This window comes from Ciconia boyciana, chromosome 1 (assembly GCF_034638445.1).
Source record: "Ciconia boyciana chromosome 1, ASM3463844v1, whole genome shotgun sequence".
Classification (NCBI taxonomy): domain Eukaryota; kingdom Metazoa; phylum Chordata; class Aves; order Ciconiiformes; family Ciconiidae; genus Ciconia; species Ciconia boyciana.
Window position 1 is genome coordinate 47,363,611 of NC_132934.1, and position 288,358 is coordinate 47,651,968.

The 288,358-nt window shown below is 36.4% G+C and overlaps 3 protein-coding genes across 3 annotated transcripts; 2 read left to right on the top strand and 1 right to left on the bottom strand.

Annotated features, from left to right (window-relative positions):
- Positions 1–26,000: 26,000 nt before the first annotated feature.
- Positions 26,001–39,412, bottom strand: TSPAN19 (tetraspanin 19). Its single transcript, XM_072865366.1, is given in 9 exon segments — positions 26,001–26,124; positions 27,404–27,471; positions 27,473–27,499; positions 28,896–29,039; positions 31,503–31,680; positions 33,938–34,097; positions 38,071–38,143; positions 38,239–38,331; positions 39,389–39,412. Coding segments are annotated over 9 exon segments (891 nt in total).
- A 2,675-nt stretch (positions 39,413–42,087) lies between these two features.
- Positions 42,088–155,510, top strand: LRRIQ1 (leucine rich repeats and IQ motif containing 1). Its single transcript, XM_072881578.1, has 28 exons — positions 42,088–42,263; positions 42,830–42,992; positions 44,208–44,319; positions 45,339–45,433; positions 46,406–46,511; positions 46,542–46,544; positions 47,219–47,448; positions 49,370–49,444; positions 49,620–50,828; positions 51,778–51,930; positions 54,155–54,305; positions 59,638–59,831; positions 60,631–60,758; positions 66,938–67,011; positions 67,310–67,403; positions 71,489–71,665; positions 79,573–80,049; positions 82,161–82,299; positions 84,697–84,816; positions 100,728–100,817; positions 101,540–101,664; positions 102,279–102,374; positions 102,730–102,815; positions 110,925–111,026; positions 133,299–133,431; positions 134,992–135,052; positions 139,979–140,099; positions 155,371–155,510. Exons 2-28 carry the CDS (start codon positions 42,864–42,866, stop codon positions 155,508–155,510), a joined length of 4,620 nt encoding a protein of 1,539 aa, XP_072737679.1. The 5' UTR covers positions 42,088–42,263; positions 42,830–42,863.
- Positions 155,511–169,300: 13,790 nt separating this feature from the next.
- Positions 169,301–188,398, top strand: ALX1 (ALX homeobox 1). The gene is made up of 4 exons (XM_072881715.1): positions 169,301–169,543; positions 171,844–172,148; positions 175,820–175,948; positions 188,078–188,398. The coding sequence occupies exons 1-4, from the start codon at positions 169,312–169,314 to the stop codon at positions 188,396–188,398; spliced, it is 987 nt and encodes a 328-aa protein (XP_072737816.1). The 5' UTR covers positions 169,301–169,311.
- Positions 188,399–288,358: the final 99,960 nt, after the last annotated feature.

Below are 288,358 nucleotides of genomic sequence, written 5' to 3' on the forward strand. Positions count from 1 at the left end.
TCAGTTCTTTCAGGTCAGTGCCTATTTGGCGCTTAACTGTCAGAGGTTAATTCAATATGGAAGAAATACGTGTTTTTCACAGTACTTGGGTTTTCCATAAGTCACAATATCGCTCTACATCAATAAGAAGTTCAGAGGTTAATTTTATTCAGACCTTATTTTAGAAGATAGAAATAGCTAAAAATAATTTTTCAGAGATAAAGTAGCTCCATGTTGTCCCATGCAGTCTTGGAGAACTTGGTACTGGGAGATTTACAGTATACATACATAGCTGTCAGGAGGACCAAGGATCCTTTTTTTTTCCCAGAAAGTCACCCAAGGAGAGCAGGAATGGGGGACTCACTGTAGGTATGAATTCCCTCACCAAGGTGATGTCTCCACAAGAGGCAAAGCTGGCTACTGACATCCTCCATTTGGTCTCCAGGGCACAGGGGAAATGTAGACATAAAATGTTGTAAGAATGAAATGCACAAGTGCTGGACTCTGCTGGTCAACTGGCCTTCCCAGCTGTCTTACCCTGGGATTGTATCACTAGCATGGCTGGGGCTGGGCAGGGAATCCCAACACTGGTATTTTGTAGATGACTGGCAAGCTGAGTTCCTGAAGAATAGTTATTTAATGATAAATGGACTGTTTATTGGATTACTGGTTGCATCTTGCACAATTTTTTCTCCTTCTAAGTCTACATACTGTGAAATATTACACTATAAATGTGCTTCTTTTGATACAGTGGTGAGCAGAAAAGACTGAAAGAAGAATTTCTCTGACCATTTGTGCAAGGAATAGAATCATAAGTCTCCAAAAGGGGTCGTTTTGTTTTTCTTTATGAAAAAGACCTCATTTGAAATGTCAACCTTTATTTAGGCAGTTAAAAATATACAGAGAGTTCTCAGAATAAATGGCTGGGTTATTATTAGGTGTTTCTTCTGGTGGTGGAGGTTGGGAATTCATCCATTCTGTTTCCATCCACATGGGTATTTGGATTTAACATACAAGTTGATTCTTAGGAATCGTTTTCAATAAGCTTCAAATAAAATATGTATGTTTGAAAAGGTCAAACATATTAGAAAATTCCCTGATCACTCTTTTAATTTAGAGAAATAAATTGACTTTTTATTTATATTTTCAAGTTTATTCTGCATATGAAACACCTTTCATTGCATTAATGATTTCCATGAAAGAAAAGCATTATTAAGATGTAAGATATATAATTAGCATTTTCCCATGTAAAACTCTGAAGACCTCAGATTTCCTGAAAAATTGCACTTACAAGAAATGTCTGGTTGGTTGTTTGCTTGGTCATACAGATTTAAGCACTCAATTAAACGGATCTTTAAAAATATGTCATAGCTGTTATGTCCTTTAAAAACATTGGAAATTGTTTGAGACATCTCTGCACAGTAATGATGCTTATCCTTTCTCAAACTGCTTCATAGATGTCATAGAGTCAAAGGACAGCTTTGTCTGGAAGGGACCACAGGAGATTCACAGCACCTCCCAAAGCAAGGCTAACATCAGTGTTAGTGTGGGTTGTTCAGAATCTAGTCCAGCTGAGTTCTGAAAATCTCCAAGGCTGGAGATCTCACAATTTCTTGGACAGCATGTTCCAATGTTTGACCAAAGTGGCTTTGTTTCACCATAGATGACTTTGATTTTCTAACCTGTTTTAGTAAATCAGTTTAAGTACCTCTGGTCAGTAAACATAATTAAAATGCCAATTCAACCTAGTTCTGCAGTGTTTAATTTTAAAGACATAAGTAGTTGTTCTGAATTGTCAGACTTCAAAGACAAAAGTAATTCCATTGGCATTTCAGGTCCTAAATCCTATTTTAGTTGGTTTAATTGAAAAATCCTAGCTCTGTGCATGGTGAAAAGAAAAAAAACCACATAGGAAAGTATGTCTCTTCATACAACACCTGGCATCTCTTAGTTGAGTTGTCTTTTCAGGAATACTTTTTTATTTTTAGGCAAAAAAGAAGCAGTTCAGAAAAGAAAAAAACAAGGAAAAAAAAAGATTTATTGGTCCATTATACTTACCTGTTTAATTTTTTCCAGTACAGTGAGAGCCTAGTGGTCTTTTTGGTTATTTAAAGCACGTTGGCATAAGACCAACAGCCAGGAATAAATTTTGGATGTAGATTAGACAGAAGTTTCTGTACCAATTTTCCAAATACAGCAGTAGAAGCAAAGAATGTATCAAGTTTTAATATGGACGAAGAGAAGATCTATGGCTTCCTTCAATAGCAGTAAATATGCTGACCCAGAACATGTCTTATTAATGCTCTTAGAAACATGCTATAGCTGATTCATGAGTGACAGAATAGACATGACATGGCTAGCCCAGGAAATAAAAGCTGTTTATGTGTATAAATATGTGTATATATACATGTGTGTGTGTATTTGTTGTCTTAAAGACGTATAGGTCAAGATCCTATAGAAAAGGTATCCAAACACTTTTAACCCTCTTATTTGACCAGGAAAAAATTTCTGCGATGTAACATGCTGTAAAAATCCTTATACCATTTTAAAAAAAGACCTCCTAAAAATATTTTACAACCTTTTAAAATTCTTTTTAAAAATTCTTTAAAAATCTTCTTCTGTTTTCTGTTACCAATGAACAGAAGAGGTATTGAAATTTGTCCTCATTTAAAATATTTTAAATCGGTAAACTTCCAGTAAACCTAAATATTGGAGAAAGACTATTGTGCCAATACAACGAATGACAACATGAAACCAAAAAGTGCAGTTGGGGTAACTGACTAGTGCCTAAACACTTAGTGTTTCTTTTAGTACAGTAATGACTAGAGATACTCAACATCCTTAAGAATCCAGTTCATAAAACATATTGTATTCTTGTAATCCACAAACCCCCACACTTACACCATGCTTGAATGTTTATATTAGTGATGACACAACTAACTACTCAAGCCCCTTCATCCTACTCAGTAATTGGTACAAAGCAGATCTGACAATGTTGATGAACCCAGACATTTTCAAGGGTCATAGTAGTTAAAAATTCAGATAATGTGTTGTAAATTATAATCCTATTAGAGGAATAAGAACGGCTCTTGGGAAAAAAAAATAAAACAGAGGACTGGCAAAGAGACTGCTTTGCAGAAAGTGACTATTACATTTCATGCAAGTTTAAGACTTGAGAAGTCTTAATTGGTTCATAATCTGAGCTATAGTGGCTCACAACATAAATGCAAACTATGTAAAATTTTAAATGACCTTCTCAGTGAAAGTATTAAGGGCTGAAGTACTCACACAATGCCCAGGATTAAGAAAAATATAATTCTCTACTGAGGGTCAATAGCTAAAATTGACTGAAATTCCATGAATCACACTGAAAATTAAATACTTCTGTAGAAAAGCCACCACAGATACACAGAACACGATGAGATCACAAACTGACACAAACATGGGGACACCCTGCTCAGTCCATTTAGTGATTTGTGTATTTGATGAAGACAACCGGTGAGTAATATCTGAGAAATTACTGTTATATTTTCTTTCCCTGCTCCACTCCATTACTCTAGTTCTCCAGAGGCACTTTTTGTTTTAGCAATATTGAGCTAAGAGATTTCAATGGAAGAGCATATCATGGGACAGAAGATGATGGCTCATGAAGTGCTCTAAAGAAAACACATGAAGAGAGAAGCTGATGATCTATGCTGGGAATATGCTTGGGACAGTAGGAGAAAAATTCGGGCTTGAGGAGGTTTGCATCCACAACATTAGCACAAATTAGTAGTGGCTGGGAAGGGCTTAAAATGACAAAAACTCTTTGGAGCTGTGGGAAGGATGAACCAGTCTGGGAAAATGTGAAGGCACTCACCCAGTCCAAAGCAATACCTAACTCATCTGCCTGCATTACAGATACAACAAAAAAGGTCATGGCTCCACCACCACTTAATTATTAGGAAGCTTATGGTTGCTGAATCTTTAAGAAGCTATAGGTTTAAGATTTTATTCATTCTTCCTCAGTGAGATAGTGTGTTTTTGTAACACAATTCTTTTGTGATCCATGTTATTATGACAAAAAATGGAGAAGATATCTATTAAGTCTGATCTCTCTTCTTTTAATTTTAAGCTTCTCTGTAAGACAATAGACTCTATTTTTCCAGTCATTATTACAGCCATTATTACGTGAAATTAAGAAGATAATTGTAATATATGTGTAATATTATTTTAGAACAGTCAATTGGGCTTGAGTGTTTTTAGCTTGGAGTGTTTTTAGAACCATGGTTTTAGATTCATACACAAATTGATTCATTAGATTGGATTCATACACAAATTCAACACAAATTTGATCAATCTCTAATTCAGATGCAAACTGAAAGTCTAAACCCCTCCTAAGCTAGAATTTATTTCAAGTTAAGGATTACTTTGAGATAATCTTCAGTTTGAGATAGATATTTCCTATTTTCTTTTTATAGAAGGGTTTCAGAAATGCCTGAGGCAAAGCCACTTATAAGATATTAGTGGCTTACTGCAGAAACCTAGTATGAACCTTTTCTGAGAACAGTACTTCTAGCTTTGAATATTGCTGCTTTTCCACAATTCTTTTTATTTCTCATATATGCTGCACTTTCCATCTTTGTATTCTTCATTTGCAAATGCATAGGACATAGTCTTCGAATAGAATTTTTGGGTTATTTATGTCATCCCCTGGGTATAACTACCTTTTTTTTTTTTCATGGAATGAAATCCCTAATTTTATTTTTCAGCCCTAATAGGTCCTTCCCCTGTTATGACCACATGAAAATTACCCACCATCTCACACAAAGACATCAACTTCCATTTGCAGGTAAAGGCAGGATGTAAGAGAAATATGATTCTTCTCTGATCTAATGCACCAGCCACTACAGCTCAGTCAAGAACTAAAAGGGCAGCACCAGACATATATACTTGTGCAATATACTTCCTCTTGAAGGAAAGAGAGACAAGAATATGAATTACAATTTAATCCAAACATTAATATTTCAGACCCAATAATTATATGTTCTCTCTCATTAAGGGCTGGAGCTAAATATTCAACCTACCATCACATTATGTGTCCTTTGGACTAAGGACCATGTCTTCCTGTGTTTTTGTAACACAAACTCACAGCACAGTCAGATCCAGGATTCTGCTAGGGATGGCAAGGCATTTGATAATATATGTTGTTGGATATACTTCCAGTCCTTGCAGGAGAATATCTGCATTTACATAAGATTTTTCTGCTTTTGAGTATGCAAAGAAGTTGTTTTGTAAACATGAATTTTATTTTATTTTGAACACACTCAAAGAAATCTTTGTGTCATTCAGTAAAAGTTTTTATGAGAGAAATGAAGATATAATCGGTTAATTTAAAATAAACCCCTAGCCATTTTGATAGTGCTGGTTTAAGAAAGCTTTTATGAGGAAAAGGAAATTTTGCCACTACATTTTTTTTCATAATTGATCAATTAAAGAAGAGTTTTCAAATTAGGATAATGAATAATGTTTTCTCATGTATTTTTCCAGTTAATATAGGGAAGAAAACATCACAAAAAGAACATGCAAATTCTACCCCAAATTGAATTCACTGATTTAAAATGTAATCTGTTCAGTTGTGCTGCTGAAAGTAATTACTCCAATAACTAGGGTAGCAGAGAATAAGGCATACATCTTCATCTTCTCTACTGTCTTAAAGGTGCAGATGTGATTCTCTGCTCGCTGCTCCAGCTGAAGCAGATGGGACAGCCTCTGAAGGGGAGCAGGAAGTGTGCTGGTCCCAGACGCCACATCCCGTTCTCTGCTGTGTCTGCTATGAGGACAGGCCGGTGCAGCAGACCATGGGACAGCTGCCTACGCTTCAGTAACTCCAGCATGGAGGTGATCATGTCTGACCTGTTTTCTGCTGCTGCAGCCACGGGGGAAAGAGTTCATGGCAGAGGACAGGGGTGAGCATCTGGGAGCTAGCTTGTAAGAGCAAACTTCTGAAGGCAGAGATTTTTCTTCTGATCTTGCAGAATTTCCTCTGAGAGTGACAAGCATAGCTTTTCACTTTCCCCTTTTTCTGAGAGACAGTAATGTACTGTAGTGGTGACAAATTGTCCCCTTTTCTTGACAATTTAGCTTGGCTAGCAGCCTGTTGCTCCCTCCTCTCCATGTTGTTAGTTCCCATTGCCTTATTGCAAACTTCATGATATTTACTACTTTTTAAGTTCTTGTTCCAAAATTATAGGATTAGGTGAGAATTTAAGCTTTGCTTTCTAACAGTATACTGCTCTAATCCTACCATACGTGGAAAAAAGCTTGAACACGTAACCTGCATGTAGTCTGGAGACTCAGAAATCATAAATCAAAAAGAAATTAAAACTGTTTCTTTCTTTTTCCTTTTTTTTTTTTTAATCCTGTGAGCGTCAAGTCAGACAAATGGTATTTTCAGGCCTTTCTCATGATTCTCACATGCTTGGAGACAGTAAAATTAACCTCCCTTGCCACCCACCTACTTCCTGACCAGCTGCATCAGCAGAACAAGGGAGAAGCAGGTATACTGTTACCATTACCTCCAGGACCCAGCATTATACATGTTGCGTTGCAGGGCCAACATGAGGTTGAAGTTCTTTTCCTGATCCCAAGTGGGTACAGATTTCCTAAAATGGAAACTACTTTTAAAAACTGAGCACAGACAGGGAAAACAGTTTAGTAGGAGATTCTGCTTCAAACTATTGAACATTACTGCCTTCTTATCTTTACAGGAACAGCTCCTGCCTCAGAAATGATACAAGTCTACACTGTACTTTCTTAGTGAATAATAGCTCTTCCTCAGACATATTCTACAGATGAAAATCTGGGACAAAGCTAAAATTTATTCCTGTAACTCAGAAGTGATACATGAGGCTGAAATACAGAAATCTAATCAATGTCAGGAGGGATTGAATGGTTAAATCATTGCATTTATTTCTGAAAAACAGAGCGAGCCCCTTGAAAAGCATTTCATGAAGAGATCTGAATAGCTCTGGCTTAGTGTTATTTGTCAAAAAAATAAAATGCATGCATACATATGATAGCTGACCAATAAGGACTACACGGGTGTTGTTTTATTGCTTTCTCCATTGTCAGGCTCTGCAGCCCAGGACAAATAACTTCCTCACTAATTCTGCTGTGAGGTTTTCCTTGGGAGTGGAAGTCATTATAAGCTTTAGATCACCCTCATGGGAAATTTATATCATGGCAACAGCATCACTTCTGTAAAGAGAAGCATTGTCTTGTGAACATTCACTGGCTGGAGAGAAAAGAAATGCAAGAGATTACCCTTAATGGAATGATTTAATGAGACACATTTGTGAATACAGAAAAAATGAAAAACTTCTAATGCTAACTCGTTTTTGACCTGAATAACTTTGTACATTTTAAATCTTTTACATATCTTTAAAAAGAATTATAAACCAAGTTCTCGGGCATAAATACATGCTTCATTCTCACACATGCAGAGAGGGATGATGTGATTAAGGCAAAGTATTGGGCATTAAAAGATGTGTGGTGAAAGCTGAAGTATGCTGAAGTCAAAGAAAGCTTTACTATTGGTTTCTAGGGCTCAAGTTTTGACTCCAGAATGTAGGTGTTCTGCCAGAACCTCCTGTTATCATCATGGGCAAACTGCATATTTTCTTACTCAGAAAACATTTACCTATTTGCTTAACTTTAAATGTATGAGAACTCTGCTTGGGCTTTCTGAATTTTTCCTTATCTCTGTGATAAGTGTGAAAAAGATTTTGTTGTCAAGCACATGAAGATGACTTGAAGCAAAATTAAAACTGTAGTCCACATGTGAAAAGCAGTCTGAAGCATTAATTATCATTGCAGTGTCTGTAAGGAATCTATTTTGGTGTCTTACAATACTGGTCCTTCCATGGTAGAGACGCTGTGTCTGAGGCAAGGACTGTCGTGGTTTAACCCCAGTTGGCAACTAAGCCCCACACAGCCACTCGCTCACCCTCCCCCCTGGTGGGATGAGGAAGAGAATGGGGAAAAAAAAGTAAAACCTGTGGGTTGAGATAAAGACAGTTTAATAGGACAGCAGAGGAAGAGAAAATAATAGTAATCATAATAGTGATAAAAGAATGTACAAAACAAGTGATGCACAATGCACTTGCTCACCACCCACTGACTGATGCCCAGCCGGTCCCTGAGCAGCGATCGCTGCCCCCCGGCCAACTCCCCCCAGTTTATATACTGAGCATGGCATCATATGGTATGGAACAGCCCTTTGGCCACTTTGGCTGTGCCCCCTCCCAGCTTCTTGTGCACCTGGCAGAGCATGGGAAGCTGAAAAGTCCTTGACTAGTGTAAGCATTACTCAGCAACAACTAAACCATCAGTGTGATATCCACATTATTCTCATACTAAATCCAAAACACAGCACTATACCAACTACTAGGAAGAAAATTAACTCTATGCCAGCCGAAACCAGGACAGGCTAGTTTTTATAATGTGTGTTATTATCAAGCTTGTCTGACATGAGTGAAGAATGAGTCAGCCCAGATCCAGACACGGGTGCAGGTTTTTGGCCCAGTGCCGGGATACATTTCAGAGCCCCTCACAGTTAAGTCTTGAAAACACCATGCAGGAAAGTTAAGTGGCCAAAGTCAGGAGGCTGAGTGGCTACATTTTCACCTTATTTAACACTACCTGAATGCGCTTTCTTCCTCTTGGGAGACAGAGCTCCTGAATACTTTCCTAAAGGTAGTTACCTATGTCCTTCTTTCAAAGATGGAGCAGAGATTGTTCCTTCCTCCTAAAACCCAGCTGTAGATGGTGATAATTCAGTGGTTAGAGCACTTACACTCACTTGCCTGAGGGCTGTCTTATAACATACCAATCCTCCAGCTGCATCTGGGACCCTGCCCACCACTCATTAAGTTTTCCAAGAGAGTGTGCAAGAGGGCGAACTTCACTTCTGCGTTTGGAATAGCAATGCTCTGAAATAAAATAACACCAGATTCATTGGAGCACAAACAGGTGACAAGTGAAAGCTTGACTCTCTCATCCAGTGATGGGGACACTCTCCCAGGAGTGAGCTAGTTCTTCAATAGGCTGTTAAACCTACTTATTCTGCTCTTCTCCTCCTCAATCTCATAGTAAGGAAATACAAAAATAGCCATTGAAGGTATTCAAACTTCTTCAGCCGAAAGTGAGATTGATTATCCTTTTTATCCTTCCCTTCTCCTATTTGAACTGTTGCTCTTAGCCTGCATGTCCCTACCTCTGAGTTCAGTGTGGGATTATTCCTTCCCTTCCCTTTTCGGATGCCACTCTGTCACGGTAAGAGCAGAGGCAAAGTGGAGAAAGGAGAAAGTTGCTTATTTGGCAAAAAACAAACCCATGATCCCACTACTTTTCTCTCTCCCATTCTGCAGAGCTCCACTCCCTGGTCCTGTCTCCACAGTATCCAGTTTGCAAGCACCCATGAGTCCTCCATGTTCTGGGTGAGTGTGCAGTTGGACCCACAAATTTGCTTGGCTGGGGCCCCACATAGTCAGTGAGCTCTGAGGACACTGGCTGGGTTGAGCCCCTCAGTGGACAAGACCTAGCTGGTGGATTCTGATCAAGCTTAGAGACAAGCAACCATCTGAGCTTTGGTAATGGAGATGGATGCACCTCACAAGACTAAGTTAAACAAAAGAAAGCAAGAAAAATCTAATGATTTTTCAGACCCATGGCTTTGGTTTTCTAAAGTGTCTATGCTTGTTTCTTTTTTCTGATACTAACTTCAGTTAAATGTAGATTCTTTTATTTGTTTAAAGTTTGGATTATCATGTTATTTGTTAACCTGAGGGCACTCAGCTGATCCTGTAAGCCTGGTTATTGCTTGATCTGTTCAAAAAACAAGACTTTTCCTGTACTTACAAGTGTTATCATTGTCAAATATTAAATTATATGCTGAACTATTGTGAAACTGTGTCTCATGACACATCTGTCAGTGAGCATATTATACTAAATGTTTTTAACTGGTTTGGGCTTTGTATTTTTTACAAATAAATTGCATTTCCTAGTCCTAGTTCTTTCTAACTGAAACTATTTGAATGATAATTAAGCCTCATCCAGCTACTACATGTATAGATATGAAGAGGCTCGCACAACACCATTTATAAAAGGATAGAAAATGCACTAAGAATTCAAGATGTATGCTGGCATTTGTTCTTTGAAGAACATGAACAAAATGAGATCCTAAAGCTATGAGCTCACTTTTTGACATTCAGAAATCAATCTGATTTTGTTTTGAACTCCTAAGTCAATTAGAAATAAATTTGTGGAGGAATTTAGAAACCTGGTTTAGGGAGGACAAGTTGATGGTAGATGTTTTCATGATTTTGCTTTTAGTTTTACTTCTCAGGATTTTTCTCCATGAGACAGCATAATTTCTGGATTTTGACTTGTTTCAACTCCATTTAAAATATGTAGCTTTACTGAAACCAAAAGCAGAACTATCCCCCAACTAAATAAGGGCTGTGATTTCCCCCTCAGCTATTTATGGCCTTACCTTTTATGTTTTTAGGTAAGCATAATTTTTCAGCTTTAACTCCTAAAAGATGAGGAAATTCGTTGTTGACCCCTGATGCTAAACAGAGTCCAGGACTGTGGCAGAAGGATCAAGAGTAATGTCCATGCATACCTGATTTCAGATGTGTTTTACAAACACCTGGGGGCTTATTAGAACTTCTTGGACTCACTGGGAGAAATGCAGCTTATTATTCCATATTTCAGGGATCTTAAGGATTTGACAATTTTCAGTAGATATCCAGAGGTAACTGAAACTTGCTAGTTTAATGGCTAAGCAGTTTCTGGGAGAAAAATCTTGTTTACTGTCAACAGATCTTTCCATCAATCATTAAAAAATGTCCGGATCCAAGGCCCTCACTGCACCACAGGAGGGGTAAGTCATATACTAAGGTTCAACAAAATGTAGCAGAGACCAAATCTTGTTTTAATGCACAGGACAAGCATAGTGCAAATTCATTTCAAAGTAATTTCTAGCAAACCTTAAACTTATTAATGGTGACTTTAATGGCAAAGAATCCAACAGCACTGTGGTAAGTCTGCCATGTGAATAAAAATCATGCAGGAATTCTATACCTCTACATTACTGAGAGTGGAAGAAAGACTGTTTCCTGTTTAGGAAAATGACTTCAAGCTAGAAAGGAAACATATAGATGTTTCTTTGTTAAGCATGAAGCCTGGGCTGAATGTGGCCTCATCTATTTCAGTAGACTTGACCTTCTCATCCTAGGGTTTGAATTTGTTTCCATAGCTGCTGATGCAAGAAAATCGTTGGGAGCTGCTGTTAGTCAGCTGCCCTGAAGGCTAGTTTATAATTATTGAAGACAATTACAAGATACGTTAAATTATTGTGTGATGTTATTTGAACAGGCTAAAACTCATTAGAAACCACATAAAAACTTTTTTCATTAATGCCATGAAACAGTCCAGTACCTCATTTTTGTGTCATAGGCAAATTTCTCTGATGTTACAAACACACCCTCTCATGTACTGTACTGGCCTACAATCATGGCCAAGTGGATTAAGTATAAATTCAAAATCATTAGATTAAGGTTATAATTCCTTTCACTGCCATTAAGGTGTAGGTTAGGGAACAATCTCTTGGTAGCAATGGGCTGAATCTCTTTTGCTTCTTCACTCCCTGTTCAAACCTGCTTGTTCTTGCTGCCATGTTGCTTGCTGTGCTCTGCCAGCTGCAGAGACTCTTGCATAATGTGTACCCATGGCCTGAGTCTCTGCATGTGATCTTACAGAAATAATTTACATTCCTGAACAACTGTTCATAGTCATCAAGGAAACTTTTGTTATTATGTGTATTTACAATTTGTCTGCAAGGTTGGTCTTCGTAGATGACTATTGAGTGCTTAGCTGGGCTGACATTCCACCACAGCTCAATAAACTATCCTGTTGAGTTAGTTGCTGACTGATGACTTTTCTCACATTTAGAAGCTCTGTTTCATACAGATTTTACAGATGTTTTCTTCCATTTTGCATGAAGTAAAAGTTTGGGGATTAAATACATTTATTTATTCTATGAAACAGCATGCTTAAGTGCATTTAAATGTCAAAAGACAGAAATAAAGTTTTTATGTGTAAAAATTAAAAATCGATGTCTCCATTTCTTAAGTACTGAATTAAAAAAAGTAAAAAAAACAGTCATGGCATGAATTACAGTGAAGAACTTGAAACTACAGATCTAGGAAATAGAATACTAACATATCTTTGATTTGGGAAATATTTGTCCTGACATGCCACCTGGTACACTCAAGTAAGGGAGGCAAAAAGTATGTAAGTTTATAGGACTCCATTAGCTATACAAGTCTTAGACCTGAGATTATAGCAATAAGCAGGTTCTAACAGTAAAATTTCAATAGGATTACAGTTCCTATATCTCTTTAGTTACATCTTGAGTGCTTGCTTTACCTTCACCTTGTATCAGATAACTAGGAAGCAAAAAAGAAGTGTTGGTGAATTCTGTCTCTAAACTGGCAGAGCTGAGCTGCAGGTTTCCATTTCCTTCATGAAACAGGAGAAGAACAGGAAGAAAACTGAAAAGTAACTGTTGGTGTGAGGGTCTTTCTGAGATCATGTATTTCTCTGGCTGTGGAGAAAAAAATCTGTTTAAGCAAAAAAGTCCAGCAAACTTGAAAGATGGGCTCAGAGCTTTTCTGATTTGAATCAAATCTGGCCACTATTAATGAAATCATCCTAATACAGTTAGCTGATATATAAAAGAAAGTATTTCCCAGTTTGTCAGTGTTCACACTTCCAGAGGAGTTCTCATGACTCAGGAGTTGTCTAGAAAAATTCTGTAAACCTAATTAGTTATTATGACCTTAAAACTTTGTATTTTGGACAGCTTAGCTGACCCAGTTCTCCAGCCTCTGAGGTGAATTTGTCAAGAATATTCATAATTTCTATGAAACATAAGGTCAGAGGTCTGACTTAAACTATGAAAAGGCAAAAATTCAGATTTAACCTTGAAACTCCCTCTCCCTTGGCCTTACTGGATGTCAGAATCCATAACAAGACTGCGTGATTATGTATCATTTGGTATCTTGTAGAGTAACTCTTTTTGAATCATGGACTGTAAAAATGTGTCTTGTTGAGTTGGCCTTGTTTTAGGGCTAAATTCAATAGGAAACCAATCTGGGTTTTACCCACCATGAGTAAGTTAGTTGAATACTCAAATGACCTCGTCCACCAGAATCCTCTGTCAGCATGGGGATATTGCAATCAATAATCTCTTTATTGTGAAAGTTATTTAAAGGTACTTTTGCATCACAAAGCAAAAGGAAACAGTTAAAAATACTAGATATTCCAACCAGGAAACATAAATTAAACTCAAAATTTACTCCACTGTACTGTCACTGACAGTACATACTTTAGAAGAATTTTATTTTCTCTGCTTTCATAAACTACTTGCTTTTCTCTGCCAGATACTAATGAAAATGTCTACAGACATTTTCCCTAACAATACAGTACTAAAATGCATTTGGTAAAAATACCTTGGTAATATAAACAGAATTGCTATCCAAACTTGTGTCTTTTTAGACTGGATTTACTATTGATGGTATAAATTAGGTATAAATGGTATAAATATAAATTTGTGCAAATCTGTGGATGAAGCTCTCTGGCCCTTGTCTGTATTTAACCGGCTTCAACAAAAGAGCTGAACACCTTTCTCACTGATAGACAGCAGACACATTGATTGTTGCTAATAGGAGCAGACATAGCCTGCTGATGACTGGATTTTAAGCAGCTTCACTTGAATTTTATAAATGAGTTTATTGTGATCCTAGCATGTGAATTTTGACTTTTACCATTGGAGAACCTGACTCAAGTAACCTTACTAGTAACAGTGGAACTATTATTTATTACAGTAGTGCCTAGTGACTCCCAACAAAGACCACTAAACAAATATACAGAGATAAAAAGCAGGCCCTATATCCAAAAGGCATAAAATTTAAAACAAATAAGTCAGGCAAATGAAGACAAAAAGGAAGTGTTCTTATTCCATTTTACAGAGGGGGATTTGGAACAATAAGAGCTGAAAAGATTTGCCTACAACAACCCAATATGTCAATGGCAGAGAAGAAAAATGAATGAAGAATTTCTGAGTCTCTGTCTATTGTCCTAAGTACAGCACTCCAAAGCTGAGTTCAACACTTTATTTCTAAATCAAGATCCAGCTAAGGGTGGTCTCAAATAACTTTTTTAGCTTAAACCTCTCCTTTCTATTTACATTTCTAATAATCCTCACAATAGTTTATCCTATCTATACATAAACAAATCAGGATATTACATTATATATTTTATAGAAAATACAGTCTAAAGGGGCTCACATCCCAATTTGACACATGAACAAATATTCATCTATTGTTATGAAGACAGCAAAGGGAATACATACCTTCAGTTCTTTAGACATTCCTCTCTTCTCCAAAAAAGCTGGAGAAAGCGTTGTGATTCAGGCTCTGTTCTTTCTTGCACTGTTATTCATCTTGACGAACACCACTAAACGTGGTGGAGTTAGTCCCATGTGAACTGGTGTGAGGTAAAGAAGAACCTGGCCTTTCTCTTCCTGAAGAATTCCTCTTTGGCTTTTACAGCTATACAGGACACAATGAAATGTGTGCAGTGCAAAGAAGCCAGTTACAGCATTATTTGAAAGATATATATATATATTCATAATGCACTTAAAATAAATATGTCTTTGAGGGGGAGGAAATTCAAATGGCTATAAATAAATATGGAGAAATATTCCAGTGGCCTTTTTTCCTTTCGTGCTTGCAGAGCCATGCCAACGTTCTAAATGTGTTTGCTCTTAGATTTTTCGTTTGTATTTATTATTTCTGCAAAACATAGTAAGTCAGTGTAGGAAAAAAAAAAATCACTGCCTGGAGGTTTTGAGCTAGTGCATAAAAGTAAGAATCACTAAAAAATCTATGATCTTTAGCAGGGACATGACACAGCACTTTGGAAAGAGCATACCAGTGACTCTGCTATTTGCTTTTAAAATATTGGACTACCTTTGTTACTTTTAGTTTAGTTTCTCTAAAACATAACTACTTTCTCACATATGGATCAGACCCTTAGCTAGTGTGAATTACCACAGATGATTGCACTTACCAGGGTTATGCTGAGGGTTTGAAAATTATTAGTGAACACAGCTATCTGTCAGATGTAATGAGAAAGAATACTTTCCTTTCTAGTAAAATAAAATATTACTAGTATTTCAAGCTATTTACATACAGTCATACCCCAGTGTAATGAGTGTGGAGATCACGTCATGCAGAGCTATTGGGCACCAGATTTAGGAAGTGTGCTAACAGTCTAACTCTTCAGCTGCACTTCTTAGGAAAATGGACCTGATTGCATAGCCATGCTGTAATGGTATGCCTGTGTGAGTGCACATGGGTACAAGTGTGCATGCAGAGATATGCAGACACATCTTTGCCTGACTGTCTATCTGTCATTCCTTCCCCATACCTTTTGCATCTGTTGCCACTCTCAACCAGATTTGCAAGAGGAAGGTTTGAAAGGTTTGAAAATCTTCAGGTTCCTATTATAGTAATGAAAACAGATGACTGAGGATAGGAGAAAGCCTCTTAGAGGAAGGGATGCTATATAAACATACCCTTGATTAGTAACGTAAGACATTATACAGCAAAGAAATGGTCAGAATACCTAAGCACAAGAAAAGGTTCAACTAGGGCTTGCTTAGGGTAGCAAAATGCATTTGAGATTGAGGCTAGGGACATTTAAATTGTACTTCCTGTTGTCTTTACGTTTTGTGGTGAATGTAGGGACGTTACCAAGTTTTTACTCCATTCCTTTGAGCTGCTCAATGTATATGTATCTGTGTCTGAATTAGCGAAGGAAGCAAGGTGGTTTCATGGAAACATTAAAAGTATATCTAATCCACCTAAGCACATGAAACATTATTTAAAATAAGACAGAAAACCTAAGATCTCCATCACTCTGATAATGATTGATGAATGGAGCTACTTCTAAATAAGAGCATGATGGATGTGATATGGGAACAGGTACCAGCCCAGGAATACTGGAGGTGAAGGTCATGAAGGTTGTTACAGCCACGTTCAAATAATTCAGCACTGAATCCTGGTTCAGACTCAAGAGCATTGGGAAATGTTTCATTTACATGCTGCAACAATATTTCATTTCTGTAAACTATAGCTATTAAGTGAAACAGTGCTTTGCCAAGCTGCACTGCAAACTTTCAAGAACCACAATCAGTTTCAATGTAGCCATTCAACAATATGGATGTTACCATCCACAGTCAAACTAGAATGATGTTGTTCAAGACCATACTCTTATTGTCAATTCATGGTGTTTACAAATAATATAGTATCTAAGGATCATGTGCTCTACTAGACTTCAATACTTTAGGTTGATATCTGCAATCTATATCAAAACAGGACAGAGAGCCAGATAGTAAACCCGTGGCTTCCCCAGCACTGGGAAAGTGTGGAACTACAGGCTGAGATCTAGGTAGGACTATGTCTCAAGAAACAGTAAACCATCTGCATTTATTTTATACAGTGGAAAGGATAGAGGTTGCACCACCCAGACATTTGGGTCATCATTATATTCTTTATTCTACATTCAACAAAAAGGGGAGAGGTGGGAATTGTCTCATGTTTCCTGCACTTCCCATGGGCATCATAAATGTTTAATATTAGCAGTCTGTTCCTCCAAAGCTGTCATGCCCTTTGCCTGCCCTGCAAGGCCCTTTAAGTCCCCCCTGCACTTCATGATCTCTGGGCACATTGGAATAGAATTGAGTTTGGGTAGAACTATACATTCTGTATGATAATCCCAATATAGTGTTTACAGACAAAGGGGCATGCATTACCATTGATCACTCTCGCAGCTTTCATTTTCATTCACTGGATTTGAACTTAGAGTTCATAGACAATAGATGCCCTGTTGGGTGTTGCAATAATGAGTTGGGTGGTGCCTGCAAAACATTCAGATGCAGTTGGAACCCAAACAGTAATATGAATTTAAAACTGCTGCAGCTAGACCAAAACCCCAAGAGATGCAGTATTGACAATTCCAGGCAAGCCAAGTGCCCACAAAATACGAGATTTGATCAATTTTTACAAGTTTTTTTTAAAAAATCAGTCTGTGACTCCCCTCCCCACAGCCATTTTTTAAGGCTGTATGTTTTATTGTAAGCTTTTCTTTTCAGCTGAGAGGACTACAAATGAACTTTTAATGAAAGCCACTGTTCTCACATGAGAATCTAGAACTTTAAGAAATAAATCAAGTATTATCTCACATTTCAAGTGAGATACAGTATTATTTCACATCTCATAACAAACCCTAAGAATTAGCACACTCAAACTATTAAAAGCCTTAATTAAAATAAAGCAAAGTTAAAATGTGTTTACATAAAAGATAACACTTACTGTAAGCTAATTGTATAGTTACTTTCCAGTAGTTCAAGATTTTGAAACTGCCAATGCATGTGAAAACTAATTTTTATTTACAGAAAGAAGTATTTTAAAAGATCATTTAATGAGTCCCAAATTCCAGTAATTTACAGGGAAAAATATTTTCTGTGTCTTTTAAAGGTATTGAAATGCTTTATCCAGTTGATTTGGAATAAAACGTTGATCCTTTGTCTTTGGAAACTCTTTACTTAAGTCAATATTAAATAAATATGATTTACTTAAAAATAGTTCAGACTGGGGAAACCTGAAATATAAACACATATTATTTCCAAGGGAAAATACATGATGGGAATCTAGCTGGGAAGCTTTGTTTTACAAAATATGAAATATACAGATCGTTCTAATCACCTTATTGTCATAAGGGATAAATTCCATAAGTTCTGTGATCAAAGCATTGTGCAGGACTGTCTGCATGTGTATTTAGCATAATTGAGGCTTAAGAATGTTCTTTAAAGAAAGAAAGGTCACCTTTCATTTTGAAATATCATTAGATCACTGGGATCATATGTTAATGTCACTACATCTGTTAAAGGAAAAAGAATATTATTTACTGTACTCTTTTTAGAATTCTAAATATTTTTATTAGAATGGAGAACAGGAGCTTGGCTAGTGATTATTCAGAGAGCTAGAAACTCTGACTCATTTCAAAAAAAAGGCTGTTCACACCTTACTTTTTTCATTTATGTTTTCATGCTAGGTGTTTCTTTTTTTGTTTGTTGATGGATGATAGTGTCCTAACTGCTAGTATTCTTCTATTAAAAAGTGGTTTCCATTTTTCATTACAAAAAGCTTTTCATCCTAGACAAATTATCTCTTTGATCTGTCCTGTTCTTTTGAGCTTGGATCCTCAAATTCTTGGAGGTCATACTGAAATTATGCCATCTGTTCTAGCCAAAACTAATATTTAAAATACCTGGACCTGTTCCCCCTGACTTTTGTACTGCAGCAGCTTTATCTATAGAGTTACAGTAGCTTCCTATTCAGAACATACACATGACATTCACAGAAGAACTGACATTGATTAAATTAGCTTTGGATAAGTACCAAACACAAATTACAAATGTCCTGTGGGAACTGCAGATTCTGTTCCCTCAGGAGATGAGCAGTATGGTGATATAAGTGCAAACCAAATAACTATAATTTTTATTTCTTTCAGAATATGAAAACAAAATAGCCAGGTGGCATTCACATAATTGTTCTTCTAGGACTTCCTAGCTACGTAGGCAGGCATATAGTTAATTTGTGCCTCCCTACCTTGTCCAAAAATTTTCTGGGAGCTTCAGTCACTAAGCAATTTCAAGGTGCCTGCTTCACTGGTACCTGGCATCTAGCTTGTATCTGTAGCTCTATAAAAAATCAAGTTTAAACTGAGCAGTGTAGGATTTATTCAGAGCCACCTTAAGACCCTGGAGAATTCCCCAAACATTAGTCACAGTGAATAGCATGACTATTTGTTTGATGTAATACTGACAATGATTCCATCCCCTTATCTTATCTAGTGTTATAATAATTGGAGCACCCATTACAGAGGTAGGAAACATGAGTTTTCAGTCTCATTCTCCTCAAAGGGTTGAACCCACCTTGAAATTTCAAGACAGCATTCCTAGTCCTCAAGTCATGAGACACTGTGAGTGACAGCACTCAGTGTCCTTTTACTGAAGCTTAACTGTTGTGCATGCAGGCACATAAAATGGTAGGGCAGATACTAAGAATGCAAGAGGGAGCCTTATTTTAGCATAGGGGTTAGGACACTCTATGTACAAAGGGGCAGAATTAAAATTCCAACCCCTGAAATGTATGTATATTTTACACTGGACTAGTATTGGCCAAAAAAACCCAACAAACAAAAGAACACCAAAACAAACAAACAAACCAACCAAGCAAACCAAACCAACCAACCAACCAAAGAAACAAACAAAAAAACCCCTAAACATATCTTTTTTTTTTTTGGTAGGATTATTTTTTAGACCAGGGGTTTGGACCAGTTCCCCACAAAGCTGCATGGGTACCAGTGCAGGTGCCCAGCCAGGGATGGGAGCAAGGCTAAGAACATGAAGGCAGTGGAACCATCTCTTTAGCAGTAGAGTGCTTTTAGGCCACATGAAAGCAACTATGTAACCACACTCCTTGTTTCCTCTCTTCACTGATTTGTATAGGGAATTTATGCACTTATGATTTCCCCCTGCACTCTCACACCAATAATCCCTTTCAGGACATCTCCTAATTTTGGTGATACAACTTCTAAATAAGCTGAACTGGATTCATTCATTACCTTCTGAGCTTTAACACAGCTGCCATGAGTTGTTTCCCATGGCAGTCCTATGAAGCAAACTGTCTCTGAACAGCATTTTCTCTGACAGTGCAGTGCCACATGGCTATCACCTTCAGACTTATTCAATATGTTTTAAAGTGTGGACTATGTATAAAGTGTGTACATTATGTCATTCTGTAAATCTTGTGTTTATTTTTCTATCTCCTGTGTAATTCTTAAGCTCCCTGTGTCCTCTAGTGTCTACCTATCAGCACTGCACAAATTGACAAATACTTGTTTCCATTTTCTTATCTCAAAACATTAAAAAAAAAGATGTAACTTTCCTCCTATAAATTTTCTCCTCTATTCTTTCTTATTCCTTTTTTACTAACTACTATATTACTAATGATATTTTTATAATTATTCTTGTTAAGCACCAGCAGCATGTGTGGCAGTATTGCCGATTTTATATATAATCTTCTTGCACAGACACATATGTCTATTATCTAATTATCTGTGTGCTTGCTGGAGATTTTAGCAGCCAGTATGTACATTTTATGGTGAATGTTGACGACAGGTCTTGGTAGTTATCGTGCAGTATTTTCTTACATACTGAAGCACATTCTCCTCTCACTTGGGCATGCCAAACTGGCACTAAGGACAATAGGAGCTGCTTCTATTAATCCTAAAATAATATTTGGGTGCAGACCACATTTTTACAGAATCTGGATTTTAGCCTACTGTGGAAAACCAGTATGTAAGCACATAATTGACAAACATTTTATAATACAGATACATTAGGAACAAATGCAGATTCCACATGTGACTTTATCTGGGGCCTTCTGAATTCTTGACTACATAATATTAAAGTGGGATGCGATTAATCTAGTGTTAACCATTTTAAGTTGTAAAAACTATAAGCTAGTGCAACTAGTCTCCCATTCAAACTAGAGGATGTCATTCTATAATACCTACCTAGGAAAAGTAGGATGAATTACTCTACAGGAGTACCTTACTCTCTACATGCGCTAGAATACTTGTCCAGCTTGTACATGGCTGCATTTACTCAGATAATCCCATCCTTAATATCCATTTAAAACAGGGGGAGTGCATAAGTAATTATTTTAAGTGTAACAAACCAGTGAAACGTGAATAGGTGTTTATTAGATTTGGATGCAATTTACTGCACTAGACTACTGAAGAAGCATCCCACGTGGACTGAATAGAAGTATTTGTATATCTGCAGAAGCTACTTCACACTGACTGAAGTATTCTGTATTTCTGAAAATGTAGCTCTTGGAGGGAAGGAGGCACTCCCCTGCCAACTTGACTTGATATCTCAGGAAGAATGCACAGAGCTTTGCCTTTGAAGGGCTGATGAGCCAGTTGAGAGTTTATGGGCAAGGATCAGAGAACAAACCAATGCAGGTGATGTCATAGTAGGTATCTACCAGAGACTGCTTGATCAAGAAGGTAAAGTCCACAAAGTCTTCTTTAGGCAACCGGAGGAGGAAGCCTCATGATTGCTGGCCCCTGCACTCAAGGGAACCACCTGACATCTGCTAGAAGGGCTTGGCACAAACAACCCAGGAGATTTCTGTTGTGTGTTGACGATACTGGGTTGATGCAAGTGATCAACAATCCAGCTAGAGAAGACGATATACTGGTTCTGTTACTCAAAAACAAGGAGGAACTGGTTGGAAATGCAAAGATCAAGGGTCTCATCTGCAATGACCATTAGACTGTGGACTTTAAAATGCTAAAATAAGTGAGCAAGTGGTTGCTCAGGTATCTGCTTGGCAGGATCATATGTGAGACTACCATGAAGAGCAAAGGGGTCCCAAAGAGCTGGCAGATTTGCTAGGATGACCTCCTCAGAGTGCAAGAACTACCCATGCTGATGTGCAGGACGTTGAGCAAGTGTGGCAGAAGGGTAGTATGGATAACAGCCAACTGGTCTCAAACACAAAACTGGGATAACTGGGTACTGGTCTCAAACACAAAAAGGAAGTATACCTTCCTGGACTACCCAAGAGGAAAAGAGACACTGCCCAAGCATACAGGGGTGGATGTAGAAAAGGCAGTGCTCAGCTGGAGTTGAAACTATTGAGGGATGTGAACGGTGACAAGAAAGGCTTCTGTAAGTAGACGGGCAGCAAAAGTAAGTCTAAGAAAAATGTGGACCCGTTGCTCAATGGGGTAGGGGATCTAGTGATAACAGACATGGAAAGGCTAAGGAACTCTGTATTTACAGGCAATGTTTGTCCTCAGGAATCTCAGGTCCTTGAGCCTAGTAGGAGGGTCTTGACGGAGCAAAGAATAACCGATGGTACAGGAAGCTAGAATGCTTCAACAAGTGGGACATTCACAAGTCCATGGATCTATATGGACTGGGCTGATATCACTGAGCAGCCATCTTCTATCACCTTCAAAAGGTTATGGTGTCTGAGGGAGATTCCTGATAGCTGCAGAAAAACAAACGTCACACCCACCTTCAAAAAGGACAAGAAGGAGGGTATGGGGAACTACAGGGTGGTCAGCCTCACCTTACACTATTGAAATATTATGGGACAAATCCTCCTGGAAACTCTTCCCAAGCACATGAAGAACTTCAGTTATTTGGAACAGCCAGCTTGGCTTTGCCAAGGGCAAATCATGTCTGACCATGCTTGATTACCTTCTATGATGAGATGATTGGCTTAGTAGGGGTTGAAAGAGTAATGACCACTAAGTACCTTAACAAGGCCTTTGGCATGGTCTCCCATATCTTTATTGCCAAAGTGGTGACACATGGACAGGATAAGAGGACTATTGGGAGGAAAATTGTGATCAGCAGTATAAAGCTGAGGTGGTGGCTGGTTAATTACATTACCCCTCAAGGATCAAGACTTGGGGCAATTCTGTTAATGACCTGAATGATGGGATGAACTGCACCTTCAGGAGCTCTGCAAATGATAGCAAGTTGTAAGAAGAACAGACAATACTCTGGAGGGCAGAGCTGCTACTCAGAGGGACCTCAACAAGCTGGAGAAATGGGCTGACAGGGAACTCATGACATCCAGTAAAGACATCTGGGATGAAATAACCCTGTGCAGCAGTATGGGTTGCATGGGGGCCAAATGGGAAGAAAGTACATTTGCAGAAAGTACCTGGGGCTCCTGCTAGAAAACAAATTGAACATGAATCAGCAGTGTGCCCTCACAGCAGAGAAGGCCAACTGCATCCTGGGCTGTATTAGCAGGTGTGCAGTCAGCAGGCTGAGGGAAATGATTGTTCGTCTCTTGTGAGACCGTATCTCAAGCACTGCATCCAGTCCTGTGCTCCCCAGTACTAGAAAGACATTGGCATACTGCAGCAGTTCCAGCAGAGGAACCCCAAAATAGTGGTCCAGAGCACATGACACAGGAGGAGAGGCTGAGAGGACTGGGTTTGCTCTGCTTGGAAGAGAGAAGCCTAAGGGGAGATCTTAATGCTAGCTTCAACTACATAGTGAGAAGGAGTGGAAAAGATGGAGCCAACTCTTCTCAGAGGTGCACAGTGGTAGTTCAAGAGGCAAAGGGCACAAGCTGTGACATGGGAAGCTCCAGTCAGATGTAAGGAAAAAGATTCTCACTGTGAGGGTTGTGAAGCACTGGAACAGGTTGCCCAGAGATACTGTGGAATCTCCATCACTGGAGATATGCCACACTCACCTGGACACTGCCTTGAACAACCTGATCTAAGTGGACCTGCTTTGAGCAGGGGACTGAACTATGTAGTCCCCAGATGTCCATTTGAACCTGTATTACTGTATGGTTCTACAATTCTGTATTTAGTTTCCATATTGAATATTAGATGCATGGCAAAAAGCAAGTGAAAAATAGTTGTTATAACCTGCTCTGTATCACAGACCTATTCAGTGAAATGGATCTACTTTCTAATGAAAAAATAGCTTCTGTTATTTCACCAGATTGTTGGGATTTTTAAACATAATGTTTGTTGCAGTTAAGTTAGGTTATCTTTATACTTTAGAATTATATTTATGAACTAAAATTCAGAATCTTGATCTTAATTTTCTGAAGTACTCTGTAAATTGCAAAATTAAGATTACTGAAAAAACCTATTGTTTATTTATTTATTATTATTTAATATCCTCCTCAGATTTTCTCAGACTGAATTACATCAATAACAAGATTAAAACCTCTTAAACCATCACTGACATCAAGGTAACAGGTATCTGACATTTTAATGGCAGATAAACCTTTCAGTGGGATGAGAGACTTCACCACTGTGTTCCTTAGATTTTTGCTGATGGCAGAACAAAACATACAAGTTTGGAATTCAGATTCTGTTCCAAGCATGCTGTTCACCTCTGAATTGACACATTTCTTTTATTTGAAGTTCTCTAAATATGAAATTCAACCTGTGGCAAGCACTTGAAATTGAAATTTTTTAGACTAAATAAAAATAAGTTACCAAATTTATAAGCATCAGAAAATGGATTACTAAAATGGGAAGTTTTAGACAAAAAATAATGAACAATGCTACCACCTACATTTGTAATACCACGCCTTCCTCTGTTTTCCTCAAGATATTGCAGGTCACCTCACTGCTTAGATGATAAAGAATGTTTTAGGGTTTCAAGCTTACTCCACGTAAACCACTGAAGCCATTTGATTAAATGAATGGTAAGAAGCATTCAGCAAGAATGAAAGATGTCTACTACAACACTTTTTGCAAAAGAGCTGATGAGAGTCCAATATTTTTAAGACTCAGTGAAATTTTTGGAGATTAAATTGCACAACAGACAAGGATAAAACAGAGGAGGGGAGGAGTTTATTGCAATGTTAAACCCTATAACCTGGCCCAAAGGGACTAGGGATGGAGGTTGTAATGGAAATACCTTTAAATTGTAGGAATTACTATAGCAGGAACCACCTGAACCAGTGGAGGAGAAGCCTTACAAGAAGCAGTGCAAGTGCAGCAGTGACCCAAGCTGGGCTGGCTTTGGTGCTAAATAACTCCACGCAACACACCACCTCTCCTGTCCTGAGTGACCACCATAACAGATGGAGACCAAAGTCATGGACTAAGTTAACTCAACGGACATTTTGTGGACATTTATGGACATTTTACAAACATCTCACAGGGGTGGTCCATAGACTAAGGGAATGATATCTGTGTATTATATCAAAGGATGGTAAGGGGGTTGGTGGTTAATGAGGTTGTATTGGATAATGTGAGACCTGAGCATGACATAAATGGTATGGAATAAGGGGTGGAGAATGTGCTAGTTTTGGCTGGGATAGAATTAATTTTCTTCATAGTATGGGGCTATGTTTTGGACTTGTGCTGAAAACAGTGTTGATAACACAGGATGTTTTAGTTACTGCTGAGCAGTGCTTACACAGAGTCAAGGCCTTTTTTGCTTCTCACCCCACCCCACCAGCAAGGAGGCTGGGGGTGTACAAGAAGTTGGGAGGGGACACAGCTGGGACAGCTGACCCCAACTGACCAAAGAGATATCCCACACCATATGGCGTCATGCTCAGCATATAAAGCTGGGGGAAGAAGAAGGAAGGGGGGGACGTTTGGCATGATAGCGTTTTGTCTTCCCAAGTAACCGTTATGCCTGATGGTTTCCTGGAGATGGCTGAACACCTGCCTGCTGGTGAGAAGTAGTGAATGAATTCCTTGTTTTGCTTTGCTTGCATGCGTGGCTTTTGCTTTACCTATTAAACTGTCTTCATCTCAACCCATGAGTTTTCTCCCTTTTACTCTTCTGATTCTCTCCCCCATCCCACCAGGGGGGAGTGAGGGAGCAGCTGTGTGGTGCTTAGTTGCCGGCTGGGGTTAAACCACGACAGACTGGAAAGGTAAAGGTCTAAAGAAGGTAAAGGTCTAAAGGTAAAGGTCTAAAGAACTATCAGCAAGGTTTAGTAAATGTGTTTCTTGACTGAACCTGATAAAGGGTTTATTCTGTTTCAAAGTGTGGTATACTATACAGTACTATTTACAACACTCTGAACAAGTTGTTCTGGAGACTCAGGAAACTAATAGTCAGCTTATCAGGAAGTTTTATTAACCACCTAGTAAATGGCATAGTACTTCAGACTTTAAGACACATAATTTTGTAGCATACTGCCATATCCATAGCCATGAACAATAAACAAAGATATTAAAGCCCAAATGTTAATATACTAGTGATTACAATATGTAGAGCCCAATCCAAATTTTAGTGGAAGTAATTTTGTTGACTGTCACAGGCACGGATCAGATAATTCTTGCACTCCAGCAATGCTCAGAAGAGTACATGATTCATTTGGCCAAATATTATTCTTTCTGATGTTTCTAAATAGCTGACCAGTTAGTGTGATCAAAAATTTCACAGTCACAGAATCACAGAATCGTATAGGTTGGAAAAGACCTTTAAGATCATCGAGTCCAACCGTAAACCTAACACTACCAAGACCACCACTACACCATGTCCCTAAGCACCTCATCCAAACGTCTTTTAAATACCTCCAGGGATAGTGACTCAACCATTTCCCTGGGCAGCCTGTTCCAAGAGAAAGGAAAAAAGGTGAGTTAAAAACAACAAAGAAAGTGTTGATACTCACTCATGACAGAGTCAATTTGACTGTTAACCTGGCTCCTGTGAATGAAAACACAGAAGGGTATAAAGGAGAATGATCACATGTGCCTGAAGACACAAGCTGAATTCTCTGCTCTGCCACAGGCTTGCTGCGTGACCTCCAGCAAGTCACTTGGGCCCATATCCACAGAAGTATCTTGAAATTCATTTCAAGTGGCACATAATTCAGTTAAGTGTTAAGTGTTTCAGTGTCCGATGAATCTTGGTCTTAACCTCTTGAATGGGAATAACAGCATTTTCCCACCTGACAAGACAATGATAGTACATTGAAGATCATGAGACACTCATGTACAGTGCTAGCGAGGATTAGGTGAGTATGAATAAGAAACATTTTCATTACTGAACTGGCCCACTCCATAGCCAGAATGTTTTTACTACATACCTCCTATGGGAAGGTACTACATATGGAAGAGGTAAAATAGGTCATACTTCTATGAGTAAAAATGAACTAATCTCATTTTCAACCTCATGATTTTAGATATTATCAAAAATCCTTCTGCCTGCTTGATTGTACTCAACCTTCAGGGAGTCTGTGGAGTGAACGATCAATTCTTGTTGCCATTATTCATATGATTTTGTTTTGATATTGAAAGCTTTATTCCTATTTACCCAATAAAATTTTCTCATAGGTATGTGGGAGGAGCGGTTTCATGATTTTGTATTGTTTTATTTATCACATTAATGGTTCTGTACAAATAGAGGACAAAAGAGGTCTTTTGCTCCACAGATTTTTACATTCTCTTTAACTGCTTCCTGTCCTTGCAATGCTGTTTCTTTCACAGGTTAGGTCAAACATTTCATTCAACAAACTTTCAACACCAACATCTGTGATGGTGCTTGAATATATGGGAGTTTGTTGGTAAACATTGCTTGATCTTACTTCTAATCAAAATTGATGGAAAGCTTTACAACATTTTGGAGAGTGTGCCAAAGTCAAATGGCACTGAATTGATTTTTACACCCAGCAGAATATCAATATTTTGTGATTTTTTGCTTAAAAGTACTCTTACCTGTGTAATTAGCAGGCTGATAGTAATTGCAGTTAACATCAAAACATTGTTTTCAAACCATGTTTCAAACCATATTTAAATATTCTTCACATCCCTAAGCAAGTACAGATGAACAGATTTCAAGAAAAATAATTTCAACTTTTGAATTCATATTGCATCTTTATAAGAACATACTTCTAAAATATAGAGAATAGGACTTTCACTTCTAAAATATAGAGAATAGGACTTTCACTTCTAAAATATAGAGAATAGGACTTTCTGCATGTTATGATGGGTTTTGATATTTACTTGCCAGAAACCAAATACATCAGTAATATGTACTGCGGAGAGTTAGCTATAACATTTTAAAAATTATCTGAACTAAACAGATTGTTCTTAAGTAAATCTGATATTTTTGTATGGAAATGTTCCAGAGCTTGTGACTTAATCAAAAGGGAATTTGCTTTTGTGTGAGTATAACTAAGAGACTACCTTGCAAGTAAATGCTTGAAGAAATATTTTCAAGTTTTCACTGATTCTCATACATTATGCATCCTGAAATGGATGCGCATATTTTCCAGATTACAGCCTATTCTTATTATGTTGCTTTTAAAAAGAGATTATAAATTATTACATAGCTTAAAATAGCTATAAAGATAATAAAACATAGAAATAAATGCTTTCTATATTTTGATGTTAGCTTTTAATAATGACAAGGGTTTGTAGAAACAGGGAACAATTCCAAACCAATGAGTGAAGGAAGACAATACCAGATGCTATTTGACAACATCCTTTCTATTATTTACTGTCCTGCATTGTCAAGAAACAACCTTTGCCCACTGAATATTTGTTCTCATTGGATGGTCCTATTAACACTGCAGGGTTTATAGAAGAGCATAATACGTATCACTTGGCTCCAGTTTTCTATTATCAGGTGATGATATCTGATGGTCCTATGCAAACTGGTCCCTTGATATTAAGACATGTAAATGCTAACATGAACTGGTCTCAGGAAACACATCTCATATATCAACGCCTTGCTCATTCCTCTTATCCTGTAAAGTATTGAAGATGCTATAGAAACAGATAATATAATCAGGTGGAGACGTTGGTGACCTTCTGTAAGTAATGAATAGTAATTACTAGTGGAAAATGTACTGTACACTTTTTATATACTGTCACTCTCCATTGTCATCATTGATTTGCACAGCATGGATTTTTGAATGCCAAGATGCTTACTACTTCTTAAACCACTACTAAATGTCTGTGATATTGATCTGTGATATTCACCACTCCTGTTTTCTTGAAATATCCTTAATTTAGAACTGCCTACATGACTGACACCTAAGGAGTAAAAGGTCACTTCAGAGTGACCAAAGACAAAACAATGATTATTAATACTTTGGCATTTGTAAGCCAAGTCTTGGTGGCAAACACATTTTGTATATTTTTTCCAAAGACCGTTTAGTAGCAAAAGTCACATTCTTCAAGACATGTTTTTTATTTCTTACCACACTGTATGTTGAATCCCTTGGGACATCACAAAAACATTTCTTCAGACTAGATTTTATGCGTGAACATGGGATCTGACTACTATTTTACTTGTTTTCATTAGTTTCCCACTGTGTGACATTGTATCTTCCACAGCATTCCATCTAGAATAGAAATCCTGTAACTTGTAACTCCAACACCTATAAAGACTGTCACACGGAGGAATTTCCACCCCAACCAGTGCTAGCTATTGGATTTAGTTGATTAAATTACCTAGATAGTTTCCCTCTGTATTCAGTAGAGAAAGGTTTCTGCAGGGGATGTTTCACCCTTGTGTATGTATAATTTCCCATGATATGCACCAGATAGTACAAGTTTAAGAAGGATATGATAATAAAATATACTTTTGATAGGAACTTTCTTTTAGACTCTAAATTATTCTAGAACACATGTAAATAGAAAAAAAAATTACAAACCCAAATTAAAGCAAAACATTCTGACTATGCCCCTTAACCTTCCAAAGTAAATTCAGCATAGAAAGTGTGTGTAAGCAGTAAGCTATATTAAGGACGTGCTCACTGTGAAGCACAAGAAAAAGAAGAAAGAAAACTATATGTTGTTGGAAACAACATAATGAATGTTGTTTCATAATGAATGCAGTAAATGGGGACAGATTTTATAAAACATATTTTAATAAATAAAATTAAAAACACAGACAATGTTTTAGTCTGATCTAGGAACTTAAATAAGGACCGGATTTTGAAAAATTTTTTAGTTATTCCTTTCTCACTTCTAATGTTGTATTTCCAAAAATTCTCCACTCTTAGCAAGAGGAGATCTTTAGAAACTCTCCCTATTCCAACTTGTCTTTTAGCAGCAATTGACCTCTTGTGAACACATAGCTCAAACTCAAAGCACAAAGCAAGTACTGTGCCCTGTTCAAATAGATTGTCAGCTAGCTCTTCCCAATAATCTACTTCAATACCAGTAACACGAAACCAAACCAAGCCATCAAACAGCTTGGAGAACAGAATTCTTGTCATGTAGGAATTCAAGCAGTTTTTCATTCTGAATCAGGATGAAACTTCGGAAATGATTGGTTTTGTTGTGGGGGTTTTTTGTGGGGTGAAAAGTCTGCCATATTCTGGCTATGAATGCTAAACAAAAGCATCTTGTTTTGGTGTTTTGAAGAGTCTATCCGAAATATATAGCTTCTAAATTTTGAAAAATTAGGTAATTTAGCCAAAACTGTCCTTTCTCTGTAAAAACATTAAATTTCAACAACCCTATAAGTTCAGTTAAAAAAATCACCCGCTTTAAGCAGTACATTAAATTTTGCCATGAATATATAAAAATCTGTTCTTCTCTAATACTGTTCATGATCTTAGGCTTTTTGTCTTTCTCATGGCAGATGCCAATGATATTGTAAAGAGCTGGAAGCATACAACACAAGTCTTGGGGATGGCAGTTTTCATTCAAAAGTGTGATTACAGCTCACCTTGGCAGATTTAATATCATTTTATCTGGCTTAGGTACCAACAGCAAAATATCCACAGGACTTTGAGATATGCCACAATTTAAACATGCCCACCAGAGTAGGTCATGGGTAGGTAGCTTTGCTGAAACCTGTGCTCCCACAACAGTTCAATGAAACTGAGCTCAAGTATACCAGCACATAAGTCTAACCACACCATTGACATAATGAGGTCACCATTAATCACTAGAGAAATCATGAATGCAATGAGAGAAGACTGGATTTTCAAAGAACAGATTTTAAATATACATTACAAATGCATTTGTAATCTTGAGTCTAGACATACATGTTTTGTGAGTTATCTGGAATCATAAATTATCTTCAATGTTTGTCAAGAACTATAGAACTCACCTCTACAAAAAGTCATACTAAGGGACTCACAGCCGGTCTACACAAGCATATTAAACTATATTAAACTGTTAAGCTGTAGTGTTTCTAATTAAAAGCTCATGATGCAGAATTAATTTGAAGGGCCACTGGTCAAAAACATTGCTAACAACTTCCAAAATAATTGATCCTAAACAAATGCTTTAAAGGACTTTTCTGAAAAAGGAAACAAATTACATGCTGTCAGGCCACAAAAATTATTATGATTAATAATTAACTATGTGTGCTGAAAGTATTGATTTGCAAGCTCATTTGAGGCTTTAAGCATTATTTCTGAGAGAGTCTCAGTGCAATACCTATTCAAATGTTCTCACAGCAGGACCTCTGCTTTGACCTCATAGCACTTCTCCTTGTCCATGGTTCAGGTCAATCTTGAGACCTAGGCAGACCAAATGTTTTATGGTATCTAGCACTGTTGAAGACATTAGGAAACCCATCAGTTTGTTTTAGCTGCAGCAAACTTCAGTGACCAGAACTGTCTGCTCCTACATACATTGACAAGTCCTTTACAAGCCTAATCTCATCCATAATAATCCATATAACAGCAAGGAATCTGCCCACCCACATCAGATATTAGCAGCGGATCTTGAAAAATTAATCCTTTACTAAAGGAGTTGTTTTTTTAAACTAAGTTCTGATTGGTATAAACATTTTTTGGTTGATGCACTATTTTTGGTGGTGATATTTTGTGGAGGTTTTTTCTTACATTGTGCTGCACAGCATTCAGAATGTTCCACACGGGCTCCTGCTCAGCCAGGCTCTCATTCCTGTATTCAGAAATAACTTCATCAATTCTGTTGTTCCATTGATTGTGGACCTGTTCATAAATATTTATAGCATTTGGTATACGCATATTGATAAGAGTGTGGATGGATAGTATAATCCTTGATCTTTTATTGATATTCAGGTTTCTTCAAGGGTTACTTGCAAGGAGCAGCATTCTAATCAATTTGCCAAATATGATCTAAGACATGTCATAGTCATTGCACTAATGGGAAAGTTGAAAGCAAAAGCAAAAGTTGAAAGAAAGTTGAAAGCATAAGTGAAGTGACCCAAATCACACACATAGCACAGGCACACACCAGGTGATTAATCCAAATGGAAACAGAAGTGCCAGGAAACATAGCTTAGATGCACCTCATCTGTCATGAAATACTAAATCCTACCTCTCATACTATTTTTAATAAGCACAGCACCATATAATAATAAACACAAACCCAAAATTCATTCTACACCTAATGTGATACAAACTTCTGTGAGCACCATACAATGTGGCCAGGACATGTGTTGCTTTGGGCTAGGGAAGTTAGCAGCTCATGTTGGCCCATGTGTCACAGGGAATACATGCAGAGGAGAACTCCTAGGCCACTGAAAGGTTTCATTACAAAACAAGAAAAAAATGAGACTTCTCCAACTCATTCCCCTTGCTACAGCCATCCTAAAAACAAAATTCAAAAGCTTGCACAGTGAATGATGATGTTACCATCATTTATTATACTTCAGCAACACTTAATTAAGGTTCGAATCAAGTGCAATTACAGTTCATATAAAATAGATTTAACTGCAATCTTTCAACCAATTTTCCTAGCACAAATAGCTGAATCCAGAATGCATCATTCCTGACAGTTCAAATCTTTCAATATGTAAAACCATCATATAAAACAGGGAGGACTCCATCATTATAGATTAACATTTAATGAAGAAATCTTGATGATACAGATTCACTTTGATGGAGTAAAACTAATTTATTTGTGGGGTACCCTGCCTGAATAGCAGCAGGATTTGGAGAACTGTATGAACCTTATGAGACCAGTGTTATGGGAGGTTTTCTCAAACCATAGATTTTGGAATTATGGAATAGGGAGGCAGCCAGACCAGTATGGATTCATTACAGATTACCTTCCATATAATACTGTGAGGAGTGCTCAAGCTATTGGAGTTGCTATATGTAGAAAAATAAATGACTGAATAAAGTTTCAAAGCAGTACAGTTACTAGCGACAACAGCTATGTTGGAATTTATTGTTGCCTCCTGTTATTAAAAGCAAAGATACATATTCTTTATATTAGAGCTCTACTCGGATCTAAAATACAGGCTCAAACAATAAAATTAGTATTCATTAGCATACTTTGCATGCTATGATACCAACAACTCCTATTATCAATTGATAACAGACTACTGTTATCACCTGCTAGCAGAAAAGTTAGCATCTAATGCTTTCTCCTACCTCTGCTGATGCCCAGGAAAGAGGGACTTTCTGGGTCATCCCTCGAAAAGGAATAAAGCTGTCCCTTACACTGTTGATTCCACATTCCTGAACAGGAAGAGTATGTTTTGTTGCAGAGGAGAAACTGGAAATACATTTCCATGCACTCTCCTTTACAACTATTGAACCATGCTGAATTCCTCAAATCCCTCAGAAAGTGACATCACAGTCTAAGAGGCAGGCTTCAGGCAAAGCACAACTCACTGCTGTGCCAGTTGATATTTGTAGTGCTTAACGAATCGGTAGAACAGTTCTCTGCTTCAGCCTTCACATAGTCTAAAACAGATTGCTCAAAAAGGGTGACAATAAATAAAAGACAAAGGAAAAAATGTAATCAAAGTGATCATAAGAATGTATTGTTACAGTGTAACTTTTCAGAAATCAAAGTGTTCTTTCCTTAAAAAGCAGGAACAGTATATAAATATGGAGTATCCAGGTAGGTCTACATAGGTAACAGCTTTTTACTCATACTCTCTGTTTTGATAATGTAGCCGTACTGTAGCTACTTTGTGCCTTCAATCTGCAATATTTTGTGGCAAGCTTGTCTTTATTTCTTCAGCACATACTAAGCATGTGAGCACATACTGAGAAATAGTTACTCTGCATAATTTCAATATAAAATTAATTTTAAAACCTCTAAGTTAATAAATACAGTGGTTAAAATCTTTGCTGCATCAAACTGCAAGTGTTTTGTCATTGAAAACATTCATGCAGTGATATGGAAGGATCTTCAGTTTTGTTCAGATTTCATTTGAGCCAGGACTTTATCTAAAAATATCTTTCTATCAGCAGATTTGTTAATCACTGTATGTGGAAATCACAACACCAAGACAGGATCACAGTTTTCATGCACACAAAACTCCTTTTCATTTTACGAGAAAGTTGTAATCTGATTTACACTTACTGTAACTAGTAGACATTTGCTTTCCTTAACACTTCCAAGGAATCCCACAGATGATGTAAAAGTAATAACAGAGCCAATTCCAAGTAACATACAAGAAATATATGCCACGAGCTGGTTCTCACCTGAAGAAACTGTAACACAGTACATTCATAGCGTCACTTCTCTTTTTTTGAGACTTCCACTTACAAAACTTATTCCAGAAAAACAATTAAACCTTTGAAATGCCATAACTGAAAGGATGGAAATAGTGGAATGATAAAAGGGTATTATTATTACTTACGTTATCTACAGTCACAGACAGAAAAAGATATGTTTGCATAAATTCAAAGGATGGTAACAACATACGAGATATAAACAGAACATACTCAACTGAACAATGTGAGCCACTCACAATAAAATCAGAGAACAATTACAAGTTTACAGAATTTTTCTTTGCCAAAAATTAGTATTATAGAATCATAGAATCATAGAATCATTAAGGTTGGAAAAGATCTCTAAGATCATCTAGTCCAACCGTCAACCCAACACCACCATGCCTACTAAACCATGTCCCCAAGTGCCACGTCTACACGTTTCTTGAACTCCTCCAGGGATGGTGACTCCACCACCTCTCTGGGCAGCCTGTTCCAATGCTTGACCACCCTTTCAGTAAAGAAATTTTTCTTAATATCCAATCTAAACCTCTCCTGATGCAACTTGAGGCCATTTCCTCTCGTCCTATCACTTGTTACTTGGGAGAAGAGACTGACACCCACCTCACTACAGCCTCCTTTCAGGGTAGTTGTAGAGAGCAATATGGTCTCCCCTCAGCCTCTGCTTCTCCCGACTAAACAATCCCAGTTCCCTCAGCCACTCCTCATAAGACTTCTGCTCCAGACCCTTCACCAGCTTTGTTGCCCTTCTCTGGACATGCTCCAGCACCTCAATGTCCTTCTTGTAGTGAGGGGCCCAAAACTGAACACAGTATTCAAGGTGCGGCCTCACCAGTGCCGAGTACAGGGGCACGATCACTTCCCTAGTCCTGCTGGCCACACTATTCCTGATACAAACCAGGATGCTATTGGTTTTCTTGGCCACCTGGGCACACTGCTGGCTCATATTCAGCCGGCTGTTGACCAACAATCTGAGGTCCTTTTCCGCCGGGCAGCTTTCCAGCCACTCTTCCCCAAGCCTGTAGCGTTGCATGGGGTTGTTGTGACCCAAGTGCAGGACCCGGCACTCAGCCTTGTTGAATCTCATACAATGGGCCCCAGCCCATTGATCCAGCCTGTCCAGGTCCCTCTGCAGAGCCTTCCTACCCTCAAGCAGATCAACACTCCCACCCAATTTGGTGTCATCTGCAAACTTACTGAGGGCGCACTCAATCCCCTCATCCAGATCATTGATAAAGATATTAAACAAGACTGGCCCCAAAACTGAGCCCTGGGGAACACCACTTGTGACCAGCTGCCAACTGGATTTAATTCAGTTCACCACAACTCTCTGGGCTCGGCCATCCAGCCAGTTTTTTACCCAGTGAAGAGTACACCCGCCTAAGCCATAAGCTGCCAGCTTCTCTAGGAGAATGCTGTGGGAGATAGTGTCAAAGGCTTTACTAAAGTCCAGGTAGACAACATCTACAGCCTTTCCCTCATTCACTAGGTGGGTCACCTCGTCATAGAAGATCAGGTTGGTCAAACAGGACCTGCCTTTCATGAACCCATGCTGGCTAGGCCTGATCCCCTGGTTGGCCTGCACATGCCTGTTGAGCTCACTCAAGATGAACCGCTCCATAATTTGCCCTGGTACCGAGGTCAGGCTGACAGGCCTGTAGTTCCCTGCATCCTCCTTCCAGCCCTTCCTGTAGGTGGGCATCACATTGGCAAGCCTCCAGTCATCTGGGACCTCCCATGTTAACCAGGACTGCTGATAAATGATGGAGAGTGGCTTGGCAAGCTCCTCTGCCAGCTCCCTCAGTACTCTCGGGTGAATCCCATCTGGCCCCATAGAATTGTGAGTGTCCAGGTGGCGTAGCAGGTCATTAACTGCTTCCTCCTGGATCATGGGGGGTTTATTCTGCTCTCCGTCCCTGTCTTCCTGCTCAGGGGGCTGAATACCCTGGGGATAACTGGTTTGACTATTAAAGACTGAGGCAAAGAAGGCATTAAGTACCTCAGCCTTTTCCTCATCCTTGGTGGCAATGTTCCCCCCTGCATCCAATAAAGGAGGGAGATTCTCCTTGCCTCTTTTTTTGTTGTTAATGTATTTGTAAAAACATTTTTTATCATCTCTTACAACAGTGGCCAGATTGAGTTCTAGCTGGGCTTTTGCCTTTCTAATTTTCTCTCTGCATGACTTGACGAGATCCCTGTACTCTTCTTGAGTTGCCTGCCCCTTCTTCTAAAAGTGGTAAACTTTCCTTTTTTTCCTGAGTCCCAGCAAAAGTTCCCTGTTCATCCAGGCTGGTCGTCTTCCCCGCCGGTTCATCTTATGGCACATGGGGACAGCCTGCTCCTGCGCCTTTAAGACTTCCTTCTTGAAGAATGCCCAGCCTGGACCCCTTTGCCCTTCAGGACTGGCTCCCAAGGGACTCTCTCAACCAATGTCCTGAACAGGCCAAAGTCTGCCCTCCGGAAGTCCATGGTAGTGGTTTTGCTCATCCCCCTCTTTACTTCACCACGAATCAAGGACTCTATCATATCATGGTCGCTAAGCCCAAGACGGCCTCCAACCACCACATCTCCCACCAGTCCTTCTCTGTTTGTAAACAGCCGGTCAAGAGAGGCACCTCCCCTGGTAGGCTCACTTACCAGCTGTGTCAGGAAGTTATCTTCCACACATTCCAGGAACCTCCTAGACTGTTTCCTCTCTGCTGTGTTGTATTTTCAGCAGATGTCTGGTAAGTCGAAGTCCCCCACGAGAACAAGGGCTAGTGATTGTGAGACTTCTGCCAGCTGCTTATAGAATGCTTCATCTGCTCTTCATCCTGGTTGGGTGGTCTATAACAGACACCCAGCAGGATATCTGCCTTGTTGGCCTTCCCCCTCATCCTTACCCATAAGCACTCGACCTTATCATCATAATCGCTGAGTTCTACACAATCAAAACACTCCCTAACACACAGAGCCACCCCACCGCCTCTGCTTCCTTGCCTATCCCTTCTGAAGAGTTTATAGCCATCCATTGCAGGACTCCAGTCATGAGAGTCATCCCACCACTTTTCTGTGATGGTGACTAAGTTATAGCTATCCTGCTGCACAATGGCTTCCAGCTCCTCTCGTTTGTTGCCCACGCTGCGTGCATTGGTGTAGATGCACTTCAGCTGGGCTATCGATTTCACTCCCAGCATTGGCATGCCACCCTTAGGCTCCTCTCTAGTAGCACATGTACAAATCCTGTGTGGACATAGATATAGTTCTCATTAAATCCAGACTCAAATTCAACGCTATCCTCCCTCTTTGTGACTGGCCACTTTCCCCTTTCCACTTTAACCATTTTTGCATAGATATAGAAAGTAGCAGGGTTTTTCATTACTTCCATTTCAAGTGTTTCATCCCAGAATTACTGTAATGGATGATTCCCATCCCACCAGTTGGGAACTGATGCTCCTTGGTGCAGCCAAGCCAGACAACTCTTTAAGAGCACAGATGTTGTTATGTGACCCCAAACTTACTTCTCTGTGAAACAATTTGATAGACACCCTGGGAAAAAGGAATATCTATATGGTAGGCCCAAGCTCCAACTTGTGTTCATTCCACCCAAATATCCACCTAAAGGATCTATAATCTTGTCAAATGCAGGCTAAATGCAGTCTGGTAAATTATATAAAGAAAAGATCAACAGAGCTGTTTTATATTTCAGTGATTCAACTATAAGCTGTACACCAAGAGAAATAAATAAATTATATAAATGATAATAGTATATAAATTGTAGATATACTGATATATATTTTCCCCTATTTTGATAATCATACTGTCTAATGATGAAAAATGTACACAACAGAAAAAAATAACCTATGCATTTCAATCCAATACTGCCACCTTGTGAAAAAAAAATTCTATAGCTGCTTCTGTTGATTTATCTTGCGATCATTTGAAACAAAAGAAAAATTAAATTTATACTCACATAACACACTGAATAAATTGTTTCTGTCAAATAAAAGCCACAGGCCAAATGTCAAAAGCATAAGACCCAGAGCCTGGAAAAAAAAGGAGGATTATTGTTTTAATTCAAAACATTTTAAAGAAATTAATTTGAAGCTGCTAAATAAGAAAAAGAAAACAGAATTTTTACCAAGAAAATTCCATTGAAGACATTTAAGTAGTACTTCTGTATTAGTATTTTATCTCTTATTTTCATTCTTCGGTTTCCAGTTTTGAATCACAGCTGAAAACATAATCATATATTCAGTTCCATATGAAACAGATAAAACTAAGCTTATCAATTACAATGGGATTTATTTTCTTCAGATAATGTTTTATAAATTTAAACAGTCACCTGATACATTGAACAAAAAATAGTGGCAACAGCAGAAGCATCAAGATGGTGTCTGGTCTTAATTGCCTCTAACGTTATATTGTACACATGTATTTCTTTTTTTAGCTTTTTTTTCTTAACTGCTAAAGACATTTGGAGGCAGCATGTATGTAGGAAGATTTATATTGCAGAGACAGCAAGAGTTACATAGCCTGGCATACACTTGTCCTTATATTCTTTAATACACTTAGTTTACTAATTATTAAGGATACCAGCTGAAATTAAGAGGGAGAACCACAGTAAGGGTATAAGCCCTCCTTTGTCTACACAACCTGATTCAATTTTTGTTGAAAATAGCAGATACAGCCTAATGATTTCAGTGGGATCCAGTACACAGTTCTAGCAAAGCCATGAAAGCTGTCAAATGGTGCTACCAGCTGTCTTGTACTAAACTCTGGAGTACACTTTACACTTTTGAAGTGAATCTCCCACTCAGCCCCACTTACTTTTTTCCTCCATTTTGTCTTGTGGCATGTAATAAGATGTGAAAAGTTGTAGTCCTTTCAAATGAAACTAAATTAAGAGATGCACTTCATTGTTCACCAATAGCAAGTGGGCACTCAGTCAATGGAAGGGCAAGCAGAGACCCTGCCCATAGCGACTGCCCTTGAAATACACACAAAGTGTGCGTTAGAACCTGAGTACCAACTGTATCGCCCTTGCAAATGCTTGCAAACCTCAACAGAACTGCAGTGAAGTCACGTGGGCATTCACATCTTGAGTGCAGTTTAACATATTTCAGCAGGAAAGACCCCTAGCACTGTAAACTCTCTGATGAAAGACTTATTTTTTATATATTATTATTATTATTACTATCATTATTGGATACGACATCTTATGGGCCTATCAAGATTTTTGCACAGAGTGAAACTCATACATTTGTCCCCCACCTCATGTTCCCCTTCACCTGTTTTGCCTCTTCTGTAAACATACTCTAGCTTTGGTCTGCCTGGCTTTGTGGTACAAGCTGAAAGGAGCCCAAGAGCAGTGTCAGAAGACGGTTTCTGCAATGGCAGCTGACTGCAGTTGTCCTACACTTCTCACGTGCAAAGCAGACAGGCACACAAACATACACAGACGCGTGAACATAACCAGCACAGCCATACTCTTCAGAAAGTATTTTCTAATGCAAAGGGACTTGTTTGAAAGGAATTGTTCTTGTCTTCTGTCAGAATTACTACAGATTGATTACAATAAGAAGTTATGTCTTCTGTTATTTGTAAAACAGAAAAAAAATTACAAAGATGAAGCTTCTGCGGTCAAAAAATATCTTGTGTGAACAACTTATTTTATATACAAAACATATGTTACATATGTATCAAATTTGTTGATTAGAAGAAAAGATTCAGCAAACACAAGCTTTGCCTGCCCTGTCAAGATCCTCATTGCCTGGATTATAAAATTTCTGTTGCTGAATCGCAGAATGAAGAAAGCTGTAAGCTTCTCAAACTAGCTCCGCAGTGGATTTGGGTCAGTAATGCACCATGTAAACTTACGGACTGTATTAGATAACTGGTTTTGCACTTTCCATGAAGAAGATCCACTACTTTTAAGAGTAAGTAAACTTCATCAGAATTTTCAAAACCAGAATGTATTAAAACATTGGTGGGATTCATTGTTCTAGTAAAAATCCCTGAATGGTTACATATTTCACTTGAAAACTGGCACCTGCAATAGTTCTGTTGTAATAAGTACGCAGTTGCAATGCGCTTTTTTGAGCCATAATAATAATAATAATAATAATAATAATTTCAGTTTATCTTAATTTATCTTAAAAATAGAAATATTATCTTTGTAAAATTATGTACATTTGTTCAACTGTACAACTGTACAATGATGTACAGTTACTTCACAAGAAAATCCTTACCAGCTCTGAATACGTCCATCCTACCTTAAAGAGCACAGTCTCATAATGATATGTTTCTTCCTGAAGTGCAACTTAACCACATCCTTACAACAGAGACAGTTTTCTTCTGTTTATCAGCCCTGACTTCCTGGTTTCAGGCAACAGGCCTACAGAAACGTCTTTTTTATTGGCAAAGTTGTTTGCTAAATGCATGACACGGTGCCCGTGGTCTTCAGTCACCATGATCGCAGTGTAACTCGCATCACAAGACAAGTATCAAGTGCACGTTCAACTCAGTGCTTGAAGACTTCACCACATTGAAAAGTTCACTGGTTACATGATTCTGTAAAGTACGAGACACCGCAGGGTGGATTTCAAATGCATGAGTTTCCATTGTTTTAAGATTTAAATGTCTTATCCGTAACACCGGTGACAAAATGGTAAATGGTTGCCCTTGAATACAGAGTTTTGTGGCTAACATCCATAAGTCTTTCAGAAAGGTTCTCAGTATATTTTAAAGATGATAAGAGATGGGAAAAAACCCTACTATCCTTGGTAGATCCTTCCCATTGCTCACAAAAGTGCTCGTTTTCTATGTAAAACCTGTCTTTACCTTTCAGTTCTTATTTTTCTATTACACCCGTCTTTGCACCTTGGAATTCCTAATCAGACTTTAGGGACAGATGCATTCCCTATAAATACTGTCGCACACTAAAATTATATTGTCTGCACCATCCCTGCCCTGTATCACTTTTGCTAGACTGAACTGTGTGGAGTCTTTAATTCTCTGACTGGACGTTTTCTCCAGCTCTCAAATCATTCGTATGGGCCTTTCTCCGATCTTTTTTTTTGAACTAGTGTTTTTTGTTCCCCGCCGGCAGCGCAGGCAGCAGGGCCTGCTGCCCTGCCGGTCCCCCTGCACGCCTCCGGCCCGGCCAGGCCAACCAGCCCGGGGCCCAGCCTCCCCGCGGCCCGCCGCAGGCCGCCGCCACCGCCCCCGGACGCCAGCGGACCGCCGGCCTTTCCGAGCCACGACGGGGCCCCAACGTGTGAAGGCAGGAGGGCTGTCTGGCGGGTTTTCATCTGTCGTGCCTCTGGGGTTCTCTTGGCAGACAGGAAGCAACACCACGGCATTTTAGTCCGCCTTTACAATACTTTCTCGTTAGTCTGCTTTTAATTTTTTTATTCGAATAACGGCTGAACCAAATTTATTCTGAAAACTAAATTTCAGTCAGTACTTTAAAAAACAAAACAAAACAAAACAAAAAAAACAAAAAACCCCCCCCCCCGAAAAAAACACGAAGAAAAGGGCTGCGAGGTGTTTCGTCCCACGCTGACGATCGCAGCGCAGCGGCCTCCCGAGGGGCGCCGCCACCGGGCGCGAAACGCCAACTCCTCGCGAAGTTTGGATCCTCCCGCTTGCCTTCCGAGCCGCTGCTTCCCGTTGCCATGGTGACGCTCCCGGCTTAACAGCGCGGTGGCGGGGCTCTTGCCGTCCCTGCGGAGGGCCTGACCGGGGGCGGTTGGGGGCTGCGGAATTTCAGGGTGAAGAGGCGGCCGGTCTCCGGAGGTGGCCAGGAAGGCGCGGGCTCCGGTAGGAGCTCGTCTGAACGAGAAGTGAGTAGCTACACGGAGTAGATCGCGAAGACCGGAGGGCTGTGGGTGCCCTGTGGGAAGGACTACAGCTTCCAGCATGCAAATGGGCGGCCCGGCGGTCCTTCCGGGAAACGTCAGTGGGCGGGCAGCCTCCCCGCCGCGATGCCTTCTGGGAGCTGTAGTTTCTTTTGGCGAGGAACCGCTTCGCGCCTTCTCGGCAGAGATGCGCTCAGCGTGTTGCTTCCCCTGCTCCAGGAGCCGGCGAGGGACGAGGAACTGCTCGCTGCCTCTGACGGAGCGGGTCTGGGCTGCCTTCTGTGTCCCCTAATTGGGGCTAGGGGTGAGGAGAGGGGTGCGGGTTGTGGAGCGAGGGGGGGACGGCAAGGGACCCCTTCCCCTCCTGCCTGGATCCATCTACAAGTCTTGTTATTTCCGCGGGTTAGGCCATTTCTCACTGCTTTCTCTGTATCATTACAACTTCATCGAGTGCCTTCTGGATCCTTACTTTTATTTTGTAATTTTTATTATGTAGTTATTGTTTAAAACTTTTTTTTCTTTTCTCTGCAGCTATTAGGGCTAGGAAAAAACCACGTGAAGCTTATGTTGGAGCACTGATACTGTCCACAAGGAGTAGAGAGCAGGCAGAGGTTTTTAATATTAAAGTTTGGTAACACTTGCAAAATTTAGAGGGGTAGACTGTGCTGCATGGATTCTCATCACAAACTAACGTTTTTCTTAGGTTTTGCTTGTTGGTATGGGGTGAGGTGTTCAGATCAAACTTCTGCTGTTCCTTTTTATGTATTAAGCCAACTGTTCAATAAATATATCTGAATAAAGTTGTGTTAAATGAGCACCCTCTTTATTTTGGTTCATTCAGTGCTGAAAGTTAATATTTTCTTTCTGTAGCTTTGAAAGCAGATAAGACACTGTGGAAGGTAGAATGTCAGAAGATATTGAAAGAATTGAAAAGGAAATAGAAATTGAATTAAGCAGAATCAGTGTTTCTTCCTTTGAAGCAGATGATCCTGACACAGAGGTCTCAGACGAAGCTTTGAGTGACAGTGAGACAGTAAGTATTCAATGAGCTAAAACTGCTTCTGTTTCTGCTTGAAAGTGGTACGGGCAGTGGAAAGCCTATCTGATGAATGAACTTTTTCCTGACATACCTAACCTGAGGATTTCTTCTGAAAAATTGTCTCCATAGTATTGCTTCATGAAAAATGTAACCTCCAATGGTGACAAGACAATAAAAGAGATGAATACCAGCATGCTGCTTAAATGAGAAAATCAGACTCATAGATAATGATTTGTTTTAGAATCCTCTGAAGCTAGAAGATTTTATTTAATGAGGTAGATTAAATCTGGATAAATAGACCAATGATTTTTCATTTAAATCTGTATTTAAATCTTACAAGAGACTGTCTTATGTTTGAAGACTTCCTGATGTTAATTTCCAATACATTGGTGCTTCAAGTCCTCTTTTTTGGATGGCTTCTTGTTTTGGGGAAAGATTTTCCTCTGAAATCCAATCGGTTATTTGGGTCCTTTTCAGTTATTTTAATCTTTCAGACTCATAGCAAAAGGATTGGTTTGTAGGATATTAAGGTAGATGATATTGGTCATATGTGACCATAAATCATGTTTGAGATTACATAAAGACAGGCGAAGGCATCAGTGATAATTATTTATGCACTCACATGCTGACTGCCAGCAATGTTTACCACAATTTACACATCTGAGAGAAGGCACTGCATTTTCCCAAATGCTTGCAGTCAAAGACAGTCTTTTGAATAGAAAGTATACATGTAGTAAAGAAAGTTGAAGCATCTAATTTACATGCATACTTTAAACTTCAGTGAATTTAAAATTTATTTTTTAAGGAGTCTGAACATTTTTAAGGAAAAGATCCAGTGCATCATAGGTATTCGTTAATTTTTGTCTTAACCTTTTTCTTAATTTCTCGGTCCAACACAATTATAAAGATAATGTTAATTGAAACATGTTTCTGAAGATAGTGGAAGATAAGTTACTAAAAGGTGTTCCAATCACAATTTAATTAGAATGTAATTAAAAATGAGAATTATTAATTGTTCAGTGGGTGATAAGACAATTGGAAGAGTGTTGGAATTGGGAACAATCTTGGTAGAAATTGCTACTAAATCTCCATCAGTGCTTTATAGGTGAAGCCAAAATGAGTCTTTATTCTTGCATGTCAAGTATTTACCTCTGGTCGTGGCTGTGAGATGAAAATGTAGAATTTATGTCAAACGTCATGTTTTTCTAGATTTCGGATGACTTGCCAGAATCAGTTCTCTCCTATTTAAACTTTATAAAGAGCAGAAATCAAGATGCTGAAAAGCTTATACTGCAAGACTTAGAAGATGAAGAAACTACAAGTAAGCAGGGATCACAGTTAAAATTTTTATCCACCTTGTATTGCCAGTGGAAGTTAGACTAACAATCATCAGTAAAACAATGCAAACTTTTAAGTAGAGCAAGCAGTGAAACCTGTTGCATCAGCTTCTGATTGCATGCTGAAAATTTCTAGGAATAAAACCATGCAATGCTGTCTTCTGTAATTAACATCTGAGGATGAACTGAATTTTTCTAAAAATTCATCTGATGCTAAACCATAGATCAAGGCAAGTTGCAGGATCATTCTCTGAAACAGGACCTGGGCCAGACTTGTCATGAGAATCTAAAATGAAGTCACTAGGAGCTGAAGTTAAGAGTTCAGATACAATTGAACCCCATAGGATATGTTTAAAGTCTGTCTTTAGAGGTATCCAAGCTAGCATTAAATGAAATGACCTTGTAATTGGGAACAATATTGCTGTGTCAGCTGTGTGACTGAAGCCAAAGCTCATAGTTTATATGGCAGAGAGCTGGCATTGCCTGTTTCATTCCAGTTTTTCACATCATCTTGGGTTTCACACTCAATTAGTGTAACAGTCTTTGTGAACAAAAGTTCAATATTGTCTATACATTTTGATATTTGAGGAAGGTTTCTTTTTATCCCTTTTTTGTAATGGACATATTATTTTTCATTATTTTTGTAGTTCTTTGTCAGTTTTTGACCTATCTGATACAAGTTCTACAGTATTTTTCTACACAGAAAATATTCTGCTGTTTTCTATGCTGTGGAATTCTCTTTCATATTTGCTATCACTGGACTCTTACACAATATCATTGTGTGTGTTCCAGTTATACATATTTGCTGCTTTTAATATAGATAAATGACTCCCATATATATATTTGAGTAAAACTGGGGGGAGGTGGGGGGGCTAGGACTTTTAAAATAAAAAAATGCTTTATTACAGTTTAAAGAAATGTCACAGCTAAGCAGTTTAGAACAGAACTGAGTACTGGGGATTTTCTCTCTGTGTACTAAATTACATACTTATTTATTCTTTAGGTAACATTTATGGAGTAGTTTCTTGCCATGCTTCAGATTACTTGGCAGAATTGGCTTCTGAATATAATGAAGATCCAGAACAATTTAAAAAAAGGGTATTCTCTATTTAAACAATATTTATAGTGAATGGAATTCTATTAAGTAATGTAGATAATTTACACTTGCTTTGTTGGCCTCCTAAGGAGACCTATAGATGTGTTCAGTTTTGTTTCTGTCAGACTATCCATAAGGTATTAAGTTGAGTTTGTGTATGCCGTTCTTTTGAACTGGAACATCAGCTGTAATACACCCTGTCTATAAGTTTTAAAATTTGGAATAAATTCTGTGTATCAATAGTTGAGATGCTGAGCACAAAATCAACAAAATTAAACAAAACTGAATAATTGTTTATTGTTAATTATTTGCAGAATATTATCTCAGTAGTATGATAACATTTTTAAACTTCTCTAATCTTATTCTTTTTATGGCGATCAGGAGGATGTGCTACTATTAATCTTGCTCCTAATATATTCCATTATTTTATAGAAAACGTAAACCTAATAATGTCTGTAACTTTCAAAGACAAATCAAGAGTTATGAACCTGGGTTCTTTTATATTTTCATAGGATTTGACCGAATAAGTTGCTGAAGTTCTTAGAAAAACAGAAACCTGTATTTAATTTAATAACTTTTAATTTGTTCCCTGGCTTTTATTAGTGAGCACTTTTGCAAACGTGATTTTTTGTTCTCAGAAGACCATTGTTTAGAACAGCACAATTACTTTGTGACTTACTTTGTGAGCTGCTTACAAATATTAATATATGCCCCAAGCATGTGATGAACAGTTGATAAATGAGCAGGAAGAGATTACTTCTTGCCAGTAAAGAACAATGAAAGAAATATAGCAATCTTCATGCCCATAGCATTATTTTCAAATAATGTAGCATTATTTTCAAAGTCAGTAGTAAGTTTTGTATTATTGCACTTGTCATATGATGAAAAGCTTATCCTTGTTCTGGAAGATTTTTATAATGTTCTGCTTTTAATTTTGTTTCTTTTTTCTTAATGACAATATTATACTATATTAGGTACTATCTGAAATTGAAAATGAAGACTTGCAGATTGCTACAACACCTAGTTATAATAGTCAGTCCACCAGTGATGCAGTAGTCACCGATGACCATTTTTTTACAGGTAAGCAAATGCATTAGTTGTTTGGTTGAGTTGGTCTTTAGCGTCATATCACTATTTCCTGCTTTTCTGTTTTCACGAGTATCATAACGTTCTTTGTAAAGAATTACATGTTACGGTATGCAATAGATTTTGATACTTCATGAATTGGACATGAGCAAATGCCTTTGCTTTTATCTCGTTTCAGGATCACAAAATTATCCTAGTCTTTAATGTCTTGATAGAAATTTGTTTCAAAAAATACTACCCAAAAATGATTTAAATAATTATTAATACAAATGAAAGCCAGATTGGAGGCACTAAGCAGGTTGTGCTTTGGCCACAACTTCTTTTATTTTTTTATAGTCACATTGGCTAGGAATGTTTCCCTTCAGCGTGGCCTTTGCATGTTTTGAGGTGGAGTGCATCAGTTATAAAACCCCTGCTGGTAGCCACAGAAGACATTCATCCTGAAGCTAAAGTGTAATCCTGAAATATACATTGGTAGAATAAGCATGACTGTAGCAGAGTCAGTAAGTGTGCATCATGGTAATAAGACATCTCTGATAGAAAAGGCTCGCGTTGTAGTTCTGATTTGCCTGGGCTTATATATTGCTGGCTGTATCAGCACAGAATTCTTTTCTTGTCAATACTTTAAGACTGTTTAATGTCCCGCAATGCTTATTACAAAATTAAATAAAAGGTTTACTTGGTTGATTACAAATTCATAGCTGATGTTGAAATGAGCATAAGCCTTACTCATCATGAAGTAGAGGAAAAGTGTAGACAAGAATTTGAGCAGTGGGAGAAAAGACAAAAGGAGCTTGAAGATGAGAAGAGGAAAAAGTGGAAAGCTGAGATGGAAGCACAGGAAAAACAGAATGAAGAGGAACATGCAAGAAGGGTGCAGCATCTGGAGGAATTTGAGGCTGAAAGAATAAAGTTAGAGCTTCTTCATAAGGTAATTAATGATATTGAAGCCAACCTGTTGCCATCTAGACTATCTGGATTCAAGATCTAATGTGAAAAAGAGAGTGCTATCCCAAACTGTATGACTGTCCTAAACTCTGTCTACTTGTGATACCGAAGTAAGACATATTTAAGTACGATCCATTGGGTTTTATGTGTTTACTGCTTTTATCAACAGTGAATGAATTTGCTATGCTAAATGTTAAATCACTCTTTAGGCTTTGCCCTTACTAAGTTTTTGTATTATGACACCAGCCAAAGTACCAGAAATAAGAGTTGTGCTAAACTACTCACAAATGAAAAACTGTCATTGTACCTTAATAGACTTTAGATCTCCCACCCCAATTTTACAGTTAGATGAAAAATTACAGGTGAAGTAACCTGAACCAAAATCATTCCATTCAGAAATACTGGTGCTGTGCTTCATCTGGGTAAAAGTTACAATACTCCTTTTTCTTGTCTGTATCTGGGAGACTGTCAGGCTTAATCTACTGAGTTCTGCCACAGCAGAACATGACTCCTTATGTTGACTGGTTGCATTCTCAGAGTGTCTAGTGGTGTTTTGCTATAGTGCATAGTGCATACTGAAGGATAAAATTTGATAACTCTCCTCAAAGGAGCATAAGAACTTGAAAAAATGTAACCCTCTTACATTATATTTGTGGGGCCACAATATTTTATTATTTAGCCTAAATATTTCTGTTTTGGGAGGCGCATTAACACTACATATTCAGTTAACTAATTTGTAACTTTCTGAAGAGGTGAGCATCTTGGTCCCAGCAAGGTAATTCAAGTCACCAAAATTAAGGAAGGGCATAGTAAGTGAAAAGACCTTTGATCTCTGAAGGCCAGTTCAGTGTCTGAGGTAGCTCCCTTTTCAACAGGCCACAAAATTGATTAGGCTTCCTCTGCTCTTTGATGTCATAAATCATTTTTGGATGTAGAATGGCTTTCTTTCTCTAGAAAAGGTGGGGCATGTTCCCATTTGGACACTTTGGTAGTGCTGTCGCTAGCACAGTCTTTGTGGAGGTGAGAGATGGAAACTATTTTCCCCCATTACAGAAGGATCTAGACTTCTAGTCTCTATTGTCTGAACAGCATGCTTCTGAGCATGCATGAAAAGCAGTGCTTAGGCACCTGGGAGACTTTGTCCAGGTTGGAAGTGCTAGTTTGTTTATACTGGTTCCTTCATATACTGCTGTGTATTTAATTTGCTGATACTGATTTATCTTGGTTCCACCAGAAGTTAGGTGGTTCTGGATCAGCCTCTGGTTTTTAGGTACTTGCTGTCTGCTAATTTTCAGTTGGATATAATTCCAGATCATTTGGATTTTTTTTCTGATTGAGAATATGTTGGGGGAGGGGAGTAATGCTATTTATTTGCAAGTAGTGAGAAAATAGACTTGAACTTTCATTTTCTGCTGAGAAACAATTTCAGTGAAAAAAAATTCTTTAACTTTATTGAACAAAATTCCTGTTTGAAAGATTATATGATTATCAGTAACATACCGGTGCAATTAAAGGGGGACTGTTCATGCTGCTTTCAGAGCTTTTGTTTCTGTTATGTTGCTATTATCTACCTGTAGTTTGAATGTTGGTTTCATAAGTGTAGTTTTCATCTTCATTGGTAGTACAGAATTTGGAGAGGAAGGTGGCAGTTGTTTGGGTCAGTACAGAGATGTTGACTCTCTGAAGGTATGCATCTGTCAGTACATGACCTGAGTGTTTGCATTACTGATCTGAGTGTCCAGTTGTTTATTTTGATCCTCACACAGCTGAGGTTCTCATTTTAATTCAGGCATTCGCAAAAGTGGATTGTTGGAAAGTCAAGAAGATGGGGGAGATTGGAGAGAGGGTGTTTTGTGATGTTCCATGTTTTGTACAATATTCATCTCAGTTAATTTGTTGTGCAGAAACAACAAACTGTGATGGAAGATGAGTTAGAAAAAGAAGATAAACCTTGGAGAGACAAAATGATGCAACGTAAGGTAAGGTTGTACAATGAGCTTTTGTCAAATGACTGTGAGGTTACTATCATATATGACAATAAATGTTATTCTGGAACAGTTAATACACCAGATTCTGTTTATTAATGATAAATATGTGCCAACACCTGTCCTATTTTAAAAGTAGCTTAAGTCTATCCTACTTATTTTGGCATAGGAATTGATCATGAAGCTACAGTTGCAAATGGAAGAGGAAAAAAAGGCGTTGGAAGAGCAGAAAGCAAAAGAAAGACAACACCTGGCAGAACAACGGAATACAGCAGCTGTGAAAATCCAAGCTAGATTTAGATCATTTTTAGTCCGTAAAAAATATGCTCTCATCTTAAAAGAATGGAAAGATGAAATAAAAAAGAAGCAGAAAATACTAGAAGAAATAGAGAGACAAATGAAAGAAAAAGAGGAAAAAATGAAGAGGCGAATGGAAGAAAAGAGGCAAAAGAAAGAGGAGGGAAAAAAGAGGCAAGAAGAACTTGAGAGACAGGAATATTTGGAACAGGTGAGGAGGCATGAGGAATATGAGAAAAAGAAAGAAAGCCTGAGACTTGAAAGAGAAAAACATCTGCAAATAAGAAGAGAACAGAGAAAACTAGGAGAAAAAAGAGCAAAAGCTGTGATGAGTGGAAGTGGAGAAAACAACAAAGAAAACAAAAAGGATAAGCAGACAGAAAATACAAAAGTAATAAGAGAACAGAAGAGGGAACCAAATAAGCAAATAGAGGAACAAAAAGAAAAACAGACTGAAATGACGGACGGAACAAATAATTGGATTATTCCAGCAGAAACAAATTTGACACCAACACCAAATATGCTAGGCTCTGAGAAGAAGCAACACTCTTCTCAAGTAAATAATGAGAACATATACATTAATTCAGTAGCACATGTAGAAGAAAATTACTCACAAACTAGAGATCTTAATAAAGCTCCGAATAGTCATACTTCAAAGGATGAATCTGTTAATTTGGGAGCTAATGACATGGTAGAAAATAAGGCAAACAAAATATGCAGCAGTTCACCAAATGTCCAGCCAAATGCTAGTCATAGAGAAATCAAAGATCAATTTTCTCACTCTGAAAGAATGGAGAAAACTCTGTTTCTAATGGAAGATGCTAATGAGGAAGTCAGAGAGACCTGGGACAGAATTCAAGATGTAGCTGGGTGTTCCAGTAGACTAGTTCTTCCTGATGATTTTGAAAAGAAGAGGATAAACTGGATGAACACATGTAAATCTTGGTCTAAAATATATCAAGAAAACCAAAGAAAGCAAGCAACTATAAAAAAACGACCAAGGAAAAGTTCAGTTAGCAAGATGCCTCCACTAAGTACACAAAAGATAATTCATAGTGGCCCTTGGAGTACTCTGCAGCAGGTACTATACAGAAGATTTAGAATGAAATGGGAAGCCATACCGTCACTTTTTTTTTTTTTTTAAATTCGGTATGTCAGTGGAATGCTGTTTTGGAGGAGGAGGAGATTATTGTTGAGCAGGATATACATCTCAGTGAGAGTTCCTCTACACAAATGCAGAATAAGGGCAATGAGAATGACTTTTGAATTCCTGTGAGCATTGTGGAGCAGACTGGTGTGGTATTAGTCTTCAAATGATTGATAGTATCTTAAGTCTGTAAAAGGCAGGAGTTCCTAGCTCCTATTTTCTGCTAAATTAACATGGTTTTGCCTTTGCACGAGGGTCCACATTTCAGCTCCTGCTCATCTAGCCCCTTCAGAGTTTTGAGAAGACTAGTGTCTTCCAGAAGCAAGACATTGCTGATCAGCTTATAGATGATGTTTTGCCATAAACATTTCTTAGTTCCCAGCATGTGCTTAACTTACCACTTACTAACATCACTGTATGCTTGCTCTGTGCTCTCATCTTGGTATCCACTCTGAGATGACATACTAGACTACATACACTTTAGGCTGAAATATTTTTGTCTGTTCTTGCACACTCACTCACTCGTTATTTATGATAGTGTGATGGGAAACAATTCACACTATTAATTGCTTTGCTTAGTGTTAATCTTCCATCCATTCAAATTCAATGTCATTAGCAAAGCATCAGTTTTATTTATTTTAAGGTGGATGTTAAAATAAAACAGATTGTTTTCATAATAACTTCTCCTGTTTAACAGATAAACCCATCATTGCCATCCTTTTCTATATGAGAGGATTAACACATTAGTTGCTTGCATTTTCTAGTGTTAGTAGAATGTAGTTTCGGTCTTTTTCTTTTTAAATAAAATAACCATAATGTGATATTGTACAATGAATGTTCAATATACAAACGAATAATTTTATTTATCAATAAATGCATGTAGGTCACAACACTTACACTTGAAGATTTGCCAGCTTGTAGCCTCTCAACATTATCCGAGTGTTCAAATCTTCAAGTTTTGACTCTGAGGCGCTGTGGACTAGTTGCGCTGGAAGGACTAAGTAGCTGCAAAGATCTAAAGTATATCAATGTGGAGGTACCACGCTTATTTGTTTCTTTATTACAAACCAGGGAGAACTGCCAGTTTTGATGCTTAGGTGGTTATGCAGTTGCATCCAACTGAGTATATAACTTTTATTGCTTTAAGAGCATAAGAGCATAAGATGCTTTAAGAGCATATCAACAAAATACTCCCAAATGTGAACAAAGTTATACCACCAGATTTGCATTGTATATAACAATTTGCATTGTACTAAAGCAACAGCCTGCAAATGAATTAAGCTATACTAAGAGAAGTGCATGATAGTATCAGTCTAGGATTAGCATTAGTATGGCACAGTGATAGATCTTCATTACCTCAGTCTGTCTGATTCATGAGTGGGCAGATGCTGTTCACCACAGCAGGTGCTCAGCTTAAGCAGGAGTAGGTAGAAGCAAGAGTCCGTTGCAATACACACTTTGAATATTAGTTAAAATTACTCACATATATCCTCAAGGAACAGTATAATGAGTTACACTAGAGGCATAATGTCTAGGTACTTGCTACTGCACAGTGTCCTACATAGCCTTGTAAATTTAATGACTAAATAAAATGTTTTGCTCTGTGATACATCTTAGTTGCAGAACTTGACAATTTACATGAAACAACTTGGTTCAAATAAAAAAACCACATTTTTTATTTAATGTGTTTTAACAACACCATTTCACAAGAAAATTAACGTGCCCCTATTATTTGTAGAAATCTTGAATGTTTCTGCTTGCCCAGTAACTGGTGTTCTTTCCAAAGTATGGAGCTTCTGTTGGTTTTGGGTTTTGTCATAAAATTTGGAGAAGACAGCTGATAATAATTATAGTTAAAGGAGTGTTGTCTGTCCAGTAATTAGAGCTTTGCAATAGGGCAGGTTGAAATACTTGTGTCCTCCTTTTCTCAGTTTTCTTATGTATTCAGAAAGTAATTTCTGGGGTTTGATAATTTTGGGTACCTCAAAATACAAGAGCAAAGTGTTAGTATAAGGGCATAATATATATCTAAGATGCCAGTCTTACTAAGATTGGTATCTATATGTGAATTTTTTTAGATCAAATATTCTCTTACAAAACAGTTTTGGTTTTGTGATTTGGCTTTTTTTTAATTTTAAAATATGCTTTAAATGATATACAGGATTGCTTCACTGGGATATGTCAGGATAATTTAGTTAAGGAGAAAACTCTTAGATATACTTTAAAGTATCTTTATTAATAAATTAATAATTATATATATTGTTAATAATAATACTTTATACTTTCACTGTGCCAGCTAATGTGGCAGTTGTCTTCCATGCAACTGTAATGAAGAAACAGCCTCTTTTGTGACAGTTGAAACAGTCTAAGATTGTTTAATGGGTATTTCTCACATAGCTAAAGCAGCTGCCTCTGTTTCCCTTGGACATTCATTCCTACTTGATATTGCCCCTCATTTCTGTTGATACAAAAGCTAATATTTAAGCCATTATCAGTTCTCTGCTTTAACTTACTGGTGCAACTGAAGGGGCTGTCCAAGGGCAGGAGTCAGTGTTACGGCTTCCAAAGGAAGCTAATTCTGGAATAGGAATTAGACTATTTGGCTTAATTGGTTTGTTACAAAGGCAGGGAATTTAAGTTTTGTTTGAGCATCTGCAGGTGGAAAAAAAAAACCAGAAGAAAACAGCAAGGGCAGCAAATAGTGAAATAAAAATCCAAAGAAGCATTATTAAAACGGCCTGGGGAGGGGTATGTTAAAAGAGCAAGATCTCTTGGGGGAAGAACATTAACACTGTTCTCAGCTAATATTTGTGACCAAAATACCTCTAAATTAAGATTTTCACTATTAGTAAATAGGATTCCAGCAAAATGATAGCTGTCTTCATTAGTGTCTAGTAAATCTGATGGTTTCTATGCAGTTTTTAGTTTAGTCTCCCAGGATTTGGGAAGCTAGGAAAGCATTTATGGAAAAGATCACTCTGTCCTTAACTTCTCCTTACACTTTTTGTTTCAACTTCTGGGCATTTTCAGAGCCAGAATGAAGTTTGAAATATATTTTTGTTCTATCCCAGCAGGAAACAAAAGGCAGTGTCTATGACTCATCAATTTATTTTCCTAATGGGAAAAATAGAGATGCCCTTACTCCTAGCTAGAAGTTTAGGATAAAAATAAGCAATGATGACAATATACCATATTTTTACACTTAATTCTGCTATTTAACTTTGGATGCTATTTAATATTCTTATTTACCTTTGTTGCAGGAAAACAACATTCAGATAATTGACTGTGAAAATCTAGAAAATCTCTGTATTCTGATTCTGAATAAGAACCATCTTTCATCAGTTTGTGGCTTAGATGGCTGCATAAATCTCCAAAATCTGGAACTTTCCTACAACAGAATAACTCGAATTGGTAAGCAAATTAATGAAAAATTATTACAATTGGTATAACAATATTTGTGCTGTTCATATTCAGAATTATACTTCCTTTGGGTTCAGGGCCAGCCAGCTGCTAAGCCCAAAGAGAATGAAGAAACAGACTTAGAACAGACCTGCATTTTAAAGCATACTCAACTTCACATTTATTTGTAGTATGGCTTAGCTACTGCCATGTATTCCATCTACCAGATCATATAACTATTGTCAGCCAAAGAGAACTAAAAATCTTTCTAGAAGGGCCCTTAGTATTACCTGCACTAACTTAATTGGAATATGTGAGTAGCCTGAGTTCAGTTTATCTATAGAAGCAATTAATATAAAGCCTAGCCTTGCAACTGCATAGAGTTCCAGTGTGTTCCTGACTGACACAGTAAGTAGTTATATAGAAATCGTATTATCTGTCTGAGTCTGTGAACCATGCTAACACTGGACCACAGCCTCTCTTTCTACTAAAATGCTTCCCATTCTGTCTCCAAACTATTGTTCTATACTTCCCTCCCACTCTGGCTCTTCATTGCTGCCCCAAAGCTGGAAAAAAGAATGAGTCTAAGGTAAAATTGTGCAAATCATTTAGGCACAGCAGGTATGCCAACCCCTATTATATTTACAAAGGCAGTTTGTTATATTTGTTAGGTCCAACAGTTGGCAGGCAACAGGTGTACCTTTAGCATGTGGTCAACCAGTTAGAATGTACACATGCCCAGACCACTTAACAGATGCATCAATACATGAAATCTTTGTGCCAGGAGATAGATGTTTGCTGTTGGCCAGACAGGAATTTTTCATGTAGTGAACAAGTGTTTGCCTCTCTGCCTGTACTGCCTCTCTGCTTGTACTACTACTCAGACTGTAAAGTGCCTAAGGGGTAGATATTGTGTCTCAGCTTCTGGTAATCAAAAATATTGCATTGTGAGACTTGTGTTATGTAGATTTTGTATAGATGTAATCAGGATCCAGAGCCTTTTCTAGTGACAAAAGGTCAGGAAAGTGTAATGCAGTGAAAATAACTAAGAGCTTTGCTGTATGTAGGTAGAGAAGCCAGTTTTTTGTTTTTAGAATCATGTACAGAGGGAAGACCATTAGTGGTCCCTCAAAAGCAACATTAACAGTTGAGAAAAGGTAGTAGTAAATTGCCAGATCATTACTTGAAAGGGAGCTCTCGGGGCTTGAAAGTAGCAAATTTCCTTCAAGAAGGCAGCACAGCAGACAGAACAGAACTAGATTTAACAGCCACCCTCTACTCTAGGGACTTGGGTTTTGGTGCATGACATACTATGCAGTTTGTAAAGGCCACCAAAATACGGGTGACTGTAACTTCAGTATTATAATCTTAACAGCATGAATCTTCAGAGATTTGTCCATTGAAATAAAATCTTATCATCAAGAAAAAAATTTGCATGTGATGAAGTAATTAATTTTGTATAAATTGAAACATGAAACCTGAAAAGGTGACTTTCTAGTTGTATTCTTAGTCTGCTAAATCTAAAGATGTTACTTGGAAAGACTGCAGAGCTGGGAATGGAAAGCAGATAAGGAGATTTTGATTTTGTTTGTCTTGATTTAGACCTTTAATTTTCTTTAAAGTATATGGACGTACTTCATTTTCCCGCTGGACAGCAGGAAAATAATGTAAAACAATTATTAAGCTGATGGATGAAACACGTTCACGTAAGACATTTATATAAAGAAATGGTTTCCACTGTTTAAAAAAAAAAAAAAAAGTCTGAAATAGTATGAACATGGATAATGGAATTCTGTGATAAATAACAAAGGCATAGCAAACAGGAAATGGGAAAGCTTAAAAAAATCTGTAGATTTAGGGGGTTTAATGTTGATATTTTAAATATTTTCTAGTATTTTTAATATGTGCACATTTGGAATGTTAGTATTTGTGAACAGAGTTTATAATACCTGAGAATAAAGGTGCTGGAATATCAATGTTTACTGTAAAAGCATATCAATACCCTAATGAGAAACAATAAAATAAACTGGTTAAAGAAGCTTCATCTATATCCTTGTGGCCAATAATGCTGGATAAGATTCTTATTGAGATTTATCTCATTTGATAAAAATGTCTGCAAGATTACTGTAAGAATGACATAGTATTAGTGGATGACACTTAGGAATGTGGCATCTGTGTGGAACGTAGTATCTTTGTACAGGCCAAGTGGAGTAAAATCTTCTTGGACTGTCTCTTTTGTGCAGTGTGGTGCTATGTTTACTGAGCCTTTAATGAATTTGAGTGGGTAAATAAATGTTCACAAAAATCAGGTTGGAATCTGTCTTTCTCCTCTCCAGAACTGCTTTGAGGATGTCTTGTTAAAACAGATGCATAATACAGGATTTATTTCATACAATAACATATTGGTTGTAGGTAGCTGCATAGAATACACAAAAATGGATTTATGGGTTTTAAGAAGTTATTGTATCCCTCCCATCTGTAAATCTTGCAGGATGTCCCTTAGCAATTTTGGAAGCTGCAGGACTCTTCAGTGTTCTCTGTTCATTCAGCTTTAACAAAGGCTGTGGGCTTTTTCCTAAGAAGTAAGGCTTATTTACGTTTGTAATACTTCTGTTTTAATAACTCATTGTAGGAAACTTCAAGCATACTATGATTTCTTTTTTCTTTTTTTCTCCTCTCATTGAAATATAGCATCAGTAGGGGAAAAATTAGAGTTGCCAGAAAACCCTTAAAAATAACAGTAAAAGTACGAGAAGTATGTCTCAATTATGCTTTTCCACTTAAGAATGCATGATCATAAATTAAGGAATTGTGTCAGTAATACACTGAAGTTCAGTGCATATGTTTGTATTTGGAAGATGGATTAAAAATTTTCTTACACAAAAAGTAGCAGTTTGACTTGAGTCATAGAATGTACTTTTGTAGGGTGTCTATATTGCTACAGTAAGTTGGCTAAAATCCTGGCAGTGCTAAGAATAGCAGTGCATAACCGTGGATAGCCATAAATGCTTCTTTGGACCTACTCTTTTTAGGAAAGCACATAGAGGGGTTTTTTTATCAGACACCTTTCAGTTTTGGGGGGGTTTTTTGTATGTGTTTTTTCATGTTCACTGTCAGCTTTCACTCCTTTTTTATCATTCATCTTTGTCACACATCATTCATCTTTGTCACACATAGAAGTTACTTCAGAACTGCATTGATAACTAACATAGAGTCCCTAGCTAACAGAGTCCAGCTGTACTTTGCAAATTGCTAAGAGCTACTTCTATAAAGGTTCTCCACAAATCCTGCTGAAACCACATGTTTTTCAACAGAATGCATTTTCCCATATACTGCTATAGCTGTTGTTGGTTCCATCAGATGTAAAACAGACAATATCTTCTGGAAATTTGCAGAAGACTTTCATGTTTATTTTTAATTTTGCATGTGTACAGAAGAAACATTACAATACCATCTGTTTATATTACATTATTCTCTCTTGTGTATGTTTCTGTTGGACTGCATTTGATAGTTTCAGAATAGATTGTGATCCCATTGTATGTAGCCTTGGCATGTCTGTTCCAAAAGACATTCAGTCTAATTAAACGAGACAGATGAGGAGAAGGAGATGTAAGAAAGGTGCTTTGTGCAGCATGCAGAATAGGAAGTTTTCAGATCCTGTATTAAGTCCTTGCCTTTTCTTACTGTGTGTGCAGTCTCTCGTCTCTGTCCCACTCCAGACTAATTCAGTGCTTTTAAAGTTTCCAGTACTGCTATGCTGATAAATTAAAAGTGGAGATTTAAGAACTGCTCTTGTGAGGAAATCTTGGAAGCTGTTAATTTTAACACTGTCTGGAATTAAATTGTTTTGAGACCACTAGATGGTGCTGGTTCCTTTTTTATTTATATCCAAGCATAAAAGAAAATACAGACCAGGATCTTGCAGTCAGGGTAGTATGTCATAGGCATGTTTGAAATTCTTTCAGAATAATTAAAGATTTGTATATTTATTTCCTAACACACAGTTTTGGTTACAGTATGGGACATTTGTTTTAGATTTAGGATGAGAACTCTTTAATATCAGCCGATTGTGTTATTTCTACTAGGTGCTTTCCATTTATAAATTACTATGATTCAAAGGCCTATATTTGATTGGGTATTTTTAAATGTACTGCCAGTTTTGGCAGTATTTTAATTTTTTACTTCTGTTTTCTATTTATCATTCATTTTATTTTTTTCTTCTGTATTCTCAGTGATCTATGGTGCAAACTGGTCTCTGGTCTCATAATCTAGTTTATTCTCAGAGTACAATCACAAAGGCATTCACCTCTGTAAAGCTTGCCCAACTTCCTTTTGGGGACTTGGGAAGTTTTGGGTGAGATAAAGATGAGACAAAGTGTTAGCTCAAATAATCCTGTGAAGAATACATGAAAAGTAAATTCAGAAGTTCCTGATTTTAGATATGTTTTGTAAAGGGTGCCCCTTCAAAGGAACTTTACTACACATGTACAGAAAAACTGCTTGGACCTGTAGCAAGTCAGACACATCAGTGCTCCAGAAAGGAAGCCATTGCAGAACATCTGGCATGTGTAAGACCGTGGAAAGAGTGTGATTTTTGCCATTGTAAGAGGACAATTTGGGAAAAATTCTGTGAAAGAAACAGATGCTGACAGGAACCTTTTCCTTTGCATCCTTTTGGGGTAGAGATCACACACATTCTTGCTCTTTACACTAACTTGCAGGAGTAAGTTTGTTGAGAGTGTAATGGCTTTAGAAGTATAGCTTTATACTTAAAGGCACCACATTTTCTTTACAAATTTCTTCATTAAAAATATTTTATAATTTCTTAAAAAAGACGCGCATAAATAATAGAGGTGGTGCTAGCCTAAGTTTTAACGGAATTTGTTCTCACCTTGCTCATAACCTAAAAAAAAGCTTTTAAAAATGAAATAATGAAAATTAACTTTTTAACATAAATACTGTTTCCATTCTGAAGGGTGATTTTTAAGAGGGCTTTTAGTATTTCACAGAGCCCATAGGTTCTGAGTAGCAGTTATAAAGTGCTTAAAGCATAGTAAGTATAGTTTATCACTGAAAGAATGTTCTGTTCCAACAGAAGTGCTAAAGGGGTTATGAACTGTTATTATTGCTTGGTTAACAGGATCAGAAATTTGTGAACTGTACACATTGTATATTTGATAAAGTCAAAATACAGTAATTATTTTTAAACCTTATACAGGACTAATATTAATTGTTACTACAGATAATATAAATATATTGAAAGTTCGGTGTTTTCTTAGTACTTGAAAACCAATAGGTTTTTATTTCATTATGGCTTAATTCAGCTAAAATCTTTAATTTTCAGGTGGTCTGGAGTCATTGAAAAATCTTCAGCAATTAATTGTGGACCATAATCAGTTAATCAGCACAAAAGGTCTTTGTGAGGCACCTACTCTCATTCACCTAGACTGCTCTTTTAATCATCTCACACAAGTTGAAGGCATTCAGAATTGTGGACTACTTCAAATTCTGAAGTTGCAAGGCAATAACCTCCAGGAGGTAAAAGCTTTGAATTCAGTGGCTGATGTGCATACGTCTTTGTTAACAGTCATATTTTTCAGAATGCTGATCATGTGCTCTTTGTTTGCTGTGGGATGTTTCATGCTCTTAGGTATGCTTTTTCTTCCCCTATTAGAGGGATATTTTTCAAAGATACAAATGGCTAGCAGTTAAGTATTTTCTTGCTCCTAAGGCCTTGAAAAATTGGCCCCTCAGTAATTATATTTCCCTCCTTTATTTATAGCATCTAGTCTTCAGTTTATATTATATGATGCTGATTCTTTGTTTAAAATGTAACAAAATATTATTATCATTACGTATAAGTAATAGTTCGGGCTGATTTGGTGTATGTTGATCCTCCAAAAGTTCAAGTTTGTGCTGCGGCATTTAAAATAGGAAAGAAATAGGAAAGTAGTTTGCTAACTGTACACTTAGTCATATTTACTGACAATGGTTCTCCTATGAGAGAGGAAAACCATTGTCAATAAGCAGCAAATAACTGCATAAGTAAAATAGTAAGACTGTGGCTCTTGGTCTCTTGACTCTTTCTTTTTTTTTTTTTTTTAAATGTATATTGACTATTGACTTGCTAGGTGAAGACATTAAAAAATACTTACCACCTGATACGTAGAAATTATATGTGACAATTGGTACATACATGATAAGGAAATGATGCATATATCCAAAATGTGTTTTTTGCATGTATTTAGTAATGATTTATGAAAAGCATCTGGTAAGCATTCCATTGTTGTTTCTCTAATTTACATTAATTTTAAATAACCATCTCTTTTCTATTTAGCTTCCAAGACTGGAAAATCATGTTCTCCTAAGAGAACTATATTTGGATGACAATAGCATTTCTGCTGTGAGAATGCTTTCTTTGTATTGGTTGCCTCTATTGCAGATTTTTTTGCTGTCTCAAAATAGGTGAGCAAGAAACATTCTTCCATTTACAAAACTGATACAGAGGAATTTACTAACATAACACTTATCTGAAAAGTATAATTCTCAGTATGGTTAAGATATCACTATCTTTTCCAGATATTCTTTGAAAATATGTTTTTGACAAATAATAGCATTGGCTACCTTTAGCTAGGAAAATTTGAAACAGCATTAACTACGAAAAGTAATTTTTTCTAGAATATGTTATATGAAAATAATTTTTGAGCATTGTGGCATTATTAAAACCATGGTGTTTCTTTTTTTTCCTTTCTTTAGCAATTGTTTCTAGAGTATGTCTGTCAAACTTCATATTTCACAGCTAGCTTATTCAAAACAGACTTTGAAGGCTATGCTAAGTGCAACTACTAGAGTTAGTTAAAAAAGGCAAATGAGGATGTTGGTTTTTATTTTGCATACCTATGTTAATGCCCTCCAAAACAAGCATATTTGCTTTAATTTTTCACTCTTATGGTTCAGTTTGAAAGGTATAAAATAAAAAAGAAGGATCAAGACCAGCACCGTAAAACTAGATCATGCACTCAAGTACTCTGTAATTAGCTTTCTGTTCATTTTCTAAGCTTATCTGTTCATCTGTAGAGTTAGAATGACTAGATATTCAGGAGTCAAAATTTTTATTTCCCCACCCCCTTTTTCTCAATTTAAATTCTGCAAAAAAAATAAGGAACAATTATAATTTACAATGTGTTAGTAGTAAAATGAATTTTAAATTAGTATAAATTAATTATTTTTCTATACTGTGGCCATTTCACTCTGAATAAGATTGATCTCAGCTAAACGAATAGAATATACTCTGTTACATACAATATACAGAATACACGTCGAACTAATCACTTAACTCTCCTGTTAGTGAAGAGGAGATGCTTTTAGAGTGTGATTCCTCTGCCATTTTTAGCCATTTGCTTTGAGATTAATCATACCCTACAAGTGCCTGTTCATCTTCCCTGACTATTAACAGAGTCAGAATTACCAGCTCACATGTAGATGTCTACATTTGAACAGATGAATCCCATCCTATGTGACATTTAGTTCAGCAGAGCCAACTGTAACTGGGAGCCTGTGGGAGAAAGGATCTGTAAGACAGTCCTGTTATTATAAGGAATGTCCTTCATAGAAAATTAATGTTATTTGAGTATCTACAACCTATATTTCATATAACTTTTCAGATTGTTTTCATATCATCTCTAATGAAGTAGTATGCACATAAACTCTTGGATGTAAATGTAACACCTAGTTATATTTACAGAAGCTAATCGTCAAGTTGCTGGGCTTTTAGGTTTCTTTTTTTTCTTTTAATTCTGCTGCAGTTTGGAGAAAGTGCTTCCTGCCTGTGACTAGCAAGAACATTATTTGTTAAGTGTTAGATTCTGAATCATGCGTATTGATTTAATTCATGTTCTTTGCTTTTTATTTTCCTTGTCCTGCTCCACTTTTTGTGGAACATGCAGTAATGTGGCTCTATCTTCTTGTAGTTTCCTCCTCTTCCTCTGGTTTGTTTTTTGTTAACATTAAGGTATAGCTATGCTGTGTGTAATAAAAAGTTTGCAAAACTGCTTGAAGACCTCATGTGCCTGCTAGGGAGAGAACAAGCTTAGGAGCACAGTCTCAGGCATAGCTTGAATGCAGCTTCTGGATCTAGGTTGTGCTGGACTGGCCGTGTAGGTGTACCTTATGTCACTCGCCTATCCCATGATCTTGCAGTTTTTAATGTCCATTGTAGTGCTTATTCTGTTTTTCCAGCGGCCAAGCTGAGATGCACTGTTTGGTCCACTGAGTTTCTTCTCCTAGACTGGGAGAAAGCACATATTTTTGCATCACCAAACTGGATGTGCTGAAAATAAACACACACCTCCTCCCCAAACAATTCCCTTTCTTTCCTTGATGTATCTCCAGCTTATCGCAAATCTTTGTGACAAACAGGACAAGATAGCCTTAAATGCATATTAAAAACCTCAAAATTCCTGGCATTTCAGTAGCCTGCTCTGTTACGCTCACTTTATGTACACTTATAAGCAGCTCCATATGTGTGTGCTATAGCATAAGTAACTTGATGTTCTATAGAAACAGTGAATGTAATGGAGTAAGCTGTTGAAAGAAAAGCTGTTTCTTTACTTTTATCCTACACCTAGTGCAGTTTTGTGATTTTTTTTCAAGTGTGCATGGAGTGCCATTTCCTTTTTACTGATTGCAGGAAGCCCGTATAATGGTAATGCTGTGAATCTGTATACGTTCTAAAAGTGAAGTACTGTGAAAATAAAATTATTACACTAATTTACAGGATTTTTTTATTCCTGAGATGCTTTGTCTGTATCATAAACCAGAAACTGCCGAAGATAAATCTCCAAAACCTAATTGTTTAAAACCTACAATCTAGCAACAAGGAATTATAACAGGTAGTGATTAACTCCTTCAGATATAAAAATGGCAGCTATTTCACCACTATTGCTTTTATTAAGTGTTTTGTTGTGGCTTTCACATCCAAAGAATATACTTGGTCAACGTGCAATTGACCAAAGCCAATGATGAATATCCTCTTGACTTGGTTACTGCAGAGTTGGGACTATGAAGATCTGTGCTCTATTTTATAGCAGCCGGAGAACACAACTGTTACGTTAGTTTAAAAAAGGCACACTTTCTTTTTTCTTCTGTTGTGGATAAAGATTTAGGTGTAGGAGAGAAAAACCTTGCCCCGGGACTAAAATTAACACATATTTAATATGTGTTAAGAATTCATGTGGAATTTATATTTACATGTAATCCCACTTAATTATCTAGCTTACTTGTTAATGTCTTTTTTATTTAAAAGCTTTACAGTGAGACACTAAATCAATCTGCTGTTCAGGTAGCCATTGCTTCCCCCCCCACTTCAAAATAGAGAAATCTATCCCTCTTAAAATTTCTGTTTTAATATGGCAAAGTTCTTTTTTTGCTCTCTCTTGTTTTTCATTAAGATAACCTAAGTGTGATAGATAAAAATTTAATATTTAAAAAATGCAGTAATCTTCAAAAACTCCTTCTTTTTGGGAAACTGTTTTGGCTAGAATCAAATTCTTTGTGAACATGTTGCTCCCATGTTTTTGCAACTAGATGCATACTATTCCTAAAAGGTTTATAACAGAAATGCTAAAAAGTCAGCTCAATTCTTTCTTAGTACATATTGTTCTCCCTACTTAAATACATATGGTATCTATGTTTTTAACCTAATTTCTCAGATGTAAGAGTTGAACTTACTGTCATTGCAAGCCATCATGTTTTGAGAATTTGACCACTTTTCCAGAGTCGTCATAATAAATCTAAATGTCACTGGATGTCGAAATAAGTCAGTCATGAGAAAGCAATGCTTATGTATAGTGGCTTTCCCCATCCCATCCTTACCAGTCTAGATTTTTTTTTTATCACTTTCAGTAATTCTTTGCTGGTCATAAGTTTATCTCTAAGTATGTGGCACCATGGGCAATACAGTTGAAATACTGCCTGCTAGAGTATTCAAGAAAGAAGTGTCTGACATTTCCTACATTATATTTGATTACTACTTATAAATCTGGTGCATATTGCAAACTAAAGTTTTTTATTTTTAAAGAATGAAAAAGAAATAATGGGCTTTAAGTAAAGATCGAGAGTAATATAAATTTATTTTTAATTATTCTGCTCTCCTTCCTGCTAACCTCTCGTTAACATAAATGATAATTTTTCTGGGGAATAGCAGATGCACAGCAGGATTTGGACCATCCTGAGCAGTAACTGCTGTTTGTGTTCAGAAAAGCAATGCTTATTTTCTCTGATGCATACTTGCAACTATTCTAGTCTCTTAAATCTTGTTTTCTGACATAGAGTTTCTGTGGCTATCTGTGTCCTGTCCTGCTACAGCCTTAAATGGGAGCAGAAAGAGGAAGCTATAGCTTGCTTTTTTGTGAATATCTTACTTTTGTGTCTTCTTTGTAATTTATATCTCTCTTATGCCCAGGGCTAATGTGACAAGGTCAAGTAGTATTAAGTTTTCAGTAATGTCCTTTGTCTTTCTGGTTTGAATTTTCTTAGGAAAAAAATTAACAAAGAATGTCGGTAAAGGGAAAGCTATAGAATGACAGGGAAACATTTTAACTCTCATAATGCCAATGGCAGGCAAGGATAGTCCAGTAGACAATTTCTAATTCACCACAGCGTATACTGATAAAGATCCAGAGAACTCACTCACTATAAATAAAAAAATACTGCATTATCTTTCATCCCTTGTACAAAGTACAATGTTTATTTTCCTGGATATTTCTGAATATGTGAATCTATAATCTGAATCATGGATTTTCAGTCTTTGCAGCCATACTGTTAGCCACTAATATCGATGATGATATTTGTTACAAATATTAAATATATTTATGTGCTATTGACTGGTCATAAGAACCTAAAATTCTGATATTTGTAGTACTATGTACAGATCTACATATAAGGCTTAATGCTTTTTTAGAGTTAGTACTTCTTTGTATTTATTTGATTCCATGGAAAACTGGCAGGGACGTAATAGAACTAAATAGGACTAGAACCAGGGTAACTTTACAATATGGTTTGAGAAAGGAATGGAAGTGTAGTGACATATACTCAATTGGCTTTATATGTGTTTCTCTGAATTTACTGTTAAAATGTTATGTTGTCGTATAGAAATACTTGTCAACTGAACGTGGAAATTATTTTTTTTTTTTTCTGTTTTGCATATGGTCAAATTGTCAATAAGATTAAAGAATCTACAACCAACATTTGGTCCAGAATTTGTGTACCAGAGTTAAATCCAGCTCTGTCTTTCAGTTGTAATGCCTGTGCTGGAAATGCAACAGTCCCACATTTCAGCAACAAATAAGCATTTTTGGCTCTGACCAGTTGTAAGTTTGCAGAGTGAGTGGGTTTTGGTTTTTGCATGATCATGTTTCTGACCATAAGAATTCTGATTTATAGCTTTCAAAAGCACTATAACACTCAGAAAATACTCCTTTCCTTGAAAATTAGCAGTCACAAAGTGACCACACACATTGCCATTGGTGTTACTATTCTCTCATTATGCTTAGGCCTTGTCCTTACAGGGATGAGACAAGTTACCAAAATGTGTATTTTTTTTAAAAAAAAAAGATATAGTTGATTTAGTATGTGCTTATACATAAACATTCTAATTTTAGTTGAAGACTGGGAATTTTTGCATCTTGATTTTAGTTTTTCCTCCCTCTTTCATATTTAACATAAAATAAACTTTTTAATCTGAAAGGTAATATTTGGAAATAGCCTGGCAGCTGACCGAACCATTCAACATTCATTCTTAGTTGCACCAATGCAAGTTTGTAAGTAAAGAAACTTGAATTACACTGGATGCTAATGTTTTAATAGTAGTGACAATACCCATCTTACAGTCCAAAATCATTTGTACAGATGAATGTCAGCTCAGTTTCCTTACATTTACTCTTCAATACTACAAATAAGAATTTTGTCATTACTACTGCTTTGCTGCTTTATTGCACAAGAAAAGCTCTGATATGCAAGAAGAGCAATTCCATAACTGTCTGTTTAATAGGCACCTATTTGACACTGCCTTACAGAAGTAGTAAGACAGAGGAAGCACTAAAAATATATTACAGGACAGTGCAGCCTTGACCTGTTAAGAAATACAACTGTGACAACAATTATGTTAGTTTGAGGATCTAGGAAGTAATGTCCTGAATGGAGAAGAGAAACAAACTGACAAGAAGTTTGAGCAATGAGAAACAAAGGAAGAGGAAAGAGGAAAAGCAGATTTTATTTCTTCTCCAGGATCAGGGCCTTCTGTTAGTTTCATTCTAGTTATGGTGCCTAAAGAAAAGCCAATTGAGTTCTGTAAATTTTACAAGAATTCAAATCCTCAGCACTAAATGCAAGAAACAGAATGAAATATTTACCAGATAAAACAAAACATTAATGAGTAAATATTAAAAACTGAGCTACTGAGAAGACTAAGAAATGCTGTCAAGTTAAAATTTCAATAATTAGTTCTAGCACCTTGGATAGCTAAATGAGTATTTTCTTACATAAATAAGTAAATTGTCCTAATTGTAAAAGATTCTGGTGCCTTTCTGTTTATGAACTGCTGTTTTATTTAATTGAAAAAAAAACTTATTCTGTTTTGTTCTTAGATTAACTGAGCTTGTGCCTTTAAATTCATTTGTATCTTTGGAAAAGCTGGATATCAAAAATAACTGCTTGTCAGGTGAGTTGTATAAAAAACGTAAAACCCCATCCAAAAAAGAACTTCTGAATTAAATGATAAACTTATTTGAATCTGATTGTTCCTATTTATTTATAAAAGACATTCATACAGAAAACATATAAGTATTTTCCAAACATGGATGTTATAGATATTAATTATAACTAGACTGTATAGGTAGCAGAATTGCTTGTAGTACTTAATGATTTTGGTACATTTTACTTCCATGTAAGATTTTATGAGAAATAATATGGTTCTGCATTCAAATTTATATTTAATTTTCTTTCCTACTACAATACAGACCTTAAAGGTGTCATTACATGGTTAAGTGGCTGTCATAAACTAAGGGAGTTGTCACTCAGTGGAAATCCTCTTCTCCAAGAAAGGAATTGGAGGTAAGAAAATAAATTAATTTGCTAAATCAAAAAGTCAAATTTAGTCAAAAACTAGGTGTATATGCATCTTGCTCATCAGTCAAAATCAGCCAAAAACTTGGTGTACATATGTTAGTTAAATAGTAGAAATGAGGTAGGTATGAAGACTACCACAAATTGGAACAGAATTATATGAAAATGACAAATAAAATTCAATTCTGTGATCTTTATTTTCTAAGAATTCCAGTTTGTAGTTTTGTTTAAACAAAAATCTTGGTGTTTGACCTAGCACTTGGAACCTTGATAGCAGTTTGTGCTAAAACTCGACATTAGTCTCTCTATGCTGTTTAACTGTTATCCTGAATTAGTATTTTTCATTGTGACAATTTCTTTAGGCAAATGTGGAAATTATAAAGGTAATACAGGCCTTCTTTGTGCTGTTTATTTGTAAATGTTTCTTTGTCCATTGATCACAATATCTTCTTTTTCAGCATGAATTCTCATTGTTCCTCTTTACTGACAAGTTTACCACCTTTGGTAACATTAACTTTCTGACTGAGGTTTTGTCTGACCTTTATTACCCTATTTTACATTTCATTAAAACTTTACACAAAGACATGACCATCCACTCAACCTTTTTCTCCTTCTCTTTCATCTGCACTGTTTAAAACCTTTATTTTTTCTCTGATTATTAAGTTCTTACACTGCTTACTTGCCGTTCTCGGAACCATCAGTTTCTGACTGTCTATCACATATCTTCTTAGAGTGTTTCTCTTTCTGCCTTGCTGTCTTTTTTTTAAAATTATTTTATTTATTTACTCCCTTCCATCACTTCATCCATTCACTGCTTAACAGCCTTAACAGTCACTGCTGTGGTAGGTTCACACTCCACATAGCTAGAGAAAGGGTGGTGTCTATAATAAATGTATCAAGGAATCCTTGGCTTAGCATCTTTTAAGGAAAAAAAATTAGAGGAAGAAAAAGTCAGAATGAATAGTTGATTTTTCCTTAGTAGTTGAAGCTTAGACTCTTTTCTTGTTCTGAGAATTCCTTATCTTTACACCAAAAAATCAATAGCTCTTATGATTATGAAAGAGGCACAGATGTAAAAATAATGCTGTTCTTTGCCCTCCAGTGATGTATAGTACTGAAATAATGATCCAAAAAAAAATTTGAGCTGGTCATAGAGACTATTTTATGTGTATATATAAAAACTGGATAGGGCAGAAAGGAAACTTGACAAATGAAATTAGATGCAGTCACCAGAATCCCTGAAATGAGTAGTTGTGATAGGATTGTATTTGTAAGCCATATGAATAAAATAGTACATGGACAGGTTTTTTGTACTTTTTTTTTTAATTTTAGTAGAAGTCTCCTGGTTTCTTGAGAATTCTGTGGTCTGAAACCCCATACATGGGCCAATGCCATCAAGACTTAAAGCTGTCTGAGAGAATTGCTCAACAAAAGTCAGTAGTGCTGTTAATTTAATGTGAAGTGTTCTTTCATCTTCCTTAGAATTAATACTTTCTAGTCTACAGACCTTCAAGAGCAGTATGACAAGTTGGAATGCAATTTTAGATTTTTAGGTGATGTTCCAGAATACAAGTGTTGAAATGGTAGAGTGTCTTTTAGTGAACTCTTATTCTAATTCCATTAAATGTACAAAGAAGCATTTAATCAGTAAGAATTTAAATCATTACCAGTTCTTTCAACTAAGGAAACCAAGTATTTACCTAGGAAAGTGTTGACATAATAAAATGTCTGAGGAAATGAAATGAGACACAACAGTTGCACTTTCATTTTGGATGTAATTAAAACAGGTGACTGAGATTTTTTTTATTAGAAAAATATTTTTTTTTAAGCTTTGCAATTTTGAAGAATGACCAAAATTGTTCCTTGTATAACTTCAAGTCAGTTCAAGGTGAGGCTTTACACTGCCATGTTACACAAGAATGCGTTTAGATAAATTATGTTCACATTTGCTATATTAGATTACCTAGTATAATGACAGCAAAGTTTGGGGTATGTGTGTTATGGAGTATGTGTTGTATTAAGAGAAAAACCAAAACCACCCTTACATGTATATCTTCTGTTAGAAGATATTTTTTTACAAATTTCTGATTAGTATTCCAGTGGAAAAAAACCTGTTTGAAACTTCTAGTTGGAAATGTTTGAGTAGTTTAAAAGATAGCTGTACAAATACATTCTTGGTTGTTTTGTTTATTTTTTAATGAACAGACTTATTTGCATTCCCATGGTTCCTGCAGGTAATTTTGTGAATAAAATTCAGTGACTGTGACAATATTTTAAATTTCCATTTGCATTGTTTTAATTCACACTATTTTACAGAACTAACTGTTATTTCACTGTAACCTGGAGGGGAAAAGCTTTCTGAATTCCGATTTAACTGTAAGAACTGACACTTCAGATTGCTTGACCCAATAGAGCTTTTATGATTAGACAAGAGATTCATTTGTCTAAAGGATTTAAAGTATGGGATACTATAAAATATGGATTTGCTGAATACAGCATTGACCATAACTTCAGGCAATATGTTCCAGTGAACTTTACATAACCCCTTGATACCAACAAAGGAATTAGTTGTAAAATTTCCCAATCGGTTTTGTACTTTCATGTCCAGCCAGCGATAACACCAACAAAAGTGAAGCAGTAAGAAATTGTTTTTTAAAAATTAAACCCTGGGATCAGTCTGAGCACTCCTAGGGGAATGTGTTTCAATGCTGTAATGATTAATAGAGCCTCTTAAGTGACAGAATATTCACCAGGAAGTTTTCACTAAATGAAATATTGACTCAGTCCTTCACCAGGAGAAACCCAGCTGGAAAAACTAGTGTTGAGATCCCATAGCTCTAAGACACAATACTTCCAGCATCAATCAACTTTGATATGGCACTTTTTTGATATATCACTATTCAACATCAGCTTTGGTAATTTCTCTCTATGTGTTCAGAGACTATCTAAACCCATCATTTTATTCCAAATGTATTTCAGACAGTGTTATTCTTACATTAATGGGCAGTAGAGAAGGAAAGTTTTATATTTGCAAAAAACTAATATTATATTCTATTGAACTACATTTTGGAATATTCTAATTCAGTCATAGAAACTTTCTCTGATTTTAAACTTAGTATATATTGTCTGAGCTGTGTAATAGTCCTTCACCTTCACAGTGAATAGTCAGAAAGTTCTAAAATTTTGAAAACGGTATTATCTTTTTTAATAGTAAGGGGACTTACAACCTACAGTAAGTATTTTTTCAAGAGTTCTTAAGTGTTAATTAAAACTAACTTAATGAAAATATTGAGTGTTGATGTGTTGATTTAAATAATTTTGCAGTCTTGAAACTTTCAACAAATTTGGTCTCATATAAGAAATATATGAAACAAGGTTGCAGTACTTTATATTCCACAATAACCTAAAAGAGAGAGCATTGATGATACTAGTCTTTTAAATTGGTAGATAAGTTTGTCATACATATTTTTTCTTATATCAGTGGCCCCAACTGTCCTTTTCATAGCAAGGAAATATCATCCCTTTCACTGACGCAAATGCAATATTTCAAAAGTGGATTTTTTTTCCTGTCATTGCTTTGTGTGGTATATGCAAATGCCAAAGGGAGTAAGACTGACAATGTTTAGTATTCTGTGCAGTTTTTAAATCTAAACCTTTCAGTGTGTCAACAAAATCAGTGCTGTATCTTAATCCTATGACTTAGTTTGCTGTGTTGCCTACTAATCAAATGCATTACAGGTGCCTATGCACAAATGTGTCAAATTCTCCTGTTATTGTTTAAGTAGGTAAAATGCTAGTTCTAGTGAATTGAGAATGTTGCCATTGACCTCCCTGGGGTCAGTATTGCAGCAGTGGTCTTTATACCAACAAAGTATTAAGAAATCTTGCTAAGTTCTGTGGTTTATTAAATTTGAGTTAATATATTAACATATGAAGTAAGGACAGATATATACAAATACTTAGAGACCTATCATCATGTTCTGTTTTGTTATATGATTGTCTCAATAAAAGGGGAGTTTTAGCATCAGGATTTTTTTGTAAGACTAATTATGACTTTTTTTTTTTTTCCTAAGGCCTTCCTTGTGTAAGGTCCTTCCTAGTTTACAGTTTCTTGATGGTGAAAACTTAAACTATCATACTTTACCCACAACTGAAAGAATCAAAGGATTAGAAATAAGAACTTTTCTGGAACTTTGCCAAGTTCAAATTGAAGAAAATGTTCTACTGAAAAAAAAGGCTGCTGAACTGAGGTATGTATTTATGTGAATATAAATTGCATTTGGAAATATGTTTTCATGTATTGTTAGTGTAGTTATTGGTGTCTTATGAATTTTACTTAGCTTTTTGCTTGGAAATGTATTATCTTACAAAGAGATTAGAATCATTGACTTCAATCCAAAGAGTATTTCACAGATATTAAAATATGTGGGCCTTGTCTTTTGTTTGTTTAAGTTTGAGAAAGCAGGTGGTTTAAAACCTTCAGTTAGTAGTAGCTGAATGAATTCATACAAACAACATAGTACAGTGGATGCAGGGATAGTAGCTTAAATCCTGAAAGTGGTATAATCATATTAACATGATTTCTAGCTTTAGCTTAATCAAACCTAGTTTGGCGATTGGTGCAATATGCTCTATTTTTTTCCTGCATTTGTTTTCCATGTCTGTATTATTCATGTTCTAAATGATTGTAAAAGATTTGACCTCTTTTCTCTTGAAGTAGTGGATCAGATGGCTCTGTTTACAGGTCTTTGATTTTGTCACACTTACTGCCTTTATCATTATTACCAAGGTTAGTTGTCCAGTGACTTCAGCTTAGACATTGGAAGTGGTAATTTATCATTTATACCTGCAATCTTTTCATCACTTTGCAATATCTAAATAGCTCAAACTTGTCATGTTTCACAGCTGGTAGTATTGCATGTTTTCTTCTTTCTTAGTTCCTTTTCATTTCCTAGCAGATTCACAATATCCTTGTAGTACTTTTAATATCCAGCTTGTCTTCTGATGTTTGGAAAGATAGTTTCCTTGATCCTTCCACGTACTGAACATTATCGCAGAACAGGTGAAGCATGTGATGTTTGACAATGCTTTAGTCTGAACTTCTCCTTGTGTACTTTGTTGGTTCAGGAAAAGTACACACATTTTTTTCAGAATCTAGCTGTTTTGCATTTACATGTAAGCCTGTATATCCATAGTCTCTTGCTACTACCTAACAGGTTATTACATTGATGTATTATTGGCTGTTACTAAGCTGCAATAAAATCTTCATAGCTCACGAAACAGATTTATTTGAAAAGAGTTTCATATTAAGAACTTCTTTGAAGTAGTTGAAAGTAGTTTGGGAGAAATTATATAGTGCAGTTTTCTATGACAGATGTAATGTCTAAGTGGCTCCTAGAACTCATATGTTTCTCCATTAAACCCTCAAGATATGTCTTCTCCACTTCTGTGATTTTTGGCTTCTGGTTTGCAGGTGGGAAGCTGATGCTTCCTAATCTATTTACCATTTTGAAATAGTGTTCTTTCCTTTCTTTTTCTTAAAAGGAAAAAAGGAGAGGCAAAAAAAAGTACTCCTCTTCCTTTATGGTAGAGCATATTTTCTTATGCCTGAGATTTAGGACCTGTTTCATCAGTATCCTTTGCAGAAAAATATGCTAATCTGTAATTAGAATATGACTTGTGAGAGAGCTGTAGTAGAATCTAAGGACCTAACTTTCACATACATTTCTGCAAGATGGTAAAAAAATAGGAGGGAAAGATGATATTCACAAAATTTAATGGTTTATTTAACCATGTTCTACATGAATGGACAGCTAGACAGGTCAGAAATTTGTTGGGTAGTCAGGCTCAGACCATCCATTAACTATTAACAGTTAATGGCTCATGCTATTTTCTGGAGGCTGACTTGTCCTTCCAACATCTTTATCAAAGACCTGGAGCAGGAGGTGGAGTGCACACTTACCATGCTTGCAGATGGTAAGTGTGCACTTACCAACAATTTGGAGGAAACTGTTTACATGCCTGAAGGCAGGCCTGTCATTCAGAAGGACCTAGGCAAGCTGGGGAGACAGGCCAACAGGAGCCTTGTGAATTCAACAAGGACAAATGCAAAGTTCTTTACCTTGGAAGGAGTGACCCCTTGCAACAATACAGGCTGGGACTGGCTGGCTGAGAAATGTCTCTGCCGAAAAGGACCTTTGGATTTGGGTAGGTAAGAAACTGAATGTGAGCCAGCAGTGTGCCCTGCTACTAAAGAAAGTTAAGGACGTCCTGGGCTGTATCTACAGGAACATAGCCGGTAGGCTGCGAGAAGTTATGTCCCTCTCTTCAGCCCTTATTAGCTCGTATCTAGAATACTGTGGCCCATATTTTGGGTTACCAATACATAAAATACATTGATAAACTGGAACAAGTTTGACACATAGCCCCTAAAATGGTTGGGTGTTCAAGCACATGCTCAAGAAGACAGAGCCAGGCTGTTTGCAGTAGTGCATGACAGGAGGATGAGCAACAAGGACCTAAGCTGAAACAGGAGAGATTCAGACTGGTGTGGTGGGTTGATTCCAGACAGTAACTAAGGACCCACCAGCTGCTTGCTCACTACTGCCCCCACCAGCAGGATGGGAGGGAGAATCAGAAGACCAGAAGCAAGAAAAAACCCATGGATCAAGATAAAGACAGTTTAATAAGTGAAGGAAGGCGGGGGGGTGGGGGGGGAAGAAAGCAACCAGTGATGCAAAGCAATCGCTCACTACCTCCCACCAGCAGACTGATGCCCAACCAATGGCTACCTTGGAAAGACTGCCCCCAAGTTTTATTGCTGAGCATGATGTTATATGGCGTGGAATATAGTTTTGGTCAATTCAGGTCAACTGTCTTGGATGTGTCCCTTCCCAGCCTCCTGCCTACTCCCAGCCTACTTGCTGAGTGGGACAGAGAAGGCCTTGACTCTGTCCAAGCACTGTTCAGTGAAACATTAGTGTTTTATCAATACAGTTTCAGTCACAAATCTAAAACACAGCACCATACGGGCAGTATAATGAGAATTAACTCCATCCCAGCCAGACCCAATACAACTGGACATAAGGAGAAACCTTTTCACTGTTAGGACAGTGATGTATTGCAACAGGTTGCCCAGAGAGGTTGTGCAGTCTCCATTCTTGGAGGTTTTCAACACCTGACTGGATAAAGCTCTGAGCAACCTGGTCTGATCTCAGAGCTAACCCAGCTTTGAAGTAGGAGCTTGGACTAGAGACCTTCTGAGGTTCCTTCAACTGAGAATTTTTCTATGATTCTGTGTAATTTTTGTTTGAAAGAGCTTGCAGATGTTTGAGAAGAACAGTGGGAAGAAGAAATTACGTAAACGTCTCTTCTTTCCTGAATGTATGGTTTGGATGGGGGTGGGGGGAAGGGGCAGGGAGAGGGAGGGTTGTGGGTTTTTTAAGGTTTTGAGAATTAATTCACAATCTTTTAAATTGGTAACTTTCACATGGTTGAAATATCTTGTATCAAATTTAGTCTTAAAATGAATTTCTTGTGTGTTAAAGCCCTCTGTGTTTTATTTTGACTAAAAGTACAATTTATGAATGATTTGAAAACCGTTGAAAACTGCAGTTTATAAAAGGAACTCTAAACAACTTGTTTGTATGTAAGCCTTAACAGCATAGCTGTTTGTTATATGTACATACTGTAATACTTTGAATTAATGTGACGTTGCTAAAGAACAGGCCAACAATAGAGCAAACTTCTGTCTGTTTCACATCTTGCTAAGTTATGAGCCCCTGTAGGTGCAACCTCAAGTATGTAAGCTGCCAAAAGTAATCACTGCTTGCTCTGCTAATCCATGTTTCATACACCACTGCCGCCCAATTAAATTGTTGGTGCTCTTTCTGCCTGAAACGTCACTGTTCTTGCCATGTTTAAGAGTGAAACATATTTTAAAATTAAATTTCTCTATTCTAATAAACGCTTTCTGTCACATAATCTTTAGATGTGTTGTAGTGAGTAATCATATAAAAAATAATACGACACCTTGGCTGCAGTAATTTGCTTTCAGTCATCGGATATGCAGATATCTGGCTAGTGAACTTTATAAACACTGTATGCATAATACAGTGAAAATGACAGGAATTTCATAAATGGTATTGCAGGACTGACCTGTGACCTAAACAGTGACCTCTTTCATGTGTTTGTAAGGGACTTTTGTAACCTGCAGTTGAACATTGGTAATGATGCTTATATAAGTTCCCGAAGACAAATTAGATTTTACCACACTGTTACAAACAAAAGCTCAGTTAGAATTGGAGTGTACTATTTGAATATTCCATATATCAGAATTATGAAAATCACAGCAGAGCCACAAAGGGAAAAGCATGACATTACGCAAAATTTTAACTAGCACACAAACTAGCACACAAAGGGGTAGAGTATTATTTATGATTTAGCTGCAAAGGCCAGAAGAAAACTGCCATTGCTGATTAGAACTGGCTTGTTTGTCCACTGTCCCTTTTGCCTTTGAGAGGTTTGTTCTGCTGACTTTTTCATATAATTTTTACTGTCTCATTCTGGCAAAATGATGCTCTTTGAATAACCTGGCCGTCATTGCAGATGCAATTGCAGTAGGAAATTCTATACAAACTGTGTCAGCCCCATAAGCAGGCTTCTACTGCCACCTTAAACTTTCTATGTGGCAACATTTTGGCTGATTTAAACCCCACTGAAAGGCTGTTAAGGATTAATAACTTGTCCTTTTCCATATCTGTTAAGTCAGCCTGTGCATGGATCCTTCCGCTTCCTAGGTGGTGTCAGTGGGGGTTTGCTCCTCTCCACCTCTACTCTTCCCTCCCCAAACACTGCATATGAAACTGAGCAGGGTTTGGTCTAAATTTACCAAGAAGACAGTGATGGATACTCTCAGTGGATTGATGTTAGGACTGAAGTTGTAGCAGTCATTAATAAATGCCTGACTTGAATTTCCAAATACATTAAAATCTGATTCTAATGCTTTTGTCTTTCCTCAAAGTCCCTGGAAAATTCTAGCACAAGTTGAGAGGTATCTTTTTGGTAAGAAAGCTACAGGCAGCTTTCTGCTCTTAGCATTTGTTTGTGAAAGTAACATCTTGGTCTTCAGGTACTATCAGGGCCACTATTCTAGCACATTGGTACATTGCTATGAAAGACCCATCCTTTCCTCTTCTGGCTTATTGTCCCTTTCTCCCACTGCAAAAGCATAGCATTCTTTGTGGCTATGCTAAAATTTACATACGGCATAAATTACTTTCACTTGTTAAGATCAAAACAAAGCTGTGGGAAGCCATTGAACATGAGGGAATGTGCTGGTCAAAGCTGGAAGCCATAAAAATTTTGCTGTAGCAAGACTGCCGTATTCATCTACATTTCATTACATACTAAGCAGCCAGGCAGTATGGATACTGGTGCTTCCGTCAGGATAATCCCATTTCTTGTTTTGTCTAGATGCTAATTTATGCTTAAAACTTTGGTTGTGTCTTAACCAAGAAGGAATTCCAAAAGAGTTAGCGTGACCAGACCCCTTGACCTATAAAGCCAAAAAAGGTCTGAAAGGCAAACAACCAATTTACATTAACTGAAAAAGAAATATTGTGGTATCAAAAGTCTTAATACTGTCATATTTCTTCCTGTGTCTTCTCTCTTTCCTTGTACATGTTTTTTTTATTAAAGAAGTAAATCAGTCCTGCATATTTTCCATTATAGCAGCTTCCTTTCTGTGGTTTGAATAAGCGGTCTTCAGGAGCATGTCTCTGGTATCAAGAATGCAGTCCTTTTGAGACACTGAGAAAGCTGCAGTGCATTGATAGGATAGCTCTACCCCAAGCCTATTGAATAGTTCTTTTTTTTTTCAGAGCTGCCTGAAATTCCTGTTCACCTAAGCGAACCACCAAGCTGACTGCCACCTAGCACTCAGGCCCCATCTTAATATTTGTTTTCTGTGCTTTGGAGCTTCACCTTTGCAGGAGAACCCCAAATACAGTTACCAAGCCAATTCATTGCTCATAATTCTCTGAGATGTCACTACAGCTTCCTTTGTAGTTTCTTGAAACTTAGACTGATCTGACTGCCTAAAAGGAAAGGCACTGATACACAGATGGCAACCTAAAAATCCTACAAAATCAGAGTATAGTTGTGGATTGCCAGGGAATGTGTCAGCTGGGAGATAGGGTGCATGCCCACAGTGACAAGACTGTATTTTGCAACTACTGCTTGGAAAAGCTGCCCAAAAGCAGCTTCTGTGGAAAAAGTAACACATGATCCCTGGTGACCACACAGTTACTCCTTGCCTGAATTTTCAGTTGCTTTCAACCTCCTTTCCCATTTCTGCTTGCCACATTCATAGCTAGTGGAAGGGTGAAACAGCTGCTCGAGATGCCCCTGCACCTGTCAAGGATGCACAAGTATCAGTATCCTACTCTGTTCACCATTACAGTGTTTTGTTTTTCTTTGTTTCTGTTTTTTGAGAATGAACAAGTATACTCAGGATATACTTTTCATACAGAAGTTTATTTTGCCCAATATCTAAAACATTCTGGGTTTTTCTGCAATATTTTGTTCCTCAAATAAACAAACAAACAAAACTAAAACAAACCAAAGGAAAAAAAAAAGGTGGGAAAAAAGGGTTGTTTTCTTTCTTTTTTTTTTTTTTTTTAATTTATTCTCACCGTAGTATGTTTTGTAGAACTTTGGTAATGATCTTGTACCAAGTTTATCTTCTTAAATACTTTAATTATTTTAAGTATTTAACTAATGCTTTAAGTATTTCATGTTGAAGAAATTACTAGTCTTACTGTGTAGTCAGAGACAGCTAGAGTTTGTTAGAACCTTAAGCAAATATATGCATTGGTTTAAATATTTTTAGGAATTTGTTGAATTAACAGGAGTAGGAGTAATGTTGTGTAATGGGCAATCAAATGTACAGCTAATGCACAGTGAGTTGTGTATTTAGGCCGTGTGGATTTGGCTTCCAATTTATCCATTCATATTTTGTCCAATAGCACTGAAGTTGCACAAGCAGAGGAAGAGTTGGAATCTTTTTACTCTTGTAAGATTTGATTCTGTATGTTCTCAAAAATCTAGAAAGTTCTTAGTTGAACTTCACTAGAGGAAATAGTTATATAGGTAAAGAGTCTCTTCACAATAAAACCTTATAAAAGCTGCACCTTTCAAGAATGATGAACAGGAAGGAAAATTCTGTTATTCAAACTATAATCTTAGGACCTGATTTTTCCAGGCTCCCAAGAGAATTGATCTTATTTCTCCTTTTTCTCTTGGATTGCTGACCTAGAATTGACATCGTGCTCCTCTAAAAATAGTGCCAGATTACAGATCTCTGCATCTATCTATGCTATCAAAGGAAAACGTTTTTGGGATTCCAAAAGTACCTGCTACCTAATATAATGAACAAATACTGTCCAAATACAGACAGCCTTCTGAATCTGTAACAATTAGTTCATATTTGCTCTTACTTATCCTCATCGTTTAGATGGTGTAACACAAAAAGCTAATGAGAGCCAGACTTCATAGATTAATGTTGCTTCAGTCTAGCACCTTCCGTTATATTGATAAAAGTATCTATACTTAAAAGTTTCTGTTTTCCTAAATTCTCTCTAGGCACTGTGGTTTGTTGGTTTGAATCTAAGTTTGGGTTTTGTTGCTGTAGTTCTAATCTAAATTTTAAAATTACTGTTATTTTTATATTAGCTTTCATAGTTTCCCGATAAAATTGGATTATTAAGGCTATTACAGGATTTATAACAAAATTGCCTCAAATCCTCTAAAATTTTAGGCTTCATATGCCTCCAACCACATGGAAAATTAATAGTGAAATGCATGACCTAGTGCCTATTTCAAACAGACTGAAACCTTTTAAAAAAATCAGAATAAAATAAGCAATCTAATATATTTGAGTATATTTTAAATACTGCCAAAAAAAGAAAAATGCCATTAAGATTTATAAATGCTGAAACTGGTTTTCAGAGTAATTACTATTCACTGTAAGAATATGGAAACATGTAAGGATACTTGAAACTACAAGGTAGTTCAGAAAATAATAGAGGGAATATATATTTTTAAAACCATTCTTACAGTCTGAAACACATGTAAAAACATTTTTGTCTTTTTTCAGAATTGCCTCTTCTATTGATCCTGCACAGGGACAATGCTGGTATTTTAATCAGTTGATGAAACTTAGTATTAAACATCGATATGCACATGAGTACGGTGAATTAAACATTACTGACAGAGATGGACCAGAAGCACTGCAAAATCATTTAAAGCAAACATCCACTGGCTGCCTACAGGAAAATAACCTCTTTATCATGGGTGCCACAGAAAATAAACAGGTCTTGTTGGATCCTTCCGAAAGATGGATTACTACTGGCCATATTCAGGCCACATTCGTTAACTCCTCCATACCTGTGCACCAAAAGGAAAATAAAGAAGATCAGAGAGTGAAGCAGAAGAGCACTGAATCTTGTATTAATTACAGTGGGAAGAGCAAAGGCAACAATAACATGTCAGCCCAACTCACATTGCAACAGTCAGTGATAGTAGCAAGTCATATGGGAAGAGATCTTCAGCATTTTGAGAATGATACAGAAAGGTAAGAAAGACAGATGTCAGATTGCTTTCAAATAGATTATGCAGATAGGCAATAGGAGGAGGATTTCTTGTTTAAAACAGAGGCACAGAACTTGTAGTAAGAAAATGGTATTTTTAGGCTTATTAGACAATAAAGAGTTATTTTAAGGTGATGCACGCTAGACTTCCAGATTAACAACAATTCTTAGTAGTATTCTGTCCATTGGTATATTAGAATATAGATAAGTATGTACTTAAAATTATTTAAAAATACTGTATAGTAAGAGAATTTGAAAACTTTCTCTTGGTCTCGTACCTTTTCCTTCTTTTGTTTGCAATAAACTTACAAAACCAATTCAATGTCACATACAATGTTAGGGATGAAAATGCTGGATGGTTTGCAGGAATTTGGGGGCAGTTTAAACTACAAACTAGTGTAAGGCTTTTTTGCTATACTATTCAAGATTCATCTGTGTAGAGTTTACAGTCAGTATCGTTTAGAAGGCAAGAGGGAAAAGTTGCTTAAATCTACCATCCTACTTCCTTGACCTTAGGCCAGTCTCCTGCTGTTGTGATGACTGAAGAGCTAACAGCCTGCCCTGCCCTTGGTACTCCTCCAACATGCCTCAACCTGCTTCTTAGAAGCAGGGGTGAGGGGCCAGTTCAACTTGTTCTGTGCCACCAAGTATTATCCCGCATGAAACAGACTGGTTTATTACCTCTTTGGAATGCATTTGCTGCTGGTTTGTACGGTTCTGGATGTATGGTCAGGGAAAACAGAAGCTGAAATTTTTGCCCTATATATACAAAAATTCAGTTAAGATTTCATAAGAATTCAGTTTCAAAAATACGTGTCTTGAGAACACTATGAAGAACAAGCATGGAAGGTGTGCTTCTTCATGCTGTTTAGACTTAGGGTAAATGGGCAGTAGTGCTTCGTAGGTATTTAACACACTAATAATTTGTCATAAAATTTATTATTCAGGAAGATCATAGAATTCATCATTGCCTCTCGGGAAGCTGAAAGTAAGAATACAGTAGTCTATTATGGAAGAGGAATGCTTCAGAGAAATCTTTTTGAAATAGTTCATTTAGAGTTTTTAGTTAATGTTTTAAATGCGTTCTGTAAGTCTTTTTTTGGACAGTTTTCTCCAATGCAGAGTACAAACCATTAGAGGGGGGTTTTTTGTTTTTTAACTCAGCTACTGCTTTTTATAGATGCAAAGCTTATAAATAAACCATGTTCTGGGGTTGGTAAGCTTAATAAACACATTTTAGGAAAAAAAATTCTGGCTTAATCTCTGAAGTGTGCTTTTTTGCTGAAAAGTATTCCTCTATTAAGTAGATGCACTGCACAAGGAAAGAAAATATGTAAAGATTGGGGAATTTAGATGCCTTTTCTTAAACTCACTGTCCAATTGAAATGAGAATTTTGTGGAGAAAAGGATTCCAAGATATTAAAGTCATAATGCAGAGCTGCCATTAAACTTTTTTATTAAACTGCCATTAAACTGCCATCAGTATAAATAATTGAACATATATTTAGAAAGCTCAATCACTGAACAAATTAAATAGTCTGTAATCAGTGCTTGTTAAATGATGAGCAGATTAGAAGATGTACACATATAACCAGTGGTCAGTAGTGTTAAACTGAAGGGTAAAAGTAGGCAAAAGATGACATTGCACTTTCTCAGTTTTTCCTGTCTGCTCTATTGGAGATATATGTCTCATGTAGTTTTCAGCATTTAGCTCTCTAGTGTTTTGGGTTTTTTTTATATGGACAGTGGAGATAAGTGGACCCCTCCAATAGTTTATTCAGTCATTGTTAAACCTCTTCTGCTCCTAATCCTTAGAGGAGACTCTTCCTCTCCAGTGAATATACAGGGAACAGAGCCCAGCAGAGATTAGTCCTCTTATATAATTGGATTTCCAAAGTTATGTGATGTGGATATCCTCCAGTGTTTCTGAATATATGTCACATCTGGATTGTAATTTCTTTACAGTTTAATGGCAGAGCCTTCCATTTGTCTCAATGCATAGTGCTATGTTTTATGGTTATAGTTTGGCAGCTATGATAATCCAGTTGTACTGGTGAGGCTATGTCATTCATAAATGTATTTATTTCTCTACGAGGCTACATATGGCAGCATCAGTGATCCAGTCCCTTTGGCGGCAGTACCATGCCAGGAGGAAAACTGACTGCACCAAAACAGAGAATCAACAGTTTATAGAAGCTTTGAGACAGAAGCATGAAGCTGCCACAGTGATCCAGGTTGGTCTATGGTATTCTCTTTACTTATTTTGCAAGTTTAATTAAAAAAAAAAATCTTACTAGTTTTGTGTACTTGTAATCTTCTCTCTATTTTGGTTTATGATTTTATTAATAGTTTCATAATTAAACATTTTTTGTTGTATTTAATCAGCATAACCTTGATGTCTCTAAAAGAGAGCCTTCTTTACAAAAAGTTTTATAGAAGCATAAAAATATTTTCCCTTTTTTCACCAAGTATTTCCCTGAATTAGTTTTGCTTGATTTAATTCTAATATTATGTTTAAGACATATTGTGCCCATGTTCTTGCTGGGGTATGTCTATGCTATTAAACTAATAGACGCTGCGTAATTGGTACATCATGTCTGATATCTGTACAACTAACTACTCTTCCCATCTCTTCTACCCTACCTATCCATCTCTTTCCTCTCTCCCCATCTCCCAAAAACAAGATTGCCTCATCCATACTGCCATTGGGAACAGACCATGGCCTAGGCTGTCCTATGGTAGATACTGAGCTAACAGTTAAACAGAATGGATTACTATGTGCAACAATTGAAGTCCATGCCTTGGCTTTGTTTAGTTTGCTAACCAGATATAGTATTTACCTGCCAAGTTGCCAGGGTTCATGAGTTTTTCTACGTTTTTAAGCAAATGGACCCTCTATTGATTTCAGATTTCAAGTTAACTTAAAAACATTCAATATTGTAAGTGTTCTATAAAAATGTCAGCAGCGCCAAAGTGATTTAGGAGCCTAAGTTCCATTTTCAGACTGAAAATCCAAGTAATTCATTAGTATCTATTCAACAAATGGGCAGTAGTAAATTGTTTAGTAAATGTGCATACTAAGAAACAGGACAAGTGCAGAATCAAATTACCACAGCAGTCAGTTTTCTGGGAAGATGAGCTAAAATTTTTTTCTGGAGCATAGTGTGTAGCTGGTATATTAACAGTTGATCTCCATAAACTTATTTAATCCATTTTTGAACTTACTTATATATTTGGCCTCTACTCTATATTAAAGTCATGAGTTTAACAAATGTATATAGTGATTAAAATGTGCTTATTTTCGTTTGTTTCAGACCTGATAATTTTCAAAGTTAGTATGAAAATAAAGTCTTTCACTATTTATCTTCTGTGCATTTTATGGATTTTTAGATCTCTCTTATATCCATCCTTACATTCACTCTTTTGTAAATAAAAGTTTAGTCCATTTAGTATCTTTTCATGTTACTCTGTACTTCTTTTTATCTTTTTGTCCCTCTCTGAACCTTTACCTCATTCTATTATAACCTTTTTTAAAGAAGTGACTAGAACTGAATTCCATAGGCACATATATCATGAATTTGTACAGTAAGACAGTTTTCATCTTGTTTCTTAAAAACTACTAACATATAATTTTTCTTTTTGATCATGACTGAGCACTGACCTGGTGCTTTCATAGATCTGTGTTAACAGCTGCCTTACAGTTTATCCTTCTGCATATACCATTAGGATTGCTTTTCTCCTTTGCATTTCTAAAAACTAATTGTATTTGTTGAATGAAATTTCCTAAAAATTAATAAGCTAAACGTTAAGCCAGAATATTAGATTTACCCTTCTTATTTTAGTGCCTTCATTGCAAAGCCATTAAATGTGGACAACACTACATCTTTCAGGACAGTGGAAATTTTTTGCATGGTGTTTTAAATGCTTAGGGCATCTTGAACTCTAGATGTCAAACACTGATTTGGGGGAAAAATTGCTGTCCTTAATTTAGTTTTCTCAATTCCATCTATGTAATTTTGATCTCTGAAGTGTTTTCCTGGATCTGATTCTATGGCTTGGCATGTGTTCCTAACACCCTTCTTCTTTTTCTAGCACTTAATTCCTGATGTGCTCCTTTTTCTTAGATATGATTATGCCTACTGGTAATATTTTTTTAAATAAAGATCCTAGACAGTTAAGAAAGAGTAACTGACCTAGGTCAATTGCATGAGATGTCTCCAAGAATTGCTACTTGTAAACTAGAAGACATTTAGTACAAGTGTATTTTTATTCTCAGTAATTTGAAAGTTGACACTCAGCTTTTTCTTATGTAGCCTTTCCTTTCAGTTTATAATAGTCCCTGAAGGAATTGTCAAATAATTAATTAGTTGACCCAGGTTTGTAGTTGAGGGAGTTTCAGGATTCCTTTCTGCTTACTTGTGGAGAGCCTCTTGAGTACTCTAAGCTTTAGACATATGCTGGCATTTAATTTGTCTTGTAGTTTTAAATGTCACATAAAGTTCAAAAAACAGATCATTGAGCTATTAAACCAAGGCCCAAGATGTTTTATCTTCCTAATGGGATAACATAGAGAATCTGGATTTGGGTTTGATCTATGGCTTTGTATAACATGCTTTAAATTTTTTGTTTAGGCATTTTGGAAGGGTTTTCTTTTGCGAAAGAAACTGGCCAGTGCTCTTGCAGCTGTTAAAAGTGATGAAGTGGAGAATGACTATGAAGAAATAAATGTGGATGATTTCACATTTTCTGAAGTAAGCACAGTCATTAGCATAAAAACTTCATGTAAAAAATAAATATTATTCTTCTTAATCAATTGTGTAGGTGGTGGAAATAAAAGAAATTGAAAGGACTACCAGGGCTAGAATTAACATGTTGGATGTCCAGAAATAAAGAAGCATTTGGTGTATATGTAGCTCATTTAAATGTATTTGTCATGGATTAATTGCTTCCTGTTCTTTGAGATACTCTGGTAGTTACTGTGCTATTAATGTCACACCCACCATAGAACCCCATATATTTCTACAGTTAAAGAACAATCAAATGAGAATAAGGAAATAGCTACTTTTGTTCTAAAATGTTTAGCTTTTTAGTATTTTAGTAAGAGATTATAATGTCAACAATATTTGAGTATTTTGTTCATTCTCATGATAGAATAAGAACAATAATATAGCTAAAAATATAGAAAATATAGCTGAGATTCATTGTTGCAGTGTTCCAGTAAAAAGAACACACCCCCAAAACCAGAGGCGAAGCAGGCTTATTAGGTCTTCTTTTGTCTTATAGGTAAAGTGCTAAAAAGATCACAAGTCTGAATACAGTAGTAAATTATGAACAGAAGTATAGTTAAATCAGAAAAAAACACACTTAGGAGGTCTGTGATACACAAAATCCAGAAATTATTACTAGGAGTTTTTACAAGTTATATAGAGTTAATAATGTCCTTTCCATTTCAAAGGATTGAAATTGTCTCAGAGGTTTCCATTCTAAGAAATAAAAGCAGTCTCCAAAGGAGTTTGAGGAATAATATCACATTCAAAACTGAATTTAGCGATAATTAAGTAAAAAATAAAAATGTCTACGGGATCAATATTGTCATTCAGTAAGCAAGGAAGACAATCCTTAAAGTAATTTTATCTTTTATAGCCTCAAAGGACACAGTCTACATGGAAAGTTCTCGACTCAGTATGTGTAGTAAGGCAGCTGTTGATGACTTACCTATATATTTGACTGGAGCACTGCTTTCTCTAATTGTTCACATTCGTTGGCTTCTTTTTTTTTTTTTTTTTTTTTAATGGTTTCAGGTAAAGCAAAGAAAACTGACAGCAATGTGGCCGTTTGAGACCTAAGAGGATATAACTGAGGGTTTTTTTCATGAACCCTTGTCCCTGAATGTGCTTATTCAGCTGCTGCATCTTTGCAAGAGCCATTAGTCAATATTCCACTGTAATTTTGCAAAGGAGATTGATGCGATAGCCCTGCTACTGGCAGGATTAGATCCTATTTATGATCACATGTTTGTATGGCTCATAGAGAGTTATGAAACCAAATATGTTGTTAGTTGGAGCAGTGCAGTTTACAGTTGATCAGTCTTCAGTCATGCAAGTATCAGCCTTCTTTTGCCACCCCGCTCCCCTTAGAAAATAGTTAGGCTTTGTATGAAACTATTACCAATGACTTGGAGTAATTCTATTTTTTTCTTCTCCCTTTCAGCAGCTATTTTAAGATACATTTTAAGAATTACTGTCTTATTGTAAGAGCATGCAAAATGTTTGAGGCAGGAGTCCCAGGAATCATTTGGTAGACAGGAAATATGTGTGTGTAAACACAGAGATCTGGCTTAAATTTTAGGATTTTTTTTTTCATTTTAATTTGAAATATATACAAAAAAGAACAGTCTCATTAGTTGATGTTCTCTGATCCCTGGCTTCTTTCTAAAATAATAAAAAGCAGAAAGTTGAAGGATTTATTTCTTCACACAGGAAGGAAGTATCTGTTCATATATTAAAAAAGGAAAATATCCTGTTTTGAATTATTGAGCCAGTAGGCCAGAGTCTTATATACTCTAATTCAATTGAGCCGTTCTTGTTACACTCTGTTTGGCCCAAATAATCCTGTGATTTTTTTTTTTTTAAATTGCTAAACTGAAAACTACATGGGCAGTTTTGTTCCATCTGTCTGTCAGCAAGGCAATCGCATTTGGACAGGTGCTCCTGAGGCCAGGGAGAAAAGGAAGGAGTGGGGAAGGCAGGAAAAAAAGGCCAGCTCATTTCAGAGAGGCTTGCACGGTATCACTCTCTGGTGTTGCCACACATTTCTTGGGTTTTTTTCAAACTGTTATTGAGTTTATTAGGAAAAAGGTAAAACATGGTTTTAGGGAGCAATTCTCAGAGAAAGTGTTTAGGTTCAGATCATGACAGGAGAACCATGGGCTGACATTTTAATTGGCACAGCAGGCTCAAAGGCTGAACTGGGGACTGAGAAGTTACTCAAGCCCTTACCTTCTTGTGATTAAAAATATAAGAACATCTCTTTTCTACAGAGCAATGTATGTGATAAATTTACCATGTATATGCCCATGAAGGATATACTTTGTTCAGTGACTGAGCATTTCAGTGTTCAAGATTGATGGCTGTAACTGGAATTATACCCTGCAATATTTGTCTTTTTCTTTTTTTTTTTTTTTTCCAAGCACATATCCTGTCTGTGCTGAAGAGTTTGATTGTGAGAAATGTGTGGCTTAACTATAATGGGGCTACTGGAACTGGAGTGTGAAATAGTGATATATGATACTGCTATATCATGTTATTAACTGTATGCAATACCAGGGAATAATTACTGCAAACTTTTATTAGTATTCTTCTAAAATTTCCATGATTCTTGCCTTACACTTTGTTCTGCCTAGCCCAGACTAGCCATCCTCAGTACGAGGTTGCCTGGTTCCAAGTGTCTTTAGCTGTTCGTTCTCTGCAGTTGAGCAATGCCAAATCGCGAGCACTTTCTACTTCTGCAGCGGCAAGCAGCAGAAGCTTGGAATAGTCTATACTTCCTATTCCCTCCTTTCTGGCCTCAGTGTTTTATAGCAAAGTGCTGAAGCAGAGCCAAATAATGACACATGATATCAGTGGCTATCTGTTGGGCCTCAAACAAGTGTGTAGGGAGGAGTACATATTGCTGGGCTAAGAGATCCCATATGCTAGGGTGTGAAGGAAGAGAAAAATATCTGGACACCATTTTGTACTGCAGATTTCACTGTTGGATACGGTGAGTGAAATGAGAAAGAAGGACAGAAAAATCTTTCCTTATTGCAAACCAATACAAATGTACTAAATTGTGTCCAAAAGTTTTTGGAGTGGTCCACTGTTTTGTGGTGTAGTCATTGTTTGGGTTTTTTTTATACCAGTTTTACGTAGATTTCAGTCATAATGATTTTATTCAGTATTATCTAGCATTCTACAAAATCACAAGTGTGCAAGCACCTATTTAAACCATTTGCAAATATCACAATGTCATTAGGCACCAGTCTTCATTAAATTACTGTTTAATATCTTCATTATAAACTCAAGGTACACAGTGATCTGTGGAAGGTGAGGCTGTAAAACAGCATGGGAAAAACTCTAGTCTTTGCCAAAGATCTTCTGTTTACTTCATTTATGCACATTGAGCAGTGGTATATTTCTAGTACAAGTTTGGCACCATATCACATGAAAAATGGATTGCATGTGATTGAGCTGGAGGAAGGGCCTTTGCCTTGCTTACAATAGCATGAATAGTAATCATGTCACCTGAACAATTACTGGTCTCTTCTTGTATTCATATCAGCTCCTGTATGCTGCCAAAGACATTCAGAGGCAATTGATGGCAGTAGTGTTTTGTGTCTGTTGTATTGTACTATGTCAAACAGGCTATCCCAGATGAGATGAAAGATCTGGCCAACAGATGTCTCAGAAAGTATGAGCCTGGTATTTAGTGATATTTTCATGTCTTTCATGTGGACTTTGGAGAATTCCAGCCTATATGCTCCAGAAGGCTGATCTTAAGGCAACCTTTCATCAGCAGTCCATCCATGTAGCAAATGATCTACAAGGCAGAGCTCACTTTGCCTCTGGTGGACAAAATCTGACAACACATTTGCTTGACACAGCTCTTACTTTCTGTACCATGTAACCATCAACATTGCTGTTTTCTTGATGAGAATATGATGTGAGCCAAATGCAAAATGGCTGAACTTGCCAGAAAGCTGAGACAGTTGAATATGATCAGTTTTAAGACAATTCTTTACTCAGAACAGTCGCCATTGAATAAATTATTGGTTTCCTACACTGAGTCAGCATATGGACATATGTCTTATTCTCATCCAGATAAGTATCCATATTGATGGTTACATGACACAGAAAGGAAGTACTGTATGTTTTTAAACTTCATTTTTTGAATTTAGTTTAAATCAGGGCTATCTAGTAATACTTTTTCAAAAAGAAAATAACTTTGTAAGTTACTTTGTAACAACCAAGCTAAAAAGAAATCCATCACTGCTTCCTCCATCAAAGGGAATAAATCTGTTGCCCTGAGACAAAGTGTTGTTCTGCTTCTGAGCTTGATTATGTAGAATTTTAAAATCCCAGTCTTTTTGACAGCTTTTGAAATTATCGACCAGGAGTTTCCTTCACAGTTTTTTACATATCTGCACTCAGACACGTAGCCATTCCTATTTTTTTGCTTGCTTTCCGTGGCAGCTAGGTAGCAGTTTTCTGCTTTTTTTTCTTTTTTTGGGGGGGGCGGCGGGGGAGAAGAATAAAATCTATCTCATATGTGCTAACTCTTGAAAAGTAAACAGCAATTAGAACAACAATTTCTTTACATCTCCCATCTTTAATATTCTTATCACATGTCCAAACTAGACACATACAATGTTTTGTTTTCTTTTCAGATAATTCTTCATGATGTGGTTTGTCTCAGGCTGTGACCTTGTGATTGTGGGCTTGTGACAGTGATTGTTGTTTTCTGCCTAGTGCCAGGAAATAAGTGTAGCCTATGGATTAGAAGGTCCCCGTAACATTTCTTGTATCTTGACACTCTTACGCATGTCTAGCTCTTGTAATTGCATATAAATGCCAGATCAGGATCTAGCCTTTCTGTAGTGTATACTGCAAAGAATATGATCCTTTTTTCATCAAATTTCTTATAAAGTTACAGTGTTGTAGAAAAGCAAAAAAGTGTATGATGAAAGCTTCATTAGATCCATCCTCTTCTTTTAAAAAGGAGGGGAAAAACTCTCTCCTAAGTAACATATTGGAAGATCAATCTTTTCAGTGAGTGTGTATCAACAATCTCTTGATATGATCCTGCTTCTTCAGCTGCGATGTTAATGAATCACATTCCATTCTCAGTCTGTGGCATCATCAGATACATAAAGCCTCTTTTCTACCTCTTTCAGCAACGACGCTTATCTCAAAGACTGAAATCTTGGTTTCTAGTTATCTGATAGGTATCCCAGCCTTCGAAGTAGGTTGTTTCAGTCAGTATCTGATAAAATAAACACAAACACAGCTATTAGGAGTTGTGGCTGTTGCTAACACCCCAGCTTCACAGCTTATGCAGAATGTGCTCTGATTGCTTTCTGGCCTTCCACCATGAGATCTCAGTTCTTAATGCCACCTGAAATGCTTTTAATTTTTAAACAGAAACTATCTTCATGGCTTGTCTCGGTCTAATTCTTGGTTAAATAGCCATATTCAAACAAATGCTTTCCAAAGGAAAGCCCACTAATGATGCATGACACTAAAGATATCATTTGGAACCTGTATTTAGCTAAATGGTATAGTATTTTTCTAAATTATATTTAGCTTGTAAGACATATCAAAGTATAATGATGTCATTAATTATACTTCCTAGTCTTATTTGTCTAAAGACAAGCATCAGAATTGAATAAACAGGCCAAGCAATGGAAAAATGTATAAAAGTAAAAAAGTCTTAGTTCTGCACAGTTTTAGACTCGTTACTGTAGCCTCAAAGGAAAATCGTTCTAAGCCAAATACATCATTGTAAATGGAAGTAATAATAGAGCCATCAGTTCTTCTCAGTGAGTACATTTGCATCTGGAGTCTCTTGCAAACTAAGCTAAGGATCCCAAATCATTGAATACAACTTCCCTAAGTTCTTTAATTTTTGTGTAATGTTAAAACTGACATTTTAGTGTAGGTATAGATTGTGTTTAAAGGATCTAGTTAAATGTCTGATATTTAGCATGTCCACATACATTGATTTCCATTGAAAAAGATTTTTTAGTAATGCCTATTTACAAATTTCAGGTGCTCTCCTAACTGACCTGTCTGTGCTCTGTGAGAATAGGCCATTGATGCAGCCAATATTGTAATTGAGTTAAACAGCAGTACTTTTGGAGGAACCAAAGAGGAAAGTGAGATTTCAGCTTCCTTTCTCCTCCACACTTAAATCCATACATGTCTCATTGCCTGGAGCTTGAAGTCCTTTTAGTTTAGAACATAGCAGATGTTAATCCAACCACAGCACAGCTTAACTCACCCAAACATATACAAGTCCCAGGGAACAGATGGATGCATCTAAGGAGGTTGAACAAGCTTCCTGATGTCATTTTGAGGTCACTGTCATCTTTGAAAGGTCATGACAACTGAGGGAGGTTACTGGTGACTGGAAAAGGGCAGACATCACACCCATCTTTAAGCAAGGCAAGAAGAAAGATCCAGGGAACTAGAGCCCAATCAACCTTATCTCAGTTCCTGGGGAGGTTGTGGAGCAAATCCTCTCAGAAGCCATTTCTAAACCCATGAAAGATGATTGGGAGCAGCCAGCATGGGTTTACCAAGGGCTGATCAACTTCATTGCTTTCTATCACAAGGTGACTGGCACAATTAGTAAGGGGAGGGCAGTGCATATTGTATGCCTTTATTTTAGCAAGACTGTTGACAGTCTCCCACAGTCTTATTCTCAAAATTTGTTGAGGTATGGGCTGGACAAGTAGACCATAAGGTGAGTGGCAAATTGACTGGACTGCCAGCCTCAAGTAATTGTGTTCTGTGGTGCAAAATCCAACTTGTGGACAGTAATGAATGGAGCCCATCATGGATGGTAGGGGGACCAAAATAGTTAACATTTTAATTGACAACCTGTATGATGGAACAGAGTGCAGTCTCACCAAGTGTGCAGATGATACCAAATTGGAGGCAGCAGTCGGTATGCTGGAGAACCAGGGTGTTCTTTAGAGCCGCCTGCACAGGCTAGATAAACAGGCTGACCAGAGCCTCATCATGTTCGACAAAAGCAAGTGCAAAGTCCAATATATGGGCTAGAGTCACCCCATGAAACGCTGTTGGCCAGGGACTGACTGTCTAGAAAGCAGCAACACAGAAAAGGATCTAGGGTCCTAATGGACTTTCTTCGCCATGCAATTCTTGAGTTTCTAATAGTGGAAACAGAGAAGGGGGAAAAAAAACCCCCATACCCTATAACACAATCTTAATTTAGCTAAAAACTATTTAACTTTATGTCTAGTTTGTCCTTGGAGTGGGCTAAGGAATCCTAAATGCTAAATACTGTTAAAACCATCTCCCGGTTCTCAGTCTAGTAATTTTGTTTGTATGGAAAATACTGTAAAATTTATTTTTATATGGAAATAGCAGTAGCTATTGATCATTTCACAAATCTGAGTTTACAATAGGAAAACATCCCAAAGAATCAGCTCCTGAAACTCTTGAATTTCCTGGAGTGTAGCAGTGCAGGTCCCAAAAGATTTTAAGGTGTTGAGACTACAGTTATGAATCAACAAATTTCAACTTGCAGATTCATTTGTGCATAATTTATTTCAAATAGAAGAGTTAGTGCTAGGAACATCTAAGGAGGACATTATAAGTGAAGCTGAGAGATTATTAAGACATATCTTTAGAAGCAAGCATTTTTAGTGTAATTAGAGATTTGTTATCAGTTTCAAAAAATATGTGCTTACAACTTAGTCCTTCTTTGCTCTTTATCTTCAAATACTATTTTGTTCTTATTTTTGAAATAGGGTCCTTTAAACAAAAAGGAAAAGTTGTCCTGAAATTGCATCAAATTCCCCATGTGACATGAACTTTGAAACACATTAAAGGTTAGATGACTATAAACTTGTGAGTAGTCTATTTTTTATTACCCTGTGCTTCTGCATAACTTCCCTTCCTTTGACAAAACTGCAAGCTGAAGTACAGCTTTCTTTTCTATTGGGTTTTTAGTATTCATTCCCCAAATTTGATAGAATATTTTGGGTTATCTTTGTTTGAAATTGTGTGTTCTCTGAATGTACAATATTTAAGGGGTGGGGATGAGGGGTCCCTTGCCTGTTTTGCTTGTTGGGTTTTTTAATTCATTACCCCTTGAAAGTTTTGTTTGTTTGTTTTCACAGAGGTAGAAGGACTTGGAAAAAGGCTTATAGGGACATACCAGCTAAAGTTTGTGTAGTATGGCAGAGTCAGAGAGGGGAAGACCTGAAGATTCTTGTCATTTTAATGGGGAAAGACTGCATCTGGGGTCTTAGAGCCATTTGAGGGGTGGTCTGAAGGTGCCAGGAGCCTGATGTTTATTGAGGTGGGTGGGTATATAGATCTCAAAAGATTTTTGAAGCATACATTTCTGATGCTTACTTGAACCATGTCTAACCTCTGAAGCTGAGGTTACCATTTACCATCTGTATTTTTTATTCCTGTATTCAAAAAAAGATGTAGGACCCAGAGTTTCCTTTGAACACTGTCAGGCTTAAGATAAAAATGCATTTCTAGAAAAGTTTGGGTCGTGTAGGTCATGAATGACTGACATGAACTACAATAAGATTCAGACTTTTGGGGAGTTAATTATGTATGTATATGTTCAACCTTTTTTGTGAATGAAAACTTTTAGGGTCTCTGAAATTTTCATTATTCATTTACTTTTGTGTATTCTGAAATAAATAATTTCCATAGTTTTAGTCATATGTATTTAGAGAAATCACATAGGTACTTATATTAAATATAAATACATATATATATATATGTATTAGAATTTGAGAGAACAGTTAATTTTCTGAGGTTATTAAACAGATGGAAAAATGACATTTGGAGAAGACATTCCCCAATAAAATTTTATTGAATGTTTTTCTTAACAGATTTGTGATTTTTCCAGTAATTGTCAATATTTCCTTCTTATAAATGGACAACTACACAACTATGCTTGTCCTCTAATTTTCCTACACGAATGTGCTCTAATAATTAACCAGCTTTTGTAAGTCTTTAAAATCTCTTGGGGTCAATTAATCGTTGTGATGTTTCTCTGGAATCCATATGATACTTGCTACTTTTTTTGGCTTGAAACATTGTTTGGTTTTAGCAATCGTAAGAATGCAGCCATGCCCAGCTTTCCTTCCTAATTCTCTTGTTTTATATAAAGACAGGGTTGAAAAAGAAGCATTGCCAAAGGTTAAAATAACCTTTATTAGGGTGCTAACCTATTTATCTTCACCACATAAAATACGTGAAAAAGCATGAAAGAGAAATCCAGAGAAAAAGGCTATTTTTCCTGCTGCTTGCAGTTCAAGGATCCGTTTTCTATAAAACTTATATCCACTAAACTAATTTAAAAGAAGTCTGTATACAGTTTTTTATAAAATTGGTCAAATCAACACATTTACATATAGTTTTAAAATGGCAGAGCTTAGACTGAATTTTTGTGGTATTGGAAATGGAATAATAATGCAACTAATAGATGAATCAGTTAAGGATGTTCATATTTGATACTGTCTTAGCTTTGGAATTTTTTTAGAAAGTCTGACTCTGAATTGACTTTCAACTTCCTACATTGAACTAAGCCTTATGCATGAACTTGAGTTTCTCCGGAAAGCTAGCCCATAGAGTAATCTGATTCCTAAAAAGGCTGGATGAAAGAAAAGGCTAAATACACAAAAATATTCAGATCTTTAATTTCAAAATAAGTTTTCAATCACAGTCTATCAAAAATATATAAATGAGCATAGAAAAGTGATGTAGTCCTTCTGTATCAGCTATAAGAGCTAAAAATTTGTGACTTCTTAAGAAGTTTGTCAAAACTTACGTATGCTTTTAGAGAAGAAACTTCCAGCAAAGAATAGTTAGGCCTTGGCAGAAATGAAGTTTAGTTTAAAAACAAATGAAAGATGTTGTCCTGGAGTAGCATGATATTTGAATGAAGTACACCATAGAGTGAAATATGTTTGGCAGGAATCAAGAGAGAAAGTTACAGCTTTCTGCCAGATGAAAGACAGTACAGTGTGGCTGGCTGTGGTATGCCCTTTTCTATTGTGAGTATCCACAGGGTTAACCTTCAGCATATGATCCTTCTCCCTGACCACTCTCCCTCCCAGTCTCTGAGCAATTATTTAACCTACAGGATGTTTAACACTAGGAAAAGTAGTTCTTCATGTGGCATGTACTGCCCAAAAAGAAATTTTGTCAGCTTATTTGAAATAGTCATAGAATGCTGTTGAACGTTCTGCCTTGGATTAAAGTACTGTCTTTCACTTGTCTTTTTGTTTTAACTTTTTGTTTTATTTTCTTGGAGTGAACTAGGCTTTAACTGCACTATTCAAATATACTCACTAAAAACTAGGAAAGTAGAAATCAAGGACTATCACCACCCTGAAGAACTTTATTTAAACTAGTATTCTATAGAGGAAAACTAGTGGAAAGATTCTTTCCAATTTGTTTATTTATTTACTCCTATTACATATTATTCTTATTAAAAATGTATTTGAATAGAGAGAGGGCAGATGATACTTTGTAAAATCTGGTTGAAAAAGGGCCATTCTGACTGAGAATGTCAAATAATGGCCTGCCTCACTGAGGGGAGCAGAAGTCCAGAAAAACAGGTTAAACAAAACCAGGCAGGTGAACTGGAGGGTGAATCTTTTTTTAAAAGCAAGGAATTCCACACACTATTTCTGTGAAATGGTAATGTGGAAATTTTTAATAAAAGATGCTTGGTTTTTTTTCCCCTCCCATTCCTCCTGTTGTAATGCTCAGGGACCAGTCATGACTCTGAGTTCAGAGTGAGTTTTGGATATTAATTTTCTTCTGCTTGTTTATATTCTGTTGGGTAATTTTCCCATTTTTATCTTAAGATACCATATAAATAAAAGCACTACATAAATACCAATAAAACAATTTGTCTGGCCAAACCATTGCTGTCCTGCAGTGAGTGAGTCAATGAGGAAATGAAGAAAGGAAAGAGGTATAAAGAGTTAGTTCTCCCTAATTTTCCCAAATCATTTCACAGTTTTGTCAGGTGATGGTTAATCTTGTGATTCTGAGGTCCACCATGTTTAGAAACATGGGGCAGCTTCAGCTCCCATGGCAGCCGAGATGTTGGCCTTTCAGAGTTAAACTACACCACTTCAGCAGTTACATGCTCTGAGCTGTGTAAATGATTTGCATTCTTTCTGGATCAACATAGAGATGACCTTGCAAACACACTGACTAGATGGTTGTATTTGACATAAGAAGTTGGATTACTGTTTTAAGTTGAGGAATCTTTTCCTAGATGTTAGCAGAAAGTCCTTAAACCACCAGTTTCCAGGGTCTGAAAGAATATACCAAGGGAAGGATTGTCCTTGACATGTTCAGCTTCTTTCTTTCTTTCTTTCCATAAGCATCTTCTACTGAACTCTTCTAGAAGTAGAGTACTGATGTAGATAGATATTTGGTCTGACCCAGAACAGAGTTGTTATATATCAAATGCTGGCCTTTCTTTTCAGCCTGTATTGTTAATGCCTTCTTGCATCCTTTGCTTCTAACCATAATACAGTTTTGGGGATTGGTTTGGTTTTTGTTATACTCTTGTGATCCTCCTTGATCTAAGAGAGATGAAGGGCAATATGTGATAGCATTATTCACAGTTTGGACAGTTGCTTGTAGAAGTGCTTTAAAGCTGAGTTTGACACTGTGTCCTGTGACGTATTTTTTGTTCCTGGTTTAAATAAGACTCAGAACAGCCCAAATTACATGTATAGTCGTTATAAAAGTTTATGTGGCTCCAGAATGTAATCCAGATAAAAAATGTATAAAAAATGACTAGAATTGAATTGTATAAATAACGTTTGCACTAAAACTCTGCTTTTCAGTATCTTTTTCATTCCCCATTAAAGTTAGTAGAACCATTCTCACTGACTTTGGTGGTTGTAGGATTGGATTCTGTTTCCAAGACCACAGAAGTTTAATGTTTGTTGGTAAATAGTCATTACATTTTGCAAAGGAAGGGATAGAGTAAATATTTGAAAAATGAAGGAATAACAAAATGAAAAAGGTTATATATAATATGCCACGAAATCCTCCAGAGTTCATTGTTGAACTACAAAATCAAAGGGAAGAAAAAACCTCGTAGGATTAGACTCTCAAAGGGTTAAAAAATACATTGTGAATCAGGATAAAAAGTTCTTGATCCTAATGGATAAATGGAAATAGCTAATACTATGGAAGTTTTATTATTAAAATTGAGGGGGGGAAAAAAAACCAAACCAAATTATTCACACCTTCTTCTTGTTGAAGCATGATATCAGGCATAATTGTATTGTGTTTAATAGCAAATTTGGTGGTCTGTATTCTTTCTAGTTTTGGAAGTATCTTGTTTGTGTCCTGAGCAGGAGCTAAATGAAGTCTAATAAAAAAAAAAAGAACATAAAGTCTAGCAAAAAAAAAAGAAAGAAAGAAACCCTTGAAAAATTTGCCAAGTATTAAAAATGTGTTTCAAATACTAAGTTAAAGTGAATTTATTTCTGTGAAGTTTTAGCAAAAAATTAGAAAGGTATGTTTTGTGTGCTTGTGAAAATTGAAACTTTTTAAAAGCAGTCAATACAGTCTTTGATTTGAAACAAACACTGGAAATAAAGTATGGAGGATACAGAAGCGTAAAAGATATCTTCAGACGAACTAATGTGTGTTAAATCAACTGTATGTGATTTATACATGTGTAAAGCTATGTTATATACCTCAGTATTTGTGAAATCAATTCCTTAATTTGGGTTTAGAAATAAACATAAATATAGTATACCTATAACTGTTTTTGTAGACCATAAAATCAAACATTATAATTTTATTTGTTTTGTACTTCATCTCAGATTGCTTTTTTTTTTCTCTTAGTGGACAATGTCAGTAGAAATTGATCTATTTTTTAGCCTTAGGTATTGGTAAATCTGTCATAAACTTTGCATTAGTTATAACCTAGGACTGTGTTTATGGGAAAGATATGGACAGAAGTTTCTTGAACTTACTGCTGTCAAAATCTCTAGGAATAAACATAGTGGAAGAGCATATATTTGAAAAATCAATTATGTGTTTATTTTTTTTGGCCAAAGCAGATGACAGTGTGGTATATTTTTATAATATGCTACACATTCATAGGAGTGCCAAATGTGCTTAATGATAAATCAGTTATCTTTTTTTTTTGTCTTGCATATTTATACCTTTCAATCATGCTTTTATATTTTCATTGGTATTTCTTTTCAACATTTAGAACACTGAAAGACATTTTATAGGCTATGAAAGAAATAAAAACACTGTGGAGAATATTAAATTAATAAATGGCAAACACTGGGCTAAGAAAATATTTGTGAGAAAAGCTTCAACCTAAATATTAAAAGCAAAGAACTTTAATTGGGTTACGGTACAACTACAAAGCAAAAAAATTCAATCAGTGTACTGCTTAAGTGATTCTTGTTCCAAAAAATTGATGACAGCCTTGGAGTGTTAGTTTTCATGTTTCATGATTGTATTGATTTCTGTTGCAAACAATTTCATCAGAGAGGTAAAAATTCAAATAGCTTGCCCTGAAATCTGACAGTTGACCTTGGATAATATTCACTGTTAATGTAAGATATCTAAATACCCAGGTAATTAATGGACACATCATTGTATACACCAATTAAGTTGATTGACATTTAAATTGTACAAGAAGTGGAAATCTACCTCTCTCCCAGCTGTATTGATTCTTTTGCAAATAGAGGAGGAAAAAAATACTTCAGAAATTTGCCATTTTCATATACCTTTATATACCAGCAAAGCTGGACACAGCTTTTGCAGACACTGAGTTTACCTGTGACAGGATTGCATGCCCACACTCAGAAAATAAGTGAAAAACTCTCATCTGAAAAGCTAGAAATAGGATTTGCATAGTGCAATTGAAGAGTAAATTCAAGGAGGACAAGGAGGAATAATATCTAATTTCACTGACAGTTTTTGGTCAGATTTTCTCCCTTTTTTGTAGTTATTCATTTTGACTGTTCTGCCCATAGATCCCAGGCAATTGCCAAACGTGAATATGTCACAGCTTTGTCTCTGCTGAGATACAAACTTGTCAGTCTTCTGTGTCCAAATTTTACCAATTTCACATCTTTAAATGATTGCCTTTGGGATTTGATTTACTAGAACCTACTTCTGGAATAGATTTTAACTGTGACTTTTTTTTTTTTCATGAAAATTGTTTGAATCAACTGGTCAGTGGTTATCAGCATAAGAGTAATCACTGAGGAGAGATAAGCTAGTGGGTTGTAGGTAAATGTAACAGTTAAAGAATGTGATACATTTTATTTGTTGCATGCCTCTACAGTTTATTTACATAGATTTCTTAACATATACAACCACCTGAGAGAGGAGGTGTGATAAAAAAGGTAATGATGTTGTATATTTATCATGAATTGAAAGAGTAAGAAGGGGAAGAGTGGTAAAGAGACATCCTCTGTTAATAATGAGGGCATAGAATTTATCTGGATTTATTAAATAAAAGAATGAAAACCAAAACATTCTGTAAGCAAAGAGTAGGGAATTCCAGAAACAAAGATCAAAGATGTAAGAATGCATCACTTTTAAGACATGAAAATAAAGTCAAAATTTACTGAAAATTTATTTTTAAAAGCTAGGTCAGAATGGAGGAAGAAGAGTACTGGTTCACAGTTTACCGTATAAATAAAAGGAGTGGTCTTAGAGTCACCAAATTATGCGACCAGTACCTGAAGTAACCTTTCAAACTAGCTGGAATATGATCCTTTTGTCTCTCAGAATTTCAAAGGGCTTGGAAGACCTTCTTGTTCACCAGTCTAAGGCTGTGCAAAGTCCTGTTTACACAAACTACATAATAAGGTGTCCAAAGTTAGGATAATTTCTCAGGGTCAGAAATCAGTGCAATCTGAAATATTCTGTGAATGGGAGAAAGGTAGTCCAGCTTTATAAATTAGACATTTTCAAAGGAATGAACCCCAGGCTCTTTGCTGCTGAAGTAAGAACAGCCTGAATGACTGAGCCCTGTGTAAGTGAAGCCAAATTCTTCAGAAGTATTTACTTACTGTGTGGGAGTAATTTACTTCTCTCACTTATCAGAATATATTGAAAGAACATGGGGTCAAAGAACTCAAGGATGTATAAGAAAAATAAGTCATATGCAGGTTGAGTTTGAAACAAAATCTAAATTTTGTTTTTATGAAAGAAAACTGAATTCTGCCTTGAAGTGCCAGAGACACCAGTTAGCGCCTAATTCTGTCACCCCTCTTCATTTCAAGCTATTACTTTAGTTTGCAAATTATTCCATTACATCAGAAGTAAAACTGATTAATTGAAGGAATAAGTACATATAGCATTCACTTTTTTAACCCCAGATTTCAATGAAAACTATTCACCAATTCAGTTCAACTCAACAAAAGCAAGTTTGACAGAATCAGGCACCTACATCTGGATATAAAATACTCAATTAGTCAAAAACTGCAAACAAAGCTGTTCATGTTCTTTAGGCCTTTAAGTACCTTAGGTCTGTATTTTTTCAGACTTTGGCAGTCTTTTTTGATAACTTGGGTATACTAACAATGTTGGGATAAAATTACAAGAATTTGAGAAGGAAGGGATGCATCTTATTTAAAAAACAAAACAAACCAAAAACCCAAAAAACCCCACAACCCACAAATACTGTTAATCTGACTTGTTTAAAATAAAACAGTACAACACAGCATCTCCAAAGGTGTTTTAAGTGCGATTGCTCTGCAGGTGGCAGTTCTGATATACGACTTGAAAACACTTGAAACAGTATGTAAGACAATTTAAAAGAGACTTTGCTAAAGTTATCAAAACTAAACTGATTTTATCAGTGCACTATTTGACTTTACTCATTCATGCAGGCTGCATTAGAGAAGGAATGGCTAACTCTAGATTCCACCCGTTTCCCTTCAAAAACACTCCTGCTCTCAAACCAGCTGCATTGGCCAAAGGTAACATGTCACAGAAACTTCTTACTCTTCAGTCTATTCATTCCTTAAGGATATGCTATTCTGGGGTGATTAATATGACAATCTATTGACTTGAAAAACACAACTACTTTTAGAAGTCTCAGACTTCCTCCTCATCCCCAGATGCAATTTTTCTTTTAGATTTTCTTTCATTTGCTTAGTTTTTTCTTTATTTTGGATTTATTTCAACACTCTACTTCACAGTAGCAGAAAAAAAGATGATGTGCTTCATCTGTACATTTGGCAATGGATTAAAAATTAGAAGTTGACACACTACTTTAAAAATACTAAGATCTGCATTATATGACAACAGCTGAATGTTTTCAGAACAGCTAAAGGTCATTGAACTCTAATGTCGCTAGTTACTTGATAAACTTTGAAGTTTTAGCTTTTTGTTTTGGTAGGGTTTTCTCTTCTTGCTACAAGCGTAATATTACTAATGTTTTATTTCCTACAATTAAAAGAAAAGAATCTTATAAATGTATAATTCATTATATTTTTGGGGGGACGTTAAGTATAATTAAAGTCACGTTTTTGCCCTATTTAGTTAGTTGAAGGTAAGGTCTGTACTGGGCATATCACCATTAAGAATCCTTTCTGTTATAGTAATAGACTCTGCAAACCCTGATGCAGGTTCACCTGCACATTTTAAACTCAAACTTGCAGTAATCATCAACTGCATTTTTTTTCTTTCTCTTGCTTAGAAGTATTCTAGGCCTTTAAATTCCAGTGAACATTCAAATAGTTTGCCATTGTCACCACAACAAGTTTGGCAGTGTGTTAACAGACCACATTCATACTCAGCAGAAAATATCCACTTTCATAGCAGGTAAGTTAAATAATATATTTTTTTCATTATATTTAGTTCGTTTGGATTTGACAAAAATCAAAAGGAGGAGAACTTGAGGCTGTTTTCTAATGCTTTTGCTACTTTTGGTTAATATGATATTACTGGAGTTAAAATGTATTTACTTGTTAAAGCCAAATATATTAAATTCAGTTGTTATTTTTCATTGACTACCAGAATTAACAATATAATAATATATATGTGTATTTTTATTTATCTAGGTTTGACTATAAATCATAAAACTTATATTTTTTCACATATATCATAACATAGATGTTGAAATAGAGATTTGTAAGACTAGATAAAGATTAAAAGGGATTTCTTACACAGCTGCATTCTTTTGGAGAGAAAGGACTGAAATATGCTTCAAGTAATTGAAATGTAAACATTTCAAATTGATGGCAGACTTTTATTACTCTCCAAGATAAAGCCTTCCCAGAGTATTAAAATAGGGTTTTTTTGTATTATTTCCAAGTTTCAAAAGTGCCTTTAAAAGGCACAAACAACTTGCAGAATAACAAAGGCTGCAAAATAGTCACCCAAGACCCTTCCTTATTTACCTACCTTTCAGTACTGCTCTTATACTTTGTTTTCAGGTCAGGGAATGGAACAATGTCACAGCTCTCTGACTGGAAGGAAAAAAAGAAATTTTCATTCGTGTCTGAAAAAGAAGAGAGAATTTCAGAAGAATGGTATGTTAAGCTATTTTGCTTACATAGTGACTTCCGAGAATAGGTACAGTATAGTTGGCTGTTGTTGCTTGCTTTTTTTAAGTTCCACCTTTCAATAATCTCTGTTTTCTACTGAAGTGAAAATTATTGTAATTACTTTTACCAAGTGTCTGGGAGACCAGCTTAATAAGTTGCAATAATGTAATATTAAGATAAGTATTGCAGCTGTCTGTGTAATTCAGAAAGTTTCATACCATGCATAAGAAGTACTGTACACTTGTATTCTTTTTGAAAAATATTGTACATTATACAATAATATGCAGCTGGTGTAACATAATATATGTGAAATGTTTAGTAAGTTATTCTCTTCCCCTAGGGGTTTTAAGGATATTTCTACTGCACAGCTAATGCTGAAGAGGGCCCATAAAATGAAGCCCAAAAAATATAGTAATAAAAATTTAGGTAAGTCAACAGTTAAAAAATGGTTATATTGATGTAATGTTTCTATTCTTAAATCTCAAAATAGTGTCTCTTTTTAAAAGTTTGCATGCACAATGTTAAACATTAATTTGAATAAACATAGAGTGTGAATCAGTAAAAATAACTCAGTTTAAATCTCTGTAAATAAATCAATTTGTTCCAGTGATAAAATATTCGGATTTTTAAAAACATTCTACTGAATTTTGAAGTTGAATATTTGACAGCTAGGTTAAACAGAAATTTTGTTTCTTTTTGTTCATGTATCTCTTTTTCTAGATGTGGAATTTATATTTCTACATTTTATGCTTCTTGTGTTTTTCTCCTGGGGGAATCTCAGGTTAAAATTATTGATTTATGCAAGAACTATTTATGAAAATGACAGTTTGATACATATTATGTAATATCTTTGTACTAAATATTCACTGTAGAAATAGATAATGCTTATCCGGCTTCTCCATAATTGTCTTCTGGTTCTTCTCAGATTCTTCTTATGTCAATGAACCTTTCTTAGAATCATCAACTGTTAGTATGATATGCTAATACAAATGTTCATGGAATATGTTAATAAAAATATTAATAAAATACTGCTAGTATAAGAAACATTCAAATATGTACAGCCTGGTTGACAATAGAACCTAACTCTAAATGGTCTTTGGAAAGTGTACCTTTATTTACATTTGATTTTTTTTTAATAGTATCACAAGCTACAGTTAATTTTCCTCTTTTGTATAACTCTGCAAATCTCTTCTGTATTAAGTGTTGAAAATATTGAAAGACATTTTGCTCTTGGAAAGGAAAAAATTCAGTCTACAGATAAAGTTAAGAAAAGTGTTTCTCTGTATAATTTTTTCTACTTTAAATATCATGCCTAAGACTAAATATGACAAAAAAGGTCTCTAGTTAAAACAAAAAAAAGTGGATTGGGGGAGAAAGAGGCACGTAATCAACAAACCATGCTTTATTGTTATGGAAAGGAGAAAAAATGGATGAGAGGTTAAAGTGATTATATTTCAGTCTTGATAGCTTCCCATGATGCCCTACCATGTTACCTAAAAAAAAAAAGTAGTAAATATCTGGTGTGCAGCTGAGTTTTTTTACGTGTTCCACTTGGTGGCCTCTGTATCATTTTTTAATGAATAGAGCTTGTTAGGTTATATCATCTTTTCTCCATAGGCTCTCTGGTTTATGTTAGTAGTAATTAATCCAGTCATAAATGTCTGATTGAGCATATCAAATTTGCTATCCTATTTTTGTTGTAGTTCTAATGGATTTTTTGGATATGTTTATATTTACTTTGTTCAGATTATTCAATATGGTATATGTGTGTTGAGCTTTTGAATGTATCACTTGGAATATTCTCAAAATATATTACTAGTTTTAAAAAAATGAACAAAACTTTTGCACAATGTTTTTATAGGTTCAAATTTTCTCTTCTTGACACTACTTCATATAATAATTTTTTGTCTTTCTATTACATCAAGCACAAAAATAACCTGTATATATAATTTTCCTGTATAAAGTTCTCTGACAGTCATTAAAATCACATTCTTTTTTTCAGATAAGCAGAAAGCATAATTTCCAGAACCAAGAAATATGACTGAAAATATTGCAGTCAATCCCTTTTCAGTACAAAGATTATCAAGCCAACTATTCTTTCTCATACAGCACACTGACAAAGCCAGTTCTTCCTTGGTCAATAAGGACCAAATAGACATTATCAATTAAAACAAGTATTTTTATCTTAAACTGATGCTAAAACTCAGCTGTTGCACTAAAAAATGATCCTGATGGAATATTCCCCATGTGAGAAGAATCTCCATGTATGTAATTGTATTTTACATCAGCTACCTCCTCTGAAGTGGTGAGAGCAAGTCAGGGTCTTGTTGAAGGTCTGGTTGAACAGAGGGACTTTACAGCATTTAAGAGCAGATATACCTTATCCTGAGGCTAGCCAGCTCCAGATCAGGAAACTGTAACCAGATCCCTTAGGCTGCCAGTATCTTTCTTGGATTTCTGTGTGGTACAGCTCATCCTAGAATAATTAATAAATACTAGAATACTAGTATTGCTAGAATAATCAATACTAGTAATGCTAAAATACTCAATACTAGAATACAGAAATTCCAGTATAACTAGAGAGAGAGAGAGAGAGAATTCACAGTCTTACGCCATTGCTGTGAGTTTAACCCTACTGAAGCAGGAATTCTGTAAGAGACTTTATTCCTTCCAATATTTAAAAGCAGATTGAAATTAATCTGAATAAGTAGATGTCAACATTGTCTTTTAATGTTTCCATAGAAATTAGCATCCTATCACCTTCATCTCCTCTGAAATGAGCTTCATCCATCTTGTACTTACTGAAACTGCATGTGAAACCTTGTAGGATTTATTTTTAGTATTGTTATTTCTGTTCTTTCTTTTGAATTTCCAGGTCCTCAGTGTTATAATTGCAACTGTTTCCTTTTTAGCTTTCTGATTTAAAATAGTTGAAGGTAAGCTAACTACAATAAAATAATTTTGTTAGTGATACAGATTCCTAACCACTAGAAAATAAGTAGCCAGCATCCACTTAAAAGTGTGAAATACAAGGTATAAAAAAGCAATTTTCCATGTTATATCCATTTACTATTACACATTTAAGAGCAAAATGTTAAGTTCTGACAAAAAGCAAAGCAACAACAAGATCTAAAGGTTCTAGATACAAATAAATTACATGATATTAACAAATACACTGATAACTTTTATGCTAAGGTTTCAGGATCATCCCAAACATCTTTTATGTGCCATTGAGGTCTTCTGTGGTAACGATCTTATTAGTTGCAGCTAATGCTAAGATAGTGATGGATTTTGTAGGAATGAATGGCCTGTCAGAGTATGCTGTCTGCTTCCATATGCTATCAAACTCCTTTGCCTTAAGCCTGAGATTCACAAATGCAAAGTGTTAAATCGGCCTCCATTCAGAGTGTTTTACAATTGCTTTTTAATATAGTCAAGAGGTCTGCTGGATTGGAACTTGGACAGTCATGAACAGCTTTGATTCTTAACATTCTCAAGTATGGGAATTTATTCCTTTTCATTTGCCATCTAAAATGTTTGTCTTCGCCTACTGCAACAGTGATGGGATTCATTTGGTTAATTATAGAAGTCCACATCTGAGCTAGTCATCTGCATTCCTTTATGGAAAGAAATAGCCACCTTAAATGCTATTAATTTCCTCCTAAAACAATTCAAAACCAGGCTACTTGAATCTCACTGTAAAAGCACTTACAGTTCTCCATTGCCTATACACAAAACCTAGAGCAACTGGCTGAAGAGTTAAACTGTAGATATGTAGAAGTAACTGAGAAGTATCTTACCTCATATGTCTGGCCACGTACCTTCTCAGTAGTGAAAAAAATATGGAAAATACTAGCAAGTGCACTGAATCCTGTGGTTTGTATTACAAGGAAGAGCTTAAAGTACCATAACCTTATAATAGGGAGTGATTCAGGCAATGCTTATATTGCAGTAGACCAGTCCCACCAACTAATGGCCTTAAGGCCTGTTATGCCCTAATCCACTACAGTTATGTATGCTTGTTTATGTAGTTAAATAAAGTTGTGGCCTGTATTTTAACGGTACCAAATGTAGGCTGTGTCTGCTTCAACTATTTTTACTCTACAGTAAGATAATACAAAAAGTGTGGGCAAGAAACCAGAAATTTTGCAGCCAAGTAAAACTGGCATAATGTCAGAAATATTCCTGTTTATCATGGGTGCATAAAATTCTGTAGAAATTCTAATTAAAAATCTAAATACAGCAGACATTAATGCACCTCACTGTGCTTAAAAATTAAGCATCTATGACTCATAACAATCCTAGCTTCCTAAGGATATCTTGGCACAGCAGTACAGAATTTCTTGCTTAACTTTGAATTTCCTTGATTCTGTGGATTTTATATTAGCCTCTGAAAGTTAACTTCTTTTTCTTTGAAGAGGGCTGGAAGCCTTGTCTTGCTTTCAGCTTGTCTCTCCTACACTGCTGTATTACTTCTTGTTTAACCATTTCCTCTCCAAAGGAAATCTCTCTTGTCAGTGACTGACAGCATGAGATAGTAATTCTTGCTGCCACATTAGTAGAAAAAAAAAAGAGGTAAAAAGCAGCTGGAGTGGACCTTGACTCCTACAACCAGAGCACAAAGATATTTCAGAGAGGCCAGCAAATAGTTTTTAGTTCTAGTTTAGAATTTAAGACAGCAGTGCAATACTAATTAAAAACAAAACAAAACCACCAACAACCCATGCCCTTCAAAACCCACAACCCCAAAACAAATGATCTGACTATACAACATTGATTTGTTGAATTGACAACAGTCAGAATAAAAATCTGAGGGATATTATTATTCCTTGTTACACATTACATAAATGACCACTGATCTATATTTTCTTAGTAGCAGAAAGAAAGCTACTTTTGTTGTTGCATATTCCATGTAGCAGTATCATCTGGGAACCCCAACCATGGATGAGTTGGAGTTCTAATTGCTGTTCAGTTATGGAACAAAATGTGGTTGTCCTTCCTAATGAATTTACAAATTTAATTATTTTATAGATAAGCATCTGTCACTCTGTACTACTTTGATTTATCAACTCTTTAAAGTTGGCACAGATATGTTTATGGTTTTCTAATTACAGATATTGCACAACAAAAATGAATGACAAACATTTAATTTTTTCAGTTTCACATATTATCAAGAAGTTGTTTAGCAAATGTGGTGTGAGATCAGACAGTAACTATTCCTTCCATATTGCTTCTATAACATTTCTTGTGTTTGTCCAACTTATCTTCTATATTTGGAGTCAGCCAAGCAATGTGCATTAAATTACCTCCCTGGTTCCTAGATTGCCAGCACAGATCATCATCTAATAAGCCACATTTAAATGAGTATGCCAGAATCCAGGAAGATATTTGTATGATTTTGAACTATTGGACTCTTTCACAGTTCTCTGTGTGAAATCTAAAACATTTGATTGCTTGTCATCAAAGCATACATGCAGTTCATTTCCCTAGCTCACTCGGAGACTGAAAAGCACTAGTATTATAAAGTAATCTATGTAATATTGCCTACATTTGGGACTAGATAGAGAAAAGGACTCATTTTTAATAACAAAAGAGCTGTAGGCAATAGTTGAGGTGATCCAGGTAGGTACAAATCCAAGTAGTCTGGAACTGTGTTAAATCCCTGTAGATTATTTAAGTTATTTTGCAAAGACTCAAAGATAAATCTCTGATAGAAATCTCTTAGAAGAACAATTTCCATAATTTCCCTCTCTTCCCAGTTCATGGACCTTCTTTACTGCTGATATCCTTGTGCACAAATAAATGTTTGAAAAATCTAGGTTGGCACTAAGAACTTCATGTGACTTCACCCAAAAGTCCTTGGTATAGTTTAACTTTGGACTGGTTGGAGTTTTCACAGAGTTGGGTGGGAGGGTGGATTAAGGAAAGACGACATTTTTAAAACATTTTGGAACAATTTCAATAGACCCACATAGGAAAAAGGTGTGTTATTTCAGGAATTATTTTGAGTTAATAAAAAATAGTTTGGAAATCCTGAATTGCATTTTGTCTTAAGAGGTTTTAATCAATTTTGTCACTTTGTCTTTGGTCTTCTGTTGAAGAAAGACACTGGTTTTGTACAAGGATAGAAAACACAATAGTAATTCATATTTTATTAAAATATTTTTTATAGCTTCTGTTACTTAAAGTTTCAGAGAGAACTTTAAAAATATAATGTATTACGATGTCAAGGTATTTTCATCACAAATCTTACCGTGATCTACTGCCCCAAACATTTGCTACCCTGAAGAACACTAGATTGCTACAAATTTTTGAGTTGGGAAGCATGCCAAAATAGGCCTACTTTATCCATCTATGCAAAGGGAAAGTATCTACAAACCTGGTAATCCAGTTTGTGAATAAAGCGATCCCATTATCAGAATCATTCTAATAATCTACCTTTAAAACTAATGGAGCTAATAATTATTTATTGTGCTTCTTGGATCGCTTCATTTAATTTATACTTAAGTTATTAAAAATGGGTTAAAGTGGCTTTAAATCTGACGTCCTCTGGGTTAATCTGGAAGCTATAGTCATCATACAACAATATGATAGAGATTATTCTAGACAACTGGAGATAACAAAGCATAAGGTATCACTGATTCTGCCTTGGGAAGGAGGCACAACCTAAATTACTTCCATCCATATTTTCCACGATTCCTTCGTTAGTCAAGTTTGCTGCTTTGTGAGACATTAGCACCATTAAGAACATTCTGTCAACCAAATGCTGCTGCAGTGTGGGCTGACCAAGAATACCATAACATTTTGACATGTTTTGTCAATGCATTATCTCTTAAAGTATCTACACCCCATTAGAGATCTTCTCCGGGCTTATAAGGCAAAGATACAGTATGTCTGGGTCGTCTTGCTTGCGTCAAGAGGGCATCCTCTGAGAAAAAGTAGAGCTCTTAGGATCTCTTTATGTTCGATTAGTTTGTAACTGAAGCATCTACTGCAAATATAGAGGTGTAGTCAAAACCAACTTTATAAATTGCTGTTAAACTTCCTAAGAAATTACCCACTGACTTAACAGGGCATTCTGATCCTTTATTTCCATAAGGAAACAAACAAAAAAAACCTACTTACTTTGCTGCAGTATTATAGATGCTCTTATAAACTCTCTTAATAAACACCAACAAGGTCATGTAACAACCTCAAAATGAAGCATCAGACATAATTAGTCATGTAAATTTATTCTGTCTGAATGCTCTTTGAGTCTTTCCATCTCCTCTGTTTCCCTGCTCTATCTGTTCTGGCAGTGTCTCACACATTCATTTTTGCTACATTTGAGTTCTTTGTGAAAATTTAGATCCTTTCCTTGCCATATCTACTTTCTTGCTAAGTTCTGTTGCTGTTTTCCCTCTTTATTTTTATTAATTTCTACTCTTTTCTGACAGTTTGTAGTCAACTTTGTAGACAAACCTCTTCTGCCTCATTGTTTCTCAGATATTCCTGAGAGTGTATGTGTCTGCTTGTGCTATTGTCTTATTCTTTTAACCATGTGAAACATATTTCTTTAATTTTTTCCTTTGGCTTTCTGTTACTCATGTTATGATGCTCAGTGTCATACCTACAAAACCCTATATACTTTTGCTCGTTATTATATAGTTGCTTTTGTAGCTACATTCTTCTCAGTCCTTTTTTTTTTTTTTTAATAACTGACTGGTTTATTCAGCACTGTGCATAGAATTTTCACATTCTTTCTAGCCCACTGTTTCCCTCAAACTCCTGCTTTCCTTTTATGTCAAGCAAACAATGCTTCCTTCACATAAGAAATAATGCATGAAAATCACCTTTCCTGACTTGTGTGGTTTTGCATTAGTTTAGCTTTTGTTAATTAAACTTTATATTTTTTTCCAGTCTAGGAACATGTATTATCTAGATTTATAGACAGTTCTGTGCTCATCTTTGCTTCTTTGCAAAGTTTTCAAAATAACAGTTATGAAACTAATCAAGATTTCATACTGTGGCATACACATGAGTCTATAGACTTTTGGAGTATTTTTTATTTCCATAAGGATGGGACATGGAAGGGGGTTAGCTTATTATCTGCATGTTTAGCCTCAAAAAGTAAACTGCCTCCTGTTAACATTTTTTAGGTGTAAATGACTGGATTTAGACTGCTGAATAATTCTGAACCAAAGCTTTTAGAAACAGTGCTTGGCATATATTCTGTTAATATTTCTGCTTTAATTTCAAGCTTTAAAAACAGATTTTTTAAATATTTCTGCAAGTATATGCTTTAGAATTTATTTTTAATTTGGTGATGAGCTAGCTAAAAGATCAACAGTGTTAAAATCCTGCAAAATAGTGACATTGTTTCTCAGTTGCACATGTATTTATGTTGCTTTATTTTAGAAAGTGTAATCTGTTGTGGATATAAAACGTCCTTTTAAAGGTATTTTCATTTATTAAGTGGCTAAAAGGTGAAAAACTGCTTGAAGGAATGAATGAGCCAGGTCTGACCTTTGGTTTTAACTTGTTCTTGTCGTCTAGACCCAGCTGTGCGCCTGGCGTTGTTCAAAAACAATGAAAATAAACAACTCCATGTGAAACCACCAAGGAAGACACAGCCTATAAATGCTGGTTACTTTGAAGGTATGAACAAGTATTTCACTTTATGTCTCTGCATATAACCATATATATCTTCCAATGTCTTTTAAGCAAGCCTGCTTGAAATGTAAAACAATATGCACAAATAGAAGAAGGCAGGAGTTTAAGGTTCTTATCTGGGTATCTCAAGTTACAGCAGTGAAACATTTCAATTTCAATTCACTGGGGGGCCAGGGGTGGGAGGGGTTCCTAGAGATTAATTAATAATGAACTGGTGCCTAATTTATTTATTTATTATTATTATTAAATCTTTGTCATAAAAATAATCATCATAAAAAGCATCAAAGCATGTTACAGAGATATAAAATACAAAGCACTAGAAAAAAATTTTATAAATGAAATATCACTTCGACTTCTTCACTCATTGTCACCTTTTCTCAAGCTAGCCATTAATTCCTGTCTATTATTAACATGTTTTAGGAAGTTACTTTCATAAATATTCCCTAAAACCCCACCATTCGAGAGAAGACAAGGAAAGAATCTTCAGCATGTAAATATAAAATTTGCTTTCCCAAAGCATTTAAATACTGATGTAGCTCTTTTACTGTTTAAATTCATGTTAAAACTCTCCTTGGTTTCAGTACAATTAGAATAAGGCAAAGTCTCTTTAAAATACCCTTGTTGTAAGAAGCTGAGCATCTCCAGAGGCATTGGTTTTAGATTGTTTTGATTCCTTTTGCAACTCAATAGTGTGCTCAGAAAGTAGTCACCTCTGTCTTTTTATCTTTTTCAAAGACGTAGCCATATGCTATCTAATTTAGTCCCAATCCCACAAAGTAAAATTAAAAATAATAATACTATATTAACATTCACTGAATGAGGATAGAAATTAGAAACTTTCTGAGAGAGCAGTGCAATCAATCTGAGTATACCTGAATTACAATTCAGTCAATTAACCTAGCAGTATGAAAGACCAAATTTGCCTCACATTCATGAGCCCATGCTCGAATCTGGTTGGAAACAATTCTTGGTGAATTCTGACGAGGAAAAATGTTTGCACTATTATTTGCCTTAGATCCAAGCATGAATCTACCTAGAATATGGAGAGTCTGTATATACTGCGCCTGACTTAGCGTTCCCAGTGTCTCATATCTGTTCTGGTGGCATATGCTTATATGCCAGAATGCATCATATGCTGAAGAAATAGGACATGCAGACTGCCTGCAAAACACTGGATGCCCAAAGCCTACAAGCAGTAGTGTGAATGTTCAAAGCCACGTCAAAGAAATAAGCTTGATCCCAGGCTCAGTATCCTAAAGTCAGCGTAGGTTTAGCCTAGCTTTCATGCCACCGATTTATCTGTTCCTGCCTGGAGACATTTCCCTTCGATTTGGAAAGCCAATATATGCATTCTAAATATTACTGAAATTACTTTTTGAATACATGGAGAGAAGGCACCATAGCAGATTAGCTATTAAAAGGCAAGCACTGTAGTGGCACTCTTGTTTATCTTTCATTTCAAGGACCATTGTACTCCTTTGGCCAGCTAATAAACTGAGATTTTTTTCAGCAAGCTTTTATTGGGTTCTTACATGCAATCTGCTGAGCCTTCAGGAAGACAAGCAATACTCTTCTGCTTGACCAGAATATAAAATTGTCCTTCTACCTGAGGCATTGCTACTTCAGATGGTATGGCCAGAAAACACTAGGTTGTGAATTAGAACCCAGAGTGCAGCACAAAGCATTTATTTATGTGTATGTGAGATACCATCAGACAGAACTAAGAGTTTCTAAATTTAGAATTTGGTAACACTTTGCATGTTATCTACTACAAAGCAAAGCACCTGCATGATAATTTCACAGAGTTGTGTTATCAGTCATTTCTTCCCTCACTCACAGAAAAGCTTGTTTCCCATTTCCCCTCTCTCACCTTTTGACCATTTCTTCCTCTTTTGCCTGGAATAGATTTCTTTGGGTCTGTTCTGCGATGGGAGTTCTTTCTGTAACAAGAAGGTGGAATGTTTTCACTCTGTATCCATAAATCTTGTGGACACTGTATTTTAAGTCAAGAGAGAACACAGACCAGTCCATTGCATGGTGGAAATAAACTTCCTCCATTCAAGCCCGTTTACATTAACAGACTGGTAGTCAGTGCTCTGGTAGAAAATTTGAACTCCAATCCATCTCATTCATAAACCACTAAATAAAAAAAAAAATAAATTAAAAAAAAGCACATTCTAAATATTCCTGCTTTATTTCTTTAAATTGGGAAATGGGGGGAGAAACCATAGCATTAACAGCAAGTACACATGTGTTATCTGTTAAATAACAGAATCACTACTTTTGAAAGGGGATGCCCTCGGAAGTGAAACAATTAGAACAGTTTTAGCTTTTCAAACTGGAACACATCATGGTAGTGAATATTTAAGAGGTAATCTAGTTAAAATGTACGATGAATGTCTTTCGTCTTCATTGTGTCTTTAGTTTGTGTTTAAAAATGCAAATAGACAAAAAGGAATAAAAAAATTAGAGGTATAAAAATAAAGAGTGAAAAGGAATGAGCTTACTATCTGATGCTTGTGTGTTTCTGAGATAAAGGTTATATTCTGTCATAATTTGCCTTCTCATCTAAGCTACTGCATTATACTGACTGTTGTATCATGCAGCATCTGTAAAGCAATATCTAAACATAGTGAGGACACAGTGTTGATGCAATATTCAAGTATTTTCCTGTTACAAAAGTTGTGAGGAGCTGATATGCAAAATGTTGTTATCCAATTTCAAAAACTTGTGCATAACTTTAATCCCACGGGACAATTCACGTATCTCTAATTTGACATACTCATTGTAGGAAAATACATTTTCAAAACTTGAGTGACATCATTAATTTTTATTAAATTTTAGAAGAGTCATCATGCTTTACTCACTGACATTATAAAAATCCCCACAAGGGACCATTATTTCACATTTGTATAACAATATCATCAACAGCATGAGGAGACATTGTTCCAACAGACAAGAACTTACTATTTAAAAATACAAGCAACATGGGAAGGCATGAACCATGGGAATGTAATTAAATGTGTGTTAGTGTATATGTGTGTCTATATATGTGTATGTGTCAATACATATACATACAATACATGTGTGGGTACACACAAATATATATGCATATACCGTGAATACAAGTAGGTATATGAATTCAATAAGCATACCACTTATGCTTTTTTATTTGTATATTTTGAAAGGAAAGTAAATTATGAACAATTACTCTCTGGTGTCATTTGTAGTATCAACATGCATTTTGTAATCCTAATGCTTTCTGTCTAGATGCTGTTTCAGTTTCTTTAAAATTAATGCATGTGGTCATTGTATAATACAGATTCATTAAAACTATTATTTAAATAAATAATATTTTTGAATCATAATTATATATTGTGACATTAACTTCAGTAGGTTATAAAGTAAGCCACAGAATATGCAAGTGTAAATATGTGTTTACTGCTCTCTTAAGAAACTATAGCCTGAACAAAAACCTGAAGACAGATGAAAGCCTGACTTGATGTACTTTCACTTCTGATGATTTGCTGGACATTTCCTGGGATTATGTATATTACACTGCTTTTTTTGGTGTGATAGAGTTATGCTTCCAGCACAGTTGTTAAGTTTCAGTTAGTGCTAATTAGTTGATAAACAAAATATGCCTGCTTACTGTTTTGTTGAACGTTCTTGGAGGGCTTTGTGTGTTTTTGTAGCTGGTGACATTTCAAAGATCTCAAAATCTTGGAAACGTTATAAGGAACACAGATAATTTTCATCATTTCCTATTTTGCAGCAAAGCATATTTTTAGAAAGCTTTCTGACTGCTTCTCCTCTTGTTGCCTGGAGGCTATTTCAGTCATTCATTTAACATAAAATAGTCTTGACTATTTTGGATAAAGTAGATCAGGAATTGAAGGGAGACTCTATCCTTGACTCCTTCTCTTTTCTTGGGAATTTCCAATTAGTCTTGGCTGAATGTGCACCTCTGCCAGCTGTGGGTCAGTAATTATAGGGTCTGTAATTTCATTTACACAGAGGAAGGATACCTACTTTTCCAACCAACAGTGTGAGTGCTTTGTCCCAGTACAGCAGCTCAAAACTAAAGAAGGAGCCCCCAGGCCTAGCACATTGTTTTCCTACAAGCTTCGGGAACAGTATATATCTTTTGGGGTCCTCTTTAATCCATCTATGTCAACAATTTTGGTGGGTTATCCAAATAATTTCTGTTCAGTGGAATGGGAAGCTGGATTCCAATCTGTAGAGCAAGTTGGAAGAATGCAGTAGATCAGCTGAGAGTCCAAGCAAACTATCCAAGTATTATTTGGATATGATTCACTTAGTTTCTCAGAATTTCATAGACTACATTCTAATTAATTATGTAGATTAGGTGACTTATTGGCACATATAGTACATTTATTTTTAGTCATATCCATATCCATCAGTGGCACATCTATACCATACACTTCAAAGAAGTGGAAACAATACAACTTGACTTCACCCAGGAATAAGCACAATGACCAATGCCAGGAAGTTTAACTATATTAAAAATGCATTGGACCATGTTGTCAAGATATGTTTACTGTAGTTTGGGAACCTGTAGTTCTAATTGGCAGCACTGTATTTCCTGTCATTTTATGCTCATTGGTGACTAAAGAAAACATAATGGGTATAATGTTAAGCCAGATTTCACCAATACAAATTTGATAATGAACAGATTATGCTTTCTCAGGTGGCTTTTAATTATGGAAATATTTATTCATTTCTCTTTAAATTGTCAGTAGAAATAACATTTATTTTTCATATTGGAAGAAGAATAAGAGGTAAAATGATCTTGTTATTATGTCATATGGTTGGAAGATAAATACCAAGGATCTGTTTAAAGTCGTCTGTTTTCCAGCTTTCTGATAGTTCACAATTATGAAACTCCTTGTAGTCTCAAGTGAAAAATGTTGCAAAACATTCTTGTACATTATTATTACTAGTGCTAATTAAAAATGTGAACTTGAGACTTTGAAAAGTGGTAATTTAAGATTACCTTTGAGTTAATTATGTGAGCTCATTAAAATATTGTTACATAATGATCAATATAGTTTCTTAGATTTTCTATGTTACGAAATATGAATACATTGAAGAAAACGTATATGTGGTAATTAAATAGAATTTATATTGATTCAAATCACTGATGCTTTAAATATCTGCATTAGAGTTAAGAGAAGGTACTGAGAGTGGAATGCTAATATTAATCTTTTTCTGTACTTCAAATACTTTGTTGTTTGTTATTTAAGAGCATTAAAAAGACATTGAACTATAGCTGATAATTTGTGTTAGCTGTTTTCGTCTTTTAGAAATTAGCTATTTTCAATGGAAAAATATAAATGGCATCAACTCCTAGGAAGTGCATTGTTTGTAAACATCCATTTCTAAATTAAGTCATCTTTTATTGAGCTGTGATCTGAAAAGGATTAATAGCCACATTCTAAATATGGCCTTGCTGCAATTCTACTAGCTCAATTGCCATGTTTACAGTAAAATGCAATTATTACATATCTCCCAGGCTTTAAATTTGTATGCCACGTTAGGGAAGCAGTTTTTAAACCATACAGCACTGACAAAAATGACAGAATAATGCATTTCCATAATGCATTGCACAGAATGTAAGATCTGTCCTGAAATGTGATGAAAATGCATTATAGAAACCTGTAGTGTGGAAGGGGATCTATCTTTTAAAATCAGAATTCTATGGCTTTGTTTCTTATTATTTAGTTTGAGCTCACACAACAGAACTCTCGCATTGAAATATTTTCTCATTTTAAGGAATTAATGGCTCTCCACCAGCCCTTTAACATGTAAAATGAGTAGGTTACTTGTGTCCAGTACATCCAAAAAGAGCCAGGATAAAATAAACATAAGGAGTTGGATATCTTGGAAAAAATCTGTCATGGGTTTGGGTTAATCATCTCCAGAAGAAATTCAACTTGATGCCTGAAATGTAAGACTTCTTGGAGAAAGCAGTAAAGCCTGAGGCAGTGTTGATCTGAAGGAGTGCTCTCCATGGGTCAGAGCTGCTCTGCTGGCAGAGTGCAAACCCAGTTCACAACAGCGGTACGCTGAAAAGTTGTAAAAGACTGCAGGGGCCTTACAGTGCACGCACTCAAGCTTCAGTTACATAGTTCTAGTGGCCCAGTTTCTTATTATAAAAGAAAACTAAAAAATAAAATCTGCGCCTAATTTTCTAGCCTCCTGTCCGTCAATGATACTGTAGGATTTTTTTCAGTATTCATGGGATGAAACATTCCTGAAATTATGGTATATGTTTAAAAATAAATATGTAAAACATCATTTATGTGCATTTATGCAGTGCACTTCAGTGTCTGAATATTTATAAATGATCTAGACATACGACATTTTTAGTAATATTCTTGCTTTTCAAATTCAATTGGGGGGAAAAAAAAAAAAGGATTTTCTATTTGCCTGAAGTTCCCCAACAGGAAATATTTGCCATAGGTACATACCAACTTACTATTATGAATTCTCACTGTGGTTCCAGTCTTTAGGGTTCCTGTATTCACATGTTAAAGGTTTCTGACCACATATTTCACCTGCCTGTGCATTATCTCTTTGTTCATTTCTCCACTGTTTTTCAGACTGTTGTAATTTGTGGTGTTATCAGGACGTTGTTAGTGCATAAGACTTAAATGTTGTCTCTAAGCTAGAGAGAGTGTTTGTTTGTTCCAACAAACTTCCAAAACTAGGATTTTATATGATGTGTTGGCTATCACCTGTGCTTTCATAGCATAGTAGTTCACCGATCTTTAACCTAAAAGGAACTGCACATAAGGAAAAAAAAAAGTCTTACTGCTTTTTGCTAATAACTACCCAATGATTACTTCAGTGGGAATGAGAGTTCACCCGAAATGTCATCAGAGGTTGAAAACTAGTTTTTTGCATTGTTGAATAAGGTAACACAAATAGTTCAAGTAGTTTTATGTGCATCTTCTGAGATTCTATCTCTTTTTTTCTCCTTTCCTTGACATTTTATGTCCAAAAGCTAGGTAGTGTAGATATCTGCATCTCAGCCAATGTATACGTAAACAAGTTGACTCCACGTTCACAGCTTTTAATACTACATAAGGCAATCATTTTGGATGAATAGACCCCTGAGTACCGAAGCATTTCAAATCCTTTTTCATTTGACCATTCAGTGACCTGATAACTATTTCCTGTCCCTAAGTAAGGTTGTGACCCAGGTCTTAGAGTGCAAAAGACAGATAATTTTAGCAACAAGTTAAATCCAAATGGATTTGGTTGGAGGGGTAAGGAAGAATAGGTTTGGCTAAATTCCTCTAAAATAAAGTGTTACAGCACTTGGATTTAGTACGTCTAGTTAAAAGTAATTGTTGAATTTGTTGCCATCTGTTTGGATGCCTGGGGTAGTCAATATTGGGGTGGTTTGTTTGTTTATTTGTTTTGCTTTTACTGAACAATACCCAATACTCTTTTTATACTTCAAAAAAAACAATTACTAATGAAGAGGTCATTAAAAGTGCATTTTCAGATATATTCCAAGCATTTTCCAAAGTGAATATTTCAAGCATTAATATCATATTGGTATGCAAATGGCATTTTAACATAGGCCACAGAAAATGCATGTTCTGTGTCCATAAAAGTATCATGAATGTTGCATTGCACAAATGTTCATCTTGCAAAAGAATTTCCATTTGGTATGGAGCTATGAACAAGGAATATAATGTATTCTTTGAAATACTTTATAGATAGAAAAACTTGTTTCAGTTGGACAACATGATACATTTTAAATCATGATTAAAGGAATGTTTCCTGTAGCTATACATTTTAATAGCAATGCCTCTGCATATTTTAAGTACTTTTAGAGGTGAGTTAAAGGAAGGCCTTCACCCCAGAGCTTTTCATTGATTTGAAAATATAATTGATGAAAGTTTCTTACAAAAGAATTATTTTTTTCCTATTCTGTAATGGGAACTATGGTGTTATGGAGAATTAATACTATTAATGAGGTCAGAGATCTACAGCATTCCAAAAAGACCATTTTCATGTGTTTAATATTGAACACACGTTTAAGTCTCTCTTTTTTATAAGTAATAATGTTGTGGTTCAGATGATACATACTATATTTTGGTAATGTGCAACATTTTTCAAGCAAAACATTAAATCAAGACTCTAAAATTGAAATCAAGGTATTGAAAATTTTATGCTATTCAATACTAACTCTTATACCGAAGTCTTATACCTTTTACAAGTTTCATGTAATCTATAAAATAGTATGTGTGGTAAACTTAGACAATTTTACAAGGAATTGCAAGTAACTCAAATATTTTAATAAAAATGTACAATCATGCAGTGATATCTGTGTAACTTCTGTGCTGTGTTATTTCTATAATGCACATCTTCCAACTTCATAACTTTACGGTTCAATTCTTACCATGTGCAATAGAGAAAAAATTTAGCAGTTTGAAATTCGTAGGTTTGCGCTGTTTTGATGTATGCACTGCAGATATTTTATCTGGCTTATTTGTATAAAAAAAGTAGAAATACTGAATTTTCCAGTTATTTTTTAATATGTATTTTTTTCTCATATTCTTAAGAAAGTCTGCATCCAGAGATAATATTTTTGAATAAAATTTTATTTAGGTGACAATCTAGAATAGGTCTTCCTTTGCAGGTTTATTGTCACATTAACTAATCCAACATGGTTATAATTTCATAAACTGCTACATTTGTAGAATCTTGTAGGTAACCCAGTGCAGGTAACAAGAGAAAGAAATCCAAGTAGCTAGACAAAAGAAGAACTTTATTTCACTTTCACAATCTTCATTAAACAAGCAGATGATTGATAACTTTGATTTTTTAATGGTTTCTAAATGCAGATTGAGTATCAGGGTTACTAAGAAATTGACTGTGTAAAGTCCTTTAGCTAAAGCTCTTGCATGCTTATTGTTTTCTAATATGAAGCAAGCTTAGTAATTTTCAGTTTATGAAGAGACCAGGGATATCTTTTGTCAAAGATAGAATTTAACTTTTAAAAAGGGGTAATTTAAACACTACTGTGTATTTCAAAGTTAAATTTACTGAGAATTTGCTTTAGTAGCTGATGTATATTTTGTAATTGAGAGATTAGTAGTGAATGTAAAAAGAAAGGAAGCTATGTGCTACTAAGGCAGAAAGTTCTGATTTAACCTACCAATGACCTGGCTTTGTTTGTTCAGATGACAGTTCTAAAAGTGTGCAGAGAATATTCCCTTTTAATACAGTTATTTGCCGCAAGCCGTGACCTCATTGCCTGTCAGGGAGCAGGTCTGAATTGGCCCTTTCTCTGATATCGTGACATTGCTTCTGTTGCCTCGATTGTGACCTCTGATTGCATGATACCCCTGAGAGTTCAATTTAATAAGCGTGACTCCTGACTCTTAGCCAGGTCTGCCTTCTTAGGTTTTGTCAGACTCTACTTGTAGTCTGGTCTACATATGCTAAAACACTGCATAGGCTGTCATCATACCATGTGAGTTGTGTGCACTGTATTCAAAATTCTCTTTCAAACATCTCTCATTTATTGCAAATGGAAATATTTATAAAAGCTTACTTGGAATAAATTTTAAAAGTTGCTTCTTCCACAATTATGGCTGCTTGGGATTTTTGTTTTTTATACCTTTGTACAAATAGTTACTATTATTTCACTATATTACTAAGCATGAGAGTTATCCATGCATCATACTAATTCCTTACCTTGAAATTTGTTTTATTTCCCCTATGAGAGTGTTATATATTTCTATGACTTCCCATCAACTCTATGTTTGTTCATTATAGAAATAGTAGGGGCAAATCCCCTTTTTTCATTGCATAATTAATACAGCTGCACAAGGAGACAGTATTGATGAGCACCCAGAGCACTGTGAGATGTAGTTATTCAGGACTAGTCAGGTGAAAGCTGAAGAATCTGTCTGGAATCCAGGAGAAGGTGAGTAGAATTAAGACTTTTTAAATATCATTGAAAATCAGGTATCTTTGTTTTAGTGACTATTTTGCTACCTCATTGCATTCTTTTCTCCTGTTTTCCTCCTCTTCTAGCCAGAATCCTGAAGGAGAGTCTGTTCAGAGACCTGACTGCCTTGAGGATGATGCTATTCAGACATTTCTCCAGTTTTAGTATCCCTTGATGCATTCACTGAACCAGAATATGGAGAAGTTCAAAGATTTGAAAGAGAGTTTCAAGAACTGTGGTACAAGTTACAGACAAGTTTCTGTATTTACTTACATACATTTTTTGTATTCTCATTGCAGATACATATACCTTTTTCTAGCCTCTGTATCAGTACCTCTAACATACTGCTTCCAATCAATGTATTTAGCTTTTCAGAAAAGCAGAAAAATCTTGCTGAACAAAATAATGCTTTGTGGTCACTTTTATAGTTAAATTTAAAAAATTCTGTAAATATCACCATTTAATATTTCTCTATTTCTTCAACTGTTTTAAAGAATTCTGTTTCACTTTTCACTCAGATTACTTTGTGTTAAAATTGTTATATCTTGTATGAAAAGGAAAGTATATTAGAATCTTTCTTACAAAACAAGTTATCCGATATAAGGCAAAAAACAGGGGGTTTTTGTTACATTCAAACTTGGCAATGAAATGCTATTAATTCTTCTTCATGACAGTGACTATTACAGTGCAACTAAAATCTTGGTTTGGCCAGTTAAATCATACTTAATTCATATAGCAAAAAAATACCATATTTTGATTATATACATATTTAATCATATACAAATTCCCATGTAAGCTAGTACAATTTTAATAGCCTAATTTAGTCTATAAGGTTGTAAGACTCATAATATAATCATCCATTGCCTTCCTCTGAAGTAAAGAGTCTAAGATTAGCTATTGAAGTTCCTTAATCTCTAGTGGGAGTTTGTTTACCTAATTGGAATTTATGGGATTTCACTCCTTTTTTGGATCAGACCTTAATGCTCTGTAAGTTCTTGTGCTATTTGCAGGAGCTTAGATAATTGGCTGCAAACAAGCAAAGTTAGGAATGGATGACTGTTTTACCTGTTGTTAGGCAACAGGTAAAACAAATTATACTTTTAAGTTGATTAGTTATGGCTGTCTTGAAAGCTATTGCAAATATAAACAGAATGCACATGAGGCAAATTCACCTATTCAGAATTATCATGGTATTTAACTTATTCCCTCCTTTTCAAATGAATTTTATATATATGTACAGAGAAATATATATGTAAGTCAGTGAGTTGGAGAGTTTCGAAGTGAATTTAGCTTAAAAGTTTAGTAAAAAATAAACTAATTTAAACACAACTACTCTAAGAATAAAATATTTACAATCAAGCTTAAAGAAGATTAAATTATGTTCAGTAATAGAACTGGGGTTTTTGTTTTGTTAATTTTCTCATTAAAAAAAGAATTTAAATAAAGGTCTAAACAAAATTCTGTAAAAGAACAGGAAGAATCAGTGCTAATTTATTCCTTTTTCAACTCTGATTTCTTCATTCAGTGAGGTAAATCATTCAAACCTTCTCTGCATGGACAGAAAAAACTGTGCCATCGTAGCTATAAGTGATCCAAAATCAATATAATTAAGTCAGTTCAATTCCCCTGGGGCTGAATACTCTTGAATATGTGTTGGTTTCTCTAAAATTATATACTGCATTTCAATTATTGCATTTTTCATGTGTTTACAAGCTGAAAATTTCAGTCCAATTAGTCAAGAAACCTATAAGAATACTAAGCTCTTTGAGCCATATGAATTAAGAATTAACCTGGGGCAACTGACAGGCAAATTGTGGTTTTGTTTTGCTTTTTTTACCTGTCCTTCTTTACAAATGGAATTCCCTTTTTTAATAGATCCATAAGACACTGGAATTTCATATTGTTTATTTTCTTCCATGATGTATCAACCAATTAGGTATAACTTAATAAGAAGAATTAGTACTTTTATGTCTATATTTATTTATAGTCACTTGTAAGTTTAGCATTTATGGTTATTTTTAAGCTGGATATAAATATATAAGAATTGTACGCACTTGGGGATTAACTCACTTTAGATGTAGAGTCTTAAGAAAAAGAACCATGTCTATCTGAGACTTTTTTTCCATTGAATTCAATGAGCATTAAATCAAACCTTGTTTATACAATGTTTGGCATAATGACAGGCCTGATCTTCAGTGGTACCTCTGGGTTTTACTATAAAGTAAATTAAACAGCAGCCTTGCACTTAGTCTGTGTAGACTTTGTGTGTATATTTGACAACGTAGAGTAGTTCTGCTGTTATGCATTACTGCACTGACAAAGTTGTGAATTGTTGTCACAGTACCTTCATCAAATACCAACAGGTATTTCAAGTCAACATCAGAAAGGAAGCCGGAGAGTTTCACCCACACAAAATAAAACACTTTTAAATTGAAAATGATATGTATACATAATAGATAGAATACATAACCAATTCATAGGTATTCATAACAACTACATATTGACATTACTACGATAATTTCATTATTTCACTTTCAGTGTTACTCTGCATTGATAAGTACCAATCACATATGGTACTCGTGTACATCACATGTGTTGATGAACATGAGTTCTTAAAAACAAATTCATGTATTATTCAGATAACTATCTAGAAAAAATGTTTATTCTCAAGTAAACATAATGAAAACTTTTTTAATGTACATTCACAAGCTGTAATACAAAATTACGTTTGAATTACTTGCTCATAAAAATTGAGACAATTATTTATGTAGTGTAAGTCAGCTTTACTGACTAACTTCATGCTGCTCCTGAGTAATGATTTTTTTTTTTTAATACTTGGCATACGTGTCTTCTTGTGGCATAGCAACCTCAAATTGTTATTTTGAACAAATCTTTTGTTGGACTTGGATTTTTTGGTCCCTTTCTTGTACTTTTAAGTTCTTCAGTACAAACAAAACTTACCTTAATGGTTGTCACACTCAATAAAATTTATTGTATTTTGTATTTTTTTCCCTCTTGATAGGGGACAACACAGTAGTTAGACCTCCTGTGCTCTTACAAAATGTTCCTTTGTATTTGTTTTTTTGAGAATTCCTTTGGAAGATCTGATGTCTTAAATAATTTTGCTTGGTTTATTGAATTTAGAGAAAGGTATTCCTCTGTCTTGGACTCCATATGAAGTGATAATCTCTTCTTGCTTGGGAATGCTGTTTCATTACTGAGCAACTAAGCACTTCTGGTCAAGTTCTTGTTTCTGTCAGTTAATCTTAAGAACTGGAATGTATAGAAATAAAATGTATCAAAAGATTCTGTAAAAAAAAAATTTATGTTATGCGTCTCTTAATTTTCTCCTGAGCAATATAAAATCCATTCCTCTTTTCAGTAGAGAATGTCCAGCATTGGGGGGTTTATTAATTCCCAAAGATTATGAGAAAAACTAGAGATAAGGTCTGTACTAGGCAGATTTGGGGGATGAAAGAGAAATTATGTGAGAGTGTAGGCGGTAAGGATAAACAAAATAGGCTCAATCTACTTCCATCTTATTTATTCCTTACATTTACTAATGGATAACTAAGCATGGAAATGCTGAACATACCATTGCAAAACATTTTTTTACTCTTCCTTGATTTCTTTGGTTCTTCAAGGGCCTTGACTATCCAAAGATCTCTGGTAACTCTTGGCTATACTCCAGATTTACTTCTCAGCAGTGCTGTTGATGAAATTTGCCCATGCTGAGTGGCTGAAGCAGGTAGTATATAGACTACAGAACACCCTGTTTGTAGAAGACTACACAAAAGAATAATGTGAAAGTACAGCATAGTGCCATAAGGTGTTTTATGTACTTTTTGAACTTGTAAAAGCCTGAGTCGATCTTGAAGAGTGCTGATTGCAGGAAGGAGTAGTTTACATCAGGAACTCATCTCTTTGTGTGCATGTAGGTGGAATATGATCCCTGTAGTTTCTCCATTTTTGTAGAGCTGGGGTTTGGTTTGGGGGGGGGGGGGTTGTTTTTTTTTAAGAAAGAACCAACTTGTTTTTTCAAACATGAAACTATTTCATGTTATTTCCCAACCTGTACATAAAACAAGTCTGCCCTTGGGTGGCTGGACTGAGAAACATTAGTCTGTTCTTTTTAGTTGTAATGCAACTTCCATCCGTTTAAGTTTTGGGAACCTGAGGAAGCCATCTGTGTGTGTCTGTGTGTGTAGGTAGATGCTGAGATACTAACATTTTCTTTATATATACTCTTCATCCTATTTGTTATTGCTTGTTTTACATTTATTCCTGAGTAAAATACAATCTATCTTCACTTTCACCGCAGCATTAATTCAATATGAAAATTTCTGGCTATCCTAATAGTAGTGCTGTTTATTATACTATTACCACGATATAAGAGTCCAACGTACTGAGGCTGAAGAGTTTGATCTTTGGATGCCTTCAAGAGTTGCCTTAGTACAAACAAAAATACCCAGAGCAGCTGATACATTTCAACTGAGTGGAGTCAGTGACTATATAGCATTTAATAAAAAATTTAATAAATGCAGAATCATAGACTCAGTCACTAGAGCTTGATATTTGCATTTCCAGACTTGGAAGGTTTCAAAGAAATTAGAATCTTAACATTTCCAAATGTTTGTGCAGTTTATTCTCCTGCTTTTTCTTCAGCTTTTCTTCTGCTTTTCTATGGCAAAAAATTCACATGGCCTTTGTCATTCACTGAGGTTAAAATAAATAACCATATGTTTAATTGCAGTGTTAAATGACTGCTGTAGCATTCTGAAGAAATAAACCAATTTTGCTGAATATTTCCTTGATATGAATGTTTGAACAGTAGTCTACATAACTCTAATGGTTTAAATGGTACAAAATTAACCAGTTTAATCAAATGGCAGAATATTGGTTTGATTTCTGGCTTATCTTTTTAAAGAAATAGTTCTTTATTTGGTGGACAAGGGAATTGCATACAATTTATTAGAGAGTGTGGACCTGTATTAAACCAGTGCACTACTGTTCCTTTGTTTTTTCTTCCCATCTCTATGACTTATTTTTAATTGACCCAAGCAACCTGTTCTTACATTATTATTATTATTGTTATTAGCCCTCCACTATTCAATCCCTATATCTTTCCCCAAATTCAAGTTCTTATCCCAAGATTCACTGCCTGAATCAGATCAGAGCAGTCATAAATTAGCAAAAAATGAAATCAGCAATTGCATGTGTGGCAGCTTCCTATACGCACCTCAGGTGAAATATTTCTTTAGGTTTATAGATCAACTCAGAAAGGTGTTGTATGTCTTAGGAAATATCATGATATGAAACTGATATTGTTATGAAGGAAATTATAGAAGATAGATAAGAAATTGTGTTTAACTTAAATGGAGGAGTACAGAAAGTGGTGACAGCCCATAAAAGTTGCGAAAGTGGGATAGATTGGAAGGAACGTTGTTTTAATGCTGCCTTGAAGTCAGTGGCAGGAAAGTGAAGCTTATGAAACAATTCAAAGGAAAATGTACCATGTTCACAAGAAGAGTAAAAGACATAAGCAATTTAATATGGAGTAATAGTTTGCAATATATTTGTGTGATCAGAGGATTGCAATGAAAGAGATTCAATAATCTGGAAATACTGGGAGAACTTAATTAACACTATTGTGATATGAATAGAGAGAAATAACTTTAAATTCAAGAGGTGTCTTGAAAGTACACCATTGAAGATTAAGCAAGACTTGGATTTGCCTCAGTGTGGGGAAAGGAACAAATTGAGCATAACCAATAAACTAGGGATAAATACTAATTACTACTGATAAATAGAAGTGGTGGTGTATTCTGCAGAGGCAGGAACAAGTAGCAAAATAGAAAAGAATGTATGGGAAGGCTCAAGTATAAAAACCTGTTTTCCTTGAATTCAGAAGCTGAAATTTGTACGGTTTCAGTGGTTTAGGAATCTCAATGAAAGGGTTCAGCTTTTACATAATCTAATAATAAGACATCAAACAGATAACACAGAAGGCACAGGCTGAAATGTGGTAACCACTGAAGGAGGATGAACTAAGTAGGCGAAGCTTTATTACTGGTGTTAATCACCCAGAAATAGAGCACAGTGTAAAAGACAGCAAAAAATAGAAATGAAAACAGGGAGAAAAAGGATAGCCAAAATAAAGACTATGGTCTTAACTGAGAGTGTCGTGAATACCTGGTTTCGGTGCAGGAAGAATGAGTGTGAGGGTGAAGTCAAGAACAGTCATGTGGTAAAAAGCAGATGATTACAATAGCAGATTAAGAGATTAGAGAAGAAGGTTTGCAGATGGAATAGTAATATAGTAGACCTTGTTTATAGTCTGAAAAAAATCTGAAATACCTGGTAAAAAGAGAAAAAGGGCACAAGTTTTGGAAAAAAAACCTCAGAAATTTTTTTCCTTTCACTAATTGCTTTTGTAATTTTTGAAAGACATGCTCTTGTGGGTTGATCAGCACTCCCATGTTCAAAACTCCTTGTGATGTAATTGGTAATGCATTTTTAAGCATCAAGAAATTTTGCATGTCATAACCTGATGTGGTATTCTTGTGAAAAAATTCTATTTCATCTTTTACTCAGCTGTGAACTCACTCAGACACTGCTATAAATATTTTTATTTCATTCATTCTAGTCCTAGAGATGGAAGTTGATTTAATCAAAAGTTAATCAGATGAAAAAGTAACATCTAAAATTAACTAATCCATACAGTATAGCTATGCCACAAACAATTTTCTTTGTTTTTAAGGTAGAAATGTCTGTGTTTCACTATCTGAAAATTCCAGACCTGAGTTGTAGATAAACGTTATCTGGAGATACTATAATTTTAAGTGAAAAGAACTCTGTATCAATCACTGCCACATGATACTACCAACTGTCTGGAAATCTAACATATATTGCTAATATAAATGTATTCACTGAATACCTGTGAGCATGCTAAAGACCATTCTAAATAGCATTCTTTTTCCAAAACCAGTATTTTGGGCGTGTAGTGATGGCTATGTAATGCTTAGATGTATTTAGTGACTTCTGACAAAGTAGACTTCTGACAAATGTTTCAAGCTTTTTGTGGAAGAGAAGAAATTCCTTTCATTTCTCTTATATTCTGCTATAAATTTCTGGATGGTTTTGGGGGTAGAGGTGGGGGATTGTTGTGGGTTTTTTATTATTGTTATTTTCCTCTCTGTTTCCAAATTCTTCAGTTTCTTGCCTTGGTAGCAATGTGATTACTCATGTTGTTCTTGCTTTCTGTTCTGCGTGTATTATACAGACTGTGACAGAAATAATGCCATTTTGTTTGTTGACTTATATATGGAGAAAATGAGATAAAAAGTTGGATTTTAGGTTTGGGATTTCAAGGTTACTTATTAATGTGTATAATGGACTTGGTGATGTTAAAGGTCTTTTCCAACCTAAATGATTCTATGATTCTATAACATAACTTTATAGAAGACATAGGAGAAATTATAAATATCCTTGCAGGCTATATATCATTTTAATTTTCATTCAGAATAATCTTTTTATAGAGTTTGTACACTCATACACAGACTCATATGCACACGCCCTCATAATATATATTGCTGACCAGCAATGTATACCAGAATACTGTCAGATAAGAAAAATTTCAATGTATTAATAGCATAGATATGAATTTTATACCCAAACTCAGCTACTTAATTCCTATATTAAGAGCACCATTTCCAGAATACATATTGAGAAAATTAACTCTGGTCACATATTTTTTATATTAAGGGAGGAAAACTTAGAATGCTGAAGAAATTCCAAGCCATTCTTTCACATTGTAGGTCTTAAGTTTTCTTAGTCTCTGACTTTATTTGTATTGTACTCTGTTTGAAGCAAGTTTTGAAGTGAATTAAATCACCCTCTAAACATAAAATTTAACTGTAAAAGGTTGGATACAGTGCAGACTTCTCCACACATTTCTCTGTTTCAAGAAACATGTGACATATTAAAGTTAGACTTTTTATCTTCCCATAATCAACAAATAGATTTGGGAAAAGAAATCACTGTGTTGAATCAGGTTCCTCAGCATCCTCTCGCATATAAATTGACAAAAGAGTTGAGTAGCTAACTGGGATTTACAACAATCAAGATGGGTGTTTCCTTGGCATAGAATCTGAAAACTAAAATGCAGAATCTGAAAGATCACGCTGAATGTAGACATTGTGTAACCATCTTCCTTCTTTTTGTATACTGGCTTGCTGTTAAGAACACTTGCCCTTGCACTGGGGCACATGGGTATGAGGTACTCCTTAGGCAGTGGGAAACATATGTTTGAGGTACTCCTTTGGCCTAGCGAGATTTTAATCTCTGGCTTCCACATGCCAAGCTATTCCCTTTGGGTATGTTTCAATCTTTTTAAAGCTGACTGCTACAGCTGAGGGCACAAGATGCATCAGTCTTGAAGAATTTAAAAAAACCTATGAGAAGAAAACTGACTCTATCTAGAACTTAGGGCACTTCACCAGAAGTACTGCACAGATTCTTCGCCCTTCTACTTTAACTCACTTAATGGATTATCCTGAGATAGTCTAACTTAAAGTAACATCCATATTTTAAACTGAACATGGGTCGTGCCGTCTCAGAGCATGCCAGGCAAATGAATTTGACCGACGTAAGATAACATTTTTCTGGATCCCAAAGTTCAGGTTCTTAGGGGTTTGCATATTGATTTGGGGACCTAGAAAAGAATTTGTTATTTTCCTGTAATGTTCAATTCCAAGGACATTTCAGGTACCCAAGCTCTTCTGTATAAGCTCTCTACCTAGATGCCCAGAGTCTGTAGGAAAATGGCAATAGCTGCTCCTGAAAGCTGCATTGGATCTGGCCTAAGTGCACAGCATGTGTGTGGATGATTAGTTGGCAACACCTAAAAATAATTACTGTATTAATGCGAAATGTAAGACTATTTCAATCTTAAACTATTAACGTGCACGTCATGTAAAAAAAAGTCAAAAAGATTGAAAGCTTAGAAGTGATAATCTAATGAGGGTATGATACTTTAAATACCTCTGTGATTAATTTGGTTTTTGACGGAGTTATGCCTTCTTTGATGTATTCCTTTTTTCTTTGATATTCTAAGAGTTGTCTGGGTTTAACAATTAAAGATTATAGGTCTGATCCATTTCAAAGATGCAGAATGCTTGCAGCTCTTTGGAACTTCTGTGGAATTTGTGAGTGTTAGTACTTCTACAAAATCAGGTCCAGGTTTTTAAAAAATCCAGAGCCCTAATTTAAGAAAGCTATCAAGCAAATGCATGTTAATGATACGGATACACCAGATCCTCAAACACATGACGTTCGTAAGTGGAATAGAAAAGTGATAATGCTGTGTTTTAATTCATAACATAGTATTTTTTCATAAGAATTAAAAAGACAGAAGGTAGTATTAAAAAGTAAGAATATGGGTATGTTCTAAATGAGAAAATAGAATACAGTTTTCTGCAGCATTATTAAACAAATTATTGAACAGTGTGTGCCCGTTTGAGAAAAAAAGCCACTATTAACACTAATATGGAACAAGAATATTCTGTTTAATAGCATATATAATTTTAAGAAATAAAACCCTATTGTGTGCACTTTTATCTTGGTCACTTTCTTGTTTCAATAATTAACATGCAAAAATAAATAAAAATACATTAAAAATAAAATAAAATTTTATTAAATAAAACCAGTTGTGTTTCAAACATAATTCAGTCAAAAGTTCAAACTGCAACTAAGGCAAATTATTAACAATCATTTTGGAAAAATAACTTACCAAGTTAAAAGTATTCATTTTTTTGTAAGTTATATCATAGCTTATTATATGTGCATCTTCTTTTGACCATCACTGACACACAGACTCAGACATGAACTTCTAATACTGGTTTTAAATCCCTACATAGATTTCCCCTTTAATGGAGGAAAAGGTAAAAAACATTTTAGTAAATGCATAAATAATACTGATCCTTTTAATAGGAAGAAGTAATTCTCCTGAGAAAGATGGTAATACTGGACCAACTTTTCTGTAAATACAGATAAGAAAAAAACTAAAGATAATGTCTTGGGGAATTATTCCTCATTGGAGAACATATGCTGAAAAGCAGAAGGCTCAATCTCCAGGACTGCTCTTACAAAGTCATGCAGAATGTTTCTTACTGCTGTTATAAATCAGCATCTTCTTCATCTGGAGAGCTATAAGGGTACCAGTGTAGTAGCAGACTTGGAACCTATACATTTTCAAAATGTAAAGGTCAGAAAGCTGTACTCCTGAACCAGGGGGTAAGTATGATATTACCTTTATGATGTTACCTTCCCAGGAAGGGGAAGGTAATATCATAAACTTAGAAAATAAGAAATGGCTCCCACTTTAGTCAAGGAAGGTGATGAACTCTGTAATTAGGACTCTCTATTTTAATATTTGGAACTGTTAGAGCAGTTCACTGCTTGATCTTTTTAGTCAGCCCTCACAACCTCATTTGGGTAGATACAGTGACTCTCCATCCAAGCTTTTCATTTTCTGTCTTCCTAAGGAGGTGTGTAAGAGCTCTTTACATCAACTAAGGATAAATTCTTCTGCCTAAGCTCTAGTCTGTGAGTCACTTGCAAGACATATATGACTTCATATTCTGGACCAGGGCCTTGCCTAATTTTAATAGGTTATTTATGGTTTTGGCAACTGAACATATTCAGCCTAGGGAATGGATTTGGTTTGAATAGAGATTCTCTACACCAAGACAGATGGAGGGCACAACCAAAAGACATTTGTATTTCAGACTCTGAAATAAGAAGCTATGCTACTTTAACAATAGTCCCTTAGAGCTAAAAGATGAAAGCAATGAGCTCACTGTAAAGCCAGGTAAAATGCAAGTGAGGAACTACATTTTGCAGCTTATGCAAAGTAAATTACAATTTTTACAGAAAGAAAAGTTTAAAAAATGCTACAGGTAATGTAGCAAACCTCTTACAAAGGTGAGTTGGTGAATAGCCTGTAACTTCAGTTTGTGTTGTCAAACCATGAATGAAAACCAAGGCTTAAAATATGAGGAAACCATTCACCTCAAAGGCAGTTCTAAGATCCCCCCTTCCCCCCTTTACAATGACTGATAGTTAAATCATTCATAGTGGGCAAATGGACTTGATACAAAGTGGAGTGACCTACATTCTATGCTGGTTCAAGTGCAAAAGGACAGGTATGCTCCTACAGTTTACTAAGCAACTTCTAGTAGCTGCTGAATTTACCTATCACCGAGAGAAAGAAGAATCTTTGAAAGGAAAAAAAGAATAATCAGCAAGAGGGAAGATAACTCAATGTCATCTGAAATGCAATTCAAGAGAAAAACAAAATACTTTAGTACAAAAAAAAAAGTTTTCTGATATCTCATAAAAGCCCTGAGTCAAAGGTGCCAAAAAGACATAACCTAGGAAGCTGATGTATAAGGACAGAAAATAAAAAGTTATTCTAATCCATTAATGTCCCCATACAACAATGACACTTCCTCTGCAGGCTCTTCCAATTCTGCCATCCTCTTCCTTATGCTTCAAAACGGATCTGATATTCACCAGAATGGTCCCAAAAACTGAAGGATCTCCAGAATTGTACAGCTTTTTTTCATAATGTTGCTATTTTATTCTCTGTCTTTGTGTGTCTTATGTGATCCAAAAGTAGGTACTAATTTGTGAAAAATAATTTCATTTTTATGTATAAGATTGCTTTGAAATCCAATATCAGAAAGTGCCATTAAAGTGTCTTAATAAATCATATCAGTAAAAGATAGATCAGAGGAATGAGATTGCCATGTGTCCACTCTTGCATATAATGTTGATTTTTTTACCTTATAGATTGATAAATAGAATTATAAATATACATGAATGTGTATTTTTAAGCATAGAGATAGCAAAGTAAGCAACATTCACTGATGCTATGACAAGCAATTTATGTATAATATGTTTCCATATATATTCCAGAATAAAGGAGAATATTTTTTCCCAATAAAAATAAATTTATTCAGAAGGCCAATATTTAATCCCAAAAGATAAAATAAACCATAAAATTCAAAATGAATTTAAAAGTATTTCTTAAATATATCTGAAGAAATTCAAGTTAGTTGGGCTCTTTGCAAGACAAGGAAGTAATTGACTTTTTTCTTTTGTAAAAGGCAGTATGCTCAAAGTTGATCTGGGGAATCTTAAAAAAAAAATATTTTAAAATAATAATGAAAGCCAGGAGTATCTGTTTTCCTCCCCAGGTAAAAAAGAAGAATTTTCTCAGCTGGATACTACTTTAGATGAGAAATTACAAGGGAGAAAAGACTTTACATACCAATGGCTTCATACACAGCTTTTGGATTATGAAGCAGCAAGTTCCAGAAATATGAAGTGGTGAGGTCATTGCCTTTAAATTAGATTTTTTTTAATTTTAAATTTATCTTGTAAAGTGAAACCTAGGTTAATAGTTCTAAAACAAACATGACTTTGTAGCTAGCAGACAGTTCACAGTATTTCCGGGTCCCAAACATGGTACCCTTTAGAACTGGTTTAGTAGTCCTTATACATATACTTCTTCCACAGTGATAATGAAATGATACACAGTGCAGAATCTTATGATAAATATCTACATAGCTATATGCTAGCAATGCAGTGTTTTTTAAAAAAAGTGCTTATTCATCATATATTTTATAACTTTATTTGTATATATTATGGGTTTATGTAATTAGATCAACTGTAACATTACCTATATTGTTAGATTTGATTAAGGAAGTAAAAAACCCACTTTTTAACTAGATAGTATGTATTTACATTTTGTCTTCAAAACATAAACCCAACTTTTACATCTTCATAGTATACTTTAGTAAAATGTTGTAAACATGTTCCTTCTATATTTAATTTTGCTTATTAAACAGGTAAAATATCAGTACAGTTAAAGAAAAGGTTAATCTCATTCCTTAACTAACATGAAGACATAGTAAGTATATTTTGGTCATAAATTCAATATAAACCATTGATATCTTAGTGAAGTCATTAGTAGACACAATGCCAAGCAGCTCTAATAAAACCAAACAAGGTGTCAGCAGGCAAGCAGTGGATTTAGTGTAAGCATTTTAACTTTATTTTCATTAAAAATGTATTTAATTTGTAATGAAATTGACTGCATATTGTTATGTTTTGTATGGAAAAATATTCCACATTTCTAAATTGTGTCAATGACTGTAGGAAGTATATGCAGCACATATTCCTTAGAAAATGTTTATCTGTCAGTCATGTTCCATAATAGTGAAACACTCCAAGTGTTTGTTTAAGATAACTGTCATGACTTTTAATTTGAATGAAAACACTGGAACAGAACATGTAATGATGTTTGAAAGTAAGAAGACACGGAGATTTATAAAAGAATTTTTTAAAATGTTATTATGTTACCTCTGCAGGTGTGTGCTATGCACTAGTATTTGTATTGACATTTTTTAAGATTATGATACCATTTTTGAATGTGGGAAAAGTCCCACTTATTTCCATTGGAACATCACTGGTAGACTGTTTAGAACAGCTGATACATTTATGTAACTGAAAACAATTTTATTCCTATGTAATGTGACAACTGATTTGGCTATAATTTATGTCAGTACATGCAAAAATTCATGCATGGTTGCATTTATTGACATTTATATTTTTAAATTAGTATTCTATCACAGAAGTAAACAATATTGGTTGTTAATAATGTCTTGATTTTAATGTTAAGTACAAATATTTTAATATTAATTACTCTGATACTTTAACATTATCAACTAGTATTAATTACTCCAATACATCTTAACCATGGAAATATTTTAAATAGTATCATTTCTACTTAAGCAGGAGTGTTTCCAGGAAAAGATTCTGTCCAGGTATTTTAGTGAACCCAGTACCATGGGATTTATTGAAATTCCTATTCCACATTTTTCCCAGCTGTCGTTTTTTGCCTGAGTTAGATCCTGTGATACGTGACAGTAGACGAGTACAACTTGTGGTAAGAACTTGTTTCCTTGTGGGATTTTGCAGAATTCAGTTATGCCTTCATGGTGTTTTCAAATGCATGCTTGGTGTAAAAACAACCAGGAGATTTTTTTGATTTAATATAATTCTTTAATGTTGTCTCTATTTGGCAATCAAGTCGCCCATTGATGGAGATCAGAAGAAAATGTTTGAGCACAAGAGCCCATGTGTGTACATAGGGTTCTAGTTTCATAATCTGATACTGGTTTTGTTTTTAAGACATCAAATGCTACTGTGTGTTTTTTAAAGCTTCTAAATCAACCTTTTAAAAAATGTTTTTAAAAAATTAACTATGGTTCAGCACTAATTACATTATTGACTGAAAACATGTATTCTTGTCAATCAGACAAGTTTAAATGTTCTTAAATTCTGTAAGTCACATACCTAAATCATATGCCCACAGTGTCATTTATTAAAAGACAGTAAGTTGGACTACTATGTAAATAAGGTGACATTATTAAAAACAGTATAGAAAATCAGACCTATTCCTACAATTTATTTTCTATAGTTTTTTACATCATAAAATGCCCTCTACTCTTTTCATGATTCATTCTTTTCTTTGCACCATTTAAAAAAAAAGTTGTATTTTCTGAAATGGGTAGTTCTGTAGGTTGGCAGGAGGGGGAATATGAGTGATATAATAATCTGAAGATTTACAAAATAAAAAGTCTCAGTGTCAGAGACACCCAAAAGTTCCTTTGATAGTGAGCAGTGTTATGATGCCTACAGGCCAATTTATACTACACATTTTACATTTTATTGCCAAATTAGCAATATTCTTGCTGATATAATTACATGGGGGTTAAAAAAATGGGGCAAAAACTTACAAACTATACAGAATTAGTGTCTTATATTCATATACATAATGTAAAATGTTGCATTAAAAGTATTTCCCAGTTAGATGATGTGTCATATGCCTCATTCTGTACTCTGAGCAATCTTGGCCCTTTCTAACCTGTGTCTTCCTTAGCTTCACCACCTATGCAATATGCATGTTTTGGAAATGCTTCCATATACTCTTCTAAAATTCACTGTTGAAAAAATGCTTTTAAGGCTTATATGTTACTATTACTATTTTCTTTAAGTGAGATTTTGTCAAAGATTTTTCTCTACTGTGGCGTGTGTCCAATTCTTAGGTTGCTGTTAAAATTTAGTGACTGAAATCATGAACTAGGCGAACATTGTGATGGGTTTTGGTTGCAGCAGCACTAATAGTTATTTGTTAGGTAAAGTCTAAAACAGTAATTGCTCTAATTTGAGCAAATCATAATCTAATAATGTTATCTAAATTACGCATTATGTAATTATCGGTAAGCATATGTGCACATAGGTAGATTGTATCTTATTTACAGTAAGCAGTTCTGTCCACAAAATACTGCTGTAATCCCACAACAGTATTATGTGGTGTGCCCACATAACTGGCAACGTTATGGGATTGTCACAGCCTGTGCCACATAATTACATAGCTGTTCCACATGAACGAAATACAGAGAAAAATGCAATAGAAGGTCAAAAAATAGAAAAAGGAATAAAATGTATCTGTAATGTAGAAAGCAGTACTATATAGGCAATGAAATAATGATGTGGTTTGTACACATAGACAGCTGGAGAATTATTGTTTTAAAATTTATAAGGGTTCTTTTAACATCTAAAGGTTGAAATGTGAAATGTGAACACACTCCTAATGCTTTTGCACAGTAACTCAGTTAAAAGCTATCAAATCATGACAAAAATGAAGTTAACACTTAGCTGCAATCATTACCAAAAAGTAGGAAAAGTTCTGGTAAACTGAAAGAAAGAAGAAAATATACATTTTTTTTAAAAAAAGAGAGAGAGAATTAAAAGAAGAAAGCATTCCTGGGCATTTCCAGGAGTTTATTCGTATGTCATATGCTCGATCATAAAGTTTCCTGGTGTGTAATAGGATCCCTAATTTGTATGTGTTACATAAGCCTGTATTCTGAAAGTACTAGATTAATATAATTTTCTAACTGATATTTGTGCAAATTCCAAGAATTTAAGACAGTCTTTTTCATGGATGCAAAATGGAATTTCAATGGTTGCATATTCACAATAAAGTCTTAGCCCTTCTCATTGGGGAATAAACCCTATGTAGTAACCTGCAGTAAATCTAAGACCTTATTATGTTAATCTTGATCATTTTGATGATTTTGCTTACTACTACTACTACTACATAAGTGCTTAGGAAGGCATGCTGACTTACAGTTTAAACTGGGCACTTGAAATTAATATGATTTTGCTGAATGACAGGTAGGATAGTCTTCCTGATTCATCTTTGTATATAGTTTAAGTTACCTACATGGTTAACCACTTCCCTATTAATCAGTATCTCCAAATCATTAAGATATAACTTGAATTTAAAAGCACTTTTTACCTCAGAAGGTTAGAGAATATCTTGATAATTTAACATAGGAATAGACAAATATTCAGATGTAGAACTGTATTCAAGGCAAAGATTCCTCCTCATTGAAATTAATTTCCAATTAATTGGATAAAAAAGATTTGTAATAAAACTAAGGGCAAAAAATCTGAAGAGTTAAATATGGTGATCACTACAGATGGAAGTCCAATACTGCACTCTGTGAAAAAGCATACCCGTATCTTAAATTTCTTCCAAATTTTTGGCTTTAAGCTATAAATGTAAAAGGGAAGGTTTTAATTAGCTTCAGAGGACTTTCAATCAGGTTCTTTACAAACCTGAAATTAAGTTTGCTCCAGTGATTAATACAACCTTAAATATTACTCTGACTGTAATTGGTTGAAAACACTTATCTTTATTTGAAAGAAAATAACAAATATTTTACATCAGAGAGCCAGACAGCCCTATTAAAATCTAGCATATGACACTGAATATTGTTGTCTACAAGATGATGAAGCCTCAGATTCTATGATTAGGGATTGGATAATAATTCCGTGGAAAGGTTAGTTGTTTAAAATACTGTGGCCTCCTGGGTCTTTGGGAATCGGAACATTAGAAAACTTCTGCTGTGTGTTGAAACAGGTTAGATGGAAATAAGAATGATCAATTCCGTTGGTTTGAATCTCTCTTGAGCATCACAATGGTTGCATTATTTCGACTAAGGAAAGACTAATAGCTTTCTATTTAAAGATTTTGAACATAGGGTACACTCACAAGCTTAAAGTGATTATAAATATTAAGGCCACAAATATAAAGAGTTGGCAGGATAAAACTGTCACTCTTTTCAAAGTTTCTTGACACTGCTATGGAAGAGAAAATAAAATATTGATGTTAACAGCAATAATACAGCCTGCTACCTGTGCAAAGCAAAACTTTAAAATCATGGTCATTAAACATATAAAAGACAAGCATCACAAAACAAGGGATAAATTTTCTGTGCTGACACAGAGGGTACACAGTCAGTAAGGAAGAGTGTAAAATCTCTGTATCTTTGGAGTTCTTGGTTTGAAAATGCATGAACTTTTTAATGAATTTTACATTAAACAGTGACTGGGTAAAGACAAATAAATGAAACAGGTCTCCATTTCATCTGAGTTCTCTAAGTTAGACTGGACTACAAAGCCTGTCTGCATTGGTGCAATGCTGCTCTTGGTACAGTCAACTGGTTTGAACAGGAAGTCTGGAGATTGTCTCCTCCAGAGTAGGCTACAACTTTATAGTAATGGCATTTTCCTGAGAAAAAGGGAACTGCAGGCTGCAGCCCCCCGAGGAAGGAGTTGAGACCCAGTCTCTCAATTCCTGGTCTAGCTAGTCTAGCTACTAAGATATTATGCAAAACTTTGGTGACATTACTACTAGCACAGTCTTTCCTTTTTTGTTGTTTGTTTGTTTTTATAAAAAATGGACTCTACTCAGTCACGTAGCTTCTGAAAGGATTTGCGGCTTTTCAGCCCACATAGAGGAATGACTTAATCGGCCTCCTGGACTCCACTTCTGAATGTCCAGAGACTAGAAAATTTAAGTATGTCCTTATGTTCAATACTTCCAGCTGACTGGCTCTAGACTGGGGATTTTGTAGATTGCTCTTCTGCAGTGTCTGATTTTTCCCCGTCATTGTTCCTGGCCCTCAGTATCTAGTCAACAGTATTGTTAGATGGCTGGTTTTGAAGTTGAATAGCTTTTCATTTCAAGGAAAGGGAGTTCTTGTTGACTAAATGTGAAGAAATAGTGAAAATGTGAAGCAAAACCAACAATCTGCCCTTTACAGTGTGTGGTATCTTCCAGGTCAGTATTTTTAACCTTTGCCCTACATGTTCCCAAAACAAGGACCCATTGCTAAAATGAAGTATGGTTTTCATTTCTATTTTGCTGTATTTATGTGCAGGTACATTGCCTTATGCCAAAATGTACCTCCACTGGATGTTAGAAGTTTATAATTAATATAATACTCTTACCTAAAGTATAATTAAAATGCTGTCTGATGGTTATGGTTAATTAGCAAAACCTAAAAGATTACATTACTTACTGGGCCCTTGACTGATTGAACTGATACATGTCCTGGATAAAACATAAATATTGCAGAAAATAATGCAATATGACATCTCTGACATTCAACTGTAACTTAAATTATAGATTGGTCAGTAAATGATCTTAAGCTGTTTAAGGTTTCATCAGCCGTCTGCAAGATTAATTTTCTTCAAAATTACTGTACTAAAATGTTTTCTTTTGTTGTTGCACTGACTCAGATCACAAACCACAATTTTAAGATCGGCTCTTATTTACAAAAATGCTTTGACATAGTGCATTTGTTCAGCCTAGGCAACAATAAAGGATTGTGGTATCATTTTGAAGAAGGTTGTTTGACAGACCCTGTTTGTTTATTTGGGGTAATGTGAGCTGCATTCAGAAAATGTTATATTTTGTTTCATGATTGTGTACATTCTCTCCCACTGCTTCCAGGCAAGCCCTGTAAGCAGAGAAGACATGGATTTAGACCTCGTTTCCATGGCCAGTGGAAGTGCTTTGACTGAAAACAGAGAAAAAAATAAGCAGCCACACAGACACTCAGCAAGATCTTCAAGTAAGTTATGGTTTTTTTCAATATCAGTTTTAAAGATCACTTTAAAATGCTAGGTGGAACTGAGCATGCTTGGAATCCCTAATGACACGTGCTACTTATCTTTCTGTTTCTTTCTTACCTAAAACCTTTTAATGTGTTTTTTACAGTTCTGTTTAAAAACTGCGTCATTAATATCAGTAGACTTTCCTCTAGTGATTTTAACCCACGGGAAGTTCCCTGTGATGTATGCTAGGTCTTCTGATGATTGAGTTCTTAAAAGATTTTCTTTTCTCTAAATTACAAAAACAGAGTGGTTTTTTAAATGTTCTCCTTTTTTTTTTCAAAAGAGGTTTGAAAAATACGTGTTTTGTTAACTGAATACCAGAACACATATCCTAATCAAGCCACAGATTTCTGTCATGTTGATTACCAATTATGCTGTACTATATGCATCCTACTGAACTTACTATAGCTCAGTGGCAGAGGATGCTTTTAAAGCCTTATATATTTACCACTCTCATATCATACAAATTAACAAAAGAATCTGTATATAGGAGAAATGAAAAAATAATACTTGAAAGTCATAAAATGGTAGCATTTTAACTTTCATGTTTTATTTTGTGTAATATAACTGAAGAAAATGTTAGTATATTTCTAATAATGTGACATACTATATTTTGTCATTTGTGTACAATGTCTTTTCCAAATAAACACAACTCCAAACCCCAAAAATGTACTTTACAGAAAATATAAGCAGTATTAAATAACTTTGGCAAAATTATTGAAATTCCTGAAACTGTTTAAGTAGTGAAGTTTCTTGAAATGCTTTATGTCAAAATAGAAATTAGGTTATTTCATAAATTATATGTAATTGCTGGATTTGCTTTTTTGATTATGTTTTCATTTATACTGACTTTTCACTTTCAATGAAAAACAAATGAAAATTCAAGGAAAACATGTAAAAATATTCGATATCTCTATTTTTCTGACATACTTTGTAAATGCTTTAGAATAAAGATTTGTTTACATTATATTAGTCCACCACAGGCAAAAAATAACAGAGAGTACAATTTGTCCATGCTTATTCTCTTGATTTACATTCCTAAAATTAGATTAGATAAAATTTATCATCCTAGTCTAAGTTAATCGCATCCATGGAGAAAGAATATGATTCTTTCTCTCTGCCTGCCATCTTAGAAAAGAATGAATTGTGTCCAGGATTTTCCTGTTTCTCTCCATTGGCTAGTGATGAAGCCCCACCATTTAAATTAGATGAGATTCTTAACTGCTAAGATCCTGATTTAGGGAAGACAAGTCTAACCTACTGATGCCAATGACCAAATTATCATTATATTCATATATTCAGAATAGAATGTATGCATATCTTGAATAATGGAGTTAAATAGTATACATATTCTATGTATATATTATATATGTATATATATACTATATATAGTATATGTATTATATGTCATACAATATGAATGCAGAATGCATATACTCTATTCGTATTAATGTATAACTGCTGTCTAGATTGTAATCTACACTATATTGCCATCCAGAAAAATGAATAAGAATAAGCTCTTTTGACAAAGACAGGCACGTAGAACTTGCTTAAGTTAGGAGCTTGGGAACAGTAAAGAAAAATAGTGTCATTTTATTATACCTTCAAAAAGAAGCGACTAGGAAAGGATCAGGAAAGAACAGTCAACTGGCAGACTCATAAGTACAAGAGACAGAGAGACAGTTTACAGTGTGGTAATATATACATATTTTCATAAAATACACATTTAGTACAGCACAGTTACGTATTTATTCTCCTTTCAGTAGTCCAGGAACTAAGGAAAAAAAGGTCCAGTTCTTACATCTTTCTACATACGTTTCTGTATGTGCATCTATATAAATATTTTCATCATGGATTTGAGAAATTAAATAGTGATGAGACATTAAATTGTAATGCATATTTTATATAAAACCAGACATTACTATTATCTTTGTACAATTTCTATGCAGTATATAAACACATTTATTATATTAGTTCTGTTTGCCGAATTTTGTTGCTTTTCAATGATTGAAAATAAATCGTTAGCTCTGTGGTATCCTTAATCTGAAAACATTAGAAATTTGCCTTTATTTATAATGTATTCATTATAAAATACTTTCCTGTTGTATTGTCTCCCTTGGTTTTGCTTTCTGAAATATTTAATGAAGAAACCTAGAAACTATTTTAGTGATTTAGTAGGTGTATTCCTTTTGAGTTAGCCATACTTGTATTACCGAAAAGCTTAGAAAAGATGCTGTGACCTTAGAGGTGCTGCCATTTGAATAAATTGTTAAATCAAGTTCTTGTAGCATTTTTTCAGGAGAATTCACCCTCAATGGTTTGACAAAACTTTAATTAATAAAAAGTTACTAAGTTCACTTTGCAACATCCATAATCCTGGTTGTTGCTTAGAATTCTTTTTAATTATTGGTAGGAAGTCTCCAGCAAACTGTGCCATACAACTGAAAGAGATGTTAGTATATATCAGAGATATTAGTTGGGGGTATCATATATGTTTCTTATATATAATTTGTAATTCAGTAATTGTATCAATAAATTGTTTAGAACCTCCAGGCTGAAAACTGAGGTCTAAAAATGCAGGATAAATGATTTTTACATATATTTACTCAAAAAATGCTCAAATATATATGACACTGAATAAAATACATTTTATATACTACAGTGACATGACTATACATGAATGATCATGTTTTTGTAAAAACAAAACACACAGTGCTTCAAAGTTATTATCCTTTAATTCAGAGGATCTTTTAGAAAGGCTAAGTCAAGATTTTCAGAAATATTTTGGGGAACTGATCAACTTTGATGTATTTTTTGTAGATCTTATTTTCCAAAGGTAGGTTCTTAGAATTCCTGGTTAAAGAATTTTAAGGTTTTTATCACCCAGATTTACTATTTTCTTCTGAAAAAGCTGGATGGGGTAGATTAATCCTAAACTAACTTAATTCTGTTCCTTGACGAAACAAAATGAATTAAGGAATAAAGGAAATGCTGTGGACATAGTATATCTCAGTTTAAGGAAAGCATTTGTGTACTTAAAGTATTTGATGTGGTTCCCTGTTATGTGTTCAAAGGGAAAATTGACTATGCATTAAATTCACCCAGTATTTAAAAAAAAGAAGTAAAAAAATATATAAATAACCTAAAGAAAGAGTAGCTATTGTTCAGTTAGACTAATTAGTTATCTATCTAATTTAGGACCTTGCCTCTATTGATGGCCAGTACATTATGTTCTCAAACACACCCCTTTATATTCCTCCCAGAAATCATAGTTATTTCTTTATGCTCCCTGGTAACTAATTTTTCTTTTCTATTTCTTGAGGTGGGTTTTTTGGGTGGGTTTGGGTTTTTTTCGTACATTCTTGTCTGACCATTGCTAAGATCTTAATCTCTATCATACCTGGTGCCAATAAGTTGCAAAAGTAGGTGTGTTGGAATAACCTTTTGCTGATTATATTTTCTGCCTTTCAGTTTCACATAAACTTACCTTGCTTTTGTAAAAAAAGGACAGAAAAAAAAGTTATTTTTCCCTGATGTATAATTTCTCTGTAATACACACACATGAGCCATGAGAGTTAGTGGCTTACAGTCAGAGTTATGCAATATTCGAGTATCAGCCCTACAGTATTAACTCCATAAATATTGGTGTGAATTGCTGGTTTGTTTCTTTTTAATACTTTCCTGAACGCTGGTAGTGTAGTCAGCACTAAGTTGCAAGATGGGCATAGAAATAGTTTGTGAGAATTAAAAGTTAAGTAATTATTTTTTTCTACATAGGGAGACAGCATGAATTTTTTTTATAATAATATCCAGTTTGTGAGTAGGCTATGACAATCGTCAACTCCATTCTATCATCTGAATCTGGTTCTGGCCAACCAGTGTTGGACATTTAGATGAGTCTCCTATATATTTACATTGTCTACCTATCATCACAATTTTGTGGTTTTCTTTTCTCTGCAAATCTTGAACTTTACTTCATTGTACTTCTTGTCTTGTGAACTGCAATCTTTTGAGAGCTATTTCCAGAAGCACCAGAATTTGAAAGTGGAATGCAATGGGAGCTGTGCCCCTAATTGTTATTTAAAATACTGCCCAGAATTCTTAATTCTTCTCTTCCCTGAATTCTAGTCTTTCAGGAAGCATCTGATATCAGTAAAACACTGCTTTCCAGGAAAAAAAAAAATATTTGGACCTGAATCTTGTCATTCCTTAATCACCCCTAAATGGTTCAAAAAATGGCCCATAAATACTATCATCTCCACTACAAAACATTTGTCAGTTTAATTTCTCAGATAAATTCAAACTTTACCATTCTGTTATTCAGTGAAATTTAATGAAGTTTAATAATGCCTTTCTTACACTGGAAAGACTTCAAACTCAAAGAAAAAAAAAACAAACAGTAACTTTTAATTCACTTTCCTTTTTACATCTTCCCTCAATTCTTATTTTTCCTCTTGACAGAACCCCCACCTTTTTTTTTTGCCTTCCTTTCTTTTGATAATAAGAGTCCTTAGAAAGTCTTCAACTTTTTTTTAAGCGGTGTATGGTACAGCTTTTCTTTTCTAAAAATTCCTGCTTTCCTGCTCCTTTCTCCTTAGCATTAGTATTGTCTATATATTCTACTTCCATAACTGCTGTCTTTCATTTAGGATTTGTAAACTCCCTGTGTGCAGTAAACATCTCATTTTTAAGCTCTCTCTTCATGCCTTTACTCATACTTTACCGAGGAGTTTCTGATGGTTTTTTTTTCCTTTCCTTCTTTTTTTTTTTTTTTTTTGCTTATGCAGTCTGAATTAGAAGCTTGCCATGTTATAGAAACTGAGTAAGAAACATCTTAGAAATATGGGAGCAACCATGAAGGTACTTATTTAGTAGTCCTTTCAATTCTTGGCATTTACCTGCTTAGTAGACTTCCTAGAAGATAATGGTAAAATTTATGCTTTCTCCTTAGGAATGTGTAGAAATGCTCTAAATTTATAGAGGATATTTACAGTACAAATTACTTATTATCATCAGCAAAATGCTGAACCCAATTTACCTTAGAAATCACAATCACTGCCACAATTTCAGGAATAAAGCTGTCTCTTCTGTAAGCCACATCTGGTTATATGACCACATGAGTGTTAGTGGACAAGTTTTGTCCAATAAAAGATAGTGACATGATTCCATACTGTTAATATTTTTGTGCTGAGAAAATGAAGGCATAAAATGGATAAGAAAGAGTTCTACAGTTCTGAAGTAATTAAAATTTACCAGGCTTTGATACCTAGTAGAAAAGCATGAATACTGTTTTGAACATCCTTTCAATATAATATTTTTTTCCATGCAGATTCCTCTGTACATCTTACCAGAATACAAAATATGCCTCAGAAAAAAAGCTGTTGATCCACCATACATTAGTGCATAGCATAGATTTACATGATCAGAGGAAAACCATTAGAAACTAATTAAATCTATGTTATAGGCTGAAAGAATGCAAAATAGCCTCAGTCTGGAAGCCCTTAGACATGTTAGAATAGAATGGTACCTAGGCAAAAAGCTGTGCAGACATATGGGATAATTTAGCAGTGGCACAACTCTATATTAATTTCAAGTCCTTTAATGACTTCCAAACAAGAGCTCGCTTATATCCTTCAAACTTATGGTGCAGGTAGATAAAGCTTATAATCTTAATATTCTGTCACATCCAAATTTTTCATCTGACATTTATGCTTTCTTTTAAATAATCAGTGAGAAAAATCACTGTATTAGAAATTAATAAATTAGTACAATACTCTTCATTATATTTTAAACATTCTTCAGTATACTGAACTTTACTTGATGCCCTATATATGACAATACACAGCACAATGGAACTTGTTCATGTGCAGACTTAGATACTAAAACCTACTTTTCTGTGTATGGTAAATGTATGGTGCTGATAGGATACATTTTATCCACATGAGAGAAAGTATTTGACTGCAGATTCAAGGGTTTTGGCTTTTTTTTCCAGTTCTGTCACTAGCCTGTTAGTTGATATTAGGAATGTAATTTTGAATGTATATACATCAATTTTCCTATCTGCAGAAATAATAATCATGATATATACCATCCTTATATAATGTTTATGTATCTGCTGATGAAAGGATGATAGCATCATTATGTTTAACTGTTAGGAAAGGGAAGGGGCCTCCTCCTCATTTGTGAACTGGGTAAACTATTTGGAAGCTGCCATGTCAACAAAGGAGTAACGTTACAGATGTATATACACAGGTACAGCCATGCAAATGACAAACTAGTTATAGTATGGTGACAAAATCAAGGGATATGTCAAATGGTGGAATGACTAATTCACAAAATAAAGATAATTGGTGACAATGTAGGTCTAACATTCTTTCAGAGTTTCTTAAATTCACTAACTGATTTTTTTTTCTTAACTGGGGAGATGTATTGAGTTACGATAGAAGTGCAGCAGTGCTTCAAGAAATTTTATTAAAAATTCAACAAACAGTTTATGATGATGAAACTAGGAAAAATCAGGTATGTGCCATGAATTCCTTTCCAGTATAGGTATAAATCCTGTGTTTGGAAGTGAAGTAAATCAGCACAGGTTGTCACTGTTTATGTGTGCAGAGAGCTATTTATCTTAATATCTGCTTGAGAAGAAGGGTTCTCTCAAAAATGAACATAAAATCATGAAAGTAAAAGTTAATTTCTGAGATGAAATCCTGGCTTAATCAAAGCCAGTAAGCCAGATTTCCGTATGATACATGCATCTAATATGCAATGCAAAAAACTTCAAATTTTTACTGTATTTTTTTCTATTTGCAGATAGACTATCTGAGTATTTCCCTGTTCTTGCAGTATGCAATCTTAATAACTTAATTTTTTAAATTTAAGGAAACACACAGGCAGGCCTGGCTTATCAGTGTAGTTCCATTTATTTCCATGCGCAAGTGTTTTAAAAATTCGACTAGTAGTGAGTGTGATTAAGAAGAAGAAAATCTGGACCACAAAAGTACTTGTGTATAATTTTGCATAATGAGAATACTCATGCATGCAAATTTGACATATTTTGCAGGATCAGAACTTTTTTCTATTTGTTAAACACAGCTGAAAGATTCTGCTTTCCTAACCATTTGAAATAATTATGGAGATGCATATATATTTTTCTATGTATTAGTTAACTATCGAACAGCACATACCTAATCTTTTTGAACAGACTACAGAATGATAATTTACAAGATGCTGCTTAATTCACTTTGAGGTTACATATTTAAAAAATGACCTAAATGCAAATTTAAAAAGGCACTTAGAACTTGCTTTCGTTAAATTTAGCAAGATAGGGAGAAAAATTATACATTATCTCATGTAATTCATAATCGGTGTTTTGAATTATGAAAATAATTCAACTATGTATAACAGATACACAGAGGCATTTCCTAAATTTTAAGTGCTTAATTTTACAGCCTGATAGTCTTTTAGGAGGGTTTGGGGATTTGGAGGAGGAGGGGGCATGCTTTTTTTAGAGAGAAACCAGGTTAAAAATAAAGAGAAAATCCATTCTGAGACATTGACTTAATGTGTAACTTAGATACCCACTTGTAACGTTGGAACCAGTAGACTCACCACAAGGATTTCTGTCATATGATGTAAGTAAATAATAACAATTTTATGTTTCCTTTGCTGTGGGATATTTGTCAAGTAGCTTCAAAAAGTCTCAAATCATTGCACAGAAAGACCCAGTAATGAATGTTGGGCTACTACAGAGTTGTTGCATTGGACGGCAAAGATGTGTCTACAGATTTTTTCCCCAAGACAATCTTTCTTTCTTTGTTTGTTTCCCTTCTAATTTGTCTCTTTTTCACTGCTGATTTTTCCACACTTGTGTTCCCTAATACTTTCTTTTACTATGAACAGTTCTTGTTTCTGCTCCTTCAACTTCTTATTCCAGCATAAGCTTCCTCTCCCATCCACTCTTAGGCTTCCTTTCCACAGTCGCCATTGAGTCTTGTGTTTGTTTCCACAGATCCCTGTCTGATTACCTTTTTCCTCTGTCTCTCTATTCCCTTTTGTATCCAGCTATTCCTTGACAGTATTCCTCAGATTCATCATCTCCTAGTTTACATCTCCTCAAAATTTGGCCTGATTTCATGTACTATTTAGGCAGATCTTCAGTCCAGACTCTTAATCTACTTGTTCTCTGTATCCTTTCTTATCATCACCTGTATTTTCTTTTATTTTAATTATGTAAGTTCTGAGAGTTAGGGCCTATCTAGTGCCCCTTAATCCATCTTCTTTATTCTTACTCAGTTCCCCTTTGCCAATTCACAACTTTCTTCTTCTCCAAGTTTTCTCTCTCTCAGTGTCAGTCTATTTGTCAAGTCATTCTGGTCTCTTGTGCCAGCTATGTCAGGGTATTGTTTGCCAAGGTAGCCTTAGTTTCTCTCACCTTAACTCCAAGTCAGTCTCATTTCTCTCTCAAGTTTTAATTCCAGCCCCCTGCCTCTTCTCTCAGTCTCCTTCCTATAGAAGCTTTGGTTCTTATCTTCTCCATGGTTCCTGTAGCTAGGCTCCATCTGCCACAGAGAGCATGAAACAAGCAGGCTCTTAAGTTCCCTGACCTAGCATGATCTTCAACATTATTCTTAGGAATAGTCTTGCTTAGCTCCGTGTAACGTCATGGTAAAGTGCGTTTCCATGCTGACTGATATTTTAGGGAATATAGCCAAAAAAATCAAGAACGTCTCCTCCGATCATGTAGAAACTTCAATTTGTATATACTTGATCCAAATTTGGACAGATCCTAAAAGCAAGGCTCTGTTACTTGGCCGACTTCAAGTCCCCTCTACAAAGGGCAACATAAATATTTCACATATTTTCTTAGAAGTGACCGACCTTTCAGAAAACTTTGGCCAAAGGCAGATACTCAGTATGTAAAATTTCATCCTAAATGGTCAAAATTGGGGAAAGAGATAAGGAACTAAAAAACAAAAGAAATATTGGGCTTTAATAACCAATGATGCTAAAAGTCCTGTTTGTAGTTAGGAAAATGTTATATTTTACAGGAATATTTTTGGAGCATTATGTTTGTTTTGTTATTTATTTTAAGTGTGTAGAATGACAATTAATAAATGGTTATAGCTTATTCTTGTAAGCACTTATCCATGTGAATTCCTTCATGTGACTGAGTCACATTTTAGAGTTCAGATTATTCAAATATGTAATTGTCAGCATGTTCTGGTTAGAACAGCATCAATGTTTGATAAAGAAAGACATTTCAGTTCATTGTTTCTATAAAATTTTAAGATTAGTCTCTAGTCCTACCAACTTGAAGTCAAGGAGATTTACAAACAAAATTAATTATTTGCTTTAAAAAAATAAATTAATCATGAGTATGTTTTATCTTCAAATCTCCATATGGAAAGGAGATATATGTTTACATATTATGTGGGATTTAGTATGAGATCCTCCTGAGACTTCTCAATGCTATTCAACTATAAGTGTGAAATACAAAAATATAATTTAAAAGCAATACAATAAATATATTTTTGTTTTGATGTAAACAATGCAACTAAAAAGAATTTTTTTTGATCCGACTTCAGTATTGCCATAAGTAACAATATTAAAAAGTAACTTTTCTGAGATTGTAGCATTTACCTTTTTCACAGACCTCCTGAACCTAGCTTCTTTCCAGAGCTTAAATTGATGTAAACGCTTTGCTGCTAAGGATTCGTTCTGGTCACTTTCATTAAAATGTTGAAGTTTTTTCTCCATGCCTTCTTATGCTGTATTTGCTCTTAAGTAATACAATATGGTAAGGACTTTGAAATAAATTATATCTCCAGACACACAATGTTAGGTGGATCGATAAATGCCCTATGACGTCTACTATACATCATAAAATTTCTATCATAACCTGTTTAACAAAGCTTTTCTTCTTGGACACCAAGAATTTCATTCAAAGCATTTTACATATTGCATTACTTATCAAAACAGAGGATACGTAAACCTTGACATTTGTTAAAAGACCCAGGCTTTAACCAAAAAAGACCAGAACAAATCGATAGCAGAAAACAGATTAAACAACAGAAAAGTGACTGCTTAGAAATAGAAGCATGTTAACTTAACCCAAGACAAGCTTTCAGCACATACTCAAAAGAAATGGTTATTTGATATATACAGGCACCTGGAAATCTCTCAGACTATACTGGAGCTTCATATAGTCAAATATTACAATTAAATGAAAGTACAGTAAATAACTGTCACAGCCTGTCTTCCAAAGCCTAGTTTGGGATAGGAGAAATTAAATTGCTTTTCTTGGCTAAGATTTTGTTTCCCATACAAATGGGTATTAGAATAACTGTATATCATGTTAAATTATACTTAATACACTTGCCAGGTTCTATTTAATTCTAGTACCAGTAATGGTGGTTGTTATTGTTGTTATTATTATTATTGTTGTTATTGTTGTTGTCAAAAAATCAGTATTTTATAGAGTAAAACCAATGTAATAGTTCTAATTTATATTTAGAAAAGATACTTATATATGGGCTTGAAACAATGTGAATCTTTCTGTTGTTGCCTATGGGTAAAGCCCACTACAAATACACTCATGGAACATAACATTAAAAGAAAGTGTTATGATCATGCTTATAATTATTCATAAATCACAAATACACGTGTGCATACCTATGTGTGTATGTATGCATACTAATGAAAGATATGCCTTACAGATCTCTTTATATTTATAGCAAAATATGACTTTAAATGTCACCTTTTATTTTACCAATCAAAAAGTTCTGATAATAGTAATTTTATTCACTCATATATGCTAATATGCGAACCGTTCGTTTGCAAGACACATTGCAGTTTAGGGAAAAATTAAGCTATTGCAAATCCAAGCTTGCTGTAAAAACTGTTCACATCATTAGTAATGCTATAGGAGAAAGCTATAAGCTCTCTCAAAAAAAACCAATAGAGGTGTAAAGTAAGACTTTCAAATAAAGTGCACCCTGAAGAACAGTTAAAGGATCTCACAGAGATTTTTAATCTTTTCATAATACCTGAATATCTGACCTTGCAGCACTTTGGGTGTATGCTTGGTAGAACATTTTTTAAAATGCAACATGTTTTCATTTGCTATCAATCATTGGTTTTTGGTGAATCTTTGCTTTATTTTTCTGTACATTGAACGACGTATCCTCCCCACTTTTTATTATTTTCTCACCTTTTCTTAAAATAAAAAATCTCATAAAGCAGTAAAATTGCACAACTTCCCCTGAGCAGGTATAAATGTATTTACATCCAAGTAGAAGAAGTAAAGCACAATAAATATAAGTAAAGACAGCAAATATAAGAGAAACAAATATAATAAGTATTCACTTATCTATTCATTTTAATATGTTTTTTATTTGTTTGTTTGTTCGTTTAGAAAAACAAGGCTGAATTTTTAAGGAACATTTCTAGGTTAGTCTCTTAATTCAAAGTGATATTATCATCCCTTACCAGACTTTCATCTTCCCTCATCTCCTCCATCTAGACAAAATTCTAACCATTTGTTAATGGAGCTGTCTTTATTGAATATTTCTGAAGGAAAAAATTACCTGTTTGAATAATGTCAAATCAGAAAACCTGTTGTAAACACAGGTATTGACAACAAAATAACTGAGTTTTAGTTTTAATTTATATGTAATATTTTTACTTCTTGCAAGACTCTACCTAGATGTTTACTTTATACTTAAGTACAAAGCTGCTCTTAATTCACCACAAGAGTGTTCATACCTAGATTTTCACTGAAATAGCAAAAGACATGAATTAAAAATAAGCAATAAGCATTGTGGGAACATGTATGATAAATCAGGTAAGTCCTATATTTGCAATGCATTCCATTCCTATATTTTCATTTTTATTTCTGTTTGTTCTTGCATTAAACTCTAGGAGAAAAAACTCCAGTAAAAATCTTTCTCATATTTGACTAATACCTTCATTGTAAATGAGGTGTTTCTTTGCTTTATGACACAATTTTTCAATCATAATTAATATTTTAGCCACTAGCAGTCTGTAAGTATAATGTCTGAGAATTAGGTGTGATATGAATAGGAATAAGCAAACTTCGCTATGCTTATATGCCATTCTGACTCATATCTGTGTTTGAGAATTTTTCTTCAGGGAATAGGCTGTTAGATCTCCATGCCAGTTTTGTCTTTCATCACTCCAGTTAGACCAATAACTGGAACAGCAGTGCTGATAATAATACCCATCTCTTAGTACTAGTTAGTAGATATCAAAAGTGCTTTATCAGAAGAGCAAGCATAATTATGCCCATCTCAAAGATGGAAAGATGGGACATACAAAGGGAGTGATTTGCAGTGATTTACAACAAACCTGTCTTGTAGATATTTCATTCTAAATTAGTTGATCATTCCCTACAATGGTTTTATTTTATTTGGCTGAAAGTGCTGAGAACTGTGTGGAGGATGGAAAGGAAGAATACAGAGTAATTTATGCTTTGATTTAGTTTGTCTAGGTCACTACTGTATAGTAAAGTTTAAAGCAGACCCTAGGAAAACTAACCAGCACTTCAGGCTAGATAAAGAGCGCTGTGACTGCCAGACTTTGGGATAACCTCTGATTTGTTAAACCTGCATTCAAGGGAGCAGAGAGTCTACACCTTTAGAGTATCTGGGATTTTGCGAAAATACCTTCAGGCTGAGGAAGTTATCCTTCTCTGTTACTGAGGGTCTACAAATCCTGAGCTGTGATTCTTACAGACATCTAAAATGTTGTTTTGTCAGACAGCTTATATGCACTCAAGGTTAATAAGTTATTACATTTTACTCACAAAATATTTTACTGCTCTACCCTCAAAACAATGCATAAATCCATTACAATTAAAAAATTTTTTAAAAAGTGAACTTTTGACTCTGAAGTTTAGACAAGCACAATTCATGCTATGACAGATATAGCTATTATTCTGCCAAAATAAAAAGATATATTAGTAATTTATGAAGACTTTTCACAAGTTTCTTGTAGCAAGTTACAGCAAGTCTTTGGGGATTTTTTTATGGAATAATAATAGACATTTCGTACTAATGGAAGGACAATATATCCTTCCAATAAATTGCATATAGTTATAAGTTGAAAGCCAGAAAATCTATTTTTACAGATGTCTGAAATCCATCGTGAAAATAATATTTAGCAGTACAGAGAGGTTCATAAACAAGTGAGATTGTTAGTCCAGAAATGATCCAGATTAGGCAATTACAATGTGGTTGAGTTCCTGTTTTGCTACATTGACTCTATCACTTCTAAACTAATTTTCAAATTTATCAATGAAGGTTTTGTTCTGGCATTTGTATTTATTCTGTTTTTAAAATAATATAATAAAAAATATTTGTTTTGTCAAAATATAGAAATAAATAAATGGTATGTCTAGTTTACCTTTATCATTGATACAACTTTGAAGGTGAGTTCGTAGGAAAGTCAGTCTCAAGCATAACTTAGCCCTAAACTTCTTTTCCAGTCTAAACATGCAATAGCTATTTCCCCTTTTTTTTTTTAACAAAGAACGTATTCCAGTCTTAATTATTTTTTGTTGTTTAACAAAGTTTGCAACTTCAGAAAACATCTCTTTAAATTAAAGAAGGGATGCAATTTTTTAAAATATTATTACCATGTTAGATGTATTGTGAAGCTTCAGTAAATGAACGACTTAATTTACTAATTTGAGGGTTTCAGCCTTCAGTGAATACGTTATGGTTCCTAGTCAAACGAATTAATGGAAAGTTTGCTGCTTGATTAAATAACTTTATTCTTTGCTCTTTAACAAAAGCCTTTCTGCAGCAGAGATATCTGCTACCGTTTGTGGTGTTAATAAAAAGATCCAAAAGCAAGGAAACTGGGAATCCCATAAAGGCAAGACATTAGTATTTTAAACCTTTATCAGGTAGACCTAGAGTAAGTTCTGCATTTTAAGAAAAAAATAAAAGAATTTACTACATCTGTAGAGCCATAAGAAAATGAACGGAGATCATGTCTAAAATACTTGGAAGCTCTTGACTGCAAAAAGAGAGAACTATTTATTAAGATACAATTGCAATAATTTAAAACTTCCTAAAAAAGGAACTGTAGGCTGGGAAAAGCTCCTGACATTTAGATCTAGCAGACTACAGGAAAGCATCCATGAGAAAACAAAGAAGTTCTTACTGTTTGAAATTTATAGCTATGTTTTATGTATTAGTAGATACAATTATATTCAGTCATATGATTTAAACTTTTTTTAATTTTTAGGGGACTATTTATTGTGAGAAATTTAATTTTGCTATTAAAAAGTACTAAAAAGTTAAAATATCAAAAATACTTACTAAAAATATGTAGTTAGTAATCTTTTCCTTCAATAGGTGACAAAAAGATGTAAAATTTTTATTTGATAAGCTAAGATGGCATGCTAATTTTATATATATTTGTATATATAGATAGATATAAAATTGCTGTGCTGTGAACATCATATCATTTTCTTGCAAAGTTTGAGTTGTCTTCTACAGATGCTTTCTTCCTTACAGGAGTCTAAGAAAGATAATTCCATCTGGAAAGTGTTGGTTTGTGTAAAATAAATATCATACCTTTTGTCAGGTCTACTGGTTATTTTATTTAAATAATTGTCTTAAGTATTTTGTAGAAACTATTGTCTAAATTACTCAAGTGTCTGTATGCATGACAATGAAAGTGATTATTTCACATATTTCTATGGGTGCTTAAACTTGCTGTGGGACCATTCAGCATCAAAGTTTAAGTATTCCTGGGCTTTGAAAAAAAGAAATCTCTCTTTTATTTGGTCTAATATAGTAAAACAATAACTTGTTAATTAGATACATCTTCTGAACTAGTTCTCCATCCACTTGAAGGATGAATGACGTTACTAGTTTCTCTGTCAAACGCATTGCTTATCTCTAGATGTGTTTAAAATATGTTCAAAATGGACAGATAGTGGCACTTTTAAAAATATTATAATTTTGTGTAGTAATTTTACTGTCTATTTTGATAACGAGTTTGTTTTAAAAAAGTACTACCTTGTGAAAATACTTGTATTACTTTTAAAACAGTGAGCAATACATAATTATAGAAGTTGTGTGCTATCCAATTAGACATATTAATGTGTATTATTATCTTAAAAAGAATATGATGCAGTGAAATTTAGGGAGTTTCATTTGTTTGTTTTTTAATTTCACATGTCTGTTTATTGTTTAGAAAAGAATATATCTACTCCAGAAAAATCGTGTTTGGGTCCATCTCATAAAGAACGGATATCATTTCGAGACCATCCAGTGCAGCTCAGCGGAGGATGGGGAGCAGGCAAAAAAAGGCAAAAGCTTAAAAATATTAGCTGAATATTGGAGATAATTTAACTAGTTGATTTAATGAAATATGGAGAGCATATGGAAAGCTGTTTCTTTTTAAGCCTGTGAATATCAGTTTTTAGATTCTTGTTTGTTACGAATATAAACAGTTTCAGTTAACTACATTTGACTTATTTTATTATACATGGTTACAGTGGTTTGGATTTTTTTTTTCTGGTCAAAGTGTTTTATACCTGTCAGTAAGTTATCATAGTTTGTGTTTTCAATTGCTTATATGTTCATGTGGTGTAGAATGCAGAACTGATTAACCCTATAAGGATTGTTGTATGGTGAATAAGTTTAGGCTTGCTTATAAGAACTGATTGAGATGTGCAAATGTAATAATGGTTCACACTCATGTGATGTATGTCACATATCAGAATACTGAATTCTCATTTTCTCACAAATAAAATACATGCTTGCAAACTATGTTGTGAGCTATAACAGCCATCAATACCATTCTTAAAGAAGTCTGTTTAGAATATTTTACTGAAGCAGCAAAAATTTGGAGCAACCTACAAATGGTGGGGATGCACTTATCTTTTTTTAGTAATATGAGGAGTCCTCTAGAGCTTTCATCCTGAATTATAGTCATAATATGATAAAGCAACCTGTTATAGTTTTATACTTTCAAGGACTTCTAACATCTTCCTAGAGGGTTAAAGAAAAAATAAATTTACAAAGTTCTTATTTTGTTCTGGGGTAATGTAACATTACATCTACATGACACTGTTAACCCAACTTTATTTGTTCATGTAGCCAGACTCCTTCAGACCCATGTGTAAAAGTTTTGTGGTGCAAAGAGACCTAGAGAAAGAGAAGAAATACTATTTCAACTATTCGTGGGTATCTAACTCATTACTTCTAGTGAATGCTTTGTCCATTAACATACAGGACAGAAAATGTTCCTTGATTTCAAAGCCTAACATTATTTTAATGTTTTCCACTTTGAGGGTAGAAGTTGCTAATTGGATCTAGAGAAGTCTGTCTTTGGTATTTCCTCATCTGTTTTTGTCCAATATTGTGAAGCCTCAACCCCCTACAGACTGAGAGAGAGGTGGGGAGGGTAATGGGGCTTGAAACTTCAGTCAGTAAAGAACATAAATTCTTATGTTGTGGCTGTTTTTAAAATGTACTTAAATTACATATGACATTATTTTGCGAGGTGCTTTTTATGCTAACATACACGTATGACTATGGATTGAAAGCAGTTATCTCCATTTTTGTGAATACTCGCATTCATTTTCGGATTAAAAGACAGCTGATCTCATGGAAAACCTCCAGTAAATAAGCTTGCTCGTTTGAATCAGTGTGCTGGTTTTTATTATCATTTTACTTTTAAAAAGTCAGTGCAGCCTACTTCAGAAAAGATTTCTTTACCTTTCTGAGGAATGATGATCAGTGAAGGTTGCTCAGACTGACTATAGAAATGCTGTGATTGTCAAGCAGGGTATAAAATATCACTAGATCTTTATGTTATCTAGTTAGTTTCCCAATGTATGTAGTAAGTGTTAAACTGAATTTCCAGATCTGCTATATAATGACTTTTAAATGTCACCCCCAAAGACTGGAGCTTCTGTGGTTTCTGGTTTCAATTGTATCACCAAGGATATAGGTTTTGTAGGAAAAACTGTTAGTTCAAAATGTCTGCCACTATACATGGCAGTGTGGTCGGTAAATAGATACACCATTGCTGTGGGTGTTAACTGGAGATCAAAATGCAAAATCAAGCAGTTCACAGTTTAATGCTTCTTGCAGATTATTCCCTCTACTTGTCTAGAGTGTCCGTAATATACTGCATGTCATCACAGCTGTAAATGAGGCATTTGTATTTCAGATTTCATAAATCTTTCTATATCTATTTCATCTTTATCCGTATCTACCTCTCTATGTAAAAAAGATCTGCTGTATAAAAGTCATCATACCTGATCTCTTCTGCTTTCCAGGTGTTTCTGAACAAGAAATACCTCCAAGCTTAAATAAAATGTTTTGGCAACATTTTTAAAGGCATTTTATTTTGCAAAGAGAAAATAGTAGCTGTTAACATACAATTTACTAAATTACAAATTGGAGTGACAATATTCGCTGGCATGCCTTTTCAGGTTCATAATGTGCTTTGTCTGCTATTCTATAAGTTGATAATGTCATACATAGGTTAAGTAGCATACCCAACCAAAATTAAGTTATAAAGTATGCCAAAATATGTTGCTGTTTTCATTACATAACATTGCAATGTGTAATAGGTTGATGTCTTATTATTGTATCCAACACATTTTTTATGTATTGCAGTATTGAAAGTACAGTGTGTCTGGTCAAATATGGATAAAAATGAAAGGTGCGATTTCTGTTCAAGCTAGCAGAAAGACCTTTATGGCTTTCAGGAATCAGGTGAAGCAACCCTAAATCTGGGCAAATGCCTGCTGTTCATAGTCACACCTTACAGTATGCAAGGTCAGAGGTAACACGAATGCTGCACATGGTGACATATTTATGACATTAATTTTTCAAGCCCTATTCTGCACAGCAGAAAGCTGTTTCATGCTTTCTTTGTGTCTTTCTTGGTTTTTCTTTTCCTTCTCTCTTTTTTTTTGTTTTCTGTTCCCCCTTTTTTATAATTGTTCCTTCTTTTCTTTCTCCCTTCCACCCCTACCCCCCGATACAGCAATTCCAATTTAGGACAATAACATATTCTTAAAAGTTAGTTTCTCTGGCAATCTGTTCTGCTGTCAGAGTGGCTGTGAGTCGCAGTGACGGCCCAGCAAAAACCTTCATCACAAATCCCCGAAACTGCCTGTTTCTAGATGTGCTGCTGCCTTTGTGGTGCTTCAGATCTCTTCGCGGCTCACTAGCATCATCTCCTCGGCACTTTTTTCTATTCCCTGTAGATCCTTTAACGTGAAGGAGGAGGGACTTCATGTGAATAAGCTCTTTAAAAAAATCGTCCTTAGGTGTATGAAGCTAGAGTCTCGGAAATGTAGAAAAGCATTCATTCAAAATTAAGAATGAAACAACCGAGGTGCATTTATGCATTGATCCTTTAATGGGTGTCATTGGCCAAATCGAATTGAAAAGCTTTCTGCAAGCTCTCCTGAACGGATCCCTGGAGTGTCTTTTACTGTGCAACTTACCTGAACATCTGCAAAGCAGTTCTTTTAAACCCTCCTTTGTTGGAGCGGTGGCATTTAGGAGCATCATTACCTGCTGCAACAGAAAAAATGCTCCCCAAAATGCATATTCTAATGAGAATGAGCTCAGATAAACTCAGATAACCCACACCTGAGTGACAAAACATCGTGAGGAAATGTTTCTCACTGAATAATGGGCAGATTTTCCTGCTTACATGTTTAGACACTCTTAAACGGTAACCATGCTGCCTCAAAAGATTATTGCTCAAATAGATTTCTTGTTTTAAGAGATCTTTAAATAGCAGGGAGCCAATATATCTGTAGGATAGACATTGCTTTGATGCAGGGTGAGTTGGTGTCACATTTTGACTTAGTAAATCATTATAATTAATTATTAATAATCCTATTATTCAAACATGCATTCATTAAAAGAGTGCTTGCTGTACATAATGTTTACATTTTTCAAAAACATTCCACAAGTGGCATCCAACCCTGGCCTCAGACACATGGGTGCGAAACTGCCACTTGGCTTCCCACTACAAGTGTTGTACGCACTATGAGGAATACACTGAATTAATACCCTTTTGATTTTAGTGTCATATCATCATGATAATGGCAATGTATATTTATGGAGGTACAGTCTTTCCTTGATACACACTGAAGTTACTCGTATTAGCATTAATGGAAGCCAGGCTGATATTCTGGGACACTGCAATGTCTTAATATGCTTTTCTGCAATGAGAAAAACACGTATGAAAAGTAGCTATTACCATGTGGCCCCAAAAAGGCAGGAAAGGAACTCAACCATATTGTAAAAGATTGAGTAGCCTGATATCACATCTAAGATCCAAGCTGTTTGTATTTAGCTGTACTAGCTGGAAAAAAACCCAACTTACACCAGCAAACTTTGTTGCTTTGTTTATTTCTTCTTACAGTCATAAGTGAAAAACAAATTAACTAATTTTATTTTTTATAGGAGTTGTGAAAAGCATAGAAGTTTTGGCTAGCAGTCTGTGGAAAGCAGATAAATCACAGTCACTGCTGATTTCATCGTTACATAAGGTCTTAGAGAATGGAAATCTTGGCCCACAGTGAACTACTGCAGCACTTGTAAGAGCTTGTGTGATATATACATGTGTGTATATATATATATATATACATATATATATATATATATATATATAATGAAAGTGGGGTGCCAACCGGTCATGGATGTAGCTGTGGTTAAGTAGGAATGGGACACCTCTTTCCTCTCACACAGAGGCAGAAGAATGTGCCTGGAGTACGGAAAGAGACATAGGTGTGGCCTGCAAGTAACAATATAGGTCAGTCTAAAGCAGCTGTTGGGTCTTGCGGAGAACTGCTTCCCTGGTTTTCAAGGTAGATGGTGGACACGAAAGTGCTGACCATGTCTCCTTGGATCCATCCTCAGCCACTTTCTGGGTGCCAAGTTGTGCTGAGGGTTTGTTAGCACTAAAATCCCTACTGGAGAGATGTTCATGAAGTTCCACAATGGCCGAGGGGCAGGGACTGGGTTTTCAAAGAGATTTTTGATAGAAATATTGTGTAACTGCCCCAGACTGGCCAGCCTTACAAGGACTGGAAGTTGAAATGAATGACATTATGAACTACACTGTTACTTGCAGAGCAGTTGGACAAACGGATTGTTCTTCATGAGCACAGATGGACTTTTTCCATTATTTTGGTGACACAGATGCTGACACAACAGGTTAGCACATACCTAGCTGCCGAGGACTAGCATTTGTTCCTCTCCTGGTCTTCACTTGAATCTTGATCGATTTGTTCGGAGTTAGCAACCTTTTCTTAGTTTCTTAGTTGATTGATTGCTGTTTATATAGCTAGTTACTTTTTTGCATCAAACACTAAAGAAGCCCAAATACCCAGGTAGATGCAAAATTACTTCTGGCAGAAATGCAGTTGATATCTTTTTAACAATAAACAGATAAGAGCATTTTACATTGGTAACAACCAATGCCGATTTCATAAAGTTAAGAAGTGATAAAACTATGTTCGTTAATAGCTGAGGGTCGGGTTTTCTTTATTCCTAGCGCATTCATTTGTTAAATTGCTCTTAGACAAAGAAACCAGGGGTCAGCATTCTGGGGTTTGTTTTTTTTCGCAAAGCGTCACTTCAAGCCTGAACGCAAAGAAGCGCCACCAATTAGCTGAGCCACAGCCGACGTGCCCGACCGGTACCCTGAGGTACAGGGCGCCTTTTTAGGAGAGATCGCTACAGCTGTTTAGTTAAAATTCTAATAAAAGATAAATGCCTCTGTTTGAAGTCAGCTTAATTTTCTGTGCTTGTGAGCCCCGCTCTAAAAAGGAGGACGTAAAAAAATAAAACAAGCTTTATTTTCCTGCTGCATTTCGGTCATTAGATGAGAGCTGTCCCTTCAAAATCGCCTGTTTTCTGCCACCACCACCATGTGTAGGAGGTTGGAGGGGTTACTCACTGCAAGAACGCAAATCAGCCGTAAGCTTGCCTCTAATTTGCCTAATATGTTGCCATTCGCGCGATTTAATAGAGTTCTCCAGCAATTTTCCTTTAAACGACAATTTCCTTAATGTGCGAAAAGGAGGCGTGCCGCGGGGGAAGAAAGCGCGGCGAGGCGAGCGGCAGGAGAGGAGACGGGAACACCTCGGCCACGCCGTCCCAAGAGGTGGTGATTTCTGGTGGCTTTCTCCCTTCCGACGCAGTTTGTTCCCAATTTGCGGCTCCTGTGGGAACTGCCGGGGGGCGAGGGAGGGCGCCTCGTGCCGCCGAAGCCGGCGGGCGCGGGGCGCGGAGGGTCTGTGCTCCTCAGGTCGTTGCCTACACTCGTGTCCCGTTTCACGGCTTGCTTCTTCACCGCGGGCTCGGCCCCCTTGATTTCTGTGCGACTTCTGCCTGAATAAAAGCCAGCAGCAGGGAGCTGCGTTTTATGCGGCCCCTTCACGCCGGTGCCGTTTGCGTTCGCTTTTAGTTGCAGGTGATGTCGCGGGAGGGTGTTGTGTCCCTGCTCTGGAGGGATGGGTCAAGTGGGCCGGGGGCGACCCGCTTTCTCGTCGCGGGTACCTCTTGCCCTGCGAGCAGGAGGCGAGGTAAGGCTTCACGCTTACACCCCCTCCGCTTTACCTGATGACTTGGTAACATTCCCCCTTGCCCCAGCACAAATGCAGACACAAATAAGTGACTTTCCTGCTGGGTCATGTGCCCTCGCCACCGCCCATCGCTGCCTGATACCCTCTAGAAACAGCCACCACACAAACGGGCTAGGGAGAAGCTCTCTCGCTGTGACATATGCCAGGTACGGGTTTTGTCAGGAAAAGTTAAATATTCCGAAGCAATTTGTAATACAGTGGATTAACTTTGATTGCCCGGGGTAGAAACAAAAAGAAGACTGTCTCTAACCATAGGCTGGGGGCTGACTTTATTTGCCAATACCAATATTTGTGTGGAAAGCTTAAAATATGTTGTTTTTCCAAGAGCTGAAGTTTTAAAAGGGGAGGAGGAGGAGGCCCGTGGATGAAATATTAGCAGCATATCGGTTAACCACTAAGTCCTTTTTTGTATTCATCTAGCCGTTTCTGGTAAGAAGGGCAGAGAGTCTAAAGACTCGGGGATAGATGCTCCTTAATGCACCTAGCGTTTGAAAAGATATAGGCAGCTCTCAGCAAAGGACAAAATAAGGCTGAGACTGTACAGAGCCGGGTGCTGAAAGACCGGGATAAAATTGCTCTGTGGCTTTCAGCATCGATGAATTACACATCTTTAATCGGATCTAGCACACATCGCACTGAGGGGGGAAAAAAAAAAAAAAAAAAAGAAAAAAGAAAGAAAGAAAAAGCAACGGTTCTTTCAAACGAGCTAGCCTTGAAAACCAGCAGTCCTTGTCAAAGCAGCTCAATGCATCCGTTTGTTAGTGCCTCCAGCTTGAACAGGGATCTATTTTTTAGCCCCTGTCCCTTCTGTCTCACACCTTCCTTTAGCTTCGTGCTTAGAAACCAGAATGTCGACCCATATTTCAAGCCTTAGAAGAAATCAATTCATCTGCGATGACAAGGCAGCCCCCCACACACTCTCCAGGCCCCTCGATACATTCAGAGCCGCGGGGTCGCTCCGGTAATGTAGCCCGTATATTTTCGGAATTGTCCCAATATTAATCAAACTGCCAGCAGGGAAGACCACGTAACTTGCAAAGGAGGGCTTTTCTTTTGGTTTGCTCGTTTGCAGAGGTGCGCTGCTGCTCAGTGCCCTGCAGTCAGCTCTCAGCCGGTTCGCGATGAGAGAGCGAGAAGGGGTCGTTGGTAAAACCCCGGCTTCATTTAGTTAGACTTCTACACTTAAAACTGTTAATCAGTTCCTCTGAGGGAGCCCCCGTCCTTGGAAATAAACTCCTGGGGAGGGGGGGAGAAGCAAATGTGTTCACCCGTAACACACTGCATAACATACTAGTGAGCTGCTTTTTCACGTTTGGATTTTTCTCCTAAGGCGTCTGTCTCTGCTATGAAGAACGGTGTTTGTACTTTGCCTTGCGTGTGTCTCTATAATTTGTTGGAAAGCACGGCGGAGCGGGCGGGGGGACGATTTGAGTTTCAAAGAGCAGATCCAGCTGCTGGAGCCCAAGCCCGGCTCGGCTAGTTCAGCCAGCAGGTTTGTCCCCCCGTCAAGGCGGGTGGGACAGACGCCTTCTCCAGGAGCTGCGCCGTCTCCGGCTGAAGGCAGAGGAAGGCTGTGCCTGTCTTTCCTAAGATCCCGAGTGGAAAGGCGGATTACACGAAGTGCGGAGCAAACTTACTCGAAGTACTTACTCCGCACTTACTTACTCCTACACTACACTACACGACACTACACTACACTACAAACTTACTCCGCACTCTTACACGAAGTGCGGAGCAAAAAAATGGGATGCGAGAAGCACCTTTAGGAGCAGATCTCCTCTTCCTGATGGTGCCACACTGCATGGGGCTTGGAGTCCCACGGCCCAACTTTCAAATCCTTTCTAAACTTGATAAAGGGCTACAATAGCAGCTCGATAAAGCATAGATTAAATTCTTGTAGGATTTGTTTTTATAGCACATACGTAAGTAGGATTCATTATAATTTGAACTAGATCAAGATAAGAGATTAATGCTTTTATAGAGCATCTCTGCTGAGATTTCCTATGGGGCTAAGATTAAATCCACACACTAAATATTATCTCATTCTATTTTGTGTTGAAAGAAACGTTAGACGGTTTAAGAAGAGTCATTACGTGTTGCAAGAAGAAAATTGCCGAGGTTCGTCCAGCTCTGACAGCAATCCCGCTTTCCTAACGGGCGGATAGGGACGGGGGAACCTCCTCATTCACCAGTTTCTTGTCTTCCCCCTGAATATCCCTTTGAGGCACATGAAATCTTCATTTTATCTGTGCAGGTGTCATACAGGAAAGCTCCCAAACAGCTGAGGTGCTGTCAAACCGCCAAACTGCAGGAACCGTGAAATGATTGCTGTCATTACGTTTTGGCTGGTTTGTGGACAAAATCTGGGCGCGTTTGAACCTGGAGTCTGGCTGGGAAAGGCTCCAGGCTCGGCCCCAGCGTCATGAGAAACGACACATCACTTTCCCTGTGCGCACGTCTAGGAGGTGAGCGGGGCTCAACGGTCTCCTCCTCTGCCCACGCAGAATTAACATTAAGTTACCGAGTAGAAGAGTAGTCGATTTGCTCCTGCACTTTCACTTGTCTCTGAAAATACTGATCGCAGGCTTTTGCTAAAGTCACACAATGTCAATTAAACACTTGCACGCCGAACGGAAAATCTGAAGGCTACCCACCTACACCAGAACCGATTTTTGTTTGTTTTCTTAGGTGAACAAAACCTGCCCTTTAGGAAGAAAGTTCGTTAAACGGGGCTTGGATCGGGACCTTTTCGCAGCCTGGCTGAGGAGATCCGCAGCACAACCGTTACTTTCAGGCATTAGGATAGTGATGCACATAGACATACTTAAAAAAAAGCCCAACAGCCCCCAAAACTCAACTTCTTTCAGTGTTCATTGAGATGTATTGCACATTTTTTTGCTGGCATGAATTCACATGATTCTTCTCACAAACAGGACGTCTGGAAAATTATAACTCAGCCAAGATAGATTTTGAATCTGTAATTTGCAATTTGCCACATTCCTCTGGGAGGGAGATGTGGGGCGAGTCGCGGAGTGTCTTTTTACGCCTTCTTTCTTCTCCGCAGGTCGGGTCGGTTCCTCCCAGGAGCGGGCGACGTGACCAGGGTGCTCGTCCCTCGGAGGGTCTCTCTGTAGCCTAACTCCTGAACCGACCCAATGCAACAAAATCTCTGGGTCTGAACGTGAAATGAGCAACCAGGTAAAGCCTCAGCAAAGAAAACAGGCGGCTTGTGGAAATACTGAACCATCTGAGCACCTGTTTTTCGAGATAGCCAGTTCTCTTCATATTTCATGCACCCTCCTTCCCCCCGCGGCTGTTGAGGTACTCGATCCCATGCAAGGAGACTCATGGCTCCCCTTCTTCCCCTACTGCCAGCCCTCAGCCGCCCCTCACTGCGGGGCTCTTCCCCGCCGGAACACCCAGCTCTCATCTTCATAGCTTCCCCTTCCATTTTCACGGATAACTGGAGTGTGTGTATATGGAAGGAAGCGAATGATCTCCCCAAAATTCGTTTAGCCCAGTCCCAGGTAGCGCTGATTTCTTCCCATTCAGTCCCTAAATAAATTTCGTGTTCTAACTTTTCTGGAGGGAAGAGAAGTGTTGGTGTGAAATAGATTCGAAAATAAACACGTCTTCTCTATGTCCTGACATCCACGGTTAAAAAACGGTACTAGAAATGGGGAGGAGGGACGGGGGGATGGGGATTCCTGGGCATGTGGAAGGGAGATCCTCGCCCGATTGATGTCGTTCTCACTTTATTTAAACAAACGCAAGAATTTGAGGGTAACTGTTAAGGAGATCCCTCAACCATGCAGTAGCACCGTTTCTGCTGGAAACTGCCATCCAGAGCAGCAGCGGCAGCAGCAGCTGGGGACCCAGTAACGACCACCCTGTCCAGGGCGGGTTCTCTCCGCCTGGAGACACTTTTCCCAAATCCGTTCACTTTTCGGCAGCGAGACGCTTGCAATTTATGCGCGATCCTCATTCCTACGCTCGGGTCTGTACCTTCTGATCTCGGGAAGGGGAGGAATGCGAGGGCGGAGGGGGGAAGGCAACCCGCCTTCCCCGCAGGAGAGCCCCGCGGGTGCCGAGGCGGGGAAGCCTCCCGCGGTGTGCGCGCCCGGCTTATCTCAGGGGACAGGCTTCCCCCGAGGAGCTCCTATGCACTGCAGGGGCGAGCTCCTTCACACCACCTCTGGCCACGAAACGTCTCTCCATCACACATAACACCCTTTCACAGAAGGTTTAGGAGATACTCCATCTCTGGAAACACAGCGGCACATCTGCACGCAGCTCTTAATAACCGGGCTGCCTGGCGCAGGGAATCAGTCCCTGAAGAAAGATGCTTTTCAAAGCTGTCTCACCTCAGCACAGGATCTTTTTTTTCTCCTTTGCCGCCTTCTCCCCCGAGATCTGTCCAACCTCTTTTAAATGTTTTTAGCCCGCTGAAGTCAGCTTTCTCTTTTCAAGCTTTTAAGGAGAACGAATGCCATACGTGGCGCCAATTCTCCCCTAGGTTACATCTCTCCTTCCCTTTGAAGTCAGCTGGGTTGCACAGGGGTAAACGAGAGGAGAATTTGGCCCCTGGAGCTAACGACGATGTGGAACCACTCTGATTTTTGTTCATTTATTTATTTATTTATTTTCGGGGGGAGGAGGGACGGACTTTAAGATCCGGTTATAATTTGTGTCGCGCTCTGTCTTTGATACTCAGATATTGTAAGCGCGTACACAAATCACGGCGCTAATGCCGTCGGGGAGCGCTTTGCAAAGAGCGGGCGAGAAGCGAGTGGGGTCGCCGCTGGGGTGGGTGCAGATGCTGCGGGAGGGGTCTTTCTCCCTCAGCGGAGCGGGGCGGGGAAGCGCAGAGAGGACGCGGCAGCCCGTCCCGAGCCTGGTCCGCGGCCGAGGCCGGCGCTTCCCCCGCCCGCCGGCTCGGCTCAGCCGCGGCCGCGGCCGCGCCGCCGGGGTGTCCAGCTCGCCCGGAGGGAGAGCAGCTGCGGCGCTGCCGGGGTGCGCGGCCGCCCGAGGCCGCCCGGCGGGAGCGAGCGCCGAGAGGGCTCTTGGCCGCTGGCGGGACACGCGTGTCCCCGCGGGCGGGCACCCGCGCTCCCTGCAGCCATCTAGAAAAAGCCCTGCTGCTGCTGGGAGCTCTCGGTTTTTTACAGGCACATGAGATGCTCCTTGTCCTCGGCTCCCCTGGAGTTTACTAGCTGCCTTTAAAGAGGGACATTTATTGGGATAAAAGTGGATTGCGGGCTGCAACAACGTTGCATGTGTCTTTCATTTAAAAGACACCGAGAGCTCCTTTTTTTCCCCCTCTCTTTTTTCCCTCCCCCAAGGCATTTAGTGCTTTTAAGGCATATTTATAAACAAGCTGCCGAAACGCCAGCGCACGGAGGTGCGGGCGGCGGGGGCGGGGGGCAGGGAGAGGCTCTATTTCCCCGGGTACGGAGCAGGCGTTGCTCCAAGAGGTGCACGGAGGAAACGTGCCGCTTCTTCAAGAAAAATCCAGGGACGGGAAATGCCCCTGCAGCGGCTCCTGGGGCCGGGTCCCTCGCCCGGGCGAGGCAGCGGGCTGACCCCCGTCGCACCTGGCCGCGCACCGCGGGCACCGCTCGCCCTCCGCGTCCCTTCCCCTTCCTTCCCCTTCTCCCCTTCCTACAGGAACCGCTTCCACCTCTCCCTCCCCGCAGGCGGGCAAAGCGGCACCCCCGTCCCCGTAGAGATCCCCAACCAACCCCAGGTCCCCCAGCGCCACCTCTGCGCTCCCCCCCGGCGGGGCCGAGCATCCCTGCGGGGCCGGCGGCGGGGCCGGCGGGGCAGCCTTCCCGGGCCCCGCGCCTCCCGCAGCCGCAGGCCGGTGCCGGAGGCAGGTAACGCTGGAAAACGGGACGGAGACGCGGGGGTGGCAGCCCGGCTCTGCGGGGTGGCAGGGAAGGGCAGGTTGTGCGTGTGGTGCGCCGGGTGACGCCCGCAGCTACTCGACTGTAGCTGAAACAAGCATCCCTCACTTAGCTACCCTTTTCTCCGGCACAATATCGAACTAGAGACCAGCTGAAGGAGGAGAGGAGCTGCTCGCCGGGACCTGCACTGGCCTTCTCTTCACCTTTGGCTGGGTTCACAGGAAAGGTCTCTAAGACGCTCAGCAGTCCCGGCTTGGCCATTACTGCACCTATACTTCAGCCGCTCATTAAAGCTTCGCTTCTCCCCCCACATGGGGGAAGGGACCACTGAACTGATTTCTAAAATAGCCTTAATAGAGCAGACAAGCTCGGGCCCACGATGCTGAAATACTAATCTGAAGTGATTGCAGACTCAGTTTTACTTTCTTCAATGAGTCCCCCTTTCACTGGGAAGCAGGAAGCGGCTCTTTTCCATAATTTGGGCCTTTTCTAAATAGTTCCCTATCTCTCTCTTGCCTGTGTTTTAGATCCTGCCTGTGTGCAAAAGGACCAAGGAATTCAACACTTCAAAGCTCACACTTTGGGTGAAAACCACCCGCTTTTCCAATATCCATAGGAATGCATGCATATATGGCTCATTTCTTTTTCTTTTTATTACCTAAGACTCTGTTTTAATACTTTCACTTAGAAACCGTATTTTTTTTTCAAGTCGGTAGTGATAATATTTCAGGAGATTTAAAATAAAGGACCTGTTTTAACCGCTTTGCACACACACACAGAGAGGCAGACTGGAGGTCTGTTTGATAGCAGCCAAATTCTCTTTTAGGCCAGCTTCTGATGTGAGAGATTTCTAGTTTTAAGTTCCTCGATTTTCCATTCCCTCTACACAAACAACTGCCTATAATATTTCTTTCTCTCTTTAACTCTAGGACCAAACTTCTGAGCTGTTTAATAAAGAAGGAACACCGGTTCCTAATTTTACAGCTTCAGAGAACAGGACTGCAGCTACCGAGGTATCAGTCAAATTGATTAAAGAAGACCCTTCACTTTGAGGGTATGTGCCCCTGAAATTACCTTGCTTTAAGCCTCTCGGGGAGCTGGGGAGAGAGGGAGGGAAGCAGGGCATTACTCTCTGTCCGGGATCCCTGGAGAAATGTGAATAGGTTGCAGAGGGGAAATGTCCTTTTCGTGTGTCCTCCCTCCCTCCCTCCCTGTCTCCCCTCACCCTCCTCGCACGCCTGTGTGTGTCTGTCTGTCTGAAACGGATCTGTCTGTCGAAAATGGGCCTGGAACTCCCTCCTGTGTTGGGATTAGGTCTTGGGGGACCTGGGGTGGAGTTACACTGCTTGCCTATTTTCATATTCATTAGAAATGGGAGGTTGCATAAGGAGCCCTGCTGAGCTTCAAGATATAAAAGCAACTTCGGGTTCCCCCTTTCAAGACAAGACAAATCAAAGGCTCGGAGGCAAAACAGCTCCCTGAGCTCTGAACGTCTTTCCCTCCCTCCTTCCTTCCCTCCCATCCACTCACCCACTCTCCCTCCCTCCCCTGCTCACAGTCCAGCCTCTGTCTAGGGAAGAGGGTCTCAAGCAGCCTTAGATGATTATGGATTTTCTGAGCGAGAAGTTTGCCCTGAAGAGCCAGCCGAGCAAGAACAGTGACTTTTACATGGGAGCAGGAGGCACTTTGGAGCACGTTATGGAAACTTTGGACAATGAGTCCTTTTATAGCAAAACGTCAGGCAGCAAATGCGTGCAGGCCTTCAATCCGCTGCAAAGGGCTGAGCATCATGTGAGGCTGGAGAGGACATCACCCTGCCAGGACAACAACGGTGAGTCGCCGTCCCAGGGTTATTCTCACTCCTGTGCTTTGCCTTCCCTGGAGATGTATGTACAGGGGAGGCCAGGGCTTCTCCTGCCCCGGGAGACCAAAGGCAGCTGCGCAGCCTGTGGGTGCTGGCATGCGAGGGGCTGTCAGGTAGTAGTTAATAATAATAATAATAATAATAATAATAATAATAACAACAACAACAACAACAACAATAATACCACCACCACCACCGGGAAAAGGCGATCACCTACTTCAAAGCGCCCTTTTCCTTTTCGTGCTGCCCCTCCGGCTGCTGCCCTCCCTGCCGGCTCCGGGCCGGCTCCCCCGTCTTGCGCCCGCCGCCACCACGGGAGCGGCGGGGCGCGGAAAGCGCAGCGCCGAGCACGCAGGCACAGCCCGCCCGGCCCCGGGGCCGCCCGCCCGGGGGACCGATAGGCCGGCGGGGGAGGAACGGCCGGGGAAGGGCCGCGGCGGCGGAGCGGCGGGGCCCGGCGGCTGCGGGAGGGCTCGGCCGCGGCCCCGGCCCCGTCGCCCGCCGCCCCCCGGCCGCCCCCCGGCCGCCCCCCGGCCGCCCCGTGCCGCTCCCGCTGGCGCCGAGGCTCGGGGCCGGCGTGCGGCGTCCCCCGCGCCCGCTGGGGAGCGGCGTTTCCAGCCAGCAAACTGCTGGGAGAAGGCAGCCCCGCGTGTCGGTGGCCGCGGCACACCGGGCACGCACGGCTCTCGGCCGGCGAGGTACCGCTGCAGGGTGGGAACGGAAGGTCGCTTGATCGTGCCTGGCGCTGCCAAATAACGCTCTGCGGGGACTGTGGGGTTTTTCCTTCCGTGTTACTGAGTAATGCGTAATAGCGACTCTTCATACCCACCGAAACGACTTAGGTAATTCAAACAGCAGTGTTAAACAGTGGTTTTTTTCTAGCTGATCGGCAAGGAGAACGGGGAATATTTTATTTTATAAGCATTTAACAATTTCCCCATTATTCCAACATGATGTAAATCATGTGTAGAAAAAATAATTTAAAAAATCTTTTCCTAGCAGAATCGGGAAACGTGGTTAAGAAGATCAGCTGCAATAATGGGACTAACAATATCTTACATTTTTTGACTTCATATCGGCGTTGAAGTACTTTTTTGAGAACATCGTTTTAGTATGAAGCAGTTTGTGAGAAATAATGTCAGATTTCTGCAAGTGCAACTTAAAAAAACTACAGAAAATTGATTTATATATTGGAGTTTTTCTTAATTAGCTCATTTAATGTGTGCCTTGGGGGCTTTGGGGCATTTCCTATCTATGTGTGTATTGATGGTAAGTGTCTAAAAATTGTGTTTGGTTAAAATCAGCTCGGACTGAAAGAAATTACTGATAACGAGAGAAAATCTTAAAGCAAGCTTCTTATCGTATGTTACATGCCATCTTTGTAGATTTTAATTTCAGTAGAGTTTTAATTTTTTTTTCGCCCGTTTCTGAGAGAATTAAAAATGCCCTTTCGAATCTTGTGACATATCGCATGACTTTTTCGGTGATGTGAATGTGTAAAAATAGAAAAAATAGGAAATGTTTTCATTTCTTATTAAGAAGCTACAGAGGAATATTTCTTATCTCTACCACTCAGATATTACCTACAGACAAATAGTTCCTGCAATCCTTATACAAAGTATATGAAACAGTCTCTCTTAATATGTTAACATTTTGCAGAAACTCGCTGTATTTTGTAACCATAACAAACTTAATTGGAAACAATTCCACTTTACAAATCCAAGAGAAGGTATATGGAATCTTTTGAGTTTGTAAAGTGAAGTTAATTTTCGGTTTCATTTGTTTCTTGATTTGTCAGTTTACAACTAGTTAGTTTACTTTACAGTTAGTTTGTATTTTCATAGAAAAAGAGTTTTTTAAATCTGCTCCCGAGTTTAAAGGCACATTTGTCAATAGCTTTATGCCACTTATACAAAAATCTGGTTTGGGCTAAGATTCCTTATCTGTGCAACTCTAGTTGAAGCTGATTTCATGGATTATTAACTACTTTGGTGGCAGAGTAAAAATATTCAGGTATTCTCATGCAGTCTCCTTACACTGAAAGATTTTAGATGATATTTTCAGACACAATTCTCAGTTAAAATTCAATGTGATTTAGTACTTTTTACTCTGGTTGTGGTTAATTTTACAAATTCCTCTTCCACGATCTCGTGTAGAAATACGCAGCCACATAGAATCTGGTTCCTTGTGAAACTGTTTTGTGTGAACCCTCGACTCCAACCCCCCCCCCTTTAACCAGTTATTTCCCTCCCCCACCTTGTGTACAGTGAACTATGGGATTACTAAAGTGGAAGGACAACCTCTTCACACAGAGCTGAGCAGGCCCATGGACAATTGCAACAATCTCAGGATGTCTCCGGTGAAAGGGATGCAGGAGAAGGGGGAACTGGATGAACTTGGTGATAAGTGTGACAGCAATGTTTCCAGCAGTAAGAAGAGGAGACACAGAACAACTTTCACCAGTTTGCAGCTGGAGGAACTGGAGAAAGTATTCCAGAAAACTCACTATCCTGATGTCTATGTAAGAGAACAGCTAGCTCTGAGAACAGAGCTCACTGAGGCCAGAGTCCAGGTAGGAACCAAACTTCAGCGTTTCCATGACAAGTTGTGCATTGTAGGAACTGGTAAATGGTGCTCTTGGGGATTGTACAAAAGCCCATAAAGCTAAAGTAAATACCTCATTTTGCTTTATTTCTTTATGGATATGAGCTGTTATGCTGCAGTACTAAAATAACTTGTTATTTTTTAAAATAGCTTGTGTTGCTGTTCTAGAAACTTGTTTAAAGGATGAGAAAACAACATCAATAGTAAGGCAGTCTTGATCTCTGGTAGTCCTGTTTTACTGTCAGAATTCCAGGCAGTGAATACATGAAGCGTTACGTGTAAAGATCCCATTAAAGAGATGTGTTGCATGTAGTTCAGACTGATGACGATGCAGAACTCGGCCGTAGAGGACTCTGTGTGTTACGGCATGAAAAGCATAATCTAAAAAGTAATCATATTCCTTATTTAGATCCAAAGAACATGCAGTGAAACTGCACATACGTAGATGTTTATAAATATATATATGTGTGTGTGTGTCTGCGTAGAGCAAGGACGTAATCCTTTCATCTCTGTTGTATGGAATGAGCTTAAAAATAACAAAATTGGGAAGTATATTTGCTGGTTTTAAAATTTACATAACCAATGGATAATGTTGTTCTAATTTTTGGAACGAAACACACTGTTGACCACTTTGTGCAGTATTTGAGTATCTTAACTGTGTATGAACTTGATTCATTCAGTATGTGCTCATACAGTAATCTCAACAATTACGGCTTTGGATGTGTACTGGTGAAGCTAAATATCTAAGAAATGCAGCCCTTCCCCCGTTCAGACATCTTCCCTTAGGAAAGGGTGTGAGCTGCATTTTGTGAGTTTATCCTATTTTTAGAGATCTTCCCCATTCTGGTAATACTCATAATTTCAGTTTAGGAATAGCAGTCCTGTCGATTCTTACAGACTGGGATTAATTTTTTTAATTTAGTGACTTGAATATGATAACAACTTCACAACTTGTAATTAAACACATACTCACACATGCATATAAAGAAATAGACGTCAGTGCACATGCATACAACTGAAATTAAACCAGGATCACTTTCAGAAACGAACTCAGCTAACTAATTTTATAAAGAAGTGTTCTTTTCATCTCTAAGAATATTCATCTCTGAGAATATTCATCTCAGACAGCATATTCACTGTTGTCATTGGAAAATAGAGTCCAAAACAGTGTGTCAGTTACATCGATACAATATCAGTGATGCCAATGGAATTTAGTTCAGTGGCTTTTAACTCTTCAGGCTCTGTGCAATCCCTCTCCCTCTGAATTTGGTACAGTTTTCTAAGTATGAAATGAATCCTTCCATTCATTAGGATTTAGGCTTGAATTTAAAAAAAAGCTTGCATAATGTTAAAACATTGTTCTAGCAATTGCATAATTCTCCAAGGAGAAATTAATATTCAGAACAGGGAGGGGAGAATTGGGCTAAAATGTGTCAACTGACTTTTTAATCACATTTTTTTCTAAGTTTTAGAATCTTCATATGGTAACAGTATTAAAAATAAGAGGGTAAATGTGAAAACATATGTCTTCACCAGATTTTCACAGAATATCTATTTCTATTTTATTTAAACATGTTCTCCCCTTTCTTAAAAGATAACTGATCTTTGCATTTCTCATGTGCTAAATATGAAAGGAAATGGTGATCATTTTTATCCAGAGTAGCAACAGTATTCCATCACAAGTTTAAGCAATTTAAAAGACCTTACATCATTAGAGGCAAGCATCTGGCAATGCAAGGATAACAAGCAGCAGATTTTTACATTGCTTTGTGGAGGCAAATGGTTACTTTATCTCTGCCAAGAGTCAGTTTCTAGTAAAGTGATGTAAACAGAAACATTTTGGGGGATTGTCAAAGGAAAAAAAAAGTGTGCTTTTTTCTCGTTTAGTTACTATAAATTCAAGCAAATTGTTTGATTTAGTTTAGCAGAGTGATCAGCTGGATACCTTATCCACATTTCCCTTCACCGCCATTTCATCAAGATCCAATTTAATATTTGTCCTGCATACATGCAGAGAGAGCCAACCTGAACCTAATTTATCCAAGTTGTTCTCTTTCCTGCTGCATGTCAGTGAAGTAATTGGCACCCATTTTAAGGAGATTGTCAAGGTCTTTTTCAATGAAAGAGCCTCATTACTAAATTCCCTTAGCGTGTTCTTGATGCCTCCTGTGGAGGCAGGAGAGTTTTTTGCCTTTTCTTTTCTTTTTGCTGAACCTTAGGCATCATAAATAATACAAATTTACCAACGAGGTCCCTAACAATATATACTCAGCCATTACATGCATGGGCCTTGCTTTGATTGCCAAGTACATTTTAAAAGATTGCACATACTAAATTTGCAACAAGTCCTTGGGAATTAAAATGAGCAAAATTATGGCCTGGTTGCTTAAGCAGCATCAAAGGACAGTTGAGATCTCCAAAGATCAAGGCAAAAACTGAATTATAAAACAAAAAATGTTATTTTAAATATCTCACCAGCAGGGATCAGAAAGTATCCCTCAAAATGGGATTCACAGGCAGTGTCTACATAAAAAAAACCCTATTCATTTATGTATCTATTCAAATGAATTCATGATCCATTTAGCAGGAAGACTAACCAATGTCATTGTTTCCATTAAAAAAATAATGGTTCTGTTAGTAGTGTGACTTCTTTAAAAAGAGTTGGAATGAGTTTGCTCATAGCTGACCAATAAAGACTTAGTTGGATAATACTACTTTTATAAAGGAACAGCTACTTTTCTTAGCAATCCCTTTAATTCATCAGGATAAGTCTTAGCCAGTCCAAACTAAACTGTTGGAAAGACAAAATTTTTTTTGAAGACCACAGGACAATGACAGCTATCAGTCACAGCAAGAAATGTGCATATAATAGGTTTTGAGATAACACCCGACTCTCAAAATATTACAGAACAGCCCAAAGGTTATTTAAGCATAAAGAAAACAGCTTTTAGTTGACAAGAAGGCATTGTTTCAGGCCTAAATAATTTCATAGTCTAAATGTAAAGTGCCGTTCTGTAGTTTTCCATTGTCAAAAACATAGATATTTCCTAACACAAATGTGAAAAAATGTCACGATAGTTTTAAAACTGTCTGTGATCTCATGATTTTTTTACTATTTTCCTGCCCTATTAACCTTCCTTATAGAAACTTTTTCTGCTGCACGAACTATTGTCCTGGTGCCAGCTTTTCCTGCTTTTTCATTATTGCACTTGATAAAGATTATGTATACCTGTAGGAGAGAGATCATAGGTAGTCATATCAAGTCAGTGGGCATGTGAAATTATGAGAAAGTTTCTTTACAATTTGACTTGCTGCTACTTGGTGATTTTCCTCTGCAGAACTGAACTCTGTCAAAATTAGCACAGCCTGACAGACCAATCTTTCCTCTGTGCTTTTTTTTTTTTAAGGCACTAGAAAGGAAATTGCATATACTTTTAAAATAGCTAGGAATAACGTAAGCAGGTCTGACATTGAGAATATTGAAACTGCGAGAAATTAATCCTCAGGCGGAGAACTTCCTTTCTTAGATAAACAGAGATTTTGAAAGTTACTGTCCAAAATCTCTTGGCTTTTTCCTAAGACTCTTTGCAGAATATGTAATTGAGTTTACCTTGATGACTGTTTCCTCATTTACTATAGGTCTGGTTCCAGAATCGAAGAGCAAAATGGAGGAAAAGAGAACGCTATGGTCAGATCCAGCAAGCTAAGAGCCATTTTGCTGCCACCTATGATATATCTGTTCTTCCAAGGACTGACAGCTACCCTCAGGTATGGTAAAGACCAAGTAGTACTTTGGTTCTACATTTACCTTCTCTTCCATCCTTAGACACACATGTGCACAGAAGATGCATGAAGACTTTCCCGTGTTTAGCTTTCTGTGTTCTTTAGACACGTCAACAGGACCTGTCACTGTGAACAAGAGTTCCGACATCCAATATGAATAATTAACTCTTAAAATACAAGTATTTTTGAAAGAACAGTCTTAGGATCTGTGGGATTTTGCATAAGTTATGTACTGAGAATGGCTGGCAATATGGTTGTGCAGTGAAGTCTTCTGCACATAAAATTACATAGGGATTTGAATCACTTCTAGGTCCATATGCAAATTCTGGATGATGTCTAGACCCATTGAGATTGACAGGAATGATGTAATTTTATATAATAAGGTCAGAATTTAACTTCTGGGATATTTATATTCACAGGTACAACTGTCTTAACTCTGGTTTTATATGCTTTAGTAAGATGAGGCATAAACTATGTGATCTCTATGTGAACTTCCTTCTGATGTATTAAACATGCACAATTTCTTTATGGACCTTAATAGACGATTGAATACAACAAGTCTTCTACTAGCATGAAACCATATTATGGCCATGTACAATCAGAATTGAATGTATATGGATGGGAGAGGGATGCAGGAGCTCCCTCGGACAATGGTAGTTTGTTTAATTTTTTTTATTTTTCAGTTCTCAGTTAGTATATAGTAAGGTATTACTGTGGAATGAGATCAGAGTCTTCCGTTTCTGTTCCCCAGTCCTTTGGTTTACTGCCTTGCCTCACTCTCTGCTATTGTTTTTCTGCTTGCTTGTTTTAGTACATTGAATACTTTTATTCTGAAGCCATTGTTTTTCATGTCTCTAGCTTCCCATTGTTTTTACCACATAATTAAAAAAAATAAAGCACCATACAAAGCAAAAATCTTGTATGGGTCCCTGTGGTAGAGTCTTTCCACTGCTGGTGTCCTGGTGCTCTTCTAGTTCATTAGGTAGCAGGGTCTCTGCCAGCCTTAGGAATATACTCATGTTCTATGTGGGCTTGCTGTGGTCATGCTCTGCATTGGCTGAATGTGATTAGCTTTGAACCAGAGGCCTTGGGCCCATGTGTCATCTACCTAGCTTAAAGTGCTTTACCTCTGAGGAGGTTGCATGTTACTAGGTTTGGTGCCTAGGCCAGAGCTGGTTTGTGTTCCAGCAGCTCAGAACATGGGCACAACCATTTCAGATCTGGTGGCCCTTATCAGTCGGCCTGTTTTTATTTTATAAGGTAATAGTGCATTAGCCCAAATTACATCAGAAACCACTGCATGATACACTCTGTGTTTAAGTAGGAGTCTGTGTTTAAGTAGGAGGACACAATACTTGTTTGAGACCTACCTAGCTGGAGGTGTGCAAAAGACCTTAAGCACTCCTAGGCAGATTCAGAAAGACATAGATGCACAGTCACTCACAGATCTCACGCAAGGTCTTCAAGTATCTTTTGAAGGCCTTTCTGACTTATCTATGGTATCACGACAGATGATACAAGGAATAGGACTTAAGCTTTGGGCTTTGTATCCCTGACTCAGTTCTCTAGACTAAATTTTGTCTCTCCAAGCTCATCTTGTAATAGGACTTCATCCACAAATTTTCCCAACTGACAGAAGTTTCATTAGCATAAGATAATGGAATAATGCAAGTCATTGGTAAGCACTTAAAATGGTTGTCCTAAAATTAATGTTTTTAAAGAAGAAACACTTTTGAATTATATGAGAATATAATCCATAAAAACCTAAACCCAATGAAATATCTATTCTGTACTTTCAGATTGTTAAAAAGATGAGTGAGTTCACTGTATTTCTATTTATGAATTTGTTAAAAAACATCTTTCCTAGGCTGATGACACAATTAAGTTTCAGCCTGGCAAAACTTTCTATCATTAATTTATAAGTTCTTAAAAACAGGAGATTGAAATGGAAATGTTGGTACGATATCTTAAATAAAGCATCTCTAAAATGTTTAGAAATATAAAATGTATACTCATTCATAAACATAAATGTGTAGTACTCACTCACTTACAACCACAGACTAACACACTGCAGGTAAACAGACAGGCATAAACATGTAATTGAGGCTGGTCACCTGCATGAGAAAGTTGTATTGTACTCTACTGTTCTTCATGAACAGGAACAAGGAGCTGAATGAAGGTGTGAGTCCACTTTACATTGGCTGTTTCAGTTGATTGCTTGCATGCATAGTTTGGCTACATGATGAAAACAAGGTATCTTACTCCTCAGTGAAGACGGTGGCTACTTTGCTGTATACTGGAATATGAATAGGTATCCAGGCAGTTATCACAGAACAGTCAATGCAAGTTCACGTTCTTGCTAACCTGGTGGTAATTCTTCATAGTTTCACTTTCTTAAATCCTCACCTTCAGTAAAACCATGTGTGTATCGTATACATAACATTTCCAGTGAGAATGTTTGAGGCAACGAAAATCTGTATTAAAAACACAATGACCACTAACATCACTACATTCAAAACTTTTGAGGTAGATGTCCGTTTATAAGTGCCTCACTTATGGAAAACAAATATACAGTACATGACTTGCTATAAACTCCTTAATCTATCCTCAGTTCAAGCAGAAAGTGATATTTAAAATTGTGATCTGCATGTTTGGTTTTAGTGTTATAGATTGATTTCCCAGAACAATTCCATTATTTCAGTACAGTTAATGCAAGAAAGGAAATGACACAACCTTTTTTTCTTTTTTTCCTTTTTCCCCTTTTTTTCCCTCTTTTTTTTTTTCTGCAACCAAGCACTCTTATTGTAACATTGACATCACTAAATATTAGAAAGGCTTTGCCACACTTTTGAGTAACTAGCCTTTCTTGGGGATTGTGTAACACAGATCACTAGAGCTTGTTTATGAAGCCTTTATTAACATGGGGGAAAACAGACTCTCTGTTGCTGGCAAAAAAATATAGGATGATGTTGAAAAAGGATAGAATCAAGCTGAGATATTTACTGCTGTGCGGCAGAAGGAACAGGAACAAATATGAATTTCTGGTGTGAATTATATGAAATTGCAGTTTGAAGATCTCTGTTTTGAGCTCCACCACGGTTATGTTCCCAAAACAGACATCCCGCTTGCATTCCAGCAGAAACATCAGTCTCTTTTGCAGTCAACAGAGGGTGTGGAGACCCCTGCTTAGTCTCTTCACCAGTTATCTTCATCAAATACAAATTAAGAACATGATGCTGATATGTCTTGTGTGACAATATAAACCTGAAAGGTTTTCGTGTGAGGAAATGATCTTTTCAACTTATTTCAGATAGAAGGTTGGCTCTGAATCAGAGGATGGTTGAGGTTGGAAAAGACTTCTGGAGGTGATCTGGTCCAACCCCCATTTCTATAATCCAGTCTAATTTTGCTATTAAATTACACATCTTTATCTTCAAAATAGTAATAAACAATTTAGGGTTTTTTTTCTAGACCATAATTGTTTGCTTTGCTAATTCAGTCTAACTTTAATTATTTTTACAGTATACTGACTTTAGGTGTCACTTATTGTGCAAAATAGTTGCTCAGCTGGCTGCCAAGAAGTTAAGTATCTCCTAAACTGTACAAATTCTGCACATATAGATCTTCCATTAATTATGTTGGCAACACCTGGATTGCAGAGGAGGACAGTTAGTATTCCAGGATAATAATCTGTTATTCGCATGTTTTTTCTAGGCTTTAACATTAAAAATACCTCAAAGTTGTTAAGTTTTCAGTAGAGGAAATATTTAACTTTTGACAACATTATGCTGAAAATCAGATTTTTTCTAGGAAAATGTTACATACAGTACTTTTCATTCATTTTAGTAAAAGGTTTCAGTTTCATTAGTTTCAGTATTTAAGCTTCGTTTCTCTTGCAGATGCAACACATTGTGGTCTAAGTAATCTTAAGTGCACTCAGAAAACAATTCACTGGTTAAAACTTTTATCCCAGACATTTTGAGACTCATTAGCTAGCAATATTCTGCTGATGATATGAAAGCTAAGAGGCAGCATCCTAAAATGAGTGAGGAAATGAGTGCAGATTCACTTCATGGAGACCTTTATTTCAACTCACCTGAGCAAATGTTAGTGAACAAGCAGTACTTGATTTGGTCACCCAAATACAGAGCTATTTAAGATGTCTTGGGATATCTGAGACACTTACAGTGCTGATGAACAGGACTTACAAGAAGCATGCACCCTTCAGAGGAGGCAGCTGGTGGTCAGATAGATATTAGACACTTGTGTTTAGGAAACTTAATCAAAGAGATTTTTATGCCAGAGGTGGGTTCCCTTTAAAGTTTGTGAAAATCTGGTCAATTAAGTTTTCTCTTCCTAAAGTATAAGGTATAAAATAGGTAAGACGATCTCTAAAAGCGTATTTTTCTCTCTGATGCCTCATTCAGCTGCAGACATCTATAGTTATCTTAGATGGATCTATATATTATGTGTTGGGAGACGAACAATAAAAAGGTTGCTTAGCATTGCTCTTCTTTCACCTTACTGGTCTTGACTACTTTTGCTGTCCTATGCCTAGTGAGAAGGCTAATGTGACAACAGGTACTTGACAGATTTAATGTTTAAGTATGAGAAGTAGCAAGGGACCAAAAAACCTAAGACTAACTTTCATTTTTATCTCCTCCTTATTTACCCACACGAGAGTGAAATTTGATCAAAAGCCTACACTATTATCACATAGACCTCTAGCTTTCCCTGTATGAGTTAAATTTATAAAGATGTCATCTTTATAAATGTAAGTGCATTGGCATATAAATAAACATTAAATTGTATCCTTGAAAAGCAGATCTAAAGGGCAAAGTTTTTCCCCCACCTAGTCTCTTTCCATACTTTGCATCTTCTTGCTTGTTCTTTGAGTCTAGTTCATTTGTTGTCATTGTTCTTCTAAGTTATTTTGAAGGGGTTTATCCTGTCACACTGTTATACTTTCCCTCTTACTATCACGTGTGAAATGTATTGTTTGCTTCTCGTACTTACTTGAAAATGCAGGCTAGAGTTGGATAGGACTGAATTTAATTTTTTTTTGGTGGAAAAACCCAGCCTAGTGCAGGTGGGAATCCCAAGAAGACAAAACCATTTCAAAGGTATGGGAACTGGAGTGATACAGAAGGTGTAGAAAGAAGGGAGAATGTTGAAATCTGAAAAATAGAAGAAGGAAGAGGCTGAAGTTTACATTCCATCCACCAGACTGATAAATCAAGTTAAATATGTTGAACAGCATGGCATCACATGATTTGTTTTGGCAATCAAAGAGTGTAGAAGTGGTATCAGTATACATGTGTTATGTACTAAGTCCTTGGATCATCATTACAGTTCTGCTCTAGCCTTAGTACATATGGGTAATTCTCATTAGCAATAATCAAAGTTACATGCTCCAATTAAATCCTTCATATGGCATATATTAGACACCACATGTTATATGACTTAAAAATTCTTTTAACTGTAGTAGACATATAAATGACAGTTAATCACAATAGTTCATTAAGGCTATGGGTACACTGATTAAGTAGGAGTAGATGTGGTAGACATATCTGAGCTAGCTTCAAAGAAGTTTTATCATATACTCATGCTGTCTAGCTGTGACAGCATGGAGCTCAGGCTGGGCCACCACCTGGATGGTATGCTGCTTGCTGCATATGTGCTGACTGTTGCACTGCTGTGGCTGATCTTCCAACAAGAGTAACACTTCTAATCTTTTTGGGTGGTGTCTGTTCCACACAAAGTAGTTTGTGCACTGTGCTTTTATTTTTTCTTGCTTCTAAACCATCACTGTATGTGGTCCTCCTCGCAGTCTCAACATTCGGTTTGTTGCTTTTTTTTTTTTGTGAAACATGCATTTCTGTAAGTCTGTGAGTGACTTTAGCTGGGGCTTAATTATAAGGCAAATCCATTTTTTTCTGAGATAGAAACTTCTTTTTAATGATATTTTTCAAAGTATGAAATTTTGTCTTTAAGTGTATCATAGACATGAAATATAATTAATTCTTATCCTAACTGGCCCTGAGATTGCAGTAGGGAGAAGTTGCAGTTTATCTACAAAACATCCTGTACAAGAATGAAAGCTTGATGACTTTTCAAATTCTGCATTGTTTTGTACCTTAGCAAACTTGTTAAGCATGGAATCAAATGAACATATTTTTATTTTGTTCACCATATGTAAAGCCTATGTGTGGACTGAATGGGTCTATCACATATTTAGAGCTGTAGCATTAAGCCTACACTTAAGGGCCAACTAAGCACTACCAAGGGCCAACTTGCATTTTATGGACATATCTGAAAATGGTGTGCTGCAGCTCTCTCATATGTACCTGAACGCAATACAGTACAGATGATCTTCACATGTCCAATGGATCCTATAAAATGATCACAAATTACACCAAGAAATATTTTGTCTAGATATAAAGGAAAAAATACAGTGAGAGTGGTAAAGCCTTGGAACAGGTTGCTCATAGAAGTTATTGAATCTCTGTAGCTGGAGCTACTCAAAACTTGACTGAATGCGGCTTGAGTAACCTGATCTAAATTCAAAGTTATCTGTGAGCAAAGGTTTGGAATAATAATCCCAGAAGTCCTTTTCAGTTTAAATTATTCTGAGAATCTATGAATCTGCAAATTCGGGAAGTACAGGCAAATTTCTGCCCATATTTTGGATGTTCTTAAGAGGCCCCCAGAAAAAAAAATACTGTGGGAAGTGACAGACCAAATTAATTTTGCTGATGGAGTAGGACCAACCTATAGATCATGAGTTGTAAACTAGCAGTTTTGAGCAGTTTAACAGCTATTGCATTTAATCTGCCTGAAGTAGTTCCTTGTGCAAGCACAGGTTTCATGTTTTTTGGCAGTGCAAGGATTGTTGCTTCACACAAAGAGAGGAGTGACAAAAATTTAGCAAACCAGTCTCTTTGACATTCATATGTTTTCTATAATAAGGGAAATTCTTAACTGTTACGTTAGTGCCACTGTTGTCTCCCTTGCAGTGCCCAGGAACATCCTGAAAAGAGAGTCAATATGTAGTTTCTAATTACTTAGTGGAGTAATTATAATATATAACATAATATAACATCATAACATAACAAACATAACATAACATAACATAACATAACATAACATAACATAACATAACATAACATAACTTTATTATGTAATAGAATAATAACAACAATAATAACTTATTACTTCATATCTAGAGATCTTAAAAGAGATTAACATTTTCTTTCCCATGTGAAGCACTAAAACACATGTCCACTCAAATAGAAGGTGTGTGTGCTTGTATGTGTGCCTGTTGGAAGCAGACTCCAGTCTGGTTGGGCAGATAGCATGAGACAAGACATTTGGTGATGGGAGAACCAAAACTGGGTAAGTGATTGTACAGCTCTCAGAAAGTTTGGAGATTTGAGTTTATATGATTTCTCCAGGTGCTGTGTAAGAAGGCTGAAGCTCCAGGAGCTTGAAATTTTAACAGAAAAAAAGCAATGACACCAAGTGAGATGACCAATTACCTCAGCTAATTTTCCTCTGCAGTGTCAAGCAGAAGGTCATATGCTTAGGAAATGATATCATAGCCATGTTAACAACCATGAGTCTCCAGTTATGTTCTTGTCACAGCTATGAAATCCTACTTTTTTTTTTTTTGCTATTGCGAAGGGGGGTTGTGTGTGTGTGTATAAAACATACAGTAGGTAAATATATTGAAGGGCTCTGGTAATTTCATGGTAACCACAAGAGCAAAGCTCAAGTTGTTTGTGATGTTAACAGAAACCAGAGATGTGCTGTATGTATAGCCTCATTCACAGTCTCTGAATTGGCTTTTATATAGTTCATGGATCACACAAGAGTTTAAGAGGAAAAATATTTTCTTTAAATTCATGTACATAATGTCCCTTTTCCTTCCAACATACCAGAAGAAGGTCTGATAATTTTGACTTATTGTAAAACATTACTGTATTTATTTTTAATACAGGAATACCTTCTGCACCTAAATTTCACCATAAGATATTTATGTTGTAAATCCTTGCTAAGAAATGAAAATTTAATATCAAAAGTGAAGTCACTCAACCAACTAAAATTAACAGAAAATTGATATGACTGAAACATTCTTTTGAAAAGCATAACTGTCTCATGAGAGAAGATGTAAAGCTTTCCTAGCATCTTGTGGCATTTCTGAAGTTAAGTTTCTTAATTTGGATTCCTTCCTCTAAGGAAGAAACCTAGGGTACCCCTTTGAAAGTTTTAGGAATGAATAGCTTGTTCACATATTTGTCTAACAAGACATTGGTATATTTTTGGATTTGTAGCTGAATTCTTTTCTCATTTACACCTGTGCAATCTCACTGAAGCTAAATTGAAAGAGATTTGTCTAGGATAAAAATATCAGGAAAATTAGTGGTGCTAAACTTAGTTTACTGCAAACCAAATTACTAGAAATATGGAAGGAAAGAGTAATTTTGTGATACCTCCAGACCACATAGGTTATTGGGCACTTTCAAACTGAGCCTCTGAACCTTTTGAAGTCTTCTCATCATGACTGTATTAAAGGCAAACTCATGCATGTTCCTATTTAAACAGATTTTTTTTGAAAATTCTTCCCATAATTATATCTGTGCAGGCTGGGTGACTGCAGCATTTGGCATAGCATTTCTTAGAAAGACATCTTAGTAAGTCAGATAAATGAGACTTTGTCGCATGGGAGTTAGCTTTGGGGATGATGAGGTCCTTCAGAATTAGCTCCTGTATTAGAAGCTGCATAGATGAACTAGTCTCTCCCTGGGCAAATTCATCCTGTTGTGGAGGTTCTGAGACTAACCATTCAGCCTGGAAATACCATCAAAAAGAACGGGGGTTTGTGTGCATGTATTTGAAATATATATTTTTCTTTATTTTTTTTTTTTTCTGGATCCTTTTTTAGCTTTATCAGCTCTCTGTTTCAATTCAGTAAATAGTTGTACCAGCAAAACCAGCTGAAGTGGAACAGCATGGAAATAGGAAGGGGCGACTTGTTTTGTAGGAAGAAAGGGAAAGAAAACCACAACAGTTGCTTAATCTGTCACTGCTGCTGCAAGAAACGTATATGTAACCATGAAATACAATAAAGTACAATTAAAAGTTTCTAGTGTTACTGAACAAAAAAAAAAACCACAACGATTTTTGTATGGATGACTGGGTTTCTGATTTTCCCAGTTCATGACTGAGACAGAATGTGTGCAGTTTGGGCTTTCAAGCAAAGTGGAGATATTCTCTGGGTCTTACAGGCTTTCAGCTGCTATCTTCTTTACTAATCTCCTGTGTACTGTAATCATATGCTATGCGGCTCCAAACTCATTAAGTCTGAGAAGGCGGTAAGCCTTACGAGTCTTAGTGGATGACTTCCCAGTTGCTGTATGCTTAACTATCACACTTTCCAGCTCTTTCAGGGTCCCTTGTTTCCTTCTTGTCATATTCTGTAAATCTATAGTAGGATCTGAGAAAACTTCCAGGCAACAGAACATTCAGGAATCCCTGAATCCTGAGCCATAAGAGATGTACTGCTCTCTTTGGGAACGTCCTGTGTATTTGAATGCAACAAACTTTTGTAAGCAAGACAATGGTTCAAATAGGTCCAGATAAGACATGTCCTTAATCCCCAGGTACACCACCTGTTCTCTGAAGATCAAAAAACAGCTTGTCTGATTATAAGTCAAAACTGAATAAAGTGGGTTAATTAAGGAGTAATAAGGCAGCTGAGGATCATGTCAAGCTGCAGAGGGTATTCCATGGGTTGGTGTTTGAGAGTCTTCTAAAAGCTGCTGAAGGGAGGAGGGAAGGATGGGAACTGGAAAGTTCTGAAACTCTCACTAGAGTCTCTTTCCTCCTGTAGATCTCAGGAGGCCCACAAGAAGGAGGAAAAATGCTTGATATCCTTCCCCAGGCACCTTATTCACTCCATTACCTCTCAGCAGACCACCTAAGATATGCAGGAGCAGATGCCTGAGGTGTGCCCAACTAGCTGTGCATATGTGTGTGTGTGGAAAGGCAAGCTGCATTCACATGAGTGGGTGTGGAAGGGTGTGTATGCCTGTACGTATGCGTGTCTGTGTGAACAAGGAATTGGGCAGACCAAGAGTTTGGGGAGATGTGTTGCTACCACGACTTTTACCCAGCCTTCTGCAGGAAAACAAAATGGAGCATTTACCGATTCTTTTTTGCTGCTGGAATTGCCAAGGAGCCCAAATTAGTTCGTCAGCTCCTGATGACCCTTGCTAGTACAACTGCTCAAAATATTAACTTTTGAAATAAGACTCTATCTCATCCTTGCTATCTGTGCTAGATCTCAGCTAGATGAGTTCAGTGAACCATAATTTATCTCTTTAACTTGTTGGTCGTTTGGTGTGTATGTGTTATTGCAAAGTAATAGGACAATGGGAAAAAACCAACTCAGCATTAGAAACATGTTTTCATTCTCTGTGTGTGTATGTGTATGTCTGTCATAATTCATTACTTACCCTGACCTCTAATTTGGCAGAAAAAAAATCACTCAACTAGAGAGATAACCTACATATCTTAAAGCCAAAATTCCTTTGTCTATGGATTTGGAACATGAAGGCAAAATTAAGTCTGAAGTGGGAATTCACTTTCCAGTGCTAACCAAAGAGTAATTGCAATTACTCCAACGTATAGCAGAGAACAATGTAGGCTCAATCCCAGTGCATCAGAGCAATGATATTCTGAAGAGACAACTGATTTTTAGGATGAAGACAAATTTAGCAAAGTAAAACAAAAAGAAAAGGATATAGTTACTGGCTGAGAAGTTCTGTACTGTGAATGAGTGCTAGAAATGTGTTGTATTATGATATTTGTACATTTTTTTAAAAAAATCAGCATTCAAGAAAGAGATATAAGTAAAAGCGGAGAAGAAATATATAGCTGTATTTGGTATAATGGTGAATGCAAGTGAGAAATGACCGAGGAAGTCAGAGTATGTCAGAAATTATATACATATACTGATAGAGAAATATAAAGAGTAGAGAGTTTAAAAAGACAGAAGGACGGCTACTGAGTGTGAAGTTTGATTAAAGCAAAGTAAATAGAGGAGGAGTGAAAGAATGCACAGTCTGAGATAATGACAGGAGCTGGCTTGTGCTAGGCCTTGAAAATCTTTCCGTCTGTCCATCTAGTAACAAATGAGTGAAAAATACCTATCCATAAATAGCGTCTATACTTAGACGATAGGAGAAGGCCTGAGACTCAGAACGAAGCTTTAAGTGACTGCCAAGTATAGAAGGCATTACACATCAAAGCTTGAATACGTGGTTACTCCAGATCTTCAGCAGACATTGCTGGTAACCACAAAGTTTGTCTCCTAGTCTGTCATGCAACGTTTTCCAGGGACACACACTGCAGCCAGTTAAGACTGACAGCTGAAACAGAAATGCCCTCAAGTATAATTTCGTATAAAAACATAATGAAAATAAATGTTATCTTAAAACCATCTTTGAAACAACTTTAGGAAAAAATCTTGGATGTATTATCAACCATGCCTGTATTTTATGAATTCATTTGTTTTAAAGTAATTATGCAAGGCTTCTCAATATTTAATTTTGCAAATACTTGTTGGGCTTTGACACTTGAGAAATCCTGGTTTATTTTGTTTACCCTTTTACACTGTTTCCTACCATTACACTAAGAAAGAATTCTGATGAGGAGAAGCTTTCATGGTGAAAACAGCTATGATATTGTACACTCTTTTGACACCTTTTCTTTGAAGTCAGTTGCGTGCTTCCACTAATTTTACTGACTGGCTGGGCTGATGGCTTCCTGAGGTTCAATGGTAAACACTCAGGATAGAGCCACAGAGCAAATGGATGACAGAGCAAGGAATACGATTCAGCAGCCCTTGCTCTTAAGTGAATGATCCAGTATTTTGACTCATGTAATGTCTTCATGGTATTTTCTAATATGATTGCAGAGAACTAGTAAAGTACTTGTTGCTTGTTTTAGAGGAGAACTAATAATGGATGTGTTAAGTAAAGCAAACCAAGCATTGCAGAAAACAAAAGATGAACTATCTAAATTTAATCTTATTCATTTTATATGTTCCAGATTCAGAACAATCTGTGGGCAGGGAATGCGGCTAGCAGTTCTGTGGTTACTTCCTGCATGCTACCACGAGATACGTCCTCCTGTATGACACCTTATTCCCATTCACCCCGGACAGATTCTGGCTACACAGGCTTTTCAAACCACCAGAATCAGTTCAGCCACGTGCCCCTCAATAATTTTTTCACTGACTCTTTACTTTCTGGGGCAACCAATGGACATGCTTTTGAAACAAAGCCAGAGTTTGAAAGGAGGTCCTCCAGCATTGCAGTTCTACGGATGAAAGCCAAAGAGCATGCTGCCAATATTTCCTGGGCCATGTAATATAGCAGTACCCTTTCTTCATTTCCTTTTTTTTTTTAATAGCAAACTGAAAACATTTTTATTTCCCATATTTAAAGGACACAACAATAAGCTGCTGAGTGTGGAATGCTAGAAATCACAATATCTAGAAATCACAATGTCTGCTTAAACAAATGCAATATAATATTTAACAATAAAATAAGAATAAACTAAATAGATTTACCATACATCAAGCTCAACAAGCCCTCTTTGTTTTGATTTTTATATAGAAATATGTTTTGTTGTACCAGTTGATGAAATATGATTATAGAACCTGCAAAAAAGAATAAAATTATTAAGCAAATATGTCTACTCCATTGGTTTTTAGCAGTCCTGTATACAAAATTAATGCTTTGCAAATGAAGACTTCATAAGGGAACAACTCTGTAAAGGGAAATAAATTTATTATACTAAAACCATGAAGTAAATCCCTAAGCACACCACGCAGAGAAGGAAATACATGATTGTTCATGTTGTAGGTGGAATTTCTAGACCTCTCAGCATTGTGTTGCTGCTCTGAGCCAGCTCTGCTGTTTTGCTAAATGCATGTTGAGCTCCTTGGAGTTATATCAATGCACAACTAATGTAACGAGAATAGAAGGTATTCCTTTAGTTCATGGACCTGAGTGTATTCCTATTAAAGATAATGAGATTTTTTTGCCAAACACATCACTAAAAGCAGGATCACAGTGTTTTATAGAGTTTTCAAAGATGTGCACAGATTATGTAAGTCAACTAGTGTTTAAATGAAATCTTTAAGGTTGTAGATAGGGTATCTTGAAACTTAGGTGACTAGAAGAGAGCATGGAATAGTACTGCGACACTTCCAACAGAATCCAGATTTAGGAAAAAACCACAACAACAGCAAAGTCTTACTTCCAATCCAGTCAGTCTTACTAACTGTTTTTTGTTATGCTATGGTCAAATTTAAAAGAAAACAGTCCAATAAGGCTTGCCAGTTTCAGTCTGTAACTGATCTTAAGATGATATAAGAGTACATTTCATTTAATTTTAGTTACAGTTTGTTGATACTTCGCTTATTTGTTTTTTTGGTGTTTTTTTTTTTTTTTTTTTTTTTTCAGAGTATAAAATTGGTTTGCTCCCTTTAAAGTTGATAGGAAAAATCTTTTCGACTGCAGTGGCAGCAGGATTTGGCTCTCAGCTTCCAGCCTATCACAAAGGAATTAAAATGTCAGCAGACTTTCTGACATTTCTGGTGGAAAAAAAAATAGAGGAGAAGAAAAATACTTTACATCTGGAGAATTGCTATCTGCTTTGATTTACTTCTCCTCCCTTTCCCCTGTCACATTCCAAGCTCCTTCAGATGAGTGAAATGTCAGCCTCTTTGAAAGCAACAGTCAGTCTCTCAGGTTCATAAAGGCAAAGTAAATTAATTGAAATAAAGAAGGACTTGCATGGCTGTGATTAGAACAGGATACAACTCTCTGGGCACCCCCTGCTCCTTCTTGCTTTTCTCTCTGGCCATTAGTTAGGAACGGAGGGCGCGTTGGGGGAGAAGGAAAGATCAGGGAAGCACATTTCATCACAGCAACTGCAGAACTACCAGTACTCACAAAAACAAACTCACAGGAACCCCCAAATTGTCTCCGCTCCCACTCAGGAAGCTAAACTTGAAAATAAAATAGGAGATGGGTCCATTCTGTAATCTTTCAGTGGAATAAACAAACTTAACTTTGAAACCATTAGGCTCAGTCGAAAGTGGGAATTTTACAGCAGATTCTTACACAGCTGATTGAAAGGAAGGTTGTCCTATTTGCCAGTAGTAATAAACTCAAAGTTTAACACATACGTATAGTCCAATTTGTGGTTTCCTAATTTTATTCTCCTAAAAATTAACTTAAACTTTGGCCTGAGGAACTGGGAAAGAGTATTCTGGCTAGAATTTATCTTTTCCTTTTTTATGGTCTGTTTAGACAGCAGTAAAATGAGCCTTACGATTTAAAGCGAAAAAATAATTTTATTAGTACAGGTAAAGATACTAGTTTTATATAGACACTTGTGCCACATGCAGAAGGATGAAAGTGGTGGAAATACAAGGGTTTTTTTAACAGGTCAAACTGTTTCCAGTTCTAAAATGTGTTTTCATTTTTTTTTTTTCAGTTTCCACATAATCATTTTTTAACATATAGCATTTAGAACATGTCAAAGTGATTTCCAGATAATTTTTATTAGAGCATCATTAGTGGATAAAGAAGCAAAAGCTTAGTTGGCAAACTTCAAGCCATTTTTATTGTTGCCTCTCTTTCAGTTTACTTATTTATTTTGATAGCAGAATTTGCTATTGTTGTCTTGTGAAATCCAGAAAAAGGTTCATTTTTACAAGGCTTTTTATGTCAAGAGTAAAATTAAACAATTCCTAGGAATTTATTGCAGTGATAGAATACTTGGGGAGAATAAACATCCATTTTCAAAACATTACAACATTTTTAGATGCTTGAAGCCTCCAAAATCAAAGGGAAAAATAAAAGACTATGTCATCTTCTTGCTGATTTTAATTACGTGAAAGGGTTATAATGCTAATTAATTCTTCATCTTCAATTTTAGCAATGGAAATTATTTGTTACATGTTGCTAGCATAACCTTATGCATTAGACAAACAGGTATTCAGCCCTTCATTAAACCTGAGGTGTGATAAGTTGCAGGCCTGCATTAAGCTTGTCATGCTCTTGCATCAGCCTCGTCTCAAAGAATGAATGATAGTCTGTTGGTTGCAGCGTTTCATTTAGCTAATGAAAAAGTATCTTCGTGTTAGATGTCAAGTACTACAACAGGGTCACATTCTGCCACTTTTATTTAGTAGTGCTTTACTCCATGAGTAGAGGCATTGATGTGAGTGAGACTACTCACATAGGCCAAATTGTGAATCACTTGTAAATGTTTATTCACAATGGCCCCATTCATGCAAAGGGCCGCTCAGCACAACATGAGTAATCGGTTCATAATCAGGCCCAGCTTAAGGTACTATTCAGCTCTGGTAAGGATGGCAGAATCTGGCCCATACTGGCTTAAGGCCAGACTCAGATTTTTTAACCAAGATGAGTAGCTCCTTATTCCACAAATAGTGCAAATAGAGCCAACAGGGCTATTTGTAGGTTCTCTTTTTATAAGAAAAATCTAGAAGAGAGGCACTTCAGTATATGCAAATAATTTGAGTGAGTTTCTATTCAAGGTAAACGATTTTATTTTCCACCGGCCTATACTCCCACATTTGACAGGACTTGTGTTCTTGTGCTTTGATTTTATCCACTTAACGATTTCTTAGCACGAGCAACTAATCTTTTCACTGCTTCTTCAACATGTGGCAAATGCACTAAAAACAAAAGGAGGTGATTTACATAGCCTTCCTGCCAAGTACTTTAACTAATGTTTGAGATATGTGATCATCATGCAATGCTGAGAAGTAAATTTATAGAACTTCTGGGCAAACAGTCCCTATCCTGTTAAAAGAGAAAGTGAAATATTGTTGTAATTATTGCTGTGAAGAATTCGTGATGACATAACACTGTGCTGTTTTTTCTCCTATGATTGATTCATCAGCAATTTGAAAATGTTAAGCCTGTATTTGAACAATTTTTTGAACAGATGTAAATTTATCTGTGAAAAGTAAAAATCCTCTTTAAGATTTGTACAGACTCATGTGAGTGATGGCCAACACTGCATCTAGCAGCTAAAGACCCAGTCTCCTTACTGTAAAGATAGAAAAGTTTGATAGAACTGATTTCTACCTACAGTTTAATCAGCAGTGTTACATACCACAGGAACATATCAATGAAGGCATCTTTTGTTGCTGAGAATAAGTTGAAATGAACTATATTTCTCACTTCACTTCTTCACTGTCATAATATTTGACACTGCCAAGTGTTGAAAAAAATCCAGTTCAATATGTTAAAAGCATTTTATTTTGACTGTGAACTTGATGGTAAGGCCCTGAAGTATATAATTTAACAAATATGACCAATACTCTGCATTTAATACTGAGATATTTTGGCACAATAGAAGTAAATTATTTTGCTTGCAAAGAATAAAATATAAGATATTACAGACACGTATGAATTAATATTTTATTGATTAAATTAATTAGATTAATTATTAAGCAGAGTTAAATCAGGCTGATCAGAGTTAGAACTCATTTAAAACACTTATACTGCTAAAATTCAAAATGTTTCCAGGGGAAGTTCTTTCTGTGACAAGGCACTGATTTTTTTCCTCCCAGCTCTTTCATACCCAATTAACAAGTGACCCACTCATCTTATCTCCAGAATACACCCTTCTTATCCCTCTACAGTGATCTTTTTAGATTTGGCTGGCATCAGAATGATAGTAAGACATTGTGAGTTACCCAAAGCTCGGTACCCATTTATTTTATACAACTTTTGAGTAGCCCAAAGAAGCTGAAGTATCTATCTGGTTTAACTAGGTTTACAGCTGCTTTGTATTGCCAGTGCAACACAAAACAGCTGTGGTACCTTGGTGAATTATCATATGAAATATCGGTGGTATAAGCAAACTTATTAAGTAAACATCCACAATGTAAAGTTGTGGTAGTTGAAAGAACATATTTTAGATTTCAGTTGTGTAAAATAAACAGCAGGCTGGGCAAGCACTGAATGTGAGGTGTGGCTATGAGTAGGAGTGTGTAGTGAGTATGGGAGTATGGTGGCTGGGAATGGCAGAATAATCTTCTGGGAGGAGAGTCGGGGTGCAGTGCTGGAGTAAGGAGGAAACCTAAACCCAATACATCCCTTCCTTTCCTCTCTTGCCTAAATTCCTGCACCTAAATCTCACCAGACCTGTCAACATAAGAATTATTTTATTGCCACCTCTCCTATCTCTATTTGCAAGAACAGTATGGGTTTAAGGAGGGATATAAAGAACCCAAAAAGGAAGTCTTGAAGGGGCAGGACTGGTAGGTGTATGACTATCACTGCCAACAAAATCATATTGGGAAATTAAAGCGTAATTCTGGGGAGAAGCATCTAGTCTCTACATTCTCTAATCATGAATGTCAGGTTTTCTTTCCCTGCATTTTTAAGGCAGCATGAGGGCAGAGCATTAAAGCACAGTGACAGTCGGATCAGTGATCATGCTACCAAATTCCTGAAGCATGGCCATTCTTCTTTGCACCACAAACTTATTAAACCTGTTACAGCTTTTGTGACTTGCAAATGAAGGAACATATCACAAGACTCTCACATAAGATGTATTGAGATATCGATCTGTTTCTGTCAGTTGTTTTTGCTCTATTTAAATAACAATATAAAAATTAAATAGTTCCTAACCAAATCTGGTTGTTTAAATGCAGTCCACATGTGAGATGTCATTGATTTTTCCATATATGAAAAAAAACCCAATGCAAACAGGTGAGACTTCAAAATCCATTATCTTCTCAAAGGATAAGGGCTGTTGTGAGGCCTCACACTCAACAGGTCAAAACTTCATCTTAGTTCATGCTGCTCACCTTCATAACAGTGATTATTCCCATAGGAATAAGCAGTAGACTAGAATAATAAATCCATCAATGTATAGGCAATAATATTGATCAGAGTCAATAATGTTGTTAGCATGAAAAAGATCATTTGTAAGACTATAGGTTATAGGAACAGGACAAAAATCATACTTTCTGACTGGCTTATACAGTGGAACTTGATGTCTCACAAGATGTTGTTACATGAGTGCTTTTCCATTCTCTAATTCTAACTACAGCAACCCTCCATAACCTAACAGCTGGCTGTTTCATCTCTCAGGAGCTGAGGCAATGATGGTCTCTGCTTCCTTTAATTATTAAAAATAATTTAAATAGGCCTGATCCTCCCTGCCTTGTAGTCCTGTGAGAATATCCATATGTGCATACCAACCACAGTTTAGTATAGTCCCATTATCATTACAGTTGGGCCAAGTCTTCTGCTATAATCCAGTAGCTGCAAAAGATTGCAAAAGACTCCTGCACCCAAAATTGCTCTGTGAATGAGCAATTTATTGCTATGGAAAGGGACGACTAAGAAGGTTAAAGCCTTTTTTTCTTTTGTTAAAAACCAAAACCTTTTTTTTTTTGTTAAATCCAGTCTGATTATGATTAATAAACCGCTTGTAGGTGGAATAAGGTCCTAGTTAACACTTTCACAATGTTTTTGCCCTTCTGAGAAAGACAAGGGTACAGTTGAAAGTTTTCTTAAACAGTGTCCTCAAGGAGAGACAGAAGTATCTGAATCTGTGTAAGACTGTATTTACTCAGGTGTATTTACTCAAATGATTTTGTTTTAATCATTAAAAATGGAAACCATCTTTAACTGAAAATGACAATACAAAACATATTCATTGCATTTTTCTTTTAAAGTGATATTAAGGGAACAACTCAGATTATATTAAGGGAACAACTCAGCTTCTAGAGTACTAGGAATGGTTTTCTCATTAGTCCTTATAAACATTTTAATATATAATGAAATGCATATTTATATATGGAAAAATATGTCAGATGTCACTTGAACACATAGAGTAAATAAAATACTGAATGATTTTGGGAGCCTTTTAGAAAAATGTCTGCAATAGAGATCTGAGTTAGTGAGTATTATTTAGCAAAAGCTGAAGTAATATATACAATGAGAAAAGAGGAAAATACACTCATTGGCTGGGAGTTTATTGAATATTTAGAGCCAGAAAACTCAGTGTTGGCGGAGGCATGAAATTTCCTTAACACTACTCAAAAATCTCCCTGTGATCAAATCCTAATTGAAGTTAACGGGAATCTTGCCAGTGACTTCACTTGGGAGCAGAATATAATCCCTAATAAATGCATAATAGATTTACTATGCTAAATCAAATTGTCCTGGAACAACATTACTTAGTTTATATGAATGTTTTTTTGTTAGGTAGTCCATTCTGCTATTTTTAAAACACTGAACTTTATTAAATCAGTGTTTTACATCTAATTAACTACAGTAGTTTCCATACTTGTGTCTGGTGGGTTTTTTTTTTTTTAAATAAGGATCAGAGAAGCAAGGATGAACTGAGAAATGCTTTTTCTTTTTAGGAAGATCTGTTCTAAGGAGGAGTGTTAGTTTTAGTTTGAAAACAGTTCTACACATATGCTAAATTGCTAGTCCAGAGGCAGAGCATTAACCCTTATATAAACTAATTGGGCTAATTCTCTTCTGGAATTTAGGCAAATAATGTAACTGAGATAAACAGAGAGTCACTTATATGTCCACATTTATCTACACTTCCTATTTATACTGCTAAATGCTTAAAACAACACTGGCCCATAAATTTGCCTTTTCGTTCTCATTCTTTTGGCAGTGTTTCCTACATGCTGCACTTTTAAGAGTGCAGTTTGGTCTCCTCTCAAATAAATAAGAGCCATGGAAGGAAAAAACTGCAGCTACAAAGTAGTTCTAACCCATTAAATGCAGATGGCCCACAGGGGGTTTAATCATAAGAGAGAGAACACACATCATGCTGAAATATAGAGCTGTTTTCTATCACTTGTTACCATTTGAATGTCTGTCCCAGGAAAGTGAATTCAATATATCTTCCTGGCCATCAGTTGCCCTCTGAATACTCCTTCTCTCTCTGATGTAGCTAGATTTCCCTTTAGAACATACAGAGATGAATGAGCTCTTACCACACGTAGAAGTGAAAGAAAACATTTCTTTCTGCACCAGAACAGATGAGATTCATCATTAAGAGAATGGATTTGACCTTGTCAAGTGGACCAAAGCAATTTATAAACAAACTCCTACAGGGGAGGCTACTTTTGGCCAAGTACTATATTAGCAGTGTTTTACTTATGCCCACTGCTACCTTACAATAACTTCACAAACAGGCTGACTTCCTGAAATATAGGGTGCTGAGAGATATCACAGATGTACCTAGAAACACTGGGATAGCATAGGGTTACTTCCCTCCCTAGAGGCTGTATAGAAATATGTCCACCCACCTTGCTATCTAATTTTTGGCAAAAGTTGTTGATCACTGCCCAAATTAAAACTCCATTTGATGTTTAGCATATGTATCAAAGACCATGTTTATACTTCAATTTGCCATTATTGTATTGTTGTTTGTGTAAGCAACACCCATATGGAAGATAGTGTCCAGTATGAAATTGAATGGCATCTACCTATCAGAACACTAGCAGAATAATAAAAGAAATTCAGTGTGTGACTATTTTATTTCCAGTGTTGGAAAAAGAATATGAAGACTCAATGGCTTGCTACAAAGTTGTTTAAACCAGCCGATACTCCCATTTCTACTGATAACTTTTCTTCCTTTAGTAGGATTCTTAAACTGCAGGTAGGAATTTTAACTCTTCTCCTCCCAAGCTGTGCCACATATGCAGAATGGCCCATATCTTTTTGTCCTGTCCAATAATCATAAGAAAGGCAGAAAAATAAGGATAGTCAGTGGCTCAAAGACAACCTTGTTGTGTGGGAAGAGAAGACTATGTGCCAACCCAAGGGGCTGCATGGTAAAGTGGAGGAAAGACTCACTAGATGTATAAGCTACATATCATCTGTAAGAAAGCTTTTACTATGACTTCTGGGACACACCTCCCCATCTGTATCAACCTTAGTCGTGCCAACAGAGCCGATAGTGTTATAATCTCCTCTCTGTCTCCAATAAAGGGAATCATGGAACATTTGTAGAAGGGAACTGACCAAAACATTCACTCTTAGACTCACTTCTCCTATGGCATCTATTCAAACAAAAGAGGTGAAGTTACTACTTACCTCAAAGTCTATAGGAATAAGCCTGTGTATAGTGATAAAGCTTTATTGCACTTTTTGTTGATACTGCTTTAGAAATCATAGTTAGAGTTGATGACTGTGAGAAGGAGCTCTTTCTTCTAATACTTAGAAGCTTTAATAGACTATATGTGGAGTCCTTCAAGCCATTAAATTTCCCAAAGCTTTCAGAAAGCATGGAGCCTCCATCATTTATGAGTCTTATGTGAATAGCCAAGAGCTTGATACATATTTTAGCTCAGGAGAAATCTATGCTGTCCAAGTCTTGCCTGCTTCATCATAGATGCTCTTTAATGTTCAAAAAACAAGACAACGGTCTCAGCTATGTTTCATTGCCAGGAGATAAGAATACTGACTCTCTTGAGGTCAGAACAATGAAAAGAATTTCCCAAGTCCTTAGAAGGCACTATATTGCATATATTCATAGCTGCTTAGCAGATTTATGCCTTATTCATCAGTAGGTCAAGTTCTCAAGGTCTTCTGCTATTAGGCTGAGAAAAGGCCACTTGCCTACTTCTTCTAGCTATTATTCATTATTCATGCACATCTGTCTCTCAGTGTGTACTAGGTGTTTCTGAGTCAAACATGGAGATGACGGACCCAGTTCTGATGTTAATTTTTGTAGTTTTATAATCACATCTCTATTCTGATTTCCAGAGTCAGGACCTTGGGCCCTCGACCCAGTATACTTACTGTAGTAATATACAAGTTACAGAAAAAGGAAAAGATCGCAGCAAAGAACAAGTGATTGAGTACGACTGTGTAACTTATTTATCTTGACTCACATTTTTTATAAGTATGCATCTGTTTACACTCTTTAAGAGGAAGATCAGAGTTCACAGAGAATTTTTATTACCCTGGGAAGAAATTTATCTTTTTTTTTAAGAATAAAACATGGTTTATTATTTGCCTTAAATGAAACAAAAACAAATCTGTCCCTCTCTCCACTTTTGCACCAGGCAGGAAGCATCCAAGATGGGTGGTACTTAGTGAAAGGTATTCTGCTATGTCTCAAAATTTCTCTAAAAGCACTAATTCATCCTGAAATCAATCCTCACAGTTTTGCTCAGCCTGAAAATTCATTAGGATGTTTTGAGAGATAATATTTTGCTGTGCTAAATTTGGTCCTATGGATTAATGGGGTAATCACATTTCTATTGTCCTTCAGCTTTATTGATTGTGCTGGAAACCATAGCCTAGGATAAAAAGTGCTATTTACCGTTTATTCTGTGTGTCAATATTCAGCTGAGGGACCTTGGGAAGTTGTCAGAGGCAAGAATTCTATGAACTGCAATAGCTTGCTATAGAAGACATTTTATTTATTTTAACTTCTCCACCTCCATTCCTCTTTGGCATCCAATATGCATATATAAAATGTTGCTGTTACTTTTCAGTTTGAGTTTAGAGCTCTTTGTTTTTATATAAAATAGTTCTGTTACATTTCCATAGTATGTCAAAGCAAAATCAAGTTTGTTGTAACTCTTCAGGGCTTTACACATCTCTGCTTTTCTTTTGTTAATATGCAAGCTGGCTGTCACCTATTGTCTCTGCTTCACCAACATTTACAAAGTTGTTGTATGGCAACTTATATGTTCTTTTTATATAGCCCTGATAGAGTATTAGAGTCCCCCATGCAATGATTTGGCTGACCTGAAAATGAGTTCTTTTAAATTATCTTCCTTGTTTTTTGTAGGATGGTATGGATTTGTACAAAAATGATCTAGTGTCATTCACTTTCCTGAATGTTCAGCTTCTGACACCTCAAAGCAGAAATTGTCCATAATTTTATGCAGAATGATTGGCACAAACAACTACGTAAAATAATTCTTGTAGGTCACCAGATTTATGACTTCCTCTCAGTTTCCTCACTTTTAGTTCTTGTTCTGAACAAAGCTTCCATATTCAGTTCCCAGTGGATATCTTCCATCTGTTTAGCTACCTGATTGTCATGCACTAGTCCTCCCTATCATTATACAGATTCCCCTTTCTTTCTCAGCTGCATCCTTCTCTTCATTAGTCTAGCACCTTTTTCTGCTTGCAGCCTTAATATAGTTTCCATATACTGGCCAACATATTTTTCCACATAAGTGTGTGCATTATTTGCTCTTGCTGATGCTGTTTCATATGTGATTCATACTCAAAGACTTCTTCCATTCAGTGTTTACTACAGAAGTGCTGTGAGCCTCCAGCTTTTACTAGCACCATACTCTGGTTGCAAATACACTGGTAGTGGGAAAATCATGGTAGAATCAAATTAACCACAAATATATATTTTCCCTGTGAATTCTGGAGGAGTGAAAAGCAATGGGCATCTGCCTGGATCTGGTTAGTTCTTTATCAGCTGCCCTTCTGCAAAGTTCAGGGGGAAAGAGGAAACGATACTTGATTTCTTCATCACTGCAGAAGTATCTCATGAGGAGATCCTTTACATGCAGCTTTCTCTTTGACTGACCAACACATGAAAAGGTTGATATACTGAATATGGAGAGATTAGTGGAAAGGGAGGAACTATATGAACTACATGCTGCCACATGACTTATTTGTTTTTTAATATGTTATTCATATAGAATAGATTGATTTTGCGTATGTCACAGAACACAACAGATTTCCTGTTAGTTTTAATAGCCATGATGTATCATTTTCCTTTTTGGGGGAATTTTAAGTAAAGATCCCAGCCACATTTCTCCTGCCTTATCCTACAGACATATGAAGCTGTATTGTGCCCCCACGTTTCTAAATAAATAATACAAATAAGGTTTTTCAAGGTAGAATTAGAAACCATCCTCTCTATATTTGACCCATTTTTGTTCCTTCTTCCCTAAGAATTTGCCCAATGAGTTTTACTTTGCCTGGGTCATAGGAGGTGAGAAGTGGCTTTCTAGCTCCTGGCACAAGACTTAAATAACATCTGAAGCAGAGGAACCTTTCTTTAAGACTGAAAACATCATTAGGAGACATGACAGATCTATCATTCAGCTCAAGGCCATCAAAAGGAATTCTGCTACATGAAGTATTTCAAGATAGGACTCCAGTTGTTGCTCCCACGAATACTTAATGGAAGAATCTGGCAAATATTGCTGGAACAGGATGGGAACTTTTTCAGATAAGAGTCTACTTATGAGATGATAAAAGTAATTATCACTCATATTTGCTCTCTTTTTTCCCTTGCATGGTGATTTCTTAAGCTTCTGATTTCAACAGAAGGTAATAGAAGGACACCTCTCCCTAAAATACCTGATGGCTTGTTGCAAGGATAGTGTTGAGGTAAAAATTATTATAGTTTTTCAAGTAGAAGAAGGAGCTGAGCCTGATCTCATAAAAAGCAGAGCCCAGTGATAATCCCACCTGTGTGAGGTTTTCACATGCTCTGAAAATTCAAATCCACCTTTTGCAAAGAATTTCGCAAATCCTGAAAGTTTTAGCTGTGAGTTATGCTTTGTGCTGTTGAAACCTAGGGAGAAGGTGGCCTTTAAGGGCATGCCCAGAACAGAGCTCTCCACACCTGGAATACTTTCAAGTTGAAGGCACAGGTACTTCTTGAGTTAGGCTTCATCTTAGATGGGGTGTTGAAGCTGTAACCTTTAGATTTAGGCATATAAAATGGCAGCTAGGTGCCTAAATCTTCCACAGTTCCTATATGGTTCTATCATAAATCATTGACTCTGCTCCCAAATTCTTCTCTCTTTTGTCTCTTTTAAGTGATGTCTCTCTTAAGGTTCATGATTTGCAAAGCAGAAATGACCCTGCATATCTCAAAAAGTCTATGTTTTCCATATGTGCATTACATAGGTTTTAATATTTATTACCATATTTATAAAACAGTGTTACCATGATTAAGGATATCCAGGCTGCACTTTTATATTTCAATATTCAAAGACAGCATAACACAATATGTTGTTGATATATTCCAAATATACAGGCAGATATTTTAATGGTCATAAAATTTTTGTTTGAATTTTTCTACATATATTTTAAGCAGTATGTCAAATTCTCTGCAGAAAGTTTTGTGACAGATATTAAAATGCAGAAATTGAAACTACATGGCTTTTTCAAGGTAGGTGATATTTACAGTAAAGTGTTGATCTGTCAAAACCACCTGAATCTGAAACATTTACAAGCCTTAAAGTGGGATTTGTATCCAATTTCAGAAATTAATCTTCATTTCTGACTTTGTCTTCCATTAAAATGTTTTTTATTTTTCAGATTTCGAAGAGGCTACAGATAAATGGTGTAAGCAATTACAAGTGCTGGGTGGAAGCAGTGACTGATTGGTAGCTAGCACTTGCTTAGATGAGAACACTTAGTGCATATTATCAACATAGACAAAATTTTAATGTCGTGGTGCTGATTCTCAAACTCTAGTACCAGCTATTGGATTTTATCTCCTTCCCTTGTTGACAGCTGTGTTGTGTGTAGACATCACGGTGTCGGCAGTGAGGGGCTGCAGGGGGGGCCTCTGTGGCAGGAGGCCAGGGGCTGCCCTGTGCCGAGCCCATTGCAGGACACAGCTGATCCCATCAGTGAAGTTGCTGGTGCCTCTGAGAAAACGTAGAAGAAAAGGCAAAATTGCTGGACAGAGAGAGGAGGAGGTAACAAAAAGAGTGAGAAATAGTGGAGGGAACATCAAGATCAGAGGAAGGGGCGGGGGGGCAGAGGTGCTCCAGGCACCAGAGCAAGTATCCGCTGCAGTCTGTGCAGGACTCACAATGGAGCAGTTATTTCCTGAAGGGACTGAAGCCCACAGGGAGAGTCCATGCTGGAGCAGGGTAGAAGTGTGATAGGGAAGGAGCAGCAGAGAGGAACTATTACGTATTAACCATCACCTCCCCATCCCTCTGTGCCACTGTTGGGGTGGGTAGAAGACTTGAGAGTGAGGGGGCAAAGCTGAGCCTGGGAGAGGGAGGAGGAAAGTTGTTTTAATGTTTGTCTTTGTTTCTCTCTACCCTAATCTATTTCAGCTGGCAAAAAAAATACATTAATTTTCCCCAAGTTGAGGCAGTTTTGCCCACCACAGTAACTGATAAGTGATCTCCCTATCTTTATTTGACCTGCAAGCTTTCTAATCTTATTTTCTCCCCCTCTCCTGCTGCAGTGGGGGGTGATTGAGCAGCTGGGTGGGAGTTTGGCCCTTAGCCAAGGTTAATCCACCACAACAACCAAATTGGTTCTAGGTCCCAACAAATTTGGTCTGGCTAAGACATGTCCAGTCATCAATCTGAAGATTTCAAGTGATTAAAAATCTGCCACTGCCCATGATAAATTTGTTCCACATGTCAGTCCTTCCCATTGTGAAACATTTTTACATTGTTTCTCAAAACAGTTCACTACTCCTAGTTTGCAAAAATGCCCACCAATTTGATAGGGGATTTTACTCTTCTGTGGACAATTTGATGACCACATCTAATACACATTTATGGTGCATTGGATGGAAAAGAGGTTTTAAAAGTCTGAGTCAGAATCTGGAGAAAGGGCCTTTCTTATTTTGACTTCAATACCTGGAAAGATCATCTTGGAAACATCTTGGAAAGATCACCTTCCAGTTTTACTCTTTTACCTTTGTTTGCAGTGTATTGGAAATAATTGACAGAAGTCATGAGTATTTACATTGCAAAGTAGTCATATAGTGAGAAATTAAACTGCTCCAAAAATTTATAGGGGTGAGGAAGATAAGAATACTGCAGACCCAGGTCTTTGATTAGTAGACTGCACTACTTTAAACATCCCATTAGCCATAAATAGGATTACATTATTACTGCAGAAGCAGTTGAATAAAAATATAGCCAAGTAAATATTATAAGGAGCAAAACATGCACTGTAAAAACATAGCAATCATGCAAGAGTACTAAGAACTATCCCTTTTGTGGATGCTATTTTCTACCCGCTAAACATTTTTTTGTAGATCCTAATTGCTTGTGTGTGAGAACACATGTAAAGGATGTTTTCCTGATGCATTCCCATGTGCAAAGGGTAAAAGGTGGGTTATGTGATGCTTTCCAATTCCTGTGATGGCTAGTCCATGGAGATGTACCAACCTACTGCTGCTAACCTCTTCTGCAGGAAATAATCATGACAAGATAAGGAAGCAGCAATATTCTATAGTGATATAAAAGAGTATTTCTGCTCAGGAAACTTCCATATTAATGGAAAGTAATAGTCTCCTCAGATACTAGAGGAAACTCCTAACCTATATTTTTCACCTCTTTGGCTGTAGAGGAAGCCTAGGAAAGCTGGCCTTGCCTATCTGAAGTTAGTTTTTGTGAACACTTTGTGAAAGTTATGGTTTTATTCAAGCGTTCCCACTGGCTTACTAGGCAGAAGATACATATATCCTTCTGGCTTTAAGGCATGGGAACAAAAGGTGATTGCAAGAATGGCTACTGGTATAAATTAAAGCCTTCCTAGGTTTGAAGTGGCTTGCTGCAGCCCATCCCAAAATGATTATGGGCAGTAGGGAAGAATATAAGGTGAATTCCATGCTGTCTCTGTCTGAGTGCTCAATTGTTGCCCAGGTTGTGACTCATTACTCTGAGCCTCTGTCAGGAGTCAGAGCAAGTCTGGTTCTGCTCACCCTACATGAATGTAGGTTCTCCCCACCCTACTGGACCTTTCTTTTGTAGTGTTGCTCCCTCTATTTTGCAGAGCCACATGTAAAGATTGAGATGAGAAGCAAGGAAGGAAATAAGGAGACTATATTTAAAAAAAAATGACATGCACAGGTCTGCACATATATAACGTATGTCACAAAAGTTATGGGAGTTAGGTGGTTAAAGACCCTAAAAGTCTTTACATTCTCCTGTGGCGCGAAAGTTCTCTTCCCTCTGTCTCTTAAGGAGAAGGGAAACCCCTCTGGAGAGGTCATCTGTGATGTTCATTATCTCTGAAATGCAACTATTTTATAAATCAGGTTCAAACAATGTGGAGTACACAAATGTATGCAAACCTCTGAGGGCAAGTATGTGGAAAGGTTCCTCCCTCTTCCTACTTCCTTCTCCCTCCCCACAAGCAAGGCTTGCAGATGTTTTCTTCTGCTCTTTATTCTTTTGTTCCTGTTTGGCTGTGACCCTTACTCCCAACTGATTCTTTTTTGTCAAACTTTGTTTTTCCCTGAGCCTTTGATCCTGTGCTTTGACTCTTGCAATAATGAACATGACACTATTACTTTGCTAGATTCATTTTATGATTCCTTACCTCTCAGAGTTCCCATGAACAATAATATACACTTCTTCTTTTGTCAGTGTCTTGCAGAAAAAGAGGGGGTCTCACAAAAAGTACCACCTCGCCTAAGGACAGGTGAAATATAGCCTTACATATGGAGATTAAATACTTAGGATTATGTGTTATAACTATATATTTGATTATCCAGTCTGTCTTTGTTTATATTTCTTCAGTTTCTCAGCTAGGCCAAACTAGTCAAAGGTTAAAAAAGATACTAACAGAACCAAATTTAGAAGACACACAGCAGCCTAGAGGCTAGGACTCCAGCATTGGGTCAGGAACAACAGTTCCTTGTTCTCAGAAAGAAATGTTGCTTTATGCCAAAACTGTATATACTTTTAGGTCTTCTGATGCTTTTTTTTTCTGATTTCTGTGCCCAGGCATCTCAGTTTAGTTGAGAAAAGTGGGAGAAAGAGGATCTCTGTCTGCTTCAAGGAAAATAAATGTACCTACATAGAAAACATTCTAGTTGTTGTCATTGAGTATCAGTCATATAGTATATGAGATATGCTGTGACAATATAATGAACCATGAACCTAGACCAACCAATCTAGACCTTACTAGCAAACCAGTAAGGTTTTCCTCCATGAAACTGTGATTCAGACACATATATTGAGTAGCATACATGTGTAACTATAATTGCAGAAAGTATAGCTTGAGAGAAGCTGCAAGCATGATTTTTCATACACCTCCTTTCAACTGCTCCAGTGATTTACTAGAATCTTAAAGTTGGTGGCTCGCCTTTGAAGTAAGGTGACTCTCTAGTCAACACAAAGCTGATCAAGGAGGCCGTCTCTCCTTTGCAACAACAGTGGAGGAAGTTATTTAAGGTTACTACTGTCAGCTGCACACAGATCTTCAGACTATTTTAATTTATGTCATAAGCAGGCGGGCCCCAAGCTGTGCTCAGATGATCAGAAGCAGCAGTAATAACTTGGAAACAATATTTTTTCTCAAGTCTATGTGCTAAGTACAACTCAGCTGGAACAGAGGGAATCAAATGCAAGTTTTGTAAATTGATTGGGTGAAATGAGCAATCTATGTGAAGAGAGATAAGGGAGATGATAGTGGTTTGGACAGTAAATCATTGATCACAGATTTCCTACTTTTTTTTTCTTCTTAAATAAGTACTTTATTTAAAAGCAAAAATCTAGTTAATAACTATTATGTGGGGTCAGAATAAATAAGGAAAAAGTCTGGATAGGAGAAAAAAGTTCAATAAAGACAGGTAAGCAGAAAAGAGAGATGGGAACAACTTCTTTCCATCTTTGTAAAATATCTTCTCATTAAAAAAACCCCCAAAATGTGAAAGCAACACCAAAAGGAAAAAAACAAAAAGCCCCATAGGATCAAATCTATATGAAGAAAAATACCTTTGGCAGACAGTAAATCAAAATTGCCCAAGCTGGTTCACTCCGAGACTAGTTGTCTACAAAGTTTCCTGGAACCAGATGAAATGCTGATGAGATCTGTACTTTCAGAGTTCACATTGGTTGCATCTAGCTGAACCCCAGATAATTCCGCTACTCTGTCTCTGACCCATTACTATGGCAAGTGACATGCCCAGCTAGCAGTACTGGGAAAGGCATCTAGTGCTTAATTTTCTAGTGATTATCTTCATGTAATTTCATATTTGTGTTTCCCAGATATATGCAATAGAAAATAGAGTAGTGTTTGTTGCAGAGCTGCTGGCAGAAAACATTGATTTATTGACAATATAAATAAAAAGCCCTGCTGGTAAATTGGCTGAAAGCTGGCAATCTTGGGTAGGCTTAAAGGAAGGTTTTTGCTGGGTAATAAATTTAAGAGGCATGTATACTTAAATCATGATGTTGAACCATTTCCATACTATAGGACAAACACACACATTTCTGTTACATTTTAAATCCTAGAGTAGCCAAGGTTTGGATCTAGTTCAGAACTTCCACAAAGTTTAGAAATATTCTGAAACTTTATATAGAAACTGACATAAAGCAAGTGGGGACAAAAGCAATTAAAACTTTGTATTTGTAAGTATACTTCATGAAAACATAGGCATGTTTTGGTCTGGGGTTACTTTTTTTTAAAGAAGAAATTTTCAAAGTACTTACATAGGCTAGTGCCAGATAGGAAGTAGTCCATAGATTTATTCTTCTATTGCACCCTAAAAACAATTTTTAAAACTCTTAAATACAAGAATACGGAATAGAGTATCCTTGAAGTTTTCAGTGCTCCTTAATGGAGATATGATTATAAGATATATACAGAACAGAGAAGGTTAAATCCTGACTTAGATGAAATCAAAGAAAAACCTCCCCCAAATCCTAATATATTTATTCTTGTTCTGTGTCACCTCTACTACTCTAATATGATTACATTGTTTCCCACAGGCCAAATGCAGAAAGTTTTGCATTTCTCCTCCACTTAGGATGATTTGCTCTCAAGCCCCGAAATTCATTGTGGTGTTATTGCCTGCAGATTTATAGCTCAATCAGCTTTGTAGTAGCCTCTTCTTTTATGGGTGGGCTTTCTTTGAACATTATGAAATATATGCTACCTCTTTTCTTTTTGGTTGGAACTTTTTTTCAAATCCCATTAACTTAAGATCTACAGAACATGGATTGCATTTTACCGCTTAACTTAGATGATGCACAAACCACTTGCCATGCCCAGATGATACTCTGTTGAAACAGTTTTTCAAAGTATGACCACACATTTATTGCTCAGCCATGAAACAACTAATTATCATTATTTGACGTGCTGGAGTTCAGAGCTAACAGCTTGCAAGGAGCCATGGTAGTCCTGCTTCTCACACAGTTCTCTTCTCAAGATCTACAGTTTGATGATATAATAAATCCAGCTTTGAGCTCTTGGTATTGGATCAAAAACACCATGGTCACACAATTCAAAATATTTCTCTGATGTAAATTTAGTTTATTTCTTTAAATTTAATTGATTGCTCAAAAAATTGATTTTTTTTTCCACTTTTTTTTCCCTTAAAGGTACCTGTTAAGGTTACTTTGTAATGTATGGTTCACACCAGCAATGTAAAGCATACCAGCTTTGTCTGTTTGTATGCAGGCTCTTCCTCTCAAACCATTATCCCATATTTATTTTGAGGTAAGATCACAACAGGGTAGATGACACATCATAAAGCCACATTCTAGATTTTTTTTTGTAATTTATTTATGTGACTATATCATAAATATTGTCATTGTTTATAACTAGCCTTATCTAGACAGAAGATTTTGTTCAGACACTTCCTGTGTGACAGCAGACATATTTATTGGTATCCTGGAATTAAGCTGGAGCCCTTAGAGTTAGATTTAGAAGTCCAGGCTTCTTAGCTTGAGCTATAACAGACTCAAGTCATTTCGTAGAGACTAGACAATCTTGTAACACTTGTTCATCTCTAATTTACACGTACCTGCTCTGAGTGCTGAATTTTTTATATTTTATTTTCTTCTATTTAAAATGGTGATCCATGATTTTCCTTTTTGGAGAGAACACTTGAGACCCAGTATGTAAGTTTAAAACTTCAAGATGTATTGACAATCTAACTTCTTAGAGTGCTATGAAATCATCATCTTTGTGAGCTGAGGTGAAAGAAAGCACATCCAGTCCTGGAAATCCCATCCTTAGAAAAACAATCTGTAGCTTGCACTTCCTTGACTTGCGTCTGATACACCCATTAAGCTTCCCACTAGTTACTAGATAATAAAGTAACTTAAGACTGATTTTTCTTTTTTTTTTTTTTAATTATGCTATCATTGGCAATTATCTCAAATTAATGTTGAAAAAGAATATTTTTCAATTCTATATTCTTAGAACTGATCAGACTATTTAGTTACTCTTTATTTTTTCTCAGTACTGATGTAAATTTAAGTTAGAAAGGGAGAGGAGGAAACACAGGCAAAATTCTGCCTTTTTCCTGATATGAGCCACACAGGTATGAGATGCAGTGTTCAGTCTGGGATGCTACTAGGTTCATCTTCATATCCTATAACTTCAGTGGACAGAATTTTGCTTTATCTTCTCCCACTGCTAGTAAGAATTTGATACCACCCATGTACTCACACTTAAAACTTCACAAAGGTGAAGGGATGCTTTTGTGAATTGCCATTTCAGGTATAAACTAAAACTGTAGCTCCTCATCAGTATAAAGCAGGAGCCGATAAAAGTAAAGCAATCACAAACATCACTCTGGACAGGCTTGGTTTGGCCTTTCAAGCAGCAGATGGAAGCAGCTCTAACTTGGGTTGGTCAAACTCTGTCTAAAGGAGCAAACCATGTCTGGAACTGATAATATGTTTTTATCATGAAATATCTGAATCTAGCATTTAAGCAGAGAGATGGTCTTGTATATGAAAGAAAAACAGATTATATGTTGCCAGAAACTGTTTCATTAGGAACAGTTAAGAACAATAAGTTGGAGTGAAGGAAAATTTCTTGTACCAATGATGACACCTGAAACAGAGCCCCTATAAGGCCTGTGGTGAATATGAAGTGGTGTTATTCCAGCATGAGTCTCCAGTTTCACTATAGCATATGTAAACGTTAGTATTTCTGGTCTTTGACATATTCTGGGACATGGGAGAAACATTCACTCCAGGAACGTGCTGTTGGTAACACACTGATGCTCCAGGTCCAGCTAAGCCACTTCATGAAAGGCAAAAGGCTGTGCCATTCAGGCTGCATTTTGAATTATTGCTGTATCTGAGTGGAGAGTGATGGATGAGCTATGTGCAAGAAATGGCGTAAACACCTCTTAAAAAACCACAGCTGCACTTACATCAGAGTCCTAAAAGGCAAATCAAGGGGGGGGGGAAATCATGAAAAAGTGAAGAAAAAAGAAAAATGGTCCACTTACATTTACAAAGGAAACACTTAATTTTAAAGCACATATAGAATGCTAAGGTAAAGCACAAGTTAGCTGAAGTCCTCTCTTTATTTTTACAATGTTTCTGAAGGCTCTCAATGTCTCTTTCTCATTGTGACCTTCCTCTTGTTGTGAATGTATTTCTTATTTGGATTTCCATGGAATGGTGATCAGGATTCTTTTCTTCTTGGCCCCATGTGGAAGAGGAGATTTCTTGTTCTAAAGCTTTTACACTCAAAAAGCTCAATCTTGCAACTAGTAATGCACAAGCAGAGATGTAACTGTTGATGATATCATATCAATCTCAAATATCATGTTTGTTTAACTGACACCCATAACATTTCATTGCTTCAAGCACATTTGCAATTGCAGCCATCACTAATTCACACATTCTATTTCACTAGCTGGAAATAAAGACGTATTTAACAGAAGACAAATAGCAACTGAAACAATTTGCTTAGGGATGTGATAGATTCTGAATGCACTCCTCAAAGTTGCTATAACTCAGACAGAGGTTACAGGTTTAGGCAAGTTAATAGATGAGTTTTTATTGCTTGCATTTTTGCAGTCGTGCTAATCAGCACAGGTGATATCTGACTTTAAGGTACACACAGTTGTTAACTAATAGAAGAAATGAAAGGAGAAGTGGTATTTCCAAAGTTTAATTCATTAATAATTTTGTATGTATTTCTAAATATTTGGAAGCATAACTTTCAAAGCTATCAGACAAAATAAAAAAATAATTTGATATTTTTAAATTTTCTCTAATGGTCCTTGTCATTGAGCTGGTGCGAGGGATGAAAACATGTTTTTTTAATATGTATTTCTAGTTGCCCAAGATACTTGGCCAGTCAAACCAAAAGATAATAACCCAGAAATCCCCACACAATTTACCTCACTGTGTTCTTAGTGTTTTGGCCCTTGGTAAAGATTGGAACATAGTAAGATGCTGTAGAAAAGCTCATGCCCTTCTGCTTCTGGGTTGAACTGGGTTTGTGAGAGCAAGACTGGCCTGTGTTGGCTTCCTCTGGGTTGCCACTGCCTGCTTTAGGCTAATGAAATCCATAATACCCCTCAGTTATTTTTCCATTAAACAATCCAACAGCTATATTCCCTTCCCACTGATTATCATCATAATCCCATGCATAGCTCCAAAAAAATAGGAAAGATGTATGATATCTCAGAGGAAAATGCTTGAAGGATGGATGCAACATCGGTTTATTTTTCTTTTCAGTATGTTCATATTTATGAACTCTCATTGTTTCTTGTGCATAGTTGGTCCATCTGTGCCTCACAAATGGAGAGGACAATAAAGATAATTTGTAATTAGGATCACTCTTTTCCTCTTTTTATCACTCTGACTTGGGTTATTTTTCTATATGCTAGTATTTATATAGATGCACCTAAAAAAAATGGGTGGCCTCAATACTGATACAGTCAATGCCCTAAATATGCCATATGTGTGGTGCTTATTTTCAGTAAAAAATTACCTGAAATTGTCTTATTTTACAGAACGATAGATAGATATTCAGTAAGTTTCTTCTGTGGAACATTTTGTTTACTTAGTTTAAATTAATTGCCTTTTAACCTTCTTATTTCTCTACCAAGAATTTAGGTACACCCACCCACACCCAAACGTACATATACTACACAAAGACAGAAGCTTTCATTTTATGTGCAGAAACATCCATCTTGCTAGTTGTGGAAGGAAGAGAAGTCTCCCAGGAGCTCATTCCAAATGCAATGTCAAGTTTACAATAAACAGAATAATTGCACTGTTTACAGGACTTATTTTATTACTATCCTTGTGATTGCTGCAATTGTAAATAAATGTGCTCCTTGCCACAAATTTATTTTGTTTTCCAGAAAGAAGGACAGATTTGCTTCCTTTCCCTGCAATTATAATAATGGGCAATATATGTTTGTATTTAGGTTTCTTTAGCCAAGGTAAGCCAGACAGCCAGGCAGCTGTTGATCTTAAAGGATTATCACAAAACAAGTTCACTTAGCTTTAGATTGTAATTTATCATTCAAGACAAAATCCTGATTGTGTTTTTAAAACAGTTGTATTTTAAAAATGGTAACTCCAAAGTATATACAATATATGAAAAATGATGTACTCTTCCATGAGAAACAGCACTACTCCATGGTGATCATGTCTGAACACTTAGTTAGGCTATCAAGATAAACTCATGCTCAGATCAGCCATACAGCAATTGAAAACAAAAGACCAAACCATGCTGACAAAAAAGCAAATTTTCTCCTGGAACTTCTGGTTGCCTTGACTCAGCCAAATTGGTTTTGTACCACCTCTTTCCCTAGAATTTGGAGGTAAGATTAAGGCCATATAATGCTTGAAGGACCTCCCCAGGACCCTTGGTGGCTTTTAGATATCAGCAATGTACTTTTATTTTTCTGAGACTGATTCAAATCTGAACTAACCTACATGTAAATGTACCATTAATGTACATAGGCGTACAGTCTACTTAATGAACTGATACACTACATTCATTTTGTGGTCAGTTCTTTAGGTAGTAGTTTCTCAGGTGGGATTTATTGTTGCTTCATCCGACAGCATCAGCAGATCTTACGGTACTACTTGAAGATCGTCTCAATGCAAGACAAGCCCTTAGTACAGAAAGAAAAAGAGAGAGAAAGACAGCTGCATCCTGCTCACCTCTTGTCCTTCTGGTTTAATAGAGTGACAATAAAGAAATGTTCCCACCTTGTGTCAGGTCCGGCTACAGTTTTGACTTCCTGATACCTTTAGTAATTAATGTAATCTGAAGCAGTATAAGGATTTTCAAGTACAGAACAGGGGCAAAAACCTCAGATCAGTTCACTGGGAACACACAAAGATGTTGTGTCATGCCAGTGGTTTGTCCAAGCCCGAGAAATGAAAAAAAATTAGATATGGAAGGTTCTAGTATAGTTTCAAGATGCAGACAGAAGCATCTTATTTCAGCTTAGGTAAAGACTAGAGATCTTAATAGTGTCTTGCCCCAGAGCAAATTTTTTACTTAAAACTTAGAAATATTTTCAGGTAATTAGTTTCCTATTAAAAAATCAAGAACAGGGTTGGCAGAATTGACAAACTTCATTTGATTTCAGCAAATATTTTAATGCAAAAAAAGCCAAATAAATCTCAAGTAAATTTAAGAAGACTCCAAATTTCAGTATTTTGATTACAAGTACATTTTAATAAAGAAAACATATGCATTTTAATTACACTCTCAGGAAGTTCAAAACTCTTCAAAAGATTTGTTTGTCATTACTATTTCTTAGGTTGAGCTGAAAATGTTTTTTTTTCTGTATTTTCACTCTATCAGTCAATAAGAAACTAAATTCTTGCTGGAATCTATTCTGACATGATTTTAAATGTTTTTAAAAGGTACATTTCTTGTCATAAAGTACAAATGGGTGAACAGAAGGGAGAAACAACTCAAAAAAGGTAGCTAGATTTTTTAAATTTTAAATTGAAATTATTAAATATACAGTATACTAAACATTTTGGTTTTTAATAATTGATCTCTCTTCTGTATAGAAAACATGAGCAATGTTCTTATTCTATCACTTCTACATATCTATCAATCCATATGTCTCAAGCATTTATAAGTATCTGTCATCACTTTCCTCTGAAAAAGCTTTACAAACAAACCATTTCGTTTTTTGCTATTTGATAATGAGTAAATCCTTTGGTATTATACTAGTATACAACACAGGACATCATTAGCAGAGGAAAGGAGTCAGCAATAAAATCAACTGGAGATTAAGCTCATTCACAAAACTTCAGTCCCTGTTGAGCATAGTGTTAAACATGCTTGACTGCTTCATTCAATAGTACAGCTATTGATGGGGTCCCAAAACCCTAGTTAAGTTTTTATAAGGCTTTTCACTAGAGAACATAATTGTTATTTCCAAATACCTACATTCAATTTTCAGGGATTACTTTAAGTGTGAATTCTCAGGTATTTCTTCCAGCTGTCTCCTGTCAACCTATAATCCCATATACTGAGCTCTGTCCCTGCAGGGTAGGCACTTGATCCTAGGGTCAAAGGTCCTTTAGCTCTTGACTAATGCACCTCATTAGAAGAGGAAAGCAGAATGTCTCCAGCAATTCAAATGTCATGAGAAGCAACAGAACTATATATTTTTAATCATGTTAAACAGGTTTGTTTTATTTTAGACACAACAACAACAAAAAAAGCTGAAGGCTTTCCATTTATAACCACTGGAAGCACCAAGTGTCTAGTTTTGTTGTGCATCCAAGCATGATGCAGGAGTGTGCAGCTAAATTGGGAGGACATAAAATAATTAATAGTTTAATCATGTGCAGTATCTTTCATTTTATATTATGGTAGGAGACTGGTCATGAATTAATAACTATCATTACTCAGGTATTTGGACTAAAATTAATATATTAGTTAAGTCAAATGCTGTTTTTCTTAGTACTTTATGTTAATGTCAGGTAATGGTTTTAACCTGTGCTGAAAAAATAATCACCTCATAAAACAACAGTTTTTGATTAAACAATGAAACTGGAACTTAAGTACAACTGAATCCCTAAGCAAATGTAAACTACTACGTTTTCTACATAAGCTTTATATCAGTTCACTATAGTCACAAACAAATTCACTTTGCTTTAGAAATTTAACATAGTTGTTTGCATTCAGAAAAGACTGTATTTTGAATGCTTTTTTTACTTTAAACTGACATCAGCAATTCTAGCTATTTGTCATCTATTGCATTCTAAAGGACCTTTACAAGGTAATTACATGAGCTAACTTGTTTGTTGAATTTCAGCAGTAATTATTCAATTATTGAGCCTCATTTATTGCGGTAAGTCAACTTACACACTGGCACCCAAGTAGCTTAAAAGAAAGAAATGTCAGCTATAGTTGTACAACAATTGTTTTTTAAACAAAACAAAAGATTTTGTGTATTCATTGGATGGAGATTTAGAAGATGAAATCTTGATGTCACCAAAGTCAAAAGCACTCTCCCACTGATTTCAAAGTGGTCTGAAGTGTCCCTAAAATTTATTCCATCAGACTTCTGCCTGACAAGCATTTTGGGACTGTATGTAGGATTTTCTGCCTTTTCCAGGTGTTTTCTGGAATACAGGTAAGCTTTAAACATGTGATTTTAATCATTAGAGGAAACAACAACACAGGGATAGATGTGATGTCACAATGTCATAAGGATAGATGTGATATCCCAGGTTTTATATCATGACTAAAAGTGGTTTTCTGATAATATTTTGATGTCAGAAAAATCTTATCACTTTTTCTATGTATAGTTACTCTTAATGTAATTATGGAACACAAATGTGAGACAAGGCATTTTCTTTTATTGGATTAACTGATAAATTTGGAAAATGGACAATTCAGGCACGCAATTCTTTCTTTGTCATTTTTATAACAGGACTACTTCTATGCTTTATTATTTAATGTCTCTCATTTTGAATAAAATGTGATTTCACACTAGTTTAGAGATGTATTAGTAAGTATTTTTACTATCACTTTATAGCAAGTAAGTCTTGAAAATTTGTTTGCAACGTGTTAGGTTTGCTACCATTATAGATAACACATATTATTTTAACTTCTTTTAAGTTAAAAGACTACACAAATTGATGTTTTGTTCCATCTGGGGACAGGGGAAGTATACAGTGAATTATCTTTGATTTTTTTTCTGTTTATTAACAAGAAAAATAAAATGTCAACTTTCTTAAACAAAACGGGAGCCATATAATCAGGTGTTTTCCCTACCCGCATCTCTTTCAGCTAGCACTCCTATTGCAAAAATATGACTGTTAAGGTCGCTTTTCAAGCCAAATGCCAGTTGTTTAAGCTGTGCAATATTTTTCTCTCAGTCTTTATTTTAGAGTGTATAGCTGTGATTTTCTACCCGAGTTCACAACCTGGCTCATAAACTGTGTGTACACTGACTATTTTCTGCTAATCACTTGGCTCAGACTGTTCACTTCTCTTGAGCAGCCTTCCACTTGTGTCTTTCTCCCAGCAACTTCTTTAAATGAAAAACAGTGAAACTTAACAGCTCAGGGAGACTAAATCATCCTGTAACAATAACAGAGTTTAATCTGGGCTGTAGTAGTGAGAGCAGAGGTACTGGACAACCTCATGTTTGTCTCACCAGTACATATGATTTCAAAGTGTCATTTACTACAGCTGTAAACTCTAGCCTTCTGGTTTGTAAAAGTTGTATTAAACCTATCCTGCTCATTGAAGAAAACCAGTTACATCTGAGGTAGCTCTCACTACCAACTTGTTTTGTATATTTATTTTCCTGCTGGCTGTTGTTAGCTGCTATGGTTCTCTCAATAAATGAGCAAAACAGCCTTGCTTGGCCCTCAACCCTCTCTACTGTCTTACCTGCCCTAGCCTTGTATTTAGTTTTACAAACCAATCCACACATAAAAAGCTCGAAATTGCCAGAAGAGAAACTTCTCTCAAAGTGTTTTGATGATGGTTATTGGTTACAGCTAGAGATGTAACCTACTGTGATAATTATGTGTATTTGGAGATTTACTTATGTATGCTTAACAGGCCTATTTGCAAATAATCCACACAAGTACTTGCTTCCTCAGGATTTAGTAATGTTTTATCTTTTATAGTGCCTGAAGATAACAGTCTTTTTTTACCCTTCATTTCACTGGGTTTGCCGCCAAATTCACGCTGCTGATGGTCCTGTTCCACAACTGGCATACTGTTGAAAAGCTGACAGCTAACCACATAGCAAAAAGGTGAAGGGCTGCTTGAGGACTGACAGTGCTTTTCTGTGTCTCCCATAGTGCTGGGAGGTTAACTCTGTTTATGATGAGTAAGTGTTTCCCTTGTCTGTTTATCAAGATTAGCATAGCAATGATATTCTGCTCTATGCAAGTTGCTCACACAGGAAGAAGAAAGTCTCTTCTTATAAAGGCTACAGATGCAAAAGCAGAGCAGACTTACTCTGACAGAAAAGTAGATTGGAAACATACTGGGGTTAACAGAATACTTTCTCTCCTTCAAAGATGTTGAAAGGCACACATCTCTACTCCATTTCCATTATTGTAGTAAGAAAAGGCTTACAGAGACAATAGTTAAGAAGCTATAATCTCAATATTAATGCAAAAGCTATATATTTCATACTGCTACTGTTCCGCATCTGCAGGCTTCCTCTTATGTGTGCTGTCTTATGAACAATATGTATGCTTTTGATTTAGGAACCAATAACATTTTAAACTCTAATGTTAAAAGGAGGAAAAAAAGAAAAAAGAAAGAAAGAAGTGGGGAAATGATTGAATTACATAGAACATTTTTCTTTTAAAATGCAGTAAAAGATTCAACAGTTCAAATTGCTCAGGGGTGATCACATTTCTTTCAGAAGGTGCTCTGTATCTTGGGGGCAGTGTACGTATCAAATACTGCTGATAGTTCAGCAGATGCTTTTTTTATTGAAAGTCACAGAAAAGAGTTGCAATAAAACCTGCATTAACAGCCAGAGCTCAAACTGAGGCTGCCTTGTGATTTATGCACTCTTCTTTGGTTTTGATCTTTTAATGAATGTGACTTGCCACATTATATACTCTTCTGGGATTTTCTCCCTCACCACTCTCTTTACCATACTCTCACCATCAATCTGACCATGCAGTTTCATGACTCAGGAAAAAGAAAATCAGTTACTAGCAGTCGACTATGCATGATTTTGTACTTTTTGTGGCTAGGGCTCTGATTCAAAATGCAGTCAGACAAGTGAGAGGGCTCCAGTTGTTTTTAATGGGCTTTGGATCAGGCTACGAATAACATGCTTTTTCAGGCATATCATTTTAGGTTTCTAATTGTTCTTTTCAAGTGCCCTTCATCTATACATAAAGCTAGTCAGAGCAAAGAAAATAAAACAAATCCACAGTTCCTTTATTGTTCAGAATGGACAAGCTTGATTTTTTTTTCTTAATTTTAAGGAATAAAATTCTTTAGGAACTACCTTAGTCCAGAGACTGCAACATATGGAGAGTTCTTCAAGTACCATCCATAGCTCTTATTTACATTTGAGACTCTCTACAAGTTTTTACATTATACTTGCCTCATGAAAATAACTTGGGGTAAGAATCATTTTTCAAATGTTATTAATAGATAAAAAGTAATCCAAGGATAAATGCTTCCAGACTGCAGCTACTGTGTGTATCTAGGCTAGACATACATATCTCAGCGTTTTGTTTTTTTAGTCTGACTAATTGTCTTTGTCTTTAATGACTCTCCTTTAAAAGTCTGCTTTGTGTTTCACAAATACTTAATCATTGCTTTTCTTCATCTATTTATTGATAGAGTTTAAACATGCACATATGAACCAAAGTGACATTACCTGAGGAAATGTTGGGCAGAAATCTGTTTTTTTTCCCATTATTCAAATCAAATCTTTTCTCCTAGCTGAAGCTAACAAAAACAATCATGCCTTTGCTTCCTTGCTGTACATACAGGAAGAAAAGGCTGTGGAAATTGGAATTATTACAGCATGCATAAAATATACTTAAAAGGGGACCACAGGAGAAAACATGCCTGCCCAGGACCCCATCCTGGCCTGTATGAATTGTACCAAGAAGACTAGTAAGCCCACTCATGCAAGTAAACATTACACACGTGTTAAAGACTAGGAGAATGGTGTCTCATAGATGGAAGCTCTTACGCTCTAATGAAACACCTTTGTGTATGATGTTATGTCAATGGAACAGCATGTGGCTTTGGTACATATAAAAGCAATTATGGACGTAATATTAGAGCCTGACTTGCCTTTTTCCATTGGTTTCAGGGTTTCAGGCTCCCTAATAGCTCTAACCTGAGTCAGAATGATAGCACTTTCCTTCTTGTCATCATCTCACAATAAAACTTTCTATTTTTTTAATGGCCTAGAATCCCTTCAGATGTATCACTGGTATTTATATTAGAAATATTTCCATTAGCTAAGATTTTACAATTTGCCTCTGATTTTTTCTTTTTTTTAGAAACTGTAGATAGTCTGGGATATTTTAAATAATAGCAATTTGGTTTCTGGTTATTTATTGACTTTTTCCACATGATGTGTCTTGAAACTATGGTATAGCACAAGTCCAGATTTCAGAGAAACCCAAAAATGTAGTGTCAGATGATGTAGCTACAGAGTATGTTATAGTGCTAGTTTGACCGTATTGGCCACTGATAACCTGCTCCATCTGTCTTGCCTCTGACATGTTAGCTGGACAGGGGAGAGATGGGGCAACCTCTAAAAACAGGAGTCATTATGAGAAGAAACAGCAGCCCAGCAGCAATCAGGTATTTTGTTGAAAAGTTCAAGAGATCATATCTTTTTTTATTCTTTTGCCTGCTTTAATGACCATTATCACAGCAAACATGATATTTCCTTAGTGAGTTATAGAGGATTACTCAGTCTTTCTACCCTTCATCAGTGCAGTGTTGTTGGTTAAGGTTCTTGGAGCCCATTTGGTCAGCCAAATACCTGGGCTTGTCTCTTCCTTCTCCCATTTTTGTAGCTCAGGACTTGAACCCTGATCATCTCTGGCACAGTTACATTGCCTGAACACTTCGTACCTATCCTCCTGATATATCTTTAGGATGAGTTCTCCTACAAGTAATAAAAGCTTTCTCCCTTCCTTTTCTTTGTAAACAGCTTTGAAAACATCAAGTCAGTTAATATAAAAATAGTCTGATTTGTGTACTATACATTATGTTATTCATTATATTATACCGTATGTGGGCTATATGCTCACATATGCACATATGTATATGGTTGGTTAAGAAGGATTAGTGTTTATGCTTATACAAGAAGTATTAATTTTTTAAATACTTTTGTGACCTAGATGATACATAGATCTTTGCATACGGCAGACTTCAGTGCCTAGGAAAATGTAAGCTTCTCTGGCACAAATACTTATGAAAATGCATTTAACCTCTAGTGGTCTAAGAGAGATGGAAACACAGTCCAAACCCATTGTTTTATGGGAAGTTTTCCTATTGGCAGTTCATGTCATGCTTTCTGGCTACTGACTAGATGAAGTGGGAATTTGAAACAGCAGAGAACTGTCTCAGTACTTCAGAGCTTAGCATAAAAACCTGGGGTAGAGGGAAGGGGGAAATGTTGAAAGAAAAATTGAATGTGGTATACATGCCAACTACTGACCACTCATTCATACCATGCTGTGTTTTTAAGTGGTTCTCCCTTTTGGTTAGACAATAAAACCACTCCATGTGTAAAAGGAGTATAACCTTCCATTTCAAGGAGAAAAGTCCTCTGTGAATAATAAATTTTACCTTGCCCCAGACTTAATTTCAAATTCTTCCTTCCTTCTTCAATTGATATTGAACTTAAATACAATTGTTGGTGGCCTGTGACACTCATACTGAGCTAAATACCATTCCAGCTCTGCTATTTTTTTTTCATAGCTTCCTTAGCTCATCCTGTGAACAGAGCATGAAGCTTTGGGATAGTGGCTTCTATTTATTCAGATGTATTTGGTTTAGTTACTTATCCTCCTGGTTTGAAAGCTCGCACTGGCAGAGTGGATGGAAGTTTTCTGGAAAATGATTGTAAGCTCCTAAAAGCCATAATTACAGCCTTACAATATCCCTAGCTGTGGCAAATACCAGACACAGCTACTGTGACATAGTGATTATGATGCCACTTTCTTTATCAGAAGGATGACAATTCTTATGCTAATACGTAGTCCTGATTGCAGCCAAGGTCCCTGGTCTAGCCCCTCCCAAAGGTCTGGGGATGCCTGGGTAGTCCCCGAAAGCTAAATATAAGAGACCTACGAATGCAGACCAAATGGTGCTTCTCGTGCCCATACGGAAACTGTAGCAATTTCCCTGCCTTAGTCAATCATCTCTGCCACTTTTATCTGTGGTCTCACGAAGACCTCAATAAGGTCTTAATAATGGTATGAGTATTGTACAGCAGCTTTTACTGGCCCACTGTGCTGCATTTCTTTCTTAGTATGAGCTCTGTTTGCTTAAGGACTGCCTACCCGTGAACATTAACCATTTGTGATCACATAACACCCTCCCCCAAAATGTGTGTCTAAAATTAAACTACAGATGGTGTTCACAAAGGTTAATCTTAGCCTGGGGTGCCAAATCCCCTTAGAATCCCTCCACAGTCAATGGAAAAAGGAAATGTCTCCTTTAATGCAGTATTCCTCAATCTGTGTTCTGGGAACCAGTAATGATCTGGAAGACATCTGATGGTAGTTCATGAAAACGTTGGAAACATTTAACCTTCCCGGCAGAAAACACCTCCAAACTATATACAGAAATTCCTACGTATGCACACAAGCAAACAATCAATTTGGGAGATTTTAAAAGTAATAAACAAACCTTGAAAGGGCATTTGGCTGTAAATGAAAACCATTATGACAACACTTCATAACAGAGTACTTCGAGGGTTTTTTTTGAAGGTTTGGTAGACTTGCAATTAGAAAAATAAAAGAACTAAAGCTTACTTTTGAATCTTTCTCTACCAGGTGACTACACAAAGGTGTTAAGGAGACATACTTGCCTTGGATAAGAGTTGGTTCTTATAAAAGCCCTTGCATCTTGAATAACAAAATACGAAAACTGATGTCCATGGGGTGGTACACCCAGCATGGTACACTCAATAGTCATTTCTTGAGAGCTCATCCATTGGGTAGTTAGCATTATATCATACATTTCCAAAGGATGGTTTGAAGAGGCATTTGAAAAAAAAATATTCAACAAGTTCACCTTAAACCGAGTGGCTGGAGTCTTTACTTTTTAAAATACATCTGGTGATGTTAGTTTTAAATGCAAAGAGTTAAAATCAGAAGCATTATTGAAGTCAAATAGACTTATGCCATGTCATATAAAAATATTCTAAATTGCAGTTAGTAAAAATTAATAAGTGAACCTTTTCATTTGTTATTTTATGTGACTAAAGATTTTGCTAATTACAACAGTTTTATGGTTATTTGTATCAAGTAAAATTCATTCCCATGTGGAAGGCACCATAAGGATTTCTGCCTAACAGATGGGCTTCTCATGCTTTTAATTCCTTTTGGAAATCTTAGCTTTGTTGTGTATAAAACAAAGAAGAAGAAACCGTTGTGAAGGTCTTTTTGTGCAATCCTTTTCTATTGTGAGCTGCACCAGGGAACAAATCTGATGCTGTATGCAGCGAAGAGGCTAGGTTAAAACAAAAAAATCTCTTTCAATCCATTCCTTTGGGTGTTCAGCATCAATTTTTCTAATTTTTGGAGTTACATGTATTTACTGGTTTCTGCTCAAGTTTATATCCTAGATAGACTGATGGTAAATTATAATAGTCTGTACTGTGATCATAAATCACATCCTAGTTAAAAGTTTGTTTCTAAACAATCTGTGGCTAGCTTCTGATCCCATCCCAAAAGTGGTTCCTCAGGACATTTGTTTCTCTTCATTTGAACTATGCCAATTCGTCCCATGAAGTGTATTTCTTACATGTCACAAGAGATATCCCACCATAAGCATTCTGAATATTCATTATTCCAGGAAAAAATAGTAGACAAGATGCTCTATGTATGAAAAAATTAGTATCTAATAGAAGGCTTGACTTCTCCAAACTTCTAGATTTTCTTAAAGATGGGTAAAGTACTTAAATAATAGACTAAATATCAATTCTAAGGAACAGAGAATTGGTGACATAATAAGCTGCTAAAATTTTTGCATGCTAGTTTTAATGAACTGAGCTATCTGACCAGAACTTTACGCTACAAATAAATTTAAACAGTGTGGCATACAAAGCACATCCCAGGATGCCTGAATTTCCAGATCACTCACATTTTGGAGTACCCTGTGACTGTTTACTAGACAGCAAGTCCAGAAAGGGCATTTCAGGGGAACTAAGGAGTAAGTGTGGGCAGTGGCTTCACAACTGAGTCTTGCCCCAGTATGGAGTGTTGCTGTTAGCAGAGGATTGCACCAAGACCAAGGAATTGTAAATGCTCTTCCACTGCCTACATGTAACTGCAGAAAACTAGACACAAAGTATAGATTTGTGAAGTCCCATTGTATTCTGGAGGTGTTTAAATGTCTTATTTCTGCCTAGTTTCTGATCAAAAAGTCCCTCACATTCTTCTATCTACCCAAAACTAGACAATCTTGGAGGTGGTGAAAAGGTAGCCCTTTCGGAAAAGAGTATGGAAAGCAAAAAGTTGAAACCAGTGAATTATTTTTCAAAGGGTTGACCAAAACTCTGTAATATCTTAATATGATTTCTTTAATGTGATTACCTCCATTAGTGAACTGAATATGAAAACACAGTAATTTTAATGAGGTTGTGTTTAAGTAATGAAAGAAAAATCAAATATAGCCTCATCTAGTTTCTTTCTATGATTTACAACAAATTTACATTTTTGAAAAAAAAAATCAAATGATTATGACTAGATATATATAACAGAAATGCATATGGAACAAAGTTCCATCATTCTTTGTGAATGTGAGTATTTGATTACATTTTTTTGGACCTTACCAAAAGCTGTCAGGAGAATGAAAATGCCATCTGGCAAATGGCGTTTTGAGATTGTTCTGACTAATAGCAAACTCTCTGCACTTCTATATACTCCACAAACAAAATGTCTAGGAGTGGGTAAGTTTTGTTTTAATCCAGTCAAAACGTTTTCTTTGAATTAGTCTTGTATGTTCCATCACAGCATGAAAAGTTTCAACGTGAAGACCAATCAAACAGAAAAAAAAATGTTTCTGAAATAACAATGTAGAATATTTTGACAAAACTTTTTTTATATTTCTTTCTTGATTTTGATATGCATTTTCTACAGAATTAACACAATTCTATGAAGCATTTTCATTCCAAAGATTTTTTTTTAATGTAAGAAGAACTAGATTTAAAAAAATCCATTCTTAACTTACAGCTTTTAGTTAGAAATAGTATTTTTCTCAAAGATCTTACAATTTATAATTACAGAGTAATCTTTATCCTGACCAAAAATTGCCTCCTAAATAAGAATTTGCTTCCAAACACACTGAACACAACTGCTGGGCAAATAAGCCAGAATGGAAAAAAGGGTTATTATCAGAGAAATGAGATGAAGAGACATTATAGATTCACCTACATGACACAGTGCAGTGCTGTGTAGAAATATGTGATTTAGTTCTCAAAAAGAAGCAGGGAGATGAAAAAATGTTTCTTTGAAAAATTCCCAACTGGTTCTACAATGACGTCAAACAGTTCACTTATCATAATGCTATTATAGTACCCCTTCTAAATGAAGATTAATAGCAACATATTGCATTTGTTCTTAAATATAAAGATTTCTATTTAATAAGCTTACCGTGAATTATATCCTCAATGCAACCATTTTCTCCATCTCTTGCAAAAATATCTATCTTTATTGGCTTTTAGTTGTAATCCAGGGCAATGTCTCTCTTGCAGATTGCATGCATTTTTCACAAACATGTCAACATACACTCCTCGAGGAGGACATTGTTTACTTTGGATAAACCTGCCTTATGAAGGATAAAACCATTCTTTGTGAACACTTATGAGGGACAAAAGTGAGTGTGCTACTTATGAAATGTTTCGTTATACAGTATGTGGTCTCCATTATATAAATAATTCTTTCTCCCTCATCTACTTCTCTGTGGGAATATTGAATAAATAATTAAAGGGAAAAAAAAGAGTAGGAAGAAATAAGTATAAACAATTTGAAAGATGATTCATAAGTTGAGTTATGTTAATTGTATTTCCTACTGAAACATCAAAGTACATTTGGTAACATGAAATATATGCACCTTTCCAAGATTTTATATTTTGGCTCTCTTTAGGGTGCTGATAATTATACACAATAACTTCATGGAAAATATCCCCAAAGCTTTGTTTAGTGTTTATTTTCACAGAGCAAGACACCACTTATAATGTCTTTTTTTAAAGGGTTAGTTCTTTGCTCTTCGTTATAGAAGTCTGGTGAGAGACACTGCTGAGTCCACAGTCAGAGTATATAAGTGCTTATCACAGTCACATAACTTTTCTATTTGCTGTCTTTATGAAGCTTGTCAGCCACAAGAGAGAGAGAAAAAACCCAAACCACCAAAAAACCACAAGAGTGGCAGAGCACTAATAAAAACAACTGCATTTTAGCTACTCTCTTTGAGAATTATTATACGCCAAAATAATTGGTTTTTATTCATATTGCAGTAGTGTCTGGAGGCCCTGATCAAAGATTCAGGGTAATATTTTCTAAAGTAAGTAATGCAGCAGCTACAGTCATAAAAAAATTAAGGCAACAATTTCACATTTTAGGTCCAAAAGTGGACTTGAAGTCTAGCTCAGATGTTTTGTTGCCTTGGTAGACGTTGGTTGCCTGTATTTCTTCTGCTGGATGTTTGCAGAACTTCCCCAGCCTTGCCAACACAGAGGTGATAATGTACACATAGGTACACCAGGAGTCATGATATAGACTTTCTACTGCCTATAAGTCCCAGTGGGCCTGCTCTAGAAGACAGTTCTTATCAAATAAGAGGAGATCTCCTATCAAATCTGGACTGACTAGAACCAAGACTGAGAAAGCAACGTCCTCCTCCACTCCCCTTTGAAAGCTGCAAAATACCACTGAATCTCCCTAAAATAGTGAAAAGATACAAAAGGTAGGAAACTGACTATTATGCATAAATCAGCCATTATCTTATTGTCTTTATCTGAGAATAATTTGAATGACGGAAGCCTATGAAAAATCATCAACAGGATGGAATAACACATTTTATTTTTTTGCACCTCTTCCCTGTGCTGCTTCCACACTCATAGAATGAACCTGGTTTGCGTTTGCTGGGGCTGGCTGGAAAAGAGTGAGTGAAATATTCTGAGGTTTTAACCATCATCTTTGTTCTACCTGAAGACATCTCAAAAAAGATAATTTCCAAGACAAGGAAGGGGAGAGAATGCCAGTAAACACACACCTGACTTGTAGCACATCCATTAAGGTTCATGGTTTAACACTATATGTTTCAGAGCAAGTTCTTGAATACGTCTGCTGTGCGGCATGGAGTGCTCCAGAAACCAGATGTTGATGAATATTTAATGAGAGTGAAATAGTTTCAATGGGAGCACTTTAAAGACCGAGAAACTCCCTTGCTAAGCCAGGGGGAAGAGGGAAAGGCTTCACATCAAAGTCATCACTCAGCCTGTGCTTTTCTCTAGAATATTAAGTCTCAAGAAATGCACATACCTGGCTCTTCAGGAAGATTTCTCTAACCTATAGGAGTACTGGCTATTCTGAGATCTCGTTCCTGCTTTCTGGCTTGCATCTAAATTTACAAATGACATTGCTAAGAAATGCATTATAAGCCATGGTTTCTCTAAAGAAAACTCTTAATTGGCTCAATTGTGCAATTCCTAGTTACTCAGAACTTCTGTTGGCAAGAGTATTGCTTTAAAGACGGAGGAATTTGTTTTAATAGAAATTGGCCAAGGTAGTTATTTTCTCAGTGAATAACATAAAACGTGTATCATCAACACTGATTTTAGGCACACACATACACAATATTCTATCCTCTACTAGCTGAAAATTATGGGTTTCAAAATAATTGTGCATGCTGTACTGTATTTTAATTTTCACCATGTTTCAGGATATATTTGATTTTTTCCCCCACTGATAATGTTTAAAAGGTGATTAGTTTGTTAGATTGAATCAGTCTGAATAAGGCAGTTTGAAATCAGGCCACTAGTAACAGATTGTTTATGTTTAAACTTAGTATACATTTTATTTGCTTGGTCTACTCTTGTTTTATGTATCCTGTATCATCAGCAGGATATATGAGAGATGCCACATACTATACATATTTAGACTGGCTGCTGTGGAGGGATTACCAGCCCAGCTCTGGCATAAAACCTCTCTTAGTATTTGCTGACTGCAGCAGTATAGCCACAAACCACTGGCAATGACAAGGAAATTAGGAGTTGGTTAGCAATAGAAATTTGTTAAATCTTGCTATGGGGCCTTGATAAATTCTCTCATAGTTCAATTGAAACCTTAGATATTTTTGACCAAATTTGCTCTTTTTTTTCCCCCAGATTGTCACCTAATTATGGTTTATTTTGATTGCACTGCATTCTGTTATTAAAGCAAGATACATTATAAAAGCATTGTGATATTTTTGGAACTATTTTCCTTACTTGGAACTCCTTTCCTTACGTATTTGGCTTGGGTAAAATCCTTTTTTTCTAGGTGTAAGATTGTAGCTGCACGGTGATTCCTATGCCTGCCATGAGAGGTCTCTTCCTGTGTGACAAACCTGAAGACTGAGCCAAACTTCCTCACTTTTCCCTGGTGCTCTTTCAGGTTTATGTTCATGTTCCAATGCCAGTGAAACTTCAGACATACTTGAGAATAAATCTGCGTTTGCAGATTGCAACAGTGATCAGAATCTGATCTGTAGATTCAGTGTTGAGAGAGATCTGAACACAGAATATAGGGATGATATTCCAGTGCTGAACTTTAGATATACTCCAATTGCCTCTCCAATTTCTCCTTTTCCTTTTTGTGTGTTACATCAATTTCCTTGTTTCTTCACAAACTGATGAGTGTGATGAGCATGTGTTGTGCTCCCAGGCCCAGTGCTCCTGTGCCAGGGTTTCATACCTTTGATGGAAAATTATGTTAAAGAGCTAATAATTTGATTTACTGCATTTTGAGACACCACAAACAAATTCCATGTCCCCTTTGAGACACTTTTAATTTGCTCCTTCCTTTAATCTAAAATTTTCAGTGTTTGTTTTTGGCATATGAAAAATGTGAGACTTGTGAAAAACGTAGTCTTCTGGGATGCTGTACAATAGCAACCAAGTTGTTAATGAGTAAGATGCACCTGTTTCTCTCTCTAGTCTTTGGACCTGATGTTGAGTTTTATCCACCAACTGCAAGGACAAAAGGGAAGAAATAGGTAAGATAAGAAGAAATGGAAATGTGTGGAAGTCCAGCAGATAGCTGATAGGACCTAAGCAGAAGATTCTATCTATCACAACTCTAGATTTGTTGTGTTGAGTGATAAATGAGTTATTCAGTTGTTAGTATGGACAGTGAACTTCCTAGATAGATAATGAAGTCACTTAGGCCTTATGAAAATTTTGCCGCATCCATATTGGTAGAAGACATTTTTATTAAGTTTGAGTAAACTACTAGTAATTTGAGTACTGTAGCTTGGAACAGCAGCTCTTACTTAGCATCCAGTAGCATGCAGATGGTCAGATTTTATTAAAAAAAAAAAAAAAGAAAGATCATAACCTCTTTTCTATTAATTTTTCTCACACTTTATCGATGGTAAATGAAGTGGTACTTGCTATCAGTAATACAGTAGAAGGGAAAAATTACCCTATGTCAAGCATATCCGTGCTTCCTTTCTTTTTTTTCCCATGCTAGGCATAGGCAATGTCTAATGGCTGCCAAAATCATCACAGAAAATTAATGTGCCAAGTACAGTGGATCAGCAAAAGTTTTAGATGGAGGGAAGCCAAAACATGTTTTTAAGAAAAATAGTGGGGCTGCAGGTTTGGGGTGAAATAATAAAGAATCATCCTCTGGCAGGCTAGGAGTCAATCTTATTTAAATTCCTCCTGCTTTTAATGTCAATGCTTGGCAAAATTCCCCTAGTCAGATAAAGGCACCATGATTTCAAAACACTGTAAACTATTTTTGTTACCTGATAACATGCCTCATTTGACTCCTCTTTCCACACCCACTCCGGGGGGAATCACACATAACTTTATGGAGAGAGAAGTTGGGCTATTTTGGCAGTCCTTCAAAACAGAAATAAAGTTTGAACAAAAAATACATGTAGGGAAACGATTTGGTTATGCCCTCTGATTCCAGAATTACTATATTTTGTTTTATTTTATTTAGTTTCTATTTCCTCTGGGAAAGTATTTTCCATCCATGAAAAACTAATTTCTGGTGTTGTTCATGCACATAATCCTGGTGTTTTCCCACAGCATTTAAAGGATGCTGGTCACTTTACAGCTTACTGTTCATTTTACCTTGGGTTCTTCAGCTCCTCAAAGAACCAACATGGGATTTTTGTAGCCAGTTGCATCCCTGACAGTAAGTGCATCCTGCACAAAGGGCAGGCTGTGCAGTGTGTGCATCCTAAATAAGGAATGTAAGTGGCTTGGAACAGAAAAGATCGGGCCCAGAGTTAGATGATGCACTTTTTTCTGAATTGTGACCAAGACAATTTCATCAGTGTTTTCTACACAACAGCAGAACATACTTGAGTGTTTCTTTATTAATTTTGAAACAAATTATATTATTCACCAAGTTAAAAACATTACATGTTTGTATGTTTATAACAACTTTGCAAAAGCTTTTCATTGCCATAGCACGATTGCTAAATTATACAAAAGGCTGGAAGACTGCTTACGGATTTGTCCAGTCTCTAAATTTACCAACAGGAGAATGAAAACAAAAGTACATTCATGCAACAGTGCAATATACTGATGAATGGTATATACCTGGGACCCTGCCAGACTGTTCCTAAAGAAGTATGTACCACATATGTGGTCAAGAAATAAATTACATTTATCATCCACCTTTGCTTGCCTCATTCATCCATCTCTGCCTGAACTACCTTAAGCATTCCAAGTATTGAGCTGCATCAAAGTCTCTGTCCAAAGCAAAAAGAAAAGAAGGAACCATAAGAAAACAATTCATTTTCCCCTCCCCCTCAGCTGGTACAACATTCATCTTTCCCTACAAAATACTGACACTTGTTGCTGGTTAGTTTTGAGATTATTTAAGTGTCTGGATAGACAACTCATAGAGCACTTGACCTACGTAAAATGAGATGGGCCAGTTTCCTGAATTTTTGTTTTTTAAACTCATTTTTCTTTATTCCAGATGAAGAAATCAGACAGAATAAACTAGATCTGGCAGGGGCTTGATAGGTCATCTAATTAATCCCCTCTTGAAATATTCTTTATATTGTTTTCTAGCTTTTTTAAAAAATTATTTATTTTTATAGTACTGTCAATCGTCATGGATTAAAGATTTCTAAAAATGTTACATGAACTAGGATAAAAAGCTAAAGACCAACAATAGACCTGGAAATCTGCAGATCATTGATTCTTAGCTTCCCATCATTATTTGCTCTTTAACAGCAAGTTCAGTTTGATGTCAGATACTTTTTATGTTGGAAAGAATCTCCCCTCCCTTGTCTTGCCTTCCCTTCCCTTGCATTTCTTCATTCCCTTCCTTCCTATCTGAATAATGATGTAAAAGTGGTACAGGGTTCATAATACCTCCCAATTTCTATCATCAGACTAAAGTTTCAGTGATCCAGAACCTCTGGAGAGTAAGAAAGACTTCAGCCGAGGTCCTACATGAAGAGCAAAAGATTTTGATAATGATGTGGCTGATTCGTTTAGCTTAAAAGATGTATTGCATTAATAGAATCATCCTGTCTAAACCTTGAAGAGAGCCAAAATAAAGAACCTAACCAGAATGGGAGGAATGTAAAAATCCAGCAGGTCATTTCTCCATGCCAGCATCACATCCTCCTATGTCTGTGAAATGGGGAGGAATACAAAAGGCAGCAGCTTATGGTGGAAACTGAGGAACAGGAAGAGTTTAATAGGATTGCTAAGAAGAGTAGCTGAAGATTTCAATTCTTTGCTACGCTTGCAACGACTGACATTTTAGAAGACTGCAGGCTTTGTGTAAAAACTTCTTTTGGAGATGATAAATTAAATGTTGCGTAGTTATAGCACAGAGAGGAACCTTTACAGAAGACGTTCCCCTGCCAACTCCCTGCCTGTCCCACCTTCTCCTTCACTCTTTATTTTGCTTCCAGTGTCCTGCTGACATGGTGACCTCTTTGACATGCTTTCTGCTTGTCCTTCCAGGGCAGGAGTGACCTGGAATGGGGAGTGCAAGTGCCTTGTGCCATCTTTGTGCTCCTGAGCAGTCGGATACACACAGATTTCACCATGGATCCACCAGCACTGAGGTCAATGCTCTGATACTTCAAGATAAAAAGTTAAAACAAGAGTTCTGGACCTTGCAGAAGAAGGGGAAACAGTTTAATTCCAAAACTAGGATTAAATACCACACTAGCTGAATCATTAGATTTAAAGAACCATTAAATCACTAATCACTACAGCTAAAATCCCAAGCAATGGCAGACCTCAGCATTGTTTGATAAAGACAAACCTAGACTCAAACTCAAAATTAGAGCTCAGAAAAGACTTCACAGAATGTTTGTGCTCATAGAATTAAAATATGCAAATCCCTTTGAAAATTTAGAGCAATTCAAGTTTCTAGAAAGTTGAATTGATACAGTCTTGTTAAAGGACTGTGAGGAACAGACAGTGTTTCGATAATCTGAGTGGTATGCCATTCCCTGAGTGTTAGGTGAGGAATTGTTTGTTAAGGCATTTTGCACAGAAAAGTGGGGCAGGGACTCACTCAGCAAGGAACAGGGATGCTCTTAACATGGGGTATCCAATCACACAACTTCAAATAGTGCTTTTGTGTAATTCAAACCAAGAAATAAAGGGTGAATAGCTTAAAAAAGCATCAGTAGTTCATAACCACCCCTTAAAACAATTTAGAATAATGCAGTGAGAATGCTTTTATGGATAATCTGAAAATTTAAATTAGTTACTTGAGTATTTACTTTCCTAGTTTTCAAAGGCAAATCACCTATTCAATTCTATGGGAATTTTGCCTGTGTAAGTCCTCAGAAAAGTTTGAGAAGACAGAGCCCATGATGTTGCTATTAGCATAAAATATCCTTTGGATTTTTTACAAGCTGAAACCAGGATTTATAAAAAATGGACTCCATGTGCTGTTACTTGTGGTACTGAAGGCACAGCAGTGGGGTAAAGGAGATGTTTCTAATAAAGCTCTGTCTCCAGCCTGCTACGAGGCTGGAGGATGTTCAGGCTGTATCCCACTGGGAGCTTCCACATGGACCTAGAACCCCTCTGGGGAGACTTCTACCTTTGCCTGAAGCTAATTAGAATTCATGTTTTCTTAGCGAATTAAGGACAGTGATAGCCACTCACCCTCTAATTGCAGTTAAGCCTAATGGGCAGCCCAGGATGGATAGTTACCCAACGTATCTACCCAGCAAATATTTTGACATTTTCCTCCATTTCACATTTACCACTGAGCACTCAGCAGGTGCTCCCATTTTAGAAAGGAAGTGCTAATGCCTCCAGTCCTTCTCTTATTCTGGTTAGTATGCATTTAATTGATGGCTCACCTCTGGGAAAACAAAGACAGCAAATTCAGGTTAATGCTCCTGAAGATTGAGAGGCAAGGCTAAGTGTATTAACCCAGCCAAGCCCAAAACACTGACACCTACAATAATATGAGGAAAAATTACAAGATTCCTTAGGAATACCATCATGCATCAAAAGTAGTCTCCAAATGGTATCAGAAAAAAATACGAATAATGTTTGGAATGATTTTTCTCATGTTCAAAGGGCATTTACTTGTAAAATAAAAATAAATGCGTTTTGTGGGAGAAGTCTAAGAACCAAATGCTAAGGCCAGAGGATTGAGGTGAAGATAAGTGGTTCTTGTTGTTACTCTAGCTGCCTCCACTTACTCTAGCTGCCTCCTATTACCAGGAGGTAATACCTCTCCTTTAACACTGAGTTGAAGATGGTGCATTCTCAAGACAGACTGAGAAATTCACCTTATCTAGGTGAATTTAGGTGCCCACATTTCAGGCCCTGGGGTAGATCTGGATTAGTCATGATTGTCCCTTACCATCTGAAGAATGAAAAAGGATTTCACAGCATGATTTATCAGATTGTCTCAAGTACCTCCCCTAGGATGAGAAGTTCCACACCTTGGTTGTTCCTCTCCATTGATTATAAAAGTCTAGACAACTCTTTCAGTTGTGGTGTCTCACTTGCTATTTATTTCTCATCTTTTATCAGGTTTCCTTGTGCAATCTGTTATGTAAATAATGGTATGAGGGTATAGAGAGAACTGATATTTGAAACACAGCTGTAGAGGTAAATATTCAGCTGTGGAAACATGCTTCACTGTAGTTACTGTGGACATTTATATTTACACCAGCTAAGACACAGTGTCAGGATGATGTACAGCACAACTCAGAGCCCCAAAGATTTGTTGTCCCCATGAGAAGTGTACACCTTAATACTTCTGTAAAGTACAAGGTTATTATTCAGAAATCTTCTCTTATGCGTTTAGTAGCTTATTCCCTTACAATGGATTTCAGAAGTTACTAATTCATTACACTCTAGAACCTAGAACCAGCTGGGAAGTAAAAAGCATGAAATCATATTTATTAGCTATGCTGAATTGCCTTTTTATAAAATAAATTTACAGTTTTTCTAAAGACAGATGTTCAACATTGCATTACTAAATTGTTCAGCTCCCAGAAAGGATTTACTGATTTATGTGGTTCAAGGTTAAAGAAATCAACAAGTAGTACTCAAGCATCTATAGAAAAAAGGTAATGGACTAAGGCTGACCTTTGTGCCATCTGTTAAAAAAACAACTCTGCCACATTTATATTCAGTAAACCTACACAAATGTTGTTTAGAATCATGCTTTTTTGTATGTGAAAAAGAAAAGTGCATGTAATCTCAAAAGAAGATAAACTTCTCTGAAACTTCAGAAACATTTAATCTCTTGGCTTTCTCGCTCTCTTAGTAAAGTCAGGTATTATCCCTAATGGACAGACTATTGGCTTTTTGTGTTAATTCTAGGCAAGATTATGACATATTGAAATATACTGGTAATAAACTGAATCTCAGTTACTTTCAGTGTTTGGGAAATGGACAATGCAAAAATGAAAATATTCATTCAACTTAGGGTAGTAATGAGATTCTGCGATCTATTCCCTCTGTCTCTTCCACAATCCCTCATCAAAAATAATGATATTGTGAATGAAAACCCTATTGCTCCACATTCACAAAGCCACCTTTCAGTGCTTTGGCTAGAGAGGCATTACATCCTCCCAGGTGAGGTGTGGGGTTTTTTTGTCGTTGTTTTTTTTTTGTTTTGTTTTGTTTTTCATTGTACAGATGCTGTTGTTTACTGTGGATGAAAAAGAGCTCACACACATGACATAACGATATCCTTATTATTTGGACTTGCTGTAATGTAACTTTATGAAATTTTTCACAAGAAAGAATTAAGCCACCTCTGTATAATTTTTTCCTCAATATTTATGAGTAGCATTTGACAATAGAGCAAAGCAAAAGAGGTGGTGGCAGATCTTGCCACTCTATCTTTACCCTCATAGAGTTGATTTTGACATTCCTTAGCCTTGATTGAAAGAGTGGTTCAGTGTACATTTCAAACTGGCATAAAGTTACTGCTAGTGAAAGGAGCATTCCCATCTTCTATCCACATCCTCATGTCCTTCCCTTACTGCCTCAGTCTCTTGCAGTGTCACAAGCACTCGTGTAGCTGAGCAATAAATCAGACTGGGGAATGGATCTAGTCTGTAAGAAAAAGAAAGGTAGAGTCAACACAGACCAGTTTCCCAGTTCAGCTGACCACAAATAAATGCTTTTGTTATTCAGTGGGGCAAGAACAGGAGGATGGGGGTAGCTTTTGTGGGCCACTTCTTTTAGTGCTAAGGACTGTTTAAAAAGAGAACTAAAAAGAGCTACAGGCAGAGGTGCCCCATAGCTTTATTAATATTGATCAACTGCAAAAGATGAATTCAGAATGTAAAACTTTAATCTTAATGAGAAAAGGAGTATATCCCAGAGCTCCCCAGTAAAGAAATACAGCACTATTTCCTAGTCATGTGAAATAAATAAGTAAAGTTTTTGAAGCTCATATTTTTGTGGCTCTGATCTCTACTACAACTAGTTTATTTCATCCTACTGTCCTTCATTATTTCAAGTCTTTCACTTTTGAATAATTCTTTTTGAGTCTTTATTTCATGGAATATATTTTGTTTGTGTCATCATCATTATGAAGAGATTAGAAATAGTTTTATTTTTATTAAACACAAATTACTTATCCCTATAGTGCATTTTGCATTGAAAAGCTGCCCTTCATTACTTTCAGCATACCATTTTTCAGTTTTTGTTCTATAACAGACAATATTTGAGCCCAAAATAAATGAAAAGTTCATGTACAGTGAAATGAAGAAAAGCTGCAAATTAAAGATAACCAAGAAAAAAAAATCCTGCCATGCCTACTTCTTCATTTATGTTTTTGATTATACTGAATAAATACTCATAGGTTGGGTTCAATTCTGGAAAAATTATCCAATAAAGAGACCCAGGAAGCCTTTTTGTAATCTATGTCAAGTCTAAAACACTCAAAGACATCCCAATAGAATTCAGAAAGAATAAAACACTGATTAAAGATACTCCATGAATAATCAAAATTTTTTCTTGCACTACAGTTGGATAGCAATATAGAAAGCTGGTTTATATTAATTTTTCCGATAAGAATGTACATCAGTCTTTGGGCTTGTTTATGCAACACCTCACACACAAGTATACACACAAATGCAAAACACTATCATGTTTACGTAGACACTGTGGTGTGTTACTCAGCCCACAGGGATGTAATTGTGATGACAAGTAAATAGTGATGAATGATTCTCAGCCTTGATATGGCAGCTCACATGATTTTGTATGAGCTGATATTTGACCTTAAAATGATGTTGAGCACTTTGGTACCAATGCAAAAAAATCACAAAAAACACTCATGCATAATGGGTAAAAATATGAGATGCAAAGAAATGTCCTCCTAAGTGCTGAACAGACAAAAAATGTAGAAGGAAAATGTTACTTTGGCTAAAACAGAAGGAGAGATTTTTCAGAGTTTTTTGACAAAATTAACAGAGAAAAAAACAAAAAACCCACCCCAAAACTTGAAACCCCTGCCTCCCCCAAAAAATGCACAGTCAATTTTCAAATGAAAAATTACATTTTGAATTAGAAAAAATTTACAGTGTGTCTTAAGAACATTGTGGAATTCCAGAAAGAACATTTGAAACAAAGTGACATTTGACCACTCTCAAGTGTTTCCCATCCCTGTTTCAGCCACCCCAATTAACCAGTTCCTCAATACATCCATGAATGTTCTGAGCTCCCCAGAAACACAGCTTTCAGAGACAGATTTATTTTTCATTGAAAAACCAAAGTCTGCTGTTGAATCTGGATCACATCTAAAGATCTCATCATTGTGAATTTGGTGTTGTAACACTGCAATATGCTTTTTATCTTCATTCATTCAGTAGGAAGGGAGAATTTGAGCCAAAAAATGTATATATTTTAGTTAAAAATAAACTGTTACATAGATAACATAGAGCAATGATCTGGTTTTATTTTGCATTTCATCCTGCTTGTTGTTAGGAACTATTTAACTAGCTTATTGATAGCAGATTATTAGCTGTTTCTTCCGAATATAACTTTGTATATCTTACAAACTTGGCAACATATCTATTACATTAAACGATTTACAGTACCTTGAGAGGATGTCATTATACAAATTGACTTAATAATAGATCATACAGTGCATTGACTACTCTGATGCATAAAGACAATCCCAAGAACTGGATTTTCAGTGAGAATAGCCACAATTACAATTTTGAATTTTTTATTCCCATTATCATTCTTTAATAGTCATTGAATGCTAGCCTTTAAAAAAATTAATTTTTTAGAATAAACACAAACTATATAAAACCACTATCTAGATGTTTACAAATTCTGATGACAGCTGTAGAAATTGTTTGCAATGTTAAAAAAGTTGCTGTAAATGTGGAGAAGCACGTTCAGCCAAACAATAACCCATGACTACACACACCCAGACCAAAATATATTAAATTTATTTGCCATTCAGTCTTTGGAGGAAATAAGTAGAATCTTCTCACTTAACCTCTGTACTTCTGGCCTGTAAGCTTTATTTCAATGAATAAATGTTGCCCTTCAGATTGAAGGCAATAGTAGTTTTCCCATTCCCTGCTAATTCTTACGACCTTACTAAATATCAACAGAAAAGTAATTTAGCAGGAAGGGCCATTTAACACTAAAATGAAAAAATTTAATAAAGAAAATGGTTACTGTAAATAAATAGTAGCACAAAATTGTAGATGGTAGGTACTTTCCTGCTATGAAGAATGAAGGAAAAATCATTTTTTTTCTTTTTCTCACAAATATGAATATGCACACTGTACAGAAGTCACACAAATATATATGTATCAATATATATATCTATAACATTAATTTATGCATACATTTCAGCCAAGTAATTAATTTAGAGTCATAATCTTTTGCAATGCACTTCTATATAAAAGCTATCTATGTGGAAATCGTTCCAACATATAAATAATGATTAAGATATTGTTGTCATGAAAATAGACAAAAAATATGCTTGAGCTGGCTCAAGATAGTACTATAGGTGGTCAGCAGATAGCTTGCAGGTTGGAGTGGATTGTCTGTCTTCCCCTGAAGAGATGCGGGTAGGTTGCTGCAACCTAAACATCTGTCTCTGTTACCCATTTTCCTGCTGTAAAGGCCTTGAAGATGGATCAGGCTGCCTGTGAAGGCCACTGGAAGATAGAAAGAAAATGAGTGGGTGTGTGGAGCACTGGTGTCTGTGGAAACTGCAAGATGCTGGGCTGAGGGTATTGAGGTCTCAGCTTCTGGATGATGGGGAAGGAAAATTTAATTTGTGGAAATCCCTCTGAGGCTTTTCCCTACATTCTTCTCAAAAATGATACTGACTATTCCACTCCTTTGTTAATGTCTCCTGACTCCCCTCCTCTCCCTACAGCGTAATTACACTGCAAAATTCAGTTTTCTAGACTGCCTGCAGTGTTGAGAAATCTTTTACTGGATGTATGTATTCTAGTACAAAGTGATATCACTCTGAAAGTAAAATCTTGGTTGTTCTGAAATCAGTGGTAAGTCTCACATGGCCTTCACAGAGGCTGAATTTCACCCCACAGACTACACTGAGTCTAGTTAGCCCTCCTTTTGTCTGGGACCACATGAGATGTAACTGTGGGCAAGTTACAGTCTTGTCTTTCTTGCTTATCAGACAGATATAAGGGTAGCATACTTTGTACGTGCATTATATGTTTCCTTTTTTATTACCAGTTTACATGCATATTGAGAACATAGTCCTAACTCATCATAGTATTTTAAGCACATGTTTAAACTTAAGCCAGAGTGAAGCCAATTCTCAAACACTTTGCTGAACTGAGACCAACATATTTAAACACAATATTGTGGTTATTTCTTCCTTTGGATCCAACTTGGCATGCACTGGGTTGGAGAGGGCCAAATTTCAACTGTGTTATTACATTTCCCTCCTTTTAGAGCAAAATGATTTTCCTGAGGTCTTAATGCACAAATGAACTACCTAAGACTGTATTTCCAGACAAAATTAACTCAAAATTGAAGGTAATCAGATTTGGCAGAATTTGGCTCGATATGAAAATCTGGACAGTTGGATAGGAGAATAATATTTAGAGGAATTTGTAGTCCAATTTTGCTTCTGCCATTCATGTAAAACCAATAAAACACAAGGCTTGTCTGCAAGTGGAAGTATTTGGGAAGGAAGTAAGAACGTGAATATTGCAACAACGTGACTGTTATCTTTTTTATTTCTTGCATGGACACCCTTATTTATGTTCCTAGGTGTAGTTTAACTGAATCCATCCCCAAAGGGAGAATAAGAGAATCTACTTACAGACATCATCTGGTGTTGAACCGCTGTTATGGAATAGCCATTCTAGTCTATTTTGCTTTGCATAAATGACAGTCTCAGTTTTTATATATTGGAATAAAAATTGTTTTATTTCACATTTCCTTTGCTGATTGAGCTTTCTGTGCAGAGTTGTGGGACGTTATCTATGTGAATCTACAACACTGAAATGTTCAAGGCTTCAGGAAAGTTTGAGACTGGGAAATCTGTGTGTCTTTTATCCTCTGAATATGATTAATGATGCTTTGTGTTTTGCAAGACATTATTAAAAACAGAAGCCTATGACTTCATTGTCTCTGACAATGACTTTGAACATGGGGTCAGTTATTCCACTTTTACATTTCTTTGCAAGATTAAAAGAAAGTAAAAACAATTGCATTGGGAGGGGGGAAACTTTACACAGATGTAACAAAGCAGGATACACACACGTTTTCAATATGCTTCTTCCAATGAAAATTCACCTCATTCATATGATACTGCTGGTAAGCAAACACTAGTGACAGGCAAATCTAGCCATCAGGAAAACATACTGGGTTCAGGATTATCTCAAGTACCACATGCTAGAATTGTTGAAAACGTAGAGGAAAAGTTCAGAGTTTGATTGGGGAAATTACAAGTAACAGATGCAATTTCTTATTTGCATTCCTGGACATTCAGTGATTGACAAGAAGGTTATCATTATGCAGAACTGAAACAAAATGTGCAACAGCGAGAATTTATATGAAAATATTAGTAAGCTGTTAAATACCAGTACTTTTTTATTTTCACATAAAATACACTACTTTCACAAGTTGAATATGCTATACTTTTATACAGTTTATATGCAGTATTGTTTAAAGTGCTGGAAACGCTAGATCTTCTGTTAATATCTAAACAGGAAATTATTTGCTCTTTTTGACCTATTCTATTCATCTGTGATGCATTATTTTATTGAATTTCTGCAATGTAAGGGTTATTTTTTTTTTACTGATATCTTCACCTTTCATGAATGTCAACAACATTCCCATTGTACTAAAAGCCCAAAGGGGGAACTCAAAGCCTCACAGAAATTAATGGGAAAATTCAAAATTATTTCAGCAACATTGAGGTTTTGCTAAGTGAGCCTGGGAATATGTTTGCAATAAAATCACCATCGCTTTACCCATTGACAGAGCAATCACTATTATCTAACACTGTCAGTTTTCTGCCTTCAGAACACTCATTCAGAGAAGACACTAGAAAATCATGGTACTTTGTCAGCCAGTTCTGTTCTTCACTGTCTTTAACTCGGTTGTTAAAATTGGTCTGTCCAATGAACCTTGTCTGTAACTGGCTAGAGTATACATGAGACTCTATTACACAGTTTTAAATTTATCTTGTATATTATCAAGGTCCCTTTTTCCGAGTTCTTCTCTGACCTTTTAGTGTTCCATTTGCCTTAAATGATACTGTAAACAAGCAACACTGTAAAATAAACTTTATACCTGGTCAGTGAAGGGGGGAAGAGACAGTTAATATTGCATTTGAGGCTCTTCTATTTGGATCTTCTCTGCCTTAACCTGAAGACCTTTCTGAAGTGTCTGATTTGACACAAATCTAAAATGTGTCCTGCAATCTGATCAACTTTTTCATTTTCTATCCATCTAATGATTTCAAAAAGGGTTTCATTTCTCCCTCCACTGGTAGCTCAAGAATCGGGTAGGAATTATTATTAAACAGTTCGTACTAACACTGAAACAGTTCATACTAATGCTGAAGCTTAAATGAGGCAGTCTTCAGAATTAAGTCTTAAAAAGAAATCAAAGCAGTGCAGACTAGCAGGACTCTTTTTGGTTCCCCTCTAGACAAATAACAAAGAATTTATTACTATTTGCAATGGTGGTTTTACCAGCTGGACTTTTGGAAAGTGGGATTACTGTTCAGTGAAAATACATTGTCAGAATTTTTGGCCTCTTTGATACAAGGAAAAAAGGCAAACAGTTAAAAAAAAAGGAAAGTAAATTTCACTGTGTTTCACTTCACACTGGAATGTGCTATTTTCACCATGAGCTACCTATACCTATATGTCCTCTGCATCCTCTGCTGGCACCTGGTGGCCTGTCAGATCTTGTTAGACTGGCATTGGCTCCCTGATGCTGGCACAATACATGTCAGACTCCTAGTTACTCACCACTGACTAGCAGCCAGATATTTTTGTCAGATTTTTTGTTGTTAAGAGTATGCTTAAACTTAGTATGAGTTTTCATACGGGGCAATATCTGACAAAAAAACACATAAATTATCTGGCAAGGTCTCTGTTGCAGCCTTCAGGTGCAGGATTGCAGAGGCGGGATACATGGAAATCCAGAGCCATTGTGGCCCTTTATAGCTCAGGTCAGAGACTAGAGAGTAGCTGGGATCCCTGAGATGAAACTCCCGGTTCTCATTGATTCCCAAGTCAGATATATCTTCATGCCTTGAGAGTTAGAGACCTTAAGAAGCTACTGTATATGGCTATACATACAGTTACTATATATATCTCCGAGGAAGCCTGCACAGCTGGAAGCTCAGGAGATCAGCTTCAGAGAAGGCAAGTAAGAAAACAGAGAATCAGGACAGTTTTGAGGCTTCCTTGGGTTCCCTCATGAATTTATCAAAGCAGAAACATTTTAAATTCCAATATAAATATCCTTTGTCATTGTTCTCACAGACTTTACAAAAAATTCTGTTCACTGAAAATTTAGGATTAGTTTCTGGTACATGAATTTTAATATTTCTGCTGAGGGGTCCCCACCAGCCTCTGGAAATCCCTACAACTTAGGCTTAGCACTGCTTTATTGCACTGCTGCAGTAAGACTAGATAGAAGGTAGATTTAGATAGGTCCTGATACATTTTTCAAACAACCTTTCTGTCAATACAGAAATGTCTGAAAAAAACCCACAAGAATATTTTGCCCTGACATATATATATTTTCTTAAATAGGAGAGATGTAAATGTTTGCACAAAGAACAAGCATGGGGAGGTCTTGTATTTACCAAATAAAGGTGAAAAACAATGACAGCTCTTTAAGTGTTGTTTTACTGATACTTTTCCTTTTGCTTGTGTAAATAATGAATTTTCTATTATAAACAATGATTTCATATCTAGTCAGAAATATGTGGCAGCATATGCCATATTGGCATGCTTCAATACATGTGGATATGTCTTTTATACACACAAACATATATGTAAGTATGTAAAGTTTATAAAATGTATATAGATGTACATAAAAGATCATTTTCTTGAAAGTCTAACAGAACTGTGTCATTGTTACCCACTGATGGATTCTGCACTTACTTAACAGTAGTATAAATCTGAAGAAGTCCATTACTCCATACAGTAATGGGGCTGATCTAGTTTTAGTTTAACCAAGAGCAGGCTCCTGTCCAGTCTCCCTGGTTTCTCTTCATAATCAGTTTCAGAGAATTACTGTTCTAATGTTACATACACCTCACTGGTTACCAGGCCACAACCTGACCTTAAATTTGTATGAAAAATTAAGTGGAAGGCAGACGATTGAGCTGTGGTTTCTTTCAGTTTCATATCATTGCCCTTGCATCTGGCTGGGGGGAAAAAAAAAAAAGGCAGCTGCCTGATACCATAATGTCACTTTTAAGTTTTACACTGAAAAAGCACTAAGCAGGGCTTACTCAGAGTCATTTTTCAGCCAATTCTTCTTCCTGGAAATGTGATGATGTGAAGACAGACAGAACCGAGGGAAGAAACAGTCCAAAAACCATCTCCCTCACTCTATTATTACGAATCACCCCTGTTATAGAAGGAAAACTACACATACCCAGCATGCTTCAAAGAAGGAAAATGATGTGACAAAGCCATGAAGTTAAATTAAACAGATCTGATCTACACAACCAATTTCATGCCTGCATTTTTTTCCTTTTAATTAAAAAGTAGTTTGAGACTGTTCTTACAGTACGTGATATCAAGTTAATATAGTAAATCAGAACGTAGTAAGTGGCACATCTGTCCAAAAGAACTTCATGGCTTGAGTTTGGCTGATCAAGTTAATTGAATTAGGGATTTATTTTGTAGGGCTAAAGTAAAGCTAGCTTATAAATAATGTGCACTTTGAATTAAAGTTTGTATAGTGTTTCAAATACATATCTTAACAACCATCACTTTAGGATTTTAAAACATTTAAATTTCAGTAAGTACATTTTCAAGTTAGCTGGTTACTCTTACTAGCATGCATAGGTTCCAGAATTAGACAACACGTGACTTTAAAAAATGAGACTTCTTGATTGTCAGTTCATATTTTTCCTTCTCTTTTGTAACAAGCAAATTTTACACATCAGAAATAAGTGCAGCAAAGTTATTTAATAATACATTTCCTCTATGCCCTCACTGAGCCAGATGATCCGTCAAAAAGTCATGTGGTAGTTATAAAAATGTGGGCAATTAACAGGGGAGAAAATATTCACTGCTGCATTTTTGATGAATTAAAAAAATCCTTTGCTATTCATGGAGGAGCATGGCGGGAGACTACCTATTGCAGCTCAAAGCCACTTTGCAAGAATGATAGAAATGTTCTTCTAAGAGCATTTGAACAGAATTACCAGTAGAGCAAAACTACAGCAAAATGGTAGGGATTTAGGATGTTGTCAGTTGATTTGGCAACATGATTTACTTAGAAACCCTATTCAGAAGAAAAAAAAATAGCTTTTCCATTCCATTATGAACTTTGAGGAAAGGTATTATCCTTGGTGTCCCTGTTACTCCTTCCTTGGGTACAGACTGCAGACTAAAGAGGAAAAGGAAGGAAGGATTATTTCCTTCATATACACAAAAATCGCCAAAAAGTCCTGTGGCCTCCTAAAAGAGAGTATGTTGGTGGCTGTAGACACTTAGCTGATGGCGAAGTGTAAGTTCTGCCAACCTTTAGGCACCTCTATACTTCAGTTAGTAATATTAAGCTCCCCACTAATTAACAGACTAAACTCAGAACTTCTAAGACAGGGTTTGCCTGACTTATTTTAGACTTTGTCCCTACATTATGATGGAATGAATTTTGCCTAGGTGTTCCTGCCTGTCTCCACTGATTTGCATGATTAAAATAGATCTAGGTCAGATGAATCAAGTTCCTAGAGATATGGCTTAACATACGTTTTGAGGAGACAACAGATAATATGTCAGCAGCTCTTTTCATGTTGTTGTTACTGATGCGTCTGCCCAAATTATAGTGTAACACTGGAAAATTTGAAGAAAAATGCTTTTGCAAGCCTTATTCTCCATGGTTTTCTACCATCCTAATGAATTAACTTCAGAAGGGTCATCTCTATCTTTAGTGGGTGAAAAAGCAATTAGGTCCATTGTTTCTGCTGACTGCTATCGAACTTCTAATGACTCTCTGGACAAAAGATATCTTTGTTAAAATGTAGCACTCTTTCCCTTCAACTATGATGCAAGAGTTCACAATACACTTTTCTGATCTTTCCTTCCTCATCCCCTCAAGCAAAATTAGGATGCATCTACCCAACAGATGACAAGTTAGCTTTAAAAGAACTGGGTTGAGAAGATAAGATGTGATGTAACAGAACTGTAAAGATACAGAACTGTTTGCATCTTTTTAATATATTATATAGAACAGGGAAACGTCATATTCCAATTCTTTTAAATTACTAAGGACAAGCCAACATTAATATGATGCCACAGACAAACTCAGATTGCTGGCTAGGTCAGTTGTAGTTATTACTGTAGCTATAACCTGGCCCAAATCAACTGAAGAATTTACTATCTCTGGTTGTGCTATAGCTCTCCAGGCATTTCCTAGTAAAATTTTAACTAGTTTTTTTTACAGCTATTATCTACTTCATTGACTTCCAAAACACTGCTGACCTTCAGACTTTCTCACATATCAGCTTGTGTAACATTTAACGGATCTGACTGAAAATAATGCAAATTCTGTGCCCTACAGATTCATGGGCCAGCACTGGACCACTGACAGTGATCTCAGAGATCACCCATGGTCCATAGATCACAGTGCAGAACCAGCGATTTATGTCTTTTTGTTCCCTTGTTCATTCAGGGCAACCGAACATTGTCCTATAACCTACTTTAGTTGGTAATACACAAATAATTAAGATGACTTAAAGTGAAAACACTAACGCAACAAAACTTCTTGTTTCAATAAACATCCACATTCCTTTCCAATATATAGTGTTACTGAAATTTGAAGAATAGAAAAGTAGATAAAATGTGGCTTTGATTAAAAACAGTATTTGTTGTTTTTTATAGTTTGTGTGTGAAAAGGCCTACATAATCAATAAGTTCCAGAGAAGTGGTAAGTTATTAAAGTCATTTAGATGCAGAAAAAAACCCAGGAATATTAATCACCACTGGGCAAGAGATCCTATTTATTTTCTGGAAAAACAATTTTTAACATTATGTTTTTGGTTTATGTTAGTGTGCTTGTTAATGAGAGATTTGGATTAATTTCGGCTGATGCCAGGAAAAGAATATGTTCAATATTGTTGGGTAATACATATGTGTGGAATACCATCGCTGTTTTATTAGACTGTGAAATTACTACTCACTCTTATGGAATAATAAAAAGATATATTATGGAAAGGGTCTTTATGCAATTTCTAGCTATAAATGATAGATATGTTTTATACTATAGGCAGTAATATTCCTTCTAAATGTGTACCATGTAGGACTTTAGTTTGAAATGAGGGAATAGTCTACCCAGACTCAAAACCATATGCTATGGCTAATGCCCTGTGGAATCTGCAAGCAGACTTTTAGTATAATTATTCCTACTTAACAGCATTATGGAGGAGAATGCAGCAGTGAATGACAGGACTTACGGTACTACAGTGTAATGAAATCCCTCTGGAAGGTTTCTGAAGTTTTATTTTAGATATTCAGTTCTAATTTTTAATTATTGTTTGGTCTAATGAGAAAGTAAATACCGTTCAGAGGAGAGATAGAGGCTTTAATTACTTCTAATCTATTTCTCTAGAAAGAGTCACAGTATTGGTTCATTTAAAAAAAAAAAGAAAAAGAATTTAGCTTTACCTGGAGAAAGAAACCTGCAGAAACACAATTTAAAGAAAGCTTTATTATCCTCAGTAAACTCAATATCCTGTATTATAAAGAAATCTGAGTAAGTTTTTGGTAATTATGAAGTGGGAAAATTTGTATTTTCCTTAGAGTATAGGAATAAATGAAGTATTGTAGAAATATATTTTAACATTCAGGACATATAAATCACTAAAATTACAATACTATTTCAACAATTTTACTGGCAAGATACGGAAAAACAGAATAAATTCTTTATAATTTTTAAATGGAAGTTTCAATGTAAATAAAATTTAATAAAATATACATACTTCAGGAATGATCATTTATATTATATATTCCAACTCCATTCATTAGCTTTATTACACTCAGAGACTGCTCTAGCAAAACTTCTTCATTTATGCAAAATGCTGGATCTTTAGAGCTCATAGCAAAACTGTTGTAATGCTCTTTTATAAAATTTCATAGAATTCTGTTTTAAGTAAGATTTTATGGATTAAATAAACTTTTTACATTATACAAATTTCTTAATGGATTTCATTATTATTTCATTATTATACTTTATCTCATATAATTTCCTGTTTAGTTAAATGTCACCAATAATGTCAGCTTTCCAAACACAGTAATCTTTTAATTACTCGGTGAATCCTGAGCTGAAAAGAAACTAGTCACTCAGCTTCAAATACAGTCTAACAGCTCTGAGTAAGTGGAATCTACTCTTGATAGATACAATTTTCTCTATACCATGGTAAAAAAACCCCCAAATCTTTCTATGCAATTGAAAACTATTTAATCCAGTGGGGCTCTGCCAGAAGCATGGACAGGGTCTATAGAAAGTACTTATCAGTTGTGAAAGTATTTTAAAACTCTCCTTTCTTAAGGGTTTGAGGGGTATTATTTTTGTTCCTATATCTATTTATAAATGTTATAATTTTATATATAAGGAGTATAATTTATTGGTACTTACAGAATAGAACAAAACTCATAGAAATATCCATATCCTTCTGCTATATTTCTTAAGATTTTTCCTTCAGGTCGTTACTTTCCTTCATTTTGTTAGTCATAGTTAGATGCCCCACTGCTGAAGTACCAAGGCACAAATGCTAAAAATGGTAAATGTGATAAAGTCAAGTCTCTACTGCTGTTTTGTGCCATGTAGACCTGCTCTGTGAAAGGTTAGATAGCAGCATATATATACAAAACAAAAAAAAACTTAAAAAAAATCATAAGCTACTCTGTGTTCGTCTTTCTATGATTTGAATTATATCAGTGGTTATTCCTCAATGGGAAATCGAGTGAACAGAAAATTGAGTCAAGATACAATAAACAAACAAACAAAAAACCAATTTGTGTTAATCTCAATAGAAAGTGTCTTATTTTTAATTTGGTGACTAAATATGACAGATGTATATCAAGCATGCAGTTTTGAAGTTATTTGAGACATTTTATTCTCTAGCATTTAGTTAGTTATAGTGCCTTAAATAATTAGATTTCTGGTTACCATTCAGTTAGTCTTAGGTTTGATTTTGGTTTTGAATTTAAAGTAAGCAACAGTTCCTTACTAATAGTTCCAAGCTTTCCTTGAAAAAATGCAGTGCCCATCCAGTAATCCCTTTAAAAGATCTTTGTTAATCTCCTGAAACTCTGAGAGCTAGAACCCCAAATAATTAATAAAATTCTTAGGATTAAATAGCAAAACCCCCATGTTTTAGGGCATGAAGGAAAATAGATGTAAGAACAAACAGTAAACCAAGGCACCTTACAATACAGAGCAAAAAAGGAACCATGGAAGTTCAGGGTTCATTTTGAAAAGCATTTTACAGTCTGAATTGTTTTCCTGACCCTATGGACATCCTGTCATCTTACATGTAGCACCTTTTTCCTACAATTCTATTCAGTAACAGGATTTGAGATCCACCCACATCACTAAGTAGCCCACTTGTCTCCTTTTCTGTGCCACTCCCCCCGCAGAAGCATAGGTAAAAGGGTTTATCTCTCCTTCTAAATTTTTTCTGCAGACCTCTTTTTCCTGGAAACCCACTTATTAAAGTTAAAGCAAAATAAAAGCTGGGTGTGTGTCTGTGTATTATTAACATTTGGTTAGAAAAAAATTCAGTGATCTATTCAAACTCAAATTTGAGGCCCAGCTTAATGGACTGAAATGTTTCCTTAAACACACTTATTTAAAAGATTAATTAAAAAAATGTTTCTTTCCCACAATACAGATTAAACCATATATCTGAATAGTCTGGGTGTCCTGTGGAGCTATTTGTGAACTAGTTAGTGGTGACTGACAGGACTACCCAGTGTGGCAATGTGTCTCTTGTTTTGGTTTATCAGATAACTGGTGAAATGTAACACTGATGGTGTCAGCTTCCTATTTACACTGTTGTTGGATAAACAAAAACTGCATAGGATTGTTTGGGATTTTTTACTCATTTGAATTCTTAATTTGTCCTTTCTTGTAATGTCCCTGTTTCTAATTAACAGCCCTTAAGAGGGGATTAACTCTCTTTTTGCCTTTACCAAATAGACCATGGCCAGTTTTACACTCCGAGTGGAGCTTTATACTGTAATTACAATTTATGCTACAGAAACATAAAAATAAAAACATAGAATTATATTTTTGCCTTTCTTCCAAGCTTAGGTTGTCCTCCTCAATTGAAATAAGTTGTATATGAAAACAATTTTATACTGTGTGGAATGAAGTTTTTACTAGAGTACAAACAATTCAAAAGTCTCCTCGCAGTAGCTCAAATAGCTATACTAATAGAAAATGCTAACACAGGTTGGCAATTCTTAGTTTTGACACTGCAAAATTCAGAGGGTTTCTAAATTGGTTCATTTTACTAATGAAATTAGTTCACCTTACTTTAGGTGAAAGTAAGTCAAGTAACCCAAAGTAGCCACTAACCCAAAGTAACCCAAACTTACATTAGTTACTCTGGATTTCCAATCTTAGTAGAGAACTTCCATCTCACCCTTAAACTGTCCCTCAACATAGATAAGGTTAATGAAATGAGATAAGATTAATGAAATGTCTTTCCAAGCTCTATTATTTAGGACACAGCTTGTGACATTTTCTTCATTATTTCCTATATATGAAGTCATTGTTAAAATATAACATTTGGTATTGTGTAGGTCCAAGATAGAACTAAACTTTTACCTCCACCAGAATAAACAATTATCCTCCAGGTAATCCTGACATTTATCTGGAACTTCATGTGTCCCAAAGTTGTGGTGAGATGTTCCCTCTCCTTTTGCAGCATAAGAGCAACAACAGAATGCCTTCATTAAAACATGTAGAAGCCTCACACTGAACATCTTAGAGGACTCAGTTGAAAGTACTTGAATAACAACTTGTACATGACCCACATGAACCTTTCATCACCCACAGACTGCGCCCTCACTAACTCCTTGTGTTTCTTTACCTTGCAAGTTTACTCACTTTTGAAAAGTGGTATTAACAACAAAGCAATAAATGATAAGAAGGGAATCTTGTGATATCCTCAGAAGTATCAGCTTAAGCTAGATTCACTTATAACATTCATTAGCTATTTTATTTTTATATTATTTGCATGACCATCTAATGTGATTAACTGTTGTGGGTTAACACTGGTAGTCAGCCAACCACCACACAGCCGCTTGCTCACTCCTCCCGCAGAGGAATGGAGGAGAGAATTGGAAGGGCAGAAGGGAGAAAACTCGTGGGTTGAGATAAAGACAGTTTAATAGGTAAAGCAAAAGCTGAGTGCACAAGCAAAGCAAAATAAGGAATTTTTCACTGCTTCCCATGGGCAGGCAGGTGTTCATCCGTCTCCAGGAAAGCAGGGCTCCCTCACGCATAACAGTTACTTGGGAAGACAGTTACCATAACCCCTCCATCCCCTCCATCTTTCCCCCAGCTTTTATTGCTGAGCATGACATCATGTGATATGGAATACTCCTTTGGTCAGTTGGGGTCAGCTGTCCCAGCTGTGTCCCCTCCCAGCTCCTTGTGCCTACTCGCTGGTGGGGTGGGGTGAGAAGCAGAAAAGGCCTTGATGCTGTGTGAGCACTGCTCAGCAACAGCTAAAACAGTGGTGTGTTATCAACTGTTGGTCACGAATCTAAAACAGCAATATGCAAGCTGTTATGAAGAAAATTATCTCTATCCCAGCCAAAACCAGTACAATAACAAAATGGTGTCTCAGGAGATACTCCTCTGAGCAAAAGAATTAAGAACTATTGCAAAGTTAGGATAAAAAGACACAAAAACTTCCAAAGATCTATAAACAGTTGTCCAAAATACTTCAAAACTAAACTTTAATCCACATCAGGCAGAACCAGAGACAGGGTACCAAATAGCCACTGCAACATGAGTTAATATGCTCCTCATGTAACATAAATTAAGGAACATAATCCAAAGATTAAAGTATTCTCTGCTGTCCTCTATTAAATTATAGGAGCTTGGAAAGAAAAACCTAATAAAACATGATCTCAAAAGAGAAGAACAAAAAGAGGAAGAAACAACTTTCTAAGTATGTAGGAAGGAAATTTTGGGTACGTTAAGTCAGCCATACTATTTATAGTATACTGTATAGTATTATAGTGTACTATATAGTCATAGTCACCTACCAACCTATCCCTTCACATAGTACAGTTTTAATCTATTTTAATTTCTCTTTCTTTATATGAGTTATCTAAATAAACTCCAAACTGATTAGCTGAGGGATAAGAGGTGCTCAAAAGTGTTGATATCTTTCTGAACTGCCTGACTAAGGCAGAGTGGGACAGAGATTTTCAAAAGTGAGAATTATGTACACATTGTTAATATTGTCAGTGTTTATGTGGATTAACTAAACAGGAAGAAACAAAAAGTATAAAATGTTCCTTTACAAATCAGAAAATACTGTAAAACTTCCATAAGAGAATATGAGTCAAGTTGAGTCACTCTGTTCTGGAGATGCCGCTCTGGCTGGAATGAGCAACAGTGGCGATATAAGAATGTGGTAACTGATTTTTTATTTTTTTCTGAAAACTTGAAACAGGTTGCCTTGATTTGAGGATTTAGTTTCAAAATTTCTTTTTACTTTTCTAAGCTCTAACTCTTTGAGAGTCCCTGTAATACCTAAAATAAAATTATAAAAAGAACAGCATAAAAAGGCTGTAAGAACTGTACTAAGTAGAAGTATTTCTATACAAGTTTGAAGTCACATCTGCAATATTGTTGTTTCCCATGTGATTCTTTTGGTGAGACAAGTATTACACAAGTCTAGGACTATAAAGACTGAAAACTGCACCAATTACTGGTGAGAGACTCTCTGTTGCATGTACATGTAAAACTAAACTGGTTTGCAGTGAAACTCATTATTTCATGCATTCCATAAAACATAAGGGTTATAACAAAACTATTCTGTTTCTATATTCGAGGAAAGTTCTATGCACAATGGGAAATTGTGCTCAAGGAAAAAATTCAGTACCCTATGAAAGTAGCCGTTACTAGAAACTGTTTTCAGTCCATGTCCTTCTCAAGCTGCCAATCATCTTCAGTGTATGTCTTTCTACACTGCAGGAGCTGTCTTTTCAATCCTCTCTGCACACCAAAGAACAATAATTTAACTGACAGAATGCAAGGCCAATTTTACAATACTTTTTGAAAAATATTTAGTCCTCCTGATTTTATTTAGCTTCTGACAGGCAACCAAGTTTCCTATTAAATAGCAAGCTTAGAAGACAGAGGTTAGCAGTACCTTAGGTATTTAAGAATCAGAATACGCTTAATATTGCATCATTTTGCTTTGCCACACATTCATGGAACAAAATCTAATTTAAAGACCAGACGGTCCTTACCGCTAATGTAAATTTTAATTAATCTGAGGATCTGGGCCTTCTCACTGGAATCAGATATTGTCTATAGTGGGTTCATACCATATTGGCTCCAGGAGTCCAAGACCTGAAACAACAACAGTTACTTCAGGTTTACAGAGCTGCTGGATTTAAGACTGATGAGATCCTGTTCTTCCAGTGAAGTTGCACAGGTTTGCCCATTTACTTCAATGAGAACAAGAGCAAGATCAGGCTGCAGATTTCCTTCCACTTTTAACCGTTAATTTGCTATATTGAACAAACAGATTGCATATATGGACATGAGGCTTGAAAGCACTGAACCCTTTGAAGCACACAAGATGATCGTTAATGGGTTAAAGGCTCCCCACTTCTATCTTCTAGCCACTAAAATCTGCAATTACAAAAAAGGTCTTGATCTCTGGAAACCGTGCCTTGTTAAATTTCCTCAGCAGACAAGATGGTACTGTGTAGCATTACATGTGGTTACTGTTAGTCACATCCTTGCTGTAAGTTACCATAGTGTAGCTAAGGTAATAAGATGTGACAAATGGCAGCATGGCAAGTCAGTCTGGGTAGTTTCCTTTGGAATATAAAAACTGTATGAGAAGAGGCTTATGCTGCTTTTCACTAGCCATTTGTTCATGGTTGTAATGAACAACAATTAACTTAGCTTTGAGCTGCACTTACCTACAAAGAGAAGAGGGAAGATCCCAGGGAATTGCAAGAAATCTGCTAGGGACAAATGGTGAAGCAAGGCAGAGTGGGACACCTTGCAGAATGGATATACATCTTGGCTCATTTATTTGGCCACAATTACTTCACAAATACACTTAAAACATTATATTTGAAAAAAACCCCAAGTCCTAATTTTGCCATTTAGGCCCGTGAAACTCTAGGATACTGTGGCAATTGCCCATGAGGTGAGATTTTGCTGTTGGGCACGTGCAAAGCCAACAGCAACAAAATGATTCTATTGCTCTGCAGCCTTGACCTCCAAAAATAAGATTGTCAAAGTAGGCAGTTTTACACCTCCTCCATTCTTGCAGCACAGATACAGTGTGGGCTTCTTCGTTTTGATTTACTGATGCTGCTAGATTTTATTAATTGTCTTATAAATTGCTGTTACTCTTAAGAGCTTATGAATAAAAGGAGGAGGCTGGAGGGAATGATATTTTTTTCCATAAGAGGAAAATACACAGCACTTCTTAATGATAGAAGGTTTGAAATGTTTCTTCTAATGAAGAAACATTTCAAAGGGCCTTTCACAGCTGTCTGGCTTCCCATAGATTATAGAACTACCAGATATAGCTGCAGGCAACAAATTACTTCAATGATTATTGGGAGTGTAGACAAAATGTTAAAACCCCCTCACAATTCAGTTATATTCTGGTGTTTAGCATGATCGTAGCCATATAAAACAAGTTAGAGGAAAATGGCAATTATTTTGGAAAGTTTTTTTTTTTAACCTTGTCTTTAAAAGAAGAAAAATGAAAATATTTTGCTAAATTTGTTTTCTGACTTCTGTTATAAAACCAAAATAGGCTTGGGTTTTACAAAACCATGTGATGGCAGAGATAAAACTTAACAGAAATATATGAGTTTTCATTGATCACCATATTATTGGAACAGAAATTTTTAACAAAAAAAATTCCATTCCAATTTAATAAACACATTAGCAGATATATATAGACATGCAAGATAATAAGATATCCTATATGCTTCAGTTTATTTTTTGGGAAGGCAAATGCTGACAATTCAAACATAAGTACTACAGAATGGTTCCTATCACTACTGTTGAAGCCACAGAGAACGAATAATTTGTTACTGAAAACCCTATTCTGTGATTTGGAAAAAACAACAACCACAGTTTTGAAAAATGAAACACAAGGATACAAACAGACCTTGAAGAAGCATAATATATGGCAGAAGTGTGTTTTAGGTACTTTCTCAATCCTTCTCTTCATTAATTTTGGATTAGTTTTCTGTTAAAGTTATTGTTGAGTATCATCATTTGTTTAACATTTGCGTATGTAAAACACCAAACACCCTTATGAAGGGATGATGTCTTGGCTCTTGTCTCCACAGAAGTCAATTACAACACTCCTTTTATTTTGGAGATGAGATTTTACTGTGTAGTTGTATTATGAAAAACAGGCAACATCATCACTATTAAGATACATAACGACCTCTGTAGTCAGGCAACATGTATAAAACTAGGCGAACACTATTTTTAAAATGTGAATTGCTTTCAAATGGTTGTATCAATATGAAATTCAAATATGTTAAAAAAGATTTACGAAAATGTGAATTTTTAAATTCTGTTTCCTTTTCCCCATTTTTAACTAAAGGTGAAATCAGTTTCAGTCTGTATATGCCCTTTTTCTTCTACTTGTTTTTTACCCTCATCCAGCCATTTTTGAAAAGAAAAATGAAATGTCCTTGTAACTTCTAAAGCTGAAGGAAGTTGGAAAAGTTATAGTAACAAATTTGCACTTTCCATTTGGCACTCTCAGAGAATCATAGAATCATTAAGGTTGGAAAAGGCCTCTAAGATCATCTAGTCCAACCATCAACCCAACACCTCCATGCCTACTAAACCATGTCCCCAAGTGCCACGTCTACACGTTTCTTGAACTCCTCCAGGGATGGTGATTCCACCACCTCTCTGGGCAGCCTGTTCCAATGCTTGACCACCCTTTCAGTAAAGAAATTTTTCTTAATATCCAATCTAAACCTCTCCTGACGCAACTTGAGGCTATTTCCTCTCGTCCTATCACTTGTTACCTGGGAGAAGAGACTGACACCCACCTCACTACAGCCTCCTTTCAGGTAGTTGTAGAGAACAATACGGTCTCCCCTCAGCCTCTGCTTCTCCCGACTAAACAATCCCAGTTCCCTCAGCCACTCCTCATAAGACTTGTTCTCCAGACCCTTCACCAGCTTTGTTGCCCTTCTCTGGACACGATCCAGCACCTCAATGTCATTCTTGTAGTGAGGGGCCCAAAACTGAACACAGTAGTTGAGGTGCGGCCTCACCAGTGCCAAGTACAGGGGTACAATCGCTTCCCTACTCCTGCTGGCCACACTATTCCTGATACAAGCCAGGATGCTGTTGTCTTTCTTGGCCACCTGGGCACACTGCCAGCTCATGTTCAGCTGGCTGTCAACCAGCACCCCCAGGTCCTTTTCTGCTGGGCAGCTTTCCAGCCACTCTTCCCCAAGCCTGTAGCATTGCATGGGGTTGTTGTGACCCAAGTGCAGGACCTGGCACTTGGCCTTGTTAAACCTCATACAGTTGACCTCGGCCCATGGATCCAGCCTGTCCAGATCCCTCTGCAGAGCCTTCCTCCCCTCAAGCAGATCAACACTCCCACCCAATTTGGTGTCATCTGCAAACTTACTGAGGGCGCACTTAATCCCCTCATCCAGAACATTGATAAAGATATTAAACAAGGCTGGCCCCAAAACTGAGCCCTGGGGAACACTGCTTGTGACCAGCTGCCAACTGGCTTTAATTCCATTCACCACAACTCTCTGAGCTCGGCCATCCAGCCAGTTTTTTACCCAGCCAAGAGTATACCTGCCTAAGCCATGAGCTGCCAGCTTCTCTAGGAGAATGCTGTGGGAGACAGTGTCAAAGGCTTTACTGAAGTCCAGGTAGACAACATCTACAGCCTTTCCCTCATCCACTAGGCGGGTCACCTGGTCGCAGAAGGAGATCAGGTTGGTCAAACAGGACCTGCTGTTCCTGAACCCATGCTGGCTAGGCCTGATCCCCTGGTTGGCCTGCACATGCCTGCTGAGCGCACTCAAGATGAACTGATCCATAATTTTCCCCAGTACCGAAGTCAGGCTGACAGGCCTGTAGTTCCCCAAATCCTCCTTCTGGCCCTTCTCAGAGCTCCTAAAAGTTGGAAAAGACTTTAAAAGTTACCAACTGGAGAAAATAAAATAGAAAACCCAAACTCAGGCATTCCAAACAAATATAAAATATGGCACTTTGGTAGTGAACCAGTTAAAAGATATGACACTGACCATAGATTAATTTAGATGGTGGGTCTTTGTTATTTAGTGGAAATTTAATTTTTCACAACTTTTGCTGTGTTTGGGAATCACAGAATCATAGAACCATTCATGTTGGAAAGGACCTTCAAGATCATCGAGTCCATCCGTAAGGACTGGGAAGGACTCGCCCTTTCCAGCAGCAAACCTGTGCTTCCAATGGTGCATGCCTCAGGGCGTGATCTAGACCATGCACTGAGGCTGAGGTCAGACCAACAGCTCCAGCCAGAGGAGATGACTGTCCCATCCTGTCCAACCACCTGCGTTAGGAGTTTACTATCCCTGGCCATTCACTCCTCCTTTCCCTCCTCCCACTTCCTACCAAGGCTGTCTCCTTCTCATCCAGTTCTGTTAAGTCATGGGCAGAAAAATGCAGCTGCTGAGAATATTCGTACTAACCATGTTGACTGCAGAATTGGGACCAGACTAGGGGCACAAACCATTTTACATGGATCGGTGAGAACCAGAACAGCATGTCTGACTCTATCCTTGTTGTACAGAATTGGTGCATTATGTTCCCCTTCACAAGCCTCAGACATTCGCCTTCTGAATACTGATGTATTATACTAATTCTCCTATGGGGTTAGAAAGATTTCCAGCCTATAGCTACTCTTAAACCTTGTCTTTCCTATGGACATTTTTGCCTTTTCAGATATCTAAAAGCTATTGATTTTCTTAGTTACTAAAATAGCTCTGAACAGAAATAGCATCATGGAGTGTTTTATTTCTTGCTCCTCTCAAGACTTGCTCTGTGATTATGAGTTCCATTGGCTGGAGCATGTGTGAGTCTTCAAAATGTGAACAAAATATTACTGTTAAGGAGCACGGTGGAAAGGTTGAGATGTGCATCCTCTGCTCTCATGGATCCTATTTGCTATAGTTAGTGCATGAGGCACATGAAAGGGATTTGGAACCACATTATTGGGGATAGCCAAGAAATATTAAGCCATGCATAGTCGCTAGAGGATCTAGGTGGAGGAATGTGCTCTTTTGCAGGCCTTTCTGTTTTTCTGTTTCCTGTTCTAAGAAGGAATAATAACACTTGTGTGGTAATGTTGAATTTATTAAACATTCTACAGTCATCCTGAATATCTAAGTAGAATTTGTGAAGAAAGTGGTTTTTCTGCGTTGAATTCACTTAATTTCAATAGAATAGGTAGTTAATTTGGAATAGGAGATGAAGACTCCTGGGTATCCTGGTTCTGCCTTACTATTAACTATTTTGATTCTGATATTCTGAAAATTAATTTCTGATAATAAATTAATAAATATTTTTTTACAGAACCAGTTGCCGATAATCAAAAATATACTCTCAAACATTTCACCAAGAAATTCATCACAGCTGGTGCAATGTGGTATTTTGTTTTATTTTGGTTTATATTTCTAAAATTTTGATTAAAATCACAGCTAATTTCATCCTGTGTTTAATTTAGTTTCATGAGAAATAGTTTAAAATATCTCACCTAATGCCATTTAGCAATCTGTACTTGCACCCGCTCAATCTCTGTAAGATATGCATATATTAAAAGTCACTATGTGCTGAAAGTCAAACAAACGTAGGGAAAAAAAAGTGTATTTTAGTCAATAGCTATAGTTTCTGTCATTTCATAAAACATATATAAAAAACATTTTAGTTATTACATTGAAATGTGTTTTCTAGAGAATTATTTCCAGTCTGAGTAACCATATGGAAGCAGAAAACCATTACAAAAATGAAAATAAGATGGTTTATATCACCTGCATAACTTGTTTTGTTCTCTGCCTTCAGGCTTCAAAACCCGCTTCCCATATTTTTTCCTTTCTTTAAAAATAATGTACATCAGTTTAATTTATCCCAGGTCCCAACAGAAGGATCAGATTTTAAGCATTTAATGCTGTGGTTTCAAATCCAATTTTACAGTGTTCATCGTTTCAGAAGTGGCAGAATCCAAAGTGAGCTTTAAAAAAAAAAAAAAAAAGAAAGAAAAAGAAACAAAAAAGCTCAAGCTGCTCAGTGTGCACGCTCTTTTTTTTTAAGGTATAGCTTTAGGATGAAGCTGTAACTTGATGAATGTTTTTGAAGGTTTTAATTAGGAATAATTCTAATTTTAAGAATTGTTTCTTATTCAAAAGAAGCAAAATTTTGAAGGATAGTCTTGTGTGTATGTGCAAATTTTTGTGTACTTCCTCTAATGAGCCCTACTGAAATTAGTGCACAGGAAGACAGTATTTCCGATTACAAGGAAAAAAAAAAATCACTTGAACACAGAGTGTGGAATAATCCCTTTGCTGCCAAATGTAAGTGTGCAGAAGCTGGTATAATATGATCTGTTCTTCCTCCTCATGCGATTGCTTGAGCAGTTTTAGCTATCTTTCAGACTTGACATCCATTTGCATGATACAGTAGCATCTTTTTCATTTTGAAAGTACCATTAGCAGGACAAAAATATTGTTTCAGATAATCTCTACTGCCTCTACGGCATGTGCCTGGGAACAACCTCTGCCATCTGGGCCAATCTGTACAGATGAGTTAACTTTCCTGCTGTCTTCACTTTCCCGGTCAAGTCTACCATCCTTAGGGGATTACTATCTGCATTTCCACCATCTGTAGAGTGCAAGCCCTACAGCAAAGATCCTAAGCAGAGAAAAGAACACTATCAAGGGCTCATTGGCAATGCTGCTTTCAGCAGGTAAAATTTGCTTTGTAAATCTCTCCATGCTCCTGAGTGAATAGCAAGTGTTATTCACAGGTTTAATTTTATTGACTTCAAAAGTGGATCTGTTACTCAAAACCAGTGTTGGGTCTACAGGACAAACAGAGAAACTGAGCAAGCAATGATTGGTTTTTGGGTCCACACAGTGGTTATAATTGATGGAGACCAGAAGGGAACTTCACTGGCTGAGAAAAACAAGCCCTGGTAGAGGGCTTTCACAAGTGTAGTAAATGACTCCTAAATACAAGATTGTGATTGCCACATAGCTGCTTGACAGTAACAGAAAATATACATGTTAGTGTTGGATACCTTTCTGCCCTTCCCAGAAAATTCTGCTCCTCTTAGGATATTTTTCCTCAGGGAAATTTGTAGCTAATTATAAACCAAATATAAATTTAATAAATGAAATGGAAATTGTGGACTAAAAATTGGCCATATGGATTTTTTTACTGTACAAAGTTGTCTGTTGGAGGAAATTTGGGTACAGTATCTTAGCTGAGTGTAAATCAGCAGTGGTGGTACCACTGAGGTTGGAGGCATAACAATGAAGCAGCACCTTCTTTGTGATCACTCTAAAATTAGTTGAATTGACTGTCAGCTTCTCAGAGGCTGTGACAGAAGACTGCACAGGTAACCTGTTTTTGATGTTGGAAAGAAGCCAAAGATTTAATGGATACAGAAGGTGAATTACCTTCTTCACCATGAATGGGCTCCTACAGGTCAGGGTTCAGACACATTGGTGAGGTAACGTGACAAAGCTTATGCTGATACTACTTCTTCTAGGGATGCTTGAATTATGTCTGTTAATTGAGTGTCACAGACAGTCCTAGACTGACTTTATTTTAAAGTGGGTGGAGAAACCATGCATCATGCATTTTGACATGGCAATTCCTTCTAAAATATTTTAAAATAAGAGAAAAAAAATCTGGTTTTTTTAATGGAGTTGTAGCTTATTGTTTCTATGCAGCTTCCTTGTATTGCCTTTTCTTAGTAAGGTATATGGAATGCTAAAATTCACCCCCTTTTTAACAAAGTATAGCCAAAAATAGCCTAGACACATGATACTGAAGCTGCTCTTGTGCTACCCATTTAAGTTATGTATCAAGTCTAAATTTAATCAAGACCACATTTTATTTATACATTTCATGCATTAAACTCATTTAAACTTTTAGTCAGATTTCATTAGGGGAAATACTACCGCGCACATCATGCAGTAGTAAAGCTAATGTGCTTCAGGAATTTGAAAGGATTTAGAGATCGGAGGGTCTGATTTCAAAATTTCTTTTTCTTTTTCTGCTTAGTGCTTGGAGCAGGTCTGTATGCTGCACATAGTTTGTTTCCTAGGACACTAATACAGTCAGCATGGTCTGTACAAATGTGTAAACACAGACATTCTCTGTAATCAGTGCGTTTGGTGTCTTAAGGCAAGATTATGTTTTTTTAGGAAATGCAATTTATGTTCAAGATTAAATTTCTCCTCCAGACTGATAACGTCTTGAGGTTGAATGAGATCATAAATATTGTGTCCTGACTTCTTGTTCTCCATCTTAGATCTTCCTTTTTTCAGTGTTTTATGAAAGGGGGACTGAAAGAAATGTATCTATAATGATTTACCTACACAAAAATATAGTCTGCAAGGCTTGATAATTTGTAAATAAAAAACTATATCTCTAAAATTATGGACAACTACAATAACACTCCTAATCAACATTGCTGTTTCATTCTGATTTCTTCCAAGATTAAAAAAACCCCAACCAACCAACCAAAAAACCCCACACATAAGAAAACAGTAACACAGCCCTAACTGAGTTTAACTGTTCTTGTTTGTCAGGTCTCTTTTGATCAGATTCTCCCTGATGCTGAGTCACCCTACTGTCTATGAAGTTGAGGAAACTTCATGTTGTATTTTTTATTTTAACTCAAATAGGGGAATATATATATATTCCAGATTCACAAACCAGATTCATTTATCTTTGCTACAAAAAACAAAAAAAAAGAAGAAAAAAGAAAGAAAAATTTAAAAAGGCAAATAAAAAAAACCTCCACCCTTTGCTTTTTCAGGCAAAGCAATTGGACTTTATTGTAGTGTGGGGCTTTTTCCCTCCTGGTGCAGTTTCACCATAGTCCTCAAGAATGGAATTTTGCCATTCTCATATGCATTGTATCTTACAGTGCTGAAAAGCCAGTACATGGCAAAGCTTTAGTGACCCAGGGCATATTTGAACTTGTGATCTAGAGATGAAAGGCTTCATATTCAATTCCCAGTCCCATGACTCATCCAGTTCCCCAGCATAATTTTGGTTTGGGAAAGAAGTTTTTGAATTACGAGTGTGTAAAAAGCTTTCCAACAGAATTGCAGTTTAAAAACAGAATGGCCTGATTTACAGACACATTGAACCCTCAGGGTCCCACTGAATTAAGAGTATGCAACAGTCAGAAAAGCAGACCTTACTTAGCACCTGTTTTCAAAACACTGCACAAAAGGTAAACATATTGCTGTAGGATCTTGGGATCACAATCCCAGACGCAGATACGAGGCCAGGCTTGGAAAGGAATGGCTTCTATAGCATCATTCCTTCGCTCCTCAGCCTGCAAGGAAACCACTACAAAGGAGCTTTTGAAGACTGTGGTGTGTCCTGAAGGGCTAACGTGTCGAGGAGCTCTGCTTTCTGACAGCAGAGAGCATGATTACGTCCCTGATCTCTGATCATATCCCTTTTCACCTCCATGTCTTTCAAGGAAAAAATATTTATCTCCCTCTTAAGAGCAACTCTTATGGTGGAAATCTATTTTCCCCCAAGCTCAAGTATTTTGCTTCTCTGACAGAAAGTTTCTTTGCAACATGGAGCCAGGCAATCAGAAGGTGTGTGAGGAAACCTAGAGCTGCACAAAAGAAATGAAATCTCCCCTGTTATGCATGTTACTTTGGTTCAGGTCTCAAGCCAAACACTGCAGTGGTACCCACATCACACAAGTCAGCTCAACCTCAGAGCAAGCAGCCTCTCCAAGTGGGTGATTTCAGGCACTTGTATTCCTGCTCAGATCTGCCTCATATTATTTAACATACTCAAATCCTGGCTACTTTAGCAGTATGAACACCACTTGTGAGAGCTATGTGCTGTGGTTAACTCAAAGCCCATGCTCATGCATAGCCAACAAAAGCAATGTAATTTTTCTTGTAGGTCTTAGATAACCTCGTAGCAGTTGGACTCCCTTGTGACTACATAGTCATACCAACCATTATTCCTCACAGAAGAATTTTTGGAATGTGGTAGCTAAGTTAAAAATAATTTTAACAACAGTATTCAGAAGAGATATTGCCAAGACAAAGAAATAATGAGATCAGAGAAGTGGCAAAATAATTTGTTTGAGGGATCTCTGTTAACAAGAATCCTCATGAGCTCTTCTCCTTTTCGCATCTTAAGCACAGACTATAGTGCTTTTGTGTACCAAAAGAGGCTTTCCTGCTAAAATGAAAAATAAATTACTCCTGGCTTGAGCTAGGTAAAATATGCCTCATCATAACATGGATTAATGAGTAGAAACATTATAACTACTATAGGAAGCTGCAGTGGAAACCCTTTGCTGGTGTTACTGGGCCTGTTTGGTGGAAATGGATGTGTTATTAAACTTTAACGTAGCCTAAGAAAGAGGTAAAATGCAATCAGTGAAGAACACAAACAGAAAATACAGCTATAGTAGTTACTAGCACTTTACGCAGTTGCGCCTCTCCCTCTTGTGCCTTTGAATGGCACAAGATGATCATGGTGATTTCACACATATCATCTGTCTTCTTGTTAAACAAAAGACATAGTATCCTGTGAGGAACTGGAAAATTCTCCTTATATGAATCTGAAAGTAAATATACAATTTTTCAATAGAAGACTTGCTAAAGTACCTTGAAAATAGAAGACTTTGAAAATAGAAAGAAGGATTTGACAAATTCTGTGGCTAGCCTAGGCTGCAGAGGGATTACATCTTTGGGCCAAATTACTAGTGAAGGTAGAAAGCACTACTTTTTGACCTGGTTTGTGTGCAGGAGATTTAGATTTCTGCAAAGGTTTTGGTCAGTCAGATTTTGTGAATGCTGGAATTAAGTTTGCTTCTTTTCAGGTAGAACCCAAATATAATTGCTAGGTTTACCGCAGTTTTAGACAAAACCATTATTCCCTCCCATGGTCCTTGGAGAAGGAAGCATTTAATTTTTGGTTTGATCTGTGTTCAAACACTACTACTAATAAAAGTGCGAACCATAAAGTACTTTGGGATGAAACTGGACTGTGCTTTTGCTTTCAACCAAAATCCCAACTGACATGAGTTTCTTGCAGATCTGTATTTTGTATCAAGCAGTTTACAGAACTTTAATGCACTTTGCATTTCAAAAAACAAGATATAGGCATAATAAATAATTTTCAAAGCCGGAGTGTTTCTTTCTTCCACTGGGTGTCACTGTAAGGCAACGACACTGGGTTTGGAAATCGCAGTAAAAAGTTTGTTAGATCAGAGATTTGTATTTACTCCAGAAGGCTGTGGTGGGACAATGGTACTTGCCAACCACTGAAGAAAGCCCCGTCTAGCTCTGAGGTCAACAGAAAGATGCCTACACCCCAGTGAATATCAGAGCAGGCCTGAAGGTGCTCACCAAAAACACCCACCCAAAACAAATAAAAAGCCCAACAGACTGTTTCTATGAAAGACTGTAAGTGGATTTTAGATTCCTTACTGGTGTTCATGAAAGAATTAAATGAAAGAACCTCCATGAAAGACGGAAGGTTTCATTGAAATGTTTTGTTTGGGAACAGAGGGTGGGGTTTGAACATTGCTAGAACAGTTGCTGTAGGGAAGAGCATTTTACCTGACTTCAGAGAAAATTTATCATAGTTTCACCTATCTATACCATTTCAACCTTCCCCTTTCCATTAAAACACTTACCTCCAAGCTGTCAGTCATCTGTCATGGAGCAACAACTTAAAGGAGTCCCAGTTGACTCGTAGGCAGAAATCACAGCATTTCTCCCTTCACCTGCAACAGTTACAGCTGGATCTGATTGCCACCTAAATGGCCTGTGGCTACATCCCAGAGGAAAAAAAATATTTGAAAGGAAGGCAGCCAATAACCATATATCTTATTTTAAAAAAAAATGTTTTCCCACAAAGTGTATTCTTTAAGGTATCATTCCAAACACGCTCCCCCCCGCCCCCAGTATGTATGTAATTTGTTTTTATTCCTCTTCCTTTCTTCTTTTTTCACACAATGATGTTTAATGTCATGTTGCTTAATGTCTAGACAGTAATTGGTTCTATTGGTTAAAACTTTTGCTATTCTGGATGCTTATCAACAATTCCTCTGGTGTACGTTATGAAAAAATACTGAGAATTTTTGTGAGACTTTCTCTACATTTGAATTCTGGCCAGACTGCAATTACAAAAAGTAAGGCCAACTTTTGTGGTTTGCATCTTTGCTGCACAATTTTGGTCAAATTAGGAAATTCAGAAATAGGAAAAAATAATGAAAACATAAATTTGAAGGCTGGCCCATCCATCCCACATTATCACAGCACTTGATTTTTTTGCTGTTTATATTGAAGGTAAATAAACTGTGAAAGATTAAGACTACAAAACTAAAATGGATTTGAACACTCCAGATGTGTTCACGTAGACTGACAGTAAAGTAGAAAATATTTCTTTGCTAGTTATCAACCTTTGAATGGAAATATAACAGTTTCTGTGTAACCTCAGGTTTTCTTCAATCCACCAATCCTTTTTTCTATGGGGACCAGGAGTGGGTTTTATTTCTGGGAACAGGAGAAGGTATTTTGTGAAAACTGTTGAATTTTCATCCCAATGTGACTTAAACAGACTTGAAAAAAAGAAAGAAAAAAAGAAAGAAAAAAGAAAAGGGTTATACTGGAAATGCCAGTAACACCCAATAGGTCAGGACTCCTACCTGAAATGTCTGAGACTGAATATCTGTTCTGAAATTGGTCCCTTCCCCTCCAATCTCCCAAGAGAAGTCTACTACCTGCTCTGATGGGGTTTTGTCTCTGGGCCTACATTCTGCAGCTTTCAGAGGCTGTTGTCTATATATATCTTAGGGGATGGCCAAGGATTGCTGGTCTTGAGCATCAGTAACGTTGTGCAGAGAGGATTCCACCTTTCCAATGAATTCTTTAGCTTTGGGCTGAGAGTTTGTTCGTTAGTCATTTGCAGGAATAAATATCATTTGTATTGCTCTAATTAAAATTATGAGTTAGCTCTTTTTTCTCCTGTACTTTTTTCTCCTGGCCAGCTTAAGAGGTGAGATGATGACCCTTATAATTTCTTTGAAAGGATCCTAACCCTCTGCATGAACTAAAGTAGTAGAAGGGTGTCAGATTACTCCACTAACAGACTTTTTATAGTCAGGGTTGAGCAAGATTAAGGGAACCTTACAATTAGCACAAACCTTACTTGAACAATTCCTCTGGAAACATCAGCCCAACTTGACTTTGTTTAGATTTGAGATTCAAATACTTTAGAATAAATGCACTGTCAGGAGTATCATCAACAAGACTTTCAGCTTAGAAGACAGATCATTGCTGGAAATTTGTAAGCATTAGGACTTACACAGCTACAGGTCTGGTGTTTCAGTTATTTAAAAATCCAGTGATCTCAAAAATACCATGCAATCCATACTAATGACAAGGAAATGGAAGCACAAAGCTCAAAGTAACCCTGGACTAAAAAGGTGTTATGGGAATTTTCTTTAGGTTAACATGAAGTCTGAACATAAATTTTATGTAAATTGTGCTAAGAGTCAGAAAAAGTAGAGAAAATTTAGACTGCAACAAAGGAATATATTGCTGGTACCAGACTACTTATTCAAAGAATAGAATAACCATTCCATTTTTTAAGATCTTCTGGTGCTTTTCCTTTCTATGAAAATGTTTTGAGTAGGGCCACCTGAAAAGAAAGAAAAGACAAGTATGGGGTGCAAGTTACTCTGAGCTTTTGTTAGACTTCAGTGAAAACTCTTTCCAGATTAAGGGGATAGAAGTCTCCATCAGCCCTCAGCTTCAGATAGACACCAATGCTGCCATGTGTTCTGTGCCAGCTGCTTAGCATCAGTCCAGAGAACATGGACTCATTTTTATTTGACCTCTGTGCAGGTCTATGGCCTGCTCCTCAAAGCCACTTTCTGAACACACTATCTGAGATGACTGGGCGCATTACAGTTCTTGCAATTGTTTTCAGTGTCAGACAATGAGTTTTGCTTTCAAAACACAAAATGATAAGGCTTCTGGAATCTCTTAGTTTTAATATCTCTGAGCGGAAGCTTAAAACTGATTTTTGTGAGACTATTCAGTGTTCTGCCTTGAAAGCTTCTGCCAGTTCATAAGAAGAACAAGACTACTAAGCATTTCAGATATAACACAAAACCCTAGCTTCAGTAGTCAGTTTTTGAAGAATTTAACTCACTTAATATAACATAGATATATATAAATTAATTTGAAAACAAAGATAGGAAGCTTTGCTACTAGAGCTGAAACCTCTTAACTTTCATAGTAGACAGTGAAGTTTGAGGTGTATTATTTCCTCCAATTTCCATGATGCCACCACCAGAAGGCAGCATCACACATTGGAGTAATGTGTTCTTTTTGGTAGAAACCATGGGCACATATCGGTAATTTTGTCTGATGCTAGGATGTCGACAGAATTTACAGAATGATCAGACATTTTTATTAGTGAAGTCAATGGGAAGGTTTCCTGGGATTTCTGTGAAGCCATTTTATGAGTAATATCTGGCCTTTGTCCTAGTGCAGAACTGTTCCACAAGGTTCTTGCCTTTGTTCTTCAAGGCATCAAATGCAGCAATCCTCACCTGAAAGATGATTATGCAAAAAACCAGATTGACTCAGGCTGATTGATTATTCCTGAATACTCCCTTGCTCTTCAGAGAACAACAATGGTAGTCCTGGTAATGTGATTAGAACAAATAGAAAACAATATAGCAAATTACAGTATAGGAGGCCACATATTCTGATTTTTCCAATGAACATGATAGTTACTAACTAAATTCTGTAAGGCTGAGTTGGTTAAACAGCAAACATTACGCTTGAAAAACATATTATTTGAAGATGAAATACTGAGCGCAGAAATTCCTTTCTTTGAAGGAAGAAGTGTTCATCTTGCTAGCACACCATGATAGTCTATGAATGTACTTCCTGTTGCTATTGCTTCTGGGGAAAAAATCCTTCAAAAAAAGAGATTAACTTTTCAAGTTAGTATGTTTTTCGTCAGATCTGGACCCTACTGGAAATAGGTTCTGCTAACAAATCAGCACCTGAAAATTGGTTTGGGAGTCAATGCAATCTGGGGTAGAGTACTGTTATGAACTGTTCTCTTTTCATGGGCCAAAAATAGGGTGGCTATGAAGATGATGGCTACCTTATACACTGTGTTAGGATTCTAAATTTCTGTATGGCACTAATTTCCAGCTTGACTTTGAGATGGCAAACACGCAAAGAATGTTTCTGAAATAAAAAATCATATCTCTTTCAAAAGGTCCAGATAAACCACTCAAAATTTATACCAAGTGGGTATTCATCAACATTGTAAAATCTGGATCAACAAAGCTTCTAAACAAAAAAAGTGGGATAGATACAGGGCTTTGCTAGATTGTTTTCTAGGATTCTCAGAGTAGTGTGCCTCACCTGACACAGTAGGTTCTTATTGTTCCTGAAAAATACCCAGTCTATGATGTCTGGGACTATCCTTGATTTTCCTATGAGATATTTCCACATCTAGGCTGCAGATGTTCAACTCAGAGTATCAGGCATCTGCTTCTTTCGTGTCACTATTCATAAGATAGTAGATATGATGGTAGTGATGATATCACTACCTTTATGCATCCACACTGGTCTCACCTCAGCAACACATTATAAGAAGAGGTCATTGTAATAGTATATCAGTGTGACAGTAGACAATGGGTCTTGGTAGGCAAAAGGGATTATGTATGGGATTATACTACCCTGGGAAGCAGCAACATAATGATTTTGGTTGAGCTAGTTGCTATTTTAAAATAGGATCCAGTCAGCAATCCTTTTAGAAATGATCAAGAAAAGCAACATTCTTCATGTAAGTCCTACTATCCCTTGTACAGTGGTCTGTCTAGTCATTCTCTCTCCTTGGGACACTCTCCAAGGACAGGCTGAAGTAATTCCAGGCCCCTTTACAACATTAGGGGGTTCATATCGAGTCCTTTTGGCTCTCTACTATCATTCTGAAGAGGTTCTATGAAGAAAACACAGGACCCTAAGTAAGCTGGATGGTGTGTTCTGCTTGGGACAAAGGGAACCGCTGTGGTTCTTCTGTCAAGGATGCATTTCTGAGCAGGAGGGAGGTGCAATTCCTTCTTCCACATCTAGTTCATGAGAAATTATAAACTCTAGGTAAGGATTTATAGCCCACTACCCTAGGTAAGAGAAATCTGGCTACAGCTGACTTCTGGTTTCTCACCCTATGGTCATCTGATGCTAAGAGGTCTGGCTGCCAAATAAACAATGAAAGGGGCCAAGGGAGTTCCTTCTGAAGATGGAAGCTCAGTGTTGCTAAACTGTCATAACCCCAGCTTTCTGACTTTGGGTAGTGATCTTTGCTCAACCATAGCTGGGTGGTATGACCAGTCACAGGAAGTTTTCTGCTTACTGGTCATGTAATAGTGAAAAGAGGATGATCAGCCACAGGTGAGCACATGTGCCAGCTGTTTCACTGCTGTCTTTCACTTCCCTTTCTCTTCCTTGTAAGCAATGGTTCCTTGTGGTCACCCACAGTCATATGTTATACAGTAACTTCTTTGCTGAGGACCACTTGCATTATTTTTGTTTTTACCCTCAAAAGTTTCCTCCTCTGTCTCATGAAAGCAGTTGTTTCCACCTTGTCCTAAGCATATATGTCCTTTATCTTTTTAGCTATAATCTTTCACTGGTCTTCAAGGCTAACCATATTGCACAGATAGTGAATATTCTGCTCAATAATCTCTGAAGAAAGATGGCTGCAATGCTTTGGAGCCAAGCAACCCCAAGGTTTTGTCTTCAGTGTAACAGCTGCCAAAATTTAGATGGTGTGGATAGCTAAGGAAATTAGTATCAGGTGTTTGGGCCCTTTTAACAGAATAGTGTAGATGTGGCCTTCATAGCCCTGCCAAGCCACGTATCTTGCCAGCAAGTTTGCTTCATGTGAACCATGTCAAAAATACTTTCAGATAAAACGTAATGAAAACAGTTGACCATAATATAAAAGCCTCTAAGAGAGGTCATATCCCAAATATTTGTACCATGCTGTTAGGCTGAAAGCAGACTGGTCAAAGAGTTTTCAGACAGAAAATGAAAACTTTGTTTAGCTATAAATTTCTTAGTAGCTGTTTGCCACATGACTGGAAAGAGATAAAAGCATACTCAATGAGGGGTAACAGAACACCTTGTTCTGATGTTCACTCACTCCTCTTTCTTTCTAATGTTTTTGATTTAGCAAGAGGTTTAGGTCCATGGGTCAGTGTTTTGCTGAGCTGAAGCCCATATTTCTGATAATGACAACACACTCCACAAATAAATTCCCTGCAAAACAAAGCAATTGCATGTACTGTCTGGACTCTGGCACTGAGGGTAGCTCCACAGTTTCTCAGCAAGATTATTACTTAGCAATACATTCACAATCACTGTCATCATGAGACCAAGAGGAAAATAATAGCTTTGTATGCACATGGCATACAGTAAGCTCAAAGGGCTAAAACTTCAGACAGCTTCTACAGCTAAGTGAAAACTCAACACTGTACTGACAAAAGAGAAGGGCTCCTCATGCTTGAAAAACCGGCCTGATTTCTTAACCCTGAGTTACTGTCTGTAAAATGTCTCCAGATTCAGGCCACTGTTTGTAAAATAGGTACCTAAATGCAGACTCCTAGATGATTTGATCCCCTCATAAAAGTAGAGCATGCTGACCACATCCAGCTCGCAGCCCACGTCTACATGGATGACAGGGGTTTTGTCACATGGATGCTGAGCTGTGCTCCTGCACGTTGGAACACAGCACCATCTAGCGAGCCACAAAAAACGGATTCACACAGACTACGGCCTAAAAAACCAGTATAAACTATAAAAATTTAAACCAAATCTAAATAAAGCCTCCCCTTTCTGCAGGAAAGGAAAGCTTGTTTATGGAAGATTAGCCTTTATTTTTTCTTCCAGTACAAAGCTCCCAATATCTTAAAATTATTAAATGTAATGATCAATCAGCATTTACTCAATTAAATTGCAACAAAGGCTTGGCAGACTGTTATTATTAATCTAGTCATGCACTATCAAAATCAAAAGTCCTTATTCAAAGAGTAATAATATCCTCCTGAAGAGTTTAACATATTTTTACCTTTTGAAGAGAACAAGAAGAAGGCTGTCAGAAAAGCCACCACTGCTGTCCCTGACTTGGTCCAGTGATTTATTTACACGAATGTAAAAAGACAGATTAAAATCATGCCCTGTATGTTCAATATGCTATATCACTCTACTCCCTCACTATGGCAACATAAGCTCAAATTTTCCTGTGCAATGTGCTTTGCTGTACTGGAAGCTACCTGTAAGATGGTATCTAATTCCATCTCTGTACTTTTCCTCTCCTGTTATCTGTGTTGCTCTTATGACATTTCCCTTAGTAAGTCCTCTGTATCTTTCTCTTACTCTTGTAAATATGCCTTCTTCCACGTCACCTTTGCCACTCTTTGAAAATCTATACAGGCTAAGCACTTTCTCTTGGTTTCAATAGCTTCTTAAAACAATATCCCCTTAGGAACCTTCTCAACAAGGAATCAATTATTTGAAACAAAACAATGCCAATCAGCTTTCAGGCTGCCCAACCACAATTAGCGGTATACTCAGTATCATGTCTTGAAAAGCATATAATACTTTCAAAAGTAGGCAATTTTCTAAACAAAAGAACAAAACAGGGGAAAATGTAGCCTCAGGTTCAGACATTTGGGGTTTTTTTGTTTTTGTTTGTTTTGCTTTGTTTTGTTTCATTGCTTGCATGAAAAATTGCTTGGGACAATCCTAAATCTTTTTAAAACACACATCTGTGATGTGCCTCCTTGTTGGGAGTACTGCATTTGAAGTATTACAAACAAGAGGGGTTTAAAGACAACATTTCATGATGCAAATCTAGGAGTACCTGACAAACAAACTTACAGCTAGATTGTCATAGACACAGTATGCACAGTTCTTTAATTTACATGACAGGATGTGGATTAAAACTTCCAGGATAATTTGCAAGTTCCTCTATTAGAGTAAAAGATAAAACACAGTAGACTTTCTTAGAGGAGGTTTTGATTTAAAACAAATGAATGTGAGGAATCATCACATCTGTACTGAAACTTTAGTCCCAGAATTCCCTGGTTTTTGGAGGTACTCTTTCTACCAAAAATAGACTTTGCCCCTCTCAGGGGTCTAACTGTACCTTGACAGACCCTCAGTCGGTCTGCGTGTACAGGCACAGGAGGGAATGCAGGATTCTGACAGCAGTGCAGTTCTTGACATTCATGTTCTTATTATCAGCAAACTCCAGAACACTTCTAGAGCTTTATAGAAAATAAATGATCCTGATGCAGGTTAGATGCAACAAACAACACAGCCTTTTGCTAGGAAAGGACATTATAGCTTTTTTCAAAGCCTATAGTGTTGATATAAAGACATTTCTAGCTTCTATTTAGACATATCTACCTCCAAACACCAAACTCGTGTATGTCCTTCATCATGGAGTATAATCTGTATTTGGGTGATAAAGAGTTATTATATGTCTGGTTTTTCTGTAAATATATTCTTTTTCACCTGTAAAAAAGTTTGGCTATTTGTCTGTTATTTCTGAACATCTGGAGACATTGTCAGACTCCTGGATGTATCAGGTTCGCACCAGCTGGGCTGTTTGATGGATGGGCCTGTATTTTTTTCAGGCATGTTTTAGTCACAAAAATGGAAGCCCCAAACCAAAAAACTTTTGTAAAACATAAAAATTACCAATCTTATGAGTTACTAACCAAATAAACAAAACAGTAAAAAAAAATTTTATACATAATTTGAAGCAACTTATTTTTGTTAGCATTTCTTTTGTGTCCTTTTGTGTTCATGTAAAAATGGGCCAGTAAATGTAATTTTATCAAAGTTCTGTAACAGTAATGGCTTCATAATACCAGGCCACATAGTCATAAGTAAAGGGAGTCAGAGAACTGCACCGTGAGACCAAGCGACCTTCTGGGCAAGCAAAGCATGGTTTGGCTGTACTTTAATCCAATTTAGCAGCTCTGACACACAGAATCACGCAGAGTGAGCTAAGAAAAAGTGCTGTTGCACTTCTAATGTACTTTCTCAAGATCTAGACTCATTCCCTAACACATTCTTTTAATGTGGCTAGGCATTGATTCACTGATTCATTCATACCTGTTGTCCTCTTACTACAATGCTTGCTTACGACTGTCCTTTTTTCTTTTCTTTTTTTTTTTTACCTCTTCTGGTCATATTTTACACCTACTTAGCAGATCTCATTCCTACTAAGGGCCTCTAGGGGTTAGTATAACAGCACAATAATGGCACAATGTCCTCCTATTAAATCCAGATACAAATGCAAGAGTGATGAGAAAAGGCAGGTTAATGAACATACTTAAAACTGTTTTCCTAGATTTTAGAGCCTGAGATCAGATTCTCAATACTGATGACTGAAATCAGTTTCCATACAAAACTGAAGACTGCAATGAACAGTCTTTACAGCCTCCTGGACAATTCTTGTGTGGCTTGATTCAATTTTCCCTCAGTATCTCCTGTCCAGTCTGATGGTGTCAATAAAATGAGGTGATATACTTTGCCCCTTGATGAGATGTAGGGATTTTACCATTGCAAGTTCAACACTTATCCTCTCATATGACATTATACTGAAGTTGTGTATACATTAGCAAGTAATGCAGCACAGTAGGAGTGGATCTGTAGTGTACTTATTTTGGGGGTGTTTAATTCAGATTAGTTCTAGTCTAGCCCTATACTAGTAGACTATAAGCTTATTAATAATTGGAGCACATTAGATGTAGTGCCGAAGGGTATCTTCTTTAGTTTAATATGGAAGGAATCCACTGATTACATTGAGAACCCTTCAGGATGTGAGCCTAAGGCACAGCAGGCAGCAACACCCAGGAGATTCACTTTAGAAACACACTGATCTGAACTAGAATGCTAATATGCTCAGAAATATCCTGAGACATTCTAGTTAATTCCTATTCTAAGTGTGTGAGGAAGGTGCATTGATTTCATAACTACTTGCAATGGCAAATACTGATAAATATTCTGTTATGCACTTTGTCTGACTTCTTTATACAAGATTCTTGATTTCGATGCTAGATTATGCAGAAGATGAAAAAAACATTCCAAAATAGATTTTGTTGAGTGGGACCTGAGCAGGAGAACTGTAATCCAAATTAGGGAAGAAATAAAATTCTGTAGCAAAGAGGGAATTCTTCAAGTGCTACTGAAATGGTAATTTTTTTAGGTATGTTATCATTGTATACTCTCCAAAAATACAGGACTTAGTTTCTAACTAAAATATATCCATTGCAACTGTTCACAAAATCTTGTATCTCAACCAGGTGCAGTAAACAGGACCTAAGGACCTTTTTTCCAATAATACATTTTGAGTCTACTTAATTTTCAACTCAATAACGTCAAAATTGTTGAATTTATTTAAATTTGTGCAGAACTTTAAATTGTCAGAAAAAGTCGACCTCAGTAAGATTTACACCTTCATTTTTTAAGTGTTCAGTTCCCAGATCTCATTTTTTTGAGGGGTGTGAATACCAATAGATCTGAATGGTACTTTTCTTTTTCCCTTTTCAAAAGTATTTTGGTAACTTTTCCTTCAAATCCACACATCAGCTCTACATTCCACATCACAGCACATAAAACACAGCACTTCAGAGTATCCATATCAGACCAGCCTTTTTATCAGAGGATTAAATTCTTTATAGGAAATGTAGAAAAGATCTTTGCATTTCACATCTATTATGCAATCAATGACATGTATGATAAAGAATGTTCCACCTGCTGCTTTGAAAACAGGCTGCTTTCCCTGTGGTACACCCCAGCAATGAATTGAGGAAATATTACGTTGACAGACCTTGAGTGAAGAAGAAAATTAGCATTGTTTTTCAACAGCTCTCAAATTCAGCTTTGGCAGCAGAGTAAGCAGCTACAATCTAATGGCATCTTGTGTAACTGAATTTACAAAATGTCATTTTTAGGGATCATTTTCCTGTTATAAGGCATATATGGTAAGTAAGCATTTTAGGAAGAAAAATTATGATTAGTTTTACGCATAGCTCTTAAGGTTTCTCTGACAGAATAATTTTCATTAGCTTTAACTTTTCTCCTTTTGGAAACATATTCAAAGCTCATCACTGTCATAAGTGGTCTTTGTGAAAGGAATGGGATGGTAATACCTCCTCCACAAGTTCTAAGAAAATAGCCACTTCCAAAACCTGTCAAATGGACAAATAACTTGCCTTTTTTTTTTTTGTCCTTAGACGAACAACATTCATCATAATTAGTGCTGAAAATTATAAATCAGCTTGATCCTAGAAACTGCATTAGTTCCTCATCATAGAGTACAAAACAGTCCTTATCTGTGGGCCTCTTTTTTCTCATGGCACTTTGGACAGAAAGTGAATGGAGTGCTGCATGTGTGTACTTCTTATGAGTTATTACTTTGTTAGTTTTTCAGTAGCAAAGTGGTGAAAATTAATTTAAAAGCTATTTTCAGTCATGAGAATTCTTATTTAAAATACTTTTAAAATATGGAAATTTGTACTAGTAACATTGATATATAGCTTTGAGGGATATGTGAGAGGATGTGGTAACAGGGTAGTTCATGGATCTGTTTCTTTACCTTTTCTTTGTCTACAGCTGGGAATAGAAGTTACATTGATTAGCAAAAAATTCTGGGAGCTTTTGCCTTGTTTTTGTTGCTAAGGAAACCATTTCCTTGGCATCAATGCATCCAGCAGGTCTGTCTTACTTTCCTCTGAGCTCTAACAGAAGCAGTATTGTGGAATGGCATTGAGGGACAAAAAACTACAGAGACAAACAAGGAGAAAAAGATCAACAAAAGTAGCTGAAAGTTAATACAGGGATATTTCCTAGCTGAATTGAATTAACTCTTGTTTCTGTGTGGGTCAGCCAGGGAGCTCTGTGTATAGGTAAGGATTTAAGGCTCCAACAAGACTACAGCTAAAAGCCGAAGAGGAACAGAAGCCTCCACATCAGAAAGCCCCAGCCACAACCCCCCTCCTTCCACCCCCCCCCAAAAAAAAAAAAAAAAAACCAACAAAAAAACCCAAAACAAAGAGGGAAAGGTGGAACCATGTGGTCTGGATACAAAATCTGAAGGCAGAGATGTTGGGTTTCCACTCTTCTATCGGTCTTAAAATGGTAACATTATTTTAAATAGAGCCCTTTCTTCTACTGCTCCCATCACATAATTTACCTGATGCTATGTCAGATGGGGTATTCCATGAGAATGGAGTAATTATGTGTATTTAATATTGTAAATGAACTTTTTGTTGGCATTTCTGCAGCTGTAATTTAATTCTTACTTCACTTCTGCCCTGTATATCACAAAACCAAGTATGGAGAATGAGAAGACAAGTAACTAACTCCACTCTCCACTCTTTCTGGCTGACTGTACAATGCCTCAGCTTTTCCCTTTTCCAGCACTGTTCCTTGCAAATAACTTAAATGCTGCTAAAATGAAGTGAGCGACAAGCAGGATACACCAAACACCACATTTGGCAGAAAGCTGGGTGACACATGAAAACCTGTCAAATAAGTTATATTAGTAAAACCGAAGGAAACCCCAAGTGGCAAAATGGTTGGCTCCAGGACAAAGTAGTGGTATAAAATCTCTTTTAAAAAAAACAACAAACCAACAAACTCTAAGACAGTGATACGAATCCAGGCAAGAGCAATAGTAAAAACATCATTGTCACCTTGCAAATTTACAACAGCCTACCATGTCTGAAGACGGTTGATAGTATCTGTACCATTTCTTGTTCAAAAGTCAGACACAAAACCCTGCCATAACAGCTAGGACTATTTGCATTCTTAAACTGAGAGTTTCAAAATGTATTGTTGGTATGGAAGTGTGAAGACACTGAAGCTGGTGCCTTCAGTAAGTGAAGCAAGGAGATATATTCCCAATTCACTTAGCCAGTCCTTTCCCTATTTCTGCATATAAAATAGGTATATTTTTCTGTATATTTCAAGGTTATCTTTGTTATTATGAACATGTACTGGTAGATATCATCAAGACACATTTACCTGGGAACTATCAGGAGCTGCAAGAGTGAGGCTGCTGCACAGGGAAGGTGAGCTGGGAGCCAAGGGTGCCCCCAGCACAGCTGGGCAGTAATCCCCCTGACCAGGGCACAGGGGAGCAGAGCAAGGCAGTGGAGGAAACAGGTCCCATCGACAGGCCAGTGTCATCAGACACAGGCAAGGTAACCTCAGAGAAGGGTCCAAGGTCAGGAAAGCCAAATGGAAATTTGGGATCAGCAGACGACAGGACTGGAACCAGTTACACCTGCGACACAGCTCAGGCAAGCCCACCCTGAGCATTGGTAAGCCTCCTGGACCAAAGAGTACCTGGGGTGCTGAGGTCAGTCCAGGGAGCTGAGCCTATGGGTGGTCTCAGGGCCCTGACAGGGACTTACTGTAGAAAGATTTGGAAAGTTTCTATTTATTCTGTTAGCGCGGGTGGATAACAAAACAGTGTCTTGGATATTATTGGACAATATATCAGAGCTAACCATGATACTTCATTACAAGAGTTTTATTATACGTTTATGCTAGTGTAGGCTCACAAAAAACTTTGCGGTTTGTCCTCACTGATGGAGGATACAAAGGGACTCTGGGGATTTCTGTTCCATATGTGAACCTAAGAGCAATAGTGAAGGCATCACTGTGACTTGAAGAGAGCAGAAGCCATAGCAACATTAAACATCCTCTGGCAAACCTGCATGCTCAGGAGTGCTACACCATACAAGAATGAGGTCCATCCCACTGCAAAGCACAGATGGATAAGTAAGGCTGGAGAAAATAGATGGATATGTAAGGCACAGATGGGTAAGTAAGGCTTCAAAAGTCATAGTTATAATAACATTTTTTTGTTGCCTCAAATTCTTTCCCCTTCTTTTAGTTTTTGACCTTTCTTTGTACTTTCTTTTCCATAACTGGAAATGTAGAAATGGGTGAATTCATCTTACAGCAACCCCTGCCATACAATAAATTGAAAGAACTGGAAACTGTCAGAAAACAAAATATGTTATTGTTATGATGTTCTGATACAACAGAGGACAGCTGGCCTTTCAAAAGTAGTTTCTGATTACTTTAGGATGTTATCTTTTTTAGGGACTACGTACTATAGATGGATAATTTTGGAATGTATAATGAGTTTAAATAAGCCATTGATATCTAAAGAGATCACACCACCACAAACACTGAAATGTGTCCACTGTGAGTTTGCAGTCCCTACAGAAGATAATCTTAATGTCCTAGACTTAGACCATCTCTGAATTCAATAAAATACACCTTCTGTAACAAATAATTTTTTTTTTTTTTGGTAATTTTTGAGATGCCTTTCTTTTCCTCTTGCGGTAGCAAATAGAAGCTTTGTTCTGTATGCTGCTAGTATGCAATACCAGTTGGTTTAATATGCACAAAATACAGGATTTCTATGGGATACATTGAGAATACAGGTTAAATGAATTTAACGGAGCACTTTTGCTTTTAAAGAAAGAGTAAATTGAGAGAAATAGCCTCCAAGATTGCATTAAATTGGCTTGATGATTTCAAAGCCCTAATTATGTCCGGATAGTAAGTGTACAAAGCACATACAGTACAGAAAAAAACCTCCCAGCTTTTCAATGGAAGTAACATCCTGTGAGTGACTAATGTTTACTGTATATTTAGGGTACATGAAACCCTTACTGACCATCAGAGAAATTATCACTTTTACCTCCTTTTTTTTTGAGCAGAATTTGTGCTTATATAAAATACCACCTGAATTAACATATATAAGAAAGTAATTTGTCCTTGTTTGCCTGTAGCCTGAATACAGGCTTGTGTTTTACTCTTTAATGTTAATCCTTGGACTTAATTCTACACGAAAAATAATCTCAGTTTTTCTTCAAAGGCTGATATTATTTTCTAGAAACAGAATTATACATCTTGAAATTTTATTACTGTTTTAACTAGAACTTGGAGCATACAGTAATTCAATATCTGAGTAAATCTGTGAGATGATTCTAAAATAAATAAACATTGTTTCCATATAATATAGTTCCATGAAATACTACAAAAGTTGATAAAATGAGAATTTTCTTGATCACAAAGTCCAAAACTAAATTTGCCTGCACATATGGTTTAGTTCCCATTGAGAAATGATCTTTGGAAATGTAACTGAGGGGAGTTGCTTTTTTCATTTCATATAAACAATAATTTATTTCTCTGTAATCTTTTTTTTTTAAAAAAAACTATTAAATTTACCAAAATCAGGCACCTATTTAAATCAGCACCACCCTTGGCACTACTGACTGAATTGAGTAGGTCTCAATTGATGATAATGAGATTTTAAACACCTAGTTCATCTTAAACACCTAGATATCTACACTAGAATGCCTAAATTAAAATTCCCAATTCTCAAGTCAAGTAAAGTTAAAAGTGACTGGTTTATCTCAGTCTTCACATTGGGACTTATCTCTCCATATCTTTTGCCCTTGTTTGGATATTTTTTTTTCAGTAACTGAACACAAAATAGACATAAAATATAGTTTTAAACTTGCACCTTTGGCTAGATTTGGACTAAGGTTCCGTTTGGGCTCTTTATCTACAGCAAGTGCCCATCTACAGCAACTACCTGAGGAATATGCCTTTGAGAAATCAGAACCTATTTCTGTTCTCTTTTACCTGTGGGCTTTATCCAAAGCAAACTTACAACATCCCTTTTTGTTCTGGATTTGTGTGAAGAGATAATAAGAATTTTCTCACACCTTGCATAAATTCACATACAGTGGAAAATGCTGGAGCTGTAGGATTGCTGTAGGATTACTGCTTTATTGCAGTTAGAGAAGTGAGCTTTTCTAAGTAAACAAAAGACCTTATCCTGAGAAAAATTATCTGTATGAAAGAACAAAACTCCTCAGTCACAAAGAAGATCTCTAAAGCTCATTTGTTAGGGATTATGAAAAACTCAGAAAAAGTATCTAAAATAAGAGGCACCATTTAGAAATAAAATCCACTTTATTTCACATTTCTGCAATGCTGTAGCAATTCAGGTAAGTGTATTTCATTGTCTTCTGTTTATCAGCAATCAGCTTACATTTCTGGTGTCTGGTGTAGTTATTAGTATGAGTTTGTTGTGCATTTTTTATATCACGGTTAAACAATGTAACACTTATCTTCAGAACAGAAGTTTTTATATGAAAATTAAAAATGTGTAAGGCAGTAATTTCTTTACCTGTCACATGAGAATGGGAATAGGTTTAGTGAGAAACAAAAGGCTTGCTGTTGTAGACATTATATGTTGTTGCTTCCAACAAAAAACCTCCTGGTTTCTCTTTCATGCCACCAACTCTTAGTAATCAAAGAATGTTTCAAGAGGCACAGAACAGAGATCTTCTTTCATATGGGTGGATTTGCTTAGAAGATTTTTGCCCTATATTCCAAAGCACTCCAATAATCTTTGAAAGTCTACAAGGTTTAGCTGAGGGACTCAGTTAAAGAGAATGGACTTTAAAGAAATGAAGAAAAAAATCAAATAGCTAAGCATTTGGTCTTTAATTCATAGTTCTGTTCAGCTTCTTAAAATTTCACTGGAGTCCTCATGAATAGAACTGTGAAATTCTGGAGTGAAAATGTCATTATCACTGACATGTCCATTCCCACACAGCTTTCAGTTCAAAATGTAAGATCATTTATCTTGGCAAATATATGGTACCTACAAAAAAATAAAAGACTTTCTGTTGCATTCCTTCTATAGGTATATTCAACATGGTAATTTGCCTAGGTTAGAGTGAGTAGTTAGGGATGTTTTGGAATTTTATAGAGAAAATCACAGAGAGACTGAACTAAACAATAGGAAAACGTTTTAAGAGCCCTGAACCATTTTGCAGTTTTTGAGTACTCTTATTCCTTCCTTTCCCTCATTCCTTTTTTAAAGTAGTTGAACAGGGAAGATAGGCAAAGAAAATACAAATGATCCCAAGTAATGTCCATAAGAAGTTTACAAAGGTGTGAATAATACTTTAATTAGTAAAATTCAGAGTCTGTTGAAGATAATTTGTGTATAGGAAAAAGAATAATGAAAAATCCTGATTCTTTGAAAACAAATGGAACATTTTTGCCATTGGCAACAGGGAATCTGAGAACTCACTCTTTCTAGCTGAAGTATGGGAGACATGAATCTCTTTGAAGTTGATGTATATTTCTGGAAATATCTAAACCAACCCTCAGTATACCTGCAAGGGAGCTTCAGGTCATGACATATTCCTAAAAAAATCTTATAAAAACCAAAATACATACAATCTCTTGATAAGTATCTTCTCATTCCTTTCTACTATTCATGCTGCCCTGAAGTGAGCCAGAGTGGTGAACTAGTTGTGATGGCCATTAACTGAAGGAAAAGAAATCTATTTCTTTCCATTTGAGTTACCTTCCTGACTCTCCTAACGGAAGGAAAAGAAATCTATTTCTTTCCATTTGAGTTACCTCCCGGATTCTGCTTGATGAGAAGCAGGGACATCAGCCTCAGAATAGTGGAGAGATGCAGCCATAATTCATAGGATTACCTAGGGTATTTCCTGAAGCTGCTGTTCCTAAAGCTGGAGATTAGATTGGAGAACTTCAGTAATAGCTACAAAGTGGCAGTTTGAGGAGGGAGAATCTTACGCTCTTCCTGAAGTGTCACTGCTGCAGATGATGCTGAGCTAAATGGGCCATAGGCTTGAAGTAGCCTTGATACCTGTCACCCTCATCTACAAACTCTTTGCTGGTTCATCAGAAGATGGAGAGTGAAACCTGTCTCACAAATAATGAAAACTAAATATATAGCTACAGTTTTGTATGAAATAAAAAATCTTTCTAAAAGCTTGCTTTGTTCATATAAGCAATTACCTTGGCACATCTCTTGCCTATGTAAAGAGGAAAACAGAGAGCAACCATACCACATGACCGCCTGAAAAAGAATAATGTGTCTTAAGTTGGCTGCTTGTTAAGTTCTTATTTGTCTATGTTTCTGTACATTGTATTGAAGCAGCACTTTTCAAGGAGTAATAACAGAGGCAGGAAGTTATTGCTCTCTTCTGACACCAATATATGTTGGTAAATTTTGCTTCAAGGAGTGTTCAGTGGTGACAGCTTTACCACAACTACAGGGAGATCAAAAGTGAAGAAAGAGGGTGGAAAAAAAAGAGAAGAAACCAGCTACTTTTAAAAATGTTGTGTGGTAACCACATGACTGAGTTATAAAACAGATGATATGATGGGAGAGCAGGTTTGAACATAAAGAAGTCTTACAGTGAATTGCCCTTTCACAACAGGGTGGTCCCAGTGGGATGAAAAATTACTAATCTAAACTTTACCTTACTATAAAAACGGCTCAAGCTTTAAATAAGCTGTTGTCTTAGTCATCAATTAAATCATAAAACCACTAAGTCAACTAATTGACGTCTTTGTCAAATAGGAATTTAATTATAAAGCTTTAACCTTGGCAATGCCACTTGAAAAGAAACTTCAAACTGTGACCAGAAGTGTGTATGTTCTTATCCTTCCCACTTACTAATAACACTTATCTTACTTAAGGAGTTTCCTTTTCTTAAGTAATTTGCACATTTGACCTTTTATCCATTTTTGTATGCACTTGAGAGAAATATGCACTTATTTGAGGTTGTTCCAAAACTCGTGGAAGTCAAAATCAGTTTTTTCTATTAGTATATTACCAGTTTAGTATGATGTCAAGTAAAATTCTAGAGGATTACTGGATTTCTAACAGGAGAGAAAATAAAGAACAATGATAAATATTCTTTGTGGCCCATGTAAGTATAGAAATACTTTTTTGTCAAATTTCTCTCAACCTTAAAAAAGTCTTCATAAAAAGATCATCCTTTTGTGAAATGTATGTGGTAATAGAAATACCATAGCTTTGACAGTATCCTTTATCTTTCTTCTTTACAACATTTTTCTATGATTTGCTCTTTCTTTAAAATTTCTATATAATATATTTGACTATATTATATATTTATTCAATAAAATAACAGGCAACATATTGCTATATGTTAGAATTTACTAATAACATATTGATTGTTAATAATTAGCAATTAATGTATTGTTTATATATTAATATTATATTACATAATTTCAATCTTTTTAATGTTATTTGACTTTTTTGTTGTTTTTAGTTCAAATAAAAAAAATACATTTATTAGAAAGGCAAAAATCCAAACTGATGGTGCTTTTTCTTGAAAGATATTCTCCTAAGCATAGTAAAGTTTGGCTGTGTCAAAATTCCAGTGTTCCTATGGTACTACAGTTCTGAATAGAGCTGTATAAATCATTCATGTTTGTACATCAAAATCCAAATTGAAGAAAACATTTATATCAGGGAAAGACATCAATGTAACTGTCCACTCCAAATCAAGTGCAGACCTCATCCATAGCAGAGATTCTCCCTGTTCAATCTTTCAAGCTTCTTAGAAGGAAGCAACATTTCTGCAGTCTGAAACACAAGCAATCTTCTCACTTTTAGATAAAGGTGGTGTAGGGAGGTGTAGTTGCCAGTACCTAGTGGGAGCTGCCTGCAGTCTCCTCTGTTACAAGGTGCTGGCTGAGTTTAACCTGTGTCCAAGGGACCTGTGCAGCCCAACATGCACCTGAAGGCCATGCTGTATGTGCAGCACAACACAGCACAGCACAGCACAGCCTGTGCCTGCTCAGGTTAGCTGTGCTGTGGATCACTCACTCCTCCATGCTCAGGAACACTACAGCATTTCCCATGGCACAGCGCGGCAATATTTCTTTTCAATATTTCAATTCAGATCAGTCCCAGAAATTATGTAGGTTACTCAACTCTGCAGAGCTTCAGAGCATGGACATGTACCATTATTCCCACAAAGCAAATAAAATACAAATTTTCCACCAGTTATCATAGCCAGAAATCAATGTATCTATTTAATTCCTCTGAAGCTTTATAATACCCTCTAGACATTCCTGATTTAGGAGCTTGTGATGAAGAGTTAGGAAAAATGCTCTCTCTGTTTACTGTAGAAACTCTGAAACTACAGACCCCAAAAGTGAGCAAGGAAGAGATAAGAAATAGCTTGAGGTAAAAATTTTACAGGGATATTCACTTTACTGAAGATATTATTCCTGTAATTCAAAAACCATTCTCCCAAAAAAACCTTTCAATTTGACTAAGCTTCACTGAACAGTTTTGGCTGAAAAAATAGTACAAGAATACAGCAGTTTTCCCTTTTTCTGAAAATGTTCATAGTTAAAATATTCACCCAGTATCCTAGAAACAAGATTCAGTTCACTCTTCAGCTTATGGAGTAAATCTGCATCTTTCTTTCCTTGAGAAAACTCCCTAGCCACCATAGCAAAAAGTATTCTGGCTTCTACTGTAAACTATGTCTCATTTAGTTTAAACACAGATTAAGTACTGGAATCCGTATGCTTCATTAAACTTGGTAAATGGACAGTTTACTTTAAAACCACCAGACATGAGAATCCCTTCCACTTTTGTCCACAATTATTTATTTTTAGTAAAGTGCAACCACTCTTGGGACAAGTCAGGATTGTTCTATTTCTATAGTCAGTATCTAGGAAAAAGGTCAGTGTCATATGATAAAAGATACAGTTCACAATTTCATTGAGCAGTAGAAGCAATGTGTCTTCAACAGTTTTGTCTTCTTTCTTTCCTCTTCTTTCTTCCTCCTTTCCCTCTTTTCCTCTTATATCCTGTTGCAGATTAAATGAAGTTTTTATATTAAGCAGAAAAATTGGGGTCAACTGCTGAAAAGAAGAAATCAGTTAGTTGAAAAATCAGTTTACACATCTCTAGACCTGTTTTTCAAATGATGAAATCAAGATAAAAAATCCATATCAGTAAACATTACACAAACACAGAAATAGATAGTTATACCTTTTCCAAATGATTTTGTCTGAAAGTGTTCAGCCGTGAATGAAAGAATATGTAAGCAAGAGATTTTCCCTACAGATTACTTTACTTGCATAAAATGGGAAATTAAAATATGGTTGTGGTTACTGTACACATAATACATACTGTACACCAGCATCTTTTTCCCACACTGACTGTTTTGTTTATGAAAATCAGAGGGGAAAAAGTAAAACCAGCACAGCTTCCCCAAGATCCCCATCCTCAAAGCACAGACTCTCTGAGACTCAAAAGAATGGAGATCTCAAAACATCTTTGATATTCCTGTGCCTTTGAAGTTTTAGGCAATGACTAGGTGGCCATTTCGTATCAATGAATAATGGCCTTGACCTGACTTGGACTCCAGATAGGCATCTTTCTTCTTTGGCACGGTTTTCTGAAAATGTACACTTTTCAATGTTTAATGTATCATCTATAGTTTGAGACGCTGGAAGTCTGTCACAGAACATTCTTGTTTCAGATCTGAATTCTTCCTCTACTATAAATCACTTATTCAATAAGACTTGTAATCCAAATTTCACATTTCCTCTTTCAGTTGTATACCATGTGTATCTATCACCCATCGATCACGTTTCTATTTGTGCTCTGCACTGACAGCCTGATTTTGTGTCCTCATTTACTTGGATGCACTAATATCAATATGTCTGAAGTTATGCCCTTGGTTAAATATTTCACAAAGTTGTAGCTTTAACTGATAAATTCAGAGGACAAATCTTATCTTCTACTTTAATTCCTAATATACTACAACTGAATCTGTCAGGTCTGAAATTACCCTTTTAGGGTTTTGTTTTGGGGGTGTTTTTTTGGCCATTTCTTTCTTCACTTCCTAGCACTTACTTTTATAAAGAGACTTTGCCAGTATGTGTAAGATTTTCTTTTTCATAAAGTACAATTATTTTGGCATTTTTTTTCTGATACTTACAATAATTAAAATAATTTATTTATAAGTATAAATACTTATAAATAAAGTATTGTTCGGGCACCTAACTGGAAGGAATTAAAAAAAAAGATAGGAAATATCTTTTGGAATTCAGTAAAAAGCACAAGCACTTTAATTAGATATTTTTGAATGTCCTAGCCAGTCTTAAAGATACAGTTTGTAGACTTACGTTTAGAAGAAGTAGAAGTTTTTCAAACATTTATCATCTAAGTGTACTTTAGAAGTGGTTCGCTCTATCAGTGCAGAATTTCTATATAGAAATGTTGCAAATTGGATTGATTGGTTTTTAAAGTGAGAACTTTTACTATAACAAATGCTATATGTAAAACATAGCATGTCATAATTCTATGAAATTATTTGGTTACACTTTTTCTTCTTATTACACCAAAGTAATTTTAAAAACATAAAACTAGTTTCTCTCACTCTTCTGTAATGAGCTAAGTCAGAGTTGTTTACAAAATCTTTTATAGTCCATTAAAATTCATTTTCTTGTGGCAGTAACATCCATAAGTAATTTTCAGGTAGACAGGCAGAGAGCTGTTCTTCTGAACATTCTACAAAAAACTTTTTGACGAGCTCATGACCCAAACAAGGAGAATTAGATTTTGGTTTAGAGACTACATGACCATATTACAAGTTACTGTAAACTTTCCCAGAAGAGAAAGAAACAACAGATCTTTTCAGAGCCATCCCTAAGGACTCTGATGCAAAGGAAAGATTCCTTTCCCAAATACATTAGCATGCAGTTGCATTCACATAACACATGTTGACTCCACTGCTATTTCAATATTTTGTTTACTTTCAATTCATTTTTGCCACTATAACTATGAGCAAAAAGCTTCTTACATTTTTAACAGAACATTGAAAAATGAGAAAGGAGCACTAAAATGCATTAAAGTGATTTGATGGTAAAGTAAAACCAAAGCTATGACAAAAAGAAAACAGAAACCCAAACCTTAGAGAGGTAAGGGACTGATTAGATAAATCAATATATTTAAATATATTTATTTTATCAAAGAGAAAGTAGAGAGGTGACCTGATTGCATTGGATACTGTGGTCATCAGAAGAAAATATGAAAAGTATATTAATCTAGATGAGAAAAACATCATTGTCTGGGACCTAAGAGTAGAGAAATTCAATTCAGAAATGTGTATATGTATGTATGAACATGTATCATGAATGGGGTAACTACTGAATATGCTAGGAAAGGAAGAATTGGATTCTATATTTCTTGGCATCTTCAACTTAAAATCATGTGATTCTCTGGAATAAAGCTAAACACTACACATTGACTTTGACTGGCTGAAATTTTACCGTTACAAAAAAACCAATCAACATACACAATTTAAAGTTCACCAAAGATTGGCTGGTGTATGTTTTCTGTACGTTTTTCTGACTTTCAGTCTGGTCTTTCCTTTAGACCTCTAACTGCAGGTTTGAAATAATAATTTTCTTCCTCTAAGTGAACAAAATCTTGTCACAATTTTTTGTTCATTTAACTCTTGGTTATATGCCAGTAAACTATCCAAGTATATAAATATAGTTGTTTACCTAATTAAAACCTAAGACATAGAATCATAGAATCATTTAGGTTGGAAAAGACCTTTAAGATAATCGAGTCCAACCGTAAACCTAACACTGCCAGGTAGCCACCACTGAACCACGTCCCTAAGCACCACATCTACACATCTTTTAAGTACCTCCAGGGATGGTGACTCAACCACTTCCCTAGGCAGCCTATTCCAGTGCTTGATAGCCCTTTCAGTGAAGAAATTTTTTCTAATATCGAATCTAAACCTCCACCAGAGCAACTTGAGGCCGTTTCCTCTCATCCTATTACTTGTTACTTGAGAGAAGAGACCAACACCCACCTGGCTACAACCTCCTTTCAGGTAGTTGTAGAGAGCGATAAGGTGATGTGTATATGTAAATTTATATATATAATATGTGCACGTATAAGCTACTCATATATATGATGATTACTTCTTTTTTTTTTATGTTTAAGCAATAATCTTTCCACAAAAATCAGTTCCAGGTTGCTCCTACTCTTTACTATTTTTTTCAACTCTACTCTGGGAAAGTCTTTAAAAATTAGAAAAATATATGCCATGTTATTTGACATGGATGTAATTTTATCATTCATATGTTAAAAAGAGAATGGCAGATCTGGAACAAAGGTAATATAATGAAGATGCTGTTGTGATCTGGCAGTACACATTTAGTATTTTAGTACATAAACCTGTTTGTTGATGACAAAGATTTTGAAAATAACCTAGAGTTCAATTTTTGTTGATTCCAATGGACACACATGCCCAGGTATTTGCGAAAATCCACCAGGATTGTATACTCTATTCAGCTACCAACAGCTACCAAATAAGAAACTAAATATCAACACTGGTAGGTTCTATAGTGCCTTTCTATTCTTGAAAGATTTTCTGGATATTTCTCCTTTGTAGCATAAAATACCACTGGTAAATTTTACATAAAAATTTTTAGGCAAAATTTCATGGTCACTTGTAATTTGGGCTCTATAATGCCTTGCCTACAAACATTTTAACAAACGTAACGTAAACCATTACTGGAACAAATTATTTACAAATAAAGCCTGAGTTTAAAAAAAAAAAAATAATAAAAATTCTGTTTTATGGCACTCTTCCAAAGCTGTGGAAAGAGGTTTCAATCTTATTGATTGAAATCTAAGAAATCAGTTGGAGACAACCTATGTTAGTTTTCAAGATGCTATCATTCACGTGTTTTATTCAATGGTGTTTGGAGATCATAGAAAATCTGATGTTGCCCTTACTGGGGAGGGTCAAACCTTAAATACTCTAAACTGGGTGTGGCATTCAAGCTCATCACAGCTTTGTGGAAGGAAATAAGTCCATTTCTCATACATGACTTGGTACTTCGTGTAAGGCTGAAACCTAACACACGACTTTAACTTTCCACACTTTTTCTGTTCTCATTTGCAAACCTGTCTGTAACTAATCTGCTGTTAGTGTCATCACTAAGCCTGCCAGTAATTTTGTTTGCTAGTTATTTTAAGATTATATTCCCATATTTAAATTATTTACATGACATTTTGCATCTCATTTGGTTACTTAGTCACATTTTTATGCTTTCATATTGCTATTATTTCCTTGTTCCCTTTGCATTTGTTTCCTGTTCCCAGTTCTGCTCCACATTCTCTTTAGTTTAACATTGTTTGCAAACCTGATTAAAGTGCTGTTTATCTCTTCCGCCAGACAATTAATGAGTATGTTAAATAATACAGGTTTTGTTGATGCTTCCTTGCATACTTCATTGCAGATCTCAGGTCTAATAGTTCAGAATGTATATGTATTGCAGCTTTTCTGTTTGTTCTTCTTTGGGTGGTTTGCTTTTCATATAACTGAACTGCTTTTGTACCCAGGAAAATATGATTAATTGTACTGGTAAAGTTTTTTGACACAATATCAAATGACGTAGCAAAATCTAGGGTGAGGCAAACAAATTATTCTACCATTAGTTAATTTATAAGTAAGCACTTCAAAACCAATGACTGCTTGAAAACGATAATCTTTGGATTGCCATTGCTTAATTATATTAGAATTCCACCACCCAGGTTTCCTAAGTCTGTTTTCTTTTGCAGACTGTGTTACTACTGAGCAGAGTCCTTGTTGGACACATTAGAGCAATTTTTTTCACCACACATATTCAGAGTCCTAAAGCATTCCTAAACTAAATAGGATATGATGGTTTAGAGAATTGATGATGAATATTTTGCTCCAGCAGATTATTCCATGCAACAGTTCATAGTAAGAGCATCTAGAGTCAGAGAATCCTATAATTAATTGTAGATAAAGTATAATATGACTCAAATTCAGCTCCTTCAAGAATAACGTATATGCAAAAATATGTTTTATACAATTGCTTTTGTATAATATTTCAGATATCACATTCACCTGTTTGTTCATATTTTTGTTCTTCCAGTAGGAGACAAGACTTTAAGTCTTAATTATTTTAGCTGTGAGAATTGCTTGGTTCTACTTTGTGCAAGACAAGGTACAAATTTAAAATGGTGTCTGACTGTGACACTAGATGGAGCTATCTCTTTGGAATGAGTCAACTCTATTGGAAATTCAGCTATGGTTCCATGTGTATCTGTACTGCAAATTATCATATAAGAGAAAAAAGAAAGTAAAAAGAGGAAAAGAATAAAGAAAAAAAATCAAGAAACCAAACAAGTAATATAATTATTTAAATTATTATGAAAAGGAGTCCAGAATAATTTCAAATTAATACATATAGGATGATTTTTTTAATATACTGAGAACTTTTTCCACAGTGGAAATTTTTATTAAAGTACTATTGAGAACTTAAGGTCTGAAGAAGCTTTGGTAGCCTTTAAGTAAAATGAAATTAGTTAACTGCTTGTTGCTTTGTTACAAATGATGCAGTAGCATTACATAGTGCTACTTTTTTATCATTCTTCTGCTCATCACAGATATTTCAGAGCAAGGAATATTGAACAAGGGTAAAGCAACCAGATTTTTCATTGTAGTTC

What these genes read in the sequence shown, in the direction of transcription:
- LRRIQ1 (XM_072881578.1), top strand. Translation starts at nt 42,864, where the DNA reads ATGTCAGAAGATATTGAAAGAATTGAAAAGGAAATAGAAATTGAATTA. An exon ending in CTTTGAGTGACAGTGAGACA is followed by an intron (nt 42,993 to 44,207) that starts GTAAGTATTCAA and finishes ATGTTTTTCTAG; the next exon opens with ATTTCGGATGACTTGCCAGA. An exon ending in AGTTCCAGAAATATGAAGTG is followed by an intron (nt 133,432 to 134,991) that starts GTGAGGTCATTG and finishes CATTTTTCCCAG; the next exon opens with CTGTCGTTTTTTGCCTGAGT.
- ALX1 (XM_072881715.1), top strand. Translation starts at nt 169,312, where the DNA reads ATGATTATGGATTTTCTGAGCGAGAAGTTTGCCCTGAAGAGCCAGCCG. An exon ending in TCACTGAGGCCAGAGTCCAG is followed by an intron (nt 172,149 to 175,819) that starts GTAGGAACCAAA and finishes CATTTACTATAG; the next exon opens with GTCTGGTTCCAGAATCGAAG. An exon ending in GGACTGACAGCTACCCTCAG is followed by an intron (nt 175,949 to 188,077) that starts GTATGGTAAAGA and finishes TATATGTTCCAG; the next exon opens with ATTCAGAACAATCTGTGGGC.